At 44.0% G+C, this 288,358-nt stretch overlaps 2 protein-coding genes and 3 long non-coding RNA genes across 18 annotated transcripts in view; 2 read left to right on the top strand and 3 right to left on the bottom strand.

The window, feature by feature from the left end:
• KAZN (kazrin, periplakin interacting protein) overlaps nucleotides 1–133,374 on the bottom strand; it is a 1,354,882-nt gene extending 1,221,508 nt beyond the window's left edge. The window contains exons 1-2 of the mRNA XM_081492179.1: nucleotides 132,813–133,374; nucleotides 76,673–77,495 (exon numbers count right to left, since the gene is read on the bottom strand). Coding sequence (XP_081348305.1) covers nucleotides 76,673–76,763 — 91 coding nt within the window. The 5' untranslated portion in view covers nucleotides 76,764–77,495; nucleotides 132,813–133,374. The remainder of the gene's footprint in view (nucleotides 1–76,672; nucleotides 77,496–132,812) is intronic.
• LOC145506801 (uncharacterized) lies at nucleotides 67,476–74,023 on the top strand. Its single transcript, XR_014054349.1, has 2 exons — nucleotides 67,476–67,741; nucleotides 70,014–74,023. It is a non-coding gene; the product is annotated as an uncharacterized LOC145506801 (long non-coding RNA).
• A 3,757-nt stretch (nucleotides 133,375–137,131) lies between the features above and the next one.
• On the bottom strand, nucleotides 137,132–274,798 carry PRDM2 (PR/SET domain 2). 14 transcript variants are annotated; one of them, XR_014054339.1, is made up of 12 exons: nucleotides 274,685–274,798; nucleotides 258,048–258,121; nucleotides 238,652–238,769; nucleotides 236,941–237,044; nucleotides 226,209–226,361; nucleotides 217,499–217,625; nucleotides 194,284–194,341; nucleotides 190,540–190,650; nucleotides 179,749–184,105; nucleotides 160,939–161,003; nucleotides 147,581–147,724; nucleotides 137,132–139,145 (listed from the first exon to the last, which is right to left on the bottom strand). XR_014054339.1 is itself a non-coding variant. In XM_081492169.1 (10 exons), the coding sequence occupies exons 2-9, from the start codon at nucleotides 258,054–258,056 to the stop codon at nucleotides 147,604–147,606; spliced, it is 5,100 nt and encodes a 1,699-aa protein (XP_081348295.1). In that variant the 5' UTR covers nucleotides 258,057–258,121; nucleotides 274,685–274,798; the 3' UTR covers nucleotides 137,132–139,145; nucleotides 147,581–147,603. The 14 variants fall into 14 exon arrangements, 12 of the variants coding, with proteins under 12 accessions (XP_081348295.1, XP_081348298.1, XP_081348296.1 ...); XR_014054337.1 differs by lacking the exon at nucleotides 194,284–194,341; XM_081492169.1 differs by lacking the exons at nucleotides 160,939–161,003; nucleotides 194,284–194,341.
• Nucleotides 187,268–189,622, top strand: LOC145506791 (uncharacterized). Its single transcript, XR_014054340.1, has 4 exons — nucleotides 187,268–187,308; nucleotides 187,431–187,633; nucleotides 187,969–188,079; nucleotides 188,985–189,622. It is a non-coding gene; the product is annotated as an uncharacterized LOC145506791 (long non-coding RNA).
• Nucleotides 251,677–254,112, bottom strand: LOC145506792 (uncharacterized). The gene is made up of 2 exons (XR_014054341.1): nucleotides 253,133–254,112; nucleotides 251,677–252,084 (listed from the first exon to the last, which is right to left on the bottom strand). It is a non-coding gene; the product is annotated as an uncharacterized LOC145506792 (long non-coding RNA).
• Nucleotides 274,799–288,358: the final 13,560 nt, after the last annotated feature.

Here is a 288,358-nt window from a genome sequence, read left to right as displayed (position 1 = left end):
ACACAGCACGTTGAGGTTGCTACCCTTAGAAAGACCTGTTTGCAAGGCTGACCCTTGGCTGGTGTGTTAGTTTCCTAGGTCTTCTATAACAAAGTACCACAAATTGGGAGGCTTAAAATAACAGAAATCTAGGGACTTCCCAGGTGGCCCAGTGGTTAAGCCTTTGCCTTCCATTGCAGGAGGTGTGGGTTCAATGCCTGGTTGGGGAGCTAGATCCCACATGCCCCAGGGCCAAAAAATAAAGACATAAAACAGACTGGGAGGCTAGAAGTCCCCAGTCCAGCAGGACCACACTCCCTCTGGGAACTCCACAGGAGAATCTGTTCCTGGACTCTTCAGCCTCTCTTTGCTCCTTGCCTTTTAGCCACACGCTTCCAGTCATTTCCCTGGTGGCTCAGATGGTAAAGTGTCTGCCTGCAATGCGGCAGTCCTGGGTTTGATCTCTGGGTAGGGAAGATCCCCTGGAGAAGGAAATGGCACCCCACTCCTGGAGAATCCCATGGATGGAGGAGCCTGATGGGCTACAGTCCATGGGGTTGCACAGAGTCGGACACGACTAAGCGACTTCACTTTTTTTTTTTTTTCCAATCTCTGCTTCCATGGCCCCACTGCCTCCTCCTTCTCTGTCAGATCTTCCCTGTGTCCCATAAAGACACTTGTCATTGGATTTAGGGTCCACCTGGATCACTCAGGATGATTACTTCATCTCAAGATCGTTAACTTAACTGCATCTGCAAAGACCTTTTTTCCAAACAAGGTCACATTCACAGGTTCCAGGAATCAGATGTGGACAGATCTATAAAGGGGCCCTCACTCAACCCACTACAGCTGGCAGTGGCAAACTGGAATTATAAACCGTTTCCTGCACTGGTATAAAACTTTCCCTCAATGGTAAGAGCAGCTCACTATGCCTAGGCTGTTTGTACAAATAATACAGTTTATTCTGAATACATGCTTTCCTTCTGGGAGTTTGGAATTTTAGTATGTGGGAGGCAGAGAATACCTATGTCACTTTCCCCAATAAAACCCTGGGCACTGAGTCTCTGATGGGCTTCCCTGCTAGGCAACATTTCACACATGTCACGATTCAGTGCCAGAGGAGTTAAAACACACTTTGTCTGACTCCGCTAGGAGGGACTTTTGAAAGCGTGTGCCTGGTTTCCAACAGACTTCACCCCATGTACCTTTTCCCTGTGCTGATTTTGCCTTGGATCCTTTTACTGTAAAAAGTCACAGCCATGGGGCTTCCCTGGTGACTCAGTGGTAAAGAACATGCCTGCCAATGCAGGAGACACAGGTTCAGTCTCTCATCTGGGAAGAGCCCACACACCTCGGAGCAACCAAGCCCATGTGCCACAACTATTGAGCCTGTGCTCTAAAGCCCAGTAGCCGCAACTACTGAGCCCACACGCCACAACTGCTGAAGCTTGCAAGCCCTAGAGCCCATGCTCCACAATGAGAAAAGCCACAGCAATGAGAAGCCTGAGCACCACAACTAGAGAGCAGCCCCTGCTTGATGCAACTGGAGAAAGCCTGCACAGCAGCAAAGACCCAACAAAGCCAAAAATGAAAATAAATAAAATTGCATTTTTTAAACAGTCACAGCCATGAGTCCTCCCAGTGAGTCATCAAACCTATGGGCAGTGTCCTATGGGGACACCTGACACAGGGGCCTTAGGGCACCAGGGAAGGCTTCCCTGAGGAAGTGCTATTTGAGCTGAGACCTAGGATAAAGATCACACAGCTCATAAGTATTGGAGCCAATGCAGCAGCTGTTCTGCATTTGCAAAATCGGGGTGTATCAGTCAAAGTCTGCAGGAAACCCATGGCACACTCAAGCTGGATTATTACAGGAGAGTTTTAAAAAAGGGATTATACACAAAGGCATGGTCAAGATTTAAAGAAACTAACAAAGGACAATACAGTATACTTGGGCTAGTAACAGAGGGAAACTGAACCAGCCTGAGGCCTGAAAGGTCTCAGGAAGGGAATGGTTATCACAACCCAGAGAAGGCAGTTGTATGGAGGGACAGTCTGACCAGAGCCAGAACCTGGTAAGAAAGGAGCCAGGTAAACAAATACTATGACCTCCCTCTCCTCTGATTCTCCAATCTTCTGCCAGAGTCTCTGTTGACCAAATCCAACTGGAAGTCTGAGATTCAGCAAGTTGATAAGTTCCATAAGGGTCAACCTCCTAAGGCCATAAAGCAGGTTGGAGTAGGGTGGACAGTGAATTGGGGAGGGCGTGGGTATGAATGGGAAGTACACCAGCATGGTGGAAATACTAGTCCTTACAAGGTTATCATGATTAATTAAGATGGTACATGTAAAGGGAGGACATAGCACATTGTCTGGTAGGATATAAATGGCTAATCACTGTTTTATAGATGAGGAGGAAGAAAGAAACAAGAGGAGAAGAGGGAGGAGGCAAAGGAGAAGCAGGAGAAAGAGGAAGATAAAATCCCTTTGAGAAAGAAGCTCCTTGATAGCAAGAATTTCCTTATTGCTGTCCAATCTGAAGTACCTAAAACAGTTCCCAGCATGTGGTGGACACTCACTAAATATATTAACAAATTGAGGGTTCTTACATTCAGATTCTATACCCTGATTTAAAAACGGGCACTTAACCTTTTAGATACACAGAATGGAAAGTGGAAGTCCTTAGCCAAAAACCTTAATTTCATAGGTGACAACTAGAGCCCAGAGAAGGAAAGTGACTTTCCCAAAGACACACAGTAAGTCAATGAAAGTGCTGAGGGCAATATCCAGATGTTCTGATTCCAATTCAGTTTCTTCAAATAAAACCAGGCTGCCTCTGGTGATGGCAACTGAGAACCCCATAAGGCATCCAACTTTGAGGCTGAGGAAGAGTGTGGTCCTCTTCATCTTCAGGAAAGACTATCAGAGCCTTAGGCTCAGGATCTGCCTTCTGGGCACTCAAGCCAGTGAATCTTACTGTTATGCTAAGATCATAGGCTGCATAGTGGATCAGGGAACCTCAAGACACTGGGGATTATGTCTGCCTTCCCTCTATGGGCACTCAATCTTGACTCCTGGACTAAGAGCAGTTGACAGCTGAACTCCTTTTAATTACATAAAAGTACTTGAAGCATCCTCACATCTCTGTACATTTCAAAAGCAATGTACAAAGTACAATGTACAGGGATGTACTTTGTACAGGGATGTAAAATTTTAATTTATTGGCGGCTTCTTCAGTGGTTTTTGCCTTTTACCTCTCAAAATTGTGCTGTTTATGAAAATATTATATTTCCCCCTTTGTGTACGCCTCATTCACTCTGATTAACCCATAACAGTTCTGCTATGCCATAACTTTGGAAGCCATGCTCTGAAATTATTCCCAAATAAGCCAAAATGAAAATGCACAAGATACCCAGTGGACACATGTTCCTTGAATCAGAGAATTAGAATGTGTCTTGGTCTAGAAACCAAGGCATGTGAAGATGACTGGGGTCATTCAAGTCCATATTGAGAATGCATCCATGTGCAGCCATGAAATGTGGTAGGTTGATTGTATTAGTGACCCCAATTATTCACCTCCATGAACCCAAGCCCTCTGGGCTGTATCTGTGGTCCTCTCACACCATACATGTGGAATTAGTCTGATTCTGATTCCACACTCAGCCCTATGACTCGCCATGGCTTAAGTGGTGTTAGCAAAGATGAAGAAAAGAGAGACTTCAGAATCACATGGACAAATATCCTCCAATCAAAACTAAATAAATTTTTTAAAAAAACACATGCATGCTTCCACTTGCTGTTTGTTACATTTAAGTTTTCTCACTGTTACAACTCTGTTGGGCCATGCAGACATGCCCAGCTGGCCTGTAGGCATACGTGAGAGACAGTGGTGAAGACCTGAGTTGTCATTCCAGCCAAGGCACTTCGGATCAGACACCAGCCAGCAAGCTCCCAGACAAGTGGGGAGTCTAGCAGAGAGCAGAAGAACCTCCCGACTGAGCCCAGCCTAAAGTACCCATCTTGAGTGGGCTGAGCAAACACTGTTTCAGCACAGTTTAGGGCTGGTTTGTGGCAACAGACAAATGATCCACAAAATACATCATTCTTCAAGTCTACTCAAATCTATAATGAGGTTTGAGTCAGCACTGCCATTTTTAGTTCTCGTTACAATCATCACAATTAGAAGATTGTTATGCCCGAAGTCTTTTTCTCCATGATTGAGTATTGTGAATGGCTTAGACAGAAGCCACAGCCCTGTAAGAGAGACAGGATGGCCTATTTTAGATAAAGATTAGAGGAAGCAGGCATAGAGGCCATGCCAGTAAATCGGGGTAGAAGAACCAGGCAAAGCCCTGTGCCTTCTGTCTCTCAAAGAAACTCATTGTCAAGAAAGATGGAACTCCCCTGAGAAAGAGTAATCCTAAGAGGTCATATCACCCATCCCCCTGCCTTTGAGCAGATCTCACTCGCTGCAGACAGTAACATCGTGCTCACGGATGGTGGCCCAGAGTCCACCACTTCATCGTTAGTAAACTCCTGGGAGTCAGAACCTCTGGATTTAAACCCCGGCTATAGCACGTCCAAACTGTATAAACACAGGTGTGCAACTTCACTTCTGAGCCTAAGTCTCCTCATCTATAAAGTGAGAATCAAATCAGCAGAGCTGTCATAAGGTTAGGCGAGGTGTAGACAGACTGAGCACACAGCCAGGCTCCTAGGGCACCCTCCATAATTATGAGGTATTATCAGCCCTTGTCAATGCTCTCTGCTAATATTTAATGCCTTACTCATTCACTCACACTTACCATTTTCTCTCATGAGAAGAGAGACCAGGAACAGATGGTATCTGGAATACTCCTTCTGCTTAAAAAACCAAGAATGTAATTATTTGACTTTTCAGCCTTCTTTTTTCTAGACTAAATATTCCTGGAGTCTAGGACATGAGTGACAAATGAACGGGAACATTAATCCACTTAGCAAAGTGGAATTTTCTTTGGCATCAAATAAACCAAGGTTTTACCTACATTTTTGGCATTTATCAGCAATGTGGCTTGACACAAGCTTCTTAACCACTCTGGGCCTTGGTTTCCTTGTCTATAAAATGGGAGCTGCCTACGTGCCAGGATCATTTTAAGAATTAGAAATTATTAACTATTATCGGTCATTATATTTTAATCCAAAAGACAAAGCAGTCCAGGGGACTTCCCTGGTGGTCCAGTGGTTTAGAATCCACCCTTCCAATGCAGGGGACACAGACTCGATCCCTAGTCAGGAAACTAAGGTCTCAGGTGCTGAGGGGCAACTAAGCCCATATGCTGCAACTACTGAGCCTGCACATCACAACTAGAGAGCCTGTGTGCCTCAAGTACAGAGCCCACGCACCCTGGAGCCCACGCACCACAACACAGAGCCCACGTGCTGCAACAAAAGATCCCACGCGCCGCCACTAAGACTCGATGCAGCCAAAAAAAAATAGATAAATTAATATTTTTAAAAAGACAATGCAGTCCAAAATGCTCAAATCCCATGTAGAGCTGAAACTATTTATCTGGTGGTGTATAGCGTAGGGCACGTGTCCTAGTCATCTGTCCTCCAAGAGAAGACTGACATTGTGTGAAACCTGAGCCTGGAGAACAGACCAGGTAGCAGGTGAGTCTAGGTTTGAATGATGCAAAGAATGAAGCCCCATGAAGTGCTGGGGAGATGTTCTGAGGAGAGGGAACAGTGCAGGGAGGGAACTGGAGGGAGGAGCCAACTTGCCATGTTCACTGCCTGGCACGTCAGCTAAGGGGGCTGGAGGAGAGGGGTGGGGAGAAGCATGATGGGTGATGCACTCAGAGCTGGACCAGGAAGCCTGGCTGTTACTCAGTGGGAGACAGAAAGACTTCAGAGCTGGTGAGCAGAGGAGAGACATGATCAGATATACCCTTAGACAGGGTCACTCTGGTTGCTGCGTGGAGAATAGGCTGTGGGTGTGAGTGTGAAAGAATGGAAGCCAGAAGACAAATGATGAGGTTTGTGTAATAATCATGCCAAAGGTGAGTGTGGCCTAGAACAGGTGACATCAGGGGGAAGAGCTAAATATGTGGGTATATTTTGAACGCAAGGCAAACAAGACTGACGGTAGGGCTGGATGTGGAAGGAGTCAGGATGCCTCCAAGGCCCTGGGCTTGAGCCTCAGTGGACAGCTTAGGGTCTCTGAGCTTTCTCTTCCTTCTTACTTGAATACTGCTCTTGTGAATATCCACATGGCTCACTCCTTTTCCTCCCCCGGGTCCCGGTCCAGAGTCACTCCATCAAGGAGGCTTTCTCTGACCACCATCTATAAAAGAACCACCTCAAAAAACAACAACAACAAAAAAGAAGAACCACCTCTTCCCCTCCCAGTGCTTTGCAACTCCCTTGAATTGTTTTTCTCCATAATGTACACCCCTGTTTGACATCCTGGATACTTAGGTTTGTTTGTAATGTTTGTCTTGTCCATCTTGTACGAGTTTGCTCAAGCTGCTGTAACAAAGATGCACAAGGTGAGTGGAAACGTGTTGCCTCACAGTCCTAGAGACTGGAAGTTCAAGATAACGGTATCAAGAGGGTTGCTTCCTTTTGAGGGCTGTGAGAGGGAACCTGCTCCTTGCCTCTCCCTTGTCTCCTGATGGTTTCCTAGCAATCTTCGGTGTTCCTTGGCTTGCAGAAATAGCATCCTGATCTCTACCTTCATCTTCACATGATGTTGTTCTCCCTCCAGGCTCATCTGTGTCCAACTCTCCTCTTTTTTGTAAACATCGTATATTTTAAATTTTATTTATCTCCTCTTTTTATAAGGACATCAGTCCTGTTGCATCAGGAACCCACACTATTCCAGTAAGACCTCATTTTAACTTAACTAATTATATCTACAAAACGATTTCCAAACAAGTTTTCTTTCTGAGGTACTGGGGATTAGAACTTCTACGTATGAATTTTTCAGGGACACAGTTCAATCCATAATACCCGCTAGTGAAAGTCACTCAGTCATGTCCAACTCTTTGCAACTATATAGTCCATGGAATTCTCCAGGCCAGAATACTGGAGTGGGTAGCCTTTCCCTTCTCCAGGGGATCTTCCCAATCCAGGGATCAAACCAGGGTCTCCTGCATTGCAGGCAGATTTTTTAACCAACTGAGCTATCCAGGAAGCCCATAATAGCCCCTAACTAGAATATAAACCCCATAAGGGGAGGAATTTGTTTTTTGCTTCCTGCCATATCTCAGGCACTTAGAACAGTCCCTAGCATATGGAATATGCTGAAGAAATATTTGTTGAATAAATGGATGAATAGAGACTATTGAGGAAGAGAATTTTCAGGGGAACAAGTATCTCACTTGAGACTTGCTGTTTGAGATGCTTATTAGAAATCAAAGCACAGATGTCAACCATGTAATTGAGTATGGAATCGAAGCAGGCAGGCTATGGCTGCACTTAAAGATTTGGGTGTCATCAGCAAGGGCACGGCACTTATAGCCACAAGATTGGATGAAATTACCTGGGGAGAGAGTAGCAACAGTGGAGAAATTGAACAACAGGGACCCTGGATGGTACAACATTCAAAATTCAAACGGAAGAGGAGGAGCCTGCAAAGAAGACTGGGAAGAAGTAGTGAGGGTGGTCAGGAAAAAACAAAAAACACAGAACAGTCTGGTGTCACATAAACCAGCAAAGAAAGTATTTCAAGGAGGACATGATCACATGTTGCTAAGAGAGTACATGGGAGGGCCAACCATGGAACTGGGCAAAATAAAGGCTATCAGTGCCCTTGACAGTGGGGTCAAGGGCAAGACTCCCCTGGAAGGGGTTGGAGAGTGGACAGTGAAGAAGTAGAGGCAAATCTTTTGAGGAGTTTGGCCATAAAGGATAAAGGAAGAGCAGAATAGACTGGTCCAAGACAGAGTTTTGGCAGCTAGGATTATAAGGTGGGGAGGAGGTGGCTGCTCTTTATGGCTTCTCACCCATTTTATATCTCAGGGATCCACAGCACAAGCTCCAAAGCCCTGGTTCTTTACTGACCATCTCCCAAACACAGCAAGTTTGCCCCCCTAGTTTAGGGAAATCAGAGGCCACTTGCTGGAAACCACTCTGGTTTAAACAGTGCTTTCAGATGATCCCAGTTCCCCCAGAAATGGCCATGCAGGTACCCAAGGAAGTGGATGTGAAGTCCAGAATGCCCTGAAAGATGATACTATCTCACCTGCCTAAACTGAATACCTACAGGGCAGCGGGTTTCTCGGTGCCTGGAACCACCACTTAGCAGTTTAAAACTGGGCTCTCAAACGAGTCATTTTCTCTGTAAGAAATCGCAGTGGGGAATGAATGCCCTGGGATAATGATGCTGGGGGCAGGAGGAGGCCCCCAGAGACTTGCAAGTGTGGCAGTCCTGGGAGAGTGGCTGCTCAGAGGCCAAGCGAGAGGAGCCTCCTGCCCCATCTCCATGGTTTCCATGGTTTCCTTTCTTGCTGCCTTGGGGACCAGCTATGCACAGCTCCTGTGCAGGAGGGGACAGGCAGGCGACCATGTTCCCCACCACGCCTGACCTCCTGCAGCTACCGAGAAGCATGTGCCTCAATGCCAAGGTCACCCGCCCATCTGTGTTTGAGGCCCTGTGGGGAAAAGCAGCGCCAGCCTTGGCAGGTGCAGGGTACTGGCTGCATCTGTTCTTGGCAGCAGACAGCAGATCCATCCCTGCCAAGTAAAGACCCTTCTCTGATCTTAAGAAAACAGGAACTGAAGATCTGAATGGGGATATCAGGAGCTGGCCAGCTAGAGAAGATGTCACTCACTCCCCTACCTGCAACCCCCACCCATAGAATGCATATGACTTTGCAATTTGCCTGCACTCTCTTGGTTTACCCAAATCACCAGCCAAGGTCATCGGCTTCATTTAGAGATGAGGAGAGTGAGGCCTGGGGAATGAAGTGCAATGGTCACGGGTCACGATGGTGAAGACAGTACTGGACTCAGGCAGTCCACCCCAAGCCTCTCCATTTCTCTCTAGGCCACACTGTGTCTGCGTTTACACCATGTCTATATCACTATATCACCTGTGTCTATACCACTCTGGCCACCACAGCAACGCCAGAGGGTCATCTTGGCATATTACTGGGGCCAGAGGGACTTCCAAAGTATCACTGAAATAATCCTCCACATCCAGGTTTCAACTCCAGAAGCCTGGCATTCCTCTAAAGGTAGACAAAAGCAACACCCACTTAATGCATGCTTGAGTCAATCAACACACATTTGTTTAAAACCTCCTCTGTCATCTATGGATGTGACCCCAGGGAAGCTAGGTGAAGGGTGCCTAACACTATCTACACAAGTTTTGCAACTTCCAGAGAATTTGTGATGCTTTTAAAATAAAAAGCAAACAGAAACAAAAACCAAAACCTAGTCTATGCCCCAACCCATCTAAGGCACCAGGGAAAACCAGAAGGTGGGTGAGCCCTGGGTTGCACCTTGGAGAAGCTTTAAGTCTAGCTCGGGGTGGAGTTGGGATGATGGAGGAGGGTAAGGTGTAAGGTGGTGACTGAAACCCAAGGTTTAGACCAGTACCCTCCAGTAGAACTACAACAAGGCAAGCCTATCTGCGATTGTGATTTTCAGTTAACTGGTAGTTCATTAAAGAATGGGCTTAAAAATTAATCATACAATTAAACAACTATATGGATGTCAAGCATGGTACCATCTTCTCATGGACTAGAAATTCTGAGCTAAAATGTCTCAAGATAGCATCATGAAAGATGCTTGTTCCTACAGCAGAGGAAGGAATTTGGGTTTTTCTTAGACAGTGATTCTTTGTTGTCTCTCATTTTTCCTTTTACAATAGACTGTTGGAAGTTGACATTCATTCATTTAATGTATTTTTATTTAAAACAATACAGAAGACTAACTCAGACAAAGAATATCTCATGGAGCTTACTTTCTAGTAGGAAAGTTACAGTTACACTTCATTGGCTTAGAACAAAATCCTGGCCTCTTGAGTAGCATTTGAGATTTCAATACTGAATTTGAACATCAAATATGTATGTAATCACAATATAAATGATTGCAGAAAAACAAAAGTAATTAGTTATTTGTTATTCCACTAGAAAAAAAAAAAATGGGCTTCCCTAGTGTCTCAGTGGTAAAGAATCTGCCTGTCAACGCAGGAGACATAGATTCAATCCCTGGGTCAGGAAGATCCCCTGGAGAAGGAAATGGCGGCCCACTCCCATATTGTTACCTGGAAAATCCCATAAACAGAGAAGTCTGGAAGACTACAGTCCATGAAGTCACAAGAGAGTCAGATACAATTTAGCGACTAAACAACAACAGTCCATTAAAGAAAGTAAAAAAGAAAATAAGAAATTAATAGATTTTACTTGACCTACTATAGCCCCAAAATGATCCTGCCAGCAAGTAATCAGTAAGAACAAGTATTAATGCGATATTCTACATCCTTTGGTTGGTCTAACTCTTCAAAATATCATCTCAGTTCCACCCTGCCACACTTCAAGTGCCCGACAGCTGCAGGTGACACTTGTCTACACGGGAACTTCCAGGGTTCTGATCCTGGTTTCACTGCTCTCCAGCTGTGTGGCCCTAGGTGTATCACAGGTCTAAGCTTAGGCTTCTACCTCTTGGAGTCCTTGGCAGGACTGTGAGATAAGCTTCACACATCAATTACCCTAGGACTCAGCATCTAGGAAGTGTTGTGAACTCAGGGCTGCTGCTATTAAAAGCAGACAGAAGCCAGGACTAAGGGGAAGCCCAAGCAAAGAGCATGAGATCCAAACAGTACTTGGGTCCCACCCTACTCCCCCTCTTGCCCCATCACTGTTCCTAGAAAGATGGCCCTCAGTTATATCCTTTCTCGTTTCTGTCACTGTTTTCTTTCCTAGTCCCGAGCAACCTCTTACAGGGACAGCAGCTCAGGTGTGACGAGGGAGCATCAGATGGAGGAAAAGGAAAAGGAGGGATGAGGGAGAGAAAAGCAGGAGAAGGGGGCTGCAAGGGGTACAAAGGCAGAAGTAAGAAAGTGAGAAGGAAAAGGGGAAGAGTAGGGGAGGAGGGGGAGAAGCTTGGGAGACGCTGACCTTGCTTCCCAGGGCAGTTGCCCTCAAGGAGTCTGATTGAAAACAACAGAGACTAAGACAGACGCCTGACAATGCTGCTCCCACGTAAGCACCCTTCTGATGTACTCTGCCTCCCTCTCCTGGGCTCCAAGGTGAATAATCTTGTAAATCAGGATGGCTCAAGCCTCTGTGTATGAGAAGGAGCAAGTTGGCAGGAAACCAGCTAGAATCACGAACACTGGGTGGCCCTTGAGGTTGATCTAATTCAGAGGCAAACATTCTACATTTAGGTGAAGACGTGAAAACAGTGTAATTCGATCCAAGGGACCTCCTGGGTGTGAGGGGACTGTGCCTTGTGCGGACAGGTAATTAAGGTATAGCTCCTGTCCTGTTGACTTCACAGCAAAGTGAATTCACTCGACCCAGCCCCCAGGACTCACTGTGTCAGGTGTGGGGCTGGGGAAGCCAGGAATGCTGGTGAATACCAAGTTCTCACTCTCAGGCCACTCTAGTCTCTGAGGGAGCAGCCATGCAAGGCAGTCAGTACCACAATGCTGGGTCCAAAAGGTCCAAAAGAGATTCCTTCTGAAGCAGGGATCATTAAATCTGTCACCTTAATAAAAACAAACCAGTCAATCCTAAAGGAAATAAACCCTGAATATTCACTGAAGGACTGATGCTGAAGCTGAAGCTCTGATACTTTGGCCACCTGATGAAAAGAGCCAACTCACTGGAAAAGACCCTGATGCTGGGAAAGATTGAGGGCAGGAGAAGGGGCCAACAGAGGATGAGATGGTTGGATGGCATCACCAACTCAACACAAACTCTGCGAAGCAGTGAAGGATGGGGAAGCCTGGCATGATGCATTCCATGGGGTTGCAAAGAGTCAGACAAAACTGAGCAACTGAACAACAAAAATAAAAAATATGGCCCTGTTCAACTGCTAAACCCTGGCCACATTCTGGACATTGACACCACCTCATCACAACATCACTCAAGTCTCAAAACAGCCTAGAAAGTCCCTGTCATGCCGAGGAGGTGGGCACTGTGACTGTCCCCAGCCTGAGCCCCCATCCTCTCCCTATGTGCCCCACAAGCCTCCAGGCACATCTCCCTGCTTTGACCTTTGTCCCCTACAACCTAGTCTCAATATAGGACCCAAAATCACCCTTTGCAAATGCAAGCCAGATCCTGTGCCTCCAGGGCCTCTTCAGCAGGTCACTCTGTCAAAGGTCCCTGGTGGTCCCTGTCCTCTTCTCCAGCCACTGCCTTTCAGCCCCACCCCTTGCCCCTTCTGCAGTCCCAGGTGGGTACCTACCCTGGGCCCCCTGTCTGGGACCCTCCTCCCCAGGCTCCCTGTGACCTACTCTCTGGCTTCAAGTCTTAGCCAAGTGTTACCTTCTCAAGGAGGCCACCCTATTTCATGCTGCAGCTTCACCCTCCACATTGAGATAAATGGGTGGCACATATGGCCACAATGGTCTGTCCTTCCCTCCCATGTCCACACCTTTCATACAGTCACCTCTCAGCTCTCCTTTCTCTAATAGGCATTCTATGGGATGCAGCAGAGAAGACAGGTTGCCTCCCAGTTGAAGACATGTGTACATCTGCTCTCCCAAACCCTGCTTCCATCATGAGAGGAAACCTGGGCTGGCGAGTTGGAGGAGGAGAGACCATGGGGAAGGGGACAGAGCTGTCCTAACTGAGGCTATCCTAGACCAGCTGGCAACCATGAGCTGACAAGGGAAAACTGCCAAGACTAGGAGGGAACCAGTGGAGCCTAAACTACACAGAGTGATACAACTATGAGCTCCATAGCAGACAGTGTTTAAGGCCATCAGGTTTGGTGACAGTTTGTTACGCAGCAGTAGCTGACTGCTTTGCATGCATGCATGCTAATTCGCTTCAGTCGTGTCTCACTCTGTGCGACCCCATAGACAGCAGCCCACCAGGATCCTCTGTCCCTGGGATTCTCCAGGCAAGAATACTGGAGTGGGTTGCCATTTCCTTGTCCAAGCTGACTGCTATACCTACCCTCAAATACTGCCAATCACTTACCCTCCTTAACATCTTTCTTTATCCCACAGCATTTACTACCTTCTAATACACTGTCAAACATGCTTAATTGTTGTGTATATTGTTTACTGTTTAGCACCCCCAACAAGACTATATTGTATCCCCTCAAGGGTGGACACATGTGTTTTTCTCACTTGTGCCTCCTCAAGTGCCTAGGACCACATACAGCACATCATAAGTGTTCAAGAAGTAACTGGAGAATTAATAAACAAGTGGGCGAAAAATCATAACAATCCCACCACTATTGTTTGAGCAAGCATGTGCTAAATGATAGGTATTATGCCGAGTTCAGTGATCAGTGAGTTTATTTAACTCCCACAATAGCATTGTGAGGTAGGTGCTCTCACCCTCATTTTACTGATGAGAAATTTAAGACTCACAGAGGTTAAGTAACCACTCAAAGTTGCACACCAAGTGAATGGCAGAGCTGGAATGAGAACCTACATGTCTGACTACAAAGGCCATCCAGGGCACTGCCCTACCTCTCACCCTACTCCCCAAACACAGATGCGTGAGCGCGCACACACACACAGTTCAGAGCAAAAATGTGAGCCCCTTAAAAGAGTACAGGAGAGAGAGCAATTTTCATGGAGGAGATGGCAGGTGAACTAGGCTGTGATGCATGAAGGGAATTTTAAGAGAGAAGAAGGGAGATAAGAGGTAGTTGCTATTTACTTAGAAAATTCTCTATTTGCTTAGATGATAGAATCATTCCTAAAAGAGCCAGAGGAATAACAATTACAGAAACATCTTCCAACACAAAATGTCTTGTGTACAGGAGACATCATTTACTTAGGGTTGGAGAGGATACAGCTTGTTTGGAGACACCATTCATATAAGGAAATAACAAAGGGAACAGTTGGGACAGGGCAGTAAAAACACAGGAGAATTTTAATTCAAGGAGTGCTTCTCAAGTGAACTCCCCAAAATGCTGCACCCCCACCCACTAGAGAATAAAAGTTAAAAGCTTCATACTCTTCCTCAACCTCTCTCCCTTGCTTCCAACTTCCAATCTGTTTCTTTTTTTTTTTTCAAATTCCAGATTTTAAATCCACCTGTAATTTTATTTCATTTTTAAAATTTTACCTTTTACTGAAGTATAGTTGACTGAGTGTTGTGCCAATCTCTGTCATACAGCAAAGTGACTCAGTTACACACATATGAACATTCTTGAATATTTTGTCCATTATGGTTTATCATAGGATACTGAATATACTTCCCTGTGCTACACATTAGGACCTTGTTGTTTATCCATCCTAGAAATAATAGTTTACATCTGCTAATCTCAAACTTCCAGTCCTTCCCTCTCCACTCACCCTTGGCAACCAAGTCTGTTCTCTATGTCTGTGAGTCTGTTTCTGTTTTGTAGATAGGTTCCATATTTTAGAGTCCACATACAAGCAATATATTTGGTGGTTGTCCTTCTCTTTCATGACCTACTTCATTTAGTATAATTTCTAGTTGCATCCATATTGCTGCAAATGGAGCTATTTCATTTCCTTTTATGGCTGAGTAGTACTCCATTGCATATATGCACCACACCTTTGTTTTTCATCCATCTGTTGATGTACACTTAGGTCGCTTCCATGTCTTGGCCATTGTGAACGGTGCTGCTATGATCATAGTGCATGCATCTCTTTGAACACTATGATCTTGTCTGGATATACCCCCAGGAGTGGAACTGCTGGATCACATGGTAATTCTATGCTTAGTTTTCTGAGGAACCTCCACACTGTTTTCCACAGTGGCTGCACCAACTTACATTCCCACTGACAATGTAGGAGTGGGCTTTTTCTGTTGAGTTGTGTGAGACATTTGTGTATTTGAGAGATTACACTTTTGTCTGTTGCATCAACTGCAAGTATTTTCTCTAATTCCAATAGGTGAAAGACTTATATCCTGAGAAACTACAAAATATGAATAAAGGAAAATAAAGAAAATTCTAAGAAATGGAGGGATATCCCATGTTCTTGAATTGGAAGAATGAACATTGTTAAAATGGCCATACTACCCAAAGCAATCTACAGATTAAGTGTGATCCCTATATCAAAATAGCCATGACATTTTTCACAGAACTAGAACAAATAATCCAAAAATTTATGTGGAACCATAAAAGACCCAGAATTGCCAGAGCAATCCTAAGGGGGAAAAAATAAAACAAAGCAGGAGACATAACTTTTCCAGACTTCAGACAATACTACAAAGCTACAGTAATCAAAGCAGTGTGGTATTGGTATAAAAACAGACATATGTATCAATGGAACAGAAAAGACAGGCCAGAAGTAAACCCACACACCAACCGTCAATTAGTCTTCCACAAAGGAGGCAAGAATATAAAATGGAAAAAAAGTCTCTTCAAGTAAGTGGTGTTGGGAAAGTTGGACAGTGGCATGCAAATCAATGAAGTTAGAACACACCTTCACAACGTGCACAAAAATAAACTCAAAATGGCTTAAAGACTTAAACATAAAACATGACACCATAAACTCCTAGAAGAGATCACAGGCAAAACATTCTCTGACATAAACCATACCAATGCTTTCTTAGATCAATATACCAAGGCAATAAAATAAAAACAGAAGAAAGCAAATGGGACCTAATTAAATGTACAAGCTTTTGCACAGCAAAGGAAATAATTTTTTAAAAACCTGAATAAACAACCTACAGAATGGGAGGAAACATCTGCAAGTGATATGACACACAAGGGCTTAACCTCAAATCTGTTGCTAAATAGGTTGTTTCTCTCTTGAAAACAGCCTTCCACCTATTTTAGATGGTCAGCAGCTTCCTCCTAGATTCAGACCAAACTCTCCTGCCTGTCCCTCTGATCCTCCAAACCATCCACCCCACTGCCCACCTCTCTCTAGTTCATCACCAAAGCTGATACTACAGTAATTTTTAAAACTACAGATGTCATCATGTTCCTCCTTTAAAATATCTTCCTGACATCAAGATCAAGTCTTGGACTTTCCTAGTGGTCAAGTGGTTAAGAATCCACCTGCCAATGCAGAAGACATGGGTTCAATCCCTGGTCCGGGAATTAAGATTCTCCTCATGTTGTGGGCCAACGGACCCGTGTACCGCAACTACTTAAGCCCACACACCCTAGAGCCCATGCTCTACAACAAGAGAAGCCACCACAATGGGAAGCCCACATCCAGCAACTAGAGACTAATCCATGCTTGCCTCAACTACAGAAAGCCCATGTGCAGCAGCAAAGACCCAATACAGCCATAAATAAAGAAATAAATACCTACATACATAAATATGAGGCCCCAGCTTCCTGTTTTCATACACAAGTCCCTGCAAAGTGGCCCCAACTCATCTCATTAGCTTCATCCTCTAGAGCCTCAACCCCCACCAAGATCTTGCCATCACCTGGATGTCTCCCAGTTCATCAGGCCTGTGCTCAGCTGTTCTGTCCACCTAGAACTCTCTCTCCCCCATTTATTTGCACCTCAGTTTTCTCATCTAGAAAATGGGTAGGATGTCACTTATCACTCAGTTCAGTTCAGTCGCTCAGTCGTGTCCAACTCTTTGCGACCCCATGAATTGCAGCACACCAGGCCTCTCTGTCCATCACCAACTCCCGGAGTCTACCCAAACCCATGTCCATCAAGTCGGTGATGCCATCCAACCATCTCATCCTCTGTCGTCCCCTTCTCCTCCCGCCCCCAAACCTACCCAGCATTAGGGTCTTTTCCAATGAGTGGAGAAGGGCATGGCAAACCACTTCAGTATTCTTGCCTTGAGAACCCCATGAACAGTATGAAAAGGCAAAAAGATAGGACACTGAAGGATGAACTCCCCAGGTCAGTAGGTACCCAATATACTAAAGGAGATCAGTGGAGAAATAACTCCAGAAAGAATGATGGGATGGAGCCAAAGCAAAAACGATACCCAACTGTGGATGTGACTGGTGATAGACGCAAAGTCTGATGTTGTAAAGAGCAATATTGCATAGGAACCTGGAATGTTAGGTCCATGAATCAAGGCAAATTGGAAGTGGTCAAACAGGAGATGGCAAGAGTGAACGTCGACATTCTAGGAATCAGCGAACTAAGATGGACTGGAATGGGTGAATTTAACTCAGATGACCATTATATCTACTACTGTGGGCAAGAATCCCTTAGAAGAAATGGAGTAGCCACGACGGTCAACAAGAGAGTCCAAAATGCAGTACTTGGATGCAATCTCAAAAACGATAGAATGATCTCTGTTCGTTTCCAAGGCAAACCATTCAATATCACGGTAATCCAAGTCTATGCCCCAACCAGTAATGCCGAAGAAGCTGAAGTTGAACGATTCTATGAAGACCTACAAGACCTTTTAGAACTAACACCCAAAAAAGATGTCCTTTTCATTATAGGGGACTGGAATGCAAAAGTAGGAAGTCAAGAAACACCTGGCGTAACAGGCAGGTTTGGCCTTGGAGTACAGAATGAAGCAGGGCAAAGGCTAATTGAGTTTTGCCACGAGAACGCACTGGTAATAGCAAACACCCTATTCCAACAACACAAGAGAAGACTCTACACGTGGACATCACCAGATGGTCAACACCGAAATCAGATTGATTATATTCTTTGCAGCCAAAGATGGAGAAGCTCTATACAGTCAGCAAAAACAAGACCGGGAGCAGACTGTGGCTCGGATCATGAACTGCTTATTGCCAAATTCAGACTTAAATTGAAGAAAGTAGGGAAAACCACTAGACCATTCAGGTATGACCTAGATCAAATCCCTTATGAGTATACAGTGGAAGTGACAAATAGATTTAAGGGACTAGACCTGATAGACAGAGTGCCTGATGAACTATGGACAGAGGTTCATGACATTGTGCAGGAGACAGGGATCAAGAAAATCCCCATGGAAAAGAAATGCAAAAAAGCAAAATGGCTGTCTGAGGAGGCCTTACAGATAGCTTGGAAGAGAAGAGAAGCGAAGCGAAAAGCAAAGGAGAAAAGGAAAGATATTCCCATCTGAATGCAGAGTTCCAAAGAATAGCAAGGAGAGATAAGAAAGCCTTCCTCAGCGATCAGTGCAAAGAAATAGAGGAAAACAACAGATTGGGAAAGACTAGAGATCTTATCACTCAAAGTTATTGTAAAAATAGATGGAAATGATGCAAGTGATAGCTTCCTATCCATGCCGGAGTCAGGACGCTGAGCTCATGGTTCCCTCTTCTGTATGGGTAAAGTCACTCACCATCCTAAGGAAGTGTTGCCCTTGTATGCAAGGACAAAATCAGTCCCACCAACAGCACGGCTGATGCACCTCTAAAGCCCCATATGACCATCACCCACCTCCCCTCCCCCAACTCTCTGACCTCACCTTCTGCCCCCACTACCCTCACTCCCCTCCTTTCTAAAGCTCCCACCTCAGGACCTTTGCAGACGCTGTTTCCACTGGCCAGAAATTCTCCCCAAATTTCCTCGTGACCCACATCCTCACTTCCTGCAGATCCTTCTCAGGGGTGAAGCGCAGGAGGACAAAGTGGGGCACGTGCTCCTCCACGGCAAACCCTCCAGCAGGGAAATTCTCATTTCAGGTTTAGTCTGAGTAAATGGCTGACTATCAAACAAAAACACCATTGTATGTTTTGATTTCCATCATTCTAGTAGGGAGAGAGGAAGAGAGACAAAGAGAGAACACGCAAACTGCACTGCCTCCAGGCACCTTTGACCTTCCTTAAATTTGTCTTCTGAACGAGATTCCCAGTCCACCTGCATAAAGTGGCCCCCACCCCACTCTCTACCCACCTAACTGTGGGTCTCCTTCTCTCTGGGATGTATATCACCATCTGCTGGCTGTCTGTCTCCCCCCACTAGAAAGTAAACACTTCTATAAAGGCAGAATGTATGGGACAGGGAGTCACTTTGTGCTTTATTATCTTTATTTTCAGTGGAGTAGAAGCCAGTCTCCTCTCCCTGAATGCACACATAAACTCCATATACATACAAACCCTAGGAATTAAATCATTATACAAAATTGTAAGTAGGAAATGGGGCAGGAGAACGACAGAAATTTTCTCTCTCTTATCCTCTGCTTTATTCTCGGTGCCTAAAACATGCCTGGCATATAGTAGGTGCTCAATAAATATTTGGTCAAATGAACAAATAAGCTGGTTCTTTCTCAGCCAGGGGCACGGTGCCTGTGAAAACTGTGACAACCTACGTGAACTGGGCTGAGATAAACTCCCCAGGCCATAGTGCCCCACAGTCCTCCTGCTCTGAAGCAGGAGGGAGGCTGGGAAGAGCCAGGTCTGGGGTTTTCCATAAGCCCATTACAGAACTCAGGAGCATGGAGTTCTAAGGGTCCCCAACCACGGCCCCATCCAATGCCTAGCGCCTGAAAGTCCACTTTTGGAGACTTATACTTACAGGTATTCTCAGATGCACAAAACAGGAATCACCGGATGAGGCCTCACTAAATAGGAACCAACTTCAGAAATAACCCAGAGACTGTGTTATTTCCTCTCTAGCCAAGTGACATAGTCGCGCTATTGCTATTGACCACAAGAGGTCACTGTGGCCACGAGCAGTGTTTGAGACGGAGCTGGTTACCGAGTGAATGTGTTGGGATTTTCTCTAAGTCTTTGTGACCAGGGCAAGTGGGAAAATGCACTCTATAAGAACAACTGTGGACCTGATTCTAGAATTACTAGAACATCCATGACTTCAGTTCAGTTCAGTTCAGTTGCTCAGTCGTGTCCGACTCTTTGCGACCCCATGAATCACAGCACTCCAGGCCTCTCTGTCCATCACCAACTCCCGGAGTCTACCCAAACCCACGTCTGTCGAGTCGGTGATGCCATCCAGCCATCTCATCCTTTGTCGTCCCCTTCTCCTCCTGCCCCCAATCCTTCCCAGCATTAGGGTCTTTTCCAATGAGTCAACTCTTCGCATGAGGTGGCCAAAGTATTGGAGTTTCAGCTTCAACATCAGTCCTTCCAATGAACACCCAGGACTGATCTCCTTTAGGATGGACTGGTTGGATCTCCTTGCAGTCCAAGGGACTCTCAAGAGGCTTCTCCAACACCACAGTTCAAAAGCATCAATTCTTCGGTGCTCAGCTTTCTTCACCATCCAACTCTCACATCCATACATGACCACTGGAAAAACCATAGCCTTGACTAGACGGACTTTTGTTGGTAGAGTAATGTCTCTGCTTTTCAATATGCTATCTAGGTTGGTCATAACCTTCCTTCCAAGGAGTAAGTGTCTTTCAATTTCATGGCTGCAGTCACCATCAGCAGTGATTTTGGAGCCCAAAAAAATAAAGTCTGACACTGTTTGCACTGTTTCCCCATCTATTTCCCATGAAGTGATGGGACCAGATACCATAATCTTAGTTTTCTGAACGTTGAGCTTTAAGCCAACTTTTTCACTCTCCTCTTTCACTTTCATCAAGAGGCTCTTTAGTACTTCTTCGCTTTCTGCCATGACTTCAGTGCATCTTTATAAAAGCAATAGATACAGTCAAAGGTGGGTTCTATTAATAACTAAGGTCAAGATACCGAGCTTAGAATCCAGCCCCACCTGCCTATGGGATCTTAGGCAAAGCTCTCTCCTTCAGTTTCCCTTTCTGCAACATGGAATGATAGTAATAATGCTTTCCTCATAGGGGTTTTGTGAGTACTACATAATGCACATAGAACTAGAACAATGCTGGCATGGCCTCAGGAGTTATAAAAGTTAACTATTCTTTATCACTTTTTATCCTGATTCAACTGATTTATATCTAACTGATATATCTAGCTGATCCTGTCTAACTGATTTATAATGATAAATTTTGTGACTATTAATAGTTCTTCTCCATTAGACTGTAGTTTCCATGAAGGCAAGGATGTGCTGTGTGTTCAGTCATGTCCAATTCTTTGCAACCCCATGGACTGGAGCCTGCCAGGCTCCTCTATCCATGGGATTCTCCAGGCAAGAATACTGGAGTGGGTTTTCATTTCCTCCTCTAGGGGATCTTCCCAACCCAGGGGTAGAACCCATATCTCTTGCATATCCTGCAATGGTAGGCAGGTTCTTTACCACTGTGCCACCTGGGAAGCCCATTCACCCTTCAGGCCTCTGCTTAAATTTGACCCCAGAGAGGTTCTCTGACCTCCCTCCAAAGCAGATCTTCTCCAACCTGTTAATCTCTTTAATTAAACCTTGGGCTTTTCCTTAGACTACTTATCAAAATCAGTAATTGGGTATCTCCTTGTACACAATTCACTTCTGTCTCCCAACTCCACCATAAGTTCTGGGTGCACGTGCCATGGTTTTAGAGTTCGCAACGGCATCCCACTCCAGCACTCTTGCCTGGAAAATCCCATGGACGGAGGAGCCTGCTGGCTACAGTCCATGGGGTCGCTAAGAGTTGGACAAGACTGAGTGACTTCAATTTCACTTTTCACTTTCATGCATTGGAGAAGGAAATGGCAACCCACTCCAGTATTCTTGCCTGGAGAATCCCAGGGACGGCGGAGCCTAGTGGGCTGCCGTCTATGGGGTCGCACAGAGTCGGACACGACTGAAGCGACTCAGCAGCACAGCATACATGGTGACCAAGCAGTGCCTGGCACATATAAGTGCTTAATAAATATCTGAGTGAAGAAATTGGGTAAGCATTAACGCACATGCCCATTCAATGTTGTTGTTGTTTAGTCGCTAAGCTGTGTCTGACTCTTCTGCAACCCTATGGACTGTAGCCCACCAAGTTCCTCTGTCCGTGGGAATTTGTAGACAAGAATACTGGAGTGGTTTTCCATTTCCTTCTCCAGGGGATCTTCCTAACCCAGGAATCAAATCCACATCTCCCACATTGGCAGATGGATTCTTTACCATTGAGCCACCAGGGAAACCCACCCACTCAACCACAGGATTACTACTATCAGCTTCCCACCCTTAAAAGTCCAGCACTGACTAATCTTGTCCTCTGGCTATCACTGTCATCCTTATCATCATTAGATTTATGATGACAGCAGCCACTGTATCCTATTAGAAATATGGATACCCAATTCAAAGTTGCCACCCAGTCACTCCATATCTCATTACCCTCTTCACTGCTATAAATTATCTTAGTCATTGACTTGCCTGTTTTTTTTCTGACTCCCTGCCCCAGAAGAGCAGGGACCTGAATCATCTTGGTCACTGTCTGTAACCTCAGCAGTGCTTGGCATTCAGGAAGTATCAATTCTCACCTTAGAGTCTGTCTCTATAATTTCATTTTGATTTCTGCATAGCTTTGTGATGCAGGTACAATGAAGCCCACATTACAGGTGAGGTGGGCTGAAGTCCAGGAAATAAGGCAGGGTTAGTTGGTGGCAAGCAGCAATGACTGATGCTCTTACTCTCTGATTTGGAGCTTTCTCTAAGTATCCTAGCAGCTCATAAAGCTCTGATACCAGGCAGGGTTTCTCTCTCCACCTCCAACTCCTGCATCTTCCCTACAAAACTCAGAATAAAGTGTAGGCAAGATCTACACTGGCTATCCCCAACTTAGTCAGGTCCTTACCCATCCACCAACCTAAAGACAAAAACAAGGAGCAGTTTTCCTAAGTCTGGACTCATAACCCAGGATGCCATGGCCTCCATAAGCATGACCTCTCAGGACCATGAAAACATTCTTTCTTTCCCTGGGTCCTCATTTAACTTATCTAAGACACAAGAAGCAGACAGCAGCTCTCTCAATCTCTTCCTACATCATTTCTAGGCATCCTTCAAGTCCTTGCTGGTTTTTCTTTAACCGGAAAGCAATAATGTGTTCCCCAACAACAAAATAGAGGGTGCACATCATGCTCCAATCATGTGCATGACCACACAAGCACAGACTTCCTGCTGGAGATGCAACAGTTACCATACCACTAAGATGGGCCACACTCAGAGGATACAAATTTAGTGACGAGAATCTCTGAGGGATGCCTGGAAAGAAAAGATGACTGTGTATGTATCAGAATACTCCCCAAGAAATACTTCTCCTAAAGTTCCTTTCAAAATGCGAGCTGACAAGGAACTGGGGACAGTTTTGTTATGAGTCAGGAACAAATTCAAATTAAAGGTTAGCAACAAAGATGTCTCTGGGTAGAAGACTATAAACAATAAAGGCACTTGGAGAATGTGGGCTAGAACTGGGCTAATTTGACACTTTCACACTTACAGACATCATTAAAACTTCTTGTAGGGTTGACGTGCCAAGCAAAGAAGAGTCAACTTGAAGACTGTACAATTTAGTGACAACAACAACAAAGAGAATGCCAACAAGGAAAAATACCTCCTAATGATTAAGAGGTGATTTAAAAAAACTCATGGACATGAGTTTGAGCAAACTCTGGGAGATGGTGAAGGACAGGGAAGCCTGGCATGCTGCAGCCCCTGGGGGTCACAAAGAGTTGGACATGACTAAGAAACTGAACAATACAAAACAACTTCAACTCAGCTAATAAAAATGGGAACATATTTTCCATTTCCAACAGGGGTTAGTATATGCATCAGTCATTAATTCATCACTTATTCATTCAACAGCCTTTCCAGAATCTTTACCTTCAGTCTCAGTATATATGGATGTGATGGGCATTCAGCATATGCAGATGCCCATGGTGGGTCCAGCAGAAGACCACAGAATTATTGGTATGACCCAGTAATCTTTGGACAGCAGTCACAACTCCCAGGAGAAGAGATGCCTCATCCCAATGGAAGGATATTTAAAAGACCCAGGATTAAAAAAAAAAAGACCCATGGATTTTCCTTAGTGCCCCTTCTTTAGTTTTCCTTCAAGCCTGTAGTTAGGAAGGTTGTGGTCATACTTCTTTTAAAATAAAACATTAGTTACATTAAGGTTTAATATGAAAATAGAATTTTCAGTGAACCCCAACAAGGTGGGAAACTTTCTTTTTGTAAATAATCCTTGGTTTCTTTATTGCTTTTGAATGCACTTGTCAACAAGTGTCAAGAGTTTAGAAGCTAAAATAGCATAGAAGCGACCACGATGCAATACCCATGATGATCACTTTGTTAACTAACATGTTAGCTAGGATATTGTGTAGACCAAACTCTAGCAGAAATGCCACATAGAAGTGTAGGGTGGGAAACTTTCTGAAAAAGCAAGATGGCTTTAAGGGCTCACACATTCATCCAGTGTTTTCCCCATGTTCCTCTCCTTTCAGATTCCTGAGTCAGAGAACAACTTTGTGAAACGTGCAAGACTCCAGAATTTGAACTCGAGTACAGCACACTTGTACTATATGTGAATGGCCTATGTAAAAACAAACAAACAAAAAATCTTAAAATAAAAAGAACAATTCAAATATAGGAGAGGAAGTAGGAGATAAACTAAAGACATGACCCCCCCACACAAGTTCATGAAAATATACCCACATTTAGAAATACAATAGTGAGCTTTCAGAACAAAATAAAGAAAGCCCTAAAAGAGTCCAGAAAGGAAAAAAGAAAAGATTATCAATATAGGAATGAAAAATCAAATCAAGGTGAGACTTGTCAATGGAAAGTCCAAATGTTGGAAGACAAAGGGTTAATTTCTGCAGGAAAGTCACTTTGGATCAGGAATTCTCTACTCAGATAAATCATCATTTGATGTTGAGGCAAAAATAAAACTTGCACATGTAGGTTCATCCTGAGACACTTTTAAAATCTTTGCAAAACTCTCCCATAGTCAGGTTTGGCCTGGATCCAAGCTTGATTTTTATGGCATTAGGTACTCTGTTGGCCAAAAAATATCTCCAGATTCTAAGAGCTAAGTGTTAATTTATGCCATTCTAGCCAGGTCCCTAGGAGTAGTCATAATTCCTCCCTCAATACTTGAACCAAAACCCACCCCAGCACGTGAGGTTGTGAGAGAAGAGAGATGAGATAGTCCCAGGAAGAATCACGGCAGCTCTGAGCTGCCCAGACCAACTGCCCATCAAAGTCAGAAGCCTTTCTATAGCCTCCCCTTCAGATTGTTCTGTCTGAATGCCTCCAACCTCTCATTGCTCCTAAGACAGCCTCCTCCACTGACTGTCAGGCTGTCTTGCCTGTTCGAAAGACTTTTGTGTTGAACTAAAAATGTATTTTTCTGTATTTTAGAAATAAAGGAATTATATAATTAGGGAAGTCAGAATCACCTTAGTTCAATTTCCTCACTTAAAAGATGAGGATGTGGAGGCCCAGAGAGGGAAAGTGACATCCCCAATGTCACACAGCACAGGTGTGGTCTAGTTGGCACTACTGGTATTTGATCTGTGCTTACAGTTGGCCAGTGGCCTTGCAACATAGGGGCCTCTCATGATGATGGAGTGGAGAGATTTTTCAGAGTCACAGCCAAAGCAGTAAAATGGGACATCATCTCTGTTCTGTGGTCCAAAGGCTGGCTTTACAAAATAAAGTGCTCTGGGGACTTCCCTGGTGATCCAGAGGTTAGGAATTCGCCTTTCAGTGTTGGGTAGGTGGGTTCGATCCCTGGTCAGGGAACTAAGATCCCACATGCCGCAGGACTACTGAGTCTATGCACCACAGCTAGAGAGGTTGCGAGCTGCAACTGAAACCTGTTGTTGTTTAGTCACTAAGTCATATCTGACTCTTTTGTGACCCTGTGGGCTGTAGTCCACCAGGCTCTTCTGTCCATGGGATTTTTCAGACAAGAGTTCTGGAGTGGGTTGCCATTTACTTCTCCAGGGGATATTTGAACATGTGTCTACTGCATCTCCTGCACTGGCAGGAGGATTCTTCACTGCTGAGCCACCAGGGAAGCTGCAACTAAAACCTGACACAGCCATAAATAATAAATAAATACTTTAAAATACATTTTAAAAAATTAAACAAAGTGCTCTGAGCTGAAGGCTCTGGCCCAGAAAGGGATCTGGAGATTCTTATTTATTCCTGAAGACACCATCCCAGCTTGGTGCTATCCACTCTTTCCACTGAAAAGCCCGGTACAGGGTATCTGAAACACAAGAAGGGAGCTGAGGGGGAAAATGTCAGGAGCTCTAAGGAGCCCTGAATCCCTTTCTCTCATTCATCTGGAAGGAAGACAATGACACGTCAGTCTTCAAACAATCAGAAGCTCCCACAGGTCCACAGGAATCTGGGTTGAGGCACCGCCCTTACTTAAGGCAGACAGGCCTGACCCGGTTCAAGATCACACTGGAAAACAGTCACCAAAACCGCCCTGCTGAGAACAAACAGCAGAGCTGCCCGAGGCAAGGCAGCCCACAGAGCAACAGAGCCTGGCCCATGCCTTCCTCCCAGGAGGTCGAGGTTTGGGGATACCACATTCTTCACCATGCATCCACTTGAAAGGTTTGTATAAATGCAGACACGGATGGTGAGGGTGTCAGTGATGGTGGTTTAGTCACTAAGTTATGTCCAACTCTTTGCAATCCCATGGATTAGAACCCACCAAGCTCCTCTGTCTATGAGATTTTACAGACAAGAATACTGGAGTGGGTTGCCATTTCCTTCTCCAGGGGATCTTCCAGACCCAGAGATGGAACTCATGTCTCCTGCATCTGGCAGATTCTTTACCACTAAGCCACCAGGGAAGCCCAGGGGTGTTAGGGCACCCTTGCAAGTCCACACAGCTTGTCTGAACTCAGAGCCTAAACCACACACAGCATCACCTAATTGAGACCCACGCTACACCAGCCATTCTGCATCATCCCCTCAGTCCCAAATCAGCCCCATGAAACTGGCATTATTGTTATCCTCATCACTAAGCTAAGACTCAGAGCAATCGAGTAGCTTGGCCTAATAGCATTAATAATACTGTGTGTAAGGTCGTAAGAGTTATCTCCAAGTCAGAACCCCTTTGAGAGTGAAGGGATAGTTATTACTATTAAAAATTAATTATACAATAAATACAATAATTATGCCAGGATAACAGGCATACTTCGGAGCTGTTCTGAGCTCATGCGGAAGTGTAGTCACCCACCTATGTTACATGGCAGGCATGTTTCTAAATGGTTTATATGAATAAGCTGATCATATCCTCAGATACAATTATCCCCATTTCACAGAAAAGTCAAGGCACACAACTCTGAAGTGGTAGGCCCAGGATTTGAACCCAAGCCACCTAGCTCCAGGTCCCCTGCCCTAACCACTACACAACACAGCCTCTCCTGGAACCAGGATGCATATGCAAATGTTGGGGCTGACCTGTCCGCACCACCATATTCTTTCCTCTCCATTCAACAATGCATTTATTGTCAGCACGTTATGGTTAACACAGCTCTGGGTATTAGCATTAAAAGGCTGCAATGAAGAGAAATCCTGTGGAAGGCAAGGTCACTTCCCGGTAAGATCAACAACACTCCATTCTGACTTCTCCTTCAATTCCAATTTCCGGAGAACCACAACACTGTCACATCTCTTGGGAGGGCCATTCATTCCTTCCCACATCCATTTAATACAGGGGGAACACTTCCTTGGTAGCTCAGATGGTAAAAAGTCTGCCTGCAATGCAGGAAACCTGGGTTCAATCTCTGGATAGGGAAGATCCCCTGGAGAAGGGCATGGCAACCCACCCCGGTATTCTTGCCTGGGAAATCCCATGGTCAGAGGAGTCTGGTGGGTTACAATCCATGGGGTTGCAAAAGAGTCGGACACGACTGAATGACACCTCACTTCTGAGCCAGGAGGCAAGTCTGTGCCAACTTTGTCAGTGGACCCCCCTGTCCTATGGCTGCTCGGTGTGCTCAGCCAATGGGACGAGTCAGGAGGACAGAGGAGAGATGAGTGAGGCAGGGTCCTCATCCCTCTGCTCTCTCCCACAGGTGGCACGGGGCTGACCCCAGCTCCCGCCAGGCAGCCCTCTCCAGGCTCCAGCAGCCCCTCCCTCCCCTGGCCACTCAGGCCTGGAGTTCTAATGTCCCCTGTGGGCACAAGCCCACAGCACTCCACTATCCAGGGCAGTAAAATGAGTCAGACATGACTCATTGTGGTTTCTTTCCATCCAGCCCCTACCTCTGTACATTGTATCTTGATCGGCACAAATAACCCATTTTGAACGTGCCAATGACTCCCCTGCCAGCCTACTGAGGAAACCAACAAGAAAGTAGACAATTCACTCATTCACAAAATATTCTGAATTGGAACTACATGCCAGGCAATGTGCTGAAGCCCAGTGATTTACCATATAAAACAAACAAACAAACAAGCAAAATCCAAACCAGACACGATTGAGTAGCCTTGTGGATCTCACAGTCTGGTGGGAGCCACAATCAAATCCCAGCGACTGGTGCGAAATGCCAGCTGTAAGTTCTGCAGGGGAGCAACGCAGGTGGCCTGGAGAGGTGACCTTGGAGGGCACTGACCTGGCCAGAAGGTCAGGAAGACGTAAAGGGTATCATGATGGCCAAGTGCAAGGCCACTGGTAGGGACAGGAAAGCAGTCTTGGCACTGAACTCAGCCCAAGGGTGGAGGAAGGGCTGTCCCAACAAGGCAAAGGCACATGGAAAAGCAAGAGAAGAGTCCTGGGAGAGACGGTGCTCCAGGAGCTCAGCCACAGGGCTTGGATGGGGGACGAGATGTGGAAGATGAGGCTGAACACCAAGGTAGAGATGACATCAGTAAGGCCCCTGTGGGCCATTCAAAAGCTGGTGGGCCTTACCTGGTCCCTGTGCCTCAAAAATCTCAGCCAGGAAGACCATCCTAATGTCAAACCCAGTCTTGCAGTGAATGACTGAAGGAGGAATTCTCCCAAATCTACAACGGAGTATCATCTTGGCTGCAATGGAGGCAGCTGCTCCCTGACTGCCTTTGACTTAAGACACTGGAGGCTGAGAAAGGGGCTCTAGGGTCAGCCCATCTGGGTTTAGATCCTGTTCCCACCTACCAACTGGGTCAGCCTGGGTCAACTTCTTGATGACCTACATTCCTTCCTTGTAAAGCAGAGATGGTAGGGGTTTCCCAGGTGGCTCAGTGGTAAAGAATCCTCTGCCAATACAGGAGACAGATTTGATCCCAGGTCCAGGAAGATCCCACATGCCATGGAGTAGCTAAGCCTGTGTCCCACAACGATTGAGCCTGTCTTCTAGAGCCCAAGAATCGCAACTACTGAAGCCTGTGCACCCTAGAGCCTGTGCTCCACAACAGAAGTCACTGCAATGAGAATCCCGCATACCACAACTGGAGAGTAGCCCCTGCTCTCTGCAACTAGAGAAAAACACCCATGCAGCAATGAAGAACCAGCACAGCCAAAAATAAAATAAAATTATTTTTTTAATAAAAGCAGAGATTGTAACAGTCCAGTCCACATCTTGTAGGAGGACATTGTGAAGCTGGAATGTGATACAGCTCAAGGAGTTTTCAGCTCCCTGCCTGGCATGGGGAAAGGGCTCAGTAAGTGTGAGCTATTATGATCATCATTATGGAACTCCATGCAAAGGCCTGGAAAAAATCCCATCCTAAAAAAGCCTCCTCAAACAGTGATGCTCAGGAAAAGCCAGGCAGAAGTTATTAAATGTTTGATAAGGACCACTGCCTAATACTCAGAGGCTTAACTTTTTTTAAGCCTTGGGTGATCTAATTAGTAATGGTTTTCAGAGCAAGTTGTCCTTGAATCTCTCCTGCTGCCACTTAAACAGGAGGCATTTCTGCTGGCCCAGGGCCTCTGCAGAAGTTGTGTCTCCAAGTACAAGCGCTCACAGGGTGTTCTTGGGAACGATTCAGGAACAAAACAGCATTTTGTGTCAGCAGATGTTTTGTGATAATTAAGTGTAGTCCCTAGACATAAAAATTAGAGCTGATGAAAATAAAAATCTTGAGAGGAGCTGCAACTTCTGGGACAGTTACTCTCTCAGTGGGGGTGGGGGGGGTAGGAGCAGGGGCCAGGGAATGATGTCCTTACCAAAACGTTGACTGGAATGAATAATAGATTAAATCCAGAAGAGCAGGGTTTGAGTTCTTACACAGCACTTACTGAATTATTTATTGAACATCTAGTACATGCTAGGTGCTGAGACACATTAAACCCGAGAGGTAGCACATGTATCATTAAAGAGCTGGGACATCTGAGTCACACATCAAGTTCAATCATGGTCTTGCCTCGTGCTGCTTGAGTGAACTCGGACAAGCCTCTGAGCTCTCTAAGCCTCCACTTTTCCTTCTGTGAAATGGGAAGGGACCTTGGGCAGAACCTTGAGCCACACTTCCTAAAATGTCAGCCAAAGGAATAGGAGCTTGCAGGGCTTTTGAGAAGACACTTCCAGAGATGCAGAAGGGAAAACATGGAAGGCATCACTGAAACAGGAAAGAAGTAGTTTCCAAGAAGAAGAAGTATTTCATGATGTCAAAGGAAACATGGAGGTTTGGAGTAAGACTTGAAAAGCCAACACTGGATTTCAGTATGGGAAGGCATCTTCCAGTTTGTAGAAAATTCCCCAACTGCTCTTCCTCTCCAAGTAGGATGGCTTTCAGTCACCTGATATTCCCACAATTCTTTACTCTTTCTATTCCCTGCCTGTAGGACACTGGTCCCCAACCTTTTGGTCACCAGGGACCACTTTTGTGGAAAACAATTCTGCAGGGGTTGCCAGGGGTGGGGAGGGGAATTGTTTCAGGATGACTCAAGTGCATTATATTTATTATGCAGTTTATTTCTATTATGATTACATCAGCTCCACCTCATATCATCAGACATTCAATCCCAGAGGCTGAGGACCCCTGCTGTATGAAACAGAATAAGGGTTATGCAAAGAAATCAGTTCTTAGTCCCTGGAACCTATGGATGTTACCTGATATGGGAACGTGGTCTTCACAGGTGCAAAGATTCTGAGATGAAGATTATTCTGGATTATCTAGGTAAGTAATACAAGTGTTAATCCCTTAGTCATGTCTGACTCTTTGTGACCCTATGAGCTGTAGCCCACCAGGCTCCTTGGTCCATGAAATTCTTCAGGCAAAAATACTAAAGTGGGTTGCCATTCCCTTCTCCAAGGGATCTCCCCAACCCAGGGATTGGACTAGGTCACCTGCATCGCAGGCAGATTCTTTACTATCTAAGCCACCAGGGAAACTCAGATGCATGATAAAGGCCATCACAAGTGCTCTTAAAGAGGTACACGAATTCTGAACACACATACGCACAGAGGAGAAAGAGGCAAAGTGACCACAGAGGCAGAGGTTGGAGTGACGTAGCCACAAGCCAAGAAACAGAAGCTGGAAGAGGTCTGGAACAGGTGCTCCCCTGGAGCCTCAGAAGGGAGCAGGGCCCTGTTGACACCTAGATTTTGGATTTATGGCCTCCCAAACAAGGGGAGAATAAATTTCTGCTGTTCACCCCCCGCCTCCCCCGCCCTCCGCGGGCGGGGGGCCGGGTGGGGGGGGCTAATAAGAAAGAAAATTTATTTTTTTAAAAAAAAATAAAAAAGGATTACTAAAATTTCTGCTGTTCTAAGCCACCAAGTTTATGTAAATGTGTTACAGCAGCATGGGAAAACTAATACACCACCTTATTTTAAAATATGGAACATGCTTAGTAGGAGCCAGTTATAGCCCTAGCAAGCGTGGTTATGGATTAAGACAGAGGAAGAAAATGTTATACTACCTTTGGAAGTATAAAACTTCAGGTAGGAGATTTGACATGTACTAGGGGGAACACAGGCAGAGATTATGGACCTTTTGGAATATTGATTCAACAACTGTTTATTATAAATATGCTAGATATTAAGGATTATACTTGGTACTAAATGGATAAAAGAAACAATTCCAATTTTCTAAGTGAGTATTTTTGTTGTTGTTCTGTCATTAAGTAACGTCTGACTCTTTGTGACTCCATGGCCTGCAGCACATCAGGCTCCTCAGCCCTCCACTATCTCCCAGAGTTTGCTCAAATTCATGTCCATTGAGTCAGTGATGCCACACAACCATCTCACCCTCTGTGGCTCACTTCTCCTTTTGCCTTCAATCTTTCCTGGCATCAGGGTCTTTTCCAATGAATCAGCTCTTCACATCAGGTGGCCAAATTATTGGAGCTTCAGCTTCAGCCCTTCCAGTGAATATTCAGGGTTGATTTCCTTTAGGATTGACTGGTTTGATCTCCTTGCAGTCCAAGGGACTCTCAAGAGTCTACTCCAGCACCAGAATTTGAAGCCATCAATTCTTCAGTGCTCAGGGTAATACTATTGATTGCTAAATTGGCAGACTTGTGTTCATGATCTCTCTTAACCCTCAGAACTACTAATTTTATTCCCATTTTAGGGGTAGAGAAAAGGAGAACTAATTTATCTGAGGTCACACAGCTAAGAAGAGCAGCGTCACATTTTGGAATCTGGACTCTTCACCATTCCATTATGCATTTTATGGTTGAGGAAATAAAAAAAACTTGTTTTCAAAGCTCTGTGAAATTTCTCCTCTTCTGTCAATAAGACTACGGTAAGCAGATTAAAGTTACTCAAATCATGACATGAGGGATTCAGGTTAGCCACAAGAATGTTCTTCTTGATAGAAAAGCACCAGAAATTGCTGATCAGGGAAAGAATACAGAAAGGCCAACTCTGGATTTATTTAAAAAGTAGTACTGTTTCATCTGTCTGAGTGATTTTCCCCAAGGATGCAGGAGCCCAGGTGGTCTGTCCACTGCCATCTGGCCCACTTGATGCTGGAAAGAGGCCTTCCAGGGAAATATCCAAGACCCAAGACCTGGAGGATCCAGCAGAGAAGGGATCAAAGTAAGCCCAGGAACCATCACCAATGTCTGTGGACCATTTCACCACCTCCTCCTCCGACTCAGGTGGCCCTTGCCATTAGCATTCTGGTTCCCAATATCCCGGCTCATCCCACCCACTGGGTCCATAAAATCAATCAATCTCTCTCTCTCTCTCTCTCTCACACACACACACACACACTCATAGGCCACACCACTGAGGGCAAATGTTGCTTAAAAAATCATCCCAAGGCACAATTATATTAAAAAAAACTCCCACTATGATTTTGCATATGTTTTAGTTTTACCATTTATTGCTGTATGTATTGTGAGGTGATATTAGTAGGTGCATATGAATTGCTTTATTTCTATCTTTCAGATCTATCTTTTGGGTAGATTGAGCCTGCCTTTGCTATTATTATGAAACATTTCTCCTTATACTGAGTAATGTCTTTTTTCTTAAGATCTAATTTGTCTTATATTAACAAAATGACACTAGTTCTCTTTTGGTTAGTATTCACTTAGTATATCCTTTTCTATCATTTTACTATAAATCTTTGACTTCCCTGGTGGCTCAGTTGGTAAAGAATCTGCCTGCAATGCAATATACCATATAGGCTTCTTTTTGACTGGGTTGTCTTTGCACATATTATTTTATAAAATCAAATCACCATATATTTAGATTTCCCCATAATTCCCCTTTGTATTGCTCTTCATCCCTCCCTGCAGTTCTGTTCTTCTTTCTGGGATCATGCTTCTTCTGCATGAAAACTCTCTTTGTTAATATGTATTTTAGAATGATCTGCTGGCAACAAATCCTCTAGATTTTTGTTCATCTGAGGACACTCTTATTTCATCACTAGGTACTTTTCTCTAGATATGGAGCCCTAAGCAGCTATTATTTTCTTTCTGTGCTTTAAAGTCATTGTTCCATTGCCTTCTGACTTTGACCATATCTTTAGAGAAGTCAGCTGTTTGTCTTGTTGCTGATTTGAAGATTCTAACTTCCTCTTTGTCTTTGGTTTTCTTTAACTTTATAATAATGCATCCAGGGTAGTCTTTGTTTACTCTGCTTGGGATGTATAAGACTTCTTGGGTCTATGGCTTGATACTGTTCACCAACTTGGAAAATTCTTGGCTGGTATTTCTTCAAATATAGCTTCTGCTCCATTCCCTTTCTCTTCTCATTTCAAGACTTCAATGATCTGTATTAGATCTTTTCACCATGTCCCATATGCTTCTTATACTTTTCTCTGTATTTTCCATTAGCTTTTTTCTTTATGCTTCAGCCTGTACATTATTTATTGATCTTCCAAGTCATTAACCTTCTTTTCTGCTGTGTCTAGCCTGTTGTTAAACCCATACTGAGTTATTTCAGCTAAAATATTTTCAGCTCTAGAGTTGTCATATTGCTTTTTTAAAAGAGATTATAGTTCTCTGATACAAATTCTCCAACTTTTATTTTTTAGGTACATTAATCACAGTTATTTTAAAGTCCATGTCTAAATAACTCCAAGTCTTTGTTTTGGATTTTGGTCATTTGTTCCTGTTTCTTAGCATGCCTAGAATTTTTATTGAATACAAAATACTGTGTATGAAACAATATGAATATAATTTGAAGATCTAGTGAAGTATAGCTGCCTCCAAAAAGGATTTATTTCACCTTGGAGTAAATAGAGGCAAATCATCTGAATTCAGCTGAGGATGAGGAATTTGAGGCCCAGCTTCAGTCTTTTCTGAGAGCTGCTCTATTTTAAATTTACTCTAATTCCTACTATATCACCATTCCAGGACACTAACTAGAAATCCAAGTGTTAACCAGAGACCCTTTTCCTTGGTAGACCCAGATTTCAATATTTGTCTCCCAGACCCACGAGACTTCCAAAACTCCTGCTTGGTCTTCCAGCCACTTGACCATTGCTTTCTGCTCAGCTTCATATCCTCTCGGCCTTTATGCAATTATCAGATACCTTTACAGGAAAGACACAACAGAATATTGGACTAACATCACTGGGCCTCTCCTCTCTCCAGAATCCTGGGTCCCTAAGTTCTAGCTCCTTTGGTAGCTCTTTGATGCTCTCAAATGCATGAATTTGGTTGTAGATAATGATGGTGGGGTACTGGTGGTAGTGGGTTTTATTTTTATTTGAGGCCAGTTTTTCTAGCTGTTCTCAGTGGGAACATTTGTCTGCAACAAGTTTCTTTTCCATTACTGGAAAGAAAATCTGAAACACATCTGTGCTCATTCTAAAGTGTCATTTGTTGCCAAAACTCCAGAACATAGCCCTCAGGAGAGGAATGCTTCCTGGGAAAGAATCCACAAATCCCATTTGCTTTACCTAGACACTTGCCAAACAATCACTGTCCCTGATTTGACCTGGCAAAGTTTGGAGCTGCTGGTATGAGGGCTGAGCAAAGAGGAAGCCTGTCTAATCTAAATTATATGAAAATTAGTATAGTGATTTATATGATCACCCATATGAATATTAGTATGGGAGATATGGGTGATACTAATACGAATATTAGTATGGGTGATCATGTACCTTTGAGGAGCACCAGTTTCCTAAGTTGTGCCCTATTCATCTCTAGTACTCAACAAATACTTGATGAAGGCAAGCAGTGGAGAGGGGGGCTTAAAGAGTGTGTGAGTAAGTATGAAAGAGCCTAGTCTTCCTTATGCAGGAATGGTTGACCATACAGATTTTCCCCACTTAGCATCATAGATGCATCTCAGATCTTTGGGGTATAAATAAAATTTATATTAATCATATATTTCATATGAAGTCCATTTAAAATCTTTAACAACTCATTCTGCAAATTTAAAAAAACACTGAACTCAAATAATTCCCATTTTTTTAGTAATCTTTTTTTCAGGTCACTAATCCTCTCTTCTGCTGTGTCTAACCCATATATTGAGTTTACTTCACTTACAGTATTTTTCAACTGTAGAGTTTTCATTGATTCTTTTTTATAGATTCTAATTATCTGATAAACTATCTGACATATATATATTGTCAGAGAACTAGAATGAATCTATGTCTTATTAAACCTTCACAATTTTGAAAAAGATGTATAAGTAATTATTCCCATTCTCAAGATGGGGAAACTGGGGCTCAGAGATGTGGAGTGGGTTGCCCAAAGCTGCAGTCAGTGGTGTCATGGTCAGTTGGTCAGCTATAAAATTCAACCCTGTCTAACTCCAAATTCATACTTCATCTACTATCCCATGCTGTAAATTCTGATATGTGTATCTTGGTTTTTTGAAATTCAAGGTGCAACTATTCATTTGTTTGAGACTTAGGAGACCAGCTGGTACTCTGCTAGAAATTCAGCTTCCCAGCAAGAAAGCGGAGCTCAGTGCACCAGCTCCCCAACCTCCCTGTTCACACCTCCCTTCCACAGATCAGAGCCTCAGAATGACATCCCCAAAGGTAAAGTTCTTGAATAAAGTCCAGCAAGTTCTCTGCAGTAGACTGGTAGCAGCAAGGAACAGCAGATAGGGTACAGGGTCTGTTGCCAGACTCTCTGGGTTTGAAATCCCAGTTTCAATTCTTGCTAGCTCTGGCACCCTGCACAAGTCTCTTGTACCCTCTAATCCTCACTTTCTGCATCAGAAAATGAGAATTTAAACAGCTCAACTTGTCAGGGGGAAATAAACAAATATATAAAATGTTTATCATATGTGAGTACCAAAGTATCATTACTCTACTAATCCAATTCCATTGCATCTCAAAGTAAAAACAGTCATTGAATATCTGCTAAGATCAGCCCTGGGCTGGGTTGTGGAACAAAATGGATGAGGAAGACCCAGTTTCCAGTTTCAGGGAGCTCTCAGCCACTCAAGGGAGATAGCTGAGTGAACACAAGGAAACAATGAGTCTTGCTCAAGGACTGAATAAAACATCTGGGAGCCCAGTGGTGAGAGTAACTCCTTCCAACTTCAGGTCTCAAAGGATAAAAGGGATTTCAAAAGGAAGAAGAGAGAGAGAAATAGCAAATAAAATGCGCAGTCACACAAAACTGCCATATCTGGACAGGTCAGTGCGAGTCTGGCATAACTGGAGGATAGGATACAGAGAGAAAAGAAATATATGTTCTCTTCCCAGGATCCATACAGGGAGGTTTGCCCAGATGTGTGCACTTATCCTACACACAGGAATTGTGTAGGATTGGCAAAAGCACATGTGACATTAAATTTATAGGTAATGACTTTCCACTAGCCGAGCTGCAGACTTCTCTCTACCACCACCATCTCTAGGCAGGTTTTTCCAGAAGCTTCCTTCAAAAGTGAAGTCTCATGGGACTTCGCTAGTAGTCCAGTGGTTAAGAATCTGTCTTCTAATGCAGGGGATGGAGGTTCAATCCCTGGTCAAGGAACTAAGATCTCACATGCAGTGGGACTACTTGAGCCCACGAGTGCACTCCAGAGCCTGAGTTCTGCAAGGAAAGATCTGCATGCCATGACAAAGATCCTTCATGCCACAACTAAAAACTGATACATTCAAAGAAATAATTTTTTTAAAAAAAGGGTGACATCTTGAGGTGGTGGCTCCACCCACACACACAACCATGCTTATGTGAGTCTACTAATGATTCACTGCTGTTTCTTCTCTTCTATGTATCTACACAGAGAAATGCCTAGTTTATTTAAAAGGATCAGTACAGCTTTGTAGGTCTTCCTAGGTGGCTCAGTTGTAAAGAATCCGCCTGCCAACGCAGGAGATGCAAGAGTTGTTGTTCAGCCGCTAGGTCGTGTCCAACTCTTTGCAACCCCGTGGACTGCAGCACGCCAGGCTCCTCTGTCCTCCACTATCTCCTGAAGTTTGCTCAAATTCATGTCCATTAAGTCAGTGATGCTCTCTAACCATCTCAGACTCCACCACCCTCTTCTTCTGCCTTCAATCTTTCCCAGCATCAGGGTCTTTTCCAATGAGTCAGCTCTTGGCAACAAGTGGCCAAAGTATTGGAGCTTCAGTATCAGTCTTTCCAATGAATAGTCAGGGTTGTTTCCTTTAGGGGACTCGGGTTCAATTCCTGGGTTAGGAAGATCCCCTGGAGAAGGAAATGGCAAACCACTCAAGTAATCTTGCCTAAAAAAATCCCATGGACAAAGGAGCCTGGCAGACTACAGTTGAGCAAGTGTGCACACACATGTCCTTGTATTCGAAGACAAGGTAGAGATACTCTTGGTGATTTCCCTTCTTTTGACCTCAGACTGCTCCCTCTTGGTAGCAACATATCTTTGCATTAGAGAGCACTCTCGTTCACTGGCGAGCAGTGCTTAAGAGCATCAGCCAGAGTGTGACATTAGGAAAGTTACCTTTCTGAACATCAGTTACCTCCCTCAATCACAACATCCATCAAATGAGCCTGCCACATAGTGAGCACTCATTCTTATCATTAAAAGGATCTTTCAATAAACCATCAGCATGTTAGCCCTCTGACGGAAAGATCTGGGTTTGTTCCACCGTGCCTCAATGATAGGACTAAGTTAAACGCAAAGCAGTGTTTAGTAAACGTTTGTCAAAAGAATAAATGAGCACTTACTACCTGCCAGATCCTGCCAGACTCCATGTGTATATATTTTTTAATTTTTTAAAAAGCTATCTGGCATCATAATGAGATCCCAGAGCAGAAAGAGTATGTTAATGGAAAAACTGATGAAATCCGAATAAAAATACAGTCCATGGAATTCTCTAGGCCAGAATATTGGAGTGGGTATGCCTTCCCTTCTCCAGGGGATCTTCCCAACCCAGGAATCAAAGCCAGGTCTCCTGCATTGCAAGTGGATTCCTTACCAGCTGAGCCACAAGGGAAGCCCAAGAATACTGGAGTGGGTAGCCTATGAATGAAAGGACTCAAATAGAATCAGAAAGTATAGGGACTTCCCTGGTGGTCCAGTGGTTAAGACTTCACACTCCCAATGTAGGGGGCCTGGGTTCCATCCCTGGTCAGAGAACTAGATCCCACATGCTGCAATAAAAATCAAAGATCCTATGTGCCACAATTAAGAGCTGGCACAACCAAATAAATGTGTAGTGTTAGTCGCTCAGTCATGTCTGACTCTTTGCGACCCCATGGACTTTAGCCCACCAGGCTCCTCTGTCCATGGGATTCTCCAGGCAAGAATACTGGAGTGGGTTACCATTCCTTTCTGTAAAATAAATGTATAAATAAATAAATATTAAAAGGGGGGGAGTATATACATTGCATCATCCTTCCCAGATATTAGAACAGTCCTGAAGTCAAACACTTATCAACAAATCCACATTGCTGGAGATTATGAGCTCAAGCACTGGTGACAAGTTGCCTGGATTTGAATTCTGGCTGGCCCATTTACTAGCTGTGTTACTATGACGAAGTAACTCATCTTCTCTGAATCCCCATTCCCTTATCCATGAAATGGAGATTAAAACATGGACATGACTGAGCAACTAACACACACACACACACATCATGACGATAATATGCTAATGCATTCAGTTAATACATTTAACAAACTGGGAATCATTTCTGGTACCTACAAGTGAAGATAAACTAGTTAATAATCTATTCCTTCTTTTATGGATGAGTTGTTAAATATAAAACTTAAGCTGTATATCTTTGTAAGATGTTCCATGTAAATACATTTACCAACCAGAAAATTTAACTGTGAGAATTTTCATCCTGATTTTTGGTTCTGAAATAGCTCAGTCTAAGCGATTAAGTAACATTAACATGCCAAGAGCTAAACACACACACAAAGAAATCATTAACAGTGATTGTCCATGTTTTTGATTATCCTCGCCCTTGATCTTGTCTCATTCATTTGGACAGTGGGGAAGTTGGGGTGCTGTCCTAGGGCATGACTGCTCCCAGTTTAAGCTTCCCTAAGACTTCAATGCTAAGCTGTGATCCAGCACCTTTCAAGAAAGAGACAGGTGTCTGTGTGCACGCACACATGCACACGCATGCCTCTCTTGCTGAAAAACATTGGCAATTCCCGAAGAAGCAATTTGCTGCGGTCACACCCGGCCAGGTTTTCCTGCACCACAAAGCACAGCGATTAAAACACGTCAGGGAAGCTGCACTGGTACTTGGAAGGAGAATTACTAATTTATGTTTACAGTTTAAAAATCCAATCATGACCATGCACTTGAACCATTAAAGCTGTGTAATAAAAATACGGTGACTACTTTTACTTTGCGGAAACTATCATTTCCTTAAATTTTGCAACTCACTACATTAATTGGCAAAATTGAATTCTTCTGGCATGAACAGAGATGAATGGACTTTCATTATTCAATCAGGAGAAAACCAAACACCTTGTACACAGATGTTCTGACCACAGGATTTTATTGGAAACTTGCAGAAATTGCTTCTTGCGTCACTGAAGTCCAGACAAAGAAGAGAGGTTTTGCAGGGCGAAAGGCACTAAAAGAGATCAAGCACAAGGCCCTGGAGTAGATCTGTGGGATTGGCTGGCTCAAGGAAGAGGTAGGGGGAGGGCCAGTTCAGGACTCTCTAAAGATGGACAGAATTTTTTCTCCCCAACCTGCCACTGGGTGCCGGTTGTATATCAGATGCTAGAGATGCACAGACTATTAAATAAAGCACTTTCTTTTTTCTAGAATAGCAGTTCTGGCAAACTCCTATGAATCCTGCAAAGCCCAGGCCAAACGTTACCACCTTGGTAAAACTTTCTCCAAACTCCTAGGCTTAGTCAATGACTCATGCTTTGCTTGCACTTCCAGTATAGTACTTTAAATCATCTGCCTATCAACAACTCCCCCACAAGACTGGGACCTATGAGGATAGGGACTCACAGTGTGTCTGTTTTCCCCAACCCTAGCACAGCCCTTGTCACACAGTAGGAGTTCAATGGAAGAAGGAGCAAGAAAAAGGAAAGAAGAGAGAAAAAAATTTAATGGATCCCATTGTATCAGTCAACTATTGTTATGATAATACCATGTAACAACCCTCAAAACTGGTAACTTCACAAGAAGCATTTATTTCTCACTTGTGGATTTGTACATAGTCTGTGTTCTAATGCTGTAGCTCAGCTTAGCTTCTGCCTGCAGGTGAGCTTAGGTCAAGTGCATGGAAAAACAGCTCCCCAGCACATGTTACTGTCATGGCAGACAGCAGAAAGGTGAGTATTCAAGCCAATCATACCAGCCCGTTGAAAGTCTCTGCTTGAATGCTTCAATCACATCCACTAATATTGCATTGACCAAACCAAGTCGGCCAAGTCCAACGTCAAATATTGGCGGGGGGTGGGGGGGGTGGGCAGGACAGCATTCCATTTTCTCTATTGGGGTGCATAGCAAAGTCACGTGGTAACGAGTGCAACTATTTGACATATAGGGAGGGAATAAAGAAGCAGGAACAGTAGAGAGAAAGAGTTAAGAGTTAGACTTCAAAATCAGACTGAAGTGAAAGTCACTCAGTCATGTCTGACTCTTTGTGACCCCATGGACTAAACAGTCCATGGAATTTTCCAGGCCAGAATATTGGAATGGGTAGCCTTTCCCTTCTCCAGGAAATCTTCTCAACCCAGGTCTCCCACATCGCAGGCGGATTCTTTACCAGCTGAGCCACAAGGGAAGCCCAAGAATACTGGAGTGGGTAGCCTATCCCTTCTCCAGCGGATCTTCCCAAACCAGGAATCGAACTGGTGTCTCCTGCATTTCAGGCGGATTCTTTACCAACTGAGAAGGGAAGCATCAGACTGCCAAATCCTGCCTGAGTTCAAACCCTGGCTCCACCGCACTGAGATTGTAACCTGGGGGAAATGATTCAAATACTCGGTGCCTCAGCTTCCCCATCAGTCCAAGTGACATAACAAGAATATGCAATTCTGAGTGCTACCACGGTTATTTAATGCAACAATCCATGAAAAGCCTTTAGCACAAGATCTAGCGAAGGGCCCAGTGTTAGCCATTAGCCTAATCCTCTCTCTTCCCTGTCCTGGATCTTCTCCCGGAAAATACCAGATGCTCCCCAGCCCCCAGCCCTTACCCACGCCAAGTCCCTTATGGCCAGACTCCCCAGTTTCCCCTAATTGGCCCACATATTTTAACTCATGAATACAATTCCTTTATTAACCATAAGGAGATCTTTAGGAGCTGCCCAAAGTACTCTTGGTTGTCACGCTCACATCAGGCACCATTGCCCGGGGCTGACATTGATGCGGGCATCACCAAAGTCATTCTGCCCATAAAGAAGGTGTCCTGATGATGGATGGCTGCAGGCTTCTGAGCTGCAGTGTGCCTCCAGGGCAATCCATCTTTTCCTTGGAAGCTAGAATGCAGTCATGAAGATAAAGAGCTCACGGTGGGAGTCAACTTCACTCCTAAAATGAATGCACGGGGCATGTCTGTAGCTTGAGTATGTAACTGCATTGAATCGAGACAAAGACATTCAAGATAAAATGTGGGCAGGTGCCTCGCAGGTGCCACTCTTGGGTCCCATTAATTAGATTTAAAGAGTGTTGAAGCTGAGCCTACCTCAGTCATCACTGGCCCAGACCTAGCTGACAATCCAGAAAACTAATTACCAGGAGAAGTGTCTATAATCACACAGCTAGTCTAGGGGCAGAAAAAAGGATTTGAATACATCCCATTAGTACGCTTTCCCAAAAACTAGATCTCAAGAGAAAAACAGAAAGATTTCCTCAAATGGAGCTTTTCCCCCCAAAGCATCCTTTCATTCAAAAATTAAACATCACAGTATTTTATTAGACAGTGATGCTTAGTTTACTTTAAAGAAGTCTCCTAACTAGAAGGCCACCCCTCCCTACGCCCACCTATGCCCTCAACTTTCACCACCACACAGAGCCTTGCTGTATGGATATTTTATTCAAGACAAGAATCGTGTTTTCTAATATTTTAAAATTATATTAGTCACACATAGTACCGACGCTGGTATCCCAGACATGGTGATTTACTAACCACTACTTCCAAACTTGTTCTCTCCTGATTTGTAATTCAGAAAACTAAGAACAAGCATGGTCCTAAGGAGCAGTACTGATGCTATGTGACCCTGGGCAAGTCACATACCCTCTCTAACCTCAGAGTCATCAGAGCAATAGAGGAGGAGAAATCGTTCCCAACTAGTAGGGGTTCAAGATGGCACACAGTGTTGAGTATGTAACAGTCCTCAGTTTAGCTGTGATTATCATCATCATCAATGTCCCTATCAGGGTCTAACACCAGAAGTGACACAACAGGCTCTCCACCAAGGCTGGTTAACAAATGGGAAAGCCCTTCCAGGAGCAGCACAGATATTGCAGGTCTTAGAGCCGGAGCAGCTAGTTTGCAGAAGACTGATCTTCCCCAGTGGCCTGAGCCAAGCCACCTCTGATCCCTCCATGGGAAGGTGCCCTCTGGTTCTCCCTAGGGTGTCCAGATCAGCTCCATGGCTAAGAGGCCAAATCCTGAGCACTCCAGGCCACTTCCCACCACAGAGACTTTGCATTCCCTCTGCCCCTGCCCCCCACCCCCGGATGTTCATAGGATGGGCTCCCTCTAACCGTTGATGCTTCAGACTAAATGCTTGCCTTTGCACTGCAGCCTCTGAGCATCCTGTACACAGCAGTCCTTTCCATCCACACACATCAGCCTTCTTTCAAGCACCCTGTTTTATTTGCTGCATAACCTTCTCAACGGGGCTTCCCAGGTGGCTCTGGTAAAGAATACCACTCCCAAAGCAGGAGACGCAGGTTCAATCCCTGGGTCGGGAAGATCCCCAGAGAAGAAAATAGCAACTCACTTCAGTATTGCTGCCTGGAGAATTCCAAGAGCAGAGGAGCCGGGCAGGCTACAGTCCACGGGATCACAAAGAGACTGAGCACACCTGCGGGCAACCCACTCAGTGTCTGAACACGGGTTTCTTTTCGGCTTCCCTGACTCAGCTGGAGGCTCCCTGAGGGCAGAGACTTTCTCTGTCCTGTATCTACTGCATTTCTCATACCTAGAAAAGTGCCTGACTCAAAGCCAAGCCTCAACCAAGAGTTACTGAATGAAACAGTGAAGTTGGGACTCGACACTGGTCTGTCAGATGCAAAGACCGAGCACTGAACCCACCCACTCCAGTTCCTTCCCCAGCTGTTCTTACCCAGCCTCCTCGTGTGATGATGCACAGAACAAATTACTTCTCTCTGCTGGAAACCTATCAGGTGTCTGCAAACAGCTCCCAGGCCCCATTTTTCATTTTCTCTGCAATGCCTCACCCTGTTCAGCTGTATCTCATATAGAGAGGTTTCCAGACCTGCCTCCACGTCCCTGTGTGACCTTCCACTTCCTGAGGGTCCTTCTTCTCCAATGGCACAAGGACTGGATTGATCCCAGGGGAGGTTATCTGACTTTCCCATGGGTTTATCAGTAAGGCACCTTGACATTATAGTTCTATTAATGAAACTCAAGACTGCAGCATTGCTCAGTCTTATAAGTCTCCTGAAAGGCTTTTATGGGACATAGAAATTGGGTCACATACAGAAGTTAGAATCCAGCTTACAGACACTGAAAATGCAGCATCATTTTATCAGCATCACTGTCTTCCTACAACAAAACCCTGCCAGAGGGTTTTTGTGGAAAATAAAGGGTTAAGTGACATGGATTTCTGCTTTAAAATAGATGTGTATATAACATATATATTTTTGAGGTTTTTTTTTTTCTTGAAACACAATGGTAATATTAACCTTTGAAAGGAAGTGGAAAACTTAAATAATAAATGTTTCTTGTCTCCCTAGCTGTTCCCTTTGAAGCCCTAACCTGGAAAAACAGCAAAAGAGGAGGATGCTATTTCCACTGTCACTTCAATATCAAATATAATCTGTCACTCTAGCCTGCCTTTTGTCACCTTAAAATACTGATTTGTGCTCAGGAAAATTTACAGCCATTTATTTCAGTAATGCACTGAAGTTCCCAAGTGATGTTTAACTCTTAAAACAAAGATAAATCTTTCTCTCTCATTTTCAGTATCTGGTTATTTTACTCATTAATAACAGAGAGCTGTCAATTTCATTTTAAGTAGTAACCACCTCTGCCTAAAGGAGAACTAAAAATAGAAAAGGAAAGGGAAATGTAGAAGAAAGTTATTGTGAGACCCAGAAACACAACAGGGGAATGTACAATGTTTCATTCTTGTCCTGAATATTGGATAGGAGACTTCAGAGTAAGAAAAAGAAGTACCTTCATGTCTATAAGGAAGGAATGTTGTTTTTCAGTCACTAAGTTGTGTCCAACTCTTAGCAATCCCATGGACTATAGCACACCAGGCTTCCCTATCCTTCACCATTTCCTGGAGTTTACTCAAACTCATGTCTACTGAGTCAGTGATGCTATCCAACCATCTCATCCTGTTTCCCCCTTCTCCTTTGGCCTTCAATCTTTCCCAGCATTGGGGTCTTTTCCAGTGAGTCAGCTCTTCACATCAGGTGGCCAAAGTATTGGAGCTCTAACTTCAGCATCAGTCCTTCCAATGAATATTCAGGGTTGATTTCCTTTAGGATTGACAGGTTTGATCTCCTTGCAGTCCAAGGGACTCTCAAGAGTCTTCTCCAGCACCACAGTTCAAAAGCATCAATACTTTGGTGCTCAGCTTTCTTTACAGTCCAACTCTCACATCCATACGTGACTACTGGAAAAACCATAGCCTTGACTAGACGGACCTTAGTCAGCAAAGTGATGTCTCTGCTTTTTAATATGCTACCTAGGTTTGTCATAGCTTCCCTTCCAAGGAAGGATGCCTACAAACTAATAGTGTGCGTCTCCTATGCTCCCAGTGGAGATGTACAGTGTTCATTTGTAGTCCTGGACAGCAGGATCATCCCTGATCTGGCCGTCTGTACAGCAACAGCACTGTAAATTCAGGCCATAAGGGAAGAACAAGCAGGTACCCTAATCCAGTGTCAGGGGGAATTGGTGAAATCTTCCCAGGAGAAATGACTTCTAAGAAGAGACCAAACCCAGCAATTATAATAGTGCATAGACGCTGGGTCAGAACCATACTCTATGAAAGTGAAGGTTAAAACAAACATTATCAAAACCAAATCACTGATCTTTTCCCCTCACCCCGCACCTGCCTCTCTCAAGTCTCCACCATGTCAGACAACAGCCACTCCATCCTACTGACCTCTCAGAGAAGACCCTTAAGGCCAGCATCACCTCTTCTCTTGGCCTCACACCCCAAGATTCAATCCATCAGCAAGTCCCATCATATCTCCTTGTGTTGGAATCCAAGCCACGGTCACACTCACTCTTTCCAAACTGGACTCCCTGCTTCTGCCCTCTGGTCCTTATGGTCCATAGCCAACACTGTGGCCAGAGAGGCCCTTGGACCCAAATGTCAGGGAAGCTGCTGCTCTGTGCAAAGCATTCTCATGGCTTCCTATTTCATCCAGAAGAAAAGTCCAATGCCTTCAGCAGTCTACATGGTCCTAAGGGATCCCCAGTCCCCACCCCCACCCCAGGAGCTCTCCTCCTGCTCCCTCGCTTCCTTACTCTCCACTGCTTCCTCCCTGTTCACTGACACCTTGACATTCCTTGAACTATCCAGATAATTGTCTTTACTCTGTATGGATCACCTCTGAGGATCCTGACCCCTTGCACCCCTTGTGCCTCTCCCTGCTTTATTTAGCTTCTGCAGGCAAGAAAATTCTTTCAACACAATTGCAGTAGATTATCTTGCCAGAAAATTTAACTACAGAAAAATATATAGAACTATAACAGTCATAAAAAGACATCAAACACTGACATACAGAACAACATGTATGAACTCTGAAAATGTGATGCTACGCAAAAAGAAGCCAGATGCAAAGGACCACATATTATAGGATTCCATTCACATGAAACACCCAGAATATATAAATATATGGAGACAGAAAGTGGATTAGCAATTGACTTTGGACTGGCAGGGGAGGAGGGGTATGGGCAGGGAGGGGAGGAGGGGAGAGGGGAGTGATGTCAACAGTGTATGGGGTTTTGTGGGGTGATAAAAATGCTCCCAAACTGACTTTGGTGATGGCCGCACAAACCTGTGGCTATACTATAAACCACTGAATTATACACTTTAAATGGGTAAATTGTACAGAATTAAATCTCCATAAATTTGTTGTTTAAAAAAAAAAAGAATAGGGACTTCCCTGGCAGTCCAGTGGTTAAGATTTCACCTTCCAATACAGGGGATGTGGGTTCAATTCCTGGTCAGGGAGTTAAGATCCCACATGCTGCTGCTGCTAAGTCGCTTCAGTCGTGTCCAACTCTGTGCGACCCCATAGATGGCAGCCCACCAGGCTCCGCCGTCCCTGGGATTCTCCAGGCAAGAATACTGGAGTGGGTTGCCATTTCCTTCTCCAGTGCATGAAAGTGAAAAGTTAAAGTGAAGTCGCTCAGTCGTGTCCGACTCTTAGCGACCCCATGGACTGTAGCCCACCAGGCTCCTCCGTCCATGGGATTTTCCAGGCAAGAGTACTGGAGTGGGTGCCAAATACCTCCTGGCCAAAAACCCAAAACATAAAACAGAAACAATATTGTCACAAATTCAATAAAGACTTTAAAAAGGGTCCACATCCAAAAAAAAAAATCTTAAATAAAAATATAATGTCAGCCAAAATGACTAAAAAATCACTTTGCTATATTTGCTATACAGTTATTATTTAAAAGAAAAAAAAAAACAAGCGAACATATTACTGAAGTTGAAGTCTCCTGAATTCATACCCTCTCCCAACTTAAATTTTGTTACTTTAAAGAAATTTATTTCTAAAATTTTTCGTTGCAGTTTTAATACGAAAGTCCAAAACCTTCTCAATCCCACCACCACTGTTCACTCTGAAATTTTAGTCCCCATTTACACGGACTTACTTTGAGGGACTTTTTCCAGCTTCAGCCGGCTTTGAATGGCACAGAGTAACTGAGGCTGTGCATGCAGACCGTACTGGGGAGTCTGGGATGCAGCGAAAGCAGGGACATTTAGCTACTGCCGTTCTAGACGCTCTGTTCTCATTCCTCCAGGCTGTCCACCTGGCTCGCCCACCAACCACACTAGTTAGGTATAAAGTCTTTGAGAAAGTACAATGTGCTAACCAGGGACAGAGGAGCCCGGCAGACAACAGTCCACGGGGTCGAAGAGTCGAACAACACCGAGCGACTTTCACTTTCAACATGCTAACCAGTGTTCAAAGCACGAAACTAGAGAAATAAAATAGTACAGCTTCAAAACCACAACCAAAAGTGAGGGGGGAAAAATTCCAAGGAAGCCCAGTTTCTAACCTGAGCTGGCGAGTCCTGGAACGTGGGGCTGTTGCTGACTCAGGGTGGAGAGCCAGCCCGGGCTGCCAGGTGTCCTTGTGCCAGAGGCCCGGAACGGCCCCCATCAGCCTCCGGGGCTGTGATCTGCTGAGTCACATCTTCCCAGGATGACCAGCGACTGTGTGCACAAGGCGCTAAGTCACAGAGAGAAGGTCACTGCAGGCTGTGCTCAGCCTTCTCTTCCTCTCCACTGAGGGCCAGACCACAGCACACCTCAAATCACAGCCGGCCGGAGCAGCTCTGTCTGGTGGTGCTGAAAGAGTAGCCCCCAGTAAACCTCCCCTTGGAAGCCAGATGCAGAGCGCTGCCATTCTAAGAGAAATGTGATCGAAAGAGGTATTAACAGGGCATTTCCAGTAAGAAACAGAAATAGCAGCTCCTTCTCCCTTGGTTAGTCCAGTCATCTATTCAAAAGCTTATAGAGTGCCATGTTCGGGCTCAGGAGATCAGTAAATGCAGGCTCGCTGTCTGGTGGCCCAAAATCTAACATATACATGTTCCTTCTACATGCCCAAAGGAACAGAACTTTCCTGGAAGAATATAAGATGAAGGAAGCTGATAATCCTTAAAGAAAAGAAAGAGCCAAGTTTGGAGGTTGTGGATTTCTCCCCAAAACTGTAGAAAAGACAGAGAAAGTTAGGGCCCAGGGCCTCAAGGGTGAGCATCTAAACCCCTCCTCTCCTATGTCCTCTTCAAATTCAGACTTGGATCCAAGGTACTTATTGTACCATTATGCATGCCAGATCTTTCAGAGTGCACTAGAGATACAAGAAATGGAAAAAACCTAGTCCCTGGTCTCAAATGGCTCGACCTAATCAGAGACTCCAATAAAAATACAAACAATTATTGTGCAAGGCAGAACAGAAATATGAGGAGGGGATTATAAGACATGGTAGAAGATAACAGAATATGGTTCCCAGACTTCTGGATTTCACAGAGCAAGAGGATAGGAAAGAACTTGGAGGAGATGTTCATAGATTAGAACAGGAGTCAGCAAGCTGCAGCCTATGCCTAAATCTGGCCCACTGCCTCTTTTTATGGATAAAGCTTTATGGGAATACAGCTATACTCATTCATTTGTATATGATATCTTTAGAAAATGTAGATATTGACATTATATATCTATATATCATAGAGATGTTATATATAAATTATATAATTGCTTTCATCCTACAACAGCAGAATTGAGTAAATGCAACAGACACTATCCCACAAAGCCTAAAGTATTTAGTAAATACTATCAGAATCTATACAGAAAACGTTTGCCAAACATGTGCATTAGAAGATTCAATACTGAAAGCTTATCTATTCTTCTCAAATTGATCATATATCAGTAAAATTCCAATCAAACAATAGGATTTCATTGTGAACACTGACAAAAGAGTTATAAAATGTATTATGGAATGCAAAGGGCCAAGACCAACTGAGGCAACCAAACTTCAAGGGATATTTTCCAACATTATTTATAGAGGAAAACAATAGAAAGGAAAAGACTAGAGATCTCTTCACAAAAACTGGAGATGTCAAGGGAACATTTCATGCAACGATGGGCACAATAAAGGACAGAAATGGCAAGGACCTAACAGAAGCAGAAGAGATTACGAAGAGGTGACAAGAATACACAGGAAAACTAAACAAAAAAGGTCTTAATGGCCCAGATAACCACAGAGATGTGGTCACTCACTTAGAGCCAGACATCCTGGAGTGTGAAGTCAAGTGGGCCTGAGGAAGCATTACTATGAGCAAAGCTAATGGAGGTGATGGAATTCCAGCTATTTCAAATCCTAAAAGATGATGTTATTAAAGTGATACACTCAATATGTCAGCAAATTTGGAAAACTCAGTAGTTAGCCACAGGACTGGAAGATGTCAGTTTTCATTCCAATCCCAAAGAAGGGCAATGTCAAAGAATGTTCAAACTACTGGACAAGTGTGCTCATTTCACATGCTAGCAAGATAATGTTCAAAATCCTTCAAGCTAGGCTTCAACAATATGTGAACCAAGAAATTCTAGATGTACAAGCTGGTATTAGAAAAAGCAGAGGAACTAGAGATCAAATTGCCAACATCTGTTTGATCATAGAGAAAGCAAAGGAATATCAGAAAAACATCTGCTTCATTGACTATGCTAAAGCTTTTGACTGTGTGGATCACAACAAATTGTGGAACCTTATTAAAGAGATGGGAATACCAGACCACCTTACCTGTCTCCTGAGAAACCTGTATGCAGGCCAATAAGCAACAGTTAGAACCAGACATGGAACAACAGACCGGTTCCAAATTGAGAAAGGAGTAAATCAAGGCTGTATAATTTCATTCAGCTTATTTAACTTCTATGCAGAGTACATCATGTGAAATGCCAAGCTAGATGAATCACAAGATGGAATAAAGATTGCAGGGAGAAATATCAACAACCTCAGATATGCAGATGATACCACTCTAACGGCAGAAAGTAAAGAGGAACTAAAGAATCTCTTGATGAGGGTGAATGAAGAATGTGAAAAAGCTGGCTTAAAACTCAACGTTCAAAAAACTAAAATCATGGCACCTGGTCCCATCACTTCATGACAAATAGATGGGGGGAAAATAGAAATAGTGACAGATTTTATTTTCTTTGGCTCCAAAATCACTGCAGACAATGACTGCAGCCATGATATTAAAAGACGCTTGCTCTTTGGAAGAAAAGCTATGACAAACCTAGACAGCATATTACAAAGCAGAGATATCACTTTGCCAACCAAAGGTCTGTACTGTCAAAGTTATAGTTTTTCCAGCAGTCATGAATGGACATGAGAGTTGGACCATAAAGAAGGCTGAGTGCCGAATAACTGATGCTTTCAAATTGTGGTGATGGAGAAGATTCTTGAGAGTCTTGGACTGCAAGGAGTTCAAACCTGTTAATCCTAAAGGAAATCAACCCTGAATATTTATTGGAAGGACTAATACTGAAGCTGAAGCTCCAATACTTTGACCACCTGATGTGAAGAGCTGACTCATTGAAAAGACCTTGATGCTGGGAAAGATTGAGGGCAGGAGGAGAATGGGGCAACAGAGGATGAGATGGTTTGATGGTATCACTGACTCAATGGAGATGAGTTTGAACAAACTCCAGGAGATAGTGAGGGACAGAGACGCCTGGCATGTTGCAACACACTGGATCACAAAGAGTCAAACACAACTTAGTGACTGAACAACAGCAGCCATTCCTTGAAGGTCAAAGACCTCAAAGAGTAACAGAGATGGTGCTTGTAGAGGGCTTGGCATTGGGTCTGAATGCACTGAGCATGCAGGAGTGTTAGCTTTCTCCCTTCCAGATGTGCTATTCACATTCCTCTGAGCTGTACTTCTTAACCTGTCCACCGGGCTAGCTCACCAAGTTCACTAGTCAGATTCCAAGCAAAGTTGAAGGACTCACTCTTAGATAGTAAGACATATGCCACAGTAACTAAGATAGTATGGTGTGACAAGAATAGACAAGCAGGGACTTGCCTGGTGGTCCAATGGTTAAGAATCTGCCTTGCAATGCAGGGGACTCAGGTTCTATCCCTGGTCAGAGAACTAAGATTCTACATGCCTCCAAGCAACTAGAGAGCCTGCATGCTGCAGCTAGAACCCAATGCAGCCAAATAAATAAATACTAAAAAATAAATAAACAAATTTTTAAAAAGAATAAGCAAATGGATTAATAGAACAGAACAGAAAGTCCAAAGTAGATAACACGTATATAGGTATTTGATTCATGGCAAGGAGAGCACTGCAGAGAATGGGGGAAAGGATGATCTTTTCAATAAGTTGTGCTGGATCAATAGGATATTCATAAAGGAAAAGAAGAATCTTGACTTATAACTCATACTATATATAAAAATCAATTTCAGATAGGTTTTAGATCCAAATGGAAAAGATAAGGCCTCATAGCAGGCAAAGATTTCTTAAACAGGGCACAAAAAGCACTTCTCACTAAGGAAAAGATTAATATTGCAGATTACTTTCAAATTAGAAATTTCTGCTCATCAAAAGACACTATTAGGAGGGCGAAAGGGCAAGCTGTTGATTAGGAAAACATACCTGTGACCCAAAGACTGGTATCCAGATTATTTATAAACTCCTACAATTCAATAAGAAAAAGACAGATACCCCAATAAAGAAAAGGGCAAAAGCCTTGAGAAAACACAGTAAAAGAAGATATCCAAATGGCTGATTAAAAAAGTGCTCACCACCATTAGTCATCAGGGAAGAGCAAATGAAAACAGCAGTGATCTACTACTCCATACCACTAGCATGACAAAAATGAAAAAGACAATATCAAATGTTGACAAAAAATGATGCAGAGCAACTGGAACTCTCGTATACTTTCGCTGAGAGAGCAAACCAGGACAATCACCCTGTAAGATCATCAGCATCTAAAGGTGAGCATAGGCACATCCAGTTCTTCTACTCTTGAAGATGTGTGTGCTCTATACATCAAAGACTTTTATGAGAAAGCATGGAGGCACCATTCAAAATAGTCAACAACTGGATGTAACCCAAGGGACTATCAACAGAAGAAGGGACATATTACATGTGTGTGACATATTCACATTGCAGAATATTACATGGAAATGAAAAAGAACCAACTATTGCTACACAGAAAAACATGGATGAATCCCATGGTAGGTTCAGAAAAAGAAACCAGACAGAAGGGAAACATACTCAATGATTCCATTCATAGAAATTTCAAAATCAGGCAAAACTACACTACAATGGAGAGAGGTCACTACAACATACTAAGTGGGGAGGTGACTAAAAGACATGAGGAGCCTCAGATATATGTAATGTCACCCTCCCTGAGTGCAGCAGTGGTTACACAGCTGTGCTCAGTTTGTGTTGATTCACTGGGTAGCACGAAACTTGACAGTCATGCACATTTCTGCATAAGTTCTACTTCCACTTATAAATTTCCACTGTCCCCTGTGTAAACAAAGGTTTGTTATTTACTTTGCTAAGTAAATACATTAGAAAAGTCCACCATCTAATCTTGATTTTATCCCAAAAAAGGAAGGGACATTTGAATATCAAAAAGCTCACAAAGAAAAATATCAGGATAGAAGACTCCATTAAGTTGAGTAAATTTATCTTTATAAAAGTTTTATTAAAGTGTTAGTTGCTCAGCCGTGTCCGACTCTTTGCAGCCCCATGGACTGTGGTCCACCAGGCTCCTCTGTCCATGGAATTCTCCAGGCAAGAATACTAGAGTGGGTGACCATTCCCTTCTCCAGGGGATCTTCCTGACCCAAGGATCGAACCTGGGTCTCCTGCATTGCAGCCTGATTCTTTATCATCTGAGCCATGAGGCTCTAAAACCATCCCGATTTGCATGTCCAGCCCACTCCTGACTCCTAGCCTTGGCTTGTGTTCCACCTACACTCCCACGACCTCCACTTGAATGTCTAACAGATACTGTAGCCCCAACCCATTCAAAACCAACCTGTGACCTTTTGCCCCAGATTTGCTCTATGCACAGCTTTCACCATCTCCATTGACTATAACTCCACCTTCAACTGTTCAACAAAAGCCTTAGAGTGACATCTTACTCTTCTCACTCATCACCTACATCTTATCTATTAGGAAATTCTGTTGAAACTACCTTCCAAATATATACAGAATCCAGCCATTCTTCCTCATTTCCACTGTTACCAATCTGGCTAAAAGGAAGAGTTGTAATATACATTAATGGTATGTTACACACATGTGTGCAAGTGTATGTGTGTATACACACTCAGGCACACACACATCATCATTCTTCACCTGTTGCTCACAACTGGTTATTAGTCCTGCCACTACTACAGAAGCCAAAGTGTTTGTCGTGTCTGACTCTGTGATCCCATGGATTGTGCCTGCCAGGCTCCTCTGTCCATGGGAGTCTCCAGGCAAGAATACTGGAGTGGTAGCCAATCCCTTCTCCAGGGAATCTTCCAACCGGGTCTCCTGCACTGCAGGCAGATTCTTTACCATCTGAGCCACCAGGGAAGCCCAAGTGACTCTTTAAATACTGGAAGTCAAAACATGTCATTCCTCTGCTCAGAAGTCAGAGTCCTCACAGTGGTCCATAAACCTTTCTCTTCATCCTCATCTCCCACTTCTCTGCCCCTTACTGTCCCTTGAACATACCAGGAGCCCCTTTCCTTGCTACCTGCCATTCAGGGATCACTGTGAGCTCCCAGGGCTGCCCTCAGGTCCTTGCCAGGTGGCCCCCCATAACATGGCTGTTTGCTTTCCCCAGATAGGCAGGAGAATTAAGACAGTGCCACATAACACAATGTGATCACAGGAATGACAGTTCATCACCCTTGACAGGTAATAGAACCTAATCAAAGGAATGACATCATACTCATAAGTGCTACCTGTCGGCAGGGTAGGAATCTTGGAGTCATCTCAGAATTCTGTCCACCACAGATTTCTAGCAAATATTAGTAGCTCTGTCAGCTTGCTCTGTAAGGCTCTGTTCTATGTAATTCATACATGTTTTAGCCCTGTTTAAATAGATGATAATATTACATTTTACATGTTATAGCTGAGGAAACTGATACTCAAGAGGATCAGGTAACTTGCCCAGGCTCACAAAGTCAGTATTCACAGTGCAGAGTGGGATACCCATGATTACAGGAGGACAGTGGTTAAGACTTGTAAGCATGAATCATTCCCTTGTTATTTTTAGCTTCCTTGTAAATTTTTAATACCACCAGATTAGTACCTAATCAAAATTATGCCTGCCTGCTCACACTGGTATTTGGTGCCCCATCCCAAGGAACATTTGGCAAACAAGCAAGGCTTGAAATTCATTCAGCACACCCTTGGTTGTTGCAAACCCTGGTGTTTTGGTTCTTTCTCAATCCTTAGCCTACATCAGAATCTCCAGGATGACTATTGAAATCCAGATTATTGGCCCTACCCCAACTTCTCATTCACTAGGTCTGGGTTAGGGCCCAAGACTCTGCATCTCTAATAAGACCTCCAGTGATGCTGGTCCAGGATGACTTTGAATCCCACTGCACTAGGACAGTGGTCCTTAAACCACCTGAAGCAAGAGCTCCTGGGAGTTTTTGTTGCATAGATTGAACAGAACAGCAATGAGACCCCAATAATCAGACTATCTGGTGTGGGGCTGTGAGTCTGCATTTTCAACAACCTCCCAGTGACCATGAAAGATTCAAGTCAAAAAACCACTCCAAAAAGGAGCATGACCTCCAAGCTCTCTTGCTTGGCTGAAGTTAGGCTGAAACTGGGAAAGTTTAAGAAGTCCTAGCCAAGAGGAGACCTGAAGCACAGCTGTGAATAGCAGTAGCTGTCATCTCCCAGGAGATCAGAAGAAAACCAGCATGATGTACAAGTACATAAGAGATGCCTCACTGGAAAAGAAGAAGCTCTTGGGGTGATTGGTGTAGCCACACAATCAATTCCTGACCTTGCATGGCCCAGAGCTCTCCGATGATCTAACCAATCCCTTCTCCCTCCACAGGGCAGCTCTGGGGAGCATCTCACTGCTGCCTGCCTTGAGCTCCATCGTGGACTGTGGGGGGCTTGGAAGCCCTATGCACAGAGACCAAGTCCACAGCCCAAGGTGTCCATAAATATCCATGCCAAGACCCACCTCTCACAAGTCTCTCTCTGACCAGAGAGAGGCCACACAGAGCACTTCTTGAGTTTTTATGATTGATAGCTTCTTCCCCTCCCTTGTTAAAATCTTCCCACTATTTCCAATGTTTGTGTGCCTGAGTCGTCAAGGACAAGAGCTTGTGTCTCTTCTGGACACCTTGTAACACTTTGCCCTGGGGGAAAACTTAGATGCTTTTTAAAAAAAATTTTATTGAAGTATAGTTGATTTACAATGTTCATTTCTGCCACACAGCAAAGTGATTCAGTTATACATACATTCTTTTTCATATTCTTTTCCTTTATGGTTTATCACAGGATATTGAATATATTTCCCTCTACTATACAGGACCTTGTTGTTTATCCATCCTACATACAATAGCTTGCAATTTGCTAATCCCAAACTCTCAGTCCCTTCCTCCCTTGTTCTCCATCCCCCTTTGGCAACCACAAGTCTCTATCCTCTATCTATGAGTCTGTTTCTGTTTCATAGATAAGTTCATTTGTGTCATATTTTAGATTCCACATATAAGTGATATCATGTGGCATTTGTCTTTCTCTTTCTGACTTACTTCACTCCATATGACAATCTCTAGGTCCCTCCATGAGGCTGCAAATGGCATTATTTCATTCTTTCTTTTACAGCTGAGTAATATTCCATTGTCATTCACACATATACCACATCTTCTTTATCCATTCATCTGTTGATGGATATTTAGGTTGTTTCCATATCTTGGCTACTATGAACAGTGCTGCCACGAACATGGGAGGTTTCAGTACCCTCACCTCAGCTCTCCTATGATGAGTGGGATGGTAAGGGAGAGTTCCAAATCCATTTTAAGTCAGTGCTTTTCAAACCCTCTAAGAACACAACTTCTGGACCCAGCCAGGCCCTCCTTTGGTTTCTCTCTGAGGTCCAGCCAGGTAGGTAAATCTTGAATGGAATGATAGAATTTGTCTTGGACAGGATTTCATTGCCACAGATGTGAAAACACCCATCAGCCCTTCATTAATTTGATCATGTGATTATTTCTAAAATGCACATCTTCACTTCCCCCTTTAGACAAGAGGCAATCCCATGGACCTGGTCTTAGCCTCTCCATTCAGATCTGGGAGGAGAAGGAATTCAGCCCTGATTCTGGTCCTAGCAGTTGAGGTGACAGAAAGATGTTAAATGATACTTTTTATCCTGTCAAGTGACAGTTTCCAATGGTCTTTTTAAAGTGTGTGCTCCCATACAAACTGGACAAATCACCAACTCTGCAGCCACCAAAGTGACCCAGATAAATGAGTTTCGATGAGAAACTGCACTCAGGCCTGAGAAGAAGAGTGAAATTCTCTACTGACCTGAGAACTAAGGTACTAGGCATTCACCAAAAATTAGACTCCCCCTGTGTGCTGGGCAGTGGGGGCCACACAGGAAGAAGCCAGGTGCTCCAAGACCTCCACTCTAAGGTTGCCTTTGGTTGGTGACAGTGGTCTTTGTGCCACTGCAAGTTCATTGTCCTCTAACACTTTCCATCAGTTTTATATATTCCCTATTGTTCCTACCTTAGAGAACATTTTACACAAGAAGCTGTGGTTCAGAGAGATTTAAAACAATAACGATAGGGAGAAATAACCTGTCTGAAGTCACACTGTTTATGGATAAATAGCAGAGCAAAGCTTGAACTCAGATCTGACACCAAATAATGTCCATGTTTTTGCTGTTCAGTTGCCCAGTCCTGTCCAACTCTTTGCAACCTCATGGACTACAGCCTGCCAGGCCTTTCTGTCCCTCACCACTTCCTGAAGTTTGCCCAAGTTCATGTCCATTGCATCAGGGATGCCATCCAGCCATCTCACCCTCTGACATCCTCTTTTCCTTCTGCCCTCAATCTTTCCCAGCATCAGAGACTTTTCCATTGAGTCAGCTGTCCACATCAGATAACCAAAATATTGGAGTTTCAGCTTCAGCATCAGTCCTTCCAATGAGTATTCAGGGTTGATTTCCCTTAAGATTGACTGGTTTAATCTCCTTGCTGTCCAAGGCACTCTCAGGAGTCTTCTCTTGCACCACAGTTTGAACGCATCAATTCTTTGATGCTCCACCTTCTTTATGGTCCAGCTCTCACAACCGTACGTGACCACTGGGAAGACTATAGCTTTGACTATACGGACCTTTGTTGGCAGAGTAATGCCTCTGCTTTTCAACACACTGTCTGGGTTTGTCATAGCTTTCCTGTCAAGAAGCAAACGTCTTCTGACTTCATGGCTGCAGTCACCATCTGTGGTGATTTTACAGCCCAAGAAGAGGAAATGTGTCACTACTTCCACCTCTTCTCTCTCTGTTTGCCATGAAGTAATGGGGACAGATGCCATGACCTTAGTTTTCTTAGTATTTACTTTTAAGCCAGCTCTTTCATTCCCCTCCTCCACCATACTCTTGTGGAATCACCTTCAAGGGACTCCAAGGGCCGGAACCCAATCCCAACTCATGACAACCATCTTCATGTGTAATTTCTTCCCCTTTTGCAGATCAGTATCATGTCTTATAAGCTTTTTGAGGACATAGCTTTCTACTCAAAATGCTTCTGCCTGGGCCTACAAAGTGATGGATGTCATGAGATGGATTCTAAAATGAGATTTTCAAAGTGTCAGAATTACTACAGCTCTCAAGAGAAGCAATGTTCTCCTTTGGTTTCAGAAAGTAAGAGAACTCCAACACTTTTGAGTCAGCCAGCAAGGATTACAATCTTCCTAAATTTTTATTGGAGGATAGCTGTTTTACAATGTTGTGTTAGTTTTTGCTGTACAGCAGAGTGACTCAGCTATATGTATACACATATCCCCTATTTTTTGGATTTCCTTCCCACTTAGGTCAACACAGAGTAGAGTTCCCTGAGCTATATATAGTAGGCTCAATAGTTATGTATTTTATACATAGCTATGTATATACATCAATTCCAATCTCCCAATCCATCGCACCCCTCTCCCTTTCCCCCCACCCTGATAGCCACACATTTAGTCCTTTACACCTGTGTCTATATTTCTATTTTCTGAGATCAAGGAAGCATTATAATCTTTTCTCATTATTGAAAAGCCCCCAGACATTGAGGGGGGAAATTAGCGCCCATTTAAAGCGGCTAGCCCAATGTCCAGCTTTCCCAACTCACAACCATCATCCGGGTTTAAGTGAGGGCTCCACACACCTCAACAGTTGAAATGACTTCCATAGAGCCAAACTAGAAAACGGGGTCCACAGCTGTTTCTGCTCTTCCTTCAACATTCCCAGCCCCATGATTTCCATCCTCCCTTATTCTCACAGGGTATAGCTCAGACTGAATCTTTCCATAACACTGACAGAACTATTCTCCTCCTCTCATAAATGCTTAATTAGTTCCACTACATTTTCAAACCAGGCTTTAATCATAAGAAGCCAAGAAAGACATTTTATCCTGAATAAGCCCAAGTAATGAATATTGATTTGAGATTCTCTGAAGAAAGTGTGGGTGGAGGAACAGGTGGGCAATAATAAAGCAGGGTGTGAGAAGACCATTTGGGGGAAAGAACCTGACTGAGCCAGAACAGACCCAGGAAGATTCTCCCTCATTCATAATCTTCCCCTCTTCCAAGGATAGACTCAGCTCTCCCTCTCCTCATCTGCCAGGAGAGGAAAAACTTTATGCCCCTCCTTATCCTCCTGCCCCAGAAAACAGCACATAGCCTTTTTCAGATTTACAGATACTTTATCATCAGGCATCCCAGGAGGGAGAGACACCCAAACAAAGAGCCATTAGTTGAAATTACCTGCATGTTGCCCGGACTGTATTTTTCCTTGCAGACACATATTTTGTTGTCATCAAGAAACCAGTACAACTAAATGATGTGTCGACCAACCTCACAACTCAAGGCAGAATGCTAGGCTTCTTGCTCACCTAGCATTTGCCTAAGTAACTTTTATGCCTACACTCCACCCAAGTGCCCATCTTTTCATCCATGGAGAGATCTCACAGGTAAAGCACCTGCTATATATCTGTTGATTTCATCTGTCTACAGGTCAGAAGAACAAGAAGTACAAGTTCAAGGAGGCAGCCCAAGCAGTGGCCTTGTCCCTTCTCTCTTTGGCCTTGAAAAACTGGCATTCCTCTTATGTTCTGCTCACCTAGGTCCTTGGCAACTCTTGTTATTGCACTGTTTGGGGTGAGCACAGGTCCTGCCATGACAGATTCCTGCAAACACAACAAATTCTATGGCTCAGCATCCTGGCTGGGGATGTTTCACCACTGGAGAAATTCATGACCCTTGAAAGCGATGTGTAGGCCTCATGAGTCTTGAGTCGACTGAGAAACGAGGGAAGAGCAGAGGTTCTGCTTGAGTCGTGCTGAGATCTTTTATCAGTGATCAACTAAGAAATGCTGTGATTCTCCCCTGGCTGCCTTCTGGCCTCCGTGTGGCTCCGAGGTCTATTCCCAAGTGCTAGCGGTCACAAAGGGACTTTTGTTCAAATTGAGGGCAATCAGGGTGGTGCCACCTGACAAACTGGGATTTTTAATGAACACTTAGTACCCAGGGGAGTGAGTTGTTTCAGCTGGAGCTTCCTCAGCCAAAGGGCTACACTTGGGCTTACAGCAATAGGCTCTGTGCAAGAAAGCATGTCCTCCTTTGAAAACCTCCACCTTTCTCATGACCTTTCACACTACCCTCAAAGGCAACTAGCTGGTCCTTCATGCTAGAGGAGGCAGGAGAGTCTTTCTAAGCCACAGGATAACCTGACGATGGGGGCTGTATTTCCCTAGCAGGCCAGCTTTCTCAACTCCTCACCTGACTGCCTCCCTGATGGGCCTAAAAATAAACTATGTCTTCATATAAAAACAAAGTCCAGAAACTCTGTCTCAAGCAGAAAAATTTACCAGCTGCTAAAATGTGCCTGGGGCTTTCTTTCATCTAAATTATTCAATTTCTGCAGGTCAGCTGAGAGCAGAGGCTCTTTGCCCAGTCTTCTATTCCTTCTACTTTCATTACTGCGAATCTGTGTTATAAATTTGCTTATGGACATTGCTTTCTTCAGATCCCAAAGAATCTTCTAGAGAATCAACTCTAGTTGAGAGTGAGCACAACCTTTTTCTCAACTACACAATCTTATCATCTCACTCAGTTTGAGCACTCAAACTACCATCTAAATCAAAAAACCGTCACAACTGGAGAAGATACTCCCAACCCCACTCAGAAACTTCTCATTGGAAGATTAAGCTTCCCCCACAATCCAGCCTGATGGCTGCCAGACCGAGTCAGCTTTGCTTCTGAGAAAACATTGTGAAACTGGATGTGTGTGCTTAGTCACTCAGTCGTGTCCGACTCTGTGACACCATGGTCTGTAGCCCGCCAGGCTCCTCCGTCCATGGGATTTCCCAGGCAAGAATACTGGATTGGGTAGCCATTTCCTCCTCCAGGGGATCTTCCTGACCCAGGGATTGAACCTGTATCTCCTGCACTGCAGGTAGATTCTTCACTGCTGAACCACCAGGGAAGCCCTGAAACTAGATGTTGTTTTGCAGTCACTGAGTCACATCTGACTCTTTGTGACCCCATGGACTGCAGCCCACCAGGCTTCCCTGTCCTTCAGCATCTCCCAGAATTTGCTCAAACTCATGTCCATTGAGTCGGTGATGCCAGACCCAGTTTTCCCCATAGCCAGTCTCTCCCATCAGGAAGCTTGCACAAGCTTCTTCTCTTATCCTCATCCATCAGAGGGCAGACAGAATGAAAACCACAATCACAGAAACTGGATGAGGCCACCAAAAATGTGGATCATTTGTGAAAGGGCTTCTAGATGAAGACACAACATCAATGCCTCTGGGAATTGGTTATCTTTAGCATCTCCTCCCAGAGAGGAGGGCCTGGACCAGAGGGCAGCAGGCACACAGGTTAATGTCAGCCTATGTCATTCCAGAAACTCCTGACTCCCCGACACACACACACACACACACACAGAGGCACGCCAACACACATCCTTCAGAAGGCTTGCCTCAAATTCCGCCACTGCTTCTGCAGGCCTGAGCCTGGAACCCTGGGCAGGGGTCTTCTCTGCCAGTGCCTGCTGGTGTAATACTGAACTTAGGCTCTAGACCCTACCCTGCCAAACTCTGGGCACAGCTCCCAGGACTGTTCCACAGGGGTCAGTCAACCTCAGTGTGGGGAGACATAGCCAACTGACCACTAATACTGGTGGGAGAGACAGGACATGCACCTCCAGCCCAGAGGGGGAGCCCTGGGGTCCATTTCATGAAAGAGATGACCTCTCAGCAGGGGAAGTCCACTCATGAAACACATTTTTCTTCAATGTTTCAGCCACAAACTTAGGATAGAAACACAACTTCAATAGAGGTAGGAACAAAAGCCACCCACACAGGACATTTCTTCCCTCTGAGTTAATGGAGCCAGGAAGCCCCCACACATACAATAACTACTCCAGTCATCACCTAAGAGGATGCATGTTTTGCTTTGCAATGGTCTTCACACAAGCTGGTAAGTCTTCCCAACAGTCACAAGCAGCATCACATACACTTTTGGTCAGTTTGCCTTACGGTCCCTAGGAATGAGATCTGCATCAGGAGAGAATTTTCAGGAATGCATTCGGCTCTCTCCTGTGGGTGGGACACCACTGGCTGCAGAGGAGACGTACTCTGCAAAAATGCTCAGCTTTGGTCTTGCCCAGCATTGGTTTTGGTGATGCCAGACTGACATAGAGTGAGTTCCCAAGACACTGTAGGGCATACGTCTGATCCAATCACTGAAGCAAAGTGGGTAATTACGAACAGACTCAAGGTCCGTTACTGGCTGTCAGAATGGAAGATGTTAAGGGTCAGAAGGGAACAGAAACCGGGATCAGCTGCACAGACAAGAAAGCCAAGGCACAAAGCCTAGAATGGGCCAAAGCACACTGAAGACTGGGGAGAGGTGGGCCAGGGCAGCGGTCCCCAAGCTTATCAGCACCAGGAACTGGTTTTGTGGAAGACGGTTTTCTCATGGACCAAGGCAGGGAGGAGGGTGGTGGTTTTAAGATGATTCAAGTGCATTACATTCACTGTGCACTTTATTTCTAATCTAATGCCACTGCTGATCTGACAGGAGGTAACAGTCTGCAGCTCAGAGTTTGGGGAACCTTGGGTCAGGGGAATTCAGGCCAGTTCAACTATTTCAGAGAACAGTGTCCTCTGAGTATGAGCTAAGCCCAGCCTTTTGTCCCACAGGGTTTTAGAAGTGCCACTCCTGACACAAGCCAACACTTATACAGTAACACCTTCAACCTCTGGCCTCTTGAGCAGCTACCACCGCAGTGGGTTGTGCATTTCTCTCTCCAGCCTTGAGATGATTTAGTGTATTTCTTTTCCAGGAGATATGGCAGACTAGAAAAAATGCTACAAAACATTTGGAAATATAATGAGCATCCTTATAAATACAAAGTTCAGCCTTCGGAGTCAGGGAAATCTACTGGGGTAGGCTGCCAGATGACTCAGACAGTAAAGAATCTGCCTGAGATGCAGGAGATCTGGGTTTGATCCCTAGGTCGGGAAGATACCCTGGAGAAGGGAATGGCAACCCACTCCAGTATTCTTCCCTGGAGAATCCCATGGACAGAGGAGCCTGGTGGGGTGGGGGTGGGGGCAGCTACTGTCCATGGGGCCACAAAGAGTTGGACATGACTGAGCAACTAACACTTTCACTTTAGACTGACAGTGGAGCCCCGAAAGATCTCTAGAATTTATAAATATTATTTGGAAAGATGCTCTCTGCAGATGTGATAAAGTTAAGGAACTTAGGATAAGAGAATATTCTGAATTATCCAGGTGAGCCCTAAGTGCCACCACCAATGTCCTTATAAGCAAAAGAAAGAGAGATCTCACACACAGAGAAAAAGAGGAGTGATGTATCCATGGAGGCAGACATGGTAGTGATATGGCCATGATTTCAAGGAACGTCAGCAGCCACAGGACTCTGGAAGAGACGAGGGACATCTTCTCCCCCTAGAGCAGGGGTCCCCAACTTCCAGGGTTTAATGTCTGGTTATCTGAGGTGGAACTGATGTAATAATAATAGAAATAAAATGCACAGTAAATGTCATGTGCTAGAATCATCCCCAAACCATCCCTCCCCTATAGTCCATGGAAAAACTGGACTCCATGAAACCGGTTCCTGGTGCCAAAAAAGACTGGGTACTGCTGCCCTAGAGTGTGGAGGGAGCTCGGCCCTGTGACACCTTGATTTCAGTCCAGGGGCACTAATTTCAGACTCCTGGCTTCCAGAATGGTGAGAGCACAAATTTGTGTTGTTGAAGCCACTGAGTGTGTGGTAATTTGCCACAGGAAATGAATACATCCAACAAACCCACAAAGAAATGCAAAACTGAAAGCCAGCGTGATGGCACGCGCTGGCCCCTGGGCTGCTCAGAGGCGCCTGCTGGTCTTGTAAAGTGGACGATAGAGTTGCCTTGGCATGGGGGAGGTCACATGGCCTCAGGTTATACTGGACAGAGGAGTCAGAACTACAACACACACACACACACCCTCGCAAGCCAGTCTTAGAGGACTTCACCATCAGGAAGTCTTAGAGGAATGAGGGGACTTGGATAAGGGTCCTGCACACAAGCACAGGGAGACAGGATCTGAGTCCTGGACTGAGGCGGGAGAGAGGGTGAGCTCTTAATTGCTCATTATCCCAAAATGGCCCTCAAATGGGTTTGGGTTTAAATTTATACTACCTGGGAGGATTGAGGAAATCCTCAGCTCAAAAATTCTTATTTACTTACAATAACTTGATATCTCACTGATAAACACCAAACATGAGCTCAGAATCCAAATGTACAAAGTACACAAGATCATAAGCTATTCTGGACATGAATCAAGAGAGAAACAGAAGAACTGTACTCAAGAATGTCAGAATGGATTTATCAAATTCCTTTAGCAGATAAATGTGATTTTAAATGGTTAAAATATATTAAAGATAAAATCAAGAGCAAATAAGACAAGAGATTACTTTGTTAAAAAGAGCACCAGGAAGATTTGAAAACTACTCAAATAGAACTTCGAGAAGTTTGAAAAAGAGAGACAGGAAATGGGGAATTCCCTGTGGACACTGCTTCCACTGGAAAAGGGAGACCAGGCTCCACCCCTTGTCGGAGAACTATGATCCCACAAGTCACATGGCATAGCCAAAAAAGAAAGACATTAAATGAAAAATTGATTGCCTCAATTAGGCTGAAGATTAGAAGAGCCAGAAAGAAAATTAATGAACCGGAAGATAGTGTTTAATTCATTATCCAGAACGTAGTCAAAAGACAAAAATGGAAAATATGAAAAAGAAGTCAGATGGAGAAGTTCAACTCAGGTCTCTCAGTATTTTCTAAGATGGGCTGGGAGGATAGAAAGAATGGGAGAGAATCAGTGTTCAAAGAAATAAGTGGCTTAATATTTTCTAGAATTGAGACATCAATCTTCAGATCTGAGAAGCACAAACCCCAAACAGGATGAATAAAATTAGATCCATTACCAGACATGTAGTAAAACTACACAGCTCCCGGGACAAATGTATTTAAAATGAATTCATAGAAAAGGCAGATACCCTACAGAGAAATAGCTCCAAAATTAATATAGGTCAACAGCAACAACAAAAGTCAGAAGAATGTCACACCCAAAATGCTGAGAGAAGAATAAGCCAACCTAGAAATCTATATCCAATTGGTCTAATTTAATAACACCAGACACAGTGATACTAAAAAATGTGGAGACCCTCTATAGTCCTTCCTGGTCCCAACCATGTACAATCATCTCACCTATCACTGGCCTGGTCTCTAGAATGCAACTCTTCAAACCCTGGCTTTCTCTAGTCAATATTCCACTGCTGAACTGGCAGTGGGCATGCTGACCATGGGAGGCTGGAAGAAGGTATGAGGGTTCTCTTTCTAGAGGACTATTTCCTTTTCTACCTGGCTCTATGCTATCGGAGGGGGCAATGACAACCCACTCCAGTGCTCTTGCCTGGGAAATCCCATGGGTGGAAGAGCCTGGCAGGCTGCAGTCCATGGGGTCTCAAAGAGTCAGACATGACTGAGCGACTTCACTTTCACTTTTCACTTTCATGCACTGGAGAAGGAAATGGCAACCCACTCCAGTATTCTTGCCTAGAAAATCCCCGGGATGGGAGCCTGGTGGGCTGCCGTCTATGGGGTTGCACAGAGTCAGATACGACTGATGTGACTTAGCAGCAGCAGCTATGCTATAGATTTCCTCTGTGCTGATGAAGGCATATGTCCTCTAGCATCCCAGGACATGTCCCAGCTCTGCTCCCTGTCTCCCCAGCCTCCGCTCCCTGGCTAGACCAAATCCTAGTTCTGCCATGCAGGCAGCTTCATATGGAGCACTGAACAGGTGGTAGACATTGCCTTGTCCCCAAACAGATCTTTCTGTGTTCCCTGGTAAACACCTGGGTCTCCCAGAGCCCTGAGGGGCAGCCAACATGTCTCTTACGATCAAGGCTGGGGAGCTCTGACCACTCTCTGGAGTCCTGTCTCCCCTGGGGTTCCCAACCAGGGCTGCAATCACTGCAGAAATTCAGAAGAACCTACTGCGTAAATTCCTTTTTTAGATTCACTTCTAACCTAGGAAACAAGGCCAAGCCACCATCTCTCCAAAAATCAGTTATCTTCCTGTATCACATCACCCCTCTAGCTTCCTGGACCAGTAGGAAGGAAAACAACCTCCCCTCTTCTGCCTGTACTCCTGTTCCCTAACCAGCCCTCTCTTCAAGTGTCCTAACTTGTCCTCACTATGGGTAACTGATAATGACTTCAGGAAGATCAAAGAGAAGATTTCAAGTTTCAAGAAGTCCTGAAATGCAAGTGGAGCCCAGTCTGGGTACTTGGCTACCCTCATGGCTTTGTCTTCTTCCTTAGATGGGAGACCACTGGACTGATGGTCCCTTTGATGTTCAAGGCTGGGTCTCCCTCCTCTCATGGCACTGACACTAGACTCTACAGATTAAAACAAAAAGTGAATAGGGCTCTAGGGAGGACAGTTAATATAAAGGAACAATGAAAACACATTTACCTTTCTGGGAAAAAAACAAGACTGTGTCTGTTTCATCTAGCTCAGTCCTTATATCCTTAGAAAGACAGATGAGATTGGAATTGGTCAAAGGAGCCAATGTCCAAAAGAATGATATGGTTTAAGACTATAACAAAAGTAGAAATGGGTTATTTGTCAAGGTCCAAATGTCACCACTATAACAGGTGGGGACAGGAATGGGAAGGTGGGAATCCTAGTACATCGTTGTTATGTTATTTTTACACATTCACGGTCTTTTACAGCAGGACTTTTATAATCTCCCCTAGTCCAAACATCACATTGTTGGTTTTAAGACATCAAGTAATCCTATTGCCTTGAGGTTTCCTGTTGACTTCCCTGATACCTCAGTTGGTAAAGAATCCACCTGCAATGCAGAAGACCCCTGTTTGATTCCTGGGTCAGGAAGATCCGCTGGAGAAGGGATAGACTACCCACTCTAATATTCTTGGCTTTCCCTTGTGGCTCAGCTGGTAAAGAGTCTGCCTGCAATGCGGGATACCTGGGTTCAATCCCTGGGTTGGGAGGGAGAAGGGAAAGGCTGCCCACTCCAGTATTATGGCTGGAGAATTTCATGGACTATATAGTCCATGAGGTCACAAAGAGTCAGACACAATTGAGTGACTTTCACTTTCCTGTTGACCTGTATAGAAACTTTCCTCACTTTTTGCTGTCTGGCAATTCCCACTGTGGGCGGGGCTTCACTCACCCACCAGCCACATCAGAGGAGGATCCTCACAGGGGAATGTGCTTTTCCTTCAGATTTTTTACACCTACAGCCATTCATTTCATTTGGAGAAGGGCAGAGGGGGCTTGGACAGTGGTGATCAAACCAGTCAATACCAAAGGAAATCAACCCTGAATATTCATTGGAAGGACTGATGCTGAAGCTGAAGCTCCAATACTTTGGCCACCTGATGCAGAGTCGACTCATTAGAAAAGACCCTGATGCTGGGTAAGATTGAGGGCAAGAGGAGAAGGGGACAGCAGAGGATGAGCTGGTTAGATAGCATCATTGACTCAATGGACATGAGTTTGAGCAAACTCTGGGAGTTAGTGAAGGACAGGGAAGCCTGGCATGCTGCCATTCATGGTGTTGCAAAGAGCTGACATGACTTAGCGACCGAACAACAAGAGGAAGCTTGTCTAGGTAAAAGCTTTGCCCTCAATGTAAAGTTTATCTGTTAGAGCATTTGGGACTGAAGAGGAAAACTGACTCTAAGTTTTTCAGAAGCTGGAGTAAGTAACCACATAGGACCTAATGAGAACAGGTCCAAGAATGAGATCAAGTCTGAAAACTAAGTATGCCCTGGGCAAGAAAAAGCACCTTAACAGCCCCATCCTTGGTGGCCTCTTCCCACCCAAGCTACCTTCCAATGAGAAATCCACCAGTCATTTAATTCCAGAACTTTCTAAAGAGCAAACTTGAGGGCACAGTGGGGTCTCTAATGTATTTTCCTACAAAAGGCCATTTTCCTTCTTACTCAGCTATGCCCATGAACTCACCAAATCTTAGATTTGGCCCCTCTTGTCCTTCTGCACCACCATCAAGAGCAGAGAGCCAGATCCACCCCTGATGCCCCCAACCTGGGCTGCTTGGGGATAGTGCACTAATGGTTCCATGATAGCTCCCAAATACCCACTCCAGACTGGCACAATCTCACAGCAAAGACTGGAATGTCTTGGACCTACAGACTATGTGCCTTCTATTTGTTTTTATTCTCTATCTGCTCTCAAATCTTCTCCAGGTTCCTAAGACTAAGATGAGGGAGGAAACATTCATAGCTCAAGTTAAGTGTATTTATTGCAATGCCAAGGCTATCTCAGAAACAAGGGCTCTGAAGTCCCCAGGCCTGGGGCAGTCCTCAGCTCCAAGAAGCTATGCAAGAGAATATAGACCGAAGTCGGGGCCTCAATCTACCCCTCTCAGTTTACTCAAGTTTACTCCAGGAAAGGCAGGGGAGTGGGACAGCATACAGTAGGCCTACCACTCACACTGGAAGCAGTTTCTGAACCGGAATCAGAGTCCTGTTGATGAGAATGGAGGGCTTGAAGCAGAGACTGTCAACTGATGGCCCATGGACAGGACACAGCTGTCAAAGTCTGACCCTCTGGAATCCACAGTCTTTCATCCACTAATACACAGTCAAGAACTTGGAGGTTTCATGGAAACATCGGGACTCTGGGTTTCTCTTGGAGAATAAGAGCTGGGGACATGGCTCCCCAGAACCACTGAGAAGTGGCGCCCAGCTCACCTGACTGTCTGGCCCCTATTTCCAAATGAAACATTTGTTTCTTCCACTGACTGTCTCTTAACTTTAAAAGGCTTCCTCCAAGATCAGATACTCCATATTTCAACTAACATTTGAATTTTATTTATTCAGCTGTCCTTTATTAAGGCTGATCCTAGACTTTATCATGTGAATGAGGACATGCTAGAGAATGAACATAGATACTGTTGATAATTATATCAGAAAGAGAGATAGGAACTGCCCCAGGTACATTGGGTCCAATGAGACCTTTTGAAAACAAACACGCTTTTATGATGGTGGGTGGAAGTTCTCATAGACTGTTGATTCCTGACCTTAGGAGTCAAAGAAAGAGTCATTATTCTGTGTGTGTGTGTGTGTGTGTGTTCTAACTATAATGATTAGCCAAGGGGAGAAGTAGGAACTTTTTACAAGTCTGAAAGACATGATCATAAGGAATGTTTTAATTTAATTATAAACTTTGTCTCAGTAACAGCAGATGTGCTAATAAGAAACAGCAATAATGACAGTGTTGTGAACTGTGTCCTCTCCAAATTCTCCTGTTGGTGATGGTGAGTCTTGGGGAGTGATGAGGTCCTGAGGGTGAAGCCACAGTGAATGGATTAGCACCCTTCTGAGAAGAGACAGGAGAGCCTGCTCTCTCTCTGCTCTCAGCCATGTGAGGATTCAATGAGAAGACAGCTGTCTGTAAACCCAGAAGAGGACCCTCACCAGACATCAGACCTGCTGGCACCCTCATCTTGGACTCCTCAGTCTCCAGAACTGTAAGAAGAAAATGATTTTTGCTTAAGTCACCCAGTCTATGGCAGTTTGTTACAACAACCTGAGCTAAGATAGACAGCAGATGTTTATACATAATGTATACAGTGCCAGGCAGGGTGATAAGCACATCATACATATGAACTCATTGTCAGGCCCCACAACCCTATGACGTAAACTATTGTCTTCATTTTACAGATGAGGAAATCAGCACAGAGAGATTAAGGTACTTGCCCAAAGTCACACAGCTAGTGAACAGCAGAACTGAGTTTTGAACCCAAACAATTGAGATCTTACAATCACGTGTCCCTGCCTCTGTTGAGTAAGTCTCTGAAGAAACAGACTAATTAGAGACCAAGCTCTGCTTCTGATATAACAATGGTGGGAAGACCATGCTGCTCAAAGGCTGGGGCTCTTATACAGGCTGCTTATTCCAAGCATGTAAGGACCCAGCTCACCCCTGTTGCTTTCTTCTCAAACAAGCACCATTGGTGGGAACTCCTGAGGCCAAGGTATGATCCAGGGGTGTCACTGACAGTACTTGCACCCTAAAGAGATCACCAGCATGCTGAGAAAACCCTATCTTTAAACTGAAGATGGAAGGTTAGGCACAGAGGAGATGCTGGAGGAAGACAGTGAGTGGCAGGTGCCACCTCTTTTGTGCACTATGCCCAGCAAGTAAACTGCTTTCCCTTGAAGAGCCTGGAATTGAAAGTATTCAACTCCCGCCCCGCCCCGCCCCGCCCCGCCCCGCCCCGCCCATCCCACAGTTTTGGTTGCTATCTCACGTTAGCTCCCTCAGATTGCCCTCAGGGCATTCAGGCCGGGTCCTTACCCTAAGCAATGCAGCCCGCTCCTCCCCTTTCAGCCCCCGCTTGCTGGTGGCAATGCGAGCGTCTGGGGTACTTCTCTGCTGGGAGTTGCCGTTAGGCATGTAATCTGTGGGTTTTATGTATTTATTTATTTATTTTTCCTCCTGGTTATGTTGCCCTCCGAGATTCCAAGACTCCCCACAGACCCGCCAGTGAGAGGGTTTCCTGGTGTTTGGAAACTTCTCCTCTTTTAAGACTCCCTTCCCGGGATGGATCTCCGTCCCTACCTCTTTTGTCTCTCTTTTTATCTTTTATATTTTGTCCTACCTCCTTTTGAAGACAATGGGCTGCTTTCCTGGGTTCCTGATGTCCTCTGCCAGCGTTCAGAAGTTGTTTTGTGGAATTTGCTCAGCGTTCAAATATCCTTTCGATGAATTTGCGGGGGAGAAAGTGGTCTCCCCGTCCTATTCCTCCGCCATCTTAGGACCACCCCCTGAAAGTATTCAACTTGAGGGCTTCCCTATTGGCTCTGTGGTAAACAATCCGCCAATCAATGCAGAATACACGTCTCCGATCTCTGATCTACGAAGATTCCACATGCCTCAGAGCAACTAAGCCTGTGTGCCACAACTACTGAGCCTGTGTTCCAAAGCCTGGGAGCTGCAAACGCCAAAGCCCACATGCCGTAGAGCCTGTACTCCGCAAGAAGAGAAGCCACCATAATGAGAAGCCCACACTGCAGTTATAGAGTGGCCCCCACTCACTCCAACTAGACACAAGCAGCAATGAAGACCCAGCACAGCCAAAAATAAACAAAATTATTTTCTTTAAGAAGTACTCATCTTGATCAGCCCAAGAGACTATTGGGATAAACTGCTTTCCCCACCACCCTTGATTCCACAAGCTCACTTGAGGGCTATGAAGAATCAGTCTTGAGACGGAGAGTGACCATAACCAGTCACCACGGTTTTGCTTTGCCAGATTCCACAAACACCATTTTATTGTGCTAACAGCTTCTCATGGGGATGACAGCCACCCTATAAAAGGATTTGACTTAAAACAGACTTGTCAATGTCTTCCTGTTGAAAACACCATCTGAGGTCTGGAGGACTCCAAGGCAACCAAGATGACATTTCCTAACCTCGGGAAGCTGAGGGTCTAATAAAGAAGGCACTGATGAACAGGAATCACAACACAACACATTATGAATAGTATTGTGAAAACACGGAAGACATAGGTCACTCCCACTTTAAGCTACAAACTCCTGGAAGATGGAGAGTATTTATCTTTGGTACCTCTGGTTACTGCAGATTCCACATTCATTCAGCAAACATTTTCTGACATGGATATTCAACAAGCATTTCTGGAGATAAATTCCTCGGGGAGCTGGGAAATTTGACAGTCTGGATAGAAGAACAGGAAAGAGCAGATACTTGGGATCCAGATGCCTTGAATTCGAATCCTGTATCAACCACTAACTTTCCTTTCCTTTATGGGCCTTAGCTTCTTCATCTATAAAATGGGGATGATTTCATTTGCCTTATGAGAATGTGACAAGGATGAAACTAGATACTATGTAAGCACTTAGCATAATGACCATCCCAGAGTAAGCACCCAATAAGTATCTGCTATGGTTATACTCAATTGCTGGTAGTCACTATGGTAATTCTTTGTTGCAAATGTCAAAACATACTATTCATACTGGAGAAACAGCCAGGCAGGTCCTAGATGACCACCCCTCGGGGACCTAAAAGGAAACCTGAAAGCTGTGTTCCCATGCCCATAGATGGAAAGATAGGAAACAAGACTCTCCTCTTGGCTCATGTTTATCTGTTTAATTTTTGGAAAACCATCAACATGCTCACCTCACAGCAGATGCCATAAATCGAGTTCTCTCCTCTCCTGGTTACAACTATGGCAAGTGGCTTCCAAGTACATATAGGTTATATACATAGATGGATTCTGATATTATTCAAAAAGCAGGAAAGGTGGTTCAGCTGACAGCCTTCAGAAGGAACAAGGCAGTAAAGTCAAAAGATGACCAGACTCTGGCTCCAGGTACCAGCCTGACTTGTCAGACAGACAGAGAGACATGACTTGCATTTATTTTCAGTTTCTGCATGGTAAGGAGCTGAGGGCTGATCTAGAACTGATGGTGCAAAGAGGGAACCTTGTGAGTGACATTTGAACTGCAATTCAGAGGTATGCAGAACAGCAGCATCCAGGTAATCAGGTCTTGTCACCTTCTTGCCCTCTCCTCCCATCCACCCTCCCCCTTGAGCTGGGCCTGGATTCTTGCAGTGTCAGCAGGACATATTGAACAGAATGACTTGACTCCTTCGGGTCAAGCACAGTAACCCTGTGGAAACGCTTTCCACCCAAATGGGACAGGTAGGAAATCAACCAGGATGACACAGGGGTAGCTTAGCAAGTCCCACAAGATATAAAGACACCAGAAGCCCTGGCCTGCAAGCTGGAATCCCCCAAACAACAGAATGTTAGGCTGAGGGATGAGTCAAGAGCCCTCAGCAGAGACAGGACCAAATGCCAGGGTCAGAGTGGCACCTTGGTCAAACATTTTGGGACCCAAGGATGTGCGTGCTCGTGCTTAGCCATGTCCAACACTTTGCAACCCCATGGACTGTAGACCTGGAGAAGGGCATGGCAACCCACTGCAGTATTCTTGTCTGGAGAATCCCATGGACATAGGAGACTTGCAGGCCACAAGTACATAGGGTCACAAAGAGTTGAATTTGACTGAAGTGACTTAGCATGCACACACAGACTGTAGGCCACCAGGCTCCTCTGTCATTTTCCACAAGAATACTGGAGTAGGTTACCATTTCCTTCTCCAGGGATCTTCCCGACTCAGGGATCAAACCTGCATTTCTTGTGTCTCCTGCATCAGCAGGCAGATTCTTTACCACTGTGTCACCTGGGAAGGAGTCCAAGGAGGAGATATAAAGGAGATATTCAGCTATAGAGATCAGCAGTACACCAGCTTGAGTCTATACAGTCCATCCCCCCAGAGTGTCTCCCAACATCCTCAGTAAAATGCAAGAAATAGCTGGAAGCCAGAGTGATGCAGGATACTGTGAGGTCAGTTAGTGGGAATGTGGCCTCAGGCTCCCACCTGAAGAAGGTCAGGCAGGAAGACTGGAAAATGGTGGCCCCATCAGTCATTCTTGCCTGGCCAAATTAACATCTCACCTACCATTTTAGGGCCAAAGGAAACGGGAAGAAATTTGAGTTGGGGGTTAGAAAGAGAAGAGAATGTCATAGTATGATCCATTCTGAAGTGGGGTGAGGGACCATGGAGAGGGAAAAGGGTAAGCAATAGCATCAAAGCCCATGAAAGATTCAAAATGCTGCTCCCTCCTCCATATCCTTCAGAAATACAGATATCATTTTAAAAAAAAAAATTCTTTGCAGAAGCCACAGGATTGCCCTTTTGGGGTACAGGCTTTGGGGTGGGCTGACTAAGATTTAAATCCCCCCTTTGCCAACATCTAAACTTCACCCATTAAGTAGGAAATATGCATCTCCCTGCAAAGTGGCCATGAAGAGGAGGCAGGGGTGATCTCCCCTACTATGACCAGGTGCGATGGATCTGGACACACAGTGGGAACTCTTCCTAGGACTTTCAGATCCACTCTAAATGCTTCCTGAAGCAACAAAGATGTGTGTATGGTGCAATGGTGTAGGATATGAGAAAACCAAGACACCATGTAGCATCAAAAGTGCCAAGAAGAAAGCACGTGTCTGAGCCAAATTCTCAGGCCTGAGCCCTTTCACATGACCTGGTTAAGATTTTTTAAAATTAAGAGAGTTTATGTAAAATATATAGGAATGTTTGTTTAGAAACAGAACCATTTAAAAGTCACAATCTACATAATTCTCTTTTCTTCAATATGCTTTTACATTTACCACTAACTAGATCATCATCTACTCGCATAAAGGCTGTAACTTACTCCTCAGACTCGATGGTTCCTGGCATTGTGCAGAGAAAGCACACAGTAGGTACTCAGTGAATACGTGTCTCTCAGTCAAGAACAGATGTGATGAACAGAGCCCCTGTGAGCCCCTGGAGCCATGGAATCATTTTCACAGTCATTTAAGATCTCATTTGTGATACCTACTGGACTACAAACGCCTTGCTTGGAGACATCTCAGTGTTTGCTCTCAACCCGCTTCACCTAACTGAGGGCTTTTGACTTGGAGGTTAATTATTCCTCCTTGCCTGTCTTCAGGGAGAGAGCTCTCCCTTGAGACTGCTGGTCATTATTATTCTAAGTTGCACTGCTCGCTTGATGTAAAGGATTTCTTTTAAGGAGACAGAGAATTCCATGACCTGATTTAGGCTTGGATGCCTCCAAAAGCCGAGAAGGCAATGTACTCTAGTACTCTTGCCCAGAAAATCCCATGGACGGAGGAGCCTGGTAGGCTGCCGTCTATGGGGTCGCACAGAGTCGGACACAACTGAAGCGACTTAGCAGCAGCAGCAGCAGCAGCCTCCAAAAGCTTAGAGGATAAAGCCACAGGGAACAGCACAGTCTTCTAGAAATCTATCATCTGCCTTCCCACAGTAACTCCAAAGAAGTAGAAAGGTGTGTGAAACTTCAGGAAAACAAGTCCTCCTTCTTATGTATAACAGCAGTAAAGGTACTTAAGCTATTTCAGGTCAAATATTCCTGAGTATATAGAGTGGGAGACAAACCAGAATTAAACTGCCATGGGGTGGGGGTGGTGATCAGCACTTTGATCTTCTATAACCATGGGCAGCTATGCTCTCAGCAAATAGATATGCCTTGACAAGCCCTGGAAGGATGCCTGCCCAGAGCCCCCCATGCCTCCTGCGTGTGCTAAGTCGCTTCAGTCGCGTCCGACTCTTTCCAATCCTATGGACTGCAGTCCACCAGGCTCCTCTGTCATGGGATTCTCCAGGCAAGAATACTGAAGTGGGTTGCCATGCCTTCTTCCAGGGGATGGTCCTGACCCAGGGATTGAACCCAAGTCTCTTACATTTCCTGCATTGGCAGGCAGGTTCTTTACCACTAGAATCTAAGGCCTAGAAGGACCAGGCAGCTCAAGTCCAGTTCTCTTGTTTTGCAGCTGGAGTCAGATTCCCAAGGGAAAGGGGTAGGGGTAGGGTCTGCCGTTTCCAAGGTTGTGCCACCGCCGACACCGACTCAAGCCCTAGACTCCTAAAGGCAGTGCTCTCCTCACCACCTTCCAGAGGTTCACAGTGCAAATGCACGATTAACACTTTCATACCCAGGAAACCACTGAGGAAACACATGGCCCTTTTCCCAACAGCAGGAATGAACTCCGAGAAAGCAGGCATCCTATGTCTTACTACTCCAACGTAATCGAAATCATGGATCAAGCACCAGCCTGTGGGTTCCACCCCAGTGACCATTTGCACCAAGCTATTCCCCCCACTCTAGTTTTCTTTGCAGCCAACTGCACAAACTAGCAAGATGGCTGGCACAGGGTAAGGCTGCAGCCTTCACCAAGTTTTCCATTCTGCAAGAAAGGTGAAGTTTCTATGGAAGAGCCAAGGCTAGTGAGGAATGCCCACAGCGGAGCCCAGGGCTGGGAGACACTGCTCAGGGCAGACCCTCTTAGGGGTACCTAAGTTACTCCAGTGGCACTCGGAATGCCATGGCTTAACCACCACTCTTAGCAGCAGAGAGGCAAGAGGACAGAAAGGCAACTATATTGTCTAGGACTGGCACCTGCCCCCAAATGTTACCACGGCTCCAGTGTCATCAGACCCCTCCTGATGCACCCTTCCACATCCTCCAGGTAGCCACAAAGAAAAGAGGTGGTGAGACCAAAGGATGCCTCACTTGCCCTGTCCAGGCAGCAATTCAGTCCCCTGGCACATTCTAGAAACTTTAAAGTGGACATGCCTGGCAAGCATGTCACTGGCTAGCTGAACCTCACATTCCAAATTACAGCATGGCAGAGATGAGAGACACATGAGCCTCCAGCCCTGGGGGGCCTGGAGAGCGCCCACTGCCCCCAGGACACGCTTCCTACCTGCTTCCATAAGTTGGCACTGCTGACCGAAGACGTGGGAGAAGGTGACCGGGCCGGCCGCGGAACTGGATGTTGCCAGCATGGATTCCATAGCTTTCCTGGGGTCTTTGGTGTTGGTCCCGTGGCTGCGTCCAGACCCTTCAGAGCGGCTGAGCAGAGGATGACGTCACTGGCCCAAAACTGTAGGTCGGAGGCGACTTGCCACTTCCAAGAAAATGTCCCCGCCCCCAAAGTTTACAAGGTTCTTCCTCTCGCCGCCGAGTCCCTGCAGTTTTTCTCAAATATCGGTCAAGTGCAAAATGACACCTTCTGTGGTTCCGCAGAGCTTGCACAGCGAAAGGAGTTAGATGCGAGAGCAGAGTCGAAGTTTTCCCCTCGCAGGAGTTGCCTCCTCTGGGCCAGGGTCAGGGTGACTGAGTCACCTGGCAGAGGCCAGGTCCGGGGAGCCGCTCAGCTCGGGGGCCACCGGGGAGAGCTCGGCCCCGGCCGCGTCCCAGCGCCGGCTGCTGCAGGAAACGCGCGGCCGGCTCCGCAGCGTCTCCTGCCCGGAGGGAGGGCGCGAGCGAGGCTGCCCTAGGCTCCCCGGGGACCCGGCCTCGTAGGCCCGCGGCTCCTGCGGCTCCGGCCCTGGTCTCCGTCCTCCCGCAGCCCGAGCGCCGCTGTCCCGGGTCCGCGCGCCCCGGAGCGGGCAGACGCAGACGAGGAGCGCGCGGGAGGCGGGCGCCGCGCGGGCACTCTGCAGCTCTGGACCACCGACGTGCCCGCGGCTCATCCTTCACTCCAGACGGATGCTGTTCCCTTCCTCGTCCCCCTCCTCGCCGGGCTGTGGGGAGGGGAATGAGACGTGGTTAAGGAGCCTGGTCCCACCTACGGCAGCCGGCCTTCCCCCTGCCCAGCCCGCCACCCCCTTTCCATGCCCGTTACTTGGAGAGATTTGTGGATGCAGAGGGAAGTGCTAACTCAGCCGAGAGGCTCTCGGCCGCTGTAACCTCTTCGTGCCCACAGCCCAGGAAGAACCAGAACAGAACAGGAGAAGGCAATGCCAGCAATAAAATCCAAAGATCAAGAAGAGAAGAGAAGGAAAATGCTATCCAACCCCATGGCGCTCAAGTGACACAGAAATGGTCCGGGTGCTTCATCTTTGCCAAACCAGGCCTATTCTGTGCAGAGAGCCTCCAGTCCCCTGCCCCGACCCCCAAGGGCAGTTTCTCTGGAAAGGGAGAAAGGCAGGGAGAAATACTTCTCCCATGGTTACAACAGCTGTTTCTGAGGGTGCTGTGTCTTTATCCTGCTATCCCATCTGCTGATCACAAAGCTGCTAACTTGTGAGACGCAGCAACATCTCCAGCCAGCATTTTGGATACTTCCACTGGGGATCTGGCTGCAACCCTGGCAGGGCTCTGGCAGCACCACTTCTGCCAGGAGAGAGAGTGACAGCGCACCAACAACAGTCAAAGCACCCATGTCTTTCCCCAGGAGGACTTTGGTTCAAAAGTTGCTTACTTTCTGTAGCTCAAGAACAGAATAGCAAAGTTTCAAAGTTCCAGAAAGGCTCTCACAGAGAAGCCTTTCCCATCAGAACCCTTTGTTACCAAAGATGCACCACTCCTTGATGTTGGAACATAACCTGGCATGGTTAAGGCAAGGCAGAAGAAGCCTTGAAATAAGGAGTAAAATGAAGCCTACTTCATGTTTATGGTTTACAGTAGCTTGAACCATTGAGGATCCCCTTTCTCATACAGAAGAGGTTCTTCTCCAGGTCATGAAAGTATAAGACATCAGAGAACGTTCTCTCTGACCACTCAGGTCTCAGACAACCAAGAGCTAAGGTCAGGAGAAGACCAGATCACTTTATAACTGCAGAAACCACACACAGGATGTGAAATGGGTTGGCTTCCCAACTCCGGGTGGCTATGGAAGTTTCAATGCATCTGAGCAATGGGCTACTATGCCACCACCAGAAAAAAAAAAACTCCAAGCTGAATTGGGAGGGGAGGGTGAATGGGGGGAGCACAGAGGATTTTTAGGGCAGTAAAAATTCTCTCTGTGATACCATAATGATGCATACATGTCATTATATTGTTGTTGTTCAGTCGCTAGTGAAAGTCACTCAGTCGTGTCCTACTCTTAGTGACCCCATGGACTAAACAGACCATGGATTTCTCCAGGCCAGAATACTGGAGTGGGCAGCCTTTCCCTTCTCCAGGAGATCCTTCCAACCCAGGGATTGAACCCAGGTCTCTCACATTGCAGGCAAATTCTTTACTAGCTGAGCCACAAGGGAAGCCCAAGAATAATGGAGTGGGTCGTCTATCCCTTCTCTAGGGGATCTTGCCAACCCAGGAATCAAACCAGGGTCTCCTGCACTGCAGGTGGATTCTTTACCAACCGAGCTATGAGGGAAGCCAAGTGGTATTCAGTCACTAAGTGGTGTTCAACCCCTTTTGACCCCATGGACTGGCTCCTTTGTTCATGGGATTTCCCAGACAAGAATACTGGAGTGGGTTGCCATTTCCCTCTCCAAGGGATCTTCCTGGACCAGAGATAGAACTCACGTCTCCTGCATTGGCAGGCAGATTTTTTTACCACTGAGCCACCAGGGAAGCCTCACATGTCTTTATACATTTATCCAAACCCACAGAAGGGACAAGAGTGAACCCTAATGTAAACTATAAACTTTGGGTGATGATGATGTATCAATGTAGGTGCATCACCTTTAACAAATGTACCACTCTGGTAGGGGGTGTTGATTATGTGGGAAGGCTGTGCATATGTGGAGTGAGGGGATATACAGGAAATCTCTGTACCTTGTTCTTAATTTTGCTGTGAGCCTAAAACTGTTCTTTAAAAGTAATCTTTAAAAAAAAATCCAAAGTAATCCTTTACATACTAATTCAACCTGCTGATGCCCTTTGTTTGGAAAACCATGCTTTCCCCCTCCCTTCTCTGTACATCCCTTCTCACTACTACATGGTGTTTAATATACTAAATTCCACATTTTCTTCTGCCTGCTCCCTTAGTACCAGGTACCTGAGTTGTCTCCTATGCCCTGTAACAGTGGCCAACACAGTAATGATGCCACCTAATGGTTAGTCTTCAATACATCATCCAGATCAGAACACTTTGAGAGTACATGAATGAAACCACTATTAGTAATTATACCAGGATAAGTGGCATAAACTGGGAGGGATGGATCTGTGCCAGAATTTCCATGGTTTCATACCCAGGAATGGACTTACTCAAAGACACATACAAATTTGATTTCATTCAGTGCTGCCAAGTACTACTCCAGGATGGTTCTGCCGGTTCACACGCTTACTGGGACCACACATGGGTTCCTACTTCCCCACATCTTTGCCCATAATTGTCACTGGCAAGTATTAGGAAGTTGGGTGATCTAGTGGGTATAAAGTTACAGTTCACTGATTTGACTTGATTTCCTTAATTATTAGTAAACTGAGCACTTCTTTGAAAGCTTATTAACCAGAGGCTTCCTCTTCAGGAAATTGCCTGTTTACAGTCTTTGCTCATTTTTCTAGCCGTTTTTCTATATTTGACTTTCTTATTGATTTGCACAGTAGGTTCCCTCACTTTGCTAGATATCCATTTAAACTTTCCCAATATCTTCTCCCAACGTTAACTTTGACCATGGTGTCTTTTCTTGATAAGAAATACTTCACTTTAATATAGTCAGTTTCATTGCTCTTCTGACTTATCTGTTTTGAAGGCCTTGCTTAAAATATCGTTCCCTTTTTCTGGGCTGTGAAGTCAGCCTTCTTTATGGTTCTACCTTTTAAATTTACTCCTTGTCTATCTGGAGAGTGCTTTTATATCTGGTATAAGGCAAGATACGGTTTTGTTTTTGTCAAGATTGTGAACAATTTCCCCCAAACATCTTTTCCCACCCCATCTTTTCCCTGCTGCAACACCACTATCTTTATCTATCAAATTTCCATTTACATGAGTCTATTCCTGGCCTCTCTCCTGTCCTGTTCATTCCCCCATACTATGTTGTCAATGCTAACATTTTAGAGTTGCTGGTCAACATTTTAAGAAGTCTAGATTTCAATTTTTTCAGAAGTCAGACTTAAGACTTCCCCCGTGGTCCAGCAGTTAAGAATCTGTCTGCCAATTCAGGGGACATGGGTTCAATCCCTGGTCCAGGAAGGCTCCACATGCCTCAGGGCAACTAAGTCTGTACACAACAACTACTGAGCCCATGTACTGTAACTACTGAGGCCTGCACACCTAGAGCCCATGCTCTGCAACAAGAGAAGCCACCACAATGAGAAGCCACAATGAGGACCGCAACAAAGGAGTAGCCCTTGCTGTCTGCACCTAGAGAAAAGCCCACACAGCAACAAAGACCCAGCACAGCCAAAAATAAATAAATAATTTTTCTTTAAAAAAAAAGAAGTCCGATTTGCTGCTGTTGAGCCTGCGTGTCTCATGCTGGGAATCAACTGGAACAGCAGGTCCCCCTTTATGTGAAATACATGCCCTCCTGCTGCTCAGCCTTGGTCTGCATTCATTGACAATGTAAGCCTATTAGTCTTCACAGAGATGTGTTCAGGTACCAAAAACATCTCCAAAGATAAAAGTCAAAAGAAAGTAACCCTAGAGAAGACACTAACTGACTTAAGGACTTTCGTTACCTCTGTGCTGATAAAGATCATTTGTTAAATATCTCTTTGATACCTGACACTATGCCAGCCACAGGAAGATGGAATAAAGGAAAGTCGTGGAGGGGAGGCAGGAGGAGACAGTGTGAGAAACCACTCAGAATCTCCATGAATGTGATAAATACAAAGAATAATTAACCAACCAAGTGGGAACATCACATTGTGAATTATGGGTCATGAAAGGTCTTGCCATCACATACAGATACCCTCAGGGAAATGCTTATGGGAGGGAGTACTGGAGAGGTATCTAAGAAGAGATGTGGAATTGGCAGCAGGAAAAGGAAGAGATTTGGGTTGGGGGAGGGGATTTTAGCACAAACAAGTCATTTGGGCAAAACTAGTTTAAATGCCATGTTGTACTGGAAAGGTTTCAAAGTCCGCTGAGAGCTCTTAAGATTAGGAAGGATATAAATTTGCTCTACTTCAAATCAATGGTCCTATTGATATTCTTAAGATTTCCCCTGGCACCTTTCCAATTCTATAGACTTTAAATTGTCCTCCCTCAGAGGACTCCCTGACTTTGCTCAGACTCAGTCCCAGGGGAGTTAGGAACCAATTCTCTGACAAATCACGGTCAACCCATCAGTTGTTATTACCCACAGCTCCCAAAAGCTGCAGAGTACCACAGCCAACCATTACAGAAAGGAAGGGCAGAACTTTCCTTGTGGTTCAATGCTTGAGAATCGGCCTGCTAATGCAGGGGACATGGGTTCAGTCCCTGGTTCAGAAAAATTCCACATGTCTTGGGGAAACTAAGCCCATGTGCCACAACTACTGAACCTACATTCCTAGAGCCTGTACCCTGCAGCAAAAGAAGCCACTACAATGAGAAGCCCATGCACCACAACCAGAGAGTGAGCACCACTTGCCTCAACTTAAAGAAACCCCATGCACAGCAACGAAGACCCAGCCCAACCAAACATAAAATAAATAATTTCTTTAAGGGAAGGACAAAGTGAAGCACAATTTAGGAAACCATGACACTGAGCTCAGAGATACTTGTTTTAGGATGCTTCATGTCTCATAGCAAAATACCATTAAGTAGAAACTGCTACATGACATCAGCCATCATATTATTAATATGAGCTTCATAGACAGTCTCATTTAATAACAGATACCAGCATGTCCCCATCCCAGAGGAGGAAATTTGGTCTTATGAAAATTCAAGTACTTTGCCCAAGATTACACAGCCAGAAAATATAGACATTAATAGGTAATCTATAAGATAAAGTTTTGCTGGTTCTCTGCTTTGCAGTAACTACTCTCTATTTCATCGAAAAGTTGTGCTGTTGGCTCTCAAAGGTCTCCATTTGACACAAGTTCCTAGCAAGTCACAATAAATGTTTTTCCTTTTATAAAATTTTTAAACTGTTTGGCTGGGTTATAATTTATGTGCCATATAATTCACCCATTTAAAGTGTACAATTCATTGGTATCCATATAAGCACAAATATGTACAACTATCAACATAGTCGAGGTTAGAATAATTTCATGATCTCAAAAAAACACAGACATTTTAGCTATCACCCTCTGCACAACTGCCCCCCCCCCATCGTAAGCCACCACTAACTTTTCTGTCTCTATAAATTTTCCTATTCTAGAGACATGAACGGAATCATAGAATATGTAGACTTCTGCATCAAAAGTCTACATCCTTCCCTTAACGTATTGCTTTTAGGTTCATCCAAGTTGTAACATGTATCAGTACTTCATTCCTTCTCATGCCTGATTAATATTCCACTGTACGGATATACCACATTTTATTTACTCATTCATTTACTGAATTACATTTGAGTTATGTCTACATTTTGGCTATTATGAAACTGCTGCTATAAACACTGTGTACAACCTTTGGTATGGACACTTGTTTTCATTCCTCATACATGTATAACTAGAACTGCTGAGACACATGGTAACTGTTGAAAAAAAGCACAGATACCACATTGCCAACAAAGGTCCTATAGTCAAAGCTGTGTTTTTTCTGGTATTCATGTATGGATGTGAGAGATGGACCACAAGGAAGGTTAGCACCAAAGAACTGATGCTTTCAAAGATCCCCGAGAGTCTCTTGGACTGCAAGGAGATCAAACTAATCAACTCTAAAGGAAATCAGTCCTGAATATTCATTGGAAGGGCTGATACTGGAACTGAAGCTCCAATACTTTGGTTACCTGATGCAAAAAGCTGAATCATTTGAAAAGACCCTGATGCTGGGAAGATTGAAGGCAAAAGGAGAAGGGGGCAGCAGAGGATGAGACAGTTAGATAGCATCACTGACTCAGTGGACATGAATTTGAGCAAACTCCAAGAGATTGGAGGACAAAGGAGCTTGGCATGCTTCAGTCCATGAGGTTGCAAAGAGTTGGACACAACTTAGTGATTGAACAACAATGTTGAATCATTTGAGGAATTGCCAGCCTGTTTTCCAAAATGGATATACCATTTTACATTCCTACCAGGAATGTATGAGGATCCTGAGTTCTTACTAACACCCATTATACAATCACGCTTTGATGCAGTAGTAAGTTATCTTAGTAATCTAAATGGTGGCAAAGAATAAAATAGTAACTGGCTCAAAGGGAACTTAAATTTCTGAACAGACTCATTTCAAAGGATAATCTTTCCTCTTTCTATGGAAGTCACGGATGACTAAATCTGGGCCAAAAAGAGATAAAAGAGTCCCTTAATTCTGTCATGACAGAACCTATAGAAGTAAACAATGTTTTGCTGGAGCAGTACCATCATTACCATCAACTCTAGGTCTTATCTTATTTCTATAATTTCATATATACTTTCTAGTGCTAAATCAAAAATAACCAGGTATCTACTTCCCCCTCTTTCCTTTCTGAATAATTCCATTCAATTCAAAAGACAGGACAAGACAGAAAGAAAGGAATCTATGCCAAGGTTTAGGGCGTGGAGCTCAATGCTGAGTCAGAGCCCAAGCAAGATGAGGGCGAGTTCGTGGCGTAAGAAGAGAGGGCAGGAGGGTCAGTGGCCAAGTGAGGTGAGAAAGGCATCCACACAGAGCAGCAGCAGCAACAAAAGACTGGTTATATATGGGGCAGGGGGAGGGGAGAGATCGAACAAATAAGTAAACACATTGAAGATAATGGGAGTCTGATTTCCTACTGTCAAAGAAGAAAGAAAAGTTAGAATAAAATTTATGCTGTTAGATAGAAATTGTAAGTATTAGTATTAGTTCATGATTAATACTATATATACATATACATACATATATATATATATACACATACATACATACATATATATATATATATATATATATATATACATATATACACACACACACACACATATATATATATGTATAAAGGAAGAAGGGGCTTCCCAGGTGGCACAGTAGTAAAGAATCTGCCTGCTAATGTAGGCGATGCAAGAGATGCAGGTTCGATCCCTGGGTTGGAAAGTTTCCCTGGAGTAGGAAATGGCAACCCACTCCAGTATTCTTTCCTGGAAAATTTCATAGACAGAGGAGTCTGGCAGTCCATGGGATTGCAATGAGTTGGACACAACTGAGCAATTGAGCACACACACAAAGGAGGAAAGGGTTTCCCCGGTGGCTCATTGGGTAAAGAATTGGCCTGCAATGCAGGAGACGCAGGTTTGATTCCCAAGTCAGGAAGATCTCCTGGAGGAGGGCATAGCAACCCACTCCAGTATTCATGCCTGGAGAATCCCGTGGACAGAGGAGCCTGGCGGCTACAGTCCATAGCATCACAAAGAGTCAGGCACGACTGAAGCAACTTAATACATACACAAAGGAGAAGGGGTCCACAGAGGATGCAATGGTTGGATGGCATCATCAACTCAATGGACATGAATCTGAGCAAGCTCCAGGAGATAGTGGAGGACAGGGAAGCCTGGCATGCTACAGTCCATGGGGTTATAAACAGTCAGACATGACTTAGTGATTGAACAACAACAATATATATGTATATATATACACACACACATACATATATAAAAACAGATAAATCTAGATTTAGATGTGTGCATATATGTAGTATGTCAGTTTATATATATATATGCTATATTCCTTAATTCTGTTCACTGGAAGGGCCTGGGAGCAGTGACACTCCATGAAAACCAAGATGTAGGCTCTAGACACCATTCTTCCCTATAAAATATCAGGGCTGGGTGCTTTCAGGGCTGGGGCAAGAAAAACAGAAAAGTTTGATATCGTGTTCATCTAGAAATTAAGGAAAAGCTCAAATATGGAAAGATTCGAAAAAGAAACATAAGTCAGCTTAAAGGGGCTCTCACTGGCCAGTGAGATAATGGAGATAATGGATAATTTGAGCATTAAAGAAAAAGATAATAATGAAGTTAACTCCACTGCACAGAAATCTATAAGTCCATACAGATAAACAGATGGATGAATGGATAAACAAATACACACTTAACACAAATACACCTATAGAGAGATAGGCAAAAGAGAAAGCTCTTCTTTACGGCAGAATAGCAACCAATAAATGTATTCAAGATGATGTAATTGGAAAAGTGCCATTTGACAGACATTCATAGCTATAATTCAGGAAAGTAACATCAATGACTGCAAAAACTAGTGGATAAAAGTTTGATGCAAAACAATAGACTTATAGTCTCAAACTATGTCCCCATAACACATTTATTACTTGCAGAGAGAAAAAAAGGAGAGGCCTTACATTGGGGAAAACCTAATTAAAAAATCATCTTAATCAAGTGACCAAAGTTCACATTATTAGTAAACCAACATTACATACCATTCAAGAGGATGTAATGGACAAACTCAGCATCACATCTGCAATAATACCAACAAAGATATATCACATGAATCTAAACATGAGGAAATCAGATAAAACGAGAAACTGTCCTGTAATCTTCAAACCAGTCAATCCTAAAGGAAATCAACTGTGAATATTCACTGGAAAGACTGATGCTGAAGCTGAAGTTCTAATGCTAAGAGCTTCAGGATGTGAAGAGCTGACTCATTAGAAAAGACTCTGATGCTGGCAAAGACTGAAGGCAAAAGGAGAAGGGGAAGGCAGAGGATGAGATGGTTAGATAGCATCACCAACTCAATGGACATGAAGCTGAGCAAACTCCAGGAGATAATGAAGGACAGGGGAGACTGGCATGCTGTAGTCCATGGGGTTGCAAAGAGTTGGGCACGACTTAGCGACTGAATAATGATAACAATCTTCAAAAGCAGCAACATCACAAAAGGAAAACCTGATGAATTATTCCAGATGGAAAGGAACTAAAGAGGTGAAGCCACCAAATGTAACCTGGATCCTGAATTATTCTAATAAAACTTGAGTGCAGTCTATAGATTATATGGTAATGATGGATCAATGTTAATTCCTTGTGCTTTATGGCTACACTATGGTTCAATGAGAATATCCTTGACAGGTAGGAAGTGCACTCTAAAATATTTGGGAGTGATGGAGCATGATGTCTGCTACACACTCTCAAATGGAGTGTGAGGGAAAAGTTCTCTATACTATTCTTGCAGCTTTTCTGTAGGTTTGAGAAAAATAACAGGCATCATAAAGACAACATGATCAAAAAGTGAGGAAAAGATCATAGAAAGAGAACCACAGGTAATCCAGATAACTCCAGCATCAGATACAGACCATAACAAGTTTGTTCAATATGGAGAGGGAAATGGGATGAGGTAAAGAATTTTGGCAGAGAAATGGAAACCACAAAAAGTCCTGAATTGAAAAAGGAAGTAACTGAATTGATACTGGAAACAGGTAGAAAGAATTAGTGAACCGGAAAAAAACAGAAGAAAGTCAGAATGATGGATAGAGGAAACAAAAGGATGAGAACGATGGAGGAAAGAATGAGACACAGGGATTCAGTTACAAGGTCTAACATGGGCTTAACTGTTATGCTAGAGAGAGAGGAAAGGGAATAGAAGTGCTCAGAAGAGATCATGGACAATATGTGAAAAAGCTGACAAAATTGAAATTTAAAAAGCTCAATGAACCCTAAGTAGGATAAATAAAAAGAAAACCACATGTAGGCATGTCACAGGAATGCACTGAAAACCAGCAACAGAGAAAGTCTTAAAAGCAGCTGGAGCAGGGGTTAAGAAAGATCAAATAACCTTGAAAGATGTGGTGCAGACCTGCATCTGCCTTTAACACAAACTAGGTACAGATGAACTTATTTGCAGGGCAGGAATAGAGGTGCAGATGTAGAGAAGAGACATGTGGACGCAGTGGGGGAAGGGGGGGGGATGAATTGCGAGTAGAGCATTGACATATACATATATGTAACCATGTGTAAAACAGATAGCTAGTGGGAACCTGCTGTCTAGCACAGGGAGCTCAGCTCAGTGCTCTGTGATGACCTAGAGGACTGGGATGGGGGAGGGAGGGAGGCTTAAGAGGGAGGGGATATACGTATACGTATAACTGATGCACTTTGTTGTACAGCAGAAACGAACACAACATTGTAAAGCAATTATACTCCAATTAAAAAAAAAGAATCTAGGGAAGCCAGGAGCTAATGGCATGATGCCTCCAAAGTGCCAAAGGAAGATAATTGCCACAGGGAGTCCTACACCCACTGAAAATACCCTTCAAGAATGAAAGAGAACTAAAGACATCTTCAGATCAAAGAAATCTCGGAATATTTAACATCAGCAGACCTAGTTTAAAAAAATACTAAAGGCGGTTTCTTCAGGAAAAAGAAAAGTAATTCTGAGAGCTGTAGGAATGTGTAAAGAGCAATGAAGAGACTAATTGTAGCTAAGTCTAAAATAAATATAAATTAATATTAACATCTAGTCTTTTCCATTCTATTGCTTTCCTCTATTTCTTTGCATTGTTCACTTAAGAAGGCTTTCATATCTCTCCTTGCTGTTCTCTGGAACTCTGCATTTAGTTAGGTATATCTTGCCATTTCTCCTTTGCCTTTTGCTTCTCTTCTTTTTTCAACTGTTTGTAAGGCCTCCTCAGACAATCACTTTGCCTTCTTGCATTTCTTTTTCTTGGGGAAAAGAGGGAGGAACCAGAGATCAAATTGCCAACATCTATTGGATCATAGAAAAAGCAAGGGAATTCCATAAAAATATCTACTCTGCTTCACTAACTATGCTAAAGCCTTTGACTGTGTGGATAGCAACTGTGGAATATTCTTAAAGAGATGGAAATGCCAGACCACATTATCTGCCTCCTGAGAAAACTATATGCAGGTCAAGAAGCAACAGTTAGAACTAGACATGGCACACCAGACGGGTTCCAAATTGGGAAAGGAGGATCAATCCAAGAAGAAGATAAAACAATTATAAATATATATGCACCCAACATGGGAGCACCACAATATGTAAGGCAAATACTAACAAGTATGAAAGGGGAAATTGACAATAACACAATAATAGTGGGAGACTTTAATACCCCATTCACACATATGGATAGATCAACTAAACAGAAAATTAACAAGGAAACACAAACTTTAAATGATACAATAGACAAGTTAGATTTAATTGATATTTACAGGACATTCCACCCCAAAACAATCAATTTCACCTTTTTCTCAAGTGCACACAGAACTTTCTCCAGGATAGATCACATCCTGGGCCATAAATCTAGCCTTGGTAAATTCAAAAAAATTGAAATCATCCCAATCATCTTCTCTGACCACAATGCAGTAAGATTAAACCTCAATTACAGGAAAAAAACTATTAAAAATTCCAAATTGGGAAAGGAGTACAACAAGGCTGTATATTGTCACCCTGCTTATTTAACTTCTATGCAGAGCATATCATACAAAATGCCAGGCTGGATGACTCATAAGTTGGAATCAAGATTGCCAGGATTCATGTTGACATTTGACAGAAAACAACAAAATTCTGTAAAGCAATTATCCTTCCATTAAAAAATAAATTAAAAATAATTGCCAGGAGAAATATCAATAACCTCAGATATGCAGAGGATACCACCTTAATGGCAGAAAGTTAAGAGGAACTAAAGAGCTTCTTGATGAAAGTGAAAGAGGAGAGCGAAAAAGATGGCTTAAAACTCAATATTCAAAATACAAAGATCATGGCATTCAATCCTAACACTTCGTGGCAAATAGATGGGGGAAAACTGGAACTGGTATCTAATTTCATTTTCTTGGGCTCCAAGATCACTGCAGATGGTGACTGCAGCCACAAAATTAAAAGACACTTGCTTCTTGGAAGAATAGCTATGACAAATCTAGACAGCATATTAAAAAGCAGAGACACTACTTTGTTGACAAAAGTCTATGTAGTCAAAGCTATGGTTTTTCCAATAGTCATGTACAGATGTAAGATTTGGACCATAAAGAAGGCTGAGCACCAAAGAATTGATGATTTCAAACTGTGGTATTGGAGAAGACTTTTGAAAATCCCTTGGATAGCAAGCAGATCAAACCAGTCAATCCTAAAGGAAATCAACCCTGAATATTCATTGGAAAGACTGATGCTGAAGCTGAAGCTTCAATACTTTGGCTACCTGATATGAAGAGCTAACTGACTGGAAAAGATCCTTATGCTGGGAATGATTGAGGGCAAGAGGAGAAGGGGGCAACAGAGGATGAGATGGTTGGATGGCATCACTGACTCAAAAGACATGAGTTTGAGCAAACTCTGGGAGATAGTAAAGGACAGGGAAGCCTGGTATTCTGCAGTTCATGGGGCTGCAAAGAGTCGGACATGACTTAGCAACTAAGAAAATTAGAGATACCAAGGGAACATTTCATGCAAAGATGGGCTCGATAAGGGACAGAAATGGTATGGACCTAACAGAAGCAGAAGATATTAAGAAGAGGTGGCAAGAATACACAGAAGAACTGTACAAAAAAGATCTTCATGACCCAGATAATCACGATGGTGTGATCACTCACCTAGAGCCAGACATCCTGGAATGGGAAGTCAAGTGGGCCTTAGAAAGCATCACTACAAACAAAGCTAGTGGAGGTGATGGAATTCCAGTTGAGCTATTTCAAATCCTCAAAGGTGATGCTGTGAAAGTGCTGCACTTGATATGCCAGCAAATTTGGAAAACTCAGCATTGGCCAGAGGACTGGAAAAGGTCAGTTTTCCTCCCAATCCCAAAGAAAGTCAATGCCAAAGAATGCTCAAACTACTGCACAATTGCACTCATCTCACACGCTAGCAAAGTAATGCTCAAAATTCTCCAAGCCAGGCTTCAGCAATACGTGCACCGTGAACTTCCAGATGTTCAACCTGGTTTTAGAAAAGGCAGAGGAACCAGAGATCAAATTGCCAATATCTGCTGGATCATCGAAAAAGCAAGGGAGTTCCAGAAAAACATCTATTTCTGCTTTATTGACTATGCCAAAGCCTTTGACTGTGTGGATCACAATAAACTGTGGAAAATTCTGAAAGAGATGGGAATACCAGACCATTTGACCTGTCTCTTGAGAAACCTGTATGCAGGTCAGGAAGCAACAGTTAGAACTGGACATGGAACAACAGACTGGTTCCAAATAGGAAAGGGGGTACGTCAAGGCTGTATATTGTCACCCTGCTTATTTAACTTATATGCAGAGTACATCATGAGAAACGCTGGGCTGGAAGAAACACAAGCTGGAATCAAGATTGCCAGGAAAAATATCAATAACCTCAGATATGCAGATGATTCCACCCTTATAGCAGAAAGTGAAGAAGAACCAAAGAGCCTCTTGATGAAAGTGAAAGAGGAGAGTGAAAAAGTTGGCTTAAAGCTCAACGTTCAGAAAACTAAGATCATGGCATCTGGTCCCATCACTTCATGGGAAACAGATGGGGAAACAGTGGAAACAGTGTCAGACTTTATTTTTGGGGGCTCCAAAATCACTGCTGATGATGATTGCAGCCATGAAACTAAAAGACGCTTACTCCTTGGAAGGAAGGTTATGGCCAACCTAGATAGCATATTTAAAAGCAGAGACATTACTTTGCCAACAAAAGTCCGTCTAGTCAAGGCTATGGTTTTTCCAGTGGTCATGTATGGATGTGAGAGTTGGACGGTGAAGAAAGCTGAGCACTGAAGAATTGATGCTTTTGAACTGTGGTGTTGGAGAAGACTCTTGAGAGTCCCTTGGACTGCAAGGAGACCCAACCAGTCCACCCTAAAGGAAATCAGCCCTGGGTGTTCATTGGAAGGACTGATGTTGAAGCTGAAACTCCAATACTTTGGGCACCTCATGCGAAGAGTTGACTCATTGGAAAAGACCGTAATGCTGGGAAGGATTGGGGGCAGGAGGAGAAGGGGACGACAGAGGATGAGATGGTTGGATGGCATCACTGACTCAATGGACATGGGTTTGGGTAGACTCCGGGAGTTGGTGATGGACAGAGAGGCCTGGCGTGCTGCAATTCATGAGGTCACAAAGAGTCGGACACGACTGAGTGACTGAACTGAACAACAACAATATTAACATGTAATATCACACAAATGTATAATGATTAATGATTAAGAGTAATTTATTATATATTAATATATTAAAATGCACAATATGGTTGAAAATATACATTGAAATAAAATACGGAGCAAAACAGCTTAGAAGCTGAGACACTGTACAATGTTATGTGGCAGCCTGGATGGGAAAGGAGTTTGCAGGAGAATGGATACATGTTATATATGGCTAAGTCACTCTGTTCTGCCTCTAAAACTACCACAGCATCATTAATAAGCCATCTTCCAATATAAAATAAAAGTTTTCATTTAAAAAAAAAAGGGGGCAGAGAAATTGAGACAGGATAAACAGAAATAGAAAGTTCTAAGATTCTTTCATTTTCCAGGAAAAAAAATAGGACTATCAATTTCTATAGTCAAGAAAGTATGTTGTGACCCATAGTATAACCACTGAAAGTATGTATAGTAAAAGAGCAGACAAACAGACTAATAGAGGGGGGAAATGAACATGAAAATAATCTACCCAAAATATGTCAGGGAAAAAAAGCAACTGAAAAGAAGGCTGGTGTATCTCTATTGTTGTATTTGTTTAGTCGCTAAGTAGTGTCTGACTCTCTTGTGACCCCATGCACTGTAGCCTGCCAGCCTTCTCTGTCCATGGGATTCTCCAGGCAAGAATACTGGAGTGGGTTACCATTTCCTTCTCCAGGGGATCTTCCTTACCCAGAAATCAAACCTGAGTCTCCTGCATTGGCAAGCAGATTCTTTACCACTGAGCCACCTGGAAAGCCCGTGTCTCTGTTGCTATCAGTCAAAATAGACTCAAAGAACAAATAAGCAATTCTAGCAACCAAAATGGAGAAGGCAATGGCACCCCACTCCAGTACTCTTGCCTGGAAAATCCCATGGATGGAGGAGCCTAGTAGGCTGCAGTCCATGGGGTCGCTAGGAGTCGGACACGACTGAGCGACTTCACTTTCACTTCTCACTTTCATGCATTGGAGAAGGAAATGGCAACCCACTCCAGTGTTCTTGCCTGGAGAATCCCAGGGATGGTGGAGCCTGGTGGGCTGCCGTCTACGGGTCGCACAGAGTCGGACACGACTGAAGCGACTTAGCAGCAGCAGCAACCAAAAATGTCTTAACATAATAAGAAAATAAGCTATTCAAGAAGCCTCAAAACATAATGCAAAGAACTGATGATCTGTAAGGAAAAATTTAAAAATGTACCATGAGTAAAAAAACAGAAAAACTGAACATAATTAACATATTGACCAATGGACGTATACAGATCATGAAGCCCAACAACTGTCAAATATACATCCTTTTTTAAAAAAAAAATGTGGACCATCACAAAATTTTTCCCTACACCAGACTTTATTTCAATTCTCAAAAAAAATGTCAAAGGAATAAAAAGAAAGCTCTTCCTTTATCTGAGAAAGAGCATTAAAAATCCCATGGAGATGGATGAAGAGTCAGAACACAGAGGATTTTCAGGGCAATGAAAATACTCTTCAAGACACTGTAATAGCAAGTATGTATTATTAAAACGTTGTCCAAATCTATAGAATGTACAACACCAAGAGTGAGCCTTGATGTAAACTATGGACTCTGGATGATAATGACATGTCAGTGTAGGTTCATCAACTGTAACAAATATCCTGCTATGGTGCAGGATGTTGATAACAGAGAGAGACTATACATGGCGGGGTGTTGGGGGGGCGGCACATAAGGCACATGGAAAATCTCTGTAACTTCCTCTCAGTTTTGCTGTGAACCTAAAACTGCTCTAAAATACACAGTTGATTATGAAAAAAAATCTAAGCAGTCTCCTCCCAGCCAGGATATGGACTGAAATAGCCAAATAAATAAAAGGCCACAAATTCAACTCAGAAAAAAAAAAGCCCATAGAAAACATTACTCATAATGTTAAAATATTGACAATCAAGAATGAAAGAATGGCCACTATTATCACTTTTACTCAACATTACACTAGAAGTTAAAAAAAAAAAGAGAGATTTGATGGAGTCTTTCCTGGAGGTCCAATGGTTAAGACTCCACACTCCCAATACAGAGGGTGAGGGCTCCATCCCTGGTCAGGAAGCTAAGATCCCACAGGTCACATAGTGTGGCCAAAGAAAAGAAGGTGAGAGATTGAGATTTTGGGTTTGAAATAGAAAAAATAAAACTGCCTCTATTTGCACAACAAGATTGTTGTAGAAAATTCAAAAACAGGACTACAGAAAAATTATTAGAATAAATTCAACAAGGTTATCATCTGGAAGGTATATATAAAATACTAAACTGTATTTCTATATATAAAACAGAAAACAAAATTTTTAAAATATAATAGCATTGGAACATATCAAATAACTAATAGGAATAAATCTAATGAAAGAGAACACTCTACAGAAAACTATAAAAGATGGAGAGAAAGTAAAGAAACCTAAACAAATGAAGAAATACAGCTAATTGAGCTATGGATATGATTTTGATGTTGTAAAAACTCCCAATTCTCCCCAAACTGATCTATAATCTGATTAAAATTTGAACAAATTTCCTGTGAAAATTGAAAAACTGATTCCATAATTTAATCGAAAAGGCAAAGGACCAAAATCTCTTGAAGAAGACTACCAAAAATGAGAGGACATGCTCAACCACATTATCCAGATGGATGTTTAGCTTCAGTAATTAAGAGAGTACGATATTGACCCAAGGATATCCAAATGGACCAACAGATGAGAATAAAGGGTTCAAAGGTTGACTCCAGAGCAGTGGAAATGCTCAATGGTACTCACTTAATGGAAATCCATATGGGGGAAAAATTAAATTTGACCACAACCTCACACCATACACAGAAGGCAATTATTAGATGGATTGTAGACTCCAATGTGAAATTAAAACTTTTTGACAATGATAAAGAGTATCTTTTTGACATTAGGGTGGGAAATGACTTCTTAAACAGGACACAAAAAGCACTAGCCATAAGGAAAAATTGATAATAAGACATCAGTAGCCAAGAGAAGATTCCTATTCTCATGATATTATAGAAATAGCTACTTTAAATCAACAAGACAAAGAACTCAATTAAAACACAAACAAGAGACTCTGACAAGCACTTCATAAAGGGGGTATTTAAAATGACCTGTATGAAAAGATGCTTATCCCCATTATTCATTGGGAAAAGCAAAATAAAATCAAAAAGAAACTCTAATACACAACCACCATAATTGCCAAAACTTTACATTGACAATCCCAAGTATTGGCAAAGGTACAGAGCAACAGGAACTCTCTTACACTACTGGTGGAAGTGGTACAAACACATTGGAAAACTGCCAGATATCATGTTAAAGTTGAGCATCCACCTACTCTCCAATCTAGCGATCCTTATCCTAGGTACACACCTAGCAGAATGCACGCCCATGTACACCAGAATATTACCAGAATGTTCACAGAAGCATCCTTTACTCATAACAGTTCCAAATAAGAAACAACCCCAATTTTCACCAATAGTGTGTCTGTGTGTGCATGCGTACGTGCGCTCAGTCGTGTCTGACTCTTTGAGACCTCATAGACTGTAGCCTGCTAGGCTCCTCTGTCCATGAGATATTCCAGGCAATAATACTGGGGTAGATCACCAGTTCCTTCTCCAGGAGATCTTTCTGACCCACGGATTGAACTCATGTCTCTCACATCTCCTGCTTTTGCAGGCAGATTCTTTCAGCAGTATATGATAAATGAATGTATTCATATGAGGGAATATACACAGGATTGAAAGTGAACTAATGCAGTGAGACATGGAGGAGTCTCAAGGTTGAAAGGGAAAGCCAGATATAATTACATGGGTGACACCATTTAGTTTCATCTTGTGGGACTTCATATAGTCATAAGGGGTCAGGATAGTGGTTATTTTTAGGGAAAAGGGAGAAGGGGTGATTGAGAGGAAACCCCAGTGGGAGGACTCCAGAGGACTTGCAAAGCTCTCTCAATACAGGAGCATCACCTTAGAATCTGTGTTTTTGTTATAATGTTGTTGTTGTTTTGTTGCTGTTGTTGTTATACCTCAATAAAAGTCACTTTTGAAAGTCGGGGTGGATATACACCAAACTTAACAACTCTTACCCTACAGCAGCAGGAATACAGAAGGGACTGTTGTTTTAACTTCAGAGTGTCTAGAACTAGGTTGTCCAGTTGTAATTTTAGATATAAACATTGAGTTGGGGCACTGTATTAGCTTTCACCAGGAATTTCTATTCACCAACCACTGTTACTATTAATAGAAAAAGCTTCCCATTGGAGAAGTGAGCTTTTAAATGAAAGTGAACACTGCTTTATCTCAAGGACATCCTTGTTTCCTCTTGTTCTACTTAAGCTTCTTCCCAAGTATAAAAAAAAATTCCAATGTCAGTTCCTAGGAAGTCTTTTGCCTGGTTTTCAGATCTTTTTTGACCCACCTCCTAGAGTAATGAAAATAAAAACAAAAATAAACAAATTGGACCTAATTAAACTTAAAAGTGTTTGCACAGCAAAGAAAACCGTAGACGAAAAGGCAGTCCTCAGAATGAGAGAAAATATCTGCAAATGAAGCAATTGACAAGGCATTAATCTCCAAAATATACAAACATGAAGCTCAATATATTAAAACAAACAAACAAACAAACAAACAATCCAATCACAAAATGGATGGAATACCTAAATATACATTTTTCCAAAGAAGAAGCATTGGCAAGGACAGGCCCTCAAACATCCATGGATGAATGAACAGTCTGAAATTTGATGGATTTGGGGGGTACTTCCCAGGTGGCTCAGTGGTAAAGAATCTGCCTGTAGTGCAAGAGACACGGGTTCCATCAATGGTTCGAGAAGATCCACTGGAGGAAGAAATGGCAACCCACTCCAGCATTCCTGCCTGGAGAATTCTATGGACAGAGGATCCTGGACTACAGTCCATGGGGTCACAAAGAGTCAGACATGACTGAGCAACTAATAGTTTCACTCACTTCACTTTGTTTTGCCAGAGATGTATTTTTCTAAGGAGCGGGTGGGGAGCCCAGCATACTGTCTGGGTTTAGTTTCGTCAGTTCTGTATCACTCTGGTGATCATGTCGTTTATAATCTGAATGGGGGCACGTGCAGGTGAAAGGGGGTGCTAGTAACGACTATATTGGCAATCCAATATAAATATAATAAAACAGGACCATTCTGGGCAAATAGGAACGTAAGGGTACAAGCTAGCTTAGGACTGAGAATTCATTGGTGAGAGAACTATCAAAACTTAAAGCAAGGCTCCTCTGGGATTAAAACTGTGCTGTCAGCCTTGTTATTAAAACAGGGTAATTGTGTTCTCTTACTTTCGACACAACGGCTAATGCTATTAGTGCTGCAATAGAAACCTGTGCTAAATGCATCTTTTATGAGACAGACAGCCTTTTGTGGTTTCCCTACCTTATTTGCTGGGTGCCAAAAACCATTTCTGGGAGGAAGACCGCCAGGGGCATGCCTTGCCAACCTCACACAGGCAGACCAAGACCTAACCTTGTTCTAGCTGCCTCTCTGAGGCTCCCCCAAGTCAATATGTGGGTTGAAATTCTGGATTGTTAAAGGCTATGAGCCCCCAGGGCTTGCTGTAGGAGCTTAAGAAACATTTAGGAGTTGCATGGCACAGGAGTTTTTCTGGTCCCTCCTATTCGCTATATCCCCTCCAAACATCCTGCTTTTGCACCTGCTGTTCTCTCTACCTGAGATGCCCCTTATTCTCTGAGTTCACTCCTTCTGGCCCCAGCTCTCAGCTCTGACATCACAGACTCAGAGGAGACACTGCTGATCACCCCGAGCAGGTCTGGTGTGTGTATTACACAGAACCTGGTCCTTCTGTGAGGACACAGACAGATCTTGCTTCCTCCAGGGCCAATGTGAGGGTGAAGCACATGCAGCACCCACCTCAGGTGCAAAAGTTAATATGGCACCAAAAACGTCAATAGTTAAGACAAAAATGAAATCTTTCTTAAAAATCAAAGCAATGCAAAAAAAAAAGCCACCATGAATTCAATACCAAAATCTTAAACAAAGGCAAGATCACAAGGCAAAGATTGTGAAAGTACAGATTGGTTGTTGTTCAGTCAACAAGTCATGTCCAATTCTTTGTAATCCCATGGACTGTAGCACACCAGGCTCCTCTATCCTCCACTATCTCCCAGAGTTTGCTCTAATTCATGTCCATTGAGTGGGTGATGCTATCTATCTCATTCTCTGTCACCCCCTTCTCCCCCTGTCTTCAATGTTTCCCAGCATCAGGGTCTTTTCCAATGAGTTGGCACTTCATATCAGGTGACCAAAGTATTGGAGCTTTAGCATCAGTCCTTCCAAAGAATATTCAGGATTGATTTCCTTTAAGATTGATTGGACTTCCCTGTAACTCAAATGGTAAAGAATTTGCCTGCAATACAGGAGACCAGGGTTCGATCCCTGGGTCGGGAAGATCCTCTAGAGAAGGGAACAGCAATTCACTTCAGTATTATTGCCTGGAGAAATCCCAAGGACAGAGAAGCCTGGCGGGCTACAGTCCATGGGGTCACAAAGAGTTGGACACATGTGAGTGACTAACACATACAAGATTAACTAGTTTGATCTCCTTGCTGTCCAAGGGACTCTCAAGAGTCTTCTCCAGCACCACAGTTTGAAAGCATCAATTCTTTGGCACTCAGTGTTCTTTATGGTCCAACTCTCATATCCATGCAAGACTACTAGAAAAACCATAGCTTTGACAGACAGACTTAGTCAGCAAAGTGGTGTCTCTGCTTTTTAATACGCTGCTGGATCCCATTCCCTGAATTTCAGATTCAGGAGGTCTGAGGTAGGAGCTGAGAATTTGCATTTCTAACAGGTTACCAGGAGATGCTGATGCTGCTCATCTGGGGAACACGTGTTGAGGACCACTGATTCAGAGTCTATTCACCCTACTTCCTACCTCCACTCCACATCAAAATGAAGAAAAATCATTCCTTCTATGACGAAAGCAGAAATGGGCAGAAAAGCAGCCCCTGCACTACAAAATAAACCAATATGTAGCTATCTAACCCCCCTATGGTTGGCTGAGTGATGCCCCCACAAGGACTCCATATCCTCATTCCCAAAACCTGAGAGCATGTGACCTTATATGACATAAAGGATTTTGCAGATGTGATTAGGTTAAAGATCTCGACATGGGGGGGGGACTATCATTATCCACGTGGTCCCCATATAACCACAAGCATCTTAATTTAAAAAGGCAATGTGGGGACTTTTCTGATGGTCCAGTGGCTAAGACTCCATGCTCTCACTGAACGGCACCCAGGTTTGATTCCTCATCAGGGAACTAGATCCCACATGCATGTCGCAACTAAGAGTCCCCATGCCGCAGTGAAGATCCCTCAAGCCACAACTAACACCCAGTGCAACATACAATGGACTGTTTACTTAGCCATAAAATGGAACCAATTTGAGTCAGTTGTAGCCAGCTGGATGAACCAAGAATGTGTTATATGGAGTGAAGTAGGTCAGAAAGAGAAAAACAAATATAGTATATTAAAGACATGACTTAGCGACTGAACAACAACAACAAAACAGAAGGCAATATGATAAGAGAAAGAGATTGGAGTGACGCACTTTGAAGACAGAGCAAGCGGTCACAAACCATGGAACATGGTCAAGGCAATGTACTCTCCCCTAGAGCCTCCAGAAGCAATGCAGCCCAGCTGACACCCTGACTTTAGCCCAGTAAAATTATCTGGATTTCTGTCCTCTATAACAGAAAGAGAATAAATGTGTGTTACTCTAAGTCACTAAGTTCGTGGTAATTTGTTACAGCAGCCAGAGGGAACCAATACGCTCCTATCATGTTATACACAAAATACCTGGGGGCACAGTGAAACAGACCGCTGCGAACTGGGCCATGAGGACAAGGAGAGACTCACAAAAGTCACAATGCAGCCCTAGGCAGATACCTCTGCCATCAGAGGAAATGGGTACAATGTGTTTGGGTGGGTAACTAGTTGAGTTTGCTACAACTTAACATGCAGAAGAGGGAACTTCCCTGGTGGTCCAGCAGTTAACAATCTATCTTCCAATGCAAGGGACTCAGGTTCCATCCCTGGCAGGGGAAGTAAGATCCCACATGTCACAGGGCAACTAAGACCCAACACAGACAAGTAAATTAGTTAAATTTAATTAAAAAAAAAATTTTAAACATGCAGAAGAGAGGTGACCACCAGTGACAGTAACTCATTCTGGCATGCATGTTTCAAGCAGGAATAGGGGTAAGAGGTGATATTAGCTAGAAAAAAGAATCCTCTCTCATCACCCAATAACTGATCCCCCTGCAGAGGAGACAACCACCTCCCCACCTTGTTGATTTGCAATTTCTCATTGCTATGGGCTGAAGTGTACCCCCCAAATTCACATGCTGAAGCCCTAAATCCCCATGTGACCATATTCAATGACATGATCTTTAAAGAGGTAATTACGGTTAAATGAGATCATAAGGGTGGGGCCCTGAGTCACAGGACTGGTGTCCTTAAGAGAAGAGGATGAGACACCAGGGGTGTGTACAGAAGACAGGCCATGAAAGGACACAGCGAGAAGGTGGCCACCTGCAAGCCAGGAGAAAAGGTTGCGGTGGAATCAACCCCACTCTCACCCTGATCTTGGACTTCTGGCCTCCAAATCAGAGAAAGGAATTTTGTCACTTAGCTACCCACTCTGCAGTGCTCTGTTATGACAGCCTGGCCACTGACATACTCATTTAATTCAACTCTCTCATTTAAACAAAACAAAACAAAACCTTCTTGTTTTAAAAAATTTATTTATTTCCAGCTGCATGCAGGCTTTCTCTACTTGCAGCAAGAGGGGGCTACTCTCTTTCTAGTTGTGGTGCCCTGTCTTCTCATTGCAGTGGCTTCTCTCATTGTGGAGCACAGGCTCTAGGACCTGTGGGCTTCAGTAGCTGTGGCACTCAGGCTTAGTTGCCCCGCAGCATGTGGAATCTCCCGGGACCAGGGATCGAACCCATGTCCCCTGTATTGGCAAGTGGAATCCTTACCACTGGACCACCAGTGAAGTCCCAACCCTCTCATTTTATAGGGGCAACCATGTCTGAGAGCCAGGAATGGGCTCTAGGAGAGCTCAGCCTCGAATCCTAGCCGTGCTGGGGTCTGTCTGCCTCCCCCATGCAGCCGAGGGACACAGTCGCCGTAGGTCATGGATGCTAGTTAGCCAATCACCTGCAGGCATCACCTGGGCTTCTGCTGGAGTCAGTGCTATAGCAGGTCTTATTTTTTATCTCTGTGTTTGCTGTCTGAATTCAGACTACAGAGGACTGGCCAGTGTTCCCCTCTCCTCCCCACAGCTCCCACGGGCATTAGCATGGAAGAACCGTCCTCATAATGATGAGAGGAGGAGAAAACAAACTCATCAGCTTAATCAGAGAAATACAGTCTGCAGGCCAAGTGCTAATTCATCACAGCACCGCCAACAAGAGACATTTGCTCGGCTTTCATTAGCCCAATGAACACAATACAGGAGCAATTGAGCATAAGAGGCAAAGAATGATAATTCCTTCCGAGGAGCCCCTGGGTGACAGTGGCTTTTTCACATGAATAAAGAGGAGCTGATTAATCAAAGATGGTGAATAAAGGCTGCTCGCTATCTGCCCAGACACGGCAAGATGGAAATTTGATAATGCCCCTGCCCCTTTCTGACTTTGGGACCCCTCTCACTTCAGGATGAAATGTGACAAGAGCAGGGTTTTTTCAAGAGGCAGCTGCTCAGCCATCTCGGCTTCATTCCTTTTCCTAAATAATCAATACGCACGGATCGCAGCTGCTATAAACGTCAAGCCACAATTTGTGGCAAATGCAGGCTCAAATCAGTTCAGGCAGCTCCTGACCGGAGGCCTCCCCCACTGCAGCCAGGGCAGAATAATAAAGAACTCTCCAGACTGAGACAGCATTTTTCTTTCCATCCAGTCTCAGTGCAAGAGGCTCAAGATTTTTTTTTAAATCCTGCAGACTGCCTGGGAAGGAGGGAGTTATGGCTGAGATTTTCTGAAATGTTCAGTTGACCTTGGGAAGCTGAAGGACTTCAAGGGGATGGGAAATCGTGGACCCTGATCTTTAAAAGCTGAACTCCTTGGGCAAAATGATCCATCACTCCCAGAGACCAACAGGCAAGAGCCATTGTTTGGTGGAGGAAGTAATTCCCTGTGCCTGGGCCCCTGCTGCTTTCCAGGTGGCTCAGTGGTAAAAAAAAAAAAAAAAAAAAAAATTAAAAATCTGCCTGCCAATGCAGGAGATGCAGGTTCGATCCCTAGGTCAGGAAGATTCTCTGGAGGAGGAAATGGCAACCCACTCCAGTATTCTTACCTGGAGAATTCCACAGACAGAGGAGCCTCGCAGGCTGTAGTCCATGGGGTCCAAAGAGTCGGACATGACTGACCATGCACGCTCACACTGGGCCTCTGCGTCTGCAATTCCCTTAGCTTGTGATGGTTTGCTTCCTTCCTGCCCTGTGGTTAACTTTATTAGTTACCCTGGTTTAAGCTTGTTTCTTCCTCCAGGAAGTCTTCCCTGACTTCCACGGCTGCATTGGGCATTTTCCATTGTGCTCCCTTAGTTCACAGCACAATAGGGAATCTCGTTTCCACTTGCCCAGCGACATTTACACCTTATCCTAGTAGCAGAAACAATGTCCTTTAGGAGGTCTCTTCCACCACTGCACACATCCTCCATGGGCTATCAGTCCAGAGACCTGTCCACTTTAGCCAAAGGGGTGGACACAGGACCAAAGACAAGTCAAATTCTCATGCCAAGTCAACCCGATATTGATCAAGGTAAGGAAAACAGTGAGAATCAAAGGCATCAACCCTGGAAAAGACTGTCTATGTTTCCTACTCCTTAGACCCCTCTAGCTGCTGCCCATTTCTGTCCTTCCCAATCCTGGCTGTTCAGCTTCTTGTTCAGACCTGTGAACCATCCCATAGCCTCCCAGTGCACACTGTCTTGGGCTGAGGTTAGCCAGAGTTGGCTTCTGTTGCTTATAACCAGAAGCCCTGAGGTTTTCTAACATCCCAACCCTCCCTCTGCAGCTACTGCCAGAGAACAGTGCTTGTCACTCATCTTGATACCCTCAGCAACGAACACAGGATCTGGTGCCTGGCAAACGCTCACTGGTTTACTGAGTGGAAACTCCTTGTGCTGACCACTGAGTAATGCTGCTTTGATCTGCTGTGTCAAGAGCTGTCAGTCTAACACACAACATACACTGATGAATCTGCTTAGGGATGCGAGTGCTGGGAGACAAATGTGATAGGCCAGAAAGACATCAGGCTTCCAGCCACAGGGACCTGAATTTGGAAGCCAACTCCAGAATTCGTTAGATATTACTCAAAAGCACAGAGTTCACCTCTTTGTCTCTGCATCCACAGCATTGTACCTGGCACCTGAGCAGGTGCTCAAGAAGTGAGAAATAACAACATCTAAGAATGCATCGCCTGAGTCAGTCTTACCTTCAGCATCCTTAGAGGAAGATCATGTCATTTCCCTCTCTGGACTCTTGAGACTTAAACATGTTTAAGTGTTTAAACAGGTTAAATGTGTAACACGGTCAGTGGTCATTATGTATCAACTTCCCCTCTGGTCAGAGTGTGTCCAACCTTCCATGTTTTCCCTAAGGCATAACCATATTGTGCAAGAAGAACCTCAGTCTAACTCTGCCGTCCCCACTTCCTCCATCCCAGTCATGTAAGTCTAGAGTCTGTAAGGGAGGAAAGACTTCTTCCCTCTATCCTCCAAGGTTTCCCAACGGGGCTTGCAAATTAAGACTGACAAGATGCTGATTAACAAGAGAAAAATAAATAGAAGTTTCTTAACATAAACAGCACACCTGAACATGGGAGAAAGTCAATGACCAGAAACTCAAAGGATAGTTAGAATTTAGGGCTTCTATAGCATCTTAACAAAGGACAATACATTTGTCAAGAAGAGACAAGACAAAGGAAACAGGTTTAGTGGTGGCAAACTGTGGGAAGGTAAATATATAGGGGAAATAATGGAGGATAAGGGTTGATTTAGTAAGATTTGCTAGGTAGATTCCTCTGGTACCATCTCTGGACCAAAGAGACTTAAGAGTTGTCCTGAGTGATTAAGAACGGTAGAAAGGAGAGGGCAGAGGATTTTTCTTATGTCAGCTTTCTCTCAACTACCTTCAGCTCAAAATAATCATAAAGTCAAAGTGGTACATTTTAAGGTTGTGTACTCTGAACCCTTTGTGTCATACACAGAAGCTATGACCTAGGATGGAAAAAAAAAGTTAAAGTGTTGTTCACTCAGTCATGTCCGACTCTTTTTGACTCCATGGACATTAGCCTGCCAGGCTTCTTTGTCCATGGGATTCTCCAGGCAAGAATACTGGAGTGGGAAGTCCCCTTCTCCCAGGATCTTCTTGACCCAGAAGACCCAGGATCTTCTCAAACCCAGGTCTCTTGCATTGCAGGTGGATTCTTTACTGTCTGAGCCACCAGGGAAGCCCATGACCTAGGGTGCCAGTTATCTAATGACAGCTGTCCAGAACATGATCATCAGGACTCATGTGAAAGCAAATACAGTGTGAGTGTAAAGAACATTCCAGAAAAATGCAAATATGCACATATTTAATTCAAATGATGTGGATTTGTACTTAGCTGCCCGTTAATCTGTTCTCTGAAAACTGTCTCATATCTCCTCCCACCTCCCAGAAGAGCTTAGGAAGTCATGTTTTTCTGGGAGAGTAAACACTGTTCTTCACCTAGATCAAGGGTCTGCAAAGTTTTTTGTTTGTTTTTTTTCTTTGCAAAGTCCCAGATAATAAATAACCTCCAACCTGGTAATACCAGACCACCTTACCTGCCTCCTGAGAAATCTGTATGCAGGTCAAGAAGCAACAGTTAGAACTAGACATGGAACAACAGACTGGTTCCAAATAGGGAAAGGAGTACATCAAGGCTGTATATTGTCACCCTGCTTATTTAACTTATATACGGAGCACATCATGCGAAATGCGGGGCTGGATGAAGCACAAGCTGGAATCAAGATTTCCGGGAGAAATATCAATAACCTCAGATAAACAGATGACACCACCCTTATGGCAGAAAGTGAATAAGAACTAAAGAGCCTCCTGATGAAAGTAAAAGAGGAGAGTGAAAAAGCTGGCTTAAAACTCAACATTCAGAAAACTAAGATCAAGGCATTCGGTCCCCTCACTTCATGGCAAATAGGTGGGGAAACAATGGAAACAGTGAGAGACTTTATTTTTCTGGGCTCCAAAATCACTGCAGATGGTGACTGCAGCCATGAAATTAAAAGATGCTTGCTCCTTGGAAGAAAAGCTATGACCAACCTAGACAGCATATTAAAAAGCAAAAACATTACTTTGCCAACAAAGGTCTATGGTTTTTCCAGTAGTCATGTACAGATGTGAGAGTTGGACTATAAAGAAAACTGAGCACTGAAGAATTGATGCTTTTGAACTGTGGTGTGGGAGAAGACTCCTGATTGTCCCTTGGACTGCAAGGAGATCAAACCAGTCAATCCTAAAGGAAATCAACCCTGAATATTCATTGGAAGGACTGAAGCTGAAGCTGAAACTCTAATACTTTGGCCACCTGAAGCAAAGAATTGACTCATTGGAAAAAACCCTGATGCTGGGAAAGATTGAAGGCAGGAGGAGAAGGGGGTGGCAGAGGATGACATGGTTAGATGGTATCACTGACTGGATGGACATGCGTTTGAGCAAGCTCCAGGAGATGGTGATGGACAGGGAAGCCTGGCGTGCAGCAGTGCATGGGGTTGCAAAGAGTCAGACACGACTGAGCGACTGAATTGAACTGAACCTGGTGGCTCAGACGGTAAAGAATCTGCCTGTGAGGCAGGAGACAAGGTTCTATCCCTGGGTCAGGAAGATCCCCTGGAGGAGGGCATGGCAACCCACTCCAGTATTCTTGCCTGGAGAATTCCATGAACAGAGGAGCCATGGGGTCGCAAAGTGTCAGACATGATTGAGCAACTAACATTTGCACTAGATGGTAAATACCTTAGGCTCTGTAAGCCACACAGCCTCTGTCATTGCAATCTACTCATCTCTGACCTGGTAGAGTGAAAGCTACAATGGATGTGACTGGGTTCCAGTAAGACTTTTTTTATAGGCACTGGAATCTAAATTTCATATAATTGTCAGGGGTCACAAAGTATTCTCCTTCTGATTTTTTTCAGCCATTTAAAAATGCAAAAACTATTCTAGCTCAAGAGCTGTGGGCTGTATTTACCCTGCAGGCCAACATCTGCCAGCCTCATCTAAATGAAGGCTTAGCTCATCCTTGACACAGGATGACCATCATTAGCTGCTCACTCCTCTTTTTCAGCCACAGCACTCCCAGGAAGGAACCTGTAGGGAAACCAGAGAGGAAGTCTGCTGGGAACAGGAGGAGCAGAGGCCATGGGGAAAGCTGTGGAATTGGACCCAGGACAGAAGTCAATTACTCCTGCTTGCTAATTTGTCTAGCCCTGGGCAATTCAGTTACACTGTCTAAGCTTTGGCTTTCTCTTACACGAAATAGATCTATTCCACCTTGTGAGACTGTGAGGATTATGTGAAATAAGCTACTCAAAGCATTTCACACAGCCTGGCACCCAGCAAGAGCTTAATGGAGGCTGGTCCCCCACAAGGAAGGAAGGGGACATTCCCGTTTTTTCAAATGCCAATTAGCCTGAAGAATGTCCACACATTTACAGAATGTATGCACAGAATGTACACACATTCAGAACAAGTTTGCTGAGCCCTGATAAAGGACAATCATATTTGATCTTCTGAGTAAGAATGACCTCCTAAGCTATTCTGGAAGGTGGGAGGAGATGAGCCCGTTTTTCAAAGGCAGATCAACAGGGCAACAAGCATGTACTAGCTGGCGGGGGTGAGGGGGGAGGGGGGAGAGGCTCTACTGACTTTCTCCTTTGGCAGCAGAAACTCAGCCCTGTTTTCCCATTAACCTTTTTCTGTTCATCCTGCTCACTAGTGAGGCTTAGCTCTGCCACTAAATTGCAAGCAATCCCCTTGCTATTTAGTTCAATCCCCTTGCTATTTAGTTGCCCTTTTCAAAGGTCTGAATCTGCAACCTGCAGCCCAGGTCCTTCTGCCACACAGAGCAAGAGGGCCTCTAACCTTCAGGAATAAATATACCTGGGAGCCTGGAACAATACGGCTGGTTCATCCAGATTATCCTCAAAATGACTATCAGCAATTCCAACCTTCAAGAACCTCAACAAATTCTGCTGCCCTTCACAAGTAACCCGTGGGGTTGGCAGAGACTGTGGGCCTGATTTCTCCCTCTGTCCAGTCCATTTGTCCTCCCTCCCACAGAGGTGGACCCCAGAGCACACCCTAACGAGCTCCCTGAGCAAGAACTCTGGCTCCAAGTCTGCTTCCTGGAGAACCCAGACAGCAACAGCAGCACAGTCAGCTCCAGGGTCAAATTCCCTGGCCAGACTGTGGGCTGGACCACTTGTGTGAAACTCTTTCCAAGTCTCAACTTCTCATCTAGAAAAGAATCTGTGCCTTTTAATGTGCGTGCGTGCTCAGTCGCTTTGGTCGTGTCCAACTCTGCACGACCCCACCCCGCCACGCTCCTCTATGGGATCCTCCAGGCAAGAGTGCTGGAATGGGTTGCCATCCCTTCCCCTAGGGGATCTTCCCCACCCAGGGATCAAACCTGGGTCTCCTGCGTTGTAGGTGGTTTCTTTACCACTGAGCCACCAGGCAAGCCCATACCTTTTAATAGGATCTGGATTAAAATAAACATGCAAGGTACACAGTATATCTCCTAGATTCATCCTTGGAGATGAGAAGTCTCATAGACATGCTAGAAGCCAAACAGGAAAGACTCTGAAACAGCCAAGGGGATCAGAATAGCCGCCCCAAATAAGTCGTATTTAAGTGATCCCGTGCAGGGCCCTGTGGGACTCTGGGGCTCAAGGCCTTTGTGTCTCTCATTTCTTTGATTATAGGAAACAGTCTTCATTCAGCCTCCATGACCTTCCCTGAGTTCCAATGGGCTGATTCAAGCCGTTGGTAATTAGGGAAGGGAGAGGATGCACGACCAGGGAGAAACAGTCAAGAGCAGCCTTGGGGCAAGATCCTGTTTCCCCATCAAAGGATACACAACAGAATCTCTGAGCTGCTCTGCAGAAACTGAAACCCCCTCCAGGTGGAAGAACTTAATGATTAACAGTGATACGCTGCTCACAAGCATGTGGACCCCAGACCAGTTGGACTAAATGTTGATGATGTCAACTTCTTACCTCACCACCAACCCATTAGAAGAATGTTTACAAGCTGATTATGCCCTCTTTGAACAATTACAATATAAGTTCTTACTATCTCCCCAAAGTTGGGATACACAGTTTTGAGGGTATTAGCCTGCTGTGGCCCCCTTTATGCCTAGCAAAGTAATAAAACTATCCATTTCTGTTGTTGTTCAGTCACTCAGCTGTGTCTGACTCTGTGACCCCATGGATTGCAGCATGCCATGCTTCCCTGTCCACTATTTCCTGGAGTTTGCTCAAACTCGTGTCCATCAAGTTGGTGATGCCATCCAACCATCTCATCCTCTGTCATCCCCTTCTCCTTCTGTCCTCGATCTTTCCTAGCATCAGGGTCTTTTCTGATGAGTCGGCTCTTCGCATCAGGTGCCCAAAATATTCGAGCTTCAGCTTCAACATCAGTCCTTCCAATGAAAATTCAGGGTTGATTTCCTTTAGGATTGACTGGTTTGATCTTCTTGCTGTCCAAGGGCCTCCTTTTCTACTTCACCCAAAACTCTTATCTCTGAGATTCCACTAGGCACCAGTTACAGAGAAGCTGAGCTTTCAGCATCAGCCTCCCCTTATCTGCCAAGGCAAAATCCTCCCTTTGCAAAGGAGTTCCTCTCCCACTTCTCACATCAGAAAGGGCAAAACCACTACTGACCATTTTTTTTTAAGGTAAAAAGTAGATTTAGAGAGATACATATTCCAGACACAGAATGTGGCCCATCTCAAAAGGCACCTTTTTAACAATTGTGTTGTTTTTTTTTTTTTGGCCGTGCAGCATGCAGTGTCTCAGTTCCCCTACCAGGGATCAAACCCAGGCCTCCTGCAGTAGAAGCACAGAGTCTTAACTACTGGACCATCAGGGAAGTCCTTCAGTGGGCAGAATCTTCTGAGGCAGAACCACTCCCAATCACCAGAGAGGACTCTAGACTCTTACCAGCCCAGAGGTGGCACCAGAGGAATATGCATAACAATTACTAAAATAACACTTACCTTCCATTGTTTTCCCACATCTATTCACCTTCCAACAATTTACTACCCATTTTCTTTCGCCTTGTCACTTCTCCATGAATGTATCACTTTTTGTTAAAATGATATATAAGCCTCCAGTTTGCAACATCTCTTTGGGGTTTTCACTGCATTTCCATATGTGAAATAAATAACTCTTTTTCTCCTGTTAATCTGTCTTTTGTCAGCTTAATTTGCAAGGTCCCAGTCACTGAACACAAGAGGGTAGAGGAGAAAGTTTTTTTCCTCTCCAATAACAGCATGGAAAAATAGGCCACAAGGGACCATAGAACAGGCATATGTAGCTTTGCTCATTCTTTTCTACGGTTTGAGATCTGCTTCTCAGCAGCTATAGGTCAGTGTATATAAAAAGACATAACCCAGTTATAACACACAAAGGAGGCTAGATGACACATTTATTTTCTCTAGTGCCTTGCACAAGCCCAGGCACACATATTTAAGTGTGGACATTCAAATATCCAATGGATAGATAATTAACTGAGGAGAGGGGACAGAGGGGAGGATATGGCTAAGATTAATTCATTCCAATATTTGAACCTTTACTCTTTGCCAGGCATTTTTCACAGTACTTGGAGGTACAGCTAGTAACAAGATGACCTATGCCCTCACAGAGCTCAGTCTAATAGAGTCTATATGGATTAAACAGGCAGTCACAAAAGTGTAATTGCCAAGGGCCAAGTGCGGTACAGAAAAATCAAGGGTAGGATGAGATCAATAGGGGGACTCAGTTTAGACAAAGGGATCAGAGAAATGTTTAAGTCATTACTTTTTTAAAATTATTTTTATTGAAGGATAATTGCTTTATAGAATTTTGCTGTTTTCTGTCAAACCTCAACATGAATCAGCCACAGGTATACATATATCCCCTCTCTTTTGAAACTCTCTCCCATCTCCCTCCCCATCCCACCCCTCTAGGTTGATACAGAGCCCCTGTTTGAGTTTCTTGAGCCATACAGCAAATTCCCATTGGCTATCTATTTTACACATGGTAATGTAAGTTTCTATGTTACTCTTTCCGTACATCTCACCCTCTCCTCCCTCTCCCCATGTCCATAAGTCTATTCTCTATGTCTGTTTCTCCTTTGTTGCCCTGTAAATAAATTCTTCAGTACCATTTTTCTAGATTCCGTATATATGTGTTAGAATACAATATTCATCTTTCTCTGACTCACTTCACTCTGCATAATAGGTTCTAGGTTTATCCACCTCATTAGAACTAATTCAAATACATTCCTTTTTATGGCTGAGTAATATTCTATTGTATATATATGCCACAACTTCTTTATCCATTCATCTGTCGATGGACATCTAGGTTGCTTCCATGTTCTAGCTATTTTAAATAGTGCTGCAATGAACAAAGGGATACACATGTCTCCTTCAATTTTGGTTTCCTGAGGGTATATGCCTAGGAGTGAGATTGCTGGGTCATATGGTGGTTTCATTCCTAGTTTTTTAATGAATCTCCATACCATCTTCCATAGTGGCTGTATCAACTCACATTCTACCAACAGTGAAACAACATCCCCTTTTCTCCAAACCCTTTCCAGCATTTATTGTTTGTAGACTTTTTGATGAGGGCCATTCTGACTCGTGTGAGGTGATATCTCATTGTAGTTTTGATTTGCATTTCTCTAATAATGAGCAATGTTGAGCATCTTTTCATGAGTTTGTTAGCCATGTGTATGTATTCTTTGGAGAAATGTCTGTTTAGGTCTTTTTCCCACTTTTTGATTGGATTGTTTTTCTGGTATTGAGTTGTATGAGATGCTTGTGTATTTTGGAAATTAATCCTTTGTCAGTTGTTTCATTTGCTATTATTGTCACCCACTCTGAGGGTTGTCTTTTCACCTTGCTTATAGTTTCCTTTGCTGTGCAAAAGCTTTTAAGTTTAATCAGGTCCCATTTGTTTACTTTTGTTTTTATTTCTGTTATTCTTGGAGGTGGGTCATAGAGGATCTTGCTTTATGTCACCCAGTGTTCTGCCTATGTTTTTCTCTAAGAGTTTTATCGTTTCTGGTCTTATATTTAGGTCTTTAATCCATTTTGAGTTTATCTTTGTGTATGGTGTTAGGAAGTGTTCTAATTTCATTCTTTTACATGTATCTGTCCAGTTTTCCCAGCACCATTTATTAGAGAGGCTGTCCTTACCCCATTGTATATTCTTACCTCCTTTGCCAAAAATAAGGTACCCATAGGTGCATGGATTTATTTCTGGGCTTTCTATCTTGTTCCATTGGTCTGTATTTCTGTTTTTATGCCAGTAACATACTGTCTTGATGACTGTAGCTTTGTAGTATAACCTAAAGTCAAGAAGTTTGATTCTCCCAGATCCATTCTTCTTTCTCAGGACTGCTTTGGCTATTCAGGATCTTTTGTGTTTACATATGAATTGTGAAATTTTTTGTTCTAGTTCTGTGAGAAATGCCATTGGTAATTTGATAGAGATCGCACTGAATCTGTAGATTGCATTTGGTAGTATAGTCATTTTCACAATATTGATTCTTCCTACCCAGAAACATGGAATATCTCCCCATCTGTTTATGTCACCTTTGATTTCTTTCATTAGTGTCATGTAAGTTTCTGTGTACAGTTCTTTCATCTCCTTAGGTAAGTTTATTCATAGATATTTCATTCTTTTTGCTGCAATGGTGAATGGGACTGATTCCTTAATTTCTCTGATTTTTCATTGTTAGTATATAGAAATGCAAGTCATTTCTGTGTATTAATTTTGTATCCTGCAACTTTGCTAAATTCACTGATTAGCTCTAGTAATTTTTGGATACTATCTTTATGGTTTTCTGTGTATAGTATCGTGTCACCTGCAAACAGTGAGAGCTTTACTTCTTCTTTTCTGATCTGGATTCCTTTTATTTCTTTTTCTTCTCTGATTGCTGTAGCTAGGACTTCCAGAACTATGTTGAATAATAGTGGTAAAAGTGGACACCCTTGTCTTTTTACTGGTCCTAGAGAGAGTGCTTCCAGTTTTTCACCATTAAGAATAATATATACTATAGGCTTATCATATATGGCCTTTACTATGTTGAGGTAGGTTCCTTCTATGCCAATTTTTTGAAGAGTTTTAATCATAAATAAGTGTTGAATTCTGTCAAAGGCTTTTTCTGCATCTATTGAGATTATCATATGGTTTTTATCTTTCAATTTGTTAATATGGTGTATCACATTGATTGATTTGTGTATATTGAAGAATCCTTGCATCCCTGGAATAAACCCAACTTGATCGTGGTGTATGAGCTTTTTGATGTGTTGTTGAATATTGTTTGCTAAAATTTTGTTGAGGATTTTTGCACCTATGTTCATCAGTGATATCAGCCTATACTTTTCTTTTTTTGTGTTGTCTTTGTCTGGTTTTAGTATCAGGGTGATGGTGGCCTCCTAGAATGAATTAGACAGTGTTTCTTCCTCTGCAATTTTTTGAAAGGGTTTTAGAAGGATAGGCATTAGCTCTTCTCTAAATGTTTGATAGAATTCTCCTGTAAAGCCATCTGGTCCTGGGCTTTTGTTTCTTGGGAGATTTTTTTATCACAGCTTCCATTTCAGTGCTTGTATTTGGGTTGTCCCTAATTTCTATTTCTTCCTGGTTCAGTCTTGGAAGGTTGAACTTTTATAAGAATCTGTCCATTTCTTCCAGGTTATCTATTTTATTGCCATATAGTTGTTCATAATAATCTCTTATAATCTTTTGTATTTCCAACACTGTGCTAATCTCTGGACCTGCTGTGGGGGCTGCTCAGATTCTAATCTGGTCTTCCTCCTGTGTGTTCTTGCCTCCAACATCCACAGCTATCAGAGCTAGTGTATTTTCTTTTGTGGGAGCTCTCAATGGCCTTTTATATATTCCATAGACAGAGTCTTCCTAGTTGATCATGTGGATTTAATCTGCAGCCTGTACAGCTGGTGGGAAGATTTTGGTTTTTATTCCTTAGCCACACTGCACCTGGGTTTCAATTGTGGTTTTATTTCCACCTCTACATGTGGATCATCCACTGGGGTTTGCTCCTGAGGCTGCCCTGGAGGACTTGGGTTTGCCCCTGTGAAGGCCAGGTGTGGAGGCGGTGCAGCTGCTTGGGTCGCAGGGGTTCTGGCAGCACCAGATACTCAGGGGGTTGGTGGCTAGGGAAGCAGGAAATACAGTGCTCTAGAAGGGTATGGCAACCAGTATTGGCCAATACGTTCCAGTATTCTTGCCTAGAGAACTCCCTCTCTGACAGAAACGACTGGCAGGCCCCAGTCCACAGGGTTGCCAAGAGTTGGACAGTACCGAAGCGACCCTGTGCACATTAATGCCAAACTTTTTTTTCCTTTTGCCTGTGGCAGCCCTGCCCCGGTGAGAGTTGAGCATGAAGGTGGTACAGCTGCTTGGCTTGCGGGGACCCTGATGGTACCAAGTGTACAGGGACACGGACTGCCTCGGCCGCAGGAGTTATGGCCCTATCAGAGTCTTTTCTCGAGCCTCTTAAGTCATTTCTTAAATGTTTAGGGCTTCCCTTGTGGCTCAGCTGGTAAATAATCCACCTGCAATGCGAGAGACCTGGGTTCGATCCCTGGGTTAAGATCCTCTGAAGAAAGGAAAAGCTACCCACTCCAGTATTCTGGCCTGGAGAATTCCATGGACTATATGGTTCATGGGGTTGCAAAGAGTCAGACAGGGTGGAGCAACTTTCACTTTCACTTACAAGAGCACAACATATAAGCAAACATGTAACTGATTGGTAAATTAACCAGTAACAGTGTGGGGATGGGGGCAGGGGGCAGTGAAGGGGAAGAATGGCAGGGCACGTGCTAAGGAAAGAGCACAGCAAGTGTGTCCCAGGCGCTGAAAGGCCATCTCTGGGGCTGGGGCACAAGACGATGCTGGCACAGAGACAGAGGCCAGACCACATAGATGCTCATGGTCCACAAGCTTTGGAGTTTCCTCTTGTACCCAGTGGACAGGCATAGGAAGGGTACAGGACAGGGAATGTCCTGGTTTAAGTTTCAGAAAGACATTCTGTCTGCAGAAGAGAGGGTGGGCCACAGCAGGGCAGAGGGGGGAGCAGGGAAGGTCTTTTGGCTTTTAGTCAGTCAGGGGATGGTAGCTGGGACCATGGTGATTTGCAAAGAGAGACAAAGGCAGATATGGGGAAGATAAGTTTCAGAAGCAGAATGAAAGGGGGTGCTGCTGCTGCTGCTGCTGCTAAGTCGCTTCAGTCGTGTCCGACTCTGTGCGACCCCATAGACAGCAGCCCAGCAGGCTCCCCCGTCCCTGGGATTCTCCAGGCAAGAACACTGGAGTGGGTTGCCATTTCCTTCTCCGGAAAGTGGGTGAAGAAAGAGTATTAGGACAGCTTCCAGGCTTACCCAGCAGGCAAGTGAGAGGATGTATGAGCTATTTAGTGAGGTGGGAACAGTTGGAGGAGGAGCTCGTACAGTGGGTTGAACCACGTGTGCTCAGTCGTGTCCGACTCTTTGCTACGCCACAAACTATAGACCACCAGGCTCCTCTGTCCACGGTATTTCCCAGGCAAGAATACTGGAGTGGGTTGCCATTCCCTTCTCCAGGGGATCTTCCTGACCCAGGGATTGAACCCGGGTCTCCCACATAGCAGGCGGTTTCTTTACCGCCTGGGCCACCAGGGAAGCCCAGGTTGAACCGTATCCCCCCTCAATCCATGTCCACCAGGATCCATGAATGTGACCTTATTTGGGAATAGGATCTTTGCAGATGTACTAAAGTTAAGATGAGGTCATACTAGATTAGGGTGGGCCACATCTACATTGCAAACTGACACTAACCCAAGAGCAGGGCCTGAGGGCCATCCATGCCGTGGTGATGGGCATGGACTCTCGGCAGCTGGGGCGGGTAGCCATCTGAGAACAAACCAGAAATGAATGTGACACGGTCAAACTTGCATTTGGATGGCTACATGCAAAGTACATTTGAGTTCTTTTCATTTAATGCCTTCTCCGTTGACCTTTTCTGATGTACTATGTGGGACCACAGGTGGGCCCCAGATTCCTTTTTTTTCTACTGTGGCTTTAATTTTAGCACAACAGTCCCAACATTACTACTTAGCATTTGCCCCCAAATAACCCTTATCAGTCACCTAACACTTAATCACTTAACAGAGCATAAAATACCAGTTCCTGGGGGTCATGTTAAGTGTAGGAATTGGCTGAATCTTCACTGCACTGGTGGCTTCTCCCATGACTTTAACCACCGCAATTTATAGGGTGATAAATAAAAAGGCATCAGCTTTTACCCACCATGGAATTAGACATGGTCCTCAGTCCAGGATTAGGGGCCAAACAACTCACTTAGAAACACCATTAATGTACTGTGGCTGTGTGTATCTAGAATCAAAGCATTTCATAAAAGCAAGCAATTACATACAAACAAGCTCAACAACACCCAGATTCTCTGAAAACCCAAGATGAGCCTGCTGCTTAGCTTTAAAAAAAAAAAAAGGATATGTACTAAAAGATCTACTTTTAATAGCTTTTTTGGAGATATCATTCAACTGCCAAATTCACCCATTTACAGTGTAGAACCCAACAGCTTTTCATAAATTTAGAGTTATGTGACCATCACCACTATCTAAAAGGTCATTTTTAAGAATCTCAGAATTCAGAAAACAAGGAAATCTTTGGGGGTATTTTGGACCACTGTGAGCTCCTGAAAAACACAGACCCTTCCTCTAAAAAGTAAGCGTATGTGCACAGGAGTATTTTACACACAGTTTCAGCAGATTCTGCTCCATCCGCACCACCGAGAGCTGGCTAAATCCTTAACCAAATCAGAGCACAGCCATATCTCTGAGATTCTGCAGGTTTGTTTCCTGATCATTGCCATAGAGTAAATATCACAATAAATTGAGTCACATGAATTTTCTGGTTTCCTAGTGTATATAAAAGACATGTTTATGCTATACCGTAGTCAATTAAGTATTCAATAGCATGATCTCTAAAAAACACAATGGATATACCTTAATTAAAAATAATATTGCTTAAAAAAATGCTAACCATCATCCAATCCTTCAGCAAGTACCATCATCTGATCCTTCAGTGAGTTGTACTCTTTTTTGCTAGTGGAAGGCTTGAAAAACTATGAAAACCACTAAAATGTGACATAGAGACACAAAGTGAGCAGGTAGTGTTGGAAAAATGATGCCCACAAACTTGTTCAATGCAGGGTTGCCACAAACCTTCACTTTGTTAAAAAAAAAAAAAAAATCTTCAAAGCACAATAAAGTGAAGCTCAATAAAGAAAGGTGTTCCTATAATGGGCAAAGTGGTGTCATGTTCATTTTCACGTGACATTGCCTCTCCACTCCCACAATAATGAACTCCTTGAAGAAGAGTACTCAGACTTGAATGGGCCACCTTAGAATGAACTGGCCCCAAGGACTCCCTCCCCAACCCCACGTTTAAGCCCTGGTGCTTTGGCTTCAATGTCAACAGATTGCTCTTGGGTCAAGAACATAAAAAATATTCTCCATGGCCATCCTCACTAAACTGCTATCAGCCAAAGACATGCAGGTTATTTATTCCCCTGACATTATAGTTGAGCCAATGGTACAGGAGCAAGTTGCGAGTCTAGACTCCAAGACTCTCAAACTTTTAGGATGCAGTAAACAGAATTCACTTGGGAGCCATGAGACACATTTCATCTATGGATCTTTAAGTACCAGACACAGAGCCTGCCACGCATTCTGGCTGGTAAACAAAGAGAATTTATTGGAAAGAACCTGGGAATTTGCAGAACTCATGCAAAGGTGGGGAGACCTGGAATGGAAATCAGCAGCATGGTGGGCTTGCCCCATGTTGGCTGTCTATAGACTCCAACTTCCTTTCTTATTCTGGGGAAATTGCCATCATCTGTAGTATTATTGTCTCAGTCTTGAACTACAGAAGCCCAAAGGAGGCTCTTTCTTTTTCTCCCTCAGCTCCTGGCAATCAGAAGGCAGGCAAGTGATCCAAGGTTGGCAAACCCCACCCTCCCAACAGAGACTGAATCTGGAGAGAGTAGTAGAGACGAAGAGACAATTAAGAATAACTCCAGAGAAGCTATAGGGGGAGGGAAACTGAAAGCTGAAATGGGCAGTGTGGGTGGGGGGAGAGAGGATGCAGAGCTGTGAGCCTAGGGGAGGGCGCAGTCTAACACCCGGGAGACCCAGACTGTGGAGGGAAGACTGGAGCCAGGAATGTCTCCTGGGGGGCAGCTCAAAGGTAGCACAGCCTTTCCGATGAGGGTCCATAGAGTGACCGTCCAGCACCAGACTAAGTCTTGCCTCTCCGTCTCCCAGGCACGCGTCAGGATCTGAAGCACTTTCATGACTTCCGGGCAGCCCGCGGGTCCCCTGGGTCCATGCTGCTGGACCCTGCACTCCTACTGACCCAGGAGCACCAGAATCTTCCAACCCTGGAAATGAACTGCAGTCTAAATGTGAAGCTTGGTCCAAAGACAACAAAGCTAATTTGGAACTACAAGAAAAATGCTACCTGTGTGAAGGGGCAAATTAAGAAAACACTCAAAGACAAGGAATATCAGTGCACCTTTCCAGACTGTTCTCTCCACAGGTGAGTCATGCTCCCTGTTGAAGTAAATATCAACCAAAGACAGCTTTCAGAAATGCTGGTCTACACTAACGCAGTTGGAGAGGCACAGCTGCCCAAAACTTCTCCTGTCTTATCTACAATGTGGATTTCATGAAACGCACCTGGGTCAAAGGCCAAGCAGCCCCTGATGATGTCCAATATTTCTTGTATACACTAGACACAAAGAAAAAAAAATTGAAAGAGATTTTCATTACCTGAAAGACTTGGGGACCCATGTGGGACATCACCTCTGAGACCTCTCGGGATTAACTTTGTACAGTTACTTCCTGGTTAATGGTACCAGCCAAGAAACAGGAATCCAATTCTCTGATTCAGTTTTGCTGTTACAGGAAATAGAGCAGTACAACCCACCTAACAATATCACTGTCCACTGCAATGAATCACACTGCCTCAGCCAGTGGGAAAAGCCCAGGACCCAACAGACACAGTCTAATAGGGGATTCTGGCACCAGCTGGACATCAGAGACAGCGTGATACCAGCAGCAGTAGAAATCAACTGATTGTGGTGTTTGGTGACTCAGGAAATAGATACAATTTCCTGAAACCAGGGTTCAAAGCGAAACTTACTGTGAAGATAATGATGGCAGATGCCCAGAAAGCCCACTGGGGTGCCTGGAGCCAGCCCACTGAGTTCGGCTCTGAAGAACCAGAATCCAGCTGGGTGCATGTCTATGTACTGATGGTCCTGGGGACTCTTGTCTGTGGCCTGGACCTCAGCTGCCTTTTTCAAAGGTTCCTAGGAATGCACAGTTTATTCCTGCTGGTTCCACAGATCAAAGACAAATTGACCACAAGATCTTCTGGGAGACACTTACACATGAAACAAGGAAGAGGTCTTAACTGTGAAAGAAGTCGCAGAAGCCTCAGTGAAACTGAATTCCAGGCGTCTCCATACCCGGAACTTTCTAGAAGTTGTTAGGTTTTTAAAAAAAAATTTTTTTTTAATGTTTCTTAAATGTTTTGCTTACTGCTTCAAATATAGCTTTTGAAAATTTTTGTGAGCATTTTTTTAGCATTCTATTTTTTCTTACAGGGCTTCCCAGGAGGCTCAATGGTAAAGAATCTGCCTGTCAATGCAAGAGATGCAGACTCCATCCCTGGGTCTGGAAGATCCCCTGGAGAAGGGAATGGCAACCCACTCCAGTATTCTTGCCTGGAGAATCCCATGGACAGAGGAACCTGGCCGGCTACAGTTCATGGGGTCGCAGAGTTGGACACAATGTAGCAATTAAACAAGAACTAGGAGCTGAGTGGGGAAGAGGGATGGGTAACCTGATGACACAGCAGCGTATCTTTCTCAGTAGCTGCCAATATGCTCTGGTGGACTGTTTCTACTGAAACATTATTTTCATGCTTCTTCTTCCTTAACCCTCCAAAACAGCCTTGGTCCATGCCCACGTTCCAAGTCTGGTTCTCCAGCCTCCCACCAATGTCAAGGTGCTTTATCCTTCCAAGAGCTATCTTGCAACCAAAATTCTAATTGGTACAAGAACATATAAGACACCTGCAGGGACCTGGAAGCAAGACCTGGGAGAGCCTTCTCAAGGCCCAAGTGTCTGCTCAAGGAACAGAAGCTGAGATGCATGACTGCCAACCATTTTTTTTTCCTGGTGTTTTTTTCACTCTCTGAGTTCAAAGTCTCAGACAAGGGCATCTGATGGGCAAAGCTTGGGTCCCCATCAGTGACTAAACATTATGCAGAGAACTGAATCAACCTGTCCTAACTAAGCCACTCAGGTGGGGAAGATGTGCCCTCAGAGCATCAAGACATCATCAGAGGGGAAATGGATGCTGAGCTGGAAAAAAATGCTGGGTTCTACTCCACACCATGAAGATTCACTGTCTGAAAGACTATGAAGCCATCATTTTCAAATCACTGTGGATGGTAACTGCAGCCATGAAAATCAAAGATGCTTGTTCCTTGGAAGGAAAGCTATGACAAACCTAGACAGAGTAATAAAAGGCAGAGACGTCACTTTGCTGACAAAGATCCATCTATTCAAAGCTATGGTTTTTCCAGTAGTCATGTACAGATGTGAGAATTGGACCATAAAGAAGGCTGAGCACCAAAGAACTGATGCTTTTGAATTGTGGTGCTGGAGAAGACTCTCGAGAGTCCCTTGGACTTTAAGGAGATCAATCTTAAAGGAAATCAACCCTGAATATTTATTGGAAGGGCTGCTGCTGAAGCTCCAATACTTTGGCCACCCGATGTGAAGAACAGACTCACTGGAAAAGACCCTGATCCTAGGAAAAGGAAGAAGGTCAAAGGAGAAGGGAATGACAGAGGATGAGACGGTTTGACAGCATCACCGACTCAATAGACATGAATCAGAGCAAACTCCAGAAGATAGTGGAGGACAGAGGAGTCCAATGTGATACAGTCTATGGGGCTGAAAAGAGTCAGACATGATTTAGCGACTGAACAACAACATAGGCTCCAAGAACCAAGAGGTGCTATTTCCTCCAGGTGTCTCTGGATTGAACGTATGTTTATATAACTACAGGGTGTAAAAACTGATCTCACATGTGAAAAGGACTCCAGACATCCATCGCATCCTTTGCTAGAAACAAGTTCCCAGGGACCTGGTTGGAAAACACAAAACCTAGAAGAGGTAGAATTCCCTAATCCATCCCTGCCTCATCTTTTATTTCTCCCAGATCAGAATTTTTCATTCTTCCTCTAACATAGAATGGTGCCTTCTCCATAGAGATGACACATGACTTGCTACCAGACATTGTGCAAAGCTGTTTTCTAAATGCCAGTCATTTCTTCTTTTTCACGACATCTTCACTTATTTGCTTAGCTTGGAATTGTAAGGATGAAGTGTTTCCTTCTAGTTAAAGTAGTAATTTAAACATGAGAGGTTAAGCATGCATTTATGTCGGTTCCTTCCCAAAACGCCAATAGAATTATAAAGTAATTTATTTTTAATGTAGAAACCCACAGGGGCAGAGGAGGGATATGATAGAAGACAAAAAATCTCAACACGCTTACAGAAGCAGGAAGAATGATGTACAAGGATAATTATCTGTCTTAAGGCAGGGAAAGCTGAAAATGGGGTGCCTGCAGTGTAGGCAGTGGGCAGGAGTGTAGCCTGCAGTGTAGGTTACAGTCCAGGCCGTGGAAATCCAGAAAGCCTCAGGTACTGGAAGTACAAGGCTTCTCTGAAAGGAGGGCTGGGAAACAGGAAGCTGGGCTGGAAGTCTGTAAGAAACACTTTGATTGCCCCCATTCCTTTCTGTTATGCAGCAGAAAATGTCAAGTACAATTCAGGGAGCAGTTGAACCACAAAGTCCCTGGACTCATGAATGTCAGTCACAGCTAAGGGTGAGAACAAAGGCTGTAATGAAAATAGGGAGATTAAGAGAAAATCTGTACAAGGGGACTTTGTGGTGGTCCAGTGGCTCAGACTCCATGTTCCCAATGCATGGGGCCTGGGTTCCATCCCTGATTAGGGAACTAGATCCCACATGCTGAAACTAATGATCCTACAGTTTAGTTCAGTCATTCAGTGGTGTCTGACTCTGCGATCCCATGGGCTGCAGCATGCCAGGCCTCCCTGTCGCCAACTCCCAAAGCTTGCTCAAACACATGTCCATTGAGTCGGTGATGCCATCCAACCATCTCATCCTCTGTCATCCCCTTCTCCTCCCACCTTCAATCTTTCCCAGCATCAGGGTCTTCTCCAATGAGTCAGTTCTTCGCATTACGTGGCCAAAATATTGGAGTTTCAGCTTCAGCATCAGTTCTTTCAATAAACATTCAGGACTGATTTCCTTTAGGATTGACTGGTTTGATCTCCTTACAGTCCAAGGGACTCTCAAAGAGTTTTCTCCAACACCACAGTTCAAAAGCATCAATTCTTCAGCGCTCAGCTTTCTTTATGGTCCAGCTCTCACATCCATACATGCCTACTGGAAAAACCATAGCTTTGACTAGACAGACATGCCACAACTAAAACATCCCACAGGCCACAGCTAAGACCCGCTGCAGCCAAATAGATAAATACAAATAAATAAACATTTAAATAAATAAATCTGCACGTGGTATCTCTCCACTCAGCTCTCAATGCTGGCAATTTGATCACCCTGACACATCCTCTTCCTGAGATTCTCCTTAGGAAACTAGTCATCACAAAGGAAAAACCTATAGACAGAAGCACACAAGAGTTCCTGCAGAACCCCTTCCAAAAGCTGTGAAAGGCCAACAAGTAGACAATGCCCCCCCCAAGCACGTAGAGCTTCCAGCCAGCTGGAGAGCATCACCTGATTATGACAAGACTGCTCAGAACCTGCTGATCCTTGAGGCAGGCCTCTAGGCCCCAACCACAGTGGGCTCTGGAGCCAAAGGCCTGAGTTCCAATCCCAGCCCAGCCCCTTGTCAGCTGTGAGACTTAGAACAAATGCCTTTTAGGTCACTTCACAATACCTACCTCCCAGGTGGAGGATTCAGGAAGAGAACACTTGTACAACTATTTGGAACAGTGCCCAGAATATGAAAGAACTACCTAAATGTCTAAATAAACTCGAGACAGCAGTTCTGTAGAAACTCAGTGTGTTATGTATGGTTGCAAAAAAATGTTAAATAGAGATGATTTTGTACCCATGAAATTATGGGGTACTTATCCAGAGGAACAGAAAAAGTATATAGCTCTTAAGAATTTGAAGTGACTGAAGTTGAAAACAAATAGATGAGCAGCAGTACTAATCAAGTATCGGAAAATATAGAAGAATCAAGATCAAAATTTTTCATAAAAAGAAAACTAGAAGTTTAATCCAGGAGCTAAACATTAAAACAACAGAAGTTCTCCAAAGAGGAAAAAAATGTGTTTATAATTTTTTAATAGGAAAGTTTCAGGGCTTCCCTGGTGGTCCACTGGTTAAGATTTTGCCTTCCAATGCAGGCGGTGTGGGTTCGATCCCTGGTCAGGGAGCTAAGATCTCACAGGCCTCAAGGCCAGAAAATCAGAACATTAACAACAGAAGCGATATTGTAAGAAGTTCAATGAAGATTTTAATAAAAGGAGTCCATATCAAAAAAAATCTTAAAAAAAAATAGGAAAGTTTCAAGCTCCCAACAGAGTACCCACAGGTAAAACAAAGGAAAAGGGGAACCAGGCCTAGAAGCACTGTGAAGTTTCTGAATATTAGGGATAAAGAACAGATAAAATTCTGAAAACAAAAACAGGTATTTAAAATCAGAATAGCATCAAGTAATTTGATACAGGATCAAGCATCAGGTACATGAAGAGGTACTCAAACCACTACTCATCAGGAAAATGTAAATCAAAACCACGAGGAGATATTACTTCATGCCTGTTAGAATCAGTTCAGTCACTCAGTTGTGTCCAACTCTTTGCGACCCCATGAACTGCAGCACACCAGGCTCCCCTGTCCATCACCAACTCCTGGAGCTTGCTCAAACCCATGTCCATCGAGTGGGTGATGCCATCCAACCATCTCATCCTCTGTCATCCCCTTCTCCTCCTGCCTTCAATCTTTCCCAGCTTCAGGGTTTTTTCCGAGTCAGTTCTTCGCATCAGGTGACTGAAGTATTGGAGTTTCAGCTTCAGCATCAGTCCTCCCAATAAATATTCAGGACTGATCTCCTTTAGGATGGCCTGGTTGGACCTCCTTGCAGCCCAAGGGACTCTCAAAAGTCTTCTCCAACATCACAGTTCAAAGGTATCAATTCTTTGGCGCTCAGCTTTCTTTATAGTCCAACTCTCACATCCATACATGACTACTGGAAAAACCATAGCTTTGACTAGATGGACCTTTGTTGGCAAAGTAATGTCTTTGCTTTTTAATATGCTGTCTAGGTTGGTCATAACTTTTCTTCTAAGGAGCAAGCATCTTTTAATTTCATGGCTGCAGCCACCATCTGCAGTGATTTTGGAGCCCAGAAAATAAAATCTCTCACTGTTTCCATTGTTTCCCATCTATTTGCCATGAAGTGATAGGACCAGTGACCACGATCTTAGTTTTCTGAATGTTGAGTTTTAAGCCAACTATATGATCACACTTACATGTAGAATCTGAAAAGCTGATATTACAGACAGAGAACAGTCTGATGGTGCCAGAGGCGAGGGGTGAGCAAAATGGGTGAAGACGGATAAAAAGTTAAAAACTTCTGGTTATAAGATATATAAGTTTGCAGAATATAATGTATACCATGGTGACTACAGTTGAAAATACTGTTGATAATACTGTACCATATTGAAAGCTGCTGAGAAAGTAAATCAAAGTTCTCATCACAAGAAAAATTTTTTTATCATTATGTGAGGTGATAACATTAACTAAATTGATTGTGGTAACCACTTTTCAATACATATATTTTCCAAATATATATGGTGCATGCTAAGTTGCTTCAGTCATGTCTGACTATGTGCAACCCTATGGAATGTAGCCCACCAGCCTCTGCTATCCATGGGATTCTCCAGGCAAGAATACTGGAGTGGGTTGCCATGCCCTCCTGCAGGGGATCTTCCTGACCCAGGGATCGAACCCCCATCTACTATGTCTCCTGCACTAGCAGGCAAGTTCTTTACCACTAGTGCCACTTGGGAAGCCCAAATATGTGTGTGTGTAAGTATGTGTGTGTATATATATATATATGTACGTGAAAGTGAAAGTGTTAGTTGCTCAGTGGTGTCTGACTCTTTGTGACCCCGTGAATTGTAGCCTGCCGGGTTCCTCTGTCCATGGGATTCTCCAGGCTAAAATACTGGCATGGGTTGCCATTTCCTTCTCCAGGGGATCTTCCTGACCCAGGGATTGAACCCAGGTCTCTTGCATTGCAGACAGATTCTTTACCCTCTGAGCCACCAGGGAAGCCCCATATAAATATACATAAGGAATTCCCTGGTGCACTGTTACAGCCAGGGTTCAATCCCTAGACAAGGAATTAGGATCCCACAAGGCACATAGTGCAGCCATATATAAATAAATAAATATCATACAGATATAATCATGTTGTACACTAATTACATGTCAATAAAACTGGAAAAAATAAACCTCAACATATGTAAGAGAACTGAAATCGTATGTTGTGTATTCTCTGACCAAATGGATTCAAACCAGAAATCAGTGACAGGAGATAACAGAATTCCAAGGACTTGGAAATTATGCAACACATTTCTAAATAACTCACGGGTCAAGGAGTAAGTCTCAAGAGAAATCAAAAACACATTGAATTGAATGAAAATGAAAACATGACCTATCAAAGTTTCTGGGACACAGCTATCACTGGGAGAGGAATTTATAGCACTAAATGCATACATTAGAAAAGAGGTAAAGTTTCTAATCAGTGATCTAAGTTCCCAGCTCAAGAACCTACAAAAAGAAGACCAAACTAAGCCAAGAACAAAAGCAGAGGGAAGGAGACACCAAGGAGCAGAAATCAATGAAACTGAAGAGAAAAATAGTATGGAAAACTGATGCAACCAACAGGCTGTTCTTAGAAAAGATGGATAAAATTGATCAACTTCCAGCAAGACAGACAAAGAAGAAAATAAAAACAGTATCAGGAATGAGATGAGGATCAAAAGGTTAATAAGGGACAACTGTATACACATACGGAGAAGGCAATGGCAGCCCACTCCAGTATTCTTGCCTGGAAAATCCCATGGACGGAGGAGCCTGATGGGCTGCAGTCCATGGGGTCGCTAAGACTCGGACACGACTGAGGGACTTCTTTCACTTTTCACTTTTATGCATTGCAGAAGGAAACGGCAACCCACTCCAGTGTTCTTGCCTGGAGAATCCCAGGGACGGGGAAGCTTGGTGGGCTGCCGTCTATGGGGTCGCACAGAGTCGGACACGACTGAAGCGACTTAGCAGCAGCAGCAGCAGTATACACATAAATTCGACAACTTCAAGAAACAGATTCACTTAATTTAAAAACACAAACTATAACAACAACTCACTCAACATGAAATAGGTAATTTGAATAATTCTGTAACTATTAAGGAAATTGAATTCATAATGCAAAAACTCATGAAGAAAGAAATTCCCAGGTCCAGATGGTTTTGCTTGAGAATTACACCAAATATTTAGAGAAGAATGAATTTCAATGTTATACAAAGAATAAAAAGCATACAGATAAGAGGAAATAAAATGGTCTCTATCTGCAGATGGAAGAGTGTCTATTTAGAAAATTCCAAGGAATCTGCCCAAAACTCTTAGACTAGTGAGTTTATCAATCACAAAATACAAGATCTACACACACAAGTCAATTATATTTCTTATACTTGTAAGGAACATGTGAACAAAGTTAAAATATACAATACTATTTTACAATCATTCAGAACAAAATAGTAGAAAAAAATCTAACACGTTCAGAGCTTTCATGCTGAAAACTACACAATACAGATAAAAGCAGTCAAAGGATATCTAAATAAATAGAGAGACATATGTTCATAATTGGAAGATTCAGCACAGTAAAAATGTCAAGTTTCTCCAGATGGATATACAGGTTTAAAATAATTTGTATTAAAGTTCCAGCAAAGTTTTTTTGTAGGTCTAGACAAGCTTATTCTCAAATTCTAAAATTATATGGAAAGGCAAAGGAACTATAATAGATAAACAATTTGAGGGGGGATGCATAAAACTAGAGGAATTAGTCTCAACCTGATTTCAAAACTAATTGTAATTAGCTGCAATTAATCAAAATTGGATATTGGCACACAGTCAATTGCCCATATGAAGGCAAGAAAAAGATAACACATAGATTGATGAAACAGAGAATCCAGAAATAGGCCTACTCTCACAAATATGCCCAATTGATTTTTGATAAGATGCGAAAGCCATTCAATGGAGGAAATCACAGCGTTTTTAACAAAGATGCTAAAGGAAGTGGATGTTCAAAGGAGGGGGTGAACACCCTTGGCCTAACTCTCACGTATTATATAAAAATTAATTCAAGGACTACCCTGGTGGTCCAGTGGTTAAGACTCCATGCTTCCAATGCAGGAGGCACGGGTTTGATCCTCCTGTTTGGGAAAGTTTCACATGCTACATGGTGCGACCAAAAAAAAAAAAAATTAATTCAAAATGGATCACCATCTTAAATGTAAAATATGAAACTATGAAACTTTTAATAAAGAAAATAGAATAGTGTTTTAACATAGCCAATAATAATATAATATCTGTGTATGATGACAGATGGTAACTAGACTTATTGTGGTTACCATTTTGTACTGTTCAGAAATATTGAATTATTATGCTGTGTACCAGAAACTAACACACAGTTGTAGGTCAAACTATGCTTCAAAATCAAACAAAATCATAGAAAAAGAGGTCAGATTTGTGGTTACCAGAGGCAGGGGTGAGGAGAGGAGGCATTGGGTAAAGGTGGTCAAAAGGTACAGACTATAAGACTATAAATAGTAGGGATGTGATGTACAACATGACTAATATAATAAACATTGTTGTATATTATTGGCTTCCCAGGTGGTGCTAGTGGTAAAGAACCCACCTGCCATAAAGGAGACATGAGACTCGGGTTCGATCCCTCGGTTGAGAAGATCCCCTGGAGGAGGAAATGGCAACCCACTCCAGTATTTCTTGCCTAGAAAATCCTATGGACAGAGGAGCCTGGCCAGCTTCAGTCCAGAGGATCACAAAGAGTTGGACGTGACTGAAGTGACTTTGCACGCATGCACATTGCATATTATATAAGAAAGTTAAGAGGGTAAATCCTAAGAGTTCTCATCACAAAAAAAAAATTTTAATTTTATATCTATATGAGATAACAAATGTTCACTAAACTTATTGTGGTCATCATTTCATGATGTGTGTAAGTCAAATCACTATGCTGTACACCTTAAATTTCTATAGTGCTGTATTTCAATTTATCTCAATAAAATTGGGGGGGAAAGTAAAAATTAAGAAAACAGGAGAAATTCTTTGGGATCTAGGGCAAAGAGATTTGACATAAAATTCATGATCCATAAAAAGGATAAACTGGTAAACTGAACTTCATCAAGGTTAGAAACTTTCATTTTGTGAAAATCTCTGTTAAAGGGACAAAAAGACAAGCTCCAGACTAGAAGGAAATACTTGCAAATACAAATTCAACAAAGGACTACAATCTCGAGTTTACAAATAACTCTCAAAACTCAATAGCAAAAACCAAACAATCCAATTAGAACCTGGGCAAAGACATGAGCAGACATTTTAAAGAGGATATACAGATAGCAAATAAACACATGAAAAGATTTGCATCAATAGCCATCAGGGAAATGCAAATCAAAACCACCATGGCAGAAATAGTGACAACACCAAATACCATTCAAAGATGCAGAGAAAGTGAATCACTCCTACACTGGGAAACATAGAATAGTCCAGCCACTTTGGAAGACAGTATGGCAACTTCTTAAAAACAAAAATAGGCCAGGAATTCAACAGTTGCACTCCCAAGAATTTATCCCAAAGAAATGAAAATCACATTCACATAAATACCTGTACACAAGAGTTTCTATGAGCATTATTCATCATAGTCCAAAACTGGGCATAACTCAGATGTATTTCTATGTGTGCATGGTTCTACAGTGATCTATCCATACCATGAAACCCTATTCAGCAGTAAGAAGGAGCAAACTATTGATTCACCCAACAACCTGGATGAATCTCCAGAGAATTAAGCTGGGTGAAAAAAGCTGATCCTCAGCGGGTATATACTGTATATAAATGGGTATATAAATGACCCCATTTATAGAACATTCTCGAAATGACAGAGATGGAAAACAGGGTCATTCTCTGGGCTGTGTAATTGTTGCAGGGAAGGGCCAACTCTGACTCCATGTTAGATCTGTGTCTTTAACTTTGCTTCTAAGGGCTTTTGTTCACTAAAAGGATACTGTTTGTACACAATGGTCTGCCTCAAGGACTGCTGCCCCACTGCCTGAATATTAAACCAAAGTGCCTTTGTTCAGGACCCTGTTCACTTGTGGATGGCTACAAGAAGGAAGAAATTAACACATCCCCTCCCCGAGGTTTGCCATTCTAGGAGATATTTGCAAGGTTAATGGCCTTTTTACTTTATTTCCTCACCTCCCACAATCTCTGTTCTATAAAAGACCTTGGCATCCTGACCCTGATAAGATGGTTTTTTGAGACCATTAGTCCACTACCTTCTCAGTCTGCTGCTTTTCTGAATAAAGTTGTATTTCTTGCCTCAACATCTCATCTCTGATTTATTGGCCTTTCATGCAGTGAGCAGAGCAAGCGTGGACTCAGTAACATAAATATTATACCATCATTACCACTGAGGGAAACTGGGCAAAGGAGACTTGGAGTCTTTGTATTATTTTCCTACAACTACACATGACTCAACAATCTCAAAGTTCAACTTAAAATGAACCCCATGGGACTTCCTTGGTGGTTCAATGGCTAAGATTTTGTGTTTCCAATGCAGGGAGCCAAGGGGCCCCAGTTCGATCACTGGTCAGGTAACTAAGATCTCACAAGCCGCAAGGCATGGCGAAAAAAACTTAACAACAACAAATACAAGGAGGTCATCAATATGAAAGCCAAGACAATGATTACTTTTAGAGGGAAAGAGGGCAGCTGGGATTGGGACTGGGTGACTGGCAAAGTTACATTCCTGTCCTGGATGGTAGTTAGGGGGGAATTTATATTATTCACCATTGTTCTGGGTGATTTTTTTTTTTTTTGTATCTGTGTTGTTTTACAGTAAATTTAAAAAATAAAAGATAACAGCTTCTCTGTCTGATTGCTGATCCAGAAGTTAGCAAATGTGAGAGAAGTGGCCTAGCCAATCTGCTATCGACAGGCAATGGAAACAAATAATAAGCACTCATCATCAGCCACGAGTGGCTTCCCAAGTGACTCAGTGGTAAAGAATTTGCCTGCCTATGCAGGAGACGCAAGAGATGTGTGTTTGATCCCTGGATCAGAAGACTCCTTGGAGTAGGAAATGGCAATCCACTACAGTATTTTTGCCAGGAAAATCCCATGGACTGAGAAACCTGGTGGGCTATAGTCCATAGGGTCACAAAGAGTCAGACAGGACTAAGCAACAGGACACAGCAAGCAAAAGCCACTAAGGGTTTGTTTGTTGTGCTTAGTTGCTCAGTCATGTCCCACTCTTTGTGACCCCATGGACTGTAGCCTGACCACGGGGATTCTCCAGGCAAGAATACTGGAGTGAGTTGCCATCCCCTCCTCCAGGGGTTCTTCCCAACCCAGGGATCAAACACACGTCTCCTGCTTTGCAGGCAGATTCTTCACCATCTGAGCCACCAAAGAAACCCAAGAGTTTATTTGTTACCATGACATAAATAACCCCGACTGACGTGCCCATAGTGGGAACGTGCACAGGTAAAAGTTGTCTGGACTTCAGGACTTAGACATGGGTTACCAACAGTGAACTTGGCAAGGAACAAGCCATGTGCCCTTGGGGAGGGCTTGGAGAGATTAATACAGCAAAGCTTCAGATCAATGTTCTGTGTACACCCTGAGGCCCACACCTACTCTACACTCAGCTCTCTTCTGTGGACTACAGTCATTTCTACTGTACACAGAGGAAATAGGCACAGAGAGGTTCAATAACTTATCAAGGTCACACAGCTGGTTGTTGGCACAGCTGGTTAGCTAATATGTTTACATAAAAATTTGAAGGATTAGGTACTCAAGAGCCCATCAGTGATAGGATTTCTTGGAATTTTCTCTAGTTTTTCTCAAGTTACTAGTATAATTTCTAGTTAAGAAATAAAAAATGTCTGGTTGGCTCAGTGGTAAAGAGCCCACCTGCCAATGCAGGAAACACGGGTTCAATCCCTAATCTGGGAAGATCCCACATGCCATGGAGCAGCTAAGCCCATGCACCACAATTATTGAGCCTGTGTTCTAGAGCCTGGTAGCCACCACTACGGAAACCTACACGTCCCAGAGCCCATGTTCCACAACAAGAGAAGCCACCACAATAAGAAGACTGTGCACCACAACTAGAGAGTAGCCCCTACCAGCTGAAACTAGAGTAAAAAAGTCCTTGCAGCAACAAAGGCCCAGCACAGCCAAAAATAAAAATAAATAAATTTTTTTTTTAATTAAAAATTTAGGACTTCGCTGGCAGTCCAATGGCTAAGACTGTGCTTCTATTGCAGGGAGCAGGATTTGATCTCTGGCTGGGGAACTAAGATTCTGTATGCTGCATGACGTGGCCAAAAAAATAAATAAAAATAAAATTGCAAATTCTGTGTTTAAGGAATCACACAAGCATTGACACTGTGCCTCGGTGTAAGGTAGCACACACAGGTTAAGCATTCACTAGGAGCTGGGCACACCCCAGGCCTAAGAAGTCCCAGAGGGACGGAGGGCCCACAGTACAGGCTGCCCTTTCCTGGGCTGCCGTGTGAGCATCTGTGAGCTCCACACCCCTACCTTCTATCTCTCTGCACCTTAACCCTGCCAGGGGCACCTAACAACAGCCCTTAAGTGAGACGGAGCAGACATGAACCACACAACAGCTGGCGTGGACGGACTCACTCAGCTTTGCCTGGGGAGGGGCAGGGGGCCTACAGCTGCAGAAGCCCTTCCCTGCCCAAGAATGATGGCGTTTGGTAACATGCTTCCAGCCGAAGCCCAACCTGCTCCACTCCCTTGCCCCTCTGTCAAGGAATATTTCCTATCAGAAGGCGAGGTGGTTTAAAAAAAATAAATACTTACACATAAAGCAAAGGTCAGAGCCACAACCCTAAGATGTAGGCAGGCGTCAAGAGCCACTTAAACGCTCTTTAGAGTCCTCAGGGCCCCACTTGACATTTAGTGACCTTCACATCCAAGGCTCAAGCTGTAATTAAGAGCGGGGTGGGGGGGGGGGGAAGCCCCTGCCCCGGTGGCTGGGCTGAGGGCCAGGGCTGGCTGACAAGTGCATGGTGACCAGCTGGAACCCCTGGCCAGATGACTCAGAAGGCAAGGGCATCACAGAGGGCCTCGGCCCAATGAACAGGCTTGCCCGGTTTAGCAAATAAGAACAGAGAACACTCAGTTCTACATTTTCATTTCAGATCAACAACAAAAAAATTTTTCATAGAAGTAGGCCTCCTGCAATATTTGGGTAGTTACACTTTAAAAAGTCACTCCTTGTTATCTGAAATTCAAACATAACTGGACAGGCTGGATCTTATCTGGCAACTCTACCTCTGAAGCAATGATATTTAAAAGAAAAATCCCCTCATTTTCCCCTCTGCCCACAGAAGTAGGCCATAGTATAGAATCAGGCAGAATGTTCCACCCACCTTAGAGGCTGCAAACCAGCCTTTTCACACACCTGGTTTCTATTCCCAGCTCATCAAGGGCTCCTCTAAGGACACTTTACCCCAGAAATACCTCTCAATGGATCCCCAGTGAACTCTAGGGGCTTACTGGGTGTCTGGACATCATAGTCAACAAGGAGATAGACAGGTAAGGTACCACTGCTCCCATGGTGCTGACACTCTAGAGAAGCTGAGAAACTAGAGCATCTCAGGCAGTGAAAAAAGACCAAATGACTGAGTATTAAGGGAAGGAAGCTGCAGGGACAACATTTAGGCTGAGAGCCATATGGCTACTGGAGGGAAAATCAATGCTGGCAGAAAGATTTGTATGTGCAAAGGTCCTGTGGCAGAGGAGAGCTTATAGAGTCCAGGAGCAAACTGACAACTGCCATGGCTGGAAGAGACAGCAGGGAAAGGGAGAACCTTGTGCAGGGGCAGGCTGGGGCCAGAGGGGTTTCTGAACTAGAAAGGAGTTGGGTTTTATTCTGGGTGCTCAAAAATCCTTGGGGGGTTTTTAGAGGGACATGATGGAATCCAGAGTGGTAAGCACAGCCCAGAGAACATACACAGTATCACAGGCTGCCAGAACAGGGCTAGGAGGAGTCAGGTAAGGCGTTTAGGATGTAAAATCTAAGATTTGTGCTCTCAGAGCCCACCAGCGCCCCTCCCCAAGACCCTGCATGGAAGTCCATAACCAGGGAGCACATGACCGGGAATGACCCCCTGCCTCACCCCACATCAAACCTGCTCCTTACCTGACCAGCCACTGGAGTAGGAGGGCAGACCAGGAAGGTAAGAGACAAACTTATTCCCACTCCATTCTTTGACAACAGGTTGCAGGGTCCGTTTCCCACATGGCTGGGCGCGTCCTGCCCCATCCTCACGAGTGGGGGCGTAAATCGGGGCACGCCGGGGCCAGGGCGCCTTCTGGGGCACCGTCTCCAGCATCTGGGGGTCAGCGTTATCAGCCCAACCGCGGGGAGGCAAGGCTGCTGAGGCATTCTGAAATTTCTAGAACCCTGGCTTCGTGGACTTCCGCTCCCAGGGCCCAGCAGGTCAGGGGGAGCCGGGCGTCTCCCCAGACCACTGCTTCTCTGCCGTCGCCTCATACCGAGGTAGGGGTGCCAAACCTCTGTCTTCGGAGCGGGGAGCTTAGGAACTTTCCTTGAGCCCCTCAGCCAAGCAGCTCTGTGGCGTCGCGGCTCCTTTGACCTTAATCAGCGGTAACTGGAAGCACCTGGTTCCCCGGGCCCTGAACCGCGGCGCGAGGAGGGCCCCCTCTGCTGGCGGCTGTCAGCATCGCAGTCTCAGGGGCACTCTGGGTCCCCCTCGCCGCCTCCCACCTCGCCGACGCGCAGACCTGGGCGGACCCGCTTCCAGGAGTGGTGACTCCAGCTCTCGCTAGAGTCTCCACCACCATCCCGGGGCGTCTGGGTCTAACCCATCCTGGGAATTCCAGACAGTTCTCATCCCTCGTGAGGTGGCCAAAGGCGGCCGCGCGATTCCCTGTTTCCTGATTCTGTCCCCAGCAACGCTCTGCTGTTGTTTCTCACCGGACACAGGTGGACGGCCAGTTCCAACACGATCTGTAAAGCTCCTAGAAGGAATCCACTTCTGGAGCAGGTCTTCCTTCTCCCAGCAGCGTCAGGTACAGCCTGATGCTCCAGGAAATCATCAGAGATTGACGCTGGTTGATGCGAATTTGAGGCCCCAGTGGCGCCCCTGGGTCCCTTGTCTGGCTGAGGCTGAATGCTTATTTTCAGTCCCTGCTATGACCCTAGGCCTTGACCTCTGTGGCATTAAACTTGGTGGGACACGCAGAACTTGCTGCCAGTGCAGGAGGCCCAGACCCATCTGGGTATTCTGATTCAGGGGATGTGGGGGTGGAGGCCGAGACTTGTTTATCAGCCAGGTGATCCTGGAGGTGAGTACATTAACTGACCTTAAAGAGACACAGCAGTAACTGATTTATACCCATTAGAACGCAGGAAGGTGGGTACAGTGGTCAGTCCCTCATACAGCAAACAAGGGACAAAACTGAAGTCAATGACTAACCCAAGGCCACATGGCCAGTAAGGAGTAGAGCTGAGATTTAACCCAGCCTGGGCACCTCTGAGCCTGTGCTTCTAAACCCTCACTTCCTCTGACCACATGTCTGGGGTGGAGCAAAGTTCCACAGCTGATTGCTGTGTTGTGGGGGTTGGGTGGGACCACCCTCCATAGCCGGGTTTCCACCTGCAGGTGTCTTGGGGAAGGGTGGTGGGAGGAGCAGTGGAGGGGAGAGTGAGAAATAGTGAATGTTGGGCCTGTAGGGCTTGTGTCCATTTCCTGACCTACACCTGCCAGCTGTTTGACCGTGGACAAATAGCCTAATGTGAACCTCTGTGTCATCTATGAACTGGCTATTGAGGTACCACGCAGTTGGGTAGTGACAGGAGAGGGGAAGTGCAGGGCATCTCTGGCATGTGACAGTGAATAGTGCCCGTGGGTGACAGCTCTGTGCTGGGAGTTGGAGGCTGGGTCAGATCCCAGCTGACATTGAACAGGTATGAACTGAGTGAGTTGCCTGCTTTCAGGGTTCCATTTGGTACAAGAGACCCTAGACCTACCCCATCCATGTCAAAGTTTATTAGAATGAGATGGAGCTATGTGTGTGAGGCTACGTGATGGAGCTGAAAAGTAGTCCATTAATGAATTCTGTTGTTATTCCTTATTGCAAGGCTACTTGCAATTACTAAGAAACCATGAATTTTTCTAAGGCCCAATGTGAAGATTAGGTAAGGAGAATGGTCAAGGTCTGCAAGAGTCCTCCTCCCCCTCCAGGAAGCCCTCCTTAATGCCCCAGGTTGGATGAGGAGTCCCACCGCTATACTCCAAATCACCCAAGGCTGAACTCGGCACCAACCCCTTTGAGGTCGAAATTGCCTCCTTCCTCTGCAGCTACTCCCCCACCCCCTCTCCCACCCCCTCCCCCATGACCGCTGTGAGTCCTCCCTTAGCCAGGCCTGTGGGAAATTTCTCTGACCAGCCCAGGGGTCAGGCAAGGTGGAGAAGCCTGTGTGCATAGATTTCACCTCACTGGGAGGTTCCACTATGTTTGCTTTCTAGATAAGTTTCTTTCAGAGAATGAAAAGTCATGTGTGAGGGTTACTTTGTGTCAACTTGAGCAAGCCGTGGGGTGCCTGGATTAAACATTGTTTCTGGGTGTGTCTGTGAGGGTGTTTGTGGGTGAGATTAGCACTTGAATCCCTGGACTCGGAAAGGACTCAGTAAAGTAGGTCACCCTCCCTTGGTGTCAGTGGCCTCATACAATCATCCATTGAGGGTTTTAATGGGACAAAAAGCAGAGGAAGGAGAAAGTCATCCTTTTGTCCTGACTCACTGCTTGAACTGGGGACATCTCATCTCCTGTGCTTGAACTGGGATTCACACCATCAGCTCTCCAGGTTCTCAGGCTTTGGGACTGAGAATAAATTATACCAGCAGCTGTCCTGGGTCTCCTGCTTGCAGGTGGTAGATCATAGGATTTCTCAGCCTCCCTAATACTTTGGCCACCTGATGCAAAGAACTGACTCATTGGAAAAGACCCTGATGCTGGGAAAGATTGAAGGCAGGAGAAGGGAACGACAGAGGATGAGATGGTTGGATGGCATCACTGACTCGACGGACATGAGTTTGAGCAAGCTCCAAGAGCTGGGGATGGACAGAGAGGTCTGGCGTGCTGCAGTCCATGGGGTCGCAAAGCGTTGGACACCACTGAGCAACTGAACTGATCTTGTGAGCCAATTCCCATAGTTAATTATATATATATAATATATATACACACCATTGGTTCTGTTTCTTTAGAAAATTCTAGTTTCACATCTTTTTAGGCAAAGTGTTTAAGTGAAAAGACAGAAATCGAGGCTCTTCCTCCTACTCCTCTGCAGTATTGGGGCATGGGCAAAGACAATTTGGGGACCTCCTACCATCTACCCACCCCAAACCCAAAATAAGCACCAAACCCAAGGTGCTTATCTCTCAGCTTCCATCAAAATTCATCTGTCCTCATCCTCATCCTCTCAAGGCCCTGTTAAACTCTGCTAGGATGGTTAGCTCTTCAAAAGAATTCATTTGTATTCACACCCACGAAGATGGCAAAAGTTTAAAAGACAATGATAAAGCCTAGGGAGACTGTGGAGAAATTGAAATCCTGATACTGTTGGTGGGAATGTAAAATAATGCGGCCACTTTGGAGAAGTTTGGCAGTTCCTCAAAATGTTAAGTATAGATTTACCATATGACCCACCAATTCCTTTCCAGCAATATACTTAAAAAAAAAATCCACATAAAACCTTTATAGAAATGTTCGTAGCAGAATTCTTAATATCCCCAAAGTGGAAACGACCCCAAAATCTATCAGCTGAAGAATGGATAAATGTGGCATATCCATACAATGGGGTATGTGGCCATAGAAAGGAATGAAGTCTCAAGACATGCCACAACCTGGATGAACGTTGAGAATAAGCAAAGTGAAAGAAGCTGGTCACAAAGACCACTTTTTGTATGATTCTATTTACATGAAATATCCAGAATAGGTAAATCTGCAGGGAGAGAAAGCAGATTTGTGGTTGCCTGGGCCTAAAGGCTTGGAAATAGTAAGAAAGTGATTGCTATTGGGTGTGGGGTTTCTTTTGGGGGGTGATAGAAAATGTTCAAAAACTGACTGTGGTGATGGCTGCGCAACTCTGTGGATATACTAAAAAAACAATGATTTATACACATAAATGGATAAATTGTATGATATGTGAATTTGAGCTCAGTGAGGCTGCTTAAAGAAAAGAATATGCAATCACAGGAGGCCTTTCTAGTCTCAGCCACATGGCTTATTAACTCACTGGCTGGCAGGCAGGAGAGGGCCATGAATGTAGAGTGAGCTTGCTCACAGGTGGGAGTATTTCCATGGGGAGCTTCCTGGACACCTTAGGTTTCTCTCAGGGCTAGAATGGAACCTTCGAGGACCCCCAGCCCACTCCCACCCCTCAGACACAGAAGACTCCAAGTACCAGAACCAAAATGATCACTCCCATGCCTGTTCCTCACAATCTCGCCTCACACTTTTATTGTTAATTTTCTTCACATGGCAGATAAATTAACTTTCATTGTTAATTTTCTTCACATGTCCTCTTCTGCAATCCAAACCCACGCTCGAAGACCATCACTGACCAGGAAACACCGCTTTTTAAAAAACAAAAAAACCAACCCACCCACCCCCGTTTTCATGATTGGAACATTTGTGACAGTTCTCCTGATAGTCTGAGGGTCAGAGGCTGACCAGCACGTTTGCACATGCAAAAAAAATGAGTGTCCCCCAGCCCTCCCACCACATTTTCCAGAATTTTCCACTGGCTGAAGGCAACTTTCCAAGCTTTGGGTTCGTGGGCCTTCCTCACTGCTGAAAGGAAAAACAAACCCTCAAGAACTGAGAGGCTGGGGTACAGTTCACAAGTGTCAACATGGAGGGGACAAAATCGTATTGTTAGGATAAAGAACGGCCACCGATTTTCATGCTCATGAGGGTCAATTTTAGGAGGGGGCCAAAGGATTCCAGTTTGTGAGAATTTAAAACAAATCACGGTCTGTAGCTGGGTGGGTGGGAAAAAGGATGGGAACAAGCCAACGATCAGCACTTTTCTGCCCACGTGAGGCTCTCACGAAACTTTCCTCCTGGACCGTTATCAGACCCCATGCTGCAGCCAGTCGACGGATTCATTAAATAACACAAGTTATAAAACTTTAAAAATGGGGCATTTACAGTCAGGGACATAAATACGTGCTTTTAAAAGTGTCTACATACATATTTACAGAGTTGCAAGATCAACCGTAATAGCCCTGAAAAAAGTCCCTTTTTTTTTTTTTGCATGACCATTCCTACATACTCTAAAGGGTCCCCTCTTTCCACTTTGGGTCTGGCGCATCACCATCAAAAATGGGGCTGAGAAGACAGCACCAAAGTGGTCTCAGACATCCTTGTCTGGGGTCTGCCCCAAAGGCACAAAACCCAAGACCCTCACTGAACTGGGTCCAAACTCCTAGCTCAGCTCACCCGTTTCTCCGAGACATGGACTGCTCCATCAGAGACGAAGCCAGCTCCATTGTTCCCTGGCAGGCGATGGACGGTCTCTGGAAATCTCTTCCCCACCCCCCCACCCCCAGGCTTTTTAATCGTCCAACTTATTTTTCGTTTCCCAGTTTCTGTTTGTTTGTTTCCCTTTTCAGCCAATTTGAGAAGCTCAGACACTAAAGGTGTTGATGGTCCCACCAAGTGAGGCAAAGAAGCACAGAAGGAGCTCGCCCCCTGCCCCTACCAGATGCCCTCCCGTCCTCTGCCTCTCCCACGGGAGAAGTCTGATCTATAATTGGAGCCCAGGACTTTCTCCCGGACGCACAGGGCCTGACGGATGAGAATGGCAAATCTGGAAACGACTCAAGAGCCAGTGGCTCAGATTGCTCAGGCAGAGAGAAAAGTCTTCCAAGTGCAAGGGCCAAGGGGGATGATCAGCAAGGCTCCGAAGTGTCTACAGGCTACAGATTCCCAGAGACATTAGGGGTGAGGGAAGGCGGGGGTGGGGGGCTGAGGGGGGCCGTGGAGGAGGGGGCGGGAGCAGGGCTGGCCAGAAGGGGAACTTGGCCTCCTCCTGAAGGCCTTGCTCAGACAGGGCTGGAGCTGACCCCTGGGGCCAGACCCAAGTCCCCGCAGTGGCAAAAGACAACCGGAGAAGCAAAAAGCAGGATCAAGGAGCTCTTGAAAAATTGCATAGTAGGAGGGGCCCCTCCCAACAGGAAGGCTGAGCTGCAGGTCACGGCCCGGGGACAGCGCCCGAGTGTCATCCTCGGTGCCGAGTCAGCTACCCTCCAGCCTCCCTGGGGTTCAGGACCCTCGTCTGAAGACCACAGGCACACGCATACGCATACACACATGCGCACACACACAGATACACACGCACTCCTTCTCTCTCGCAGGCTCATGGATCTGGAATAGGTTGGTACTTCCTGCAGGGCAGAAGGCCAGTCCCTTTGGCTTCACTGACTCCAGGTCACTTCAGGTGCTGAGGAGAAAAAGAGAAGAAAAATAACGATAACAGCTACATATTCAAGTGCCTACCTCTTCGAGCATGCTCCCCTCTACTGAATTTTTCTAGTTAAATTATTTTCGGAAGTATACCACCTGTACAGAAAGGGCACGGCTTGGTGATCTGTTAGTGAACACACCTGTGTGACCAGCACCCAGACGGAGAAACAGAACATGACCAAACCCCCATCAGCCCCACCAGGTCCCTCTTCAGGATACCCACCCACCCTCACCAGCTAGAATAACCACTCTCCTGACCTAATTACCATAGATTGCTTTTACCTGTTTTTATTTATTTATTTACTTATTTTTGAGTCTTCAGTGCTGCAAGCAGGCTTTCTCTAGTTGCAGTGAGCAGGGGCTGCTTTCTAGTTGCAGCGTGCACGCTTCTCACTGCGGTGGCTTCTCTTGTTGAGGAGCCTGGGCTTTGCTGACCCTCAGCATGTGGAATCTTCTGGGACCAGGGATCAAACCCATTTCCCCTGAATCGGCACTTGGATTCTTAACCACTGGGCCACCAGGGAAGCCATTAGCCATTTTTTGACTTAAATAAACGGAATCAACTGGCACATGTGCCTTTCGGGTCTGGCTTCTGCATGATGGTTTTGGAGATGTGCCCACCTGAGGATGCACGTGCCCATCGAGCATGTGGCCCTGGTTCTTCCAGTCTGTGCTATGGACTCTAGCACAAGGTCAGGCCACTTTCATCTGCCTAGGCCACTGCCCACACACAGATGGGTGGTTTCTAGTCTGGGGCCATCATGAATAATGTCGATAGAACATTCTTATATGTGTCTAGAAGACGTGTACAGTGCACACTTGTATGTATTTATGCCAGGTGGAAATGCTGGGCAGTAGGATGTGTGTATATAACATATGAACATGCGGTACACATGTGTTTACACTTCTGCTGAGTGTACCCCTAGCGATGTAACTGCTGGGCCCTGGGGAATGCTTAGGTACAGCATCAGCAGATACCGCCAGACAATTTTCCAAAGTAATTACACTGTCACTTCATTCATGCTAATACACTAAACAACCCTGGTGGCAGGTGACACAGATTCCCCATTTCAATGGAAGAGACAGGCTCAGAGAGGAGAAGGAAACTTTACAAGGTCAATCTGATGAACAGAGATAGGGTCAAGCCCTGTCCCAAGCTTATGTGTGCCCTGTGTCCCGAGGGAGTGGCTTACCCCTCAACCTTCCTCCAAGAAAACCCTGGTTACGGTACTTGGCACAGAAAACCAGGCCCATGAGTTGACTGTTTAATGACATTTGTTGCCCAGGGTTGACTATGAGCCTGGAGTTGGGCTAGGCCAAGTTCAGAGGCTCAGTTCTCTTATCCAGTGGAACTGGTCATCATTTACTATTACTACTACAAGTACTATCTACTATTGCTATTACTACTACTAATAATAATATAATAATTCAGTGAAAAGAACAATAATTACATCGCTGATTTGTGAGAAGACTTACTACATACCAGGCATACTAAGTGCTTTTCATGTGCTAACCTTTGCAATCCTGACAATATAACCATGAGAGGGGTATGCTCATCCCTTGCTATCCACAGGGGACTGGCTTCAGCACCCCCGTTGATGTGCAGCGTGTTTAGTCATGTCCAGCTCTTTGCGACCCTATGGACTGTAGCCCACCAGGCTCCTCTGTCCATGGGATTCTTCAGGCAAACATACTGGAGTGGGTTGCCATTTCCTCCTCCAGGGGAATCTTCCCCACCCAAGGATCAAACTCATGTCTCCCACGTCTCCTGCATTGGCAGGTGGGTTCTTTACCACTGAGCCACCTGGGAAGCCCTCAGAACCCCCAAGGATACCAAAATCCACAGATGCTCAAGTCCCTTATATATAGTGGTGTAGTGTGGAATTATTATTATTAACCCAGTTTACAGATGGGCAAATTGAAACACGGAGAAGTGAAGTACCTGCCAGGATTACTGGAATGGGGATTCAACTCCATAAAGTGTGCTCCTATGTCAATTTCAACTCCCCGCGACCTCAGACCCCTTGATGGGGCGGGAAAGAGAGCTGCTCATGGTGGAGCTAGGTGCCTTAGAGAGAGGGAGCCTCCTTCCAGGTGGAGGCCGGCATGCGCCCTGCCCATCTGAGCAGGAGCAGCAGGAGGAAAAGAAGGCAGGCCAGTGTGCAGCAGCCTGCAATCCCCCCTGGTTTGGTGTGGCTCATCTATGTGAGTTTCCCATGGGTTGTCAAGTGGGATCCATACAAGAAGCCATCTTGCCAGCCCCTGACCGGAAAGGCAGCCCTCCAAGGAGGAGACCCCAGCAGCAGACTGGACCGCTGGGACTGGAGCTGAGGGACAGCTGGCCAAGGCTGTGCCAGAGGGGAGTTCACCTATCCCAGAGACCCTCCACCATCCATTCCTAGGACCCCATGGGAGGGCCAGCATGGGAAGACTGCCCCAAGGTCGGCCAGGCTTAGCTAAAGGAGCAGTGACAGCCAAGAGGAGCATCATATGTTGACCAGACAAGTGAGAGGTGCCAGTCCCTGTCCCAGACAGCCTTTCCTAGTCCCTACCCTGCACAGCCCCTCCTAGACCTTCGGGCACAAATCTGGCTGGTGCCTAGGACTGGAAAGTGACAGAGGTGAAATAGGATGTGCAATGGGAGTTTCACGCTGGACTAGGCAATGTGGCACTTAGTTACACCTAAAAGTGAAAGTGCTGGGCTTTGCCTGAGACATCATGAGAACACAGAAGAGGAGGCAGTGGAAGGCAGGTGCTGGAGAAAAGCCAAGCTGCTCTGTGTTGGTCCCTCACTTGGGTCAGGCTGTCCAGTAGGCTGGTCACAGAGCCTCTATCTGGGCGACGGCAGGATGAACAGCAGTCCTGGGTGCCCTGAGGACATCATCATTTTCCTCAGGACAAAGTCCAAGGCATGTACACTGGGCACAGACCACAAAGTCCATGGTCCATCTGGGCATCAGAAGACTGACCCCAGGGATGCCACTTGCCCCCCTTTCTCAGTTTCCCCTCTCTATAATAGAGGGTGTTGGCCTATACATGCCTTCCTGTGCTAAAATCCTTTGCCATGGCATCTCAAAACATCATTCTGGAACTGTGTTAAATAGTGCTATGGACTGAGTTGTGCCCCCACTCCAATATCCACCATCTGCCCACAATTGTACTCTAACTCCCAATGTAATTGTATTTGGAGGTAGGGCCTCTGGGAGGTGATTAGGTTTAGATGAGGTCATGAGGGTGGGGCCCTCGTGATGGGATTAGTGCCCTTGTAAGAAAAGATGCCAGGGCTTCCTCCCTCTGCCATGTGAGAACACAGCCAGAAAGCAGCATCTGCAGGCCAGTAAGAGAGGTCTCATTAGAGCCCAATGATCCTGGTACCCCTATCTTGGCCTTCCAGCCCCCAGAACTGTGAGAAGTAAATATCTATTGCTTAAGCCCCCCAGTCTGTGGTATTTTACTATGGTAGCCCAAGCAAACTAAGACAAATAGTATAAGTAAGACTTGTTTTTTTAAAGTTATTTTTAAGTGTGCAAAAGACCTAAACAGGCATTTCTCCAAAGAAGACATACAGATGGCTAATAAACACATGAAAAGATTCTCAACACCTCTCATTATTAGAGAAATGCAAATCAAAACTACAATGAGATATCACCTCACACAGGTCAGAATGGCCATCATCAGAAAATCCACAAACAACAGTGCTGGAGAGGGTGTGGAGAAAAGGGAACCCTCTTGCACTGTCGGTGGAAATGTAAATTGATACAGCCACTATGGAAGACAGTATGGAGATTCCTTAAAAAAAACTAGGAATAAAACTACCATAACAACCCAGCAATCCCACTACTAGGCATATACCCTGAGGAAACCAAAATTGAAAAAGATACTTGCATCCCAATGTTCACTGCAGCACTATTAACAATAGCTAGGACATGGAAGCAATGTAGATGTCCATCAACAGATGAATGGATAAAAAAGTTGTGGTACATACATACAATGGAATATTACTCAGTCATAAAAAGGAACACATTCAAGTCAGTTCTAATAAGGTGGATGAACCTAGAGCCTATTAAACAGAGTGAAGTAAGTCAGAAAGAGAAAAACAAATATTGTATATTAATGCATATGTACAGAATCTAGAAAGATGGTTCTGATGAACCTATTTGCAGGGCAGCAATGGAGATACAGACAGAGAGAACAGACTTATAGACACAGGAGGGAGGAAGGAAGGAGAGGGTGGTACAAATAGAGAGAGTAGCATGGAAACATATACACTACATGTGCAAAATGGATAGCCAATGGGAATTTGGCGTATGATTCAGGAAACTCAAGCCAGGACTCTTAACAACCTAAAGGGGTGGGAAGGGGTGGGAGGTGGAAGGGAGGTTTAAGAGGGAGGGGACATATGTGTGCCTAGGACTGATTCATGTTGATATATGGCAGAAATCAAGGCAATACTGTAAAGCAATTATCCTTCAATTAAAAATAAAGTTTTTAAAATAATAAGTTATCAGTTCAGTTCAGTCGCTCAGTCGTGTCCGACTCTCTGCGACCCCATGAATTGCAGCACGCCAGGCCTCTCTGTCCATCACCAACTCCCGGAGTCTACCCAAACCCATGTTCATCGAGTCGGTGATGCCATCCAACCATCTCATCCTCTGTCGTCCCCTTCTCCTCCCGCCCCCAATCCTACCCAGCATTAGGGTCTTTTCCAATGAGTCAACCCTTCGCATGAGGTGCCCAAAGTATTGGAGTTTCAGCTTCAACATCAGACCTTCCAATGAACACCCAGGATTGATCTCTTTTAGGATGGATTGATTGGATCTCCTTGCAGTCCAAGGGACTCTCAAGAGTCTTCTCCAACACCACAGTTCAAAAGCATCAATTCTGCGGCGCTCAGCTTTCTTCACCGTCCAACTCTCACATCCATACATGACCACTGGAAAAACCATTGCCTTGACTAGACAGACTTTTGTTGGCAAAGTAATGTCTCTGCTTTTAAACATGCTATCTAGGTTGGCCATAACCTTCCTTCCAAGGAGTAAGCATCTTTTAATTTCATGGCTGCAGTCACCATCAGCAGTGATTCTGGAGCCCAAAAAAGTAAAGTCTGACACTGTTTCCACTGTTTCCCCATCTATTTCCCATGGAGTGATGGGACCAGATGCCATGATCTTAGTTTTCTGAACGTTGAGCTTTAAGCCAACTTTTTCACTCTCCTCCTTCACCTTCATCAAGAGGCTCTTTAGTTCTTCTTCACTTTCTGCCATAAAGGTGGTGTCATCCGCATATCTGAGGTTATTGATATTTCTCCCAGCAATCTTGATTCCAGCTTGTGTTTCTTCCAGCCCAGCGTTTCTCATGATGTACTCTGCATATAAGTTAAATAAGCAGGGTGACAATATACAGCCTTGACGTACTCCTTTTCCTATTTGGAACCAGTCTGTTGTTCCATGTCCAGTTCTAACTGTTGCTTCCTGACCTGCATACAGGTTTCTCAAGAGACAGGTCAGATGGTCTGGTATGCCCATCTCTTTCAGAATTTTCCACAGTTTATTGTGATCCACACAGTCAAAGGCTTTGGCATAGTCAATAAAGCAGAAATAGATGTTTTTCTGGAACTCTCTTGCTTTTTTGATGATCCAGCGGATATTGGCAATTTGATCTCTGGTTCCTCTGCCTTTTCTAAAACCAGCTTGAACATCTGGAAGTTCACGGTTCACGTATTGCTGAAGCCTGGCTTGGAGAATTTTGAGCATTACTTTACTAGCATGTGAGATGAGTGCAATTGTGTGGTAGTTTGAGCATTCTTTGGCATTGCCTTTCTTTGGGATTGGAACAAAAACTGACCTTTTCGAGTCCTGTGGCCACTGCTGAGTTTTCCAAATTTGCTGGCATATCGAGTGCAGCACTTTCACAGCATCACCTTTGAGGATTTGAAATAGCTCAACTGGAATTCCATCACCTCCACTAGCTTTGTTCGTAGTGATGCTTTCTAAGGCCCACTTGACTTCCCATTCCAGGATGTCTGGCTCTAGGTGAGTGATCACACCATCATGATTATCTGGGTCATGAAGATCTTTTTTGTATAGTTCTTCTGTGTATTCTTGCCACCTCTTCTTAATATCTTCTGCTTCTGTTAGGTCCATACCATTTCTGTCCTTTATCGAGCCTATCTTTGCATGAAATGTTCCTTTGGTATCCCTGATTTTCTTGAAGAGGTCTCTAGTCTTTCCCTATCTGTTGTTTTCCTCTATTTGTTATACATACTCATTATTGTTGTTGCTTAGTTGCTAAGTCATGTCTGACTCTGCAACCCCATGCACTGTAGCCCACCAGGCTCCTCTGTCCATGAGATTTCCCAGGTAAGAATACTGGAGTGGGTTATCACTTCCTTCTCCAGGGAATCTTCCCAACATACTTATTTAAAAATTTAAAACATAAACATTTTAAAATTAAGGAAAAAATTAAATAAGATTTTAAGGAGCAAGTTTCAGTCTCTTTGAAATTAAACTGTTGAGTTCTGAGCATTCACTGTTAGTGAGTAAACAGAAGAAGCTGTGAGCTGCAGAGGCAAATGAAATTGGGCTTCTAGGCATCCAAGCACCCAGCTTGGGAAGCTGCACTCATTTGAAACTGACTGGAAAAGAACACACCTGTCTAGGGTCACAGGTGGGCCCCAGAGAAGGGCCTGAACCTGCAAAGCCTGCTTACGGCTGAGACTGCAGTAGCCAACAGAAACACCCTAGTCTGTGCAGAAATCACTCCAGCTGCACCTGAGCCTCCCTCAGGCTGCAAAGAACACCTGCTCTGAGCTGGAAGCCACATCCAGCCAGCCCATCAGCACGAAAGTCCACATAGCTGCCACAGGGGTGATCCTAGGACACGCGTGGGACCAGAGTGGGGAACTGCTCAGCCCACACTGCCTGCCTGTTCTCCAGAACACTCTAGCCAAACCTCTCCTCTCGGGGTCCCCATTCATCCCTCTGTAAGACGGGTGCAGGATGGTGCCCTGGGCCACCCAGTCCTGAGCAGCATCCATCGCACCATTGCTCCACTGCACTCCTGACTCAACTCAACTCCCCTCTCGGGAACTGGGTCCCAAGAGGCAGGCTCAGTGTCAGCTCCACAGACAGGCTCTCAGGGGGAAGTGGGTTTTACATCCAGTCCCCTCCCGAATGAACTCCCAGAGAAATAAGGCCAGAAGCTCCACCTGCTGAGGGAGGGAGGAGGGAGCGAGCCATGGGGAGAGGAGAGGCGGGAGGGAGGAAGGCTCAGCACAGAAGACCCCAGAGCTTCAAAACTCAGTCCCTCTTGCCTTAAACAGCTGCATTCTCATTCCAAACCACCCTGGCCACATTAGGCAGGCATCCCTGAACCTGAGTGGGTCCCAGAACTTCAGGGCCACCTGCTAATGCAGATTCCCAGGCCCTGCTCACCAGCATGCTCATTTAGTGAATTGGAGTGGTATTTTTAACCAGTGCCCCAATCATTTGGGCTTCCTGGGTGGCGCTAGGGGTAAAGAACCCGCCTACCAATGCAGGAGACTTATGAGACACGGGTTCGATCCTTGGGTCAGTAAGATCCCCTGGAGGAGGGCATGGCAGTGCACTCCAGTAGTCTTGCCTGGAAAAATCCCATGGACAGAGGAGCCTGGCGGGGGTAAGGTCCATAGGGTCACAAAGAGTCAGACGTGACTGAAGCGACAGTACACACACCCCAGTCGTACTTGAAATGCTGATCTTAGGGACACGATGAAAGAAAACATGCCATGTCACCAGCAGAGAAACCCAAACCAGCTCGAGGTCAGTAGCAAAGCCCAGCCCCTCAAGAGGAAAAGTCCAGCTTCCATGAATGAATTCAGGTTTCATCATCAGAAAATCTAGAAGGAGGCTTCTGGTTCAACATACACCTCAGTTTTATATTTTATGAAATAATATTACTTCCACTTTCAAATACATGATGGAATAGCCTTTTCTGGGTTTAAAGCCACTGAAGGCTTGAAGTGTTGAGTACGATCACTAATACTTAGACTTACCTGGTGTTTATTCTGTGCCAGGCAAGGTTCTAAGTGCTTTCATACATTTGGCACTTGTATGTCTCACAACCCTATGAAATAGGTACTACTGTCATCCCCATTTTATAGACATGGAAACTGAGGCTCAGAGAGAGAGAGAAAGAGTAGCGTGCTCAGGTTCTGCGGCCCATAAGTGACAGAACTAGGATTTGAACCAGGTGGTCCAGGGTCCACACTCTCACCCAGTCCCAGCAGGAAGGCCTCCTGCCCCACTGAGCACACAGCATGCTGCTCCAGGAGTCATCATGACCATCCCCCTCTCTCCTGCCCAGCCCACCCCCAAGCCCCACCCCCAGCCCCTAGAGCCCCAGGAGGCTGCCCCACCCTCTGAGTCTGAGTACCTGTCAGGGAGCAGGCGGAGCACCTACTCTTTGAAGAGGGATCCCTGGAGCTGGGCTGCCGCTGTGGCCTTGACATTCCTACACTGTCTGGTGATGTACGGGGTGGCTGGCGGAGGACATCGGGATGCCAGGCGGAGACTGTAGCTGTGTGGGGAGAGGAGTAACACACAGCGTCACCAGGGCCCTGCCCAGTGGGTGTCCCAGGCAGCACCTGGAGGGTCCTGGTGCTGATGCCCTCTCCAGGCACCTTCAGGCCAACCGGAGGTGAGCTTTAACAACCACCATGCTCCATCTACCCACTTCCCTCCGCTAGGAGGCACTGGGCCGGGAGAAGCATCTATCTGCCAGGTTCTGAGATACTGCACAGGGCAGGCCCACCCTGAGGACCCCCACTGGATGGGCAGGTGAGCTGGGAATGGACTCTTGCTGTGCAGATGGCAGCTTGACCACTTCCCCACCTGCCGCCCTGGGCACTGCTCTCCCCGCAACAAGCATCTGAGTATGCTCTGGTACCAAGTTACAACCATCACCTGTAGAAGGGAGAGGAGGGAGGGCTGCTCCTCTCCAGGCCATTAACTCTGCACCTGGCAGCCATCCCAGTCTCACTGTGCCAAGAACGTTTGTGTCAGGGGTCTCAGAGCGGGTGTAAATCATGATCCCTTGACATCGTTTGGTCCTATTTGCTACTACAGCCCTTCAAATAGGATTTCTCTTTCAGGAAAGCATTATTATTATTATTTTAAGTAGCTAATGCAGAGACTTCCCTGGTGGTCCAGTAGGTAAGACTCTGTGCTTCCACTGCAGGGGGCACAGGTTCAATCCCTGGCCAGGAAACTAAGATCCTTCATGCTGTGTGGTGTGGCCAAAAATAATAATAAAAATAAAAACCTGAATACTCTATTTGAAAAAAAAAAGGTAACCAAGACCACGACTCCTCCCCTTCCTTTATCCAGCTAACTCATACTCATCTTCCAGATCCTAGCTAGAATACCACCTCCTGCAGGAAGACTTCCCTCTCTAATTCTTGGATGAGATGTCCCTCTTGTGGGTTCCCACTGTCCCTCCTATTTCTCCATCATAGCACTTGTTATACTGAGTCACAGTCACAGAATCATGTGTCAAATTCCCTCAGGAGCTATGCATCCTCAAGGTCGGGGCCCTTTTCTTTGCTGTTGCATCCTCAGTTTAGCATCACAAAAACAAATATTTGTTGAATAAGAGCAACACAAGGACTTCCCTGATGGTCCAGTAGTTAAGAATCCACTTGCCAATGCAGGGGACATGGGTTTGATCACTGGTTCAGGAAGATCCCACAGGCCACAAGGCACCTAAACCCGTGTGCCACAACTACTGAGCCCACGTGTCTAAAGACTGTGCTCCGCAGCAAGGGAAGCCATTGCAATGAGAAGCCTGCACACCTCAACAAAGAATAGGCCCCTACTCGCTGCAACCAGAGAAAGCCTGTGTGCAGCAACAAAGACTCAGTGCAGCCAAAAAAAGAACAATACATATGGTGCCCAGAATTATGCTACTTTACGTGTATCAAGTGTCTTACTCTTCATACACGGCGGATACTCTATTAACTGTCATTTACAGATGGGTAAACGGAGGCACAGAGTGGTTAAGTAACTTGTTCTGGGTCCCAAGTCCGCCTCTCTGGGTAGAAGAATGGAAGTGAGGTGGGTGTGCTGCTCTCTCCAGGTGTGGGCCACGGCCCGCTCTGTTGGAGAGGGCCGAGCTAGGAATGAGGTCCATCTCAAAGGTGAAACATCAGGGTTTCGATTAGAGGTTCTCAGCCAGGGCACAGATTTGGCAATGTCTGGAGACATTTGGGGTCGTCACATCTGAGGGCAGGGATACTGCCACCCAGCATCTGGTAGGTGGGACCAGGGATGCTAAACTAAACATCCTAAAATGCATAGGATGCCCCTACGACAACTAATCTGCCCAGATATTAAAAGCACCACGACCTATCAAGAATGCGTACTCAGTGTCTCAGTTGTGTCCAACTCTGTGTGACCCCATGGACTGTAGCCCACTAGGCTCCTCTGTCCATGGGATTTTCCGCAAGAATACTGGAGCGGGTTGCCATTTCCTCCTCCAGGGGAGCTTCCTGACCCAGGGATCAAACTGGAGTCTCCTGTGTCTCCTGCATTGGCAGGCTGATTCTTTACCACTGAGCCACCTGGGAAGCTCTACCAGAATAGAAGAACATATAAACAGCCCAACACAGAAGTTCTCAGAGGAAGATTTCTGTCCCCTCCACAAACTGGATCCCCTCTGAGGGCCGAGCTCTCAGTCGTGGCTCACGGCTGCCCCTGCTTCGATTCCTCCCCTGCGTGTGATCCAGCCTGAGCGAGATTTAAGGCAGAAAACAGAGACCCAATGCTCAGCAGCAAGCCTGTGCCCCAGATAGACCAAAAGGTCCATGAGGTGGCCTATGGGGGGCACCCCAGGGTGACAAGACCCCTCAGGCAGCTGACCCAATGCTGGGAGGGGACAGTCAGCTGCCAGGTTGCCTGGAAACACGGATGACCTGCAGAACCTTGTCCAGCTAAAGAATAAGGACAGTCCTGGCATGTGGCAGATACCCCATGCTGTCCCTTCTCTGGGGCAATGTCTCCAGAGGAATAGAGCAGGACAAATGGCAGCTTTGGGGACAACAGGCTAGCATCCTCAATTTCCAGTTCCTTCCTCTCACTGTCACCATCATCACACATCTATCAAACATTCAAAAACCTAATCAGTCAGAGACTTCCCTGGTGGTCCACTGGTTCAGAATCTGCCTTTCAATGCAGAGGGTGTGGGTTCAATCCCTGGTTGGGGGATTAAGGTCCCACATGGCATGGGTAACTAAGCCCACATGCCACAACTACAAAGCCCATGTGATCTAGAACCCATCTGCCACAACAAAAGATCTTGAACTCTACAACTAAGACCCAATGAAACCAAATATAAATAAATAAACATTAAAAAAAAAAAAACCAAACCCTAATCAATCAAAGGTGATACCTCGACCTCCCAGCCTTCTCCAGCTGCCATGGGCACCTCTGCTCCCTTATGCTCTCTTCCACTCTCAGGCTCCTGCAGCCTCAAACCACTGACACTCAGGAGCGGGTTTTCTTCTCAACCCTAGGTATCCACCTGATTAGGGGCAAGGCCTGCAGAGGCGGGTGCCTCTCGCCACCCCTCATACACTGCCCAGCCTCATGGAGGATAACACGGGCTAACATGCAAAAGGACCCCTGTGATTCCCAAGTGCTCTCTCATCTGTTAAATCTGGAGTCTGCCAGCAGCCCATGTGGAAGGAAGGAATAAGCACTTTTAAACCCATTTCACAGATGAGGAAACTAAGGCTCAGACAGATGGAGACTTTCCTGGGGAGCAAAGTCCAGGTCTTTTAGCTGCATGAGCCACGATTTTGCAGAGGGACACTAAGTCACCATCTGGGTGTTTCCCTAAGGGACTAGGGTGGTGATGTCCAACAGGACAGTCTCCTTTCTTATTGTGAAACCTTTTCTCTGGCCGGAGAACTTGTGAGAGCCCAGCAGCTGAGATGTGAAGTGTCAAGAAACCAGATATTCTTAACCCACAAGGACCTCGTCATTCTTCAGTCCCGCTCAGTGGCTGTGTGACCTTGGCAAGCCACGAACCCTCTCTGAGCTCCAGTTTCACCACCCAGAAAATGGGAAGGGCAGTTTTATTTCATAGGGCTATTGTTGTTGTTGTTCAGTCACTCAGTCGTGTCCGACTCTCTGCAGCCCCATGGACTGCAGCACCCCAGGCTTCCCTGTCCTTCACTACCTCCTGGAGTTTGCTCAAACTCATGTCCATTGAGTTGATGATGCCGATCAAATACAGTATCAATGAGCATGGTGTTTTGATTGTGGCCGCTGTGGGGTGGAGGAGGCAGCATGGCTGTCAGAGACCTGAGTGTGAGTTCCCACCCTCATACTCGCTAACTGTGTGACCCAGGGAAAGCCTCCCTGACTTCTGGCCTCCAAACCTCGGTCTCCTCATCTGTAAAATGGAGACAACCCCTGCAGGTTGCTAATGCAGAGCTGGGCTAGAGAGGGACTGGGAATGAAGGACCCTTGGCCTTCTGAGAAGAATTCAGCACGAGGGGGATGTTTCTGAATGTCCTGGGGAGTGACTGTGATGGGAGGGAACATGGAAGCAGGAAATACTGGGCCCTGCCCGCTCTGTCCACCTTCTTCCCTCTCTTCCACCACCTGGTCGAGGCTTCGGCACAGCCTCCACACTGGCTCCCCTCCCATCTGCTCTCCTTCCCTAAGGTTGTGACGTGTCCCCGGACCCAGGGCTCCCAGCGGGGACCAAGCTCTTACATGCACAGCCCATCCCCGCCGACCTCCCAGCCACCTCACTCCTTCGGCTCCTGTTTCCCCAGCTTCACAAGACTTCCTTCAGCACATCAATGTGGAGCCCTCCTCCCCATGGCCTTCAGCCCCCGATGCTCACCAGAGTCCCCTGAAGCTGCCCCTGGGCCCGTGACATCAGCTCTTTGAGGTGGCCTCAGGCAGCAACGTCTTTTAAGATCCACAGGGGTCTCAATGGGGGTGGGGGGCGGGTTGGGAACCAGTGCCCTGCAGATGGTCCAGGGCTGGCCCCCTGAGTTCTCAGCCCACACAACCCTCACCCTCCAAGGGTAGCTCCACATTCTCTATGAGATAGAGTGGTGAGTGCGGGTCTAGGACTACAGAACCAGGCTGCGTCTGCTCATCATTGGAGCCTTAACACCTAGTTCTGAGTGTATGGACAGCAGACCCTCAAAACATACTGAATGAAGGAGTGAATGACAGACTTAGAACTTCTGGTTGCCAGGGGGAAGGGACAGTTAGGGAGTTTGGGATCGACATGTACACAATGCTATATTTAAAATGGATAGCTACAAGGATCTACTGTACAGCACGTGGAACTCGCTCAATGTTATGTGGCAGCCTGGATGGGAGGGGAGTTTGGGGAAGAATGGCTACATGTCTATATAAGGCTGAGTCCCTCTGCTGTGCACCTGAAACTACCACAGAATTGTTAGTTGGCTATACCCTGATACAAAATTAAAAAGTTAAAAAAACCAAAAAAAGCAGTGAGTGATCCTAGACCCTGGACATCCCCCACACAGGCTTCTCAGACACAGAACTCTGCACATTCAGTGCAGAAGCCAGAACCCTGGTTAGTGGGCCCCTCGAGCATCCCGCCTCAGAACCTCGTAAGATGGGTGACGCTCATTATCCGGAATCTAAGGTGTCCAGAAAAGGCAGGACAACCACTTCTTCACTGTCAGAACCACCCCTCCCCCAGTCTGAAAAGGGCAGAGCTGTCCCATTTGACCCTTGAGGGTGTCATTTATGTTTCCAGTAGTCCATTCCTGCAGACCCTCCCAGAATGCTTCCTCCAGCAGTCACAGGGCTCTCTGTCTCTCCTCCAAGTTCTTGTTCAAGGGCCTCCTTCTCACTGCACCTCCTTCTCAAACACTCTATTTGAAATAGGAAATGCTCTGCCCTGACACTCCCAGCCTCCAGTCCATTTTTCTTTCTTTACTGTATTCACCACACCAACATGCTTGGTGTCTAACTGCCATTTGCTTTCTGGCTCCATTGGAGGCGTTTTGTCCCTGATGGACCCACATCTAAACCCATGCCTGGCACACAGTAGGGAGCCTTTCATTATTTGCTGGATGGATGGCATGTCTGCTAAGTGTTTTGTCAAGAAAGCTCTGGTGAATGGTGTACACTGAGGTCTTCACCTGGTCATGGTCTATGTGTGACTCGGTCATGCCTAAAGGGGAAAGCGCTTGTTTTCAGAGGGAGACTGATGCCACGTGTGAGGTGGCAAAGACTGGGGCCTCTGGCCTCCCAAGCAGCCACGTTCTCTCTCAATCCCCAGTGGCTTCTGATGAAGGAGGCAGCAGATACCCTGAACTACATACGAGAAACAAAAGGGAAAGAGCAGGAGGGAAGGCCAGGGTCAGCAAGAAGATGGGGAAAGGTGATGTGGAAAAGGCCCTAGCACAAGTCCCAAGCAGAGAGAGTGATGCAAGGACCTGGTGAGGATCTAACAGGGTTGGTCTGTCTGCATGGAGTGTCTGCACGAGCTGATGACTCACAGGCGAAGCAGGGCAGCACCTCAGCTCGTCTTCCTGGAGCTTGAACTTGCTGTGCTCTGGGGACCTGGGAGAAGGTGACGCCAAGGAGCAGGGGCCATATCTGATCTCTCATCTGGGGGCAGAGGATGCTGGGGCCTGGGAGATGAAGGAGCAACAACAGAAACTAAGGCATGACTAATAAAAATGAGCTAAAGCTGCCAATCACTGAACAGATCATTTAATGACATGAAAATGCAATTCACAGAGAAGTCCAAAGCTGATGAATATGCAAAGATGCCTGGATGCCCTGCAACTGTCCAGGAAGAGTAGTTAACACAAGAAGCCGCTTTCCCAGGTCAGACTGGGGACAGGTGCCATATGGGTGGTGCCTACAGGTGAGGGAAGGTGAGCAGGATGAGAGCTGCCCCCAGGTTCCCTGACACCTGGAGAGGCTGAGCCCACCTGCCCCCATCTCCCAAGAGCATCTCCTCACTCGGCCGGAATGTCAGAGAGGAAAGAGGGGGCAGAGGGGAGGGTCTTATAGGCCTGGGTAAGCTGGGAGCCAGGCTATCCCTCTGGGCAGCAAGTGAGGTGATCCGATGTGGCCACTGTGTTGGACACAGCAGGATACAAAGAACAGAGCTGGGAGACCGATTAGTCCAGCAAGATGGCGGCCAAGGACATTGAGAAGTAAGCAGTGGATTTGGGATACATTTTGGAGCTGGATGTGGGGGGTGGGGCAGGTGGGTGAGAATCTAGACAGATTCCAGGGTGGGTAGTTTGTTTAACTGAGAAGGGGAAGACAAGAGAAAACTTGGTGGGGAGCTATGTTTTGAAAGGATCACCTTTGCAACGTTCACTAGACACCCAAAGGAGACCTCAAAGAGAGTGAATTAAATGAAACTAATGAGTTTGGGGTGGGTCAGCATTTAGGTGGACTGGACAGGCTCAGGGGAGGGGGTGGGGGTCCAGGGACTCAGGATGGTATGTGGAGGAGCAGGGGATGACCGTGAGAGTGGTGTCCAAGTCGACATGTATTTCAAGGAGGAAGAAGAATTAACGGTGTCCAACTCTGCGGACGAGCAAGGAAGATAGGGAACCAATCGCGGCACTTAGTTGCCCAGAGGCTGTGGGTAACCTTAGTAACAGCAGCTTCCAGGACATGGTGGAGACAAACACCTGAGAGAAGTGAGCTCAAGAGAGGTGGGGAGGAGAGGAACTGCGGCAGGTGGCCAGAGAGTCCCACCAAGGAGTTTCTAGGTCAAAGGAAGGAGCTGCCAGCTCCGGGACAGGCTCTCCGGGGCTCCGGGGTCCCCACCGTGCTCCCCACCAGGCTGCCTGGGCCTTCTGAGCAGAGATCGCTGCCTGCATCCCCCTGTTTGCCTCTTCCGCCTGCATGAGTCAGGTCAGGAGGGATCTCTGGGGACACAACCCCCAGAGCTGGCTGGCCACGCAGCCGCCGCGGAGTCTTACATAACCCTCCGTAAATTCTCAGAGAGTGATTCATCTGAAGTCAGCGTCTGATGTTCAGCACTTTTGCAGGCAGCGAGGGAGAGGCAAAGGGTGTGCAAGCCGATGTCCAGGTGAGATAAGCTGAGATGACACTGACATTCCCTGGAGGTGGGGGAAGCCTCAATAGATAGGAGCCGAGGGAGCCACTACCTTCTTCCTGGTACCCACCACTTCCGGGAATGGTTGGTATCCAAAGCAAGCACCACCTTCCGCTCCAGGGAGGCCCCGCCCACTCGAATCGGACCGCCCCCAGGCTGAGAGCAGTGGTGGGAGTAGAGGAACCGTCCCGGGATGCCGGAGCCTGAACTTCAGTCCTTGAACCACCACCCATAACTTGCTATGTGACCTTTGGAAATGCCTCCACCTCTGTGAACCATGGTAGTCTTGCTTGTAAAATGAGGATGTCAAACAAGGGGAAAAGGTAATTGTGTCATTTACTGAGTGCCTACTATGCCCTGGTCTTCTCCAGAAGCATAGAGTCCCTTGGACTGCACGGAGATCAAACCAGTCAATCCTAAAGGAAATCAACCTTGAATATTCACTGGAAGGACTGACTGATGCTGAAGCTGAAGCTCTAATACTTTGGCCACCTGACATGAAGAACTGACTCACTGGAAAACACCCTGATGTTGGGAAAGATCGAAGGCAGGGGGAAACGACAGAGGACGAAGTGGCTGGATGGTATCACCAACTCGATGGAGATGAGTTTAAGCAAGCTCCAGGAGATGATGAAGGACAGGGAAGCCTGGCATGCCGTAGTCCATGGGGTCGCAAAGATTCAGACACGACTGAGTGACTGAACAACAACTATGCCCCAGGAGTTACTGTAGGGCCTTCATTCCCGGATGGGATGGTGATGACCTGCATCTCAGAGAGGAGGAGACGGAGGCTCAAGAGAGGTCAGGAGACCCCACGAACATGCTCTCTCGGCCACAAGGGGTACAGCCAAGATCTGAAACCAAGACCACCTCACACCAAAGCTTGGGCCCCTTTCTGGACACAGTCCTTGTAGTGACAGGGGTCAAAGAGCTCTTTTCAATATTCCAAAGGAACTGAAGGAGTGACCCTCTGCCCAATAAACAGCCACATGGCCACCCACAAAGCCAGAAGGCAGCTCTGGGTGGAACCATGTCAGCTCAGAGGAGCCCTGGCCGCGGGTCTCAGACTCCAATCCTGGAGACAAGAAAACAGTCTTGGTGCCTGCCCTCCTCAGTCTTACGGATTCTGATTTAGCTGGTCTGGACTCCAGGCACGGAGGATTTTAAAAGCCAGTTGTTGAGAGCCTCAGTCTGAATCCATCTATTCCAAGTGTGGTCCTCGGACCAGCATCAGTAGTCTCTAGGAGCTTGTTAGAAAGACAGCTACTCAGCCCTCATCTGACCTTCCAAGTCAGAATCTAGATTTAAAAAAAAAATTATTTATTTTGGCCATGCTGCTCAGCCTGTGGGATCTTAGTTCCCTGACCAGGGATGGGACTTGTGCCCTCTGCCGTGGAAGTGCAGAGTCTTAACCACTGGACTGCCAGGGAAGTCCCAGAATCTACATTTTTAATAAGATCCCTGGAAAGGCACCTGCGTGCTGAAACTGGGGGAGCATGGGGCTGGGGGAAAACCCCTGCAGTCACCAGGTGCAGGCAGTGTGCTCAGTGGTGGCCTAGTTCTGAAATCTGGGGCAGGACCCGGTGCCTAGTCAAGTTGTACAGGGAAAGTCTTTGCAGTGGGAGGGCTGGGGGAAGGGAAATGAAAGTGGTCCTTAGGGTATGGGGCAGCCATTCAAAACCACTGGCCTGGGGCAGTTGCTGTGGTTCTTCAACTAACATTCAAAGGGTTGGCATCTTGGGCCCTGGTAGCTTAGATTGTTGTTTGTTGTTTAGTCACTAAGTCATGTCCAACTCGTCCTTCAACCCCACGGACTGTAGCCCACCAGGCTCCTCTGTCTATGGGGTTGTCTAGGCAAGAATACTGGAAGAGGGTGCCATTTCCTTCTCCAGGTAGCTTAGGTGGTTTTTCCCCGTTTGATCTTCCCTTAACCATGTGAGATGGCTTCTTGTGCCTTTTTATGGCTGAGGGGACAGTTGCAAGGGAGGTTAAGTAGCTCCTTGTAGGTCACAGAGAGGTGTGAATAGAACAGAAAGAGGGAAAGTTAGAAAGGAAGGCAGGATTCTCAGAGATCTGACCCCAGAACTGAAGTCTGCCTCTCCACAGGCAGCTCCCCTCCCTCTCATCAGCCCTGAGGGTGGCCACGGGCTGGGGCTGGCTCCAAAAGACCATGCCTGGGTCTTGAGGCTTTTAAGCCAGGTTCTTGGGTCTTCAGGCTTCTCTGGTGAAGAACTGCCTGCAATGCAGGAGACCCAGGTTCAATTCCTGGGTTGGGAAGATCCCCTGGAGAAGGAAATGGCAACCCACTCCAGTATTCTTGCCTGGGAAATCCCATGGACAGAGGAGCCTGGCAGGCTACGGTCCATGGGGTCGCAAAGAGGTGGACATGACTGGGCAACTGACACTTTCACTTCACTTTCATAGATCTTCAGAGGCCACGTGTTCCCCAACCCTGTTGGACTTTAACTCCAAACACCAAGCACATGACAGCTCATAACACAAGCCAGTCAATAGGAAGGCTGGCCCAGCCAGCAATGGCCTCTGCCAAAGGAAGTTTCCTGGCTGGGAGATCCTGGCTGTGGCTGCCTCTGGTCCTGCCAGGATAGGCAAAGGGCAGGGGATCCCAGAGGCCAAGTCAGCAGCCCATCACTCTCAGATATCTGAGGACAAGGAACCAGAGCAAGATGGTAACCTGCTCAAGGACACACAGTAAGCTCTTCTTGGGCAGGAGTGAGGGGGCATGCCTGGTCACACTGCTTTGTAGGGGACAATGAGGAAGGGCAGCGTGAGGCCCTGATGGACGTGGGCAAAAGCAACCCTGGGGGGGCAGGTGGCCTCCTTGGCATGGCCCAGACGAGGGCACTCCCAGCTTTGTCATTGCCTCCACCCACCTGCTGCCCCCTGGGGACTCAATCATGGAGAGTATGGAGAGTCTATGCACTTCTCACCCACCTGCCCACCTGCCACCAGGAGGTGCTCAGAGACGGTTCCCTAAACGATAAAGGCAGACCAGGAGCCGGGCTCCCCATGCAGTCCAACCCTAACTGGGCCTGGTTGTGTCACTCTGAGACCAAATCATCAAAGGCAGTGTCTTCCCAGAAGGTTGCTCTCACCACCCCACTCAAACCAGGGTCCCCAACACACCCTCCCCACTCCACTCGGAGCAGCGGGTCATGTCTGAAGGATGTCACACCTGCAGGAGATGTCACGGTCTGTGAGATGCGGGCTGGGGATGAGCAGCCCAGACAGGAGGGAGAGAGCAGCAGACCCCTTGGCGCTCAGCTCTGACCCCTGGCCGCATCTCTGCCGCTCACTGCCTTTTGTTTCCTGGAACCACTCGGTTCAAGCCCAGATGCTGGCCCTTCTCTTCTCTAGCTGAGCCAAAACAGTCTGCTTTCTTCAAAAGGAAACTTGTAAGAATGGGAGGGAAGCCAAAAAGAAAACAGGAACAAATGCAAGTGTGACAAGACCGATGGATGCATAGAAAACAGATTCCCAATTTGGGACAGAAAGGGCCTCCCGCAAGGTCCAGATGGGAACGCTCTTTGAAACTGTAAAATTCTATAAGGACACTAAAATTTAATTATTACGAACACTCCATCTTTTAAAGTTGTCTAAGACCAAATAAGTTAAAAAGATTAAGTCAACTCCAGGGATAAACCCTCGCATGGGCTAGAGTTGTTGGAACTGACAGTCCTGATCACAGGATTTCTAAAACTTGATGCCTGCTGCCTGTCCAAGGATGTCAACAAGAAGAGGGGGCTGCCGTGATGGAAAGCCTTGTGGGAGCTTGGGGGCTCTTTGCTACCCAAGGCATCTTGACCAGCCTGTCCTGGGAGGCATGGGCGTGCCTGGCTGGCAGGGCGTCCCAGACGCAGGGCTGGCACAGCCAGGGGAAAGACACACTTGCTATGTGCCTGAATCAGATGTGAGTCAGTGGGTGATGATGCTGCCCAAAGGGCAGGGGTGCTGTGGGCCTGCAGGCATCCCCCTCAAGAATGAAGGGGACTGGATAGAGGCTGCCCCTGCGCCTTCTCCCCATCTCTGCCCCAAGATCCCCAAGGCCTGCACCCTGAATCCCAGCTGACCTCAAAGAGGGGGTCTGGTGGCCAGGGTTGGGACAGTTCACCCCCCCTCTTTTTTTTTTTTTTTACAGAGCGGGAGACGGAGGTGACCTACAGATGATAAATGACTTGGACGCAGGCCGTTGACTCCTCTCTGGGCTGCTCGGGCCTCACTAGGATCCTGCACTCCATTTGGTTTGGGAACTGCTCACTTGTGGAGGGCTCCCTCCCTGCAGGGGACAGGCATGAGGCACCACCCAGACGACACTCCTGAGGAGCCCACAGTCTCATGGTGGCAGATAGAGAATGAAACCCCTCCTGATTTTCCTTCCTCCTGATCAGCATCTCCCAAACTGAGGTTCAGTGGAACAGGTTTGCCCAGATGCTTCATGGGTTCTCATTACCCATGCTCATTACAGCAGCTAGCATGTCCATGCTGACTGCATGCTGAGCGCAGTGCCCACGGCCTGACATGGAATAACAAATGCAGTCTCCACGAGATGCCTGTGAGATGAGTACTGCCTCCGTGTAGGAGGGAGGAACCAAGGCACTAAGAGGTTCGGCACCTCGCCCAACAACACACAGCTGGCTGGCGAGAAGCAGTTGTGGGATTGAAGTCAGAGCCATTTACTTCAGAGCATGGGGTCATGGAGTCAAACAGACATGTCTGTGCAGGATTTCTGAGTCTTTCACATGCCCACAGGCAGTGTAGGTTCCCAAGAGGAGGATGCAGGCTGTCGTTTACCCCAAAAGTATGTTCCTCATTTATCTGATAACTATGTATTGACCGACTGCTCTGTGCTTGCCTGGTACTGCGGGACACAGTGGAGTGCCGGGCAGACATGAACTCTGAAGGCACAATGACTGCAAGGGGATAGTTTGGGTTATGCTGAACCTCAGAGGGTACCCTTTAAGCACTCCACAGTTAGGTGTTTTTTTTTTTTTAATTTAGCCTTTTTAGACAGAAAATTTCTAAGATCAGCCACATGAAGCAACACGTCCTGAATTTGAGTTCTTATTCTCTTTGGGAGCCAGATTTTCAACTCTGGACATGTACATGCAGCATCATGTGCTATCATGGAGAGAAGTCCTCCGGGCCTATGAAGGGAAGTGAGCCTTGTCGACACACTAAACAAGACCGAGCATCCTCATGATTATCAGCACTGATCCATCAAGCATCTATTATACACCAGACCCCATGCCAGGCATGGAGTTAGAGCAGTAAAGCAAACAGACCTGGTGTCTAGAACACTGGGGTGTGTGACCTTGACGGAGAAGGTCATTACATGCATAATACATAAGCAAATATAAAATTACAAAGTGTGATTAGCAGGAAGGAGCAAAAAAGGAGGATACAAGAGCTCAGAACAAGGGACCTGACTGCAGAAACACTGTGTGTTGAGGGGTGGGGGTGCTCTGCATGCACCCCCAATAGTTTCTGTTGACTGAGCCTTGGGTTCTGTGGAATGTACAGGACACATTCCGGGACTGGCTTCACTTTACCATGTTGTCCTTTGCTTTGCTTCATTTGGAGGTGGGAGGGGAGGGAAGGAAAAAGAAAGCAAAAAATGTGTAACTTACTTTACCCCAGCAAGAAGAGAGACAGGGTTTCTAGAAGGGATCATTTCTGTCTCTGAAGGCCACTCCTGGGGACAGAGAGGGCATTGTTACTTTGTTACCACCTACCCTCACCCTCACATGTTTCCTATCCTCATTTTTCTGCCTGAGTCTCAAAGCAAGTTTTACACCAGGGGATTTGGGGAGTTTGCAGATGGGAAAAGGACTGGGGTAAGAGCTCATGAAGTCTGTTCCTTGGGCCTTTTCTGAACCGTAAACTACAGATCTGGGATCTCTTGCTTGTTACAGGAAGCTGGTCTGAGAGTTTTGTGAGCGGCCCTGCATTTTCCCGGGGTCCCTGTGGCTTGCTGCAGATGGTTTCTCAGACAGAAATGGTCCCCCCCTGGAGGAGTGGCAGCAAAGTTGAGGTGACTGTTGCTGGTGTGTCTACCTGGATGAGGCCGGGCCATGTCCACCAGCACCGCGGGCCCCAAAATGTTCTACAATGGTGAAGAGGAGAACCACTTACGAGTGCAAAGCGGAGAGCACCTACTCAAGTCCAGGAGAGGAGCCTGCAGCCCATGAAGGTTCCCCACATCGGACGGCACAGCAGGCCCAGCTCCCCCAGCCTCAGTTCTGGGCTGCTCCTCTTTATCTGCACTCACTCCCTGGGGATGCCAGCTTCATGGTCTTCAGTTTCATGGGTACTCTTGAGGACTCTCAAATTTATTAATACATTTCCAGCTGGGTCCCTTCCTCTAAAATGCAAACCTGTGTATTCAACTCCCCTCCCCTTGAGTGTCTAATGGCATCTGCTTGTCCAGAGCTGCACTGAGTGCAACATGCCCCTAAACTGAATCCCAGCATACATGTACCCCACAAACTGGCTCCATCACCACATCACTGAATGGCAACTCTATCCCTCTGGGTGCGGAGGCAGAAACATGTGTCATCATCCTTGACTTTTCTTTCATCCAGTCCTCAGCAAATCTTGAGGCTCTGCTCTCAGAAGATATCCAGCATTCCACCACTACTCACCACTTCCAGTGCTACATTCCAGTCCAACCACCACTGTTTCTTACCTGGGTTATTGTGCACACCTCCTAGTATTTCTATTATTGGCTCATTTCAGCCTATTCTTAACACATCAGTCAGAGTGATTCTTTCAAAAAGCAAGTCATGTCATAGGACTCTTCCCTTCAAAACCCTCCAATGACTCCCACTCACTCAGAATAAAAGTAAAATCTTCCCAGGAGCTGCATGAGCCAAATTGGCCCCTGGGTACCTCCCTGGATTCCTCTCCTGGTCCTCTCTGTGACCTGGTCCCCTGAGCACAGATGCTGCTACCTCAGGACCCTTGCACTTGCTGTCCCCTCTGCCAAGGGCTTTCCTGCCCTATGTCCACAGGCGTTGTTTCCCTTCTCCCTCCCTACCCCCTCTTCTCTCTATATATATACATATAGTCCCTTTACAGTCAGGCTATATTTACATGGTAGCCCTCATTTCACATAAAACTCGACTCCCCTTTCCGTTTCACTTCTCCCCACAGCATTCATCAGCTGACATTCTATACAGTTATTTGCTTGTTCACCGTCTGTCTCTCCCAATGGGACAGGAGTTCCATGAGTTTGGGGAATTTTGTCAGTTCTGCTCACTGTGACATGCTTCTGGAACAATGCCCAACACATGACAGCAAGCATTGGCCCCACATTCTTGAGTGAATGGACGAATCAATGAATGAATGAAGGGCCAAGATCTACCATCTTTCTTAACTAAATCACACTGATAATGCATCACATAGTTATTGTTCTCCACTTACTGCTTCAAGTGGAGCAAGAACTAAGAAATTTTTAAGAGCAACTTGAGTGCAAAATGCTTGTCTTTACGTGAATTTTTCAACGTTTCTCACCCACATCTAACTGGATGGTAGGTTTTTAAGCAAATTACCATGAGCTTTTCTCAGCATCCAACTTTGCTTTTCATAAAAAAAAACCTCTATGTTCATATTTCATAGGCTTGGATACTATTTAATTAAATCATACACATACAGTAATGCTGGCATATTTATTACTATGTTTATTATAAACACAATCATTGTTTTTCAGTCGCTCAAGTCATATCCGACTCTTTGCAACCCAATGGACTATAGCCTGCCAAGCTCTTCTGTCCATGGGATTTCTCAGGCAATACTGGAGTGGGTTGTCATTTCCTCCTCCACGGGATCTTCCTGACCCAGGGATCCAACCCGCCGCTCCTGCTGCATCTCCTGCTTTGCAGGCAGATTTTTTAACGCTGGGCCACTGGAGAAGCCATACACATGATTATGTTTGTATTATTACAAAACATTGTTAAAATAGTGGCATAAACAGGTTTGGAAACAAATAGAGCTGACTCTTGGCTACATTTAAAGCTGGGCATCAAAGGGCATGGGTGCTCCCTATGTCATCGGGGGAGTGAGGGGCATCCATTCACATGCCGGGTTGGTTGAACGAAAACCAACTGAGCCTCGACTCTTACCTCGTTTTATCCACAGCTGGGATCCTAACAGCAGTTCAGAAAGATGTCTGGCACCACCCCACCCTCCAGCTCCTGTCTCTGCAAAGTGCTCCCATGCCAATTATTCCTTAGGTCACAGTGAACATGTGACTTGATGACCTGCAAATGGGAGAGCTCTGTGCTGCCTTCCTCAAGGGCTTGTGTGCAGCCCTCTGACTCCATTGGTTGGATCCCATTACACAGAAGCTCTGACTCAAGGGTGAGATGGAGAAATGGCCCAGGTGAGTGAGATGTGCTCTGAGTCCAGTCTGGGCAATAGCTTTGTTTGGCACAGCCCCGTCAAGTGAGTGTGGCATCGTGAAACCAAACAGCGTTTAGGCTCTCGGAGGGAGGCGTTCCTCGTTTTGAGCAAAAATAACAAAACATGCAAGAGAAGCCATTCATGGCCATGTATTTTAGAGGGTCTACTTGAGAGGGACTCCTTAGTAGATGTCAGAAGTAAAACCGGAGACAGAGGGAGGAGGACCTTGTTTTGGGGCTTCCCTGGTGGCTCAGTGGTAAAGAACTTGCCTGTTAATGTAGGAAACACAGGTTCGTTCCCTTGGTCGGGAAGGTCCACTGGAGAGGAAATGGCAACTCGCTCCAGTATTCTTGGCTGGGAAATTCCATGGACAGAGGAACCTGGTGGACTTCCGAGTCCATGGGGTCACAAAAGAGTCGGACACGACTCAGCGACTAAACACCACCACCACCAAGTACCTCCCGTGTGCTGGGTGCTGCAGTAGGTGTAGGGTGGAGTGAACACAGCGCCAGCAGGGCTCTGTGTGACACTAGTCTTGTACCAGTTAATGACCTAATGCCGTTTATTCCCCTCAAAAAGATACATGAAGAGCAACAATGAGCAAGGCAAGGGATCCTCAAGGGTCACCTCAGCTCTGACCCTCAGAAGTGACTCTAATTCTCAGGCTGCCCTGGCTCACCTGTCACAGGGTGTTTTATTATATATGCGTTCAGAGATGGAAAATGTCATTAATATATCAAAAAGACTGTAAAAGCAAAGGAAAATAATTAAAAAGGAAAAGCAGAAGCAAATGAAATGATGAGATGTGGTGATATCATGTCATTCTTTTCCCCCCTTTACAAGACCCAAAGGGGAACTCTGAAGTCTGGGTAAGACTCGTTGGAGAAGCTGATAAAAATGAAGACTTCAAAGACCCACCACCTGCCCCCACCAAAGATGATGGTTTAGTATGTCTGGACTTCTTAATAAGCCTCCTAGGTGGTTTTCTGATGCAGGTGGTCCCCTAAGTGAACATCCCGGTGAAATAATCCAAACTAGGTCCCCTTCACACAGCTGGGAACACAGGAAATTTACCACCTCAGGCTGAAATTAACCATACGATACCTACCAGATCAGCAAAGCTACTCTCCCCTCTAAGCACCTGCCCAGCCAGATTCAGAACATTACCTTAATGGAACACCTGCTGCTGGCAGGCACTAATAGGCTAAACAACTAAAATTTCTTAGTTTTAAGGCTATAAACACAGCGTTAATTATTGTGATGAAGTAACTTAACAGAACCAACAAATCAACTACAGTATCCGACGCCAATCTATTGAGGTACATCAAAAGAACTGGCCCCTCCATGAAGGTCAAGTTAACCCAGCCTTCCTCTCACCAAACTCACTGGTTAAAATTCATTCAAAGGAGTCTAAACATCAAAGAAAGATGTAGGGGGAGAAAACACCTATAAGCCCATACACTGATTATGAGAGAAACTCTGAAAAACTTCTGGAGGAATATCATGAATTAAAGAGGAAAATCCAATCCACAGGCAGGGCCAGCAGCCTGTGCAGCAAGTCCTGGGATGGAATGAATATCCAGGCGTTTCCTTACAGATTCAATCACCTGTGAGTACTTGGCACCAAATAAAACACTTATCCCAAACAGAAATTACAGGACAGAGGCACTGGGTATGGATCGAGGTGCAGGGACTGACTGCCCTGTTGGTCTAGTTTGGTTAAGACTCTGCGCTTCCAATGTAGGGAGCCTGGGTTCAATCCCTCACCAGGGAACTAAGAATTCACATACCACAGGCATGGCCAAAAAAAAAAAGATGTACCCTTAATGCAGAATTAAGGTGCTTCTCCTGCAACAAACTTTTGCTGAGGAAGTAACTGTGTGCCCTGTCACCAAAACATTCCTTTGATTCTCTCCACGAGCAGAACATGTGCTTTGTGAGCTTAAAAGCAAACGAGCAGTTCAGTGTGTTTTACACTCAACGCTCCCCTCTCTGCAGTGCACTTTGCTTACTAGGGAGGTCCTTGGGTGTTCTCAGGTCCTAAGCACCTCTTTAGAGGATTCCCCTGGAGAAGGAAATGGCAACCCACTCCAGTATTCTTGCCTGAAGAATTCCATGGGCAGAGAAGCTTGGCAGGCTACAGTCCATGGGGTCACAAAGAGTGGGACACGACTGAGTGACTTCACTTTCACTTTCAGGTGATGCTAGTGGTAAAGAACCCGCCTGCCAGTGCAGGAGATGACGCAGATTCTATCCCTGAGTCAGAAAGATCCTTCTGGAGTAGGAAGTGGCAACCCACTCCAGTATTCTTGCCTGGGAAATCCCATGGACAGCAGAGTGTTCAGACCATGGCTACCGTCCATGGGGTGGCAAAGAGTTAGACATGATTGAGCACACACAACCACCTCCTTATTTACATATCACATCAATAGGGCCCCTATCCGGCTTCCCAGCCCGCAATGATCAGAAGCCATCTAAAGGCTGCAAGGGAGTACAGACAATATCCACAAACAACAGATGGAAAAGGAGATGGTGAGAAGTACAACCTTCTCCAAAAATACTTGAGCCACACCTCAAGCTTCTGGATCCTGCACACCTAAACTCTGAGGGTGTCACTTCACCACCACAAAATATGAGGTGCTGGTCACCTTGAGCCTTCCAGGAAAGGTGAAATGATGTTCTGGGCAATTTTTAAAAGTGAGGCAAGTAGCAGCTTCTTTAGACCTGACGGCAAAACGCCTGTGCATAGAGTCATCCCCCTTTCGGTGTCCAAGACGGACACCGGGCACTCGGCCCGGCCCGGATCCCTGAGCGTGACCCTGCCTGGAATCCTGCTCATGGCACCCCTGGCAGCTGCTCCCCTTGCACAGATGGAAACCCACTTGCCAACCATGGCTTGGAAAGACTCCTGTGAAAACAGAAAAAAAAAAAAAAGAACAAAAAAGTTGATGCCAGGGAGCAAGGTTTAATTCTCTGGTGCCTGGATCTGCTCATCCCCTAACAAAGCTGGCCGACGAGGTGGCTCCTCACACCCGGGCTGGCTGAGACTGCTCAGCGTGGTCTCCCGAGAACATACAAATCGGACTTGACCAGGAAGGACCAACCACCGGCCAGTGCAGGAGACACTGGAGATGCAGGTTCGGTCCCTGGGATGGGAAGATCCCCTGGCGGAGGGCATGGCAATCCACTCCAGTGTTCTTGCCTGGAGAATCCCATGGACAGAGGAGCCTGGCGGGCTACAGTCCATAGGACCTCAGAGTCTGACATGACTGGGCACACACGCAGATAGGACCAAGACTGGTTCACCTCAAGCATAAGTTTCAATTCCTTCAAATTAGCTGGTGCTTCTTGTCCACACCTGGGCCGCTGCATACTAACAAGCCACATAACCGCTGTGCTGCAGGTTCCCCATCTGTAAAATGGGAGAACATAAAAGTATTTCATAGGGTTGGTACCATGATTAAATGGGGCAGTATGTGTCAAGTCCTGAAAACAGTGGCCATCAAGCGCTTTGAAACATCAGTGACCATCCTTCTCATTTCAGTGAACTGGGGTCCCTTCGTTAAATTTTCATGGTTTCACAGAGCTAATGAAGTGTTTTCTTCCAAACTCAGCTTTTAAAAATTTACATTTTAACTTTGAAATTCAAAGCCAACAGAAAATAAGTTACACAGGGGGATGACAGAATTTTTTCCTCCTGCTATGATTTGAAAAATGATTTCGTCTTATGGTTCATTATCTGATGGGAGAAAGGGAAGCAGCTACAGTCAGGAGAAGGGGGCGACAGAGGACAAGATGGTTGGATGGCATCAACTCAGTAGACACGAGTCTGAGCAAGCTCCGGGAGTTGGTAATGGACAGGGAAGCCTGGCGTGCTGCAGTCCACAGGGTCGGATACGACTGAGCAACTGAACAACGATCAGTACACGAAGCACAGGCCTGCCTAAGACACAGCAAAGGGCCCCAAGGTCACTGGCAGCAGAAGCCAGAGTGACAGCCACTTGAGCTCCTTCTCTGGGTGGAGGCAAGAGATGAAGGAAGGTTCTGGCCACCACAACCTGTGTGGCCATGGAACCTCATACATTGGCCAAAGTCAGCCCTGAGCACCAGCCCCAACTGTGAGTCAGATTCAAACTGAGATTGCAGAGGTAACAGCAACCCATACAAGGGCGGGCACACCTGTGGTCTTCACAACCATCCTTCCTGGTGAGATGGACTGTTATTGCTATTTACAGAAAGGAAAGCTGGGGCTCAGAGGTTAAGGAACTTGCCTAAGGCTACAGAGCTAAAAAGGGGATGAAGCCAGGATCAAACATTTTATTCACCTGACAAACATTTATTGAGCAGCTGCTACCTGGCAGGCAGTGTTGGAGATGCTGGAGATGCAGCAGTGAACACACTGAAGTTCCTGCTCAGGGAGAGCTTTCATTCTAGGAGGGGGCACATTTAGTAAACCAAGCTAACAAATCAAGAAAAGAATGTGTGAATGAGTGAAGGGCCTCTGAGAACAGAAAAGCAGAGGGAGGAGACGGAGAGATGAGGGCAGTACTTCAGGTCGGAATGGACAGGTGATAAGCATTTCAGGGTCTGGGGCCAGTCAGTGTCCTTAGCTACATCCCAGTGCCTGAAATGAAGTCACAGCAAAACCCTGAGGGGCCCTGGGAGGCCAAGCATCCAGAGATCCCTGGATACCTCTGCATCCTCAGGTGCTCCAGGCTCATTCACTGTGCCTGGGGGCCCAGATGGAGAGCAAAGACCATCTGAGGGCCTTTGGGAGTGTTTCTCTGAAACAACTAGAAAATAAACTGAGGTTTGTCAGTTTCCATAAAGGAATCTTTTTCTTCCTGGGCCTTGGAAAGCATGAGCAGTTTCTTCAGCAGCCTGTTTCGCGAGTTCCTCAGCAGTCATCACCCACCACGTTCCGGCTCTTTCCACCAGGGAGGGTCACTACATCCCATTCATTTCCTCAGTGGGGCCTCCCCGGCTGTATCATTGTGAGGACTCAAGTCTTGATCACTAAACGACAGTGGTCACCATCACCACCTCAGCCATCAGCCTCATAAGAACACACACCACCTCCTCTAACCCAGCCACTCACAGACCAGCCTGGGGCTCAGCCAGTGGCCTGTCCTACCCGTGACACATGGAAGCCAGGGAATTAGCAGCCAGATGGCTAGCCATTCAAGGCCAATGTTTATTTCCAGCGTGCTCCCCAACTTCTCCCCAACAGAAGCCCTCTGTGGATGATGGCATCAGCGCCAGTCACTTGGGGAATGCAGTGATTATGTAGGATGTGTGTGCTCAGCCATGTCCGACTCTTTGCAACCCTATGGACTGTAGCCCACCAGGCTCCTCTGTCCATGGTATTCTCCAGGCAACAACACTGGAGCAGGTTGCCATTTCCTCCTCCAGGGGAACTTCCTGACACAGGGATTGAACTCATGTCGCCTGAGTCTCCTGCACTGGCAGGCACATTCTTTATCACTGCACCACCTGGGAAGCCCATCTATGTAAAACCCCAGTGAATCAGATGGTTTCACACAGCAGCAAAGAGCTGGAATCAGCGGGGTTTGGAATCCTCATTTATTGCAGTGGGGCAGAATGCAGGTGATGTGGTCCTTCTCAGACTCGATTGATTTGTCTGTGAATGAGGGCAACTGTTCTTCCTCAGGTGGTGGGAGAGCTTCCTGGGAGTTAGTGCCCGAAGGGAAGGAACAGCCAGGAATACCCTCAGCTCCTCCATGGTGTCTAGTTACACCACAAGGGTCCTCTGAAAACTGCTGTATACAGGACAAAGTCTGTCAGATCCACTGACCAACACCTTCCTGATCCAGACTGACCGTGAAAGCTGTTTTCTGAATGGCTGGCTGACTGAATCACTATAGAATGTGCCTGAATTCACAGGCCCAATAATAGCTTTGGAAATAGAAGCCATCTGAAAATGTCCCTAAACTCGAGCTGGGCTGGCAAGGATTGGATGTGATTATAAAAAGCAAGTGAGAAGAGAATGTTACTGCAAGGAAAATTGAATCCACATGAGTTTTAAATAACTTCATTCCAATAGAGAATATTAAAATGTTGTATTTTGGGCAAGTATTAAGTACTGACACAAATGCAATTTTCAATTTAAATTCTACTTTAACTTAAAAAAAAAAAAAAAAAGGCCAGAATTGTATCCTAAGGCCTAAACCCCTTTCTATTGTTAACTTTTCTGTGAAACAAACTCTAGGTCATTTCAAAATGTTTTCTACTTAAAATTTACACTTAGATTTAATGCTAAGACTCAAGAGGTCATCTAAACATAACTTATTATTATATAGTAGGCTCTTATCTGAACACTGACACGGAAATATGCTTAAATATGTTCTGATTCAGGACATAAACCAATACTTTAAACTCTATCTGTAGCTTTCTGTCAATACTGAAACGACACCACAATGAGTAACCCGGGTAGCATCTATCAAGGAATTTTCAAAAACATTGGCTCTTTGTCTGGTATCCTGCTGTGGGTTATAAGCTGGACCTGCAAAGGCACATTCAGGCATGAACTTATTCCATTAAAAGCTTCTATGTTCTCTGGACCATCCGCCTGAATTTCAGGTTGCTTTCTGTAAGAGACAGTTGAAACGGAGTTTAGCTGGTCCAAATAAGGCAGAAAACAGAAGCTCATACAAATCCTATCACCCCAGTGGTTCAGAAAGTTTAACAAAAGTGTTCCCAAGTCCTTTAATGGTTCACAACCGACTGTCATTTTTGCAGCAGCTAATAATTTACTGTAGCGTCACGATGGTTTTTTTTCCCCCAATTCTTATTCTTAATCCAGAAAGTAAATAAAACCTACACATCCTTCAAGCTCCAATATTTTAAACATAACTTTTGACAAAAACTTAACCTTTCGTTTTGCACTCAATGGACTATGTGCTGACGTGGCAAAGGAAGCCCCAAGCAACTCTGATTTTGGCCAAACGGGTCAAGGTTCTCACATGACATCTGAGAATACTCCTGGTCAACCAGGGGACCTTGCTTTAGAACCACTTCCAAAATCAAAGAACATTATTATTATTAGCAGAGTTTTGTCAACTAGTCAGACTGATCTAAAAAGCCAACTGGGCTCCCCTGGTGGCTCATCGGTAAAGAATCCACCTACAATTCAGATGTGAGTTTGATCCCTGGGTCAGGAAGACCCTCTGTTGAAGGAAATGGCAACCCACTCCAGTATTCTTGCCTGGGAAATCCCATGGACAAAGGAGCCTGGAGGGCTACAGTTCATGGGGTCACAAAGAGTCAGACATGACTTAGCAACTAAACCACCACCATGAAGCCAAGTGGAACTGAAAGCTCTACGATGGAGGAACAAGCATGGCCCACAGTTAAAACAGTGAAACTAGATGTGTTCCCATGAGCAGCTCCATACTATCCACAGTCCTGCTGCACCAGGAAGAAGCCTTACCCAGAAGGGATGGTTCTACCTGCTCACTGATGTTGGAAAAGCCCTCACTAGAGACGCTAGCAAGTCCTGCATTCTACATTTTGAGAAAATGAAGCTTAAAAAAAAAAAAAACAACAACTATAAAAATGATCAACAGGAAGGTGTTAAGCTTGGAGGCAGTTCAAATCTCTGAACAAAAATCACTCCCCGTTCCTGGTGCCTGTCCCATCTGTAAATGATACCCACCTCGTGGGGTTCTTGTCAAGTTTGGAAAATTCTCTGCACAGCAGCTCGCACAAAGCAAGCACCTGGAAACTGTCAGATTCACCCCAGGGCTTATCAGACCGCTTCCATCACCTTCTGGAGAGGAAGAGGCACAAGGGAAGGGAGTGGGAAAACTGAGGGGCACTGGTGTGGCTGGAGGCAGGGAGTGGGTAGCAGCGGGTGGCATGGAGCCATGTTGGGTGGCCCTCAAACAGGACTCTGGGTGAGCATTTGCCTGAAGGGATGAGCAGCTTCACACTGTCCCTATATCACACTCACTCAAACCTCAGGTTCTGTTCCATGCAACGTTTCTTTTTTGAATACTAGACATTTTTGTCTACAAAGAATTTCAACAGTAATATGGATGTCATTATTTTCACCAATACACATTTTCTCTTTTGTAAATCCCACAGCACTGCCGTATTTAAGGCCTTACATCCTACAGGCAAACTCCCAGGAAAGGGTCAAGGTACCAGGAAGGCGGGGCCCAAGAAGGCCCTTTGAGCAACATGCTCAGCAAGAAACTGCACAACAGCCTGGCCATTCCTTTTCCCCTGGGGACCTATCACCTCTGTCTCCGGCAGGCATATAGCCCAGGCTCAAGACCAGACCCCCAGCTTTCAGAAAATGTGAACAGTGCTGTTAGTACCTATTCTGCCAATGTTGAGAACACAAGTACTTCAGCAATTAAGAGCTACACACAGTCATTATTTTTCCCACATATACTCTGAAATTCTTCAGCGTGCACTGAAATCACCTGGGGTGGTGACCTGACACTAGCCAGGTCCCATCCCAAGAAGGTCTCACTTTACTTAAAAGCCTGGTTTTAGGTCCTTGGAGCTGGGAGCTTGAGCGCCACCTCTGGGTTAAGTTTGAGAAGCGCTGAGCTGGGGCCTGATAACCATCTGGAGGCTCCTGAACACACTCCCCTCAGTAGTGCTTTATCAGGACATTCACAGAGAGACTGGACCCCAAAGGGGCAGCAGCAGCAAGGTTCATGCGGCCGGGGAGAGAGGAGGCCATGGCGATGTCTCCAAAATCAATGACAGAAATGGCAGACCATTTTCCTCAATCCTCAGCCTGGTCTCTGGACTACTTTAACTGTGGCTTTTATATCCAAGTCAACCTTTCCTCAGGGCTTCCCTGGTGGCTCAGACAGTAAAGAATCTGTCTGCCATGCAGGAGACCTGGGTTTGATCCCTGGGTTGGGAAGATCCCCTGAAGAAGGGAATGGCAACCCACTCTTCTTGCCTGGAGAATCCCATGAACAGAGGAGCCTGGTAGGCTACAGTCCATGGGGTCGCAAAGAGTTGGACAGACTGAGCTACTTACACTTTCTTCACTTGACAGCCTTTCCTCACCCATATGTACTCTAACCCACTTTCAAAGCAAAGTGTCCTTTATAAGTGTTTCTAATGGGTTCGGAGAAGGCAATGGCACCCCACTCCAGTACTCTTGCCTGGAAAATCCCATGGATGGAGGAGCCTGGTAGGCTGCAGTCCATGGGGTCGCTAAGAGTTGGATACGGCTGAGCAACTTCACTTTCACTTTTCCCTTTCATGCACTGGAGAAGGAAATGGCAACCCACTCCAGTGTTCTTGCCTGGAGAATCCCAGGGACGGCGGAGCCTGGTGGGCTGCCATCTATGGGGTCACACAGAGTCGGACACGACTGAGGTGACTTAGCAGTAGCAGTAGCAATGGTTAAGTCCAACAATTCAAAGTGAGGCCGCGTAGCAAACCAAAATACACAGAAATAAAATAGCAAATGTATTTGCTGTTGTTCAATCACTAAGTCATGTCTGACTCTTTGCAACCCCATGGACGGCAGCAAGCCAGGCTCCTCTGTCCTCCACTATTTCCGAGTTTGCTCAAATTCATGTCCATTGAGTCGGTGATGCTATCTAACCATCTCATCGAATGCATTAAGATATAATTTTAGAAGAGTTGCTTTAATGTATTAAAAGTTTCCAGTTATCTAAATATCCACCCTCAAGTATTAAGGTAGAAGCATCTTCTTGACCTCCTAGCCTTGGGAGAACTGTGACGAAGTGAAGGAGGTTTTGAAGTCATAGAAACTGGAGACAGGCACCACGCGTAAGCTTCACAAAGGTGGGGATTTTTGCCCACTGATGTAAACTAGACACAATGTGTATCTAGAATACAGCCTGGTATACAATATGTACTCAATAAACTACTGTGATTTTTGTAAAAATCTGCACTAGAACGTACTGGTAATATCCAAATTGAAAGAGCCAGCCTAGACACTGCCGGATGCTCCCAAATAGCTGCAGGTACATAAGGCTTTAGTTAAGAGCTTTTTAAATTTTTCAAAATGTTTTAACACCACAAAGAGTTAAACCCTAAACCATTCTTGTGGAGGGACTTGAAAGCCTTCTTGGGGACCCTCACCTGATTAAGTATCTGAGTATTCCCACATCCAGGGGAACATGAGAGCCCTCATCCAGCTCTTTCAGACCCGATGGGAAATCTGTAAGCATACACACCCTGGAAGGAGTTCCTGCTAGAAGGAAAACACGGGAGACTATCCTCACTCTGGGCTTGGCAAAATACTTGCCCAAGGCTAAACCATAGAGGAGGAGGATGGAGGTGGTGCTTTGTCAGGGGCCTGGAGGGACAGCAGGTGAGGCGGACAGCCACTCCCTGCTCCCAGAGCAGCGCCCCTTCCAGCTCACAGCATCCGGGGCTCCTCCTTGGGTTCTGGGCTCAGCACTCGCTTTCTAGAGCATCTACAGGGCTAATGCTGACAGCCACTTCACGCCTCCACCCCTTCCTTCCACACACCTGCCTCCTAAGCCTTTTGGGGTTTTCTAAGCTGGGAATCCATAAGCCACAAGTGTGAACATCTCACTGAGGGAGGCAGATGCCACCTTCAGCTTTACCACCCTTTCCTGAACAGCAAGGACACAGGCAGATAAAAAGTATCAGGACAGGACTTTATGAAACTGCCTGTTTCAGCCATTTTTAATCTTTAAAAAAAAACAACAAAAAAGCAGCAATTCCATAGCAACCTAATACAAATGTTACAACTTCTTTGTTTCATTCTTTGCAGATTCATAAAAGTCTCTAGACTAGAGTGAAATGTCCACAAGTATACAAAGGAAGCTGACACTCCATGTGGGCAATTATTTCACTTTTACCAAAGTTAAGTTCTGTCTATGCACTTAGCACCAGCAGCCAGCTGCACGTCTACCCTTGAGGTGGTACAGAAGCGACATGAATTCACAAATATTCAACCAATGCCAAGTAGAGACAAGTGGGAGGAGGTCGGCTGGGGGGCTCAGCACTGCACTTCAGCGATGCAGCCTGTGAACACCCCTCCTACATGCACCTTCATTTTCCCCCTTAACTGACCCCAATGACGTACAAAATGCAGTCCTTTCACAGCTTTCAGAAAGTTTTTTATTGGTTACAATGATATAAAATGCATCATTTGAATTCCCCCTCATCATGAAGTGCTTGCTAGCAACAGCATAAAAAACCTTCCCATACATTTGACAAGCTCAAATGATTTATTTCCATGCTGGAAGGAGAAAACATAGCAAACACCACTCTTGTCTATAATTAACCTCTCTCTCTCAAGGCTACATCGGTTAAAATCAAAGGACAACCCCTTTTGTATGTCATTTTGTAAATTTTAATGTTTTCTTTAGAATAGTCTTTTATATCACTCTCCAACAAGAATAAAATTACTAACAGCAAACTTCAATACAAGAACACTCTCCAGATTAACAACTCAAACAAAAATGTAAAATGTAAGTCACATATAATACAACTGAAGCGTCCAAAACAATTTAAATAATTTTAAATATTTTATTTTTAAACTGCTACAAATGCTTTATACAATATTTCAACATAAAGTCCCCATAACAGAAATGTAACAAAATGGGAATGATAGTGAAAGGGTTAAAGTGGCACAAATTCACCAAACAAGTATTAAGCTACAAATTTTAAGAGGTAGATTACTTTTAAAGTTGAGAACAACAATAACAACAAAAACATGAATAAAACCTAGCCATTTTCCACCAACTCAGCCATTAATCAGGGGGAAGGCAGATAATGCATGGAGAAATGATACCTATACACTCAGGCCAATCTGTTGGGCTTTTAAAATCTCTATTAGAGACTGAAGTGTAAAACCTGATATGTAAATTCATTTACACTTATGTGTAGACATACATCTGCACAAGTCTGCAATGTATCCTGGGCATTGACATACAGCTACTATCTTCAATAATGTAAGTTATAAATTAGTGCCAGGTAATAATCTGAGAGGATCATGTCCATTTGGATATATAAACATGGCACTGGAAGAGGCATACAAAAGAGTCCATATCCAATCTGGTTTCCTCTCCATTATGCTGGCAATCGGCTTGTGATTAAAAAACAACAGACAAACAAGAAAACAGGCTAAGAAAGAAGCTCAATGCCTCTCTCTGTCTATAATTCACTTAAAGGAAAGGCATCAAGAGCTGGTGTGTGTGACCAAAACATTATAAAATGAGTGCATCCAATCTGCCACCTCTGAAATCTACAACTGACTACTGATGAAACAGAGAACTTGCTTTGCAAGGTCAGGTTCAAATCGTTCCTTTCTCTGCTATGTGCCAAAAACCAGGGCCACACTCAGGTATGAGTTACCAGTCCCGGGGACCAGGTGCTGGGTCAGCCAGCCCGTCTCACAGCGCCCTCCGCTGTGCATCTCAATCACCGGCGAGCCCAGCCCATGTGTTGGGTGCCAGCGAAGGAGTGAGTGCCTGATTCTACCCACGGCAATAAGAAGCCCGCTGGCAATCAGCTGTGTGTTAGGATTTCTGAGTCAGCTTCAACTGGTCTCAGAAGCTTGGTTGATTTCGTATCCTTTGCCGTAGTGCTTATCCTAAGTTGAGCATGCAAGATATTTAATCAATTATTAAGGTTTGTTCTGTTTGGGGGGGGGGACTTTTCTACAGGAAGTTCCTAGAAAATAAGAAAACTGAAGATAAATGACAACATGACACAACCTTGTATGAACTGACAGAGTTTAAGAAAAGGTAGGGAGACCATGGGACAATTGTGAAGACAGCAACAGGACGACTAGGAAGATGTGCTGGGAGGGGCACAGACGGTCTCCTTGGAGTGGTGTGGCAGAGATGGGATGTGAGAAATCAGCACCGGTTTCCTCTTTTAATGACTTTCGTGGCAAATGGAAAAACTTGGTCTGGAATTTTATTTTACTTCTCCATCACTTATTTACATGTCCTTAACTGGCTGCAATGGGAACACAGTATTAAAAAAAAACAAACAAAAAAAAGTTGCTCTAAAAGCAGTACTGAAGAATGTAAAAATGCCTTGGGATTCACGAAGACTAGAGATGGGTAAGAAGGGAGCAGAAAATATACCTCTTTCCTTGTCTTTTTTGTCTTACAGCCCAGGGAAATGAGCCCTCAGCAACAGCTCTAAATGCAGTCCCACTGACAAGCCACCAGTGGGTTGTCCCGACCAGTTAAGGTGAGCCCAACACAGGGTTTGCTGGATTAAGAGCTGTAACAGGAGAATCTAGAGAGTAGTATGCCTCTGCAGCTTTGTCCTAAGAAAAGGATTTGGAGCACATGCCTCTTTCACACCCTGAGTGGCACAATGGCTTGTGCTCCAGGAAATGACCAAATGGCAAATTCTGCTGAGCCCTCAGTGTGGGATGGAAAACTGACGTCGTTCTCACGGCTGACTGCAAGTGTATACTTGAAAATCTGTGGAATTCCAAACCGGTATTTGAATGTAAAACGCCTATGCATTGAGGACCAGCCCTTAATCACAGTTATGATGAAACACACAGGAAAAGGGTGTGCTGCCAGTTCCGGGGTAAGTCCTTGAATGTGCAATGGGGAGAATACAGCAAAAACACTGAAAACAGAGTGAAAGCGGGTATTTCCAAACTTGTCCTACAAAACCCCCCCTGAATAACATTTCTAAGTAGAAATACACTGAAAAGGAAAGACGTCTAGTGAACTCCCTGCCAGTGTAGGGTAACAGATGTGAACCAAGGAGAGGCCTCTGCTAGGAGCTCGGGGCTGACACAGATGGACTTCATCCTCCAGGCTTGCGCCAAGGATCCTGGCGTTACACCAAATTCACTACAAGGTACCAAGACGACCACAGCTCTCTGAAGAAACGCCCACTCTTCTGCCCAGATAATCAAAATATGATGTTCCACTGAATGTTCATTTTGTAATTCCCTAAAACACTTTATGATCACTTGTAAGTGGACCCCTGTGAAAGACACACGTCCTTCAGATGTGTCCGCAGCACAGCTCCCGTGTCTCACACAAAGCTGCGGCCAGATTTCATCGAAGCCTGAAGCTACCATATACAGCCAGAACAATTTATCCACCTCTTATCTGATTCTTGTTTCCTTTTAGGTCAAATTTCATTCCAGCAATGTTAACTCACAAACAAAGCAAAATAATTAAAACTAACTGGAGTGAAAAACAGAGACACAATTTTATTAGGCACTTCGGTCCTCTGCAGTCTTTAAGGGTCCTTTAAAACCACTGGATGAACCTCATTCAGGTTTCCTTTACAGAATATTAATTTTTCCATATCAGCTTTACCTTTGAACTGTATAAATGGGATCCAATACAAAATAAGTGATTCTTTCAGATACTATCGGAGACAAAGAGGAATACAGAGTACATTCTAAAGCATCAACCACTTGGGAAACGTTTTTTAGTACAGTCTGTGAAAATGACAGCGTGTTTTGGGTTCTTTAACCTTGAAAGGACAGCTCAAGAATGTCCTGTTGTTGCTGAACTTCCAGAACACAGACCAAGTACAAGGAGGTACACAGTGAAGTTGCTACCGGCAGGCAGTCTGGACAGCTGATCAACAGGTGTTTACTTTCGCCAGGACTAAGCTCCAAGATGCTGTATACGCACATGCCAGGGTCACACACCAGATGCTGAGTGAGATCTACAGTAACTTTTGTGAAGAAGCTTAACAAAAAATCTGATCCTTTATTCCTACAGTCCATCATTCCAGTCTGCCCTCAGCTAATGATCCTTCTCTCCATCTTCAGCCATGACTTATGGCACCAGCACCAAGAACTCTGCCTCATCGACTGTGTGGTGGTAACAGCGTCTCTGAGCCCCTGTGACCTCTCCAGACGGCAGTCATCCTCCCCCTCCCCCTGCAGTTAACTGCTTCTGTTTGCTTAAAATACCAAAGAATTCTGAGACACAAAATTACAGCCAACAGCCTAGAGTCACACAGCTCACCCTGAAAGGACAGGATTTCTGAACACTTCACAGAAATTCTAGCTGATGATGAATAATTTCACCGGAGATGGACCTGCAGGCCTTATTCAGGAAGCAGCAGGGTACATTCCACTCACAGGTGAAGTAAATTAGAAAGTTTGAGAAGTGAACGTAACAAACTTAACTCCTGCCCTCTGTTTTTTTTATCTATCACTAAGAACATTTTAATGAAGGAAGAACACAGAATAAACAGAAATCACCTTAGACCTAACATGAGCTCTGCCATCACACTGGGGAAACAAAGGCACTGACAAGTGGGTGACTTGCCCTGGGTCCCACCCACACCTGGAAGAACCACAGGGTCTGGCCTCGGCATGCACTCTCTCCTCATCCCCCCCCCCCCCCCGGCCGTGGGAATCTGGCTGTTTACCACCCTATGCTTGGAGACATGAGCCCGCTGGGCGCAGGGGGGGAGACGGGAGAAGACACGGACATGCAGCATTTTAAAAGGACTAGGGTACCGTGTTTTGTTTATTTTGACTAAGAGGCAAGTTTTTAAAATTAAAACACAATAAAAGAAAGCATGAGTAATAAAAAGCAGTCTCAGTTTCTAGAACCACTCTTTAAGTCACAGAAATATTAAATCAGACTGTAATATGGTTTTAATGAACTCCGCGATACATCAGAACAAAAGAAGACATCTATGATGGGAAAGTTAATACAAGTGACACTGGGATACCACCCAAGATATAAGGGAAGTTTGAGAAAATTTCACCGTTTCATAGTAGGGTACTTTGGGGAGCTTTTCATGGCTTCAAATTCAGTTCATAACTGGCTCTATTAAAGAAATGGTGCCACTTTGTGAGTCCTACATGTGAAATAAAAGCTATGCATCCATCTTTGCAGCAGCCAAAGCACTGACCCTCCTCCACGTCTGCCTACACCTTAAGCAACAGCTATTTCCTTTAAATGCTTATGTCAAAATCGTGCAGGAAAAAGGAAAAGGAGCCACTGGGCAAGTGTTTTCTTCCAACCGTCTTTCCCCCCTTGCTCTTGAGCTCTGAATTCCTCTGACCCTGGAGCTTTGCTTACCTGAGGTCCTTCAGCTCCTGCTTGCCACTGCCATCCTCCTTTCTGTTCTCACTCGGGTCGGCAGAAGCCGCCAGCTGCAGGCTTCGGGTGATTGGCCCCCCACTCCGTTCTCTGGATTTTACACTGAACCTGTCTGTCCGTTTCTTAGTGGCCAAAGCCGACTTGCTCTGTAAGACGGCTCTGCTCTTCTGCGCCCTCACGTGCAGGCTCCTCGATGTCTTGCCTGAGAGGGGAGCTGCATGGTTCTTGGCTGCAGCTTTGGGCTTCTTGCTCTCGCTGTGAGTCATTTTGGCCATGCGTATGGGGCTCGAGTTCCTTAAAGAGGAGCTTGGTTTTTTGGACTTGACCGAAGCGGCGAATTTAACGTTCTGCTTGGACCTGAAGGACGAGGAGGGTGGCGGGACCTGTGAGGGGCCCGAGCTGCGAGCTCTGGTCTTGCCCAGAGGCGCTTGCATGCTCTGCATTTTGATCTCAGCGTCTGCTGTCCGTCTGCGGTGGCTGCTGCTGCTGTTTCTGTCACTCCCGGCAGGTGACGGGTGCCCCCCTTTCTTGGAAGAGTGGGAAAGTTTTTTTTTGGAAGGAGAAAGAGGTTTTTTGGGACAGCTGAAAGCGGCGTGCTTGTTCAGGCTCCCGATGTACGTGAACTCTCTGTGGCAGTATGGGCAGACGTGCGAGGACGACTCAGGAGTGGTTTTTAGGTCAGCCTTCTGCTTTGCGGACTTGTTTTTCTGCAGGATTGCTTTCTGGACGAGCTGGTTTTTTTTCTTCAAAGCATTTAACTTGAGCTTATTCGAGGACATTTTGCTGAGCTCCACACTGAAGTTCAGTCTTTTGGGTTGGCCCATTCGTCTGAAGGCGTTTTTCCCAGAGTTGTCCAGAACCACCACGCCATTTTTGGGTTGCACAGTCTGCTTCAGCGGGACGGGATTTTTCTTAGGGGTATACCTCTTCTTGTCACTCGCAGAGGCACATGCCAGGATGTGTTTGTGCAGTTCAGGCATGTTGTCCACACCTTTCCCGCACTTGGTGCAGCGGATGGCGGTGGTAAACGTCTGTGGGATGTTGTGTGTAGTGAAGTTTGTGGCCGTCACACCAATGCCCAGGGGGCTGCGGTGATGGTACTGAAATGGGGGTGGTTTAAAGCTTGGGTAATGTTGGTTGAGACCCAATCGAACATCTGGATCCTTTGTCTTTATTCCGGAAGCCATTATTTTTATGGTCGTGTAAAGCTCTTCGGAAGAATCGTTCAACTCCTCTTCTTCTTTAGACGCTTCTAGAGGGTCTTCCGGCAAACTCTGTATGTGCTCGACATGGGCCTTGCTGGGATCCGTAAAGTTCTGGGGCCTGAGGGTGCCGCTTTCAAACTCATGGTGCGTGCACACCTTATCTGGGTGGAGATCTCGCTGGTGCTGCTGCAGATTGCACAAGAATGCAAACTCCTTTTTACAAACAGAACACACAAAAATATTCCCAACGCCGTGAAGCATAAAGCGATGTTCTGACAAATCAGTTTTCACCTTGAAGAGCTGCACACAAAATTCACATTTGAAGGGCCATTCCTCAGCGTGAATGGATAAATGTTTGGTTAGATCCTTAATGGAAAGAAAAGGTGATTCACAGACGTTGCAGACAAAGTTTCTGTTGAATGTCTCCTGGACGATCTCCTGCTCAGTGGTGGACGGGGCTTCCTCCCTGGCTTTCTGGTCTTCACTCTCTAGTTCCTCCTGCTTAAAAGATATCATGGGGAGAGACGTTTCCAGATTATCCCCAGAGGAAACCACAGATGACACTGCTGAGAGAGGAGGCGGTGAAGGGGAAGAGGAGGAGGAGGACGACGAGAAGGAAGAGGAGGAAGAGGAGGAAGAAGATGAGGAGAGTGTTGGAGGCCCCGGTGAAGCAGCAGACATAACGGGCTCCACGGAAGGGATGGGGGACGGCGAGGGAGACACCGTCGGGGAGAGCACTGGAAGCGGGGACTGTGCGGTGGCATTCGAGAGTGGGGAGGGACACGGGTGAGGGGATGCCCCGGAAGAGGGGGCTGGAAGAGGGATAGTAGGAAGCAGTGGAGGGGGCGGGGTGGCAACCGTTAACACAGGAGGGCAGGGTGGAGGAGAAGAGGGATTGGTGGGGGTCAAGAGAGGTGGCAGCTGCCCGGAAGCAAGAGAAGATGGTTGCAGGGCAGGTGACGATGAAGAAACGTCAGGAGGAGACTCGACAACAGCGGCAGACGAGCTTGAGTTGAGACCAAGGTCAGGGTCTGGCTGAGGATCTAGAGGTTTACAGGGACTGGCGCTTCCGGATGCATCTGGAGCGTTTTCTACAGGGAGGTCGACGCCGTTGTATTCGTTGAGAAGGACCTTCTGCAGCATGCAGGTGGTGGGCTTCCTTTTCTTTACAGCACTGCAAGCTGGCTGCAGCACATGGTTTTCTTTGAATTCCTTGCCTTCAGAGTCACCACAGGGCTTTTTATGCACGCTGAGATCTAACACAGCTTCCCACTGGACTGGAGCCTTGCCTGGCCCCTCAGCCTTCTGTTTCACACCACTGGACAAATCCAGTGGCTGCTGGTTGCACACGTTGCTAAAACTAGAGCTAGCTGCCCACTCTTTGGACACCTTATATTCATCAAAGCCTGGCGGGCTCCCAGTTTCTCTCTCATCTCTCCCAGACAAACTCCATGCTGGTGAGTTGCTGTGACTCTCTAATTTGGGTTTTTTGGAGCTTAGAACTGCCTCAGTCCACACAGCTTTCCCATCTCCTGGCTTTCCAAAGTCTCGCAGGGCGGGGCTGTGCTGGGGAGAGCTGGGGGGAGAGCTGGTTCGCCTCTTAAACCTGCTCGAGGTCACAGGTAGCATCGACGCAGGAGCGGACACGCAGACGGGGCCTAATTTGGGTATCTCAGCGGCTGAAATCCCTGCAGGAGGAGTTAATTTATCCTGGGTCTGAAGAAGCTGTTTGAGCTTTGATGACAAATACACGCTCTTCTCTTTGTGGAAAGACACTGCCTCTGTGGTTGATATGCTGAGAGGCAGACTCAAGGAACAGGAAGGTGTGGCAGGATCAGACTCAGTCTCGGCTTTAATTTTGGGTAACACGGGCGGACTAGCAGTCCTCCGTTTCTTGGACTCACTGTTTGTGCTGCTGGAAGGCTCTTTAGGGAGATCATCGGTTATAGGGACCTGCGTGGTCTTTATGTTCTGAGTTATTTCCACTGTGACTGGAGTGAGCAGACAGTTTATTCCGTACAAGTCTGCCGAATTGGATTCCATCTCAATAACATCACAGTTACTGGTGCTGCTGCTGGTCTGAATTTTACCATCAATGTAGTAATTTAAGTTCTCAGAGATATTGCTGGAAATATCCATGATGTATACGTCGTCCGCCTCCCCTTCCTCCTCTGGCTCTGTGCTGGGGACGTAGACACTCGGGGTGGGTGGGGCCTGCTCTGCTGGGGGCTGTGGCTCTTCCAGGAGGCCCCCTTTCCGCCGCACCCCCTTGGGAATCAGGTGCCGCTCGTGAACTCTGCGCTGATGCCGTCTCATATTTGTGTGAGTGCCGAAAACCTTCTTACAGTACTTGCACGGGTGAAGCTCTTTAGCTTCGCCGTTCTCTTCTACGATGGAAGGAGTCATGGAGTCCTGGGACGCCTTCTCTGAGCTCACGCTCAGACCATCCTGCCCAAGACCGGGGGGCTGCGCGTTGTCCTGGGGAGGAGCACCGTCGCCAGGCGCCTTGCCGCCCGCTGGGTCCTCGGGCTTCCGCTTCAGCCCGGCCTCGTGGCGCCGCTCGTGGCGCCGCCGGTTGATCTGCGTGCCAAAGGCCTTCCCGCAGTACTTGCACTTGAAGGCGTGGTTCACCGTGGACATGTGGATGTGCATGTGCCGCTCCAGCCCCTGCTTGGTCGTGAACTTCCTCTCGCAGTGCTGACATGGGAACAGAAACGTTTCAAACACGTCCCCGTTGGCCTCTTCTCTGGCTCTGGGAGTTTTCACAACAGGGGCTGCCTCCGCAGAGTCTTCGCGAGTTTCCTTTGAAACAGTTTTTGGTTCTTCTAACAAATCCTCAGGCTTCTCATCACATCGGATCTCCGGCTCTCTCAGGGAACTTTCATTTGGCACATCAGCTGCTTCGTCCCCCTCTTCTTCCAGCTCCTCCTCTTCCTCCTCCTCCTCCTCCTCCACCACCTCGCTCGCCTCACAGAGCGCTGTTTCCAGCTCCGTGTCTGGTCCTGTCTGGGGCTCGTGGGCAGGGGGAGGGAGGGCGAGCTCCGGAGGCACATCCTGGCTCACAGCCTCCTGAGGGACGGCTGATTGCTCGGTGGTGAAAGCGGAAGGCTTCTCGTCTTCGTCTTTGGGGCCTAGAAAACACAGGGAGGCAGAAGTAAGGTCAAACACTAGCCACTGGTGATCAGCTTTCATTATCCATGTAACTTCCTTTATCATCTAAAATGCGTAAGGGAGATCGTAAGAAGAGACCACTCTCCATTCTCATTTAAGAAGTTATACTGGATATAAATCCATTTCATTCATTCAACAAACGACTGCAGTGCACCAGGGAGCTCAGTGGGCAGTGAGGGAGGCCTCAACCTGAACAATAAATGCCCACAGGAACTCAGGCTCTTCTGTGTTTCCTCACACAGATATAAACATGCTTTTGTTTACAGAAACTGTAGTGCTTAAAACTGTGTTGGGAATAGCTGATACTGCAATTCAAGCGACTAGTCATGAGTTCTAATTTTTCATGATTCCAAAATGAAACAAGAAAATTGCTGAACATATTACCAGGTAATATTCTTAGTGGTCTGCCTTGAATGCAATTGATTCTCTCCCTTCTTCCTTACCAAAACTATATATTGAAAGCTACGACATTTTCCAAAATTATGTGATCTGCACTTTTCATGTAAAAGGAACTTTGGAGATCATCTCTTCTGAGCCTTATTAAATTAGCGAGGACTAGAGATCTCTTCAAGAAAACTGGAAATAGCAAGGGAACATTTCATGCAAGGATAGGCACGATAAACGGTAAGGACATAAGAGAAGGAGAAGAGATTAAGAAGAGGTGGCAAGAATACACAGAAGAACTGTACAGAAAAGGTCCTAATGACCCAGAATAATAGGGATGGTGTGGTCACTCACCTAGAACCAGACATCCTAGAGTGTGAAGTCCAGGTGGGCCTTAGGAACCATTACTATGAACAAAGTGAGTAGATGTGATGGAATTCCAGATGAGCTATTTTTTCCTAAAAGATGATGCTGTTAAAAGTACTGCACTCAATATGCCAGCAAATTTGGAAAACTCAGCTGTGGCCACAGGACTGGAAAAGGTCGCTTTTTATTTCAATCCCAAAGAAGGGCAATGCCAAAAATGTTCAAACTACCGTACAAATGCGCTCATTTCATATGCTAGCAAGGTGATGCTCAAAATATTTCAAGCTAGGCTTTAGCAGCACGTGAACGGAGGACTTCCAGATGTAAAAGTTGGGTTTAGAAAAGGCAGAGGAACCAGAGAGCAAATTGTCAACATCTGTAGGATCATAGAGAAAGCAAGGGAATTCTAGAAAAACATGTACTTCTGCTTCAGTGACTACTCAAAAGCCTTCTGACTGTGTGCATCAGAACAAATTGTGGAAAATTCTTGAAGAGATGGGAATACCAAACCACCTTACCTGTCTCCTGAGAAATCTGTATGCAGGTCAACATGCAACAGTTAAAACTGGACATGGAACAATGGACTGGTTCAAAACTGGGAAAGAAGTATGTTAAGGCTGTATAGGACTTCCCTTGTGACTCAGCTGGTAAAGAATCCACCTGCAATGTGGGAGACCTGGGGTCGATCCCCGGGTTGGGAAGATCCCCTGGAGAAGATTCTGGCCTGGAGAATTTCAAGGTCTGTGTATTTCACGGGGTCACAAAAAGTCAGACACAACCGAGCAACTTTCACTTCACTTCACTTCAAGGCTGTATATTGTTACCCTGCTCATTTAACTTCTATGCAGAGTACATCATGCGAAATGCTGGGTTGAACTGACTTACAAGCTGGAATCAAGATTGCTGGGAGAAATATCAATAAGTTCAGATATGCAGATGATACCCTAATGGCAGAAAGCAAAGAGAAACTACAGAGCCTCTTGATAAGGGTTAAAGAGGAGAGTGAAAAAGCTGGCTTAAAACTTAAACATTCAAAAAACAAAAGATCAGGGCATCCAGTCCCATCACTTCATGGCAAATAGATGGGGAAACAGTGGAAACAGTGACAGACTTTATTTTCTTGGGCTCCAAAATCACTGAGAATGGTGACAGCAGCCACAAAATTAAAAGACGCTTGCTCCTTGGAAGAAAAGCTATGTCAAACCTAGACAGCACATTAAAAAGCAGAGACATCACTTTGCTGACAAAGGTCCATAGAGTCAAAGCTATGGTTTTTCCAGCAGTCATGTATGGATGTGAGAGTCGGATTATAAAGAAGACTGAGCACCGAAGAATTGATGCTTTCGAAGTGTGGTGCTAGAGAAGACTCTTGCGAGTCCCTTGGACTGCAGGGAGATCAAACCAGTCAATCCTAAAGGAAATCAAGTCTGAATATTCATTGGAAGGACTATTACTGAAGCTCTAATACTCTGGCCACCTGATGCGAGGAGCCCACACACTAGAAAAGACCCTGATGCTAGGGAAAGATTGAGGGCAGGAAAAGGGGGTAACAGAGGATGAGATGGTTGGATGGTATCACCGACTCAACAGACATGAGTTTGAGCAAACTCTGGAAGATAGTGAAGGATAGGGAAGCCTGGACTGCTGCAGTCTATGGGGTTGCAAAGGGTCAGATAGGACTTAGCAACTGAACAATAACAACAGGTGTGCCTCAGAGAATGAAAAAGAAATCTGAAGTCACTTCTGAGTCTCAATGCTCAAAAGGAGCCCAGTCTAGCCCAACCTGAGATTAATGGTACAAGGTGGTCAGGGAAGTACTCACCAGCAAGATAACAGGTGAGTAGAGATCTAAAGAAAATCAGTCATGCAGATATTTGGTGGAAGGAAGTCCTCTAGATAGAGGAAATAGCAAATGTGCAAGCTCCGAGTCAGGAACATGTTAGATGTGTTCAAGAATTGGCCAGGAAGTTGGAGGGGGGTGGGCACAGGGAGAGAAGGTGGAGAGCAGGAGATAATATCAGCTCATGAAGAGCCTTATAGGCTGCTGACCTTTATTCTAAGTGGAAACAAGAAGCCAATAGAGAAACAGAAGATCAACTGAAATACAGGAGAATCACTCTAGGTGCTACATGCAAGACAGAAAACTGTAGGTGGACAGGGAGATGAGAGAAGCCTACTACATCCTCCAGGAGAGGCGCAGGCGGAGAGATGAGAGTGGCTTGAAGATAGTGGGAAGTGGTCAGACCCTGGATGTTTTCTGGAGATGAAGCTAACAAGCTGAGTGTGTTGGTTGACTATGGAGCGGAGCGGGGGCAGGGAAGGGTGGGGGCTGGTGGTGGTAACAGAAGGGTCAAAGAGATTCCACAGCAACTGCTGTTATCCTGTTCACTAGACTGAGGGAAAAGCAAGTTTGGTCTGTGTGCATTTGTTTGTATTGGGGGGAAATGAGGGTTTACTTTGGATGGGTTGAAGTCTGAGGAGCCTGATAAGACATCCAAGTCAAGATATTAAGTAGCTCTATCTGACTCTCTTCAGACTAGAAACAGCAGTTGGAGAATGGACCTGGACGAGGTCACCTGGAGAGTGAATGCAGACAGGGGAATCGCTCTGTCCCCCAGTCAACTCCAGTACCCAGGGGTCAGAGGAATGCCCAGGGAGGATCTGGAGAGCCAAGAGAGGGGCAGCCGTTAAACTGAGGAGGGCGTGATCAGTTGTATCCAGAAATGCTAACAGGCTGGGTAAGATAGGACTGAGAACTGAACATGCGATCTGCCCAGGTAGGGGTGTGGTGATGGTGACAACAGTTTTGGTGGAGCAGTGGGGACAAATGCCTATTGGAGGTCAGGAGAGACAGGAAGAAAAAGACAGGGAGACTGGAAGCAAATCTTTCAAGTTCAGCTATAGAGGAAAGCAGAGGAATGAGGGAGTGGCTGGAAGGGAACCCAGGGCCAGTACGGGCCTCTGAGACAGGAGCTATCACAGAGCATTTAACGCTGGTGGGGACAGCCGACGGCACTGCCCTCTCTGCAGCACCACCTAAGTCTCTGCTGAATTATACCTCTTTTTACTGTAGGTGCCTGAAGAGTTATGAAAGGTTCTGTAGAAGAAACAAAGCTTGCTCTGACTTCTCCTGGTTCTATTAACTGGCTCTTCCTTCACTCACTGGACAAAAAGTCAGTACCAGGTGAGTAAGGCCACCGAGGTCCTCATCCTTCCAGAGCTCTACCTGACCAGGAGTTAAGCAAGCAGGGAACACCACTCCAATGAATTAATGGTTAAGCCCATGGAAGTACATGGTTAACAATGGTTAAGGACAGAAACAAGGGAGGAATATCTGGTGGCTTAGTTAATCAATCAGGGGGAGGCTGCAAGGATAGAAGAGGAAAACAAAGCAGGAGCCATCAAACACGCAGCACACTGTAAATCAGTGCAGACTGCACTGGAGGCGGTGGGGAGCCAGTAAGATATTTTAAGGCAGAAGAGTGCCATTTGGGAGACGTGGCTGCAGTTATGTATTAAGCAACTGGGAGGAGGCAGAAACCAATACCAATGCAGTGGCATTAGACGGCAGATTTTGGCTGCCTACACTGAGAGATGGAAATGGAAAAAAGCAGAAGAGGCAGGAAAAAAGTGGCCAGAGTGAGATAAGACACCAGAGTCCTGTTAACAGACTCTGTGACTGCCTGGATACACAGGACAAGGGAGGCTTTTAAAGGGCCAACCTTTCCAAACTCGGCATGTGTGAGGTATTAACACGAGCAACGATTCTGTCCTGGCCTTCCCCGTGCTTCCTAAGAAGGTGTATTATTTTTTCCTACCTACCACCTCATCCACTAGCAATGAGGTTTCTGCCTCTACATACACTCCAGCCTTCTCTCCTCCAGATGCATTTCTTATATTGCACGAGTTTTCCACCAACTGGGAACCCAGTCATCTGATGGTGGTTCCCAGGAGCTAACTCCCTTTTCAAATACATTTTCAACAAAGACCCAGCACATCGCTTAAAAAAAAAAAAGAAAAAGAAAAAAAAACTAAATGATAAAACAGAAATGAAAACACCATCTCTAAGGCTCAAAAATTTCTTTACAGAATTTATCTTCAGCCAAAATCTATAGCTTCTTTGAATGGAAATATTCTTTCTATGATTGGTAAATAATTCCAGATTGAAAGCTGTCCGAAGTAGTATGAACCAAAATGCACACAGCTCTATGAATCCAACTGTGTCCAAACACTCGCTGAGGTCTGGTGAGTTTTAAACCTAAAGGATGGCCTGGGAAATAACAGAAGAGTCTGGCCACTTGCTCCATACACCAACCACTTTTTGAGGGCCAAACAGAACACGCGCAAGACGCTGACAATCACACTGCCCAGAACCAATCAAATACTGACCAGCTGTTTCACAAACACATAGACACTAAGTATCTTTTTTTCCGCAGGACCTGAACTTATATCAGGAAAAAAATTAACGGTTCTGAACTGCTGAAGGGGAGAGGGTTCTGTTGGACTGTTCTTTAATTCTACCACTACCGGTAGTAAGGTTCTTTGGTCTTTTTGTTGTTGTTCCAACAAATGTCTTAGCAAACCTGCTATCAGCTGGCAGATCTTAGTTTTACAGGACTCTAAAAAGTGAGTTTGCTCTTGCTTTGTAAAATGCCGCAGAAAATTATAATAATCCTTTAAGAATGTCATCCCCACAAACAGTGCTAATAAAAAGATTATAAAAGGCATCTACAATATTTTTTTTTTCCTCTACAAATGTTTTTTCAAAGAGTCATAGTCTGTATTTTGAAATCAGCTTATTTGGGTCACTGTGAACTTTTGAGCAAGCTCAGTCTCTGCATGAATTTGCCACATAACAATGTAAGACCATGTCGTCCCCCACCCCCCCACTCCCACTTCTCCTGGCCAGCATCAGTGTGGTGTCTCAACTGCATCAGGCACAGGGTAACCAGCCTTCCTGAGCAACTTCAGTCCCTGTCTCTGGGAATTCTTACATCATGGAGGGCCTAGAGTATTAATTTTTAGAAAGAGCTCTAAAGAAGGAAATTTTGTAGGGAGAAATACAAATTTGTAGGCAGAAATTTACATTCTAACCAAAAAGAGAAACACTTCATTCTCTATCCTCTTCATTCTGACACGTACGATCCAAGGTGTTTGATATTTTCAAGTAAGTTTTTAACTGAAGTACAAACTATAAAAAAGAATATTGCAAGATAAGATGTTCACAACGTAAATACACTGCTGTGCTCACCCCAACCCTGTGATCGACTGGCACTGGCACCCCAGAAGCCTCCTCCTGTCCCTGCCAGTCTGACCTCTATCATCATAGACTTGTTCTGGTGGTTCTGAACTTTATGAATTATTTATAAATACAGTCACATAGTACGTTTCATTTCACTTCGTTTCATTTTATTTTAACCAGGGAATAATTTCATCTTGAACAAAGAAGGTCTTCAATAATTTCCTGAAGGGGAGGTGGGACCAGTAAGGCTCAGCTTGCCATATTAAATGTAGGCGGCCTTCTTGCTGTTTAACCCTTTACAGTTCTTGGATGATTCTGAGAAGGGCACTGCAGGGAGATACAAAGTCAAAGCAGCTGGTGGGCAAACACGCCCACATCCTACAGGTCCAACTCCAAGCTTACCTTCCGCAGAATCTCTCATATTTGCAGGACTGGGATCTGGCTCACTTGTCTTCAGCTGTATGTCTTCGGTTTTGTTTGCTTTGTTTTTACTTTCTTGGGATTTTTTCTTCCCTGAAACACAATATTTATTTATTTGTTTGCTTGTCTGTTTGTTCATTTGGTCACTATTATCCTGAATTTTTGGAGGCAATTACTAATTCAAACTATTTCTAGGCAATTATCACATCCGATTCCTGAAGAAACAGATGATGAATATGAATACCTCTACAGTATGTCAAAGAAAACAGAAACTCACAAACCCTGTATTTTTGAGAATCTTGGGTAATGGTTCCCCTTATAACAGCTATCAAGCTAATATGTAATATATTCCAAAAGAGTTAACAACACTGAATGTCCAAGGAAAATTAGAGAAGAGCACTAAATTTTAACACCACACAAATAACAGGAACTGGCAAAAGTCTAGTTATTTGTAAGAAGCACATCAGAAAAAGACTATCCAGACTTGTCAAAGTAAAGCAACAGAAGCAGAGATGTTGCTGAACAGCAAGGGATACCATACCCATACACCACGGCTCAAATATCAAACGCACAGTAATTCTGAACAGTTCACTGTCGGCCGGCACGGCATTCTTAGGGTCTGGAGGGACTCAACTCGAGGTTCAGCACAATTCAGTATTTCATTAACAACTCAGAGAATGGAAGTCAGGAAATGCTAACTGCATTCCAAGTAGTAAGAGAGTTCACAAGATAACATCAAAACGCAACAAATTTCTGACGAGTTGGGACAATAAACTAAAGTCACCAAGATGTTCAACATGGACAAACATTTCCCTAAAGAACTACTCTGGAAAAAAAGTGATAGTGAAGTTGCTCAAGACTCTTTGAGACCCTGGACTATAGCCTGTAAGGTTCCTCTGCTCAAGGGATTTTCCAAGCAAGGATATTGGAGTGGGTTGCCCTTTTCTCCACAGAAGTACTAATGCCGAAGGTTCAGAAGCTCCGCCTCTCTGGGATTTAATCAGAATTTGTGACCCTGTTCCATTTTTTAAATTCTACCATTTCTTGCTCCTGGGAGCTTTTGTTTTTCAGTTTTCAGATTCAGAATAAGTTCCACCCACCTTCCTCTAAACGTTTCTGCTCTTTCTGTGACGCTCCCCTCAACCAGGCCTCAACAGCTCCTGGAACTGTCTTTTCTCTTCAGAACAAGGCTCTTGACACCTTCATCTCTGATTTAGTAAATGACTAGAAACTAGAAACCACTCATAGCTTCTGGAAAATGGTATTCTCCTTAACACTAGTGTAGAGAATCACTACAGAGGAGAGTAACTAATTAAAACATAGACAACAAATGAAATGAGGTCAGAGACACAAAATATCACCACTACAAAGATCATGATTAAAAATAGAAACATCAACTACAAATACTAACCGTCAAAAACACCTCCATATTTTGATAGATATGCAACAAGAAAAAAAGTATAAGATACTTAACAATCAGCCATTTGCTTTGTTAGTCTTAAAAAACAAAATACCATTTTAAATCCCTAATTCTTCAGCTTGTAAAAAAAAATTGAAGATGTCTCCTGCAATTATATAAAACCTTCACTCAAATTCCTAGTAACACATCACTTCATTCATTTCTAAAGGCAGCTGAAGCTGAATCCACAACACAAGCGTGTACTTCGCTGGAACTACACTCCGGTGGAAACAAGAGCTGAGAGTCTGTATGTAGCTGGCCAATTCGTGTCTCCAGGTGGAAATGTGATGAACCAATCCCTTCTGCAAGGGGCAAGGATATGAACACACCTTTTCATCCGGTAAGAAGTAACCTATTCTTTCAAGTCTTTCACCCTTTGCCAATGTTTAACAGCTAACTTAGCCTGAATCTGATGACAACGGCTCTTGAGAATCCAGGTGTGTTTAAAGGAATTTGGACTCAACCAGTTTTTTTATCCTCACTATGCTATACGCTGTGCTGTGTGTGTGTTGTGCCTGGGCCATAACAGACTACTGGTAGCAAACAAGGCAAATACAAATGATTACTTGGCTATGAATGTAACTGGTCTAGTAACTGCAGCACCAGTCTGAAGGGGTTCATGGAAACGGTTCCCAGTGCCCTCAGACGCCTGATTCAAAAGTTATATTCAGAACGCGTTTTCCCTGAATCAAAATCCTCAAATAGTTATAAGACATCAGTACCATCTCATGTTCTTCAAATAGGCTAAACAATATAACCCTTTTCTACCAACCTCTTACTTGCCACTTCATACAAGCATGAACAAATAAAAAGGGAGGTCTAAACTCCACCTCTTATGAATAAACCTTTAAGTCACAGTGTAAAATTTATTAGAACAACAGATGTCAACTTGTACTACAATTTCTTGAAAAGCAATGCAGAAAATTTTCTGAAACCTATCAAGCGCCATATGAAACCGGTTTAAAAAAAAAAAAGTAAACTGACCTATATGTACAGACTATTAAAAAAGTACTCGATTTCTAGATTTACATAAAGCAAATCACAGCTTTAATAATACCATTCATTAGTATGTACCAAGAATGAAAGTACATAGCTAAAAATGCTATTTTAGTTCCCTGCCTAAAAGAATATTAGAACACCTAGCTGATACTGAACTTCAAATATCTTAGTTTTAGACTCTCCTAATCAGTGAGCAGCTATGCCATCACCGGACTACTCCACTCCTCCACCCCTTGCTGCCCCTGTTATCCTCTTTAAAAACCATGACCAGGAAACCCTGTTCTGCCTGGTGAAGAGAAGCCACATGCAGTAGGGACAGTCTATTTGGAGAGCAAAGAAGAGCACCCTCCAGGCTTGCTGCAAGCCCCTCAACCGCAGCACACTGACAGGGGGGGTCAGACTGCTCTCTATTGTGGGGCTGACATCACAGGACATTCAGAAGCACCAATGCCCTCCACCCATTCAATGCCAATAGCGTGCCCCTGCGTCTGTCTGTCACAAGCGCAAGTCTCCAGATACAGCCGAAGCCTCACCCAAAAGAGAGTGTCTCTCTAGCTAGGTTAAGAACCACTGGACTAAACCAATATCGGGTTCCACAGTCTGTGTATTTCTTAAAATTTTTACAGTATTTGATAATACTAACAAGCCAACTCTAAACACTAAGCGATGGAACAACTAAACTTACCTCTTAAGTGCCTTTGGTGAACACTGATAGACTTAATTTATGATGGACACGAGTCTACCATGAATCTAATCATCACTAATTAATGGAACTGAGATAACCTAATACATAAAATGATTTTCTCAATCTTTATCAGAATCCTCTAATGCTCAAGGTACTTCCCATTAGGACCAAGACTAGAGATGAAGGGGCTACTGAAATCCCCCGTCCTACCTGCTATTTCTGTGCTAGAAACTGAAGACCAGGGTCCCCCGGGAACTAACCAATCTATGACAGTAGGGCAGTTTGACCCTGAGAATCCTAACTCACACTTAGGTACGCCCAGTGTCACTCACAAATACCGTAACAGCACCTGGTGGCACCTACTACATTTCCTCAAATCAATACATTTCTCCCCAATACTTAGTTTTTGTTCTACATATAATCAAATTAAAAGTAAACAAAAACAACTTCTAACTGAAAACAACCTGTAAGGACTTCTAGGAAGGGAGGGGGATGTGTTAGTTCCTGTCTGTGAGGCAGGAAGTGCCTGGGAAGTGGTCCGGCAGAGCCACTGGGAGCCTGGTAAGTACACGTGTGCACTTACCCTCAGGTTCCTGAAGGGTCCTACATAGAGGCTCTGCCAGCTGCGTGCTCCACTTGGTCTAAACAAGAAAGATACAGGAATGAAACACAAGGAAAGTGGAATGGAGACAATGACACAGAACACGACGAAGGACAGGACAAAACGTTATGTATATAAGGAAAAGAAATACATAAAGATGAAGAAAACTGAATGAAACAGAAGGAAAACAGCAGTTACCCCTACATCGAGGCTTTCCCCCCAACCCCCGCAAATAGTCTTTGTGTTCTTAGCGGGGGATAGGATGTGGTATACTTACTTCCGGTCTATCCCATGCTCATGACTGATGTCCTTACTACTTAAGTACTGTTCTGCCAGAAGACTCGAAGTCCCAACCCATGCCTCTCATTTTAGAGAGACATCCAAGGACCATAGTCATGAAGTCAACTGCCTGAGATTAGACAACTAAATCACCTCTCGAGTCAGAACTAAAACCCAAGGCTGACGGTACCAAAAGTGCTCTACTAACTAAACTATTAATACACTTATTTCTTACAACCAATAATGGCATAATACAAATATCTTATTCTTTACACACCACTTTATATCCATTATTTCACCAACTTTGAAGGGCAAATGAAAGCAAAGTAATATAAAGACTTTCACTACATTTATAGAAAAAGAACCATCAAATTGGAATGCAGACATTTTCCATTTCCATTTTATGTTGTGCCAGAACCAAGTATCAATCAACAGCACACAACCCCAATCTGAGCAAATACATTAAATATCAATAAAACTGGATTTTCTAGAGAAACAGCTGCCATATGGAGAAATTCTACATTTGCATTAACTACATGTCAAAGACAACATGTAGCATTAAGCTGCTGGTGCCTGCAATGTAAGGTGCAAAACCAAAACTGCCTAAAGCATCACGTGAATAATTTAAGTTCTTGTCTATATTCTACTCTTCTGATGAACTAGACAACAAGGAGATTCTAAAGAATAATGTCTCAGTTAAAAATGTTCAGGCATCAGAGAGAATGCAAAATTCTGTAAGGCTTGCTCAAGTTACATTAAAAATTCATCACAACAGTGAAGGCTCATGCATTTGGTGATTTAAATGAATTAAATTTAGAACCATATGTAACTCTACGTGCACTGCCTGCCTCCTCACTGGGGAGCTACCCAACTCTGAAGCATAAAATCAGACAGAAATCAGTATGAGTGTGCTGAAGCAGGGCCAGCACATCCTTGTTTGGAGAGCTCACCCTCTTACTCAAGACACAGAGACGATTCAAACCAGGCAAGACTCCACCTGTGAGGTGAGACCCACAATCGCACCACGAAAGATCAGCTAGCCTGAAGGGGCTGGGCTGGCCTGAACAGGGACCAACCATGACCACCACCACCCCACCACCATAGGGTGGGTGTGACTGCCGCCTCCAGTTCCTCACTCACACAGCCCTTCACCCCTGCTGCTGCAACTCCACCTGGATGGCTACCTTTAACCCTGAAATCACAAAAACCCAAAGTTCTTTATTTGTCCCCAAGTCTCTTCTCAGCATCTAACAGTTTGATGGCCTTTACAGCTTAAAATTCCTCTCCTGAGCCTTATGCCATTACCATCTAGATTGTCCTCCTCCAGTAACCATTCTTTGGCAAAAATCTTCCTCTTCCTCCTGCCCTGAAATGAGAGGATCCCCATAGGAAACCTGAAGATGATGCTTACACACAAGGCTGGAGCAAGGCTTCGATAAAGTATCCAGATAAGCAGAGAATACAGATCTTAGAGAACAGACGTGGAATAATGGAATTAATGGGCTACACTAAAAAGTAAGAGAGAGAAGAACCCTAAGATTTGGAGGAGAAGGAGCCGTGAAGATGGTTTAACCGAACTTCACAAATACACTTCTCTGAGCTTTACTTCATTACAAGAATTGCCCAAAATCTCATTGCAAGTTTGTAGTAGAATTGGGACTTTTGTTCACATCCAATTCACTATTCTATCCACTGTGTTCTAACAGCCTTCTTAGTGACACTCTGTGGGTTCCAATTTCACCCTTAAAAAGAATTAAGAGTACCATCTGCGTTTCAGGCAAGTTTGAGAAATTCATCATGAACATTCAAAGTCATTACACATCTTTTTTAATTTTTGAAAGGCAAAGAAGGTGTTTTCATGACAGCGGGTCCAAAATAAGGTGAAAAGCTTAACTGGGGAAAAGGCATAAAGTTCATGTTAAATGCCATGGGATTTAAAACAAAAAAACCCACAAGCAAGATCTCTAACAGATCAGGTAGTAAGCAAGGGGAACCAACGGATAACAGCAAAACTTTTAGCTTAAAGAATGGTCAAAACAGTACTCTGTGTGAACTGCTAAAGGGTGGGCAGTCTTAGGCCTCAGCACATCTGGCAGTGGTTTAACATTCTGCAGTGGGTGTGATAAGTAGGGAGAAGAGCAGCTAGAAATGGTTACACAAAGCTAGGTTTTCCACAAGGAATAAACAGCTCATTTCAATATCCTTCATGTATTCTTAAAATAAACAAAAAATACTGAGTTTGCTACCCTGTAAGTCATCAGAAGGAAACCTGAGGACTGATGTGAGAAACTGCAACCAGAAAGGCTTCTCTGTGTAAGGTCAACAGCATCCCTACACGTAACACAAGAAAGTGCTTATCAGATGACCAAAAGTGGCCATTACAACTGGCCAAGGTAAGATCAGTGGGCAAACAAGCCACTTGTGGCCTTAGCTCCATCAGGCCATGGTGTTTCAAAGAGAGAAATGTGAAGCAGTAAGATGCAACAACAGTTGGTTTTTACAGAAGTGATATATAATGCTATACATTTTCTGAAGATTTCATTTGCACAGGGGTTGAACTGAAATACACCTGGTAGTAAAAATTCCGTTATGCTGCCTGGGCAAAATTTCAAATCTTTTTCTGTAGTTAAATTTCTCACTAAGAGCTATCTGTAATTCTGGAGGCAAATTATAAAAATAAAACCTCTCTGGTTTTAAGTTGTTCATGGCATTAAAATAGGACTCCAGGCTTTGCTTCAACAGAAACAATGGAACAAAGTTCTGGATTTTTCAGCGCTGCAGATCACAGTATAAATTCCTGGAATGCTTGCAGCCCGCGCAAGGGATTGGGGGGCAGGGCGGGGTGCACACTCTGCTGTTGTAGAGCTCTGGTTCCCCACCTCTTCCAAATGTCAGGCTGATGGAAGAACAGCAAAGATCACATCTGAAGGGAGCTTCTAATTTCTCTTTTTAAGAAAAGGCTTTTAGCGGCTTTGGCTGGCTAATTCCAAATATTAGAAATGGATTCCCAAATAAACATTAGTGAATTCAAATTAAGAAAGCTTTAAATTTCCTTATACTCCTGGGAACCTCAAAAAAGTCTTGTGGCATAAACAAAATGATGTCAGAGACTAACTAAATACCTCTGAAACTTAAGCTGTTAGCCTGTTCTGTTTTATAATCATTTTAATTTCTCGAGTTCTTTTCATGGATTTTCAATCTAAAGTCTGAAAGTGAAAGTCGCTCAGTAGTGACCAACTCTTTGTGACCCCATAGACTGCAGTCCATCAGGCTCCTTTGTCCATAGGATTTTCCAGGCAAGGAGACTGGAGTGGGTTGCCATTTCCTTCTCCAGAGGATCTTCCCAACTCAAGGACGGAATCCCGGTCTTCTGCATTGCAGGCAAATTCTTTCTTTACCAACTGAGCCACTGGGGAAGCCCACAAAAAAAGTGAACTGCCAACTCAAAGCAAAGAACTGACTTCAAGTTCAGGTGTAAGTCCCCCGAGGCCAAACAAACCAGGCCTGGGAGCTGTACAAGGAGGTGGTGTGTTACAAGTGCCTGGCAACCCTAAAACAGAAGGGACAGCCACACCCTTGAGAATTGATTAGTCTTAGCTAAAAGGAAAGTCTATTTTTCCCTCTCAAAGCCCATGATAAGTTTTACAATGCTGTATCCTGATGAATTAATTACAAAACTTGGTTTAAAATATTTTCAGGAAGTAAAATCTAGATCTAAATCTGAATCAACACAATTGCAGTATTCGAAATTCATTCTTTACATTTGTCTACAAAAATGCTCAGAGGAACAATGGTCAAGCCACATGACTAATTAATAAAATCAGGCTACAACTTATCCAGATATAAACCAAAAGGATCTGCATTAAGATGTTGGCAGGTGGCTCCCACTGATGAGATTATTGATGAAGGTATGGTACCCGTTTCTCCATCTGTTTGTATTTTCTAATTTTTCTAGATGAACACTTCATTACATGATGCAAAAAAATACGATTTTTAAAAAAAAACAAAATACCAACAAGAGCAAAATTAATGACAACTGAAAAATGTTTCTTTTGGTTGAGATTAACACAGACGGTTCTACATCAGTAAAATCTGGCACTTTGCCGCCCAGCAAAAGCCCGTAGTGTCTCTCTTTCCCATTTCCCACCTCACAGACCAGCATAGTGTCCAGAAAAATGTGCTCTTCCCAGAAAAACCAAATTCACAACAGAGACACAGTAACAAAGATTTAAAGGATATTCAAAATACATTTGACCCTTTAACAATGCTGTATGTGTGTGTGTGTGTGTGTGCGTGTGTGTGTTCAGGGCGTTGACCCTCTATGAAATAGAAAATGTGTATGTAACATAAAGACGGCCTGCCATATGTGCAGTTCCTCCATAGCCGCATTTTTGCATCCTGGGATTCAGCCAACCCTAGGTCACTGAGTACTATACTATTCATTACTGACAAAAATTCACCTATAAGCGGAACCCACAGTGGTCTTCAAGGGTCAACTGAATGCCCAAGCATTCACATTACCACTGTGAGCCTTCTGGTATATATCCTTCAACTCTCTTTCCCAGGCATCACATAACTTCAAACAAAAAATTGATTTGTCTCCTCCTTTTGAACAGCCATACTATTCATTTTGATGCACTTGGGTATCACATCCATAACTATCTGAATCAAAAATCTAATTTAAACAATCATGCTGAGTGCCTCCCAGGTATAAGCTAAGGACCAATGTTTCGGCGGTCAACTAGGATAATCATGAGAGTCTTCTTTGCTACCTTTTATTTTGCTTCTATGAAAATGTAAAATTTAGGCAATGGCATTTGAATATGACAGGTTTTGGTAAAGGTTTAAAAATGCGTTTATAAACACAAAAGAATGTACAGATACTACTCTGCTGAATCACCAGGCTCTACCATGAAATCTGACACTTTGACGCCAGTGCAATGTTTAAGACCTTTTGTCACTACTGCTAGATGAGCCCATTCCCTTCTGTTCAACACTCAATCGTCCTCCAGCCCCTCTCATGCCTGCAGATGCACCTTTCTCAGAGGTCATGGCTGACACCTCTCTGTTCCCATCGAAAAAGAGCTAGGAGTTCTCTGGGGTTCAGCCATGTATGTGGGCCAGCAAAAGTTCACCCCTCTGGCAAACTCAAAACTGCCTGGGTTGTCTTTCAGATTCAAGAAGCATGGAAGGAACTCAAATGTATTCTCTTCACAAAGCAATTATTTTTTTAAATCACAAGTTACATTAAATTCAACTCCACATTTTTTCTTTTACTGACCTCTACCTAAAAACAAAATCCTACTAGCCTATTTAGGACTTCCCAGGTGGCACTAGTGGTAAAGGACCCACCTGCCAATGCAGGAGACTAAGAGACACAGGTTCAGTCCCTGGGTTGGGAAGATCCCCTGGAAGAGGGCATGGCAACCCACTCCAGTCTTCTTGCCTGGAGAATCCCATGGACAGAGGAGCCTAGTGGGCTACAGTCCATGGGGTCACAAAGAGTCAGACATAACTGAAGCGACTTAGCACGCATTACCCTATTTAACAACTTATCTCATTCTCAGATGTATTAGCCTATTATCAGACTACTAAATCTTTCCTCTACATAGCTGTAAAGTTTCTGGAATGATCAAATGAAATTTTGATCATTTTTCTTGGGTGCTTATTATCTACAAGACACTTTGTTAAGAGGGAATACATATTTTTGTTGTTTGGTAGCTCAGGTGTGTCTGACTCTTTTTGCAGCCCCATGGACTATAGCCTGCCAGGCTCCTCTGTCCACAGGATTTCCCAGGCAAGAATACTGGAGTGGGTTGCCATTTCCTTCTCCAGGGGATCGTCCTGACCCAGGGATTGAACCTGATCTTCTGATTAGCAGGTAGATTCTGTACTGACAGGCAGGCAGATTCCTTACCACTACGCTACCTGGAAGTCCATAGGGAATACATATATGTCTGCTCCAAAGATATTTAAAATGGAAGTTATATGTCTAACTTTGTGAAAAGCAAGTCCCCTACAGGCCTACTAATGTCAATAAGAAGCAAATTTCTAGTGGAAAAAAATGTTTCAGAAAAATAGAGATTTCCTTAAAAATAACAAGAAGGGAATGAAGGAAAAACAAAGCAGGCAGGAAGGATCGGGGTGGGGGAGTCATTTGGGGGTGGGAGGAGGGTGATGTAAAAAGCCATCTGGCCAGGTAAAATGAGGAGGCTCAAGGAATTGCTAATAACCCAGCTACAAGCTCCGGTTCTCCCTCACTCCCTGGGTAGGAACACAGGCTCCAGCACTGAAATGACATCAGAAACACTAAATCGTACTCAGTGCCAGCCTCCAAAGACTTTCCCACAGGGTCCCAAGTTGATGCTTCTCTCTTTTGCCAAGGCAGGGGTAAAATAATGCCCCCCGACAACAAAGAAGTCTGGGAGGAAGAGCTCACAAAAGACAAGGATTTGAAAGACAGCTGCCTCCTAGGCCAGTGTCCGTGCTGGGAAAAGGGGTCTCACTTTCAATCCAGTCACTCATTCCATCTGCTCCCCTAAAAGGTTCCTGTATCCCCAAGGTCACACATCTTCCCTGCAAAGAGCTGACCTCAAATAAGTGAGATCAGACTGGGTTCTCCCCCTCTCCTTCCCTGGTGTTGGGGTGGTTTTCTGAATATAACAAGTCCCCAAAGGACAAAGGAAAGGGAAAGGAAAGGAAGTCGCTCAGTCGTGTCCGACTCTTTGCGACCCCGTGGACTGTAGCCTACCAGGCTCCTCCGTCCATGGGATTCTCTAGGCAAGAATACTGGAGTGGTTTGCCATTTCCTTCTCCAGGGGATCTTCCCTGACCCAGGGATCGAACCCAGGTCTCCCGCATTGGAGGCAGAAGCTTTAACCTCTGAGCCACCAGGGAAGAACTCCACAAAAACGGGAATTCACAAAACTGCAACTATACTGTGCAGCCACGGGCCATGATTTGACTAATGATTTGATGTAATCAAATCTAACTGTGAACATAACTGAACTAACTGTGATACATACTGATGACTACCTGATGCCATCTTAGGGAAGGGAACGTGAGATAATATGAATCAACAACTTTGCGCGGTGCTTGACAAAGACTCAGTAAATGGAATCAATTTTAAGGATTATCTACAGTAGATTCTCCTAAACAAATTACAGAAACCCCATGCCTACAAGTCTAAATTGCCGCATATGTTCCTTCTTATGAAGACAATAACATTCTGCTTCCCTAACAAATCTGAATTCATCCATTTGTTTTGCTCATTTGTTCTACATCGATTCACAGGATCCCACCCAGATATCATTACGGAAATGTACAAGTCCAATGAGGACAGACGTTTAATTGAGAGGAGAGAGAATTATGCCAAACACTAACATCCCTATCAATACACATAAATGCTCTAACAGCAGAAGTTGTGAGTATACGTCAATTTTTAAAGTCTATAACCCACTGATTTTATTGCTTTTAAAAAACATTCTGTGCTTAATTTTTTAACTGAGCATACTAGTGCACTTAACATTCTTAATCAGATAGCACCTAAGGCTCCTCTCCCCATAGTCATGAACAGCCATAAACACAACATCTGGGGCTCAGGGATACCTGTGTTACTACATATTTAAGTTGTGAGTCTATGTAAATTTGTTTATTGACAGACTAAAAAAACCCAGACTGCTGAGATAATACTAATAACTATTGCAAGATAATCAGGACATTTAGTAACTATAACACATAATAGGTAAAACTGACATTCTCAACTTAAATAGTAACTTCACCCAAGAAAATGGCTCTTTCACTTTTGTTTTTGCTTGAATTCATATCCAGCAACACATAAAATGACAAGATTTCCTATGCTGTCATATACAGCACTCAAATAGCTCTGACAGTGTCACTTTCAAGTCTGTCTGGTAATTTACTCTAAGAAAATGTATCCAAGATTCATCTAAAATCTCACCTGCAGAAAATAAGGTTTTAACAGTAGAGTTATGAGTGATCTCTAATTTTCTTGAAGAGATCTCTAGTCTTTCCCAATCTGTTGTTTTCCTCTATTTCTTTGCACTGATTGCTGAGGAAGGCTTTCTTATCTCTCCTTGCTATTCTTTGGAACTCTGCATTCAGATGGGAATATCTTTCCTTTTCTCCTTTGCTTTTCGCTTCTCTTCTCTTCCCAGCTATCTGTAAGGCCTCCTCGGAAGACAGCCATTTTGCTTTTTTGCATTTCTTTTCCATGGGGATTTTCTTGATCCCTGTCTCCTGTACAATGTCACGAACCTCTGTCCATAGTTCATCAGGCACTCTATCAGGTCTAGTCCCTTAAATCTATTTGTCACTTCCACTGTATACTCATAAGGGATTTGATCTAGGTCATACCTGAATGGACTAGTGGTTTTCCCTACTTTTTTCAATTTAAGTCTGAATTTGGCAATAAGCAGTTCATGATCTGAGCCACAGTCTGCTCCTGGTCTTGTTTTTGCTGACTGTATAGATAATCACGATGGTGTGATCACTCACCTAGAGCCAGACATCCTGGAATGTGAAGTCAAGTGGGCCTTAGAAAGCATCACTACGAACAGAGCTAGTGGAGGTGATGGAATTCCAGTTGAGCTATTTCAAATCCTCAAAGGTGATGCTGTGAAAGTGCTGCACTCGATATGCCAGCAAATCGGGAAAACTCAGCAATGGCCACAGGACTGGAAAAGGTCAGTTTTCGTTCCAATCCCAAAGAAAGGCAATGCCAAAGAATGCTCAAACTACCGCACAATTGCACTCATCTCACATGCTAGTAAAGTAATGCTCAAAATTCTCCAAGCCAGGCTTCAGCAATACATGAACCGTGAACTTCCAGATGTTCAAGCTGGTTTTAGGAAAGGCAGAGGAACCACAGATCAAATTGCCAATATCCGCTGGATCATCGAAAAAGCAAGAGAGTTCCAGAAAAATATCTATTTCTGCTTTATTGACTATGCCAAAGCCTTTGACTGTGTGGATCACAATAAACTGTGGAAAATTCTGAAAGAGATGGGAATACCAGACCATCTGACCTGTCTCTTGAGAAACCTGTATGCAGGTCAGGAAGCAACAGTTAGAACTGGACATGGAACAACAGACTGGTTCCAAATAGGAAAAGGAGTACGTCAAGGCTGTATATTGTCACCCTGCTTATTTAACTTATATGCAGAGTACATCATGAGAAACGCTGGGCTGGAAGAAACACAAGCTGGAATCAAGATTGCCGGGAGAAATATCAATAACCTCAGATATGCGGATGACACCACCCTTATGGCAGAAAGTGAAGAAGAACTAAAGAGCCTCTTGATGAAGGTGAAAGAGGAAAGTGAAAAAGTTGGCTTAAAGCTCAACGTTCAGAAAACTAAGATCATGGCATCTGGTCCCATCACTCCATGGGAAATAGATGGGGAAACAGTGGAAACAGTGTCAGACTTTATTTTTTTGGGCTCCAGAATCACTGCAGATGGTGACTGCAGCCATGAAATTAAAAAACGCTTACTCCTTGGAAGGAAGGTTATGGCCAACCTAGATAGCATATTTAAAAGCAGAGACATTACTTTGCCAACAAAAGTCCGTCTAGTCAAGGCTATGGTTTTTCCAGTGGTCATGTATGGATGTGAGAGTTGGACAGTGAAGAAAGCTGAGCGCCGAAGAATTGATGCTTTTGAACTGTGGTGTTGGAGAAGACTCTTGAGAGTCCCTTGGACTGCAAGGAGATCCAATCAATCCATCCTAAAGGAGATCAATCCTGGGTGTTCATTGGAAGGACTGATGTTGAAGCTGAAACTCCAATACTTTGGCCACCTCATGCGAAGGGTTGACTCATTGGAAAAGACCCTAATGTTGGGTAGGATTGGGGGCGGGAGGAGAAGGGGACGACAGAGGATGAGATGGTTGGATGGCATCACCGACTCGATGGACATGGGTTTGGGTAGACTCCGGGAGTTGGTGACGGACAGAGGCCTGGCGTGCTGCAATTCATGGGGTTGCAAAGAGTCGGACACGACTGAGCAACTGAACTGAACTACGAGTGATCTGGATCACACGAAGGTAAGACAGACAAAGAGGAAGACAGTGAGTCCCTCATTTGGGCAGCAAGCAAACAGTGAAATATTTACTTCTGCCTGTGTAACAAATCAAATTCCTAGAGTTCTCTAATTCACCCTATTTGGGATAACTAGTAAACAAGACAGCATGCAAAACAGAAGCAGTCTCTACTACCTGAGAAATTCTCTAGTGTCCCTTTGTGTATCTACTCGCAGATCCAAAGAAGCTCCTTACTCTCACCTAATTTGTAATCTACTTAATTCAGTGTTGCCAAAGAAAAACATATGGATTTAATTTTAAAGGGCATGTTAGAAGATGTTGAAACTGTCCATTTTTTTAAATCCAGAAGTACCACCATAGGCCAAGGAATAGGCAGCGATTCCACAGAGCTGATTCTGCCACTGCCCATGCCCACCAATTACAATGGCATGGACCAAAATCAGTGTGCCACCCGTGTTCCTGGGAGGCTCTCACTTACCGCTCACAGCAACCCTACACAGCAGGTGTTACCCCATTTTACAGACAGGTAAACTGAAGATTATAATGTGTAGAGTAACCTGTCCAAGGCCACACTGCTCTTAACTGGTGGAGCCAGGGTCTGGGTCTGGCATTGTAACCCGAAGGCTATGTTGTAGAAAGCCACAATGAAATCCACACATTGTACATCTCCCAGCACTCAGAGGTTTAGCCGTGTCAGCAAATTTTCCCTTCTCGTCTCCACTCAACACTCGTCAGGTTCCTTTTAAACAAGTTATCCATTGGCAAAGTACTAATCCAGTTGTATTTGATATGGAAGCAACAGTGAAGGCTGAGCAACACACTCAATGTGCTTTAACACAGAAAGAAGTTGGGGGGAACGTAACAATCTACTGTGAAAACAGTTTAACAATTTCACCAATACTTTTTCAATATGCTAGCAAATTTGGAAAACTCAGCAATGGCCACAGGACTGGAGGTCAGTTGGACAGATGACCCACAAGCTGCAATCAAGATTGCTGGAAGAAATATCAACAATGTCAGATATGTAGATGATACCACCCTATTGGCAGAAGTGAAGAGAATCTAAAGAGTATCTTGATGACAGTGAAACAGGAGAGTGAAACAGCTGAATTAAAACTCAACATTCAAAAAACTAAGGTCACTGCATCCAGCCCTCTCATTTCATGGCAGACAGATGGGGAAAAAACAGAAACAGTGGCAGATTTTATTTTCTTGGGCTCCAATATCACTGCAGACAGTGACTATAGCCATGAAATTAAAAGATTTTTGCTCCTTGGAAGAAACGCTACGACAAACCTAGACAGCATAGTAAAAAGCAGAGGCATCACTTTGCCGACAAAGGTCCGTATGGTCAAAGCTATGGTTTTTCCAGTAGTCCTGTATGGATGTGAGAGTTGGACCATAAAGAAGGTTGAGCACCAAACAACTGATGCTTTCGAGGTGTGGTTCTGGAGAAGACTCTTGAGAGTCCCTTGGACAGGAAGGAGATCAAACCAGTTAATCCTAAAGGAAATCAACCCTGAATATTCACTGGAAGTACTGATGATGAGGCTCTAATATTCTGGCCACCTGATGTGAAGAGACAACTCACTGGTAAAGACCCTGATGTTGGGAAAGACTGAAGGCAGGAGAAGAGGACAACAGAGGATGAGATGGTTGGATGGTATCACTGACTCAATGGACATGAGTTTCAGCAAGCTCCAGGAAATGCTGAAGGACTGGGAAGCCTGATGTGCAGCAGTCCACGGGGTCACAGAGAGTCAGACACCACTTAGCGACTGAATTTTTTGACAATTGCCCAGGAGATTTAGAAGACCTCATTTCTCTAAAACTGAAGAGGGTCATAAATAGTGTTAGTTAAGGATCACTTTTTCTTGATTCAATATTTTCCACACTCTAATTCAACCATGAATTTAATTTGCTTTGGCATACAGACAGTAATTTCCATTATTTTCCAGCCTGAATCCCTAAATTTATAATTTTGATGGAATCAAAACCCAAAATAGATGTTATTACATAAGCTTAACACTCAAATTTGATCTTATTATCAAATACTTCTATGCAAGGAAAAGATACATCCTAAATAATGTATTTTAGCAACTAATATTAACTCCTAAAGGGGATTCCAAGTGGCGCTAGTGGTAAAGAACCCACCTGCCAATGCAAGAGACATAAAGAGACATGGGTTCAATCCCTAGGTTGGGAAGATCCCCTGGAGGAGAGCATAGCAACCCACTCTAGTATTCTTGCCTGGAGAATCCTGTAACAGAGTAGCCTGGTGGGCTAAGGTCTATAAGGTCGCCAAGAGTCAGACACAACTGAAGCAACTTAGCACGCAGCACAGCTCCTAAAAACAAGCAAATCTGTAATCTTAAACCCCTTGTTCAAAAATCCAACCAAGACAGAGACTGCTTTTTATTATTTGTTTGGATGACAGTGAGAAGGGAAGCTGCAATTTCACCTCCAGTGTTAATCCTACAAAAATTACAATCCATGTGTAAACAGACAAAAATCAGAACTGCCAACTAACAAGCAGTGTGCTGGCGGCAGCACAAATCTGGTAGAGAACACGGGTTTCCACTGATGCCACCACAAACATATTCACTGTGAAGGGACCAAGGCAGGAGGTGGAGCGCAGTGACCTCTCATTCCTCACTGGAACCTGAGACTTTCTGCTTTACTGCACAGAGAAACAGGCTGTGAAAATCTCATAGGTTAAAAACAAAAATACAGCCAAATAGAACCAGAAAGGCATATTCTATACCTCAAGCTGGCAAAAGAATGAAAATTGAAACTAAGAAGCCAAATGGTAGAAAAATAACAAAAGGCACAGAAATTTCAATTCCAAACTGTCCTGGAACTTCAGACAGTACACATAATTTGGTTTTGGGGTTCTAAACACGGGTGAACAAACCAGTTTGCCTTCATTTTTGTGGCATGTGGTGGCTCAGGAAACCTACAAAAGACTGCACCAAGAGGTAGGATTATAAGCACAACAGGAAAAGATTGTTTTTTCTTTATTAGCTTTATTAGTAGCTTTATTAGAAATAACAGGGAGGAGGAATTTTAGCCTAAGGAGTATTTACTGCTTTTCTTTTTAACCAAAGCAAAGACAATCCTCTACAATTCTACCTAACGGGTAACACACAGCTATTGCATTAAGGGTGAAATCAGGTTCTGGTCATTCAGATAATGATTAAACTAGTAAGAACATATAAAAATTCCTCAAAGTATCAAAATAGCAAGGATTTCAGATGTCATAATCTTACTTTAGAAGGTGACATTTTTATATATCACACACAATGCTGTTATTTTATTATTAGAATAAACTTCCTACCTCTGAAACTATTCAAATATTGTGATATTAAAATATATTAAGTTTAATAACAATTAAAATAACTACACCATCCTACAATGAAAAACTTCTATCAAAAAAATATTTTTAAATTTCAGGGTCATGACCACAAAAATGAGAAGAGGAAATAAGTAGCTACAATAAGGGCTTCAGAATACTGAGCATGATCTAGTGTCTTACCCATAATCCCTCAGGACTTTTCTTAATATATATGCCAATTTTAAACCTTTTAAACAACGTTACCTCCCCTTAATTTTTAGAGAAAATTAAACAAAAAAGAAAAATGCTTAAGAAGTATGAAAAAATGAAAGCTCAGATTAGTAAGCAGCAGTTCTGTCCAGGCTACAGTGTGTGTGAGAGTGTTATGGACTTACTAAATCTCTTCAGAACCACTAAATACTCTAGAAATTACAAACCCAAGAAGCATTAAGTTGTAAACACACACACACATTCTACAGACTCTACTGTGGGATACACATGATGACGAATCAGTCCTGCCCCACGTGAGGAGGACTTGGGAGTGCACAGACAGGTTAGGGCAACTCCTCTCTCCTTCTTGTCTCCTTTCTTGCTTTTCCTCTGGAATGAGTCAAGTCCCTAGAATAGGAACAGCTTTATGAGCAAACAAAACCTCTTAAGAAGCTCCTGCTTCAAACAGTTCAGATGAATTCTTCTTAAAGGAAAAGGTAAAAAATAAAAACCTACCCCCATCAGAAGGAAGTGGCAACCCACGCCCAGTTATTTTTGCCTGGAAAATCCCATGGACAGAGGAGCCTGGCAGGCTATGGTCCAGGATGGCAAAGAGTAGGACACAACTGAGTGAACGTGAGAGCGTGCACACACATACACACACACATTTCGACAAAACAAAATCCCTCTTTTACTGGTTGTCACATCATGCGAGTGAAGGAAACTAACAAGCATAGTTTAACTCAATTATCCAGTAAACAAGTCAGAATTACACTTAAAATCAGTTTCTAGACTTTTAAGACTAGTAATACTAATTAAAACATGTTCATGATCTATAACATTCAGCTTAACGGAGCTTTTCAAGTTTTCTAGTCAGTGGAAATCAGTCAGTCATTCTCAACAAGAGAACACTCAGCAGAGGAGGACGCTAAACATCACTGGTAAACCCATGGCTGATTCATGTCAATGTATGGCAAAAACTATTACAATATTGTAAAGTAATTAGCCCCCAACTAAAAAAAAAAAAAAAAAGCTACTGTTTACTTAAAACAAATCTTTAATATTACCCTAAGACCATAATCATTAAACCTTATGGTAATGGAAGAGGTGATGGTATGCATTTATACAAGTATTAATACAAAGTTCATGCACCAGAGAATTTATTAGGTCAGTTTTAATAAATATTATTCTCAAAAAAAAAAAAAAAAAAAAAAAGACCAAAAACAAGATGGAAGAACTCCACAATCCTGGACACAATGCCTCTGCCATCGGCACTGCAAAGGGAGTCAGGCCAAAACAATGTCTCACTAGGTTCCTGTGGTATCATAACTGATTTCAAAAATAATACACAACTTGCTGCTGCTGCTAAGTCGCTTCACTCATGTCCGACTCTGTGAGACCCCATAGAAGGCAGCCCACCGGGCTCCCCTGTCCCTGGGATTCTCCAGGCAAGAACCCTGGAGTGGGTCGCCAGTGCCTTCTCCGAATACACAACTTAAGAGAAATGAAATATTCATAAGAAGCTCAAACCAGCAAATATGTCATTAAAAGAATACTTAACAGACAAGAGCTAGAAAGGGATTAAAATCTAATGTTAGTTTTTTTAAAAACTGTTTGAGATGCTCAAAGGAATACAATAAATCTAATTAATCCATAAACCCCAAAACAAAAATAACTGAAGGCATTAGTTTTCACCATAACTTAGCTTTCTAACACGAAATCACTTTCACTTAATCACATTGCCTTATTATTTAAGATTAAGGTGTGCAATTCTGAAGAGGGTAGTGAAAATTTGTCTTGGCTAATTAGCAAATCCTTATAAAACACGGCTACTTATTCCGTGTAGGCATCCTGCTTAGAAACATCAAGGAACAAACACTAGGTTTAGGCAAAGTGGAGCCAATTAATTCAGCAGCTGGGTGAACTTGGGCAAATCACGGAAGCCCTCAAGCATCAGTGTCCTCATTCATGAAGGAGAAGAACGACTCCCCACGCTGCAGGGCTACGAGCAAGATGAGCAACAATACATATGAAGCACCAAGCGCAGTGCTGGGCAGGTGAGAAACATGCTGTCACTGTCGCCATCAACAGAAAGCAGCAGTTCATCACGTGATGACATGGTGTGCACAGAAGTATCAAATCCTGAGATATGTCCCCATCAAAACTCAATGTAATGAATGACTCAGCCAGGAACTCTCGTAACACCTGACACTGGTTTAATCTAAGCGGTAATAAAGAAAAACGGTTGCTTTCAGTGTTTATCTTCTTCACTTTGAGAAACAACAGTAATGTTTGCAAATAACTCCTGTTTCTCCAAGTCTCTCCAAGTCATTCAACTTCCTAAACTATGCTAACCAAATTATTAACATTAATAAAAGCAAATTTGAGAACTGTCCTTGGCAGCATGTAGCAGATACTGTGAATGCCAGCAAGAGCACCATGCGAGCCTGTATGAAGCTACAACTCCCAGTCCGCCACCCAGCCTTTAACTGTAAGAAATGTCTATTAATTTTTAACCAGCTGGAGGGCATTCTTGGGAGTATTTATTCCATTCCTCAGTTCTTTAGAGGCAACTTCAAATATAAAACTATATATACTCTCTCTGTAACTCTATGAACATGAAGTTCATGTAGTGTAACAGCCCATCTGTAAACAGGAATGTAAAACTGCCTGAGGAAATACTCGGTAAGTTTTAAAAAACAGTAATGAATCTGTAATGTAAAAAAAAGAACCCAGTATTCTTGTCTAGGCAAAGCATAGCAAATTGTTCTTTATTTTTGCTACTTTCAAATTACAACTGAATTTTTAAAAATCAACTATTGGAACTTTCTACATTCAAGTCTTTTCACCTTTTAGAAAACTTAATCATAACTAATTCTTTTTTTTCCCTGTATAAGGCAAGTCTCACCTTCAGTTTCCATATGGACAGAAGAACCAGAATAATAACCTTACACAGAGCATAGCATATTTCCTAACACACTCAATTATGCTATATATTAGGACTTTTGCAAATTCATCCACTAAAATGCAGTTGAAACTCTGCAAGATGCTTTGAAAAATTTTAGTTAAACAAATTTCCTATGAACAAAGTTATACATAGCAAGAATCAAGGGCACAAAAATATCAACCAACTTATTTCCCTAAATTTAGAGCAATTCAGTAGCAGAAGTAGAATTAGAAATCAAAAAAATTCCCTGAATCTTACTGTTGAAAAAATACAGAAACTGCACTGAGCTTTTAAAAACAGACCCCACAAAAATAGCAAGATCAACTCAGCAGGCAACCATCGAAGGCAGGTCACCCAGTGCTGAGCAAAGGCATCACTCAGCTGGAGGCAGTGAGTTCCCCTGGGGACCAACCAGGATGCTGCTCATTTGAGTCCAAGAGGACAAGCTCACAAGCCATGGAACATCTAATGCTGGGGCCCTATCTCCCCTATCTCTACAGAATCGTAGCCACCTCCAAGTGGCCCACACCCTGCCCCAACACTTACCAACAAGACCGAGGGATGAGTGCCCTGTAAGCGGGCACAGAACCTGCCCACCAGGCCCCAGAAAGCTCAGGACCTGTCTGTCATCGTCCTCAGGCACCATGGCCAGGCCTCTGTCATTCAGCCACCACCCTTCAGCTTTGGCGAAGAAGCCTCAAACAGAGCTGTTTGGCTGCTAGGGCAGGGCAGGTCAAGACATCAAATGTCACTGAAGCCCACCTGTTCTCTGCTTTCACTAAATGTATTCTCTCATTTTAACTTCAAATGGAACCAATGCGATCACTTCTACTGCTGTTTGTCCTCCACATGTTGTTGTTGTTTAGTCACTCAGTCACTCTCTACTCTTTGCGACCCCATAGACTGTAGCCCACTAGGTTCCTCTGTCCCTGGGATTCTCCAGGCAAGAATACTGGAGTGGGTTGCTGTTCCCTTCTCCCCCTGGACAAAAAGCAGAATATTGCGCAGAACCATGTGGAAACCAGGTTTTATGGAAAACCTGGCTTCAAGTTCTGTCTCTGACAGTGATTGGCAAAGAGAGCTTGGACAAGTTATCCACTCTCACTGGTTGTCCATTTCCTCACCTGGAGCCTTAGCACACAGAAGTAGAGGCTATATGCTCTAGAGCCCTGGAACCACAGCTGCTGACCCCATGCACTCTACAGCCTGTGCTCCACAAGAGAAGTCACCAGCATGAGAAGCCCGCACACCGCAACTAGAGAGTAGCCCCTGTTCACCGCAACTAGAGAAAGTCCACTCAGCAACAAAGACCCAGCATAGCCAATCAATCAATCATTCAATCAAATTATTTTAAAAAGAAGCAGAGGCTAAACGGGATCACCCACAAGAGTGCTCAATACCCCTCAGCACTTCTCGGAGCTCATTCCTCCTTCCGGCTTCAGCACCATACAGCCCATGTGGCTCCAAGTCTCCATCAGGGCTTCCTGATCCATCTCTGTTTCCTCCTGCTGTCCAGCCCAGCTGTGTGACCTCTCATGTCCCTGTGAGTTTCTTTCCCCAACTCATTCCCTCTTCTCCTCCTCAGTATTCTTCACAAGAGTCCTCCCCACTGGGCTCAGCTATTCGACCAGAAGGCAGCATCACCTCCTCTCCCAAAGGACTCCTGGCAATCCCCTCCCTATCCTGGAGCCTGAATACACATCAGCCAGAACACCTGGTTCTGGTGGTCTGACCTGCACTGAGCTCCCCTAAGACAGGCAACATGCTCCTCCTTGGACTTTCACACTCATGTCTCCTAACAACCCAGCACTATGTGCAGTGCTGGTAGGAAGGGGGCCAGTATGTCCCCCTGCAAAACTGAGTTTCACACAAAGACTCATGTGGGTTTCTAGATAGCTCTCCCTATACTATACATCACCCCAGCAATAAAGCACCCACATAGCTAAAAGAACACCCAGCTTGGTCCCTTCTTCCTGCAGCTCTCAGTCCCAAGACTTGACAGGGCCTGTCTCTATGTCAATCAAGTCACAGCCTCCGACAGGCTACCCCTGGCCAACCATCTCCAGTGACATACCTAACAACCCTGACACATACACTTTATTAACTTTACAAGACTTCTCTTGTTCATCTGTTGGCTGGTTGTCCCTACACCCCCCACAGTGTAAATTCCCTGAAAGCAGGAACGTGGGTTGTTTTAGTTCTCTGCTACAGTTCTGGCACCTAGAAGTATTTGACACAGAAAATATCAATACGTGTTAAATAACAAGGTGTGTGTGTGCTGTGGCGGGGGGCGGGAGGGGGGGTGTCGGCAGGAGGCGGGGAATACCTCCAGGATTTTTATGTGAACAATTTAAATTATGGAAAGAGATAAAACATTTTCTTTTTAAGTTGGTTATAATTGAACTGTCCTATGGCAACTATAAGTCTTTTAGATAAACATTAAAAACTAGCTGATCTCAGGATCTCGGGGACTATGTACAGTTTTTAGAAAAGATTATGTGACCCTGTTAAGTGATCTCATGGAACTGTGCTCTTCATAGTTCATTAATGTTTTTGTTATAAACTTTGTCTTCTTAACTGTCCAGCTATCAGCAATAAAACTACTTAATGTTATAAATAACTCTTCTAATTTCCTCCTAATCTGCTATGAACTGGAAAGTCAACAGGTTAGAATGAGGCCTGAAATAAGAGTGAAGCGGCCTACAGTGCAGCCCTGCCATGGGAGGGGAGACGGAGGACCCCCAGCTGCCTTTGAGCTTTCACAGGTGCTCCATCAACACTGACAGATTAAATGACTCACAATTCTGTAGTTCCTCAAGAACCACATAAGTAACTGTCGGCCACATTCTGTCGGTGGCACTTGCTGGTACCATGGACCCACAGAGCTGTTCTTTCCTATTATCTCTCCGGCTCCTGACAGCAACCCAGTGAGGTTATGTAGCACAAGGGCCATTCCACGTTATGACACCTATTTTTAAATCTATGGAAACTGTACCCCCAGACATGGTTTGCCCAGTCACACATCTGGTAAAAACCCGAGTTCCGTGTTCTTCATTTCTTCCACTAAGCCCATGGGCATTAAGACACTGCTGTTTCTTTAGAGTAAAAAGAACTACGGGTAAGGCTCTGATGCAGCCGAGACATTCTGCTATTACATTTTGTATTTAAAGAAGAACATTTGCCAACATCATTTACTGCTAGCAAGCACATTCAATCCCTCATTTTTCACCGTAGCTAACAAGGAACAGAAATCAACACGATAAAGACTTCTAAATTTGGCCTGTGTTACTTCACAGATCACAGTCTTCCCGTGGAGCAAGTAAGAATAACTTGAAACATCCAACACTGAAAACCCTCCCTTCCTCTCCACCTGAAAAGTTTCAATCAGTTCAAGGAACTTCACATGTTCAATCTCATTACAGGGGCTACTCAGACACCTAAGTTAGGTTTACTTACAAAGGAGAGAATTCATACTTCCAGCTCAAAGTGCCTAACATATGTACGTCTCTGGCCACTGGCTAAACTGCATGCTCCCTGGTCAGAGACAATATGAACTGTGTTCTCATAGCACTATGTTCCCTTCCTTCATTACAGGTTTGTGTGAGTCTGTTTGCCCATCAACAACTATTTATTGAGGGCCTGTTCCATGCCAACCATCTAGGCACTGATCAGCAACCCACTGACTGAACATTTGTCTACTCCCCTGTCTCCACAGGTGCCGGGAAAAAAGTTACTGCTGCTTTTTTGCTCACCAATTGCCCTGTATGACCTAGCAGAGTGCCTGGCACATGGCAGGGGCTTAACAAACATTAGTTCAATGAATGACTGAGACACAGAGAGGGAGAGAAGAGAAGGGGCCGCATTGTATGTAAAGGAATCGGGGCTTTTTACTGCCCAGAACACGCCTCACGATCCACCAGCGATCTGGTGAATTCTGAAAGGCACCACATGCAATGCACAGCTGTAGGCATAGCAGCTGTCATGCAAAGGAGCAGAGGCTCAGAACTACGAAGAATTCAGCCCTTTGTTTCTCTCTGCCTGCCTCCTGACCTAAATGAAGTTAGGTCCATGGCCCATCTACCTGTCAGCTGCCTGTCTTCAACATCTGGCTTTCAAAAATACTAAGTTAATATCGCTACTGAATGAAATTTATGTTGACTTATTTTCTGACATCACTGCCTGAAAAGGTATTTAAATGTCTGAGGTCACATATAAGACCTAAAAAGAACTAAGTTAATATAAAAAGCTTCTCCATTTCAGGTCTTTGTAAGCCATAAATTAGCTTTACAGAGTAACAAAAACGCTTTGACTATTTGAACTTTAGATCATAAAGAGCAAACAGGATTCCTTACCAGTAAGCTGCTCAGAACAGTTAAGTTTCGAGAGTGAGGTTCATGTACTTATTTTAACTAAAACTTAAGATTCAGTGGGTTATACACAGCTTGGAGTAGTTATAAATACTAGGGTAATAAGAACTATGAACTATTGAACTCAATACAAAAACCCAGCAATATGGGCAGGTATAAAAATGAAGATGTGTTAAGTTCATGTATCACTAACAAAAGTTTACTTTCAGTTTTTCCTCCACATTCAAATTTTAAACATTAAAGAATAAGTAAAAAAGGAAAGAAGAAAGTAATAAAATGTTCTAAACCTGCACTCCAAAGTACACTGAACAGAGAAAAGCCTTAGGATGAAATTGTTATTAACCTATGACTATATTTAAATATGAGTTAATTATGCTTAGTAACAAGGCAAAGATCTCCTGCCCTCCAAACTACAGCCCCTGCAAATCACAACTTACCTGGAAAGGCTGGTGACATTAATTATACACAAAATGAACACTAAATAAAGCTACAATCTAAATTACCTGAAGAGTTTGCAAACAATTATGCACTAGGCCTAATATCAACAAAAATCTCAGCACTCACGTAAAACAGTAGACAACAATAAAAACACCTGGCACATTTTCTAGACCATGATCATCTGATTCATGATCAAAGCACTTAATGATTAAAAACTATGAAGAGACAAGGTTAAACAGAGAACATGTAGTCAGTAAAAGGCCCAACAAACTGCCCTGGACGGATTATTGACTGCATTGTGAAATACAAAGAATATGTAATGGAACAATCAGAATGGATTTCTTGCCTACATTTTTAAATATTATTTTTATATTTTTCTAAAATCAAGTTTATGCTATGAGTTCATTTACAGTATGACTTCCACCATTCACTCTGCAGTGTTCTAAGTAAAGGACCGGACTCAAGTTCAGATGGCTACAAAAATTTACTTAAGACATAAAGCAGGCTAAAAAAAAAAAGACACCCCCCCTTCACCCAAAATAATTTCCTATTACTGACGAACTACCATATCGTGCCTTGGCATACATTCAAACTGGGCTCTATGAAAGACTCACGAATTAAGATTAAAATTCTCCATTAAAAGGAAAAAAGAAAGTGTAGAATGCCAGCTCGAAATACGATATATCCAACCAAACAATTTCCCTCCCAGAAATTATCCCCCGCCTCCTATGTAAGCGTCACTACACTTTACCTTTTGTTTGAAAACAAAATAAAACTATTGGAGTTGAGTCAAAAGTAACAAAACAGCACACTGTTCAACTTCCATTTTGTTAATGGACTAATTTCAACAAAATCTGTGCTAAAATCTTTAGAGTGCTGCAGTCGTGCGCAGAGCGGTCTTGCGTGGCGTGGAGTGGCCTAGGGCCCGGCCCGGGTGGCGCGGGGTGACAGTACCCGGCCCGGGGAGGACTAGGGGGTCGGAATGGCAGTGCCTTGCCCGGCCGGGTTGGAGTGGGGTGGTCGGGACGGCAGTGCGCGGCCCGTGGAGGAGTCGGGGGCCGAGGTGGCAAGAGCAGCGTACTCTCCCTGCCCCGGGAGGCCAGCGCATCGGCCGCAGCGCGTCCGGCCCTCCTGCACAGTCCGGGAGGATGGACACGAAGCCGCCGAATCTGCGGACCTGGAAATGTCACTCTCAGAACACATTCTGTGACGCGTCGCTGGCTAATAGCACAAAAAGCTAAGAATATATCGGGGACGCACGGCTTGGAGGTACCGGTCGCCGCACCCACCCCCAAGTCCCGCGACCCGGGCTGTGGGAGGGGGAAATGACAACCGGCCCCGGCTCCCTCTCGGCGCGCGTCCGCTCACTTTTCCGCGCCGGCTTCTCGGCCCCAAGTTAGCGAAGAGTCCGAGCGCGGCGTCCGGCGCCGTGATTCAGCAGCGCCGGGGGGGCCGGCACCAGGTCCGGAAAAGGTCACGGAGAGCCGCGGGCGCCGCCCGAGGCCGGATTCGAAACGCACCGGGCGACAGCGGGGAGCTGGGACGGCGGCGGGCTCCTACCTCTCCTGCTTTTCGGGGAGCTCCGCTTGCTCCGGGCGCTGGCTCGCTCTTCCTCAATCGCAGCTGCTATCTCGGGGTTGTCTTCCCCATTGTACCAGACCAGGAGCTCCTCGCCCGGCGCGATTGGCTGCGGGGAGAGAAGAGACAGGCGACAGGCCAATCAGAGCGGCGTTTGTTGGATGGGCGGGGCGGGGCGGGGCGGGGCGGGGCAGGCGGGCGGCGCTCTCAACCGGGCGGCGCGCCGGAGGCCAACCCGGCAGGAAGGGCTCCTCCGCTTCGGCGGCAGCGAGCCGGGCGGCCGGGGAAGGGACCCTCTGCTGGAGGGAGGACCTCACTTCCTGGCCGCCTCCTCCCCCGTTCTCTGTCCGGTGGAGGTCAGGATGTGATAGGACCAGTTTAAACTTAAAACTGCTTTATGCTTAGGAATCTTACTGTTAGAAGCCTCCAGACTACCCACGCAGAAAGAAGAGGGAAAAAATACCAAAAACCCAAGGAACCATATTGCCCATGAAATCTAAGCTGATGAGAAATGTAAAGCGTAGTTTAAAAGAACCGGGCAGTCTGGAAAGAGAAGTGCTGAAAACTAGTTATCAGCGCAGGTTTCAAGAGTCCAAGAGCAAGTTAAGCGTAAGAACCACATGCCGCTGCACACTTATAAACGCACCGCTAATTATATCACGGAGATGCTAAAAGAGGCGGTGCGGAGGACGTGAGCGCCCTGGCAGCGCGTTATCTCTGCGCTGCTGCCAATCTGCTCTGGTCCTTAGAGGATTCGCTGCCTTACCCTCTGTACTACACTTCGAGTCTACAAGACAACTTTGAAATTTATAAGGAAATGCCTATAAATACCTCACGTGTCAGCTCCTAAGACATTAATTCTTAAAGCCATGTGTAACACCATCATGCAGATTATACCTAGAGAACAAGATCTTGAAGAAAAGATAATACTGAGTGGAAAGATTACACTCCTAAATAAAACTGAAGCAATTGGCTTATTGGTTTCTCTCACAATGACTCATCTGTCAAAAAGTTCCAAGAGTATCAAAACAATATTCCACCTATAACCCCGTGAATAAAATAAAAATCCATGAGTCCAAACTGATATGAATGAATGAACAGTCAAGTAAATAAGGAAAGCTCTTCCTTCAGTAGATCCCAGCTAATCAATGAAAAAGAAATAATGGAATTAGAAAATCACAACTAGACATTCATGACAGTAACAACTAATTCAGGCAAGAATCATCAATAGATGCTAAAACTAGTAGATGCAAGTTTGAGGAATAATATAGTATTTGCATGGTCTCAAAATATCTTCCCATAAAACATTAATGACCAAGTGAAAAACAGTATAATAAGTCAACATCATATGCCTCCTGATATGATGCACAGAAAAGAACACAGCATCACCTCTGGAGATTTCTGCCCCAAATACATAAATGTGGATTAATCATAATGAAGCTTAACAGAAGGCCAAACTGTGGGGACATTATACAGAATTACTGATCAGTTCTCTCAAAACTGAAAGGTTATAAAAGACAAAGACTAAGGTGTTGTCCAAACTAAGGAGACTAATGAGACATTACAACTGAATGCTATGGAGTTTTCTTTGCCTAAAAAGACATGATTGGAACAATTAACAAAATTTGAATAAAGTGTGAAAGTATGTTATTTTCTCAGTCGTGTTGAACTCTTTGGGACACCATGGAATGTAGCCCTCCAGGCACCTCTCTCCATGGAATTCTCCAGGCACGGATACTGAAAGTGGATAGCCATTCCCTTCTCCAGAGGATCTTCCCCATCCAGGGATCGAACCCTGATCTCCCACATTGCAGGCAGATTCTTTATTATCTGAGCCATCAGGGAAGCCCCAGGAATACTGGAGTGTACAGATTAGCTAATAAAATACTGTGCTAGTGTAAGCTTCCCGATGTTGATCACTGCACTATACTTACAAAAGAAGATTGGATACCCTCGTTTTAGGAGCAGGAGAAATTCCATCTAAGATGTCAGCTTAGAAACAACATAGTTCTTCAACATACCTTCTATTCTAGATAAAGCCTTTGAAAGTAAACATTTTGTTTCATTCTTTGCAGAACTCAGTGCTTATGTTATCCAAATTTTAAAATATTCTAAATTCTTTAAGATAAAAGAACAAGCCACTGTTTGCTTTGTTTCCCCAAGGATGGCTAAAACCTGTTTTTGTCTTTAAACCAATGTGTTTTCCTTTCTTGAATCAGTTATACCTAAACCAAAAAACTAAAACATGTATAAAATTATATAAAACATATAAAAGTTTAATGCATTAAAATATCCATTACAGATGCCTTCTGGCACCCTTATGAGATAACCTGTTTCTGTTGAAGGAATGAGCTTGTATAAGTCAACTAATTCTAGTTCCAAGTGTACAGTATGCTTCTCTATGTTTTTATTCCAAGTCACATATTTATGAAATGGTGAAGTGATATATATAATCACTTGAAGTGATTAGTTTGCAGAAATACGTAGTGTTAAATAAAACCAAAATAAAAACATGAAAAGGAGTGAGGAAAAATCTATCACCCATTTATTCCTAAACAAAACAGCATAACCAGAACACTGGCTAGAAGAACCCACCAGACATCTTCAAGATTCCTTCTCGACTCAGCCCAAGTGTTCACATTTATTCCACTTCAACCTTCTGCAGAGTACTAACTGTACTAGCAACGAGAAGAAGTTGATAAATATCTGCACAAACTCTCTACTTATGAGGGTACTCTTTGTAGATGCTAAAAACACAAAACATCCCAAAACATTCTTTACCACTAATACAAAATTTCCAAATGGTTAATGAGATGGTGAGTAGCTAGATTAGGAGCAACCTGATTTGTTAGCTATTGAACACACTTCAAAATTGTAGCAACTGAGACAATCATTACCTTATTGAGCTATATGCTTCCCAACTTCCTAGTAAGACAGCTACAGAAACAACAGGCATTTATGCAGGGGAAAATAATACACCTTTTAAAATCAATGATTGCTTGGGTCTCTACTGTACTGTTTATTTCTTCTGCACTGCTGAGCACATTTAAGGTTTTGTAAGAAAATTTATGTCCCTAGACATGGGAAATATAAACCCACATTTTATTTTTTTATTTTTATTTTTTTTTATAAACCCACATTTTAAAACATAAAGTCAAAAGTCCAAACAAACTTTTTTAAAAATATATTTTGACATTTAACAAAAAACAACAACATAAAGACTTTAAACTTGTCCTTTGGGTTCTAAAAGGTTCTATAAGAGTGCTTATAGAATTAAGCACTTCTCTCTTCTCTAAATATTAGTAAATAAAAACCTGAAATGTTACCAGGGCAATTAGCTACAGGCAATAATTTCCACCAATATTCCTGACACTAGGACAGATTAAGAGAAATACTCCAGAATTATGAGAATACACAAATGCTTACCCACCTACAATCTATCCTGCAGCATGATCTTTTAAAAAGTCAACAGTCAGACAGACTCAACTCTCAAATGGGTGAATAGAACTGAACAGAACTGAAGACTAAAACTAGTTTCCACACAAGCCAGAAGCCCCACCCCTGATCTGATCCTGGCCTATCTCACTAGCCTCATCTACCACTCCTCTCCTCACTCCAGCCAAACCGGCTTTCATTCCTTTTATAAAAAAGAAGGAAAGAAAAAAAGAAAAACCAAACAACCACTGCCCCCCATCTAGCTTACTCCCACTTCAATACCTCTGCTTCTACCAGGGCCCCTCTTTCTGCAATACTCTTCCTGTAGAAATCTCACATCTGGCTCTATCTCATGGCAACATGGGGAGGGAGGAAGTGTGTCCACATTTGGTCTTTCCTGACCTACAAGAGCTAGAGCAGCTCCCTCACCATCTGGTCACTCCATCACATTACATTATCTTTAATGCACTTACTGTTCTTGGAAGTTACCTTGTTTACTTGTTCACTTGTTTATTATCTGTCACCTCCTCCATGAACTAGAAGCTCCATGAGACCAGAGACCTTGTCTGTTCAGTTCATTACTACAGAAGAATACCTGCTATGTAGCAGACACTCAGCATTTGCAGAATTAATGCAGACATAGAGGAAAACAACAGAATAAGAAAGACTACAGATCTTTCTAAGAAAACTGGAGATACCAAGGGAACTTTCATGCAAGGATGGGTCCAATAAAGGACAGAAACGGCAAGGACCTAACAGAAGCAGAAAAGATTAAGAGGAGGTGGGAAGAATACACAGAACTGTACGAAAAAGGTTTCATGACCTGGATAACCGTGATGATGCGGTCACTTCCTGGAGTGTGAAGTCAAGTGGGCCTTATGAAGCATTACAATGAACAAAGCTAGTGGAGGTGATAGAATTCCAGCTGAGCTATTTCAAATCCTGAAAGATAATGCTGTTGAAGAGATGCACTCAATATGCCAGCAAATTTTGAAAATTCAGCAATGGCCACAAAGAAGGGCAATGCCAAAGAATGTTCCAACTACTGTTCAATTGCACTCATTTCACATGCTAGCAAGGTAATGCTCAAAATCCTTCAAGCTAGGCTTCAGCAGTACATGAACCAAGAACTGCCAAAAATACAAGCTGGGTTTCGAAGAAGCAGAAGAACCAGAGATCAAATTCCAGTATTTGATGGAGCGTGGAGAAAGCAAGGGGATTCCAGAAAACCATCTACTGCTTCACTGACTATGTTAAAGCTTTTGACTGTGTGGATCACAACAAACTGTAGAAAACTCTAAAAGAAATGGGAGTACCAGACCACCTCTTACCTGTTTCCTGAGAAACCTGTATGCGGGTCAAGAAGCAACAGTTAGAACCAGACATGGAACAATGGACTGGTTCCAAATTGGGAAAGGAATACAACAAGGCTCTATATTGTCACCCTGTTTATTTAATTTCTATGCAGAGTACATCATGCAAAATGCTGGGCTGGATGACTCACAAGCTGTAATCAAGACTGCCAAGAGAAATATATATCAAAAATCTCAGATATGCAGATGATACCACCCTAATGGCAAAAAGTGAAGAGGAACTAAAGCCTCTTGATGAGGGTGAAAGAGGAGAGTGACAAAGTTGGCTTGGAACTCAACATTCAAAAAACAAAGATCATGGCATTGGATTTCATCATGTCATGGCAAATAGAAGGGGAAAAAGTGGAAGCAGTGACAGATTTTATTTTCTTGGGCTCCAAGGTCACTGCAGATGATGACTGCAGCCATGAAATTAAAACTCTTGCTCCTCAGAAGAAAAGCTATGACAAACCTAAACAGCATATTAAGAAGCAGAGACATCACTTTTCCAACAAAGGTCCATATAGCCAAGGCTATGGTTTTTCCAGCAGTCATGTACAGATGTGAGAGTTGGACCATAAAAAAGGCTGAGCAACAAAGAACTGATGATTTCAAACTGTGGTGCTAGAGAAGACTCTTGAGAGTCCCTTGGACAGCAAGGAGATCAAACCAGTCAATCACAAAGGAAATCAACTCTGAATATGCATTAGAAAGACTGATGCTAAAGCTGAAGTTTCAATACTTTGGCCACCCGATGAGAAGAGCCGACTCATTGGAAAAGACCCTGATGCTGGAAAAGACTGAGGGCAGGAAGAGAAGGAGGCGACAGAATGAGATGGTTGGATGGCATCACTGATTCAATGGACATGAGTTTGAGCAAACTCCGGGAGATAGTAAAGGATGGGGAAGCCTGGCATGCCGCAGGCTATGGGGATGCAGGGTCGCAACACAACTTAAGAGACTGAATAACAACAATGAAGAACTGATGAACAGGTGAATGAATGGAGAGCAGGCTAACAATTAATCCTCAGGAATTTAAAACAGTTTTTAATCATATTACAAACAAAACCAGTGTTGAGATTTCTCAACTATCCAGTTGATAGCTCAGAAGGTGATACAGAGCCAAGAATATCATTACATGTAAGTTATTTACAAAACTTAACCCATAGAAAGCTTAACCTCGCAGAATATAATCACTAGTAAAAGAATATAAAACGCCTGATGCATACTTGAGCAAAACCAAAGGTCAGGATTGGAGGAGGTCTACAAAGATCAGAGCTACGTTACTTTCAACAAAGAAAAGTAAAAATGATAGTACAGCTAGTTAGTAACACTTTGAGTACTTAGGTTACACAAGAAACTCTTCACAGAATCTTGCACATGCTGGCTTGTTTAATTTTCATGACTGTATTATTAATGTTCAGCTTCCCTGGTAGCTCAGATGGTAAAGAATCCACCTGCAATGCAGGAGACCTGGGTTCGATCCCTGGATCAGGAAGATCCCCAGGAGAAAGAAATAGAAACCCACTCTAGTATTCTTGCCTGGAAAATCTCATGGACAAAGGAGCCTGATGAGCTACAATCCATAGGGTCGAAAAAGAGTTGGACATGACTTGGTAACTAAACAATAACAACAACATTATTAATTCTACTATTACCTCCATTTTTACAGATGAAAAAATCAAGACAGAAGGTGTAACTTCTCACGCTTCCCTATCTTCTTTCCTGTGCTTCTCTCGAAGGCAAAATTTGCTCACAAGGCAGTCTGCTCCAGAGTCCCTAACTCCTATTCATGACACTCTTGTGCCTTGCCAAAAATAACAGCTACCATTTATTTAGTACTTATCACGTGCTGGAACTCTACCCACAATCACCTATGCAATCCTCTTGATAACCCTCTGAGGTCAATATACAATTATCTGTATCTTACAAATAAGGAAACTGAGGCACAGAAAGTGACTTGCCTAAGGTTGCACATCTGGTAAAATCACAGTGACTTACCTTGGGTCACAGAGCAAGTGAGGATTTAATCTAGGAGTCTGGCTCCAGAGTTCACTCCCAAACACTATTCTCTCTTGCTTCTCAACGGTTCTCGGCTTTGCCATCAGAAATGAACACATCTCAGCTTCAAGTCTGATGAAAGCATTGCCAAGTGTCCTAGCATCTCCCTGGGCTTCCTCTGCTCTGGAACCTCATTTCCACTTCCCTGACTGTCTCATATGCACCCCTCATTGGTATTTCTTCTCCACCAGGACTCTCCTCACTGATGTAATCAGATGTAACTTCCACTTTAAATAAATTTGAGAAACAGAAAGAATTCTTGAATCAAACTGTGAATCCAATCTCAGACTCCAGTGTAACAAAACTGTACAGTAATGCCTACTAGGAAATCATGCCAGAAAAATCATCCAGCAGAAAGAAAACAGGAAAGAAGGTTACAGAAGTTTTAAATAAGAAAGTACTACAAAGAAATAGTTCCTGCAGGAACTAGAAGCAAGAATGTGGGTTTAGATGAGAAAAAGGACAAACCAACTGGCTAAAGCCGACAGGGAAAAATATAAACGAAAGCAAAGGAAAACTAAACAGCTCTAGATAACTTGCCAAGTTCTAGTGCTAAATACAGTCAAAACTCAGCATGCTGCAAAGATGACCATCATCTTAAATGCCTGCTCATCAAAGAGTTTTCAGCTCCATGGAGATTAAGTTTTTTCAAGGACTGGCCCTCAATCTATGTCATTTTTAATGGAAGTAAGTGAATAAAGAAAAACTTGCCTTGCAGCAATTTTAGCAAACATATCTAATCCAAAAAGCAAAGAGCAACAATCCTCTCTTTAGAGCTTCAAGACTCACTCAGCCTTTGGGAACACTTCCCTGCACGATGAGTGCAGATTTGCCTTCCAGGAGAACATGGAAATGAGGGAGACAGATGTGGGCTTTCTTGTTGCAGAGATAACAACCCTTCCAAATTCTAACTTCCCTGAATGTACTCAGTGACCTCTGACCTCACCACAAACTCTAAAAAATGATTTTCCTCTTTTTTTCATCTCCACTATTAATGTCTCCAAATAAAACTTTAGCAGAAGAAACACGTTCTGTGTAATTTTCATTCTGAATAAAATTCAGGGAAAAGATGGGGCCCCCCTTGTGGCTCAGTGGTAAAGAATCTGCTTGCCAAGGCAGGAGACACGGGTTCAGTCCCTGATCTCGGAAGATCCCACATGCCATGGATCAACTAAGCCCGCGTGCCACAACCATTAAGCCTGTGCTCCAGAACCCGGAAGCCACAACTACCGAGCCCACGTGCTGCAGCTACAGAAGTCTGCATGTGCTAGAGCCCATGCTCTGCAGCAAGAGAAGCCACACAGTGAAAAGCCTGCACTGCAACTAGAGAGTAGCCCCTGCTCACTGTGACGAAAGAAAAGCTTGAGCAGCGACAAAGACCCAGCACAGCCAAAAAAAATAAATACTTATATTAAAAAGATTTAGGCAAAAGAAAAGATAATCCAAAGCTACACTAGACTGAAGACTAACAACGTGTTTTCTGTTAACACAGAACCACCAGAGCTGTCGAGAGTTCCACATAGTTAGATAAACTGGCCTGTCAGAAAGCTCCCAGTGCATTTGTGTCTTAAGAGGAGAGAAGTATCTGCCACGTGCTTAACTCATCAGTATCAATAAAGATGCTGTATGTAATTACTTAACACAATCTTCATGCTTTAGTGCCCTTCCTCACATAAGCAGTGGCAACTGTATAATTAAAACACACACCTTTCAGGGTGGTGAATCCCTTTCAAATATAACCCTTTCAAAGTCCGCAAAGTCGTTATTGATAGCCATGACTAAGGACAGTACTTGCAGAAATGCATGTAGAATATCTAACAGCAGACTAATTCTAACATTCTTACCTTTAAAGTTTTATAGTAAATGGCCCTGTTGATTTCCAATGGGAATAAATTTTGCTCTTCTCCTGAGCAAGCCCAATTCACATAGCGCAGCCAGTTCCCCTTCTCTGGATCGGTGGCGTCAATGCACATCCATCCCAAATTTGGGTAATAGACCTTGGGTGGGGGGAAAGGACAGTTGTTAAAATCTTTTACATGTTTCCATTTTCAACTTCTAAGACAATTCCTGTTCATTATATGGAAGTACTCTATAAAGCATTTCAAAGCAACAGAATAAGCAGCATAAAAAAGGAAAAAAATGAAAACTGAGGTCCAAAATGATATAATTCCTCATTAGTTATTTTTCTATTTGGGTATAATTTTTTCTCCTAAACTTTATGTGCTATATAATAAATGTACTTGATGGTCTCCAAATGCTTTGCAAACATGAACACAAAGCCTAATGATAGCTCTCCTCCCCGTATAACAGAGGAAGTGTGAGCCTGCAGCAGTGCTCCCCAGCACCCGAATGCCCTCAGCCTCCTGGGGTGTTCAGCAATTCGAGAGTGGTGGTCCAGTCCTGCTGGGGTCCACAGCTCAGCAGGTGCTTTTGCTGCAGTGCTGACAGAAACTTCAGTAAGGAAGCATGCAGTGTGAACCTCCATGTGGGTGACAGGGAATGATGCTTCTTCTGCAAACTCTGTTGACCTTAAACATTTCTCTACCCAGAGAATCTGTATTCTGGGAAATACCAGTTTCCTTCTGAAACAAGACCAAAATCCTGACCCATCTTTGAGGAGTCAGATCAATTGCACACTTGCAAGATAGAAGCCCTCCCTGATCATCCACTCTCCATCAACTCTTCCTCCTAGAGGCCTCCGGCTCTCATTCCTTCATTTAAAGAGAGTCTATTGAGCAGCTGTTTCTTACTTTGTAGATACATACATACATACATACATCAATGTTCTACTTCCCCAAATTTAGACTGTAAAACACTTGATTAGGCACTGAAATACAATCAATTGGTGACAGTCTGTGAAAAATAAAACAAAAGAAATGAGTCTTCTCTCCTTTGAAACAAAGGAGAGAATCTTGATGCTTCCATTTCTTTCCTACAGTCAAGACCCTCACTGCTCATGTCTTCTTTTCACATTAAACACTGTTTGTTTACTGCAGGTTCCTTTCCTTTAGGAACAAAGCCCCCACTCTTGGCTCCTCTGCGCATGCCTATGTCTCCCAGCCCAGGACTGCCAGGGTGGCGCCCACCTTACTGGCCATGAACAACACTTTCTTCCTGCTAGGGGTTAGACGTCTGGCATAATGTTGCATGATTTCCATATTATCTCATTTAACCTTATGCATCAGGTTCATTATTACCCCTTTTTGCCACATGTGGTAATTAAGGATCAAAGATTACATAACTTTTCCAAAGTCACTCAGTTAGTGAGTACTAAAGATGACCTTAATCCCAGCTCTGCTTGACCTCTATTTATCAGTGCCTTCCTTGACCATCCCAGCTAAAACTATGAAGCCTTCTCTTCCCATCAGCACCCCCAGTCATCTAGTCATCTCCTGATTTATTTTTCTTCATGGTACTTATGCTCTTATTTTCCTACTCAGTAACTGTTTCCCCACATCAGAGTATTAGCTCCATGAGAAGACATTTGAGTCTTTTCATTTACTGTAGTACCTCTAAGACCTTGCCCAGTGCCTGGCAGAGTAGGCTCTCAACAAACAACTATGAAATTAATGAAATGATATTATCATATACAAATGTATAACTGTCATCATTTAATGAGCACCTACTATGTGACAGGGATCATGCTAGAAAGTGCTTTGCAGTTACTTTATTTACTCCCCACAAAGTGTCAAGGAGAGTATTTTCACTATCCTGTAAGTACCCACAGTGAGTTTATTCAGCAGCTGGTTGTTTACTATAACACCTCTTTGCACCACCTAAAAAGAGGCTATACAGGTCACATTTGACTCCGTTTCAAACTCACTGTCACACTCACTCTCAGCTCATGCACACACGAGCAGGCACACACACACTCTTCACCCTTGACAACAAAGAGAAAGGGCAGCCCCACATGATATGTGTGGAAGAGACAGAATCACAATACAAAATTTAAACTTTACACACCAAAATAATTTAAGGTGCTTTACTTTAAAATGCTTATGAGATACTTTTGCCAAGTTTGCCAGTATGATAAAATAACAAATTTAGTTGGTCTTTTAAGATTGTCAGTCCATACTGGTTACTTTTTACTAACTTAGAGATGAAAAGTCTTGTTTTGATTTATCATAGGAGACAGCAGAGTTCCCACACACTCCCACGCACATACTGACACAGCTACAAACACTGCAGAGATGGTGCTGGAAAATCCCACACAGTTAAAGGCAGCTGGAAAGAAGTAACAAGAGTATACCAACCACCTGGAGGATAACAATAAAACTGTGCTGGAATTTCCTGGCTTGCAGGTCAATAATGACCCTTGCAAAGAGCAAGGTGTTCCACTTGAGTAAAGTTTTTATGTAGAACTCACTTTGTTACAAAAGAGACTAAGGAATCTACTGCTGCTGCTAAGTCGCTTCAGTCGTGGCTGACTCTGTGCGACCCCATAGACGGAAGCCCACCAGGCTCCCCCGTCCCTGGGATTCTCCAGGCAAGAACACTGGAGTGGGTTGCCATTTCCTTCTCCAATGCATGAAAGGGAAAAGTGAAAGTGAAGTCACTCAGTCGTGTCTGACTCTCATCGACCCCATGGACTGCAGCCTACCAGGCTCCTCCGTCCATGGGATTTTCCAGGAATCTACTAAGTCATACTTAAACTAAAATGCTCAATTTTATAGAAAAGATGAACACTTCAGGTTTTTAAAAATGTGCCAACTAGTAATTCACAAAAAATACACATGGCTAAAATCTCAAGGAAAAAAATTAAATTTACCTAATAATCAAAAATAAGTAATTTTTTAACCTCGCAAAATGGTAAAAATTGTTTTTTAAAGAGGGAAAAAAAAACCCCACAGAATTAGAAAGCAGACATTCTCCCAAAATGCTGATCAGAGAATAAATTGGTATCTTTTTTTGGATCAAACTAAGCAATACTGACTGAAGAACTTTAAAATGCACACACTTTAATCAGCATATACACTTGTAGGAATTTATTCTCATGAGATATTGGGCAATCATACCAAGATGTATGTACAAAGATGTCCACAGCAGTGTGGTTTACCATAGACTCATTGTGAAATGGAGAACACCACAGATTAGCTCAGTACAGTAATATCAGAATATAGTGGAATACTAGGCAGAACTTAAAAAATACTGTTGCATGAATGACTGACTCGTGGAAACTTTTACTTTCTGTAATCTTTGTATTTCTTAAGAATTTTCTCAGCAGTAAACACACATTATCTCTATAATTAGGAGAAAAAGATGAATAGAAGATGCAGAAATATAAATAACCAGTAGAAAAGACAGTCTTAATACACTGATGATTGAATCAAGCCATTTATAAAAAGTATGGCTTAAACATATGAATATATGAAGAGAAAAATGATCTGAAATCTAAATGCATATGTTAATAACGGTTTTCTCGGAAAAATGCGATTCTTTATAATTTTCATTTTCTCTCTTCTGCTTATCTGAATTTTCTACCTTCCCTCCACTGATTTAGTGTAATCTCTAAGTTTTAAAAAGGGAAGAGGGTGAGGAGAGCAGGCTAGGAAGGTAGCCAAGCTCTGCTGAATGCTAGGCTCACACTCCCATCCTCTTCCCATCACTGTCACCATCATCATTACACACACATCTTTAAAAAATATGTAGCCGTCTGATTTTCACTGAGTCTCACCTGTAATTGGAACTGGGATGAAAATGTGTTTTCATGCAATTTCTGCCTTAGTTGGAATTCCAACTGGTTTCCAACCAGAGTTAACTTCGGTGACTGATACACAGAACCTGTCTCTAAAATGTGACAGAATTACGCCCAACATATGTGCAAGTTATGAGACTGCACAGGTACCACCACAGCAGGAAGCCAGGGTGGGAACGACAGGGAGAATGAGACTCCGGTCCTTTCAGGGAGAGTCAGTGCAGAGACAGGCCACACTCACTCCCCAGCTCTAACTCAACAATGTTACATCACAAATCTATTTCCACATCCTTATAAGGACCGAGAAATACTCAGCTGACTTGATCCTAAGGAGAGATACTTCCATATAATCAACAGTTTTCCTCTGTAAACAGTCTCTTTTTACAAAGCAAGGGTACCTGATTATGTACTATTATAATTTTCACAAGTTGACTTTCAAACAGAAATACTCTACTTGGAGAGAAAGAAAAGGAGGCACTTCTACACCAAGCATTGTTAACCTTTACAAGAACCCTGTGAAATATTATTAAGCCCCTTTTATAAACGGGGACACTAGGGAAAGATGGTCGGTAATTTTACTAGAACAGTGAAGTCACTAAAAGTCAGAGGTGAAGAAATGAACTGAAAGTCACTCAGTCGTGTCCGACTCTGCAATCCCATGGACTATAGATACAGTCCATGGAATTCTCCAGGCCAGAATACTGGAGTGGGTAGCCCATTCCTTCTCCAGAGGATCTTCCCGACCCAGGAATCGAACAGAGGTCTCCTGCATTGCAGGTGGATTCTCTACCAACTGAACTATGAGGGAAAGTCAAAGTCAGGATTCAAACCTGGTTCTTTCATCTGTGCCTCCATTTCTGTCTCTTTTCTCTTTCCAATTTCCTCATCCCATCCTTAACCTTCCCTAGGTCATCAAGGCCTAACCTCTTTTCTGTCCCTACCACTAAACAGACCAGCTATTAACTCACTGTGAAACAGAATGCAATTCTCACGTCACTCAATTCCATTCAAGTGAATCCAATCATTTCAAAAGCCATAAAATAATGTAAATTCATATTTTAGTACAAGCATGTTCAGTCGCTCAGAGTGGATTGACATTTCCTCCTCCAGGGGATCATCCCAACACAGGGATCAAACTCATGTGTCCTGAATTGCAGGCAGATTCTTTACCACTGAGCTATTTAAAAATTCCACATAACCCTAGAAATTATACGCAAAATGTTGTGCGTTTATGTACATTTGTATATCTGCTGGGGAGATTTCGAAGGGGTCCACAACACGCCAAAGACTAAGAATCTCTTGGTAGACTCTGCTAGTGGGAAGATCACTGAACAGGCAACCGTGAAACCTGGGCACCATGACTGACAGTTTCAGACCCCAAGCAGGCCACCTGCTCTCGGATCTATCATCTGTGGAAAGATTTAGGGTGTTTTTGGTATTCTTTTATTCCACAAACAAAAGTCCCCACGGGGTACTGTCATCCGTCTATATAATACCACCAGTATTACATGCCAAGCTCAGTGCTCCAGAACTGAGGACAGTGTCCGTCACACGGTAAGCTTAACAAAGAAGGGTTAAATAAGTAAATAAGCTCTCAATTTTTTTCTTGCACTATAACAAACTGTCAATCTAGTTACAAGTTCACTTATTCAGAAAGATGGCTTAATTCTCTGTACTTCAACGTCCCCACCCTCCTGAAGGTCCTAAGAGAAGAGTAAGACTGGTGCTGCAGTTTCTGTGACAAAGAACTAACTCTACAGCTAGCCCACTTTTAAGTAACAAGTTCAAAATCTTTGCACTTCTATTAACCACACTGCTTCAGAGTAAACCTAAGACCCCAGACATCACCACGTTCACTCCCTCTCTCTTACACACACAGACAAGGGCTCAGCAGACGTTCTGCAAAGGGCCAGGAAGTATTTTCGGTTTTACAAGCCATATGGTCTCAGTCACAACTGCTCAATTTGGCCACTGCAGGGCAAAAGCAGCCACAGACAATATGTAAACAAACGAACATTGCTGTGTTCCAACAAAACTTTATTAATGAACTAATGTTTGAATTTCATATACTTTTCATGTGTCACAAAACACTTGATCTTTGTTTAAACCACTTGAAAATGTAAAAACCATTCTCAGCTCTTGGACTGCAAGAAACAGGTGGCAGGTTGGATTTCCCCCATGAGCTAGGTCTTTTCTTAGGACATTCTGCATGGTTTAGAAGTTGTAAAGGAGCAGTAAGAGCTGAGTGGTACTTTCTGACAAAAGGTTCTACAGAATCAGCTGGTTGACTTCTCTACTCTCTTTTATAGTTTTGCTCCATTTTTAAATTAGAAATACTTTGAAATTAGAAGAACTGAGACAGCAAAAATTATGAAATGTGCTTGTTATTATCTGATCAAAACAGTGCTGAATGATAAAAAGTTTGTTTTCACTTCTGAAAAAAAGAAACTATTCAATATTTAAAGTCTCCTCATTATACAGAAATAACTTCTCTATCAATTTTAATTGAAATGCAGTTCTATTTCTTCTCTCTACCCTCTTGACTCAAAGTTTGTGCCTGAATAGTAACATACAAATCGAAGCAGTGGACTATCAGTTTTCATCGATAAGAAAGGGGGAGAAACTATCAAAAAACATCAACAACACTGGTTTTAAAAAGCTAGGAAGGAATATTCACCCCTGGTGGCTATGTAAATTAGTACAATCCCTTTGGAGGTCTGTTAGGAAAATTTACCGAAACTTAAAATGTACGTAACTTTTGACTCAACAACTATACTTCTAGGAATTTATCTTAAGAAGATAACCAGACAAGTGAGCAAATATGCATATACAGTTAGTTTTATACTTGGAAGAATTTGGGTTTTTTATTATTATTGAAGTAGAGATGACTTAGAGTGCTGTGTTCATTTCTGCTGGTACAGCAGTGATTCAATTATATACATATGTATATTCTTTCTCATTATATTGAATATAATGCCCTCTCCCATACAGTAGTACCTTGTTCTCTGATCCTATACTAGCATCTGCTAATCCCAAACTCCCAATCCTTCTCTCCCAAAGGATTGTTAATATCATGAAAATTAAAACTACTTAAACATCCACTGGTTTAACAGTGGAAGGATACAATGGAATTCTAGGTAGCTATAAGAAATAATGATGTGGACAAGCATTTGACGTGGGATGTACATTTGACATGTACACATCTACAACATATTAAGATAAAAAAGCGTGTTACAAAACTGCATACATATGCTGTTTGATCTCAACTGTGTGTGAAATGTCTAGATATGGTGTTTGTATAGGTGCCCATGTGAGAGAGACAGAAGAAAAACAGAGGCAAAGAAGCAGAGTTAAAAGCATGCACACCATGATGCTGACAGGTGATTTTTACTTTCTCATTTATCATTTTCTGTTTATATTATTTCGCAATGACCATGCACTACTTTCATAATTTAAAAAACACTTATTAGAAGGTACAACACCATGAGTGGCCCCTAATGTAAACCATGGACTCGGCAATAATGGTGCATCTGCTGCAACAAATGCCCCATTCTGGTGGAAATGAAGCCAGTGAGGGAAGCTGTGTGTGCATGTCTCATGGAAGTGGGGGAGAGGGGACGGGGGGAGAAGGAAATATAGAAACGCAACTTTCTGCTCAATTTTCCTGTTAACCTAAAGTGCTGCAAAAACTAAAGGCTTAAAAAAAAAAAAAAAAAAAAAACACTAAAGGCTATTTTTAAAGACATATTAAAACATGTCAACAATTCAAAAGTTCTGTTCATTAGAAACAATCTGAGCCCCACAGAAGTGAATGTGAAAGGCTTTAGAATACTGCAAGTTGCTCAGTGTGTGTGTGTGTGTGTGTGTGTGTGCACACGCACGTGTGTGTGTGTGGCAGTGGGGATACATGAAGTCCACTGTTTGGCCTGCCAGCAGTTCCCGACCAGGAACTGACCACAGAGTACTCGCCTCTTTCCAGAACCTGACCGTTCCATGCATTCACCCTGAGGATACTCTCCTGTTTCTCTCCTATTATTTCCAATATAATAGCATGCTTTCAGTGGAAACTTAGAGGACAGAAGTCTGCATAAGATAATCAAGGGCTCAAGAAAAGCAATTTAACACTTTCTCATAGATTAGCTTTAAAATAAACTTCTAGTGGAGGCAAAAGACCAGGTTGCTAAAAGATAAACTGGTCTTAAGGCACTTTAATGGAAGAACAAATGCCAAATGAGATTTTAATGATAAGCAGTATCTGTGACATTAAGAGGAGGCATTCTGATGCAAGTCAGAGGATAACACCAAAGTTAGAATAAGTTAATGGGGAAACACTAAATTTTACCTGGATTTTTATTTTCTTTATAAGAAATATGTACATTATAATTTTTGCTTCCTATAGTTTGCCAAATACATACTTCCACATGTGTATGTCAAATATATCTACTTCTTTTTTAACAGAGCAAAAAGGTTTAGAGGTTTCTATATGGAATACAGACCTCAGAGTTGAAATCATCTGAATGACATCCACAGTTTTTTTTTTTTTTTTTAATTGTAGGGAATAAAACCCAGCCTTGACAAGAACTAAATCTTTAAACCTGACTAACAAGAACTGGCAGTGTTATAAGGATTCCTAACTATGGCAGAACATAAAGAGAAGTATCTTAAATTAACAATGGGATGTTAACAAGTCAACAGGAAAAACTGAATCTCTAATATCTAATACATCATGGCTCCAAATTATACTTTTTAAACAAGCTACTATGAATTCATACTTTAAAAATTTCAAGGCAAATGAAACCTAATTTACAAAAGGCACTATTAATAATTGATATAAAATGCCCAACAATATCAAATTGTTATGTTGAGTAAAGCAGGTACCACAAACTTAGGTTTAATATTAATGACATTTGTTCAATCTTAGATACACACAGAACTAGAGTACGTGTTTTCTGGTTCCTCACCAGGGTTAATGCTAACCTGATAGAGCATGCTTGTTGGTTTCCCTTGTGAAACTTCTAAAATTAAAAATACAGTTTATTTTGGAACATAACTTTGTGGTTAAGACATTTTTAAGCATTTGGCCATTATCTTGAATAATTATTTTTTTTTTTGGTTGGGCATTTTTTCTACAAATACAGCACTCTTTTAACTTGAAAGTTGTGAAATAACAAAGTAATTACTCCCATGGTAAATCGTCATTTCCTAAGTCCCCTTGGGTTAAATATCACTATATTTATTATAAGAGATTCAGAGGAACTCTCAAAATTACTGAGAGAAACTGTTAGAATTCTCAAGGCAAGAAACACTGTTCACAGCACTAAGAAAAACAGCAACGTACCTCAGACTGACAAACACCACAGAACTTCTTGACTGAAACTGTCTCCAGACATTTCCCAGGTGCATTTTATTTTTAGGCTTTTACATGTTTACATGTGAAACAGATGTGATTTCCACCTAAGACAATCTGACAGAAATGCTTTTCCTCACCACCAAAAAAACTTCTCTGGGTTTAAAGGGAGTCATGCCACTGAGTTCTACAAGAACCTGAGGAGTTTCATGGGGGGCTCCTGACCTGAATTAAATTTAACAGAAATGCTTAATTCATAGGCAACTCTTTAGGAAACAATAATAAGATATTTTATCTTCACAGCTTTCTTCATGAGATTATTTTTTATTCTCCCCATTTTTAAATGGAGGGTTTTAGGGCCCAAAGGTTAAGGGCCCTACCCAGGTCACAAAGGCAGGATTTGAACCCTGGCTCAGTTGGTAAAAGAATCCAGCTGCAATGCAGGAGACTGACTGCAATACAGCCAACCTAGGTCTGATCCATCCAGGTTCGACCCCTGAATGGGGAAGATACCCTGGAGAAGGAAACGGCAACCCATTCCAGTATTCTTGCCTGGGAAATCTCACGGACAGAGGAGCCTGGAAGGTCCATGGGGTCGCAAGAGTCGGACACAATTTAGTGACTACACCACCACCACCAAACCAATGAAACATTTCTAACTGCCTCACTGTCAGGCAGCAGGACACATGGGGGTTGTGGTTCTGCTCTGACAACCCTCTCAGCACGTGTGCCCATGAAGGGAGCCACCCTCTCTGGTCTAGACAGCTTCCCTGTATAAGAAGTGTGTGAACACTCCCCATCTTTCAGGATCATTGAGAGAATGTGAAACAAACAGAATGAAAGCCTTTCTAAAACTTCAAAACACTATATAAACATGGCTCCTCAGGTGGCTCAGTAGTAAAGAATCGCCTGCCAATGCAGGAGATGCAGGTTCGATCCCTGGGTCAGGGAGACTCCCCGGAGAAGAAAATGCCAACTCACTCCAGTATTCTTACCCAGGAAATCCCATGAACAGAGAAGCCTGGTGGGCTACAGTCCATGAGGCAGCAAAAGAGTTGGATACTACTTAGGGACTAAACAACAACAACTATATAAATACACAGTGTGCTAAGTATGTCCAACTCTGAATGTCCAGCAACACAGAGGTTACTTCCTAAATAACAGAAAAGATCGTAACTGTGCTTTATTGATATTAGTGGCCACTTTGGTGTGTCTTTTACTGGTGTTCGTCTGAAAGCCTATAAAATGGCAGACCAAACTCTTGGCTGCAAAGCAAAGCAAAGCAACCTGAATCAGGCAAATAAAACACCAATTTGACATTTATTGTTGAGGACAGCCAAGCACTTTCAAACTACAAATGTAAACAGCAATCTGTATCCGAGGAAACACATTTTCTAGTAAAAATATTCTTGATTTTAAAGAAGGTGTTAAGTTGACTGATTAATTTCAGAAGGTCAAATGAATGAGAAGATAGAATGAAATCTTTAAAAATGTACTGAACTCTGATAAGCAAAGTACAAGGATCATTTCTTACCTCCCACATGTATACATTATTCTTAACCTGAGATCTTTTTTTCTTGTCACCGACAAATGGCCCAAACTTTTTGCCTTTTAAAATTGGTTTAGTGGCCCAGACACCTAGAAAATAAAACCAATAGATTCACAATGCCTTGTGGTATTTTAAAGACTAAAGCACTAAAAGCAATTCAATTTCACAAAATACTGAAAAGACTAGTCACTCTAAAAGCAAGACAATGTTAACTGAGATCACAGAAAATCAAATTAAATCAAGTATTCAAAGGGGATTTTTATTTTTCCTCTTAACAGTCTTCTGCATTTTCCTAATAGCCTGTAAAGAATCTATATTGTTTTGTAAGTGGGAAAGATTATCTTATGGGGTTTTTTTTTAATCTTTACAAGTAAAATTACCCAGACAGCATAATCACAAACACTTGGAGAAGAGATAATCACAACAATTAAGAGAAAAAAATATCGAATGCAGTAAAAATGCAAAGTTCCTCTTTCTCCTTTTCTGCAGATTTCAAATTGTCAAAAAAAAAAAAACCTCTTAGAGAGTTAGAAACACAGATAGTGTCCTGTAGTAAATATTTTTGAAGTTTGTTTGCTCAAAGTGGAAAACCCTCTCTGCTCTGTTTCCTGAAAGCTTAAACAACTCACTCTTCAGAGTTTAAAACAACCAAGATGTATGCTGCTTTGTGGTATTCTCAGGGGTATTTCTATATTCTTCACAGCGACCATAAGGCAAACAAGATACAGAAGCAGTGGGTAAACAGCAGGAGACACCCTAGTCAATGGACCCAGTGCCAGGGTGTCTCTTACTGACAGCCCTGCTTTGAACATGTTCCCTTACCTTTTGGGCTCAATTTCCTCACATATAGATGAAGGCTGTGGTCTCAGCCAGTGGCTCAGCTTGATGAACTAATTCCACCACCTGTAAGTCTGCTATGAATCCCATTTGATATCCCAGCTAATAACTAATTAGTGGAGAGATAAAATCAACCACTTTCATGAACAAATTACTCACTGAATAATTTTCAACGAGAATTAGGAAAATAATTTATTAAAAATTTATTCACACACATATACACCAGAATATCAGGAGAATATCTTTAAAAAAAGAAAACAGGACATAAACATAATTTCTTCTAAGACTGTACTCTAACTTTTGTAACTTATTTCCTTAGCCTTCTGTCTAAAGATTAGAACACAAAAACAAGACTCAATACAAAAAAGCTTGGCTATATTCAACAAGAAATTCTAGCAAGAAGCATTGGGACACATTCATCATTCACTCAAATACCCACTAAGGCCCATGAAGAGCGTCAGTTACTGGAGGCATGAAGGTAAATAAGAAATGAAGGCACTCACGATCAATGCAAGTGATGGATATGAAAACAAATACAAAATAATGAAATAAATATAATACTATCATCACACTCAAATCACAATGAAATCAGAGGCGGAAGCAATACATTCTGTGGGAAGAAGAACCCTGGGGAGACACGGAGGAAGGAAGGGGCTGCTCAGGCTGAGTCACGGAGGGTGGGTGGGTGTGACGGTGTTCCTGTCCACCCTGGATTCTTAACTGGAAAACAAACTCTTCAAAACAAGTCAGAGTATAGATGTGTTGCTTTTGCAGTGAGCTCCCCACCTGAGAACCCCCAGAGGAAGCCTGGCCACAGCCCGCTCTCCCTGCCCTCTCCTCCCCTGACCCCAGCACTCACCAATCCGAGTTTTGTCAACAGCAGATGGGAAAAGCCTCACTTCCTCCGGAAGTCCTCGAAGCACATGTTCAGGTACCTCCGCCAGGGTCTCCGCGGCTGCCACAGGCTCAGCTGCGTTCTGCAAGTTAAGAAACAGAAGGATAATAGCAAAAAGAAGAAAACCCAGTTCTGTTTTGATTTTTTTTTTTTCTGGTCCAATAGACAAATATGCAAAAATGTAAGTGAAACCTAAAGCTGGCAAGCCAGACTAAAACGATGATGTCAAGCATTTCAGGAGGTGCTATTTTGCTTGTTTGTGAGTCTCCAAAGGAAACCACTGTAACCTTCGAGCACGTCTGTGTTCATCTAGTTTGCTCCAACCACCTGTGACCATTTTAAAAATATGTAAACCTTCGGCACTATACTGTTTTAATCTCCCACAGAATCTGGTAGCAAATTACATCTTAAGCTTACTTTTAAATCAAAGACTACCATCAGTATCTTAGGATGTTAAAAAAAAAAATTAACACTCCCTATTTAAGTGAACACTTTTGGCACATGTTGTAAAGCCCATACCAGCCAACTGGACCCCCATCCCATCCATGCTTTCATTCCTCCAGCAACAAGGGCTTGACAATTTCCAGCAAGAACACTACAATTTATTTTGGGCCCTCCATGGAAGTGTGACCTTTCCAGGAAACAATACTATACCACCATACACCAAGTAACTAAACAGCAACACCCCACAAAATCACACAGTCTCAGAGAAATAGAGAATTTGGAAATTACTAAGTATACGTGAAAATTCATTGTAAATATTAAAGATTTCTATTAGATATGTATCTAAGGGAATAGAAAAGAAATAGAAATCTAAGAGAATAGAAAGGGGAGAACCGAGTCAACTCATAGTTCATGACTGTTATCATAAAAATAACTTTCAAATCAAAGGAAAATCAGGTGACTATTAACTGGCACCACATAGACCCTGAAGAACTGATGTGCAGATCACGACCCTGCTAAGAATGATAGGTTTTGTAGTCTGAATGTTCTTTATTTCACTTCAAAAAGGGAAATATTTCTGAAGGACCTTCAAAGGAACCAACATAGGCAAACAGCAAAGTGGAAGTTTAAGTCCCTCAGTCGTGTACGACTCCTTGCAACTCCATGGACTGTTGCCCGCCAGGCTCCTCTGTCCATGGGATTCTCCAGGCAAGAATACTGGAGTGGGTTGCCATTCCCTTCTCCAGAGGATCTTCCCAACCCAGGGACCAAACACGGGTCTTCCTGCATCACAGACAGGTTCCTTCCTGTCTCTCTGTGACACCAGGGAAGCAGCAAACTCCAAGATAAAATGATTAATTTTCCCACAATGAAGATCTTATAGTTTTAAGAATGCTTTGTGCCAAGAAGAGAGTATCATTCAAATTTCTGTACTCCTAGCATTTCAACTTAAAAAAAATATCAACAGGCTGCTTGGAAAGAAATAGATCCCACAACAACAAACAAGTCATTGTGAATGTCTACTCTGCTATTTTGAGTTGGAACGTGCAAAAGTGGGCGCGTAAGGCCTGGGGATCATTCCCTGGACAGGGCAGGTGTGATGGTGCATGCACTCCAGAAGCACACACACTTCCATCCTGCTTGATTAAGCCTTGGTCCTGACAGTATCACCAAGCACAAGCTCAACACCTTCCTAAACATGGGAATATCAAAACTGCCCCAGAAAATGATCTTATGGTATTTTTTAGTAGCTAAGGTGTGAATAAATTTAGCACACAAATTTCTCACTTCTAAATACAGTGCTCTCATTTTTAAAAAATTTTGATCTATAAACCGGAATTTCGGAAATGTGACTAAATTCTTCAAAAGAGGGAAAAGGTATTACACTGGTAACTGATACCCAGGCTACATAATAATTATTTTTAACTTGGATAAATTAAACAATATTAACAAGCCATAGCCACGGTCATTAGCACATAGTCAGTTAGTATGGCAAGTGGGAATTTCCTTCCCCTTTTTCAGAGTGAACCCTAGAAAAGATTTTAAAGGATGTGACACCATCTAACCTTCCCAGGAACTTTGAAAAGACAGTGTGTCAGCTAACTCAAACTGATACTTCCAGGCACTATTACGACATTACTAATGACTTAATGTGTTCTGGAACTTCCTTGGGCCTCAGTGCAAGGCACTGTGCTAACCATCTTGTGTGCAAGACAGAGTTTACTCCAAACAGCCCAACAGGAAGGCCCTGTCAGTGCCTCCTCCCAGGTCCCTGCCCCCCTACCACACACACAGAAGAGGAAATTGAGGCTTAGGGAAGTGGTCCAAGCTGCCCAAGGATAGGAATTGAGTCTCTGTCTGTCTATCCCCAGAGCCCAAGCCCATAACCACTGTGGTGCTTACGGTTAAAATTCTGCTGGATCGGCTTCGAGGTCCTAATGTAAAACGTGGTGACTCTCGTTGATAGCACTGTATTACAGAACTGAAACTGCTAAGAGAGTAGAACTTAAATGCTCCCTCCTCCTCCCAGAAAGAAAGAAAGAGAGAAATACGCAAGCTGATGGGTGCATTCATTAACTGGACAGTAGGGATCCTTACACAGTGTGTATGTATATCAAACCACCACCATGTACACAGTTAAATACCTTACAATTTCTCAATTATACCTCAGTAAAGCAAAGATTTCAAAAGGAAAAGATTCCGCTGGAGTACAATCTTACAACTTCTGCCCTAAAATCTCCAAATTTCCATAGAAATGTCAACAGAAGATGGTAACCTAAGGAAAGAATGGTCATCCCCACAGGAAATTTGTAACTTGGATCTAACTTGAAGACCATCTATATTAAAATTTCTGAGACACCTGGGAATATAAAGGACTTCAGCAGAAGTACCACAGGAAAAAGAAACAAGAAAAATTTCCATATACATATTTACTTGCCTTCAGCAAATCCATGATTTTTAATTTGGGCTCCTTTAGTTAGAAGAGGAAAGCTTTTTTCCTGTTTATTTTAGTATCCTTCACACTACAACAGGGTTCAACTAAAACCCGAGGACCTCATTCCAGACACTGGCCAGCTCCAGGGCCTTCCTCTCACCTCCCCAGCTGTCGGAACCTCTACTGCGGTGCCTACTGCTGGAAACTGCAGGGAACATTTTTAGGAAGTTGGAAGTAGGAGGAGGTAGGATGGCTTGCCTAAACAGAACCATCCTCTCTCCTTCCTTATTTTTCCTTCATAACTCTTATCACAATTTTAAATAATTGCTTGTATAATTATGTTTACTGTACCTCCCCCATTAGACTGCAGGGAAGACAGATGGTGTCCACCTTACTCCATGCTCCATTCCCAATACTCAGCAGCAGACATGAAACGTTTGTCACTTAAATACTTGAATGAGTAAGTGATTCTTGCAATCTAACTTAAACTTTTTAGAAAAAAGAAGGCTAGGAAAGCACAGCTGAGTCATCTATCTGAAAGCATCTTCTCTATGCATGCCTGAATTTGAGATAGGTATTTCTGGGTCAATGTAAGGATCCTTTTTTAGAAAACGTGGCATGCTCTCAATTTCAAGCAACCATTTGACAAGTAAACCTTTGGAACAAGAGCATATTTAAAAGAAAATTTCACTTCCCAACATATCCATAATTGGGAAACTGGGATTATATATATATATATTAGATGTATTAGATGTAATACCATACTCAAAACAGGGTCACCTTGGTTCATACATGAAGAATCACAGTCCTGGGACTACTTCTCAGGTTGATTTTGTCTAAAAGAAACTGGAGCATCTCAATTTATTAGAAGATTTCTGAGTCCGTTCTGTGGGTCAGTTAATGTTTTAACCATCACACATGCCTCAATACTGTCTCACTCTAGTGAAGAAGATGGACAAAATTAAACAAAGATATACAGTGTTTGGTAGCTATTGATGCTCTGAAGAGAAATCAAGCACGAGAAGAGGACACAGTGAAGGGAGAAAAGAAAGGGTATATTTCAGACAGAGTGCTCATGGGAGACCACTCGAGAAGCAAGAAGGAAATTGGGTGACAACATGCGGGAAAAACAGGCCAGGAGAGGACCTTGCTGAGACAGGAATAAGTGTGGTGAGTTCAGGGAACAGACAGGCAAAGAGACTGACATGTCCAGAGCAGGGCAGGGGACAGCAGAACGGCCAGAGCTCTGGCGGGGGAGGGAAGCAGAGTAATGCCACTAGAGAGACGTGAACCACACAGAATGAGAGGGGCAGAGGCCAGGTTGCACACTCCTCCTTCCAGAGGGGCCAACAGGCTCCCAGGACCCCGTCTCTGCTGTCCCAGAATCAAGTTCAGTTCAGTTCAGTTCAGTCGCTTAGTCGTGTCCAACTCTTTGCAACTCCAAGGACTGCAGCACACTAGGCCTCCCTGTCCATCTCCAACTCCCGGAGTTTACTCAAACTCATGTCCATTGAGTCGGTGATGCTATCCAACCATCTCATCCTCTGTCGTCCCCTTCTCCTCCCGCCTTCAATCTTTCCCAGCATCAGGGTCTTTTCATGAGTCAGTTTTTTGCATCAGGTGGCCAAAGTATTGGAGTTTCAGCTTCAGCATCAGTCCTTCCAATGAATATTCAGGACTGATTACCTTTAGGATGGACTGGTTGGATCTCCTTGCAGTTCAAGTGACTCTCAAGAGTCTTCTCCAACACCACGGTTCAAAAGCGTTACTTCTGCAGCGCTCAGCTTTCTTTATAGTCCAACTCACATCCATAAACGACTACTGGAAAAACCACAGCTGTGACTAGACAGACCTTTGTTGGCAAAATAATGTCTCTGCTTTCTAATATGCTGTCTAGGTTGGTCATAGCTTTTCTTCCAAGGAACAGTATCAGTTATCAGCTCAGTCGCTCAGTTGTGTCTGACTCTTTGCGACCCTATGAACCGCAGCACGCCAGGCCTCCCTGTCCACCACCAACTGCCGGAGTCTACCCAAACCCATGTCTATTGAGTCAATGATGCCATCCAACCATCTCATCCTCTGTCGTCCCCTTCTCCTGCTGCCCTCAATCTTTCCCAACATCAGGGTCTTTTCAAATGAGTCAGCTCTTTGCATCAGGTGGCCAAAGTATTGGAGCTTCAGCTTCAACATCAGTCCTTCCAATGAACACCCAGGACTGATCTCCTTTAGGATGGACTGGCTGGATCTCCTTGCAGCCCAAGGGACTCTCAAGAGTCTTCTCCAACACCACAGTTCAAAAGCATCAATTCTTCGGCACTCAGCTTTCTTCACCATCCAACTCTCACATCCATACATGACTACTGGAAAAACCATAGCCCTGACTAGACGGACCTTTGTTGACAATGTAATGTCTCTGCTTTTTAATACGCTGCCTAGGTTGGTCATAACTTTCCTTCCAAGGAGTAAGCACCTTTTAATTTCATGGCTGCAATCACCATCTGCAGTGATTTTGGGAGCCCAAAAAACTAGTCTGTCACTGTTTCCCCATCTATTTGCCATGAAGTGATGGGACTGGATGCCATGATCTTAGTTTTCTAAAGGTTGAGTTTTAAGCCAACTTTTTGACTCTTCTCTTTCACTTTCATCAAGAGGCTTTTTAGTTCTTCTTCGCTTTCTGCCATAAGGGTCATGTCATCTGCATATCTGAGGTTATTATATTTCTCCCAGCAATCTTGATTCCAGTTTATGGTTCATCCAGTCCAGCATTTCTGATGATGTGCTCTGCATATAAGTTAAATGAGCAGGATGACAACATACAGCCTTGATGTATTCCTTTCCCAATTTGGAACCAGTCTGTTGTTTCATGATTGGTTCTAACTGTTGCTTCTTCACCTGCATACAGATTTCTCAGGAGGCAGGTAAGACAGTCTGGTATTTCCATCTCATTCAGAATTTTCCACAGTTTGCTCTGATCCACACAGTCAAAGGCTTCGGCATAGTCAATAAAGCAGAAATAGATGTTTTTCTGGAACTCTTTTGCTTTTTCGATGATCCAACGGATGTTGGCAATTTTGTGGTTCCTCTGCCTTTTCTAAATCCAGCTTGAACATCTGGAAGTTCACGATTCACGTACTGTTGAAGCCTGGCTTGGAGAATCTTGAGCATTACTTTGCTAGTATGTGAGATGAGTGCAATTGTGCAGTAGTTTGAGCATTCTTTGGCATTGCCTTTCTTTGGGATTGGAATGAAAACTGACCTTTTCTAGTCCTGTGGCCACTGCTGAGTTTTCCAATTTTCTGGCATATTGAGTGCAGCACTTTCACAGCATCATCTTTTAGGATTTGAAATAGCCCAGAATCAAGGCACAGGTCCATTTCAAAGGTTTCTGACACTGATCACTGTGACAAGTACAGTGGAAACTACGAGGATTCTCTACTTACCCGTTATGTAACAGAAAGCATAAGAACTCTTGAATTCCCTACTTAGTGAAACAAGTATCAGTGAACTGATCTGGAATGACAGTATCAGATTTAACGTAGTAAGATTAAGTTAGTAAGTTATGTAGTTATTAACTATTAACTGATCTCCTTAATTCTATGTCACAAATTCCTATCTCAAAGTCAAAGAAAGTCAGTATCCCCTCTCTGCCCCAATCAATGGCCACAAGCATCCTGCCCATCATTCGGTCACTAACCAACACTTTTCAAGTGCTGGCACATGCTGGCAGTGAAGACACAACGGTTAACACAGCTGACCCAGGCCTCCTCCTCAAGACCACCAGCAGAGTAACTGCTCCTGCTCTGCTTTCTAACACAAAAAACTTTGCAGGTATTTGGAGTCTCCAGTTTTGACCCTGCTGCAGAGCCTCTCAAAGGTCCTCTATGCTTTCCTGTAATACTCTTCCTCTGACCAAGGGTGACCTTCCAGGCTGGATGGCGGCAGCTCAGGGAACAGGACTCTCGCTCCTTCCTCTGGGCCAAGCTCTGCACTACCAAGCACCTTCCACACATGGCCTCAGCGAGTCCTCACCATATTCACAGCAAACACTGACAGTACTTAGGGTACTAATCAGGCACGATTCCAAGCTCTTTCTACAGCACCTCATGTAACTTTTACACTGCCACTCAGCTGTGGGTCCTTTTATAATCGCATTTTACAGATGAAACTGAAACCTGCCTGTCCTCACAGCCAGTAAGTGGCAAAGCTAGGATTCAAACCTCAACAGTCAGCTTCAGGGGCAAGACTCTCAAACACCATGCCTCAGGGGAACCCTGTCAAGTAATCTGCCCAAATCACAGAGTCATGGAACCAAAATAAACCCATACAGGTGTCCACATTTTCACTACTAAACCATCACTGCAACCTGGAGATGCCTGGAAAGTCCCTTTCGGGCATCCATGTGGTCAGGACCATTTTTATAATCATACTAAGATGTCACCTGCCTTTTTGACTCTCAGGTGTGTACAGAGGAGTTTTCTGGAGCCTTTGACATATGATGATGTCATCATTCCACTGGTTAATGGAATGTGCGACTGTTTAACCTTGTGTTTTCAATTTTCTGAGTCATGAATAAGGCCTATAGTCTGACTAACATCACTGGACCATGTTGATTCCCTGGTGTTGCTACTGCACTAGAGTAAAGGTGTTACCATCAGGGGAAGCTGAGTGCAAAGGACCACACAAGGCTCTACTATTAATACTTTTACAATTTCCTGTGAATCTATTATTATTTCTCCCTAAAATTTGTTTCAATTTCATGGGAAATATCTAAATACATAATCCACTTAAACAAAAATCTTGAGGATGGCTGCACTAAGGAAAACCACCCCTGATCTTCTGGCACCTCCTAGCTCATGACCAAGAGGCAGAGAACAGGAGTGTGTGGTGACAAGGGGAGCAACGGAGGAGGCCGGAACCACACACTCAGGGCCCCTCACCCTCCCAGCTTCCTAAGTACAATGGGAGGGGCTGCTCCGCTACAGGCACAAGGGTTTGTCTTTTTTTAAGGGTTTCATGGCTAATCACTAAAGAAGAACAAGTAAAAGAGACTAGAACTGAAATATATTAAAGGAAACAGCTTATTGTCCCATTTGGGCTCCTGTAAGAATGGACAAGGAAAACAGAGTTCTTACCCTTTGCTTTTAAGCCCCAGATGGTGGGGCTGCTACGATCTCAGCAAGGCTTGGGGATTCCCAAACGGGTGTGTGTGTATGTATGTGTCTGTCTGTGTGATGGTGGGGCTGCTGCAACTTCAGCAAAGGCCTGGGGATTCCCAAGGGGGGTGTGTGTGTGTGTGTGTGTGTGTGTGTGTGTGTGTGTGTGTGTGTGTGTGTGTGTGTGTGTGTGTGTGTGTGTGTGTGTGTGTGTGTGTGTGTGTGTGGTGTGTGTGTGTGTGTGTGTGTGTGTGTGTGTATTCCCAAGGGGTGTGTGTGTGTGTGTGTGTGTGTGGTGTGTGTGTGTGTGTGTGTGTGTGTGTGTGTGTGTGTGTATTCCCAAGGGGTGTGTGTGTGTGTGTGTGTGGTGTGTGTGTGTGTGTGTGTGTGTGTGTGTGTGTGTGTATTCCCAAGGGGTGTGTGTGTGTGTGTGTGTGTGTGTGTGTATTCCCAAGGGGTGGGGATTCCCAAGGGGTGTGTGTGTGTGTGTGTGTGTGTGTGTGTGTGTATTCCCAAGGGGGGTGTGTGTGTGTGTGTGTGTGTGTGTATTCCCAAGGGGTGTGTGTGTGTGTGTGTGTGTGTGTGTGTATTCCCAAGGGGTGTGTGTGTGTGTGTGTGTGTGTATTCCCAAGGGGTGTGTGTGTGTGTGTGTGTGTGTGTGTGTGTGTGTATTCCCAAGGTGTGTGTGTGTGTGTGTGTGTGTGTGTGTGTGTGTACACTCCACGCCCCTCCCCACCCAGAGGAAGCCTGTCCCCACAGTCCTACCCAGCAGGGTCCCTATCAGGCCTGCTTCCCACTCTTGCCTTTCATTGCACACTGCACTCTGACACACTTACAGTCTGGCCTGGTTGATGGTCTCTCTAGCAAACAGGTCCCAGACACACAGGGTAGGTCTGTTTCACTTGCCTCACACCCAGAGCCCAGCACAGATGCCTAGCTCAGAGCAGTGGTCACTGTGAGCAATCAAACAAACAAGTGTCTGACAGTCAAGTGCCAAGAGGTACCAGAGCAGTGATGGCTTTAAGAGGAGACAGACTCAGCTGGTAACGGAGTCCAAGGAAGTGGATGAGACTGGGGAGCAGAGAGCAAGAGACGGGTGAGGACCAGCCCTCAGTACACCACTGTTTCAGGGTCAAAGAAGCGGAGGAGACCTAGATGAAGATATCCCAGAGGCAGGAGGGGCACCAGGAGCATGGTGTCAGAAAGGCCAGGAAACAGTTCAGGGAACGGGGGGAGGTCAACAGTCAAACACTGCTGGTGAGCCTTTAAAATCCGCTGTATCTGATCCCTCCCTCCAATGCCCACTGCCCTTCCTTGAAACCTGAAATAGCACAGCAGTTCCCACTTTTCCAACAGATGTCCAATCGGTGCCCCTCGTGCCAGCACCAGCTACCCTAGGAACCGAAGAAAGCAACAAGGGGGAGGCGGGGTCCTGCCCACCGGCTAATGCAGGAGACTGGTGGGGAGTTCCCACTGGGACCAGTGAAAGAAGCCTGTGATAATCAGAGAGAAGGAGGGAGCTCTGTTTTAGTTAGGGTAGCTGGGGGTGAGGCGGCACATCTCAGAGAAGATGATACAGAGACATGGTCTTGAAAGATGAGAATGAGCCATGTGGGAGGACTAAGCATTCCAGAGAAACACCCTGAGGAGACAAAGGCTTTGGCAAGTTTACCAACCAAAAGAGGTCAGGTCAGAGAGAGCCAGGAGAAAGCGGAGGCAGCTGCCACCAGATGCTGCAGCACCTTCACCACCAAGGTTCAGAGACCAGCCTTTGGAGAGCATGGGGCACTGCAGGGTTTGGGGCAGGGGAGTGACAAGATACGAGAAAGCCTCAGTGCTTCACATTTATTATTTGTTTACTCTTGCCCACAATCACATGGGATGGGAACCACTACTATCCCTATTTAACAGGTGAGAAACAAACACCAAGAAGGCAGTGACTTGCCCAAGTTCACACAGCTGGAGAGGCAAAGCCAGGACTGAAGGAGAAATATGAGTCACAAGACAGCAAAGGTGAGGCAGAGCCGAACCACCCTGTAACCTTCTCTGCTGCTGCTGCTAAGTCGCTTCAGTCGTGTCCGACTCTGTGCGACCCCATAGATGGCAGCCCACCAGGCTCCGCCGTCCCTGGGATTCTCCAGGCAACAACACTGGAGTGGGTTGCCATTTCCTTCTCCAGTGCATGAAAGGGTAAAGTGAAAGTGAAGTCGCTCAGTCGTGTCCGACTCTTAGCAACACCATGGACTGTAGCCTATCAGGCTCCTCCGTCCATGGGATTTTCCAGGCAAGAGTACTGGAGTGGGGTGCCATTGCCTTCTCCAGTAACCTTCTCTACTGAAGTATTAACATCTGAACAAGAAGAAAGATAAGCCTTCTGTCACAGTTCCCTCCACAGTTATGTAAGGAAATACTGTTCGAGTTGCTAATTTCTTTTTCAAATTTCAGAAAAAAACTAACGTTTTCTAACCGAAAGACAATGTCCCGGATTTTATAAAAATTGCTATTTACCTAGTAGAATACATGATTCAAAGTGAGATTTAAGTGCTGTCATTATTCAATACATTAGTTTCCTAAACTATACATTCTCTAATTGACATTCAAGTTATAACAGATTGGAATCACTTCACTTGGAAGGCTTTTTTAAGTCTTTAACATCAAATTGGTATTTAGAGTTACCTACAAAAAATAAAATTCTATATTAATAATATGCTACAACAGCAAAAGTGGTTTTGATATTTTACACCATACATATTTTTAGGATTACAAAAAAAGCAGGAGAGACACTGAAAATGAAAGATGGCAGCCATCCCACAGTTTCACCAAATCTTTAGAAATATTACAAACAGATTTATCTAGATGGTTAGATGGTCTCCCATAAAAGATTTCCTGTAAAAGGAATAAATAAACCACTAATATGCAGAACAAATGGATCTCAAAAACATATGCTGACCAAAGGGAGATAAACACGAAGGAACACATACCATATGATTTCATTTACCTGAAAGTCTTGAACAGAAAAAGACCAAACCATAGGGACAGAAAGCAAGTTAGCAGTCACCTGGGGTAGAGGCTGAGGGGTGCAGAGCAGCAAGAAGGAGCTTTCGGGAGTGATGGAAACGCCCTGTATCTTGAGAGCAGTGGGTAGTGACATAAGTGTGAACATTTGTCAACACTCTTTTGAATGAGTATATTTTACTATATGTAAATTACACCTCAAAGTTGATTTTTAAGTAAAATAACTAAGTGAATCCTACACTCTCTAAGTCATGCTAAAATGAAACTTGCTCCTTGGAAGGAAAGCTATGACAAACTTAGACAGCCTATGAAAAAGCAAAGACATCATCTTGCCAATAAAGGTCCATATAGTCAAAACTTGGGTTTTTTCAGTAGTCATGATCGGATGTGCGAGTTAGACCATAAAGAAGGCTGAGTGCTGAAGAACTGATGCTTTCAAACTGTGCTGGAGAAGACTCTTGAGAGTCCCTTGGACAGCAAGGAGATCAAACCAGTCAATCCTAAAGGAAATCAACCCTAAATATTCATTGGAAGGACTATTGCTGAAGCTGAAGCTTCAATACTGTGGACACCTAATGAGAAGAGCCAACTCATTGGAAAAGACCCTGATGCTGGGAAAGACTGAAGGCAAAAGGAGACAGAGGCGTTCGAGAATGAGATGGTTTGACAGCACCGCCAACTTAATGGACATGAATCGCACAAACTCCAGGAGACAGAGGACAACAGAGGAATCTGGTGTGCTGCAGTCCACGGGATCACAGAGTCAGACATGACTTAGTGACTAAACAACAACAAAAATGAAAGTTTAATGCTCCAAGAAAATAAAGAACAAAAATATCAATGCCACAGAAAATTTTTTTCAAGGTTTTTCTTTAACCCAAGTCAAGCATTATTTTGCTCAAAAATCTCCAAAAATGTCCCATCTCCCTAAGCAAAGTCCACTCTGGTCCTCACAATGACTGCAGGTCTAATTCAACACCACATGTGGCCTGGAACCAGCCTGCTCCACCTTCTCTCCACGCTCTCAGATAAACGGTCACTGGGTTTAGTACATAGCAGAGCAGTGGCACTGGCTGCTATTACATAAGGCTGCATGTGGCACCTCATACTAATGTCTTTATTTTTAAAAGTATAAGAACCAAGCTTTATTGACATTTTACCTAAATTTCTATCAGTAACTCCTTTTATACACTTCACCCAGAGATTGATCGAAAGTCACTGTATCAGTTTTAACCTATTTAATTAAAGCACCTTGTTTCTTAAAATATCAATTTGACCAAAACGAGCACTGGGGTGGGGGTGGGGGGGCAACAGCAGTGGGTGACAGGAGAGTTCAGATTCAATATCCCTTAATATTAAGTACACAACATAGTATATTCACAATACAATACATATTCCTGCACAACAGACTAATACTAATCACCACAGCAATTGTTGTCACCAGCAAAAGACATCTGAATCAGAGAATATTAAAACACTCAAATTCCATGAACAATTCTTCTTTGTTTAGACTCGCAAACTATATTCTTAGTTACTGTTCTAGAGGCAAATGCTGGGGGAAAAAAATAAAACGAGCTTCAGTCTCCTGAAATAGCATTAAATTGTACTTGGTTAAAGAATGAGTGAAACTGCAGAAAGGATAAGCAGATAAGACAAAGAACAAAAAAATCACATACACCATCTTTGCAAAAGAACAGCAGTCAAACAGTTCCAAAAACATTAAGAAGTGCCCTCTTTCAGAAGGCTAGCAGGTCCATTAGGCTGTCCAGCTGAAGAAACTGTCCTCAAGTATGGTGTTAATAGTGAACAAACATATTACCACACTCTTGCCCACTAACAATCTCATCTCCCCAGGGCAGGAAGAGTGACATTCTAAAAAACTGGAAATCAGGGTATGTCTCTGTCCAGTGGCTTCACATTACATTTATTTTTTTTTAAATGTATTTATTTTTGGTTGCACTGGGTCTTCTTTGTTGCTGCGTGCAGGCTTCTCATTATTGTTAACTTCTCTTGTTGTGGAGCAGGAGCTCTAGGTGTATGGGCTCAGTAGCTACGGTTCCTGGACTCTAGAGGACACGTTCAATAGTTGCGGCACATGGGCTTAGTTGCTCTGAGGCATATGGCCTCCTGAACCAGGGATCAAACCCATGTCTCCTGTATTGGCAGGCAGATTCCCATCTACTGTGCCACCAGGGAAGGCCCCCCATTGCATTCAGAATAAAAGATAACTTCTCATGGCCCTTAAAAGTGAAGTGAAAGTGTCAGCTGCTCAGTCGTCTCTGACTCTTTGCAACCCCATGGCCTGGAGCCCACCAAGTTCCTCTGTCCATGGAGTTCTCCAGGCAAGAATACTGGAGTGGGTTACCACGCCCTTCTCCAAGGGATCTTCCCGACCCAGGGATTGAACCCAGGTCTCTTGCATTGAAGGCAGATTCTTTACCATTTGAGATACCCAGGAAGCCCTACAAAACCGGCCCTCACCTCTCACACCAACTTCATCCTATCCAGAGTCCCTAAGGCTCGCCAAGGGCCAGCCCTGGCTGCTCTCTATTTCTTGAACCAGCAAGCTCATTCTCACCTCACAGTCTATGCACTCACTATTTGCTCACGCTGCCGATAATTTTCTTTCCCCAGAGCTACACACATCTGGTTCTTGGTTATTACTTGAGTCTCTGTTCTATTATTAATCAGTTCTTCAGAACAGCCTTCCCTGACTATGTAATCCAGAGAACCTTTCCCCATCTTCACCCATCATTTTTTATCACATTACCTTATTTCACTGTCTTCACAGCACTTTTCACTATCTGAAATTATCTTGTTTGTCATCCTGCTTTTTAACTGTCTCCCTATAAGAGAAGGTAAGTTACAAAGCACAGCCCTTGCCTGTCTAGTTCCCTGCAGGCAGAATTCACAACACATGGAATGCAGGCTATGCAGGACGCAAGAGGGGATAAGAGAACATTCAGAACAGCTAAAGTAATGCACTCTGGGTCTTTCCACTATTCTGACAGCTTATCACAATTCTAAGAGTTGGATCTGCAGCATCAGTGATTAAAAGCTTACTTCAGTATGTAAAATTTTAGAACAAGTTTGGAAGGCTAAATTGCTTTGCTACTCATTACTGACAATACCATGGATGATTGATCAGTATATTAAGTTGCTGCTGGTGGCTCAGCAGTACAGAATCTACCTAAAATGCAGGAGACGCAGCAGAGGCCGCAGGTTTGGTCCCTGGGTTGGGAAGATCCCTTGGAGAAGGAAATGGTAACCCACTCCAGTATTCTTGCCTGGAAAATCCCATGGACAGAGAAGCCTGTCATGCTACAGTTCATGGGGTCGCAAAGAGTTGGATATGATAGCAACTAAAAACAACAACAGCAAATCATAAATCTACTATACTGATAGAAAGTTTCATATATTCATAACAATGAGTTATATGATTCTTAAAAAAAACTGTGACTCAATAAGTTAGTAATCAAGACAGCTGTATTAAACAATTGGGGCTTAAACCTACACAATGTTATACATTAATTATATCTCGATAAAGCAGGGAAAAATCATTGGGGCTCTACCTAAACAGTCCAGTTCTCTTCTCCTCCTAAGCACCTGATGGGTTTGCACTGCTTTCTCCTCTTGAGTTTTAAATCAGATGTAGCCATAGGAGTTCAGTTCAGTTCAGTCGCTCAGTCGTGTCTGACTCTTTGTAACCCCGTGAACCGCAGCACGCCAGGCCTCCCTGTCCATCACCACCTCCCAGAGTCTACCCAAACCCATGTCCATCAAGTCAATGATGCCATCCAACCATCTCATCCTACATCGTCCCCTTCTCCTCCTGCCCTCAATCGTTCCCAGCATCAGGGTCTTTTCAAATGAGTCAGCTCTTCACATCAGGTGGCCAAAGTATTGGAGTTTCAGCTTCAACATCAGTCCTTCCAGTGAACACCCAGGACTGATCTCCTTTAGGATGGAATGGTTTGATCTCCTTGCAGTCCAAGGGACTCTCAAGAGTCTTCTCCAACACCACAGTTCAAAAGCATCAATTCTTCGGCACTCAGCTTTCTTCACCGTCCAACTCTCACATCCATACATGACCACTGGAAAAACCATGGCGTTGACTAGATGAACCTTTGTTGGCAAAGTAATGTCTCTGCTTTTTAATATGCTGCCTAGGTTGGTCATAACTTTCCTTCCAAGGAGTAAGCACCTTTTAATTTCATGGCTGCAATCACCATCTGCAGTGATTTTGGAGCCCAGAAAAATAAAGTCAGCCATTGTTTCCCCATCTACTTGCCATGAAGTGATGGGACCGGATGCCATGATCTTAGTTTTCTGAATGCTGAGCTTTAAGCCAACTTTTTCACTTTCCTCTTTCACTTTCATCAAGAGGCTCTTTAGTTCTTCTTCACTTTCTGCCATAAGGGTGGTGTCATCTGCATATCTGAGGTTATTGATGTTTCTCCCGGCAATCTTGATTCCAGCTTGTGCTTCTTCCAGCCCAGCATTTCACATGATGTACTCTGCATATAAGTTAAATAAGCAGGATGACAATATACAGCCTTGAAGTGCTCCTTTTCCTATGTGGAACCAGTCTGTTGTTCCATGTCCAGTTCTAACTGTTGTTTCTTGACCTGCATACAGGTTTCTCAAGAGGCAGGTAAGGTGGTCTGGTATGCCCATCTCTTTCAGAATTTTCCAGTTTATTGTGATCCACACAGTCAAAGGCTTTGGCATAGTCAATAAAGCAGAAATAGATGTTTTTCTGGAACTCTCTTGCTTTTTCGATGATCCAGCGGATGTTGGCAATTTGATCTGTGGTTCCTCTGCCTTTTCTAACACCAGCTTGAACATCTGGAAGTTCACGGTTCACGTATTGCTGAAGCCTGGCTTAGAGAATTTTAAGCATTACTTTACTAGCGTGTGAGATGAGTGCAATTGTGTGGTAGTTTGAGCATTCTTTAGCATTGCCTTTCTTTGGGATTGGAATGAAAACTGACCTTTTCCAGTCCTGTGGCCATTGCTGAGTTTTCCATATTTGCTGGCATATTGAGTGCAGCACTTTCACAGCCATAGGAGTAACTTTGGCCAATTAAGTAAAAGAAATGTGTACTGACACAAAGCCTCCATCATCCTTGGTTCTTAAGTAACTATTAATACAATAGTAGATCCACAGTGGATATTAGCAAGAACAAGAAATCAACAGTTGCTGTGTAAGATGTTGAGATTTTGGAGCTGCCTGTCTGTAAGTGCAGCATAACACAACTCATCCTGACCAGTATAGCAGTACAGCATGGGAATCAAGAACCTGGGCTGTGGAATCTGATCGGCCTGGGTGTGACTCAGAGCTCTGCCACTTACTGTTTGAGAGATCATGGGTCTCTGGCCTTAATGTCTTCATCCATAAAATACTTATAATACCTACTCTTCTTAAAGAGTTGGACAGGAGTTGGACACAACTTAGTGACCAAACCACCACACTCTTCATACAGCAAAGACTGAGTTGGAAGAATATTTATGTAACACACACTACAGTGCCTAGCATGTTGATTAAGTACTCAGTAGATAGCAAGTGGCATTAAACTTCAGCACATCTACTTTAAGCCACTATGAGCATATTTATATTATGGAACTTTGGTCGCCCTGGATATTCTATAAAGTAAAGCATTCTAAACTCTGGGACAGCCATTTATAAAGTTCTGGATTCTCCTAGAAAAATCAAGGAAAAGATAAGAATTGTAGAACATCTCAAAGTTAACAGGGATGGGTGTGGAATGATAGTGAAGCAAACAAAGGATATCTATGATTTGAAAGTAGAAAGAAAAGAAAATGGAGAGTGAGGGGAGAAGGTACAGTGGCTGGAAAGGCTGGGTTCTAAATTAGGAAGGTAAGAGACAGTAAGAAAGGGTTAAGTGCTGAGAACAGACAGAAAGAGAAAAAAAGGAAAGAGCATGTGACCCTGGAGCTTTGCGGAGCCCAGGGCTAAGGGTGGAGATACAGCCTGGCCTGCTACACCTGCAATGCCTTGGAACACTGATTGATAAGACAGCAGTTCAAAACGTTGCTGCTTCAACAGTTGGTGCTTAAAATGCCAGGAGGCTTTGGACTCTGTGGTTTCTTCTAAAGGAGTCACTTGTAAACAATATGGTATGCTGACTCCCAGGATCCTCAGCTGTCAGGCATGTATAAATGACAGACTCCATGCTATTGTCTTAGAAACTTAGATACCAACCGTAAGATTCACCAAAGCAATGCTGATCAGGCCCTAGCGAGAAATATCTAACCCTAAAGTCATCATCAAGATTTTCATTAAAAATTAAGCCAATTCAAGTTAAAACTTGCTTAATATCTAAATTTTTGTGTCGTTATTTTGAGGCTTTTCAGGCACTTACTGCTCAATTTCACTGGCTGAAAATAAAAATAAGCACAAGAGGGAAAAACAGCAAATGTCCTGAAACAATTCGTAATTTTTAAAAATCATGGAGATGGGACAACTGTTGAAAAATACAAACTGTATGTCACGATATAATAATCAGGTCTCAGTATCATGAGACTAATAACTCTTCAAAGAATGAAAATATAACTAAATATGCTGAAAATTTTACTATAAAAAGTGGACATTTTTATAATCCAAATAAGTTTCATCACTACCAGAGCACTAAAGCTACACCCGAATCAGAAATGTGCTAGCCATTAGAAACGTAAGAGGACAGTGTTCCAGTGATACCTGGCATCAAAGGGAGTCCCCCGCAAGAAACTGAAAAAGAGCCAAAAAAAGAACTGGTTATTGCTCCAACTCTTTGAATGGCATGTGGACCTTCCTTAAGCGCAAGTTCTTCTGATATAACTGCAATATTAAAGCAAAAGTGTGAGGTGTCAAACAGGTCTAAATATACTTGAAATAAAATATTACTAGGTTAGTACAGTTAGCCACCTGAAATAAATGACTGCTCAAGTGATACAACCTAAGTGATGTCAATATTTAGATTCCGCTTTGGAAGCTTTCACCATCATTCCAGTCCAGAATTAAGACTCCTCTAACAACAACTCTGAGACAGTAGAAAAGCAAGTTCCATGGGGAGACAAGGTCAGCATTAAGACTCAATCTTAAAAGAGGAAAATAAATGAACTCTATGACATGTATGTGCACATAACTTTGATGGACAGTGACTATGAAAAAAAAATCCATTCAGTTCTTTTTCCCTCCCCCATCTCACCATTTCAAAAATAATTTGCCTTCAAAAGCATGTCAGTAAATCTGCAAGCTTTAAGAATAATAGAAACCACGTGCCCCATGTGTTCGCCAGATTCATTTTTTATGACGTATGGCCCTCCGCATTAAAATCAACAAATTTTTGATAAAGAAAGTAATGAAAAGAAACCAAAAGGACCCATTCCCAAAATTTCACATCTCTCAATCCCAACAGAGGACTGAATGTATTAAACCTGGTCACCTAATGAAATTGGACTTGTGATCTCCAGCTAGAGGCACCTGTAAAGGATAAAAAAAGGTGTCTGAAGTTTCAGCTGATAAAGAGTACAAAATGTTTTCAAGTCTGAGAGTTTTAAGCTAAGCACCAAAAATTACAGACTTCACATTTTTAAGTTCTGTTGTTCATATTAAAAAAAAAAAGTTTTCAAGAGAGAATGCTTCTAATATCCATACATTCCTGTAACTGCAAGTGAAAGGATATTAAGACTAGAAAACAAGAATCCTACTTAGATATTAAGACTAGAAAACAAGAATCCTACTTAGAATATATAAAATCTACATAACTGGTTCTACTTATCAGAACACCCTTGAGGCTACAGAATTATTTAATCTCCAGATAATCCCACACCCTCCTGTAAGGAGAAACACATCTTATGTTTCAATATCCATCCTCTTGTTTTTATTCTAAATTGGTTTTTCAAGGACAGAGGCTTAAAGTTTCCCATTCAGTTTTGGTCTCTAAAAATAATTCAATTTTCTCCTTGAAACAAACGAGTTATTACAAAATAAAAAGCACTAAAAATGGAAGCTTAATAAGCTTCAAAAGAAAAACAAAATAACACCAGGGAAAGCAAAAAAAAAAAAAAAAGTAAGTCTGAACTAAGGTCCCTAAGAATTTCACAGAAACGCCAACTCACGCCAAGACAATGCACACTCCACTCGACGAACAAACACACACTGTGAAAATGACGAACTAACGAATGGTATTAAGCAACAGAAAGGAAAATCTAGGAGGAATGAAGGTGTGTGTTACTTATCTTTTAAAAATCAAGAACTGGTCTAACATCTAGATAATGTATTTGTATAAATTCTTATTTTTAAACTCACCTGATTCATTTTCAATTCCTGTTGTGTTCTGAAAAGATACACACAACAAAGAAACTTCTTTGATTACATGAGCCCTAAAAAGAAAAACAGACAATTGTGATATGTACCTGCCTACAAATTTACAGTGATTTAAAACCACATACAGAACTGTAGAGTCTGCTCAAAGGGCTATTCATAAAGCAACTCCATGCTAGATCAACTTCAATCTACGCTAAGAACTTACTTTGCAGATTTATTATCTACAATAAAATAGATGTCTTACTATCCTTTACTGGGGCTTCACTGTACTTTACAATTGAAAGCAGACTCATTAGAATGACATCAAATTTTTGCTTTGGAAGTGAAGCATGCCTAAGAAGAAATAAATTAGCTTTGTTAGTAGAAACACAAAGCCGTGTTGAGTAATTTATTAAGCAATGTAAAGGTTCTTCTTTGACTTATATCAATACTGTGTTGAATACAAACACAATTAGACCCCTATACATTATTTTGTTTTTCAAGTTCCTGAAGTAGAAAGAGTGAGTTTACTAACATTTCCATGGGGATATCTCCTTGAGAAAAAGAATGGAAACCTTGTAGTAAAATGCAAAAATTTTAATAAAAGCTGTTTGGAAAGAACTACAATTACTCCCTTAAAATTTTTCTTCAACTTATTCATAGTATAGGAACGGGAAGACAGAATTATTTCTTGCAAATGCAAATGACATAATTGTTTCTAAAGAACAATCTCTGAAGATAGTCCTTTCTGCAAAGTTATCTCTTAGGAGTCATTCATAATATATGAAAATCATGAAAGTAGCACTGCCACTGTAATATTCTTGTTTTCATCACACATACACACACCATTAAATTCTATTTCTTCACAGATTTACCTACATTCACATTTCTTTCCTAGATGCACAAGACTCATGTTGTAACTTCATGTTCTAACTGCTAATACCCGGAGGAAATTATAACTTAGGGACATTCTTCATCCTAAAACATACTGCCTGCCTCCTATCATCAAGAACAGTGCTTTGACATTTCTCCCTGTTTCATTCTTAAGGATTATTTCAGGTTTTTCTCCTTGAGGTCTTTAACCACACTCACCTGAACACCTTTAACAATCAAAGGCACTATATTTAAGTTAAGGCCTAGTCACCTAAACTAGTTTTTATTCATAAGTGGCACAGGTAATGTATTTGGCAACTTGCATTTTGTTAGAAAGCTCAGTGCTAGCCAAATCAATATACACTCTGCAGAAGTAAATACGCAGTGAATACGATTTCAGAAAACTGGTAATTAACCCATGAAGTTCATTCCTTTAAGTTTATAATATTCAGCATCTTTCTCACATACATTTAACATGTCCTTCCTTAGCATACATATTCTTCACTGAAATTAATCCTTTTCTATTACGGCTATACGGTTCCACCAGGAGGGCCCTGGTGACACCCGAGGCACCAGGAGTGAAAGAAACGGCAGGGATTTCATCTACCCTCTCACTACACTGTTACAAATGGACTTACTAACACTGGCCATGAAGAACTAGCTTTGGGGGGGAGAAAAAAACCCCTGCAGTAAAATGCAAATGTTTTAATGAGAAAGATCTTTGGAAAGATGTTTTACCACTTCCTTTGCTCTGTCTTTTCCTTCTCGCAAGAATCATTGATTATCATTATGAAGCTTCTAAGACAAGCAGGCTCTGGGCTACCGTCACATAAACCAGCTCGGTTAATTTTCACAAGGCTAGTTTCTCAACTACTGACAGAGATTCAAGGAAGCTAAAATTACTCAGTAACTTTAGTTTCTGCTATGGCTTCTGAACCATATTTTTCACCAGCTTTTTATTCCTGCCTCACCTTGCACCTACTACGTGCCAAGCTCTGCTTTTGAGCAGTGAGCAGACAGATCCCTGCCCTCTAACAAATAAGCAAGCAAAAGGTGTAGTATGTCAGATAATCAAAGTGCTTTAGAGAAAAACAGGCACCTGGAGAGGGAGACAGGGATTATAATTTCTTATCTCAACACTGGCCAGTGAATCCACCGCATGGTCAGAGAAGGTCTCACTGAGAAAGCAGAAGGTGAGGAGCTGAGAGTCAAGAAGGGATGGAGGAGAAGCATCAGGAGGAGTAAGACTGTACACAGCAGACAAGAAGCCAAGTGCAGGACAGAATGGTACAGGGTGGGGTGGGGAACAGGAGAGACAGATTTAAGTATAGGCTTTGCAAGGTAAGCACTGTTCACCAGAATGGCTACAGCTTTTTCATATAGAGATGGAAAGCCACTGGGAGGCTTAAGGTGGCAGAAGCGACCTAGCGTGACTTAGATTTAAAAGGAGACTGTAAGGGAGTAGGGTGGAAGCAAGCGGACCTCTTCGGAGGCTAACGTCCCCATCTAGGCAAGAGATGATGGGGCCTTGGCCCAGGTAGCAGAGATGTGAGAAGTCAGCAGATCCTGATCTATTTTTAAAATAGGGTCCCCAGGATTTGCTGCCAGATTTGATGCTATGTATGAAAAAAACAGAGGAAGTCAATGATGACACCAGGGTTTTCATCGTAAGGACATGAAAGCATAGAGCAACCATTTTCTGAAATGCTACCTCCTTCTTTCCATCTGCTTTTCACTTATTTTCCCTCTTTATTTAATACATTTTCCCTCCCTTTTCCTCCCCTTTCATAGTTGCCAGCTCACAGGCACAAACCAAACAGCTCAGATACTGTGACATCTAAAAATGAATAGCTAAAATATTAAAGTACTTAAAACATCTCTCATTTATTTCAATGAATCTCAACTTTTTAATAAAAAACTTGTAATTCAGACTGTTACATGAGTTAATAATAATCTGACTTTCTACACTGTCTGTTCCCTCTCTGTCCAAATTAGATGGCATTCATCCTATCTTCAGGCTTCCCTGGTGGCTCAATGGTAAAGAACCAGCCTGCCAAAGCAGGAGATGCAGGTTCGATCCCTGGGTCGGGAAGATCCCCTGGAGAAGGAAATGGCAACCCACTCCAGTATTCTTGCCTGGGAAATCCCATGGACAGAGGGGCCTGGCAGGCTACAGTTCATGGGGTCGCAAAGAGTCAGACACAATTTACCAACTAAATAGCAGCAACAATATCATTTCTTTCCAGAAACTAGAAGGACCTTAACATCTTTAAGGGCTCACTATTTATTCTTGATGCTGTATGCTTGCACCCTCCTCTCTATCACTTCTAATCCTAATTGCTAAAAACAAGACCCTCTTTTTTTTTTCTTTCTCTCTCTTGACTCACAACATTATCAGATTATATATCTAAAATATTTTATAATAATCAAGAATATCGCAAATCTAACACTGACTTCTCAAATAATACTTTCAATTAGGGTACTAAACTATACTAAAAACAAGAGATGTTACAAGAAAAGAACCAAGATTTTGGCAGTGTCTCAACACAGGACCACTGCATTTTGAGCTGAGGACTCACTCCAGTGCGGGACTGTCCCTTTCATTAAGGCCACTTAGCTCTGCACTGCGAAACCAGCAGCTCCCTCTGAGCATCTTGTCAACCAAAACTACCCACACACACATCCCCAGATCCCCTTCTGGTGGAGAACCTCTGCACTGTAGTAATCATGTACCAGCTGCACTATGATAATACATTTTAAAGCAACTATAGATTCTAAACTCTGTTATTGGAATAACTTCCCTAAGATTCCTCCAGGATTGCAAAACCCCTGTGGAAGTGCATGGCAGGTCTACATAACTTTTACATTCAGTGTTGACTTTAACAGCACTGATTTATATACCCACCTTTCTAACACAATTATCTCAGGGTCTGTGTTTTATCAAACATGGTAACTTGAAGTATCAATCATATCAGTGTAGCAGCCGAGAGGAATCTTTCCATACCTACCACTGAAACTGAGGAATTCTATCAAACTTTAAATAAAATGCTTAATAATTAAGTGCCTCCAGTTTTCCAATAGTAAATAATGAAAAACTTAAAATCCTGGACTTCTCTGACCGTAGATTCTTAGTTTCTTGTTTGGATTTCTATGCCTGACCAAATCTTCTTTAAAATGTCTACGTTGCCTTCCATTCCACCTGCTGATGTTTTTCAGATAACTACATTAGACAGATTCACAAACTTAGAGCATGTGAATTTCTATCACCAAATATACTTCACTAACAGCACATACTCTTAGAAAACTAAAAGTTTGATCTTGATTTTACTGATCCAAGGTTTTAATAACATACATGTACTTAACTTTTCAAGATATTGCTTCCAAATTCTAGGACAAATCATCTGTACAAATATTTAATTTAGTAATATCAAAACATGATTTAACTATACATGATCAGTATGAATACAGCAACAATAAAATCATTAGGAGGGTCTTTATTCAAATACTGGTCCCTTAGAAGATCAAGACAATCTGAACAACTATTAAGCTGCTGTCATCTGACATGGCAGCCAGAGACCAGAAAATCTAGAAATATTCAGGAAACCCCATAGAAACAGGCAGTTCCAGGGTCAGACCATCCCTGCAGGCCAAGCCATACAGAGATATCACATCCTCTGAGATAAGGCAGATCAAACAAAAGACAGACACAGACTAACATTAATGCAATACATATAACACATCAAACTGTCGTATCTGTCCTTTGTAGACTTGTGAAGCCTACAAAACAATATGAAAAGCCTTTAAAGAAAAAGCAATAGCAAATTCATTAAGACTAGTCTGAGAGGAAGAGCAAAGAATTAGGAATATAAATATTTGATTCGCACATTCACTATGGGCATGCTAAGTCACTTCAGCTGTGTCCGACTCTTTGTGACCCCACTTTGTAGCCTGCCAGGCTCCTCTGCCAATGGGATTCTCCAGGCAAGAATACTGAAGTGGGCTGTTATGCCCTCCTCCATGCCCTTCCCTACCCAGGGATCCAAACGGTATCTCTTATGTCTCCTACATTGCAGGCGGGTTCTTTACCACTAGCACCACCTGGGAAGCCCACCTATAAGTTACTGATATTCAGGTCAGTTCAGTCACTCAGTCCTGTCCACCTCTTTGCAACTCCATGGACTGCAGCACATCTGACATCACCAACTCCTGGAGCTTGCTTAAACTCATGTCCATGAAGTCAGCAATGCCATCCAACCACCTCATTCTCTGTCGTCCCCTTCTCCTTCTGCCTTCAATCTTTACCAGCATCAGAGTCTTTTCTTTTGACTCAATTTAGGTTTGGGAGCTATTTGGAAAATAAATTATTCACTTAGAGGCCACTAATGTTATTTTATAATTATTTTCTTAGATTACAAATTCCACATTGTAACATAAAGATCGGAAAAGGTCAGTCTTTATTTCAATCACAAAGAAAGAAAATGCCAAAAAATATTCAAACTACCATACAATTGTGCTCATTTCACATGATAGCAACTAACCAGCTATGACCAACCTAGACAGCATATTAAAAAGCAGAGATGTTAGTTTGCTGACAAAGGTCTGTCTAGTCAAAGCTATGGTTCTTCCAGTAGTTATGTATGGATGTGAGAGTTGGACCATAAATAAAGCTGAGCGCCGAAGAATTGATGTTTTTGAGCTGTGGTGTTGGAGGAGACTCTTGAGAGTCCCCTGGACTGCAAGGAGATCAAACTAGTCAATCCTAAAGGAAATCAAGCCTGAATATTCATTGAAAGGAATGATGCTGAAGCTGAATCTCCAATACTTTGGCCACCTGATGGGAAGAGCTGACTCATAAAGACCCTGATGCTGGGAAAGATTGAGGCAGGAAGAGAAGGGGGTGAGAGAGGATGAGATGATTGGATGGCATCATTGACTCAATGGACATGAATCTCAGCAAACTCCAGGAGATAGTGAAGGACAGGGAAGCCTGGTGTGCTACAGTCCAAGGGTCAGACACAACCTAGTGACTGAACAGCAAGAACATCAAGACACAGAAGAAACTAACTTTCAAGACTCAGAAAGCAACACATAATTTATGGACAAATAGTAAAACAGAAATAAGAGAACTGGCATGACTGCAGCAAAATTTTAAAAATCAAAAATATGTTGAAAACATGGACTAAAAGCAAAAAAAAAGTTTTAAAAATATCATTTTGTAAAAGAAGTCTTAGAACGTTTATGACCCACATAAGAAGAGAAAAATAATTCTAAAACTAATCACTACATAAAGTAGATCTCTCATGGTAAATGAATATCATTGTGGCAAACACCGAGATAATCAAACTTTTAGCAGAGTAGATTTACAGATTTACACTGTAAATCTTAACTTTCTCTGACCAAAAGATTCTTGTAGTCCCCAGAAACTTTTAGAAAAATAATTAAAATATAAAGCATGCCACCTTCTCAAAGGCAGTTTTCATTAACAAACACAGCTAATGTACTATCAAAAACTACCATTCACAATTCCTACTAGAAGAATGGAATCATCAAGTTACAATCTATAAACTCTAGCTATCGACATGATAACATTTAGCATCCATTCTTGGGGTTTAGGAAGAATCACATAATTCATAAATACTGAATATGCCTAGGAATTTGCTAAATGAAGTCATTCATTTTCCTTTTCTAAAATAATACATAAAATTTCACTAGAATAATCATCCAGAACATTTAGTTTCACACTGAAAAATATACCCCCAACTTTCCTTTAAAAAGACGGACTATGTCACCAAATTAAATAAGCTAGAGTGAAAAATCAGAACTGGTATGTTTATCACTTTCATAACGTGTGTGTGTGTGTGTGTGTGTGTGTGTGTGTGTGAAGAGAAAAAAAAAGATTTGAGAATACAGCAAAGATTTGGCAACCCTTTGGTGAGTGAAGTGAAAGTCGCTCAGTCTTGTCAAACTCTTTGTGATCTCATGGACTACACAGTCCATGGAATTCTCCAGCCCAGAATACTGCAGTGCCTTTCCCTTCTCCAGCGAATCCTCCGGACCCAGGAATTGAACCAGGGTCTCCTGCATTGCAGCTGGGTTCTTTACCAACTGAGCTATCAGGTAATAATAACTCTTTGGTAAATCAGACAATATGAACTCTTACAGCTTGAAACTGCTCATGCCTCTCACCCTCTAGAATGATTTCTCGCCAAGGCAAAAAGCAATAGTATAACAGAGCACATCAAGCGAGGAATTTCTCAAACTCAAGTGTGTATTAAGAAATACAAAGAATGTAATGCTCACAAATAAATCAGTAATTTATCCCATTTCAATAAACTGGCTTCCTCAGTGATACCCTGAAAACCACAGACAAATATTCCAGGGCCTGATTCCCCAAATTCACAGAGCAGAGTGTCCTGACACCAACCTAAATAAGGAAGCAGAGTTTAGAGAATCTACTCCAGGTAGGAGAACTTGACCGGCTCCCTGGTAGCTCAGATGGTGAAAATCTGCCGACAATGCAGGAGACCTGGGTTCCATTCCTGGGCTGGGAAGATCCCCTGAAGAAGGAAATGGCAACCCACTCCAGTCTTCTTGCCTGGGAAATTACAGGAATACTGGAGCCTGGTGGGCTACAGCCCACGGAAAGCAAAGAGTCAGACACGACTGAGCAACTAACACAACACAGGAGAACTTGATATTGACAACACAGTTCCCCCAGAACTGAGAGGAAGACAAGAAGGTCTGCTGTTTTGAATGGCTTTAGAGCCACAGAGCTCTGATGGAATGAGGTTGATTACTTTTGTCTGAAATATCTCTAAGTTAAACAACACCATAGTAGAATGTTTAATAAGAAACCAGCAGATAAACTAGGAGAGTAATATGAATCCAAATTTAGATTATGGCCCTCTAGGGGCCTTTTCTTCCCCTAGAATATTTTTTACTTGAAAAACAAAATAAAGTAAGGAAAAATTTTCAAGAAACACCTCTCCATGCATTCACTAATAAAGAGCTAGCAATAAATGTGTAGCAATTGCTGATTATTTATCATTTACCTGGTAATGTTAGGGATGGCTATCACATGCACTCTCTTACTCTAAAGTGAAATTGAAAGGGCTTCCCTGGTGGCTCAGCTGGTAAAGAATCCACCTGCAATGTGGGAGACCTGGGTTCGATCCCTGGGTTGGGAAGATCCCCTGGAGAAGGGAAAGGCCACCCACTCCAGTATTCTGGCCTGGAGAATTCCATGGACTGTACAGTTTATGCAGTCACAAAGAGTCGGACACAACTGAGCAACTTTCACTTTCTTCTTCTTTTGATTAAATGTATACACCTATGTCATTCTATTATGCTGAACATGTAATCTACTACATCAAAATTTTTAGGTTTTGTTTTGAGTTTCTACAAAAATTCTACAAATGCTTTCTAGCCAGTCTCTGCTGTCTGATGAGAACTATGCATAGATTCAAGATCATTATTACAATTCCCATCTCTCTGCTGAAAATTATAACTAACCAACTGTTGACTATATATTCTCTATATATTCTGCAAAACAGCATTAAACTCAAAGAATTTCCTATAACATGATGCTTTTGTAATATTTTCCCATGTTAGTTGCATAAAAACTTTAAATTATTATACAAGGAAAATTAAGCTGATTCTTTTCTCACACTCAAATGCCAAGCTTCCAACTCAAACACAGACTTTCTGTGGAGCTGCCCCATGACAGCTCACTTCACAATTTCCCAAATAAAATGAACTCTCAATTAACCCCTTTGAGTTACTATTCTTCCACTGGAGTTCCCAATGCAGATGTAACTGATGTGATTAAACATTAAAAATTGACGGACTTTCAGGAACCCTGCAAAATACTTGTGAATTTTCTGTAAAGGGGACAAAAGCTTCAGTACTGTGAGGGACTGGTCTTGCCACTCAAGTATGCATCTTTTCAAATCTGAGCGTCAATATAGTCATCTTACAAGTGGCTGCTCAGAGGCTTTCTGGTTTCTCCTATACAATAAAGTATATAGGAAAACTTACCCTCCACAAACTACAAATAAATGACAAGAAGACTTCTGAAACTCATTAAGTGAACAACCTATAGCAAAATTACAAGTTATACCAGATAAGAGTAACAACTATATTTCGCTAAGATGCCTGGGTCAACAATCAATGCATTTCTTGAGATTTTCTCCCAGGAGTTTATTATTGTTTTGGTAGGGAGTGACTCTTCTACTTTAAATGAAATCTGAAGTTTGGAGTCTACCCTCTAAATATGTAACTATTTCTAGTCTCAACAGCATTTTAAAGTAACAGCAACACCTACTGTTTTCAGGGGCTTCCTTGGTGACTCAGTGGTAAAGAATCTGCCTGCCAATGCAGGAGACCTGGGTTTGATCCCTGGGTTGGGAAGATCCCCTGAAGAAGGAAATGACAACCCACTCCAGTATTCTTGCCTGAGAAATCCCATGGACAGAGGAGCCTGGCAGGCTACAGTTCATGGGGTCGCAAAAAGAGTTGAACACGACTTAGCGACTAAACAACAACAACAAAAACTGTTTGCAGAGTGATGTTTGTGTACTGCTCTACAGTTTAAGAAGCTCTTATACATACACGAATTTTTATTGTTTAAAGGAAAGTATGTTTCCTCAACTTCTCCACAATTCAGTAACTGAACAACACATTTTCTCAAAATAAATAATTAGTGGTTCTTGTTTCAAGGTAAAGAGGAACGCCTCCCCCTACCCAGGGCCTCAATGTATGATGCAGAGGATGAAGGACCACCTTTTGGTGCCAGCGGCTGAAATAAGCCAGACAGTGCCCCTCAAGTGAGGGTCTGTGCCGAGCACCGTGGTTCTGTCCCACCGCAGATGGGACAGTTCTAGGGGCATCTGTTGTTGTTGTTCAGTCACTCAGTCGTGTCTGCCTCTTTGTGACCCCATGGACGCCAGCACGCCAGGCTTCCCTGTTCTTCACCATCTCCCGGAGTTTGCTCAAATCATGTCCACTGAGTCAGTAATGCCATCCAACCATCTCGTCCTCTGTCGTCCCCTTCTCCTCCTGCCTTCAATCTTTCCCAGCATAAGGAAGGGGTGGTGTCTGAGTTCCAGGTTAAAAGTAAACTTGACCTGTAGGAAATGTTCCTCAAAGATAGTGAAGGAGGAGTCAGTATCCACCCAGCCCCCTCCTGACACAAGTCCTAAGGGTCTTTAGAGAAAGATGGAAACAGGGATTTTCTTAAAAGCAGAGCCAGTGAACACGTGCGAGCAGGAGGAGCCCAGGGAAACAGCCTGCTTTCAGGGCTGCCCATCAGGAAGGCAGCTTTGCCCTGGGATGGGTAACACGCCCCAGAAAAGTTTCTGAGAACTGCCCCAAACCAAGTGAGGCCTAACAGTATAGGAAGGTTAAACTGACAGGTTAAGAGTGAGGAGGCAGGAGAGGAAAGGGCAGCCAGAAAGACTGGGGCCAGGCAAGCCGGCTAAGAATCTGTATGATAAGCAATAAACCTTTGAAACCCTGATGATAGCGGAAAAGAAACGAAAAATGTGACTAATGCTGCAGAGGAAGAATGAACAGAATGCGTTTTCTAACCTAATAGGAGGTAAAAAGAGATGGTGAAGATGAGTTCAACAAAATCTGGAATGTGACCAACAAGAAGAATGTGAGTGTATTTTAAAGACAGATAAGCCAGGAGTATGGGTAGTATTTAAGTGGAAGGTGATGAGTTCCATTTTAGAGACTCTGAGAAGAGGGGCCAGACATCCATGGAAAGCCACATCCATCAAACGGGGGAAAAAGTCCCAGCACAGACTGTCTTCAAGGAGGGGGACTGAGATTTAGAAGTCTTCAGCCACAAGGGGGTGCCTAGGGACAGAGGAAAGTGTGTTAGTCGCTGAGTCGTGTCTGACTCTTTGCAACCCCATGGACTGTTGCCCACCAGGCTCCTCTGTCCACAGAAATCTCCAGGCAGGAATACTGGAGTGGGCAGCCATTCCCTTCTCCAGGGGATCTTCCTGACCCAGGGATTGAACCCAGGTCTCCTGCATTGCAGGCATTCTTTACCTTCTGAGCCAACAGGGGAAGACCCAGGGACAGAGGAAATCCCAAGGGAAAAAATACCCAGCCAGAGTGTGGAAGAGGAAGGACTGGGCTTTGTGAAAGGCACGGAAGAAAGTAGGAAAAAAGTTCCCCCTTTCACCATGTTCAGTAGAGGGAGGATGGGATAACCAAAAAGCTTTAGGACTCAGAAATAACTTGGAAGGATTTCTCTTCCAAGAAATCCTCGTGCCACATTAGCCTTCAATGGGCTTCCCTGGTGGCTCAGTGGTAAGGAATCCGCCTGCCAACGCAGGAGGTGAGGGTTGAATCCCTGGGTGGGGACTACTCCCTGGACAAGAAAATGGCAACCCGCTCCAGGGTTCTTGCCTGGGATATCCCATGGACAGAAGGGCCTGGCGGGCTACAGTCCACAGGTTGCAAAAGAGTCGGACATGACTTAGCGACTAAAAAACAACAACATCCCTCGATATCTATTAAGAAAAAAAATCTAAGCAAAATGCTAGTATTGTTTTTGAAAAACCTAAAGAATCTCAAATTGCTTGCTCACATATTCATCTGTTCATCTTAAAAGATCCCAATAAAAGATAAAGGTAATCACTGTACTCACTTTTCAAATACAAAGAGGAGAGAGAGGGTAACTGCCCTACCCCTCCCACTGCCAGAAATAATGCCATCCCTGCACGCACGTACCTGGGATATAGTTCATTCTGTATATCGAGGCAGCACTCTATTATCAGAGAATCGCACTGACAAAATAGTCATCTCCTAAAACAAGGGAACTGAGCTGCTCAACAACCTCTACCAAGAGGTAACAGAGCTTCACACATCTATCCTAAGAGTCCTTCCTTTTTAAAATTCCTTCTTTTAGGTATACTTTAATATTAGGCCTTTCAGGATGATGGCAAAGTCCCTAAAATAAGTCTCATGGAATGGGAAACATTTAGGATCTAGTTTTCATACTGATCCTCCAATGCATGTTTAATTTACGTGGTCTTAAAAAGATCTTATGAAATGTGCAGCATTCATACTTGTATATAATAAGGGCTGATGAATCTCACAACTCTTTTCAAATATTGATGGCATCATTTAAATTACTTGAAAATGCCACAGAATTTTCCCACCAGAATTTAACATAGTCTTAGTGGAACTACATATAAGCACATGTAAAATCTGTAGGTTTTACCAATTTCCAGACAGGCTGCCCATTGTAATCAAACTAACAGTTGCACTTTGCTATCCATATTTCAGGCAAGCTATGCCAAGAAGTAATTTAGCTCTTTCAAAGCAAAGCCTATCATATGATTTATTGCAAGAGGTACAAAATATTCTTTTCACTGAAATGGCTGGCAAATACATAAGTATGCAGTTGCATGTTCCAAAGGACTACTAAATGAAAACAGAGTAGATGACATGAACCAAGAATCCAAGAAAAAATATTATACAGTACTGAGAAAAATATTATAAGCATATTTCACTCCAAATGAACCAGATTTATTACATACAATAACTCTAATTCATGCTTCAGGGAAATGGAGGTGGGGAAAGAAAGGCATTCTCTTTAAGAAAAAATAGTTAAATGACACAAGCATTCATTCCAGTGAATGAATGTGATTCTGTACATTCAGATATTCTGTCATTCAGAAGACAACTCCATTACCAAATGTGGTCCAAGAGCGCCTCTCTTTTTTTCTGTTCTATCAGTGAGTTCTAACATTATTATTATTACTATTATTATAACTTATTAAAGATTACTTATGCCATGATAAAAATTCAATCTATACTATCTATTCTTTTAAAGAATTCAAATAAAGACTTGACAACTTGTATTTCCCCCCCAGGGGAAGGTGCAGGTTTGTCACAAATATCAATAACCTATCTTTAAATTATAAAGTTATAAAGTTAGCTAAACACTGCAAAAGTAAACTTTATTTCTTCAGGACAAATTTTTCACTTTCAGTTCATAACCCTGAATTGCTTTTTTTTTTCTTTCTTTAAAAAAAAAAAAAGGAAATTTTAGAAAAATTAGTTAGGCTTCTTCCAGCGATTTTCAAGGGGCTGCTCCACTAAGTTCCATTTTCTAGAAGAAAAGACCACTGTTTTTGTGCTATTCAGTATAATAGACCACAAGCTTAAATTATTCACCATGTTTCAATTCTATGAAAATTTAAAGTTCATAATAATTTAATCTACATACTGGGAATGCTGATCCTATGTCAGGAAAACTTCTCCGTAGTTTCCATGTTACCTCAAATTCCTTTATCTCTTGCCATGAAAGGGGCACCAAAGTAAAACTGCTGAAAGTGACCATTCAACAAAGTCATAAAGTCAGGAGTGCCCTAGTGGTACAATGGTTAAGACTCTGCATTGCCAAAGTAGAAGGCATGGGTTCAATCCCTCATGGGGGAACAAAGAGCCTACATGACATGCAGCATGGCCAAAAGATTAAAAAAAAAAAACAAAAATTAAATGGACAAAGTCATAAAACCAAACTCAGGAAAAGAACTTCCACCTGTAGCAAGCCTGTTCCCTGGCTTCAAGGAGAACTTCACATAAACCATGTGGCATATATTCTTACAGTTCTTTGACTAAAGAGATTCCATAAACCGCTTCTATGATTCAACCATCCAGTGAGATGGGCTTTCCTTTAAAGCAGTGGCTGAAAACTGGGGTGATTTTGCCCTAAAGGGACATCTTGCATTGTCTGGAGGGTTTATGGATTGTCACAACTTGGGGGGGGTGTGCCACTGGCATCTGGTGGGCAAAGGTCAGGGATGCTGCCAAATATCCTACAAGGTACAGGACAGCTCCCACGACAAAGAATGATCCAGCCCCACAACCATGTTGAGGTTAAGAAACCTTGTTTCAATGGGATCTAAGTACTACTTTCAGTCACCCTATGAAGATGATTTTATAGGCTATAAGTATAAGCATCTAATTTCAAAAGGAGAGGGCCAGAACAGTATCCCAGACCTCTAAGCAAATGCTCGGAGGAGCAAAGGCATAGCTGATGAGCTCCAGGCTAACTGTACAGCCCTAGACAGACGTCAGCAGGATCAGCAGTCACCACTGTTGGGTAATGTCCCCATCACCTGGAAACTCCCTGGATCTACATGTTGCCACACAAGCTAGACAATTTCCCCCCACTGTCCACCTACTCCCTCTTTGCTCCCCACTATGGAGTTTTCTAACGCAGCCCACGGGCTTTTTTTTCTTCTGCACGAGGATTAAAAATAGTATGAAAAGCAAGTCAGAAGACATGAAAATAGTAAATAACCTAAGGTGCTTTCCATCCCGGAAAGTCTGTGATTTAACAGACTTAAAAGGTTTGTAAATCAGATCTGGAACTTGAAAAGAGATGGGCAGCTTAAAGAAACAGTCCCATGAATAAACAAACATCTAAGGTAAAATAATCATCAAAAGAATATTCGTGCAGATATATGTATGTAACTGCACAGACCCAGCTGAGGGAGAATAAAACGGAGCTGAAATGGAGCGCTATTTCTTCAACTGCACTGGCAGGGAAAATGAGTTTTTAGAGGCTAGAAAACAGAATTTACATATTTCACGTATCTTAAAAGATGACAGGGCTTGAAAATCCACAATGGAAAAAACTTTTAAACAAATCTTAACGAAAAGAAAATCTCAAGCTGTTGAAACCTTACTGATCAATATGGAATTGATAAATAAATTATGGCCCACCCTATACAAAATGGCCATTAAAAATCACATTAAAGATTTAGTGGCATGGATATATGCTCACAATATCATAAAGGAAGAGAGATTACAAACAATATATAGCATATGATATCTATCCTGTACAAAGTGCAAACATATAGAAGTGAATAAATATAAACAAGGAAAGAAAATACACACACGCACACCAAAAGACAGTAAGGAGGAGGTCTGCCAAAATGCTTACAATGGTTATCTGAGCAGGAAGGGAATGGTCTATTTCTATTCCTTCTTTGTGTTTTTCTCCATTTTCAAACTGTCCTAGAGTGAGAATCTTTTGTTCCGTTTTGTACTTACAAAACTAACACGTTATTACAGATTTACGCCCAATTGTTTCAGGAACTGTCCACAAAATGAGAAAAGACAAATGTGAACCTGACAACTTTTCAATGAAAAAAACCATCTTCAGAATCAACAAAAACAAACCTCTACTGAGTGCTCTGATTATGCACCTGGTGATTTTCTAAGCACTTCAAATATATTAACTTATTTAAACCAAACCAAAAAAGATGTGTAAAAAGAGCCCTGGAATACTAGAAGCTGTGAACAAACATCAGTCCCACTAGGAATTTCAATCTCAGTTTCCAATGCTTGAAATGAGGGAGCTGGACTATCTTTAAAGATTCTCTCAAGGCTATACTGAGATTCTATCTGTAAACAATGTGGGCAAACGAATGTTTGTAAGAAAGCTTACAGGAAAATCAAGGGGCAGCTGCATGCCACCTCAAAAACAAGACCCTACTAAAAAGGAACATACGATATGTCTCTCAGTTCCTCCTCCTTAATGTCTGTACAGCACATTTCATAACATGTTTAAAAAAAAATGTTTAAAGGCCTACATTTCCCCAACACACTTGCATGCAACTGATCAAATGGAGATGAAGTCTGGCATCTTAAGAGGACCACTGAAAGGGTCTGTTGTTAAAAGACTGTGACTGCTTTTAACAATAAACCTGTAGTAAACAAAAACTTTAATATTTTAATCGCCTTCTGGGTAGGGCCATTTTAGTGTCTGATCAGAGGGATTAAAGGACTTAACTGGGATTCACCAAAAGGCGTTCTGAAAACCAAAACCCCAACACAACGCTCAATGAAGATGAGGGGCCAGCATGCGTGTCCTCTCTCTGGGGAAATTACAGCTGCGTAGTGGAGGTACTGTGGACTCCCCGGGTCGACGTGGGATTGTTCCCGAAGCTCCTTTCTGGACACAAGGTGGCCAGGGGCTCACGCGTGGGTCGGGAGCCACCACGGTGAGGGGAAAGACGCTGACCTGCTCGGTCTACTTCGTGTTTCACTTGCCACCATCAAAAATAGGTTCGTGGGCATCTCTGCTAACAAAATGCTTAAGAGATAAATGCACTGTCTGTTAAACACAAAAACACCGGTGGGTCTGTGATGGGATTATCGAGGGAGAACGTTTCCAAGCTTAAACTACACTTTGTGGATTTAGGAAACACAAAGACGCGAAACACTGAACAAATTCGGAATGTAAGTGTGAGAGACACGTTCGGCTGGAACACAAAAAAAGAAAAGCAAGACCACTTGAAATTGGAACGGCCCTGGGACCGGTGGGCGCCCTCGCGGGCCCAGGACCGGGATCCCCCCGAGTCGCAGCCGAGCCCGGCGCCGCCGCCCGGCAGCCCACCCGCGTCCTCTCCGCGGGGCGCGCGGCTAACCAACGGCGACAAAGCGGACCCCACAACTTCCCCGCGCCGGGGCCCAAGGCCGGGCCGTGGTGCTCGGCGCGGGAGGGACGGGCCCCGGCCGCCCGCGGGCCGCGCCTCGCTGCTGGGGGCCCCGCGAGCGCGGGACGCTGAGACCTCGAAGGGGGCGCGCCCGCCGGCCCGCCCGGCCTGTGCGCCCGGGTCCCTGGCGTGTCGCTCCCGCCGCCGCCGCCTCGCTCCTCGCGGACAGTGACGGGAATCCCGGCGCGGAGCCCGCCGCCGTCCCAGAAGCCACCCGCTCTCGCTGCTTCTTACCTGGCTGCGCCCGCCGCGCCCCGCGCCTCAGAGCGCCGAGAGCTGCCGCCCGAGCTGCCGCCACCACTCCGCCCGCTCCGGCGCCCGCGGCCGCGCCGCCGCCATCTTGGCTCCGGTCGGAAGTGACGTCGGGCGGCGCCGGCCGCGCGACCTCCGGGACCCGCGCCGCCCGCGCCGTCGCCGAAGGCCGAGACCCCCGACTGCGCAGACCCCGACGCGCCTCCAGCGGAGGACCCCGACCCCGGCCTCACATGCCCCGAGGGCCCCGACCCGGGCCGCCCTGGCTCCGAGGTGTGTTCGCCCGGGAGCCCCGACCTCGCTTCTCGCTGGCACGACGACCGGGACTGCACACGTCCCGACACGCGGCCGTCCTCACGGGGACCCCGAGGACCCCGGCGGCCAGGCCCGGGCTTGCCACCACCAGTCTGCCTGCCCCAAAGGCTTGGGATTCTGCGCAATCGAAAGTTACTACGAGAACCTGGAGGGAAAAGGAAAATGGCTCCATCACTAAGTCCCTGTCAAATGAGGAGACGTAGACCCCTTTCTTCACTCCTCTCTAAAGGACCAGTCTAGCCTACCCCCAAAAGATCCAGCTCCAAGGGGAGGATGCAGATGAGTTGATTTGTTCCTTCGTTCCTGCTGGCCATGTGGCTAGCAGTGTGCTACGTGCTGGGAGTAATGCACAGAACATGACATTGGCCTTGTCCTGTGGAACTTAACTGTTTACAAATGAGGAACTAGACAGCCTGGATGATGATGAATGAATGCTCTCATGGAGATGAGCCTGGTTGAGTCGGAGATGTCTATTATAGACTGCCAAGGAGCGACCTCTAGCAGGAAGTCGTCGGCAAGGAGTCCGAAGTAGGGGAGAAAGCTGCAGGCTGAAGATGAGATCCAATCCTAAAAGAGATCAATCCTGGGTGTTCATTGGAAGGACTGATGTTGAAGCTGAAACTCCAATACTTTGGCCACCTCATGCGAAGAGTTGACTCATTAGAAAAAACCCTGATGCTGGGTAGGATTGGGGGCAGGAGGAGAAGGGGACGACAGAGGATGAGATGGTTGGATGGCATCACCAACTCGATGGACATGGGTTTGGGTGGACTCTGGGAGTTGGTGATGGACAGAGAGGCCTGGTGTGCTGTGATTCATGGGGTCGCAAAGAGTCGGACACGACTGAGCGACTGAACTGAACTGAAGATGAGATAGAAAGTTGGGTTCTATCCCATATGGATGGTATTTAAGGCCATGACGACTTGAAGATAAAGTCCTGAGAATGGAATCAGGAAGAATCTAAATGAAATGGGCGGCATAAGGCGCCTGTGGAAAGGACTCACCCTAAGGAGGAGACACACTAAATTAGATGCAGTTGCTCTCTCTTTGGAAACTTCTGAAGGAGCGTACAAATCTGTTTATGTAACTAGGGTTTAATTTTAAGAAAACATGATGAGTCAACATGCTTTATCATCTTATTGTGAAGAGATGATGGTAACAACTTAATCCGGTATAGTGAACAAATGAAGATAATAACCTCATCAGATAAATAAGTGAGGGAGACTCCACCACCCATATTCCACCCATAATCAAAACACCAGTATCCAAATAAACTTAAAAAAAAAAAAAGCTATGTGTCATCTGGCATTCAAAAGAATGCAAAGGAAAATAAAGGAACATATAACTTAAAAGTGACACAGTGAGCCAAAACGTCATTGTCATTCTTGTCCTCCTTGTCATTCATTTAAATGGGTGTTTTAGTTTCCTATTGCTCTTGCAGCAAATTACTGCAAACTGGGTGGCTTAAAACACCAGAAATACATTCTCTTACAGTTCTAGAGGCCAAAAGTCTAAAATCGGTATCACTGAGCCAAAATCAAGACATCAACAAGACCACTTTCCCTCTAGAAGCCCTAGGGGAGATTCTTGCCTCTTGCAGCTTGTAGCAACTGCCAGCATTCCTAGGCTTGTGGCTACATCAGTCTTCAAGACCAGCATCTTTAACACTGTGCTCCATCCTCCCATCACCTCCTCTGTGTGTAGTTGAATTCCCCTCTGCCCTCCTCTTCTAAGGACACATGTAATTGCATTTGGGACCCACTGAAGTAACCCAATATATTCTCATCTCAAAATCTCTCACTTAATCACGTATGCAAAATCCTCTTTCCATAGTGGACTAGGACATGGACATATCTTTGTTGTTGTTGAGTCAGTAAGCCCACAAAGCTCCTCTGTCCATGGGATTTCCCTGACATTCCCAAGAATACTGGAGTAGGTTCCCATTTCTTTCTCTAAGGGATCTTCTCCACCCAGGGATCCAACCCAAGTCTCCTGCATAGACAGGTGGATTCTTAACACTGAGCCACCTGGGAAGTTCAAACTTGTATTCTGGGGACATTATTTAGCCTGCTACATTGAGTCTATCTTTAGCATTCCTAAATTCCACCTCTTCTTCAGCCATTGTGTATTTTCTATCTGCATATGTTTCTTGAATATTTTATATTTTCAACTTGTGCCACTTCTCAGGAAAAATAATAAATATTTTCTCAATTTAATCCAAAAAATATATGAACTATTGATAATACAATGTGATTTCATGAGTGTTCATTATCTGTCTGATATGCTAAATATCACTCTTTTGCCTCTTTGAAAAGGTTTTAAAAGGCAAAAATATGGCTAGAGGAAGAAGGAAGGATTTTGAGACGTTTCATCACATCTCATGGGCCATTTCTATATCAAGGGATGGAAATGTAAAATGCAGTCTTTGGATCTACAACAGGAATGAAACTCCATTCTACACAGATACATCTAGCACAGGTCCTGGCCGATTTTGTACCTTGGTGTGCAGAACCACTACAGAGGACAATCGTCATCTGTCATCCCAATACCCAGAACTGTGTCTAGCACATAACAAATGCTAGACAGATCCTTTTAATGGGAAAAAAAAAAAAAGTCTTTCCCCTGCTTCTTCTGATGTGGCTGGATTTCAGCAAATATGTGTGGACCAAAGACATTGTGCTTTGGAAAGACAGCATATAGTTACAATAGGAACCACAGAGCTCCTGCTAAGCATCCAGCCAGGAGACCTACAGCAGTGCTCCTAAAAAGATGAAAGACTTTACTGCCAAGATTAAAGAACTTACAGCACATTGCCAATGGGGAAGTCAGTGGACTTCAAATTACCTGGATGATAACAATGGTAACTCTCCACTGGCTTCCATTCTGGGTATTTTACATGGACTCTCTCATTCACCCTCATAGCAACCATACGTGATAAGAACTGTCCTCACTTTACAGATGAGGAAATGGAGGCCAGGAAAGCTTAGTAACAACTAGGTTTGGGGGGTGAGGGGTGATCGGTGTGTTTGTTTTTAAATATATATTTTTGGCTGCATCGGGTCTTAATTGCAACACATGGGATCTTCTTGCAGCCTGTGTAGTTGTGGCACGTGACCTAGTGGCCCCAAGGTATGTGGGATCTTAGTTCCCTGACTAGGGATAGAACCCACATCCCCGGCATTGGAAGGCGGATTCTTAACCACTGGACCACCAGGGAAGTTCTCAGAACCAGGTTTTGAACCTAGACAACTTAACTCCCTACTAAGCTGTCTAACAAATTAACTTACTCCCCTCAACTAAAAAAAAGTTTGAGAACTGCTCTAGGCAACTGTGTCACTACATGCTCACAACTGTTTATTCCCAAGATAGTTGGGGTAGTAATTGGGAAGTACTTTTTTTAATACCTGCACAAAGTGAAAAGTGCAAGTCGCTCAATAGTGTCCAACTCTTTGCGACCCCATGGACTATACAGTCCATGAAATTCTCCAGGCCAGAATACTGGAGTGGGTAGTCTTTCCCTTCTCCAGGGGATCTTCCCAACCCAGGGATTAAACCCAGGTCTCCCACATTACAGGCAGATTCTTTACCAGCTGAGCCACCTGCATAAAGAGACCATTCTAAATACTCTCCCTGGACTATCAGGGAAGAACATGAGGAGAAAAAGGATGAAGTGTCTAAGGGCAGTGACATCAAATGAACTCATATTTTGTTCAAATAACACATCACTTACTTTTTTTTTTTTTTTAGAAATACTGAGCCCCCTTTCCTCATGACTGCAAGTTGTATTGAATGAGATCCAGAGTCTCTTCTCCCAGTTTCTCCACCTCACCCTCCCTGCTCACCATCCCTTTGCCAAGTCACTTACCCAAACAAGGAATGACGTCTGAGTAAGCACACCAGCAACCAGAAGATTTGAAACTTGGATTCTGGGTTCAGATTAAAGATAAATGAATGAAGTTCAAAGATAGAAACTCTAGGGACTAAAGAGACAAGTTATTGCATCATGGACACTTTCGGCTGCATACTTTCAGTGAAAAGACTTCTGCAGCTTCCAAATGTGTAGAGGAATCTTAACAGTGGTGAGATGTAATGGTAAGAAGGGGAAAGGCGGAAACCTTTATTGAGGGTTAGTCTGTGTGTGAACTTGATACTATGTTCTTGTAATCCTCATGACAGCAGCAACAGTGGCTGCTGTTTTTCAGGTGAAGACACCAAAGCACAGGCTATGGGGGGCACAGTGGTGGAGAGGCAGAATTCAAGCACTTGTCCAGGGTCAAAGTCCACAGTTGCTCTACTGGCCAGACCACTTCCCAGGCATCAAGGTGCTCTTAGCAATACACTTTCTAGGCACTAGGAAGAGCACAGAGGTACACCAACCTGCACACCAAGAACTTAGGGTCTAGTGGAGCAGACTGGACTTGCTCACAATAGTGCAGCAGGGCACAGTGTAAGTCTAAAACAGACCAGATTGGGCACATTCAAGGTGGTATGGCCATAGACTAAGATGAGAATAGCATCCTGTTGCTCCTTATGTGTTCCATGAGGGTTTGCTCCCCACTCCTTTTTTTATTTTTCAATATTACTTTAAGGCAACCGACTGAATGGGAGAAAATATATCTGATAAAGGGTTAATATCCAAAATATATAAAGAACCCATACAACTCAATAACAACAACAACAAAAAAACCCAAACCATCTGATTTAAAAAATGGGCAGAGGATCTGAATAGACACTTTTCCAAAGACATACCAATGGACAACAGGCACGTGAAAAGGTGCTCAACATCATTAATCATAAGGAAAATGAAAATCAAAACCACAATGAGACATCACCTCATACCTGTGGTGGCTACTATCAAAAAGACAAGAAATAACAAATGTTGGCAAGGATGTAAAGAAAAAGAAACTCGTGCACTATTGGTGTTAATGTAAATTGGTACAACCGCTATGGAAAACCACATGGAGTTCTCTCAAAAAATTAAAACAGAACTACCATATGATCCAGCAATTCCACTTCTGGATTTTTATCTGAGAAAATGAAAACACTGATTCAAGAAGATATATGTACCCCCATATTCAATGCAGCATTGTTTATAATAGCCAAGATACAAAAGCAACCCAAGTGCCCATAAATAGATGAATGGATAAAGAAATGCAGTACACACACACACACACAGACAAACAAGATGGAATACTACTTGGCCATAAAAAATGAAATCATACCATTTATGACAGCATGGATGGGCCTTAAGGGCATTAAGTGAAGTAAGAGAAAGATAAATATCATACTGTCTCATTTATATGTGGAATCTAAAAAATAAAACAGCAACAACATCAAATAAAACAGAACTAAAAGATTATAGATACAGAGAACAGAGATGGGAGTGAGGGGTGGGCAAAATGGATGAAAGTAGTTCAAAGGTACAAGCTTCCAGTCATCAAATAAGTCATGGGCATGAAACGTACAGCATGGCAACTATAGTTAATAATACTGTATTGCATATTTGAAAGTTGCTAAGAAAAGTCTTGTAAGTTCTCATCACAAGAAAAAAAAATTTCTGTATGTGTGATGACATGTTAACTGGACTTATTGTAGTGGTCATTTTGTAGTATAACTAATATTAAATGCTTTTTATTTTTTATTTTATTTATTTACTTTTTGGCTGCATCTTGCAGCTTCTGAGATCTTAGTTCCCCAACCAGGGATTAATCCTGCCACTCCTGCATTGGAAGCATGGAATCTTAACCACTAGACCCCTAGGGAAGTCCCTCAAGTCACCTTTTTTTTAAAGGAAGGAATGTTGGGGAGGGGCTGCACAAAAGTGAATGAATTATTATTTTGTACAGTTGTGGTTTGTCTAGTAACCTTTTCTGGATTGGAACTGCAGCAAAGAATTATATAGAAAGAAGAGAAAGAAAATCGACTACAACATTCTCACATTTCTAAAAATTCATGACCCCTAAAATAAATGTAATCCATCCTCTAAAAAGATTCAGAGTGCTGTATCTAGATTTTTCATCACATCTCTTATACCACATTTTTAGAACCAAACACGTTAATAAATCTGTTAAAAAGTACTGCATTTCCCACACAGAAGTCCCTAAGTAGCAGCATTCACTCCTATTTCAGAACCACAAGCTCAAACCCAGTGTAGTTTTGTTCTAGAGAATACAAAGGGAAGTTTATTAAAGACTTCATCTTCCTTGAAGGCAGAATTAATTCACTGATACGCCACCATGAGAGCATGAATAAAACATATAGGTTGGCAACAAAGACATAAAGTGAAAATATTTTTCAGCAGGAAATAGCAAGCAGCATGAGAAGGAATAGAAAATAAATCAGGTAGAGAAATATGCAGATACCACTGAGGAGGTAAAGCCTCGACTTGCATTTGTTTCTGCAGATTGGAAACTCTTGTGTGTCCCTTCCCAGGGTGTCCACAGACAGGACACCCCGTCCTACCTACCCAGACAGAGCTCATTCATCATCAACCTGAACCATGTGTCACGCTGATTTCCCACTGCTCACCACCCACATCTACGTCCTGGAAACTCTTTGCTCTCTGTTTTCCTTCACCTTGATTTTCATCTAGAATTCACTCATCACCTCTTCTCTCCTCAGCGTTTTGATGAAATCCCCACTTAGAAGTTACGTTAGATTCCTAGGGCTGCCTCAAAAGAGTATCACAAAACAGGATGGCTTAAGACAATAGAAATGTATTCTCTCATATTTCTGGAGGCTGTTGCTACTGTTGAGTCACTAAATCATGTCCAGCTCTTTGAGACCCCAGGGACTGCAGTGCCAGGCTTCCCAGTCCTTTCTATCGATGCCTTGCCTAGATTCTGGTGGTTTCCTTCTCATTCCCTGGCTGGGAGGATACAACTGTCCAAATCTCTCATCTTCACATGGTCAAGTTCCCTCTGTCTTTCTGTGTCTTCATATGGCCTTCTAGTGAGAATTCTAGTCATTGGGTTTAGACCCACCCCAGTCCAATAACATCACTGACTCAATGGACATGAGTCTGAGCAAACTCTGGGAGATGGTGAAAGACAGAGAAGCCTGGCATGATTCTGACCATGAGGTTGCAGAGAGTCAGACACAGCTTAGTAACTGAACAACAAGAAATCTAATATGACTTCATCTTAACAAATTACATCTGTAAACCCAGTATTTCCAAATAAGATCACATGGATCTGGGTGTAAATGAATTTTGGGGAGGGGTGACACTATTAAACCCAGTATAGGAGTAGAGCCCATATTGAGGGTTTCATCTTTATGTGAATCCCTACACCATCACTGTCAGCAATTAATCAAATGCTAGTGATGGGAGTGCATAAGTATATTTTAAATCCCAAACATATTCTACACCACTTAGAGTGAAAACAAGGTTGCACATGCCTGCATTATCTGCACAGTGGTAGACACTTGTTCCTTCAATAAATACTATAGATTGATAAACCTGTGCACTGTCTTGTAATTTAAACATGAACTGTGAAATAAAAGCACATTAGCCACGTTCAGTTCAGTCACTCAGTCGTGTCTGACTATTTGCAACCCCATGGACTGCAGCACGCCATGCTTCCTTGTCCATCACCAACTCCGGGAGTTTACTCAAACTCACGTCCTTTGAGTTGGTGATGCCATCCAACCATCTCATCCTCTGTCATCCCCTTCTCCTCCTGACTTCGATCTTTACTAGCATCAGGGTCTTTTCCAATGAATCAGTTCTTCACATCAAGAGAAGAACTGATTGGAGTCAGTATTGGAGTTTCGGCTTCAGTATCAGTCCTTCCAATGAATATTCAGGACTGATTTCCTTTAGGATGGACTGGTTGGATCTCCTTGTAGTCCAAGTGACTCTCGAGAGTCTTCTCTAACACCACAGTTCAAAAACATCAGTTCTTCAGTGCTCAGCTTTCTTTATAGTCCAACTCTCACATCCATACATGACTACTGGAAAAACAATAGCCTTGACTATATGAACGTTTGTTGGCAAAGTAGTGTCTCTGCTTTTTAATATGCTGTCTAGACTGGATTCTTCCAAGGAGCAAGCATCTTTTAATTTCATGGCTGCAGTCACCATCTGCAGTGATTTTGAAGCCCAAGAAAATAAAGTCAACCACTGTTTCCACTGTTTGCCCATCTATTTGCCATGAAGTGATGGGACCAGATGCCATGATCTTAGTTTTCTGAAAAGTGAAAGTAAAGTTGCTCAGTTGTGTTCGACTCTTTGTGACCCCAGGGACTGTAGCCTACCAGGCTCCTCTGTCCATGGGATTCTCCAGGCAAGAATACTGGAGTGGGTTGCCACTGAAGGTTGAGTTTTAAGCCAACTTTTTCACTCTCCTCTTCCACTTTCATCAAGAGGCTCTTTAGTTCTTTGCTTTCTGCCATAAGGGGAATGTCATCTGCATATCAGAGGTTACTGATATTTCTCCCAGCAATCTTGATTCCAGTTTGTGCTTCATCCAGCCCAGCATTTCTCATGATGTACTCTCCATATAAGTTTAATAAGCAGGGTGACAATATACAGCCTTGACATACTCCTTTCTCGATTTGGAAACAGTCTGTTGTTCCATGTCCAGTTCTAACTGCTGCTTCTTCACTGCATACACATTTCTCAAGAGGCAGGTAAGGTGGTCTGGTATTTTCATTTCGTTAAGAATTTTCCATAGTTTGTTGTGATCCATGCAGTCAAAGGCTTTGGCATAGTCAATAAAGCAGAAGTAGATGTTTTACTGGAACTCCCTTGCTTTTTCGATGATCCAACGGACATTGGCAATTTGATATCTGGTTCCTTTGCCTTTTCTAAATCCAGCCTGAACATCTGGAAGCTTATGGTTCATGTACTGTTGAAGCCTGGCTTGGAGAATTTTGAGCATTGCTTTGCTAACATGTGAGATGAGTGCAATTGTGCAGTAGTTTGAACATTCTTTGGCATTGTCTTTCTTTGGGATTGGAATGAAAACTGACCTTTTCCAGTCCTGTGGCCACTGCTGAGTTTTCCAAATTTGCTGGCATATTGAGTGCAGCACTTTAACAGCATCATCTTTTTGGATTTGAAATAGCTCAACTGGAATTCTATCACCTCCACTAGCCATGTTAGCAGCAACTCTAGGCCTGAGCTGTGAATTCATTTTTCTTCCAATTTAATTTGACTGTTTGCCTCCTCCACCCCTCCCAAACATTTAAACTTTGTTGTCATCGCCAGATTCTCTGGCTAACAATAGAAGTAATGATACCTTTCCAAAGCTTCCCAAACAGGTTCAGGAGGCATGGCATTCCTTTGTCACAGAGATCATCATTTAATATAAGGCATTCATACACATGTCACAGCTGAAAACAGCACCTGTTGATACCCACCAGGGCTGAGACACCTGAGCCTGAGCCCCTACTCAGAACTTACCAATTGTCCAAATTATGATTAACTTTCATTAATTGTGGAGTAGTGGTTTTGCCCCCAAGTGGATGTCTGGAGATAAATGGGGTTATTATAGCTGGAATGGAGGTGCTAGTGGACTCTAGTGGCAGAGGCCGGTGTGTGTGTGTGTGTGTGTGTGTGTGTGTGTGCGTGTGTGTCTGTGTGTTAGTGGCTCAGTTGTGTCAGACTGTTTGCAACCCCGTGGACTGTAGCCCTCCAGGCTCCTCTTCCAGGGGGTTTCCCAGGCAAGAATACTGGAGTGGGTAGCCATTTCCTTCTCCAGGGATTTCCTTCCCAACCCAGGAAGGCTGCTAAACATTCTACCATATACAGGATAGCCCCCTCCATGACAAAGAACTGTTTTGGCCCAAAATGTCCAAATTCTGAGAAACCCTACTGTAGATTATTTTGCTTTTTTCCAGTCTCACCATTAGACATGTGTCTGTCCAATTGAAGTGAGTGAGTGAGTGAAAGTCGCTTAGTCGTGTCCGACTCTTTGCAACACCATGGACTGTATGTACAGTCCATGGAATTCTCCAGGCCAGAATACTGGAGTGGGTAGCCTTTCCCTTCTCCGGGGCATCTCCCCAACCCAGGGATCGAACCCAGGTCTCCCACAATGCAGGCAGATTCTTTACCAGCTGAGCCACAAGGGAAGCCCATTTGAAGTACAAAGCAGTAACTCATTAAGGAAAAGGAGTATTTCTCAACTTGTTTTTCCTTACCTTCTCCATCTCAGAAGTCTTTTTAGACATTTTCCCCCCTAATGTCCTTCCCCTGACATGAAATTTTAATATCATAGCTATACCTTATATCTGTTTGGGGGGTTCCCAGGTGGCACTTATGGTAAAGAACTCACCTGCCAACGCAGGAAACGTTAGAGGCTTGAGTTCAATCCTGGGTCAGGAAGATCTGTACTTCTGAGATTTTTACACTCTGGTGAAATACCATGGCTGTAGTTATTTATGAGCAAACAAATATTGTAACAAGGAATAAATTAATCTTTTATGAAGGTTTTAAACAGTTTTTTTTAATTGTGGTAAAATACACATAATATAAAAATCTACCATCTTAGGCATTTTTAAGTGTACAGTTCAGTAGTGTTAAGGTGCCTTTTTGTAACTTTCTTGTTTCACTTAGCATAATGTCCTCAAAAGACCGTATTTTTGCCATTGAATGATCTTGGCACCCTTGTTGAAAATAATTTGACTTTATATGCAAGCATTTACTTCTGGGCTTATAAATGGCTTTTAAATATGAATTTAGCTCCTATATTTCCTCTTAAATATATTTGTTTCAGACTTCGAAAAGTTCTTGGGGTTTTGTTTTTAGACTGTACAGCCAAGAATTTTTAAATGTTTTATGGCTTAGATTTTTGTATCTCCCAAGAAACCAATTTTTGCCCCTACTGAGAATGTATGAACCCAATCAATTTCATTCTGAATAAGGGGGAAAAAATTGATTGGCACAAAGATTAAATACATTGATCAAAATAGGGATGTTGTATCCATAACATATCATTCCCCCTATTATTTTTAATAATGAATGCTGTTCATGCCAAATTTATTTCCATTATAAGATCAGGACTACGCTTAGCAGAGCCAAAGAGGCATCTTGCCCAAAACCAGCTGGAACCCTCTAACAATGAGAAAAAACTGAACCTCATGCTGTTGTTACTTGAACTACAGATATCAGCAAACTCAGATTCCACTTGGACTAAAGAGGGACCTTGCCTATTTCCATATGTATTTCATGATGCAGTATATAAAGATGGCAATATGGAAAGCTTAATAGTAACAATATGCGAGAACAAATGTCGAAAAAAATTAACTAGTAAGACTGAAACCTCTTAATATCTTTTTATGCCAGTCAGGGTTATATCTACTTTCAGAGATAGCACCCTGGGCAATGTTTTTGGAACGTTTTCTTCTCCTGATAGGATTAAAAGTAACAATAGTCACTCCTATGAATTGCTTCTTATTTACTTATGTGATGTGGCAAATTGCAATACCCCAACCACATTTTATAGTTGATTGTGGTGAAATATGGCAATTATAGTTACAGCCAAGCAAAGAAATATTTTAGCAGGGAGTAAACTAATCTTCTACTCCCTGCTAAAATCTTTTACTCCTTGCAAGCTCCTGGAGATGGTGAAGCACAGGGAAGCCTGGCATGCTGCAGTCCATGGGGTCGCAGAGTTGGACATGACTGAGCAACTGAACAACAACAAAACTAATCTTTTATGTAGAATTATGAAAGGCTCTTCAATGTAAAGCTGGCTCTGGTGTTTTCTTTTTAAAATACTTGATTCAGTATTAGAAAACTATTTTAGTGTTCTGTTTTTGTTTTTAAGAATTTGTGGTTAAGAATTTTTGAGGGTGTATGACTTCCTAAAGGTCATACACATTCTTAAAGTTTGATGCCTCATATCTTTGGGTCTGATTTTTATACGTGCGAAATTAAGGAGCTAGACCAAACCCCTAAGAGTCCTTCTAGTTCGAAGATCTATTATTCTGATTGTTTGTATAAATAACTGCAGAAAAGCTTCATAATTGAAAGTTTCCTAATTGACAAGGGGGGTATTTTGGGTTAAAAATAGAGTAGTGGGCTATCTCTTACTTTGTGAGAAACACTCCAAAAATACACATTTAAAAAAAAATAGTTAAGTGAAAATCATATGCAATTCACTTTTTATTATGGGTGACATATGGAGGGTGAACAAACATACACAAAACAAAGAAAGCCGTTCAGTCGCTAGCGCCACCTGGGAAGCCCCCATAAAAAATCCACCAACAATAAATGCTGGAGAGGGTGTGGAGAAAAGGGGACCCTCCTACACTGTTAGTGGGAATGTAAATTGGTACAGCCACTATGGAGAACATTATTGCTACTGCTGCTAAGTCACTTCAGTCATCGTGTCTGACTGTTTGCAACCCTATGGACTGTAGCCTGCTCGGCTTCTCTATCCATGGGATTCTTCAGGCACAAATACTGGAGTGGGTTGCCGTGTCCTCTTCCAGCGGATCTTCCAAAACTAGGGATAGGGATCAAATCCACATTTCTTACATCTACTGCATTGGCAGACAGGTTCTTTACCACTAGCACCACTGGGGAAGCCCAGACCACCAGGGAAGTCCCTTAATGCTAATCTCATCCAAAACACCCTCCAACTTGATACATACAATTAATCATCACAAAGATATAATAATACTGTAAAATGACATCTGATCATGCTTAATATAATGGAAATGTAGCATTGATACTAAGTATATTATAATAATATTAGGTAACAGTACAGTTAGAATGTAAAGAGCCTCTTGATGAAAGTGAAAGAGGAGAGTAAAAAAGTTGGCTTAAAGCTCAACATTTAGAAAACTAAGATCATGACATCTGGTCCCATCACTTCACGGCAAATGGATGGGGAAAGAGCGGAAACAGTGGCTGATTTTATTTTGGGGGGCTCCAAAATCACTGCAGATGGTGACTACAGCCATGAAATTAAAAGACGCTTACTCCTTGGAAGGAAAGTTATGACCAACCTAGACAGCATATTAAAAAGCAGAGACAAAGTAATCTTTGTCAACAAAGGTCTGTCTAGTCAAGGCTATGGTTTTTCCAGTGGCCATGTATGGATGTGAGAGTTGGACTGTAAGAAAGCTCAGCACTGAAGAATTGATGCTTTTGAGCTGGTGTTGGAGAATACTCTTGAGAGTCCCTTGGACTGCAAGGAGATCCAACCAGTCCATCCTAAAGGAGATCAGCCCTGGGTGTTCAATGGAAGGACTGATGTTGAAGCTGAAACTCCAAAACTTTGGCCACCTCATGCGAAGAGCTGACTCATTGGAAAAGACCCTGATGCTGGGAAAGATTGAGGGCAGCAGGAGAAGGGGACGACAGAGGATGAGATGGTTGGATGGCAT

Source organism: Giraffa tippelskirchi, chromosome 5 (genome assembly GCF_054371585.1).
Source record: "Giraffa tippelskirchi isolate mGirTip1 chromosome 5, T2T-mGirTip1v1.2.pri, whole genome shotgun sequence".
NCBI classification, from domain to species: Eukaryota; Metazoa; Chordata; class Mammalia; order Artiodactyla; family Giraffidae; genus Giraffa; species Giraffa tippelskirchi.
The sequence above is the reverse complement of the archived record's forward strand: the minus strand, read 5'-3'. Positions and strand labels throughout refer to the sequence as shown.

Excerpts from the sequence above, each read along its gene's own strand:
- PRDM2 (XM_081492167.1), bottom strand. Across the intron at positions 217,626-226,208 it reads TTTACTATAAAACTTTAAAG|CCAATCGCGCCGGGCGAGGA; the intron begins GTAAGAATGTTA and ends CTCTCCCCGCAG. Across the intron at positions 190,651-217,498 it reads CTCCCCGAAAAGCAGGAGAG|GGAAGAAAAAATCCCAAGAA; the intron begins GTAGGAGCCCGC and ends ATTGTGTTTCAG.